The sequence below is a fragment of the Atractosteus spatula genome, chromosome 14, assembly GCF_055471065.1.
Source record: "Atractosteus spatula isolate fAtrSpa1 chromosome 14, fAtrSpa1.hap1, whole genome shotgun sequence".
Lineage (NCBI taxonomy): Eukaryota > Metazoa > Chordata > Actinopteri > Semionotiformes > Lepisosteidae > Atractosteus > Atractosteus spatula.
This window is the reverse complement of record NC_142719.1, coordinates 25,846,069-26,134,426: the sequence shown is the minus strand read 5'-3', so window position 1 is coordinate 26,134,426 and position 288,358 is coordinate 25,846,069. Positions and strand designations below refer to the sequence as shown.

Here is a 288,358-nt window from a genome sequence, read left to right as displayed (position 1 = left end):
ACCTTTTTTAAATCCACATTTTGTTTGCTCAAGAAAAATAACTAATTCAGTCATATATGAAGTCAACTTTCACCCTTACAAAGAGTCCTGGGCCATATATGTATTCTTCTATAAGTGAATGTGCAATTTTTTAAATATACTACATACTGTAGCAATTGCTGCATAAGAAGCTACTCAGGCTATTCCTATTGTATCATAGATTCACATTTGTCTTCCCAGTTTTTTGGAGGTGATCAAGTTGCAATGAATCCACAGCTGACTGAGTGCAATCTTTCCTCCCCTGCAATACAGGTTCAATTCAATGGGGGGAAAACTGCACATAATTAAGACATTAAAACAATTCCCTTAATATGCTCCTGATGATAATCGTTCAGTCATGCAATGCATATACAACTCACAGGGAGTGTGCATTTGAAGTAAGAACTTATTTGAACATATTTTAAGTATCTTGCTCAATGTTCTGTCATCATCCTATACTTTCCCAACAGGACATTCATAGGAATGAGTTAAATGCTGAGCTTCAGGTAGACTGAGGCTAAAGTAAAAACAAATCTAACTTTCCAGAACACAATATCTCAATATGTAAAGGTGATTGCTGCCTCTAATGATATTAATTTGACTGCATTAACTATAATGTCCTGACACAACATTTGGCATCCCAAGTTCTCCCCTCCTGATCTGACTCACTGTTGTGAAGCTGCAATCCGAAAGTAATTATAGCCTTCCCTACATGCCTGCTACTCAAGCCTTAATGAAATTAAACTTGACAGGAAAGATGAGATAAGGAGAGCAGTTTTGTCTACGAACCTAGATGCAAGTTATTTTCAATAGCAAAACATACAGTACAGTAGCTATTGTGTACAGTATCTGTAGAACACTATCACCTTTGCCCTCAATGGAATTACCTTAAGGGTGCAAATCCAAAATTCTTTAGTGAATTGTTTGAGTTTTATTTTGAGCAAATGTACTTTGATATTACATTTCTCTTAAAAACATGTTGTTTCATTTGTTCTCTTTATCATTTTTTTAGTTAATTAAGTTTTTCTCTTTTGTCAGATGGCAACTTGCAGTATCTGGTGGTCTGTCATACCAAAGATCAACCTTTGTAAGGAAATTTGTTCAAAAGTAGAAAGAAATTGCACTATTGATTGTAAAATCACGTTTCTGTAACTCTGAAAACTTCATAGGCAACAAGGGCAAAGTCTTAAATAATGTAGTTAAGATTTTCATTTCATTGATCTTTGGCAAAACTCCTTTTTGTCTAAAAAATGTAGCTTTGTAAAATCATAAATTTTAATTTAAAGTATTAAATTATAATAAGTGTAAAGTCAACTTATGCAACTTCATGTACAGCAATAGCTTTAATTTCTGCAAAAAATGCAGAATAAATTTTTAACCTTAACTTTAAAAAAATCATTTCTATTTTAAACCCATAAAAAGACTAATTTATACTTTAAAAATGAGAGAAGATAAATGAGCGGCGGTCTAGTAGATCATGCCACATTATTAATGACCCACAGTTTTTTAAATTATACTTGGTTTTAGTATTTTATTAATAATACTGTAGTGAATTGGCACCAAAACCTGGTCTGGCAGAGGACAGCAATACAGTAGATAGGAGGCAGGTATGCAGCTTCACAAGGCAGTAGTTTCATTGCCCTTTAGGTTACAGGAGTGTGTTATTCACTCGGGAGGGAGAGAGACTGGAGATAGCTAGATAAGGGGGGAGCACAGCCTCCTGCAGCTTGCCATACAGTTCAAAGAACGAGAAAGCTAGGGGTGTCCCCCTTATATTAGGTGCAGCTGGAGAGGGGAAGCTGCCAGAGAGCAAGTTCAGGGGGTAATGGCACAGTGGAAGACCCGGGGTGGAATGGAACACTACAATACCTTGACCTGATTTGGAAACACTTTCTGAGAAAACAATATTATACTGATAAATAATGTAAATGAAACTTCTGCCATTCATGTATGGAATGTATTTCCTTCAAGAAGTGGACACAGTTAATTAGTTCTTTTCATCCTAACCACCCACAGAGAAATTGCTTCACCAATTGTGTTAAAGGAGAATGTTTAAGAAGTCCAGCTTGTATAAAGCCAGAGTATAAATGAGGCAGATCTCCCTTTATTTTGACAAGTACTTTGGGATCTCATCTCCAACAGCACAGCATCCCTGTTGACCATACGATGAACATTGGTTTGGTACTTCATGATTCATCACAATCTCTTGCAGTGGAAACATGGTTTTCCTGAGAGATCTGCTATCCCATTAATGACCAGACACATCCGTGCTTAGTTTCTGGAATCTGATGAGATCAGGCTATAAGCTGGTATTGTTTACTTGACTTCATATATAATGAAAAATGTGGAGAGAGACCTAATTTGAAATGGATCTACCTCAGGATGATCGACAACGTTTGGATTACCACACAGATAGACTCCAACCTCCCTTGTGGAAGCCCAACGTGATTCTTCAGAGTATTTCTAGGCTAGTTTATACAAAACCCAGGTCCCTTAAGGCCATTCTCCCTTAAAGGGAGATCTTCCATATAACAAAATAGATACAGAGGTATACACTGTAACTGTATATTTATATGCACCAATATGCATATTATCGAAAAGTAAGGTTTATGAAAAATAATAGCCCACATTTTAAGCAGTAAAATAGCTAGCTTAAATTAGAAGGGTGTCAAATAGAGTAAAACAAATGAATGTCTTTCAATAATGACTTCTCATTAACCTTTGCCCTGAAAATCAACAGCCATTTTTGTACTGAAGTGGCATGAGTAGCCACGTTCAAATCGATAAGGTACTGTTAGCAAATGTTTGACATACATTGCATGTTGACATACTGTACATACATAGTACCCCTGTCTACCTCTTCTGATTTTAGCCTGGAAACCAAGATGGGCTGACCAATTCCAAAAATAGGCCCTAATCCAATCCCTTTTTTCATCGCATATGGACACACAGGCATAAATAAAATAGAAAAAAAGTTTTTGGAGCAAAAAAATATCAGCTCTCTAGTCTCAAAATAAAGTAAGAAAAAGCCTACTCTGTCACGGGATCATAAACTGCATGTAATGGTTGGATTTGAACATCTGGATGAGATCCTCAGATTAGTTAGCTACTAGCAAACAAATATGCTGGATGGATCTAATGGCCTCCTCTAGTTTGTAACCTTTATTATGTTCTTATGATCGTTCCATTCAGAGGAGACTATCACCATCTCTTGAATGCGTTGCAGTATTCTCAAAATGAAACACTTTCTTATTGAAGACAAATCGTAGCATCACTCATTTTAAAGCTGAACCTTCCTCGTTTTTCTTTTGAGGTGATTACCTCAAGATGAATCAGTTCAGTTCATTACTGTATGTTTCACCAAACCTGCCACATAGCTTTTTTATTTACACAGATCCGGTGGTGATGTAATTTTTATATATCCAGAAATAACATCCTGCTGCTTTATTCATTTTTACTTTCATGTCTGGTATTTTTCAATATCCTTTAAGCTAACAAGGATTTCTTTTACTCCTGACAGTATAAACTTATCCTGCAGAAAGCAATTTAAAAGTTGCATTGTGCTGCATGAATTTTCAGATGCACTTTAAAAAGTGATCTTTTTAAAAAAAACACTAGACCTATAAACAACGATTTTGAAAAACACATCTCATAACCATTCTCTGTGTGGTGCTCTTCAAATTAGTATAGCCACATCTGAGATCTATGCTAATACAAATCCAATATCTGGCAAAGAATCAGCCCTTACCTTCTTGATTTTAGTTCTACACGTAAGCCTAAAATAGTAAAACAGCTCAGTCTTTTATATTGAATTTTGGATAAGGTGAGAGCCAACATAAATAAAACATTCTTTGGATGCTTACATGACATACATGTTAAATATATAAACATCAGTATATATTCTGCTCTAGTACCATGTGTATATCTTCCATTTGCACACACTGGCACAAGTTTTTCAGGTTTTGTATAGGTTTCGTTTTTCAAAAGCACTTCAGTTCAAATTTTGCTTTGAAACATATGGCTAAAATCCTTCTCCTTGTAATTTGACAAGGGGAAAAATATGGGTATAGAGACCACCCTATGTTTTTCATAAATGTAAAGCTTTTAATTCAAACATATTTCATTTTCTTTAATGTACTAACACATTTCTCAACCTTGTCATTCTGCCACTGTAGGTTATTACTCTGGACTAATGATTTATATGACTGAAGAATAAAATTCTGATTACCAGAAGGCAAGGTGAGTGCCTGCCAATTATAAATTGAAGAAAAGAAAATTTGAGCCCTTCAGAGCCTGGAATTGTTTTGTAGAGATGAAAAATGAGAATTCCTGCCACTTTTCAAAATAAACAATATGGCTGTAGGTGGATAATACTCAGTGCATATTTTAATATATTTAAATTTTCATCTAGAGTTTGTTTTCCCCATTGCCAGCCTTGATCGGTTTGAGCATTTAACCAATCAAAGAAACCAAAGTTAAATCAACGATTTTAAGAAAGAATGCTTTGACTATTCTCAGGAGATACTTACATTTCTACAGTAAGAAAGGCACACCTTTTCAATAAGACTGTCTAATTCATTGCAGTACAGCTTTTTGGTACAATAATCTTATTATAATTAATTATATAATTGAGGCAATTAACAATTAATCAAAAACTGATTATTATCCTTCTAAACACTTACAGGTGTATAGATTTGGACATCTATTACTGTTACTGTTACTGAACTATAGGCAGGTTGCAGCACACCCACAATTACCATGAAGGTTTTCTTTTTGTGTTCATTTGAAATCAAATTGAATGTCTGTGCTTGGGTGAGAAGCCAATGATGAGCATTTATGTTACACTTGAGGCTCCCAAACAGTTTGGTCAGTAAAGAGACTCATTCTGTGCACAGGGTGATCTTCATAACCAGGCACTGTACATTTCAGAGTGCAATTAGGAATAGGGCTGGGAATAGTGGGCCAGTTCACTGTCAGTTTTATGGATAAACTGTAACTTCCCAGGCACCTGCAGGCTTGCAGGGATGTCAGTGAGAGATATGTTGTTTCTGACTCTCCGGTAAGGTACTGTAGTGTGGAGTTTGCAGTATATCAAAAGATGAATGGCTCCATAGATGGCCTAGCTAAAGGAGCATCTGCTCCTTCACATTTTCCTGGTATAGCTGTAAACATACAATTCTGCTGTTGTTCTGTATAGAGTGTGCTAGAAAAATGTTTTAAAAAAAGGATGTTTGAATTGTAGCCTCAGATAACCTGATACCAAACTTTCTGAGGAGTACCTTCAAGAGCAGTGACTTTGTAGACCTTGCGCATTAGATTTCAGACTGAAATCAATGTGTCTGAATACACAGGAAGCAATACTCCAGTCTTCTAAAACCAATAAAGCTGTAATATTTTATTATTTTCATCGTATTAGCTTCCACTGGAAGAGCATCTTTCCGCTTCATGTGTGGTTAGGAAACCATATGTTAGTAAGGATCAGTGACTGGCATTTGTTAGCAGTCATGTCATTTTCTTTCTCTTGTTTTTATTGACATACAGTATGAATGTGCATTTTATACCTGTATGTTACTGGACTGAAACAAACAAGTCCAACAATCTATCATTCTACATCAATCTAACAAGCTGGAGAGGGACGTCTGTCTAACACACCCTAAAATTTTTAATCCTCTAAACCTTGTGCACTACCCTCCCTTTTCTTTTTCAGTTGTTGTATAAAAAAGCTGCAACTATTCCAAAGAATATTTCATGTTTGCTTTCAAGAGGCAAAAGTATCCACTTTTGATTAGAATGTTATTATAGATTCCTGATATTGAGTTTATGGGCACATTCATATATTGTATTCAACAATCAATAACTCTGTTATGAAATTATTTTTGAAAGGGTAAGGTGTGTAGCTGTAAATAAATAAACTAGCTATTTTAAAAGCACTGTATACAGCTGCATGAAACCTAAAAGAGTCTGGAAACACCTACAGTAATAGCATGAACTCTTGAGCATAGTCAATACACTTCCCAACTGGGTGCACTATAGGTCTTCAAGGAGAGATCTAAAATCTGCTGATTCTCCTATTATTTTTGCTCCCCTGGGTGAATGCTTATTTTTATTTATTATTGTGCTCCACCAGGAATAAACCCATTGAGATTAAAAGAGAAAAAAACTATTTACTGTACATGCACAATCTTATTAGTATTGTGAAGTGCTAGTCTGAAAACGCATATAAATGTGTTTACATAGATAAAGCTAGTGGATGACACAGATGAAATTTATAAGGTAATATATAATATTCTCCATACTTTAATGCAAACAAGCTCTATACACAGTTGAAAAGCTATTATTATTATTAATTGCTACTTTGGTCAGGGAACCAGCAGAGGTCTATGGGAATCTAACAGGCCATATTGCTTAAAAATCAAATTATAGAATTTCTGAGTGTGGATACAATCATATAACTTTGGGTTATTGTTGGATTAAATTTATTTGATTAAAACATATCTCAGCAAGGTTAATAATGGGTAAGATAACCAAGAGATGTTAGTGGAACAATTGTACCTTTGGCTATCTTTTTGTATATAATACAGATCTTGTTCTTACCTCTCCATCTTTGAGGTTTCAAATATGAGAGCAATGATGAAGATTTATAAAATACTTTTTAATCAGTGATTATCTTCCTGACAATGACAAATTTCCTGGATAAGAAAAAAATCAAGTTACAAAAGGGTAAATGATTTTAGAATAATCTAAATCCTCCACTTTCACTGGTATTGGTTTAATTGCCTATGTTTTAATTAACCATTTCATTTTCATGATGCCTTTTAAAATATATGACTGATCAACAGTTCCATTTAAAAAATCTCAGTCCCCCAGTGCAAATATTCTTTAACCTTTCATTTTACTGGCCATATGCCTGATCTTCCTTCCTTGTCCAACCTGATGGAATGAATATAATTTATGAACCCATATTTTTATAAGCATTAATCCACTTAGCTGGACTACAGAAGTTCAGTCCTTAGGTCAACTGGTGCTGCATTATTTCTGATTAATAAGGTATGTAATGGATAGGCTGGATTAATTCGCCCTCTGTGATTTTTAAATGCATACCATTGTATACTGCTGTGGAATTGAAAATTAGCTCCTATCACGATCGCTACTCCCCCTCTTAAGGGAGCTCCAGCCCTTCCTTGTTCTACCTCATTCCCCACACCTTTTCCTTATTCCAGCCCCTCTTTAGTTCCACCTTAAAAGCCAGACGTAGACGTTACTCGAGGTTCCTCATTGAATCCCGTTTCGTGAGAGCCCGGGTCCTGCAAAGTCTGGCTCCGTTATGATTTTAACTTTCTGTTCCTGATTCCCCCCACCGGTTCCGACCCGGTTCCTGTTCCTTATCCCCCCCCGATGGATCGCCTGGCCATGGACTTTTGCCTCTGTTTTTGATTACTCGTTTGGATTTTCTATATGGATTGTTCGCCCCGGACTCACTTCCCCTGGACACCTGCACTCCTTGGACATGCCCCCTGTTTCCATACCCTCTCCTGCATGACTTTTTCCCCAGTGTTTCTTCACAAATCCGGATCGTGTCGTCTGCATAGGGCCCGGAAAGAACTGTTCGTGACAGCTACTGTAGGCACCTGGCAATCATAATTAGTTTCTTTCATTTTTGACATTCTTGTGTTGCAAATATAAAGCTAATGGATGACACTGCTGACATTTACAAAGTGATATAATATTCCGCTCACTTTTATGCAAACAAGCTCTATAAACAGCAGAACAGTCATTCTCATTACTTGCTTTTTTGGCCTGGGCTACCAATGAACAAGTTTCATTCTAGGAATATCTTAATGTTAGATTTGTTAGGCATATGCATACATTTCAATGTTGTCTAATGAATAAATCTAAGGTAAAAGGTTAGGTCAGATCTCAGTCATGTCTACATGGACCAAAGCTTAACCTGACATTTTTAAAATAAATTGAATGGTACAAAAAAACCTGCCACTAGAGCTATACAGTTTGATACACAAATCCATTCCCAACACTCTTCATAACCACTTAACTTTAATCTCACAAATATCTATTAGCAATTCTTGTCAAGTAGTGCTTGCCTGACCCTCTTGCAGATACTGCAGGAATGCTTTTAGGCCTCTTATCTGTAAGTGATATAATTTCATTTACTGAAGAGATCGCCGGACAATAAATAAAACAGTTCGAAAGTATACCTGATTTTGGTGATTGATAGGGATGCTGATGAATGAAAGTGGTGTATCCATAGCTTGAGATTTATTTTCTTTTCTTCATTTGTCTTCCTCCATGATGGGCATGCAATCAGCTTAAATCAATACACAGTCTTGTCATTGTTTGTCCTTTCCTTAGAAGGATCACACAATGCTGTTCCTCATACAAATAACAACAGTATTTTGAGGTACTAAAGGAAGTAGCTGAAAAATGTGTTAGAATTAAACTTCAAATTTTCAAACAGCCACAATTTTGAAAACTAAGTACTAGGTTTTGTTTGTCTTTTAAAGAGTTGAAGGTCTAAGGACATGCATACAGTATGAACATGAGACAAACTCAACAAAAGTTACAAATTGTAGTCCACTTGGTGGATTTAAATATTTCCAGTTTCTTGGCATAAGTGTCTTATCTAGGTATGTCATGAACAATCTCAAGGACACATATGATTTTGGAAAAGCTTAAATTGAGTTGAAGGTATTAAAAGGCATCTACTAATTCTTTATTACTGAATAATGCAAGTATACTATTACCATGTGCATACTGTAAGTGGAGTGAATTGCAGTACCTCCTATTTTCAATCCTAAATGTATGTCCTCATAATTTACACTCAGGTCTGTGGGGAATTGTTTTGCTTTTGAGCAGGAAGCAACCATACAATCTCACTGTCTTTCAGGAATTTAAATGTTGATCAATCCCCTTCATCTACAGCTGGACAAAAATCAATCAATATAAGGTTCCTAAAATATGGTGCAATCTTTTTGGAATATACAGTATTCAGTCTACCTTTGCATTTTATTCTTTCAGGTCTGCGTCAGCTTAGTGTTTTTTGTATTTGAAATGACTTTTGTGAATCCTTAATTGAGCTATTACAAAACAGCAAGAGCTAATAAATGATCAATGAAAATAAAATAGAGTGCAGAGGTCCCCTATTCTGATCAAAAAAGTGGTAAGTGATTTTAGTCCAGACAAACCTAAAAAGAAACAATGTGTGGTATTCTAAAGCACACAGAATGTTTTCTTGTAAGTCTATAGAGAAAAGAATCAATAAGGATGTGGATTAGTGACAGGTCATTTGAGAGTGACTTCACTAGAGTCCTTGTCACACACTCAGCTTGTCCTTTATGCTTCTCAGCTGTTGAATGTGAAGTCTGATTTTATGACACAAAATAAGGTGCTTAGTATTGACATTTTGAGTATTTTAGAATGAGAAAAAAATTAACCTCGATGCAGCATGTTAATACATTTAAACTGACTTGAAATACTAATGTGAAAGAAATACTGTAGATTGACAACCTGTCTCTATGAATTCGTCTGTCAGCTGAAAACAAAGAACGGCAGAAGTGGAGTGTCATCCTTACACTTTGCTCACCTTTGATTTTGTGAGATGCTGTCACTTTTCCTAATTTGTGTTTATGCAGGGCGGTTCTGGTTGCAGGAAGCAGGAAAGGATGTTTTTTATTTGTTCACACCTCGAGCCTGACCACCCGCTGACAGAGAGGAAGAATACGATACGTGCTCAGCTGAATATAAATGACTTATTTATTTTAAACGGATGCTTAATAATTTACAGAAAGGTACGTGCTGCTGGGAGTGACAAAGTCATTTAGTAGAAAAACCAAACCCTAAATTAGCACATAGCATTCATTAAACATAGGGCTTTTAACTGGTAGGTTGGAGTTTAGTGTATGCTGACATAGAAAACGTGGCTTCCTGTTGCAAGGAAAAAGTGGCAATCAAGTTTTAATCTTTTAATTTAATTATTTATTTCATTTAAATCTTTTATTTTATATAACATAGACTGCAAACCCCCACAACAGGCCACCCAGAGCTATTCGTATTGCATCAGGCAGAGTTTAGCTACTATGACTTTTTATGTCTGTGACAGTGGTAGCGAGGAATGTTAAAACTCTTGAAGTGTGAAGGTTAGTCTTGAGAATCCTCACAGCTGGCACAGTACACTGACCACAGCACTCCCCCAGGTAGGTGGTACAATCAGAGCTGGCCTTGAGTTTCTCCTTTCACCAGTAGGTGCAGGCTGCTTGTGCCAAAATAGACAAGCCTTGCACTGTATCTTACCGAGTCTCATCAAAGGACAGAGCTGCCAACAGGCATGGGATAAGATCAGACAGCAAACCTATGTCTCTCTTTGAAACTCCATGCAAGGCTGTTTAATATAGGCTTTGAAACCTTCATGAATTTTAATGTGTACATATGGATTGCCTACTGTGGATAGTCTACTGCAAAGTTACGGAATGAGATTGCTAGAATTTTGTTTTATGCTGGCGAAATGACTTTTTTGTTTTCAATGAATATATCAGAACACAGTCTGAAAAAGCAAGAGCTTAGATAATGCTTTAAAACAGAAATGTACAGTAGTAAACTTTGCCATCAATTTTGACGCTGTAAACCCAAAGTGTAAAACCTATTAAAAAGTCTAAATCAATTTAAGTGTATTCAGTGCTTTCAAAATATTGTAATGTGTACAGCCTTTGTGGGCGCACGTGGCAGAGGAAATGAGAATCTGCCTTGACAGCACATCTGAACATTTTGGCGATTAAGTTATGCATTTGCCTGTACTGCCAGCTACTGAGGTCAGTTTCCTGTCTGGTCAAGCTTATCCCATGAGCATCTCAATATATGTTTTTATGGAATAGTTCTAGTTCTTAGTTTTATAAGGTAGAGTAGGATTTCAAATTTCTGCAGAACTGAAGGGCAGTTGAAGACATAATCAATAAAATGTGCACTTGTTCTGAATCCATGTTCAGTAGGTTCCATGTCAGTACTCCAGAAAAGGACATACTGTATAAAGGACTATACATAATTCCGATTTACAGTAATAGTTTAAACATTTTACTGTTTAAAATGCCATAAAAGTTTTACCTATAAATGAAAACAAATTTCACATAATAATTCATTTTTTAAGCACAAAAGCTTGAATATACTGTACTGTGCATTTTGTAAAGTCTTGCAAAATGACTTAAAACTTAAAACTTTTAAACTTAGAATATTTAAAACTTAGAACCTCGCAAAACTACTCCAAAGTGCTTGTTTTGTAAAGTTGGAATGTTAAAAGCATCCAACCATGCCTATGCATCCCTGGTCTCAAGGGCATACATTATCTAAGGAAGAAAAATGCTTGATCATTAAAGAATTTAAAAAGATATAAAAAAAAATCTATGAAAACTCATTTTAAATTTAATTTTAATTGTCCTTCTATGCCTTATTACTTACATTCATGAAGGCACAGTATTGTATATGACTAAAGCTCTGAAAACTAAAGTTTTAAAAGAGAAACAACATTCCATGCTCATGCCTCAATTCTCCAGTATATTGTATCATTACTGGAAAAAATGTATCTGCAAATACCATAGAATTGAAAACAATATTATATTTACTTTTTATTTCAAATTTGCTGTGTTTTAGTTTTTCCTTTTGGCATGTGCTCATCAGGTTATGTGGCAAAGAGCTGATGGTGCTGTAACTCCGATGTCTTTGCTTTCAAGCTTCCTTATTTGAGAGCATCACTCTCTGGATTTAGACCTTAAAACCTTATTAAGATAAGATTATTTATTTGTTTTATTTGCTCTGCAGCCTTTCAAAATACCCCAACTCCATTTGAAAGGTGTGAGCTCTTAAAATGCTGAAATGGTGATAGTATATATTTGCGTGAAGAACTGCTGATGTCATATGTGAAGGAATTTTCTTCCTCTGTCTGACTGAGTGAATTTCCTTTTGTTACAGCCCAGCTTCTTTACACCGAGAAAGCAACAACCGCATGAGTTGCCAGTGGCGTTTTTGTCATATTGCAAAGCTGGCTTATTTTCCAGTCCTGCATATATACAGTGGACTTGACATAATGTTTCATGACATGCTTGTTTGCTCAACTTCAGCTCCATGCGTTTCCCTGTTTCCAGGCGCAAGTCTTTCAGGCTCACATCCTATCGGAAGAGACATCATGGTGCGATTTGTCAGGCAGATCAATCAACTGACCCTATTCAAGTGCTCAGTGTTTTCTTCTTAGGCTCAGATCAGTTTTGTGAAACAAATTTCTTTAATAAAAAAGTTTGTGAGAAGATGTAAAGTTACTAATCTGACACAAGGCCATAAAACAGTTTGAGCTCAAGTAGTGTTTCTCAGTTTGATTTAATCAGTTTTTAATCCACTGTAGTGAAGTCAACATCCTGAAATAGATTGTAGCCACTCGGATGAATTGCCCTAATACCTCAAATTTAAGATGGAAATTAAAGATGGGATATTACAACAGTTATCTTTCCTCATTGTTTTTAAACTAGTTTTGAAAATCTTCCCTGCCATCGTATCTGTAGAAAAGCTAAAGCACTACAGATCATTAGTCACCCTCTGATTTTAGTCTCTGACCTCTCTACACCTAGTGACCCACAGTTACAGGTGTTGCTAAGAAACTGCATCTACCAGTACAGAGCTCATCTTAGGTTGTCTCCATTTAACTGCACAGGCTTCCTCGTCATCGGAACTCACTGTGGTTCAGAGATGTCAGCTTTAATCATGTAAAAATAAGCATAATTTCACCCAGGAAACACTCCCTGAATATTTATGGCAGTATTACTGGTCTACACAGAGATTACACCAAATTAACTCACTGATTATGGTTTCATATAAGAAAGGCATTTGATGAAGGCATTACTAATTTAATTAATAAGAGGAATGCTTAATTTAGGAACTGTGTAAAATAAATATGCCATTCAAAGTATGATCAGAAACATAGAGGAGCTGTGAAGTCCTTACTAAATTCCAGTCATAGAAAAAATACAGTACTGAAAACTTCCAGCAGTTAATTGGCTACCTTTAGAGCTTAATTAGAAAAGTCAGAAGAAATGGTTAAATAAAGGCACATTCATTTAAATTTGCCACATATACTTAAATGCCCTAAACATCCGTAGATATAAATAAATGTACCATTAGATGAACAAATTGCTGTTCTTGTTTTTTGTACAGGAAACCTTAGTTTTGACCAATCAAAGTTTTGTTTGTACCCAGTAAAATGTTGGAAAACATTCTTTATTTTTGCAGGTTCTGTACTTTGTGGCTCTTTTTTATTTTAAATGAGCAGTTGTGGGTTGATATAGCCAGAAATGTAAAATTATATGACAAGACACCCCTGTAGTGTCTATGAGGAGCCATGTGTAGTTTTGACATTTAATCAGGGGGCTCAAATACTGAATTGCCAATCTTGTTGGGAAATATTCTACATCCTCGCAAAGGACATACTGTAAGGTGAGGTTAGCACAGTTAGCAAAGTATTCTCTCACCTGCCCTGAACATCCTACCATTTGCATGGTTCACAATGAGGGATGTGAATAAAACCTTTTTTTTAGGCTGTTATATTCGAACTATATAAAAAAGTTGCACATCTCATTTCTAGTTCTTTAACCTGATGTATGAGTTTTTTTTTGTCACAATGGGGTTAAGAAAATTAATGAATACAAGTATTATCTTGCAAATCTTGTCTTGGAATACTAAATCCCTTTCCCTCCTTACAGTCGCAGAAAATAGCTCTTCATTTTAAATTTTCTCCTGCCACACGGCGATCCATTTCAATGGGTGTGCTTGTCATGCTTGGGTGATTTTTGTGTAGAGCAATGCTTTTGTAGGTTCCTGTGCTTCAAAACCCATCTTCTCTGTGTTATATTAAAATTTTTGGTTTTGGTCTAAGAGCAAAAGCATTACAAGTGTCCTTAAAAAAAGTATTTTCTGATAGTCTTCATTTTAGAGTTTTTTTTGGGCACCCAGTTTCAAAAGTTTTAGTTGTATTTTTCCTTCTTAGGAAGCAGGTAAGAGATTTTTTTTCCCCCAAAGTCTGAACTGAAGACCCATTTTTCAGTCATTGAGGAATGCTCTCCATTATGGCTGTGCACACAGAGTGTGAAGTGATAGCAAGAATGATAGTTGTAAAAGAAATGGGCGTATTATTATTGTCTTCCTGCATGATCTAGCATTTGTTAAGTCCTGAGCAAACTCCATTTGGCAGGATCTGTCTTTCACACTGCTGCAAGAGCCAGGGATCGATCTTCACAGCCAACATAATTAAACTTGCAGCCATCAAGATAAGACCCAATTACTCCCATTGTGTGTATTGGCATCTAAAATCAATAGTGAACAAAAGGAAGGCCTCTAATTCAAAATTCAAAAAGAGCTACACCTCAGCAGTATGTAGATGTTATCATTATGTTTAGAGAACAAACTGGGACATTTATGATTATAGTCAAGTACTGTCATGTCAGGTAAAGTGGATGGCATTTTTATCTCGCTTTCCGATTTAATTTTCCTTTTAATGTTCTATGTGAAAAAAAGAATGAAGGAAGAAAATAGGAGCACGTCTTCAGATGAAAAGGGTGATTTGAATGGTACAAAAAATACTTCACAAAGGCATGAGTCAGAATTCAGGTTTCAGTTTTGTTTTTGTTTTTAAATTTTTTAAATTACAAAACGGAAATTTTCAGCTTAAAACCTTGGAGGTTTTTGTGGTCTGCTAAGGGCCCTTTAAGCTACAGTATATACATACTGTACAGTAGGTCAACCAGCCACAGTGATTCCTGCACTGTGGCCTGTGAACATAGTCTATTAGAACCTGTTAAAATGCTCAGTAATGTAAGATGTATGAATAATTTATGAATCTCTCTCATGAATTTAAAGCTGTCTGTTAACTCTTTCATTTTCAGTTTTGAGTGATACATATTTTCAATTTCAAGATTTCCCTTCACATTAATTCCATTATAATTTATACACATCAACATATGAGAGTGAATACATTGCAAACATTTCAGTTTATTGTAGCTTTAACTGACATGCTTAATCCATGATTATAAAGAAAACTGAATATGCAGAAAGTTTCAATAAGATTACAAGGTCATTTCTATGGCAATACAACATTTGTATGTGAGCTTAAACTGAGATAGTCAATGAAGATGTTAAGCATTTATTTTACTTTCTGGAGTACTGTATATAAATTGATATGGAATATTTTGCAGTTAAATTAACTGTTTTTAGTTGTGAATGCCATTTTGCTTGGTGCACTGGACAAGAGAGAGGGTTAGACATTAAGGCAGATTTTGTTCTATGGTATCATCTCTTGTGATTTCCTACAATAAACATTTTATGGTAAAATAGTCATTGTTATTTATTTTGTTGTCAGCCTACTTCACTTGGTCTTCTTGGTCTAATTTTTTTCATTTTTTCTTGTTTCTGTTTTTGTGTTATACAACATACTGTAGCATAGTACTTACACAGCTGTTCATTTAATATCATCAAGTCTAGTTAGATTTGTCATGCCACACAAATTGCATTCTCAATTTGACAAAGAAACTTTCACCATTTCTTTAGTTTAGAATGCATTGAATTTCTTGTGAGCCCTTTTTAAAATTTTCTCTATCCAATGTATATATTTGCTAAGCACTTATAAAGTAAAGAAAAAGGACTATACCTAGTGAGGTGATCAAGATGATGTATCACTGTGCCCTTCTGTAATGAATTGTATACTGCACATTTTTGTTGTTGGGAAATTTCCCCTGATGAAGAATAATATGCAAGTTTAGGTTCTGAAAAGGTCAGCTTCATAAACAGATTTACCCTTCCACCATCATTTTGGAAGTGAGGGAAGAAAGCATGACTTCTTGATTGACCGTAAACGATGGGCAATAACATTGTGAACTCCAATTTAATTAATATGGAATACACTAGTTTAATAGGCTTGGCAAGTTTCTATACAGTAATTTTCTTTAATGTTTTCTAGCTTCATGTCAGGCCTGTCTGGGTGATGAGTTACTTTGCTCTTTAACACTGGTCCCAGGGCAGGTGTGCTGAATCCCTGTCTGATTTCATGCATATGGCAAAATAATCTTTTTTAAAAGCTGTGCCAGGTTCAATGTCACAGGGCTCTACCACAAGAGTAGTAAAACACTCCCGGTGTCTAGCTATTTAATATAATTTTTAGTACTTTCTCATTTTGTATCAAGTATTCATACCAACTTCTGACTTCTTCATCAGTCCTCATTTTTGTAAATGAAATTGAAAACAAGGAGCTGCTAATCAGTCTATTTTTATTTATGTTGTAGCATTAATTTTTTCATAGTGCAGCATATTACAGTAATTTTTATTATTTACTGAAGAAGAAATTGTCTTGTATCTTACTTAGTAATTGGAGCAATGGCATAAATATATAGGATGAAAAACTTGAAATACTTGTAATACTGTGGCTTCATCATACTATGATGTATAATTTGTGTCTTTAATTATATGATTAAAGAATTCAATACTTTACCTCCAACAATAGATACACTGTGATAGCACAGGAAAACAATATTAAATAATGTCTTGATGTACAGTAATTCCAGTCGATTGCTGTTGCAATTCCTTGGTAAATTCAGAAATATCCTTGGTATCATTGCCTGGTGAGTGTCATTCTCATCCTCGCTAGAGTGCTGAGGAATAGGCTAGCACTACCATGGCTACCGGCCTTGAGTCTATCAGTCAGTGCGGTTGCCATTAAGACATAATCAGATAGGAAGCCAGTTTCACCTGTGGGCAATTACGGGGGATCTTCCCTGTCTCAGGTGAAGCAGGCTACTTAAATAAGGCAGTGCTCTGGTCTGACTCTAGCTGTGTTTCCTACTTTTCCAAGATCCTAAGTCCTTGCTTGTCCTTCCCATATTCTTGACCCTCTTGCTCTGAGCTTGACACTTGCCTGTTGTGCACAGTGCGCTGCTTGCTCTTACTGTCCTGCTTGCTTTGCGCCACACAAGCTTGGGTTCATCCTTCAAACCTCGGATTTATTTAAACATAAGCAACGGGCATTACAGTGGGACTACTGACACATAATGGTGGCTGAACATCACCTAAATGGATGCTTCACTTGGAGTTGAAGGATATGGGCCCTATTCTATGTGTCAGATGCTCTTGTGTGAAAAACCATGTCAGGAATGTAAGGAATTATAATTATTGCTGTCTGTATAATATTTGTCATTGTATGATTTTGTAAATACATTTTATCAACAGCCGAGAATGGGAAAGAGACACTGTCTTTCTAGATTATTTTGTCTTGTACTGTTTTCTCAAAATAACCCTTTAACAGGCACGTTACAGAAGCACTGTTTCACAAATGTGGCATTCTTTAAGTGATTCTTGTGCAACTGTGGATTGCAGATTCTGCTGTGGCCCTGGGCCAAAAACTGATTAAGAATCAACAGATGACATACACTCATGCTTTTCATTTTAAAACGCTATGTGCTGAAATGCTCTCATACTATTATGACTATATTATTTTTCGTCCTATTATAATATTAACTTGCAATATGACTGTGAATGAATTTCAGATTCACTAGGAATAATGTACTCTTGATGTTATCAAAACGAGCCACTTTATTAGAGTTAAATAGCAGTTATATTTCCCATCCTACTTCATTAGAGACTAAAAAATATCATTTTAGTAATTTTCCTCAATAATAAAGGAGCTTTGAATTGCAGATTTTAAGATTACCTTAAAGTATGGAGAGTTTGCATTTGTTTCCGCTCCTGTTAGGCAGGTGGCACTGGAATTTATTCAATGATTACCCTTCGGGTTGAGTGTGACACAATCCCTTCCACTTGACAGACATGTCTGGTGGTGGTGGGAGGGGGGATCAGTACTTACGAAGTGCTGGCACCTGCAGCAACTAGCAGTAATGAATTTAAATGATTATTTCAAGTGCATGTGCCTGCCACTCAACAACACAAAACAAAAACAAACATCTTCCCAATAGTGCCACACATGCATTGAATAAATATTTTGGCCCTTTAAAAATATGAGTGCAGGAAGATCTATTTCAAATACGATCACACATTAGTGAAATCCTATTAAGATGCATTTTTAATTTTGTTCATATACCATTTGGCCTTATGTAGGTTTTTAAGAGCATTTCTAAATGGGATTTACAGGTACTGTATACAGTATGTTTTGAATTAGTTACGTACCTATGATCAATGCCCTGTATAATGTTATTTCTGGTTCTTAACTGTAAGCAATATATTTTATATAGAAGCTTGAATTAAAAATGGCAGAGCATTTTATATCAATTATGCTCAGTTCTAATACCAGATGTACATGTCCTCTCTGATAAGATTTTTATTAGATCTGAAGATCAGGAACACCACAATCAACCCTGATATGGCCTAATTTTACAATGAAAGAAATATGTTCATGGGGTACATGTAATGAAACACAACCCCAGAAATAGTTCTAATCAGTGCCTAGTAAAATGAAATGGTAAAGATGGAGAAAATAATGTTCAGAATTCATTTTTAGTTATGAGGGATCAAGTGTGTCATTTATCATTTAAGGATCATATACCTGCATCAGGAAATAAATTCTGTCATGCAGTTGTTGCTTTATAGAGTGCTTGTCACGGTTATGATTTTAATGAACATTTATGACTGGCAAGCAATTGGGGTGATAGTACAAGCCGCAGATACCTGTGCTGAAGCAATCCAGGCAATGTATCCAGGTCCTCATACATGTGTATATACAGTACTTATTTCACAAGCTAACTGCCTGTGTCAATAGTGTTGCCTAGAATCACCAGCAGTATCATCAAGACTTCTGTTAATTTGCTTTAATTTTTTTTTTGCAGGAATCAGGTCATTAAAGAGATTTTAGAGTAATGTTAATGACTGTTGTTGTTCCTATTTATGGAAATAATCAGTCATTTTTAATGTTGCACTGCACTTATAATGAAGAAGACCCTTGACCCTCTCAAAAAATGAGAAGGGCTTCTAAGGGTTTTTAACATGCAATGAGAAACAGGTTTTCAGTGAAGCAAAGGAAAAACAAATTCTGCTGTTACTAGAGGTACAGTTAGTATTCTAAATGAGCACATAGTCTTTGCTGCTTAAGGACTGTTGTAAGAAACGCACATGCCAGGCACTGTAGGTGCCAACTATGTAAGGCAGCTATGCAAGGCTTTTATGTTTCATGCAGAAATCTTTACAAAAAGAAGGGATAAGTTCACATCACATCATTCCTGTTACTCTTAAGCGGATGTTGCTAGAAGATGATCTGTGATGGGATGACTAAAACTGGCCTAGTTAGTAAGAAAGGATAAAAAATTAACATTTTAAAGAGTTAAAAGGAGAATAAGCAGAAGACCTTTTATTGCTGAAGCAACTAGAAAAAAAAGCAAAGCCGTCAGAATCCCTCCCAACAAGAAAAAAAACCCAGAAAACCTCATTTCAGGTTAGACAGATATAGTTTTATGCATTCTTAATGATCTTGAATACTCACCTTACTTTCTGAATTCTGACTGCTGACTTAATTTTATTTAGAATGCAACACATTTCTGAGACAGTAAAATGTACAGTATATCTATGGTTCAAAGGTCTGTGAATCTAAGATTTCTCATTATTTTGTTTTTTTTTCAGTAAAACATTAGTAAACCACAAACTGCAGAAAGTGATAATGTTCATAATGTTTACATTTAATCTGCATGGCTAAATGGATTAAACTCAAATATAGAATTTAAATTTCTTGTATTGAACAGACTGGGAAAATCAGAGTGAATTAATTGCTTTAAACTGCATCACATTTTCAAAAAAGAATTTTAATATGGTTTAAATCGAATACAAGAATCAGATCAGCACAGATCTGTCTTAAAATTGGTAAATGGAAGCTTTTTATGAAAGGAGCAACATGTACTGTAGTTCCACTTAGAAAACCCTCAAATACTAGTTTATTTGCCTGATTTGTTAAATCCATTCATTCAATTCATCAATTCATTGTTCTGATTAGCTCTTTTGGTAGAATAAAATGTCTTTAGAAGACAACATTTTATTTTCAATGGTTTATATTTTTCTTAGTTACACACAAATCTACAATTACTAACAGGTTCAGTGCTTTGCATCTAATTATTCAATAGAGCAACTGCAAAATATGTTCTTTCTGAGTCATGGAAAAATGTGTGAGGCTGGAGTAGTCTGTTATAAATCATATCTGACATTCCTCTTAAATGCCCATCATTGTTGTTTGACCTTAATGTTCTTTCCTCACCTGAGGGTTTCTCCCCTCTGTGTTTGCATTTCCACTTGACTCTCTTAGATCAATGAGTGTTTCCAGTTCAGGTGTGTTAGTTGTTTGTATAAAATTCTAAGAAATGTTTTGTTTTGACTCAGGTCCTCGATTTGTTGGAAAATGCCTACTTTTTATAGGTCAGTGTCACCATTTGTCAATGCAAGATTGATGTTCTTGGAATCAGCATAAGGACACTTCTCATGGTCAAATTAAGGTGTTTCGCACACAGATACTGTATAAATTTGACTGACAGTTTTAAAACCTAATGCATTTTAGTTCAGCTGAAAGGGAAAAAAGCAGACAGATAATGAAGACAGACCGTAAAGGGGACAAGAGGAGGAACTGGTCTGATAATGATAAATCCTGGTAACAGTTTTACAGTCAGTGATTTTATTTTATTGGGTTTGACATTAGGCAAAAGATCCCAAAATATGTGACTTCCTAGCAGTTCATGGCTAGCAATACTATGAGAGAATGTTGTCGATAATGGGAAAAGTGTCCTTTATGATTCTGTAGAGGACACCGTCTGTGAGGGACATAGGTTAGTCAGTATATCTTGTGGATTGATAGGGTTGATAATTAAAGGAAAACCACCTACTGATTGCCATAAATAGCAGGGACATAATCAGAAAACAAACTAGTGGCTTGTTAATGGTGTGAGGATTAGGTCATTAAATGACTTCTTTCATGCTCAGAAATTTATACACTGCACGTATCTCAAACGTAGCCCCCCCCATCACTGAAATCTTCCTTCTGGAATTCTAAATGACAGCTTTTAAAAACCTAAATAAATAGTCAAAATGTCATTGCATCATCTCTTGAGGACAAAGGCATTTATAATAATTTATCTGTGGCGTACATCCCCGAACAAATGCATGGGAATATTGATACATTATTTGTTTCTGCAGCATGATTATTCACAAGTATTGTGTATCTTTTTGCTCCATTTCTAATGTGTTTTAGATGGAGTGAACTATAGTATATCCTTGCTTGATGGTCTGGTAAAATCACTAGCAGCTGCAACCTGATGTTCTCAGATAAACCAATCACAACAGGTAATAACAGGAGCATAAGCATAAACTATTCATCAAAGGTATATAGGGATGGTAGGGGGATGCCCGTTTTTGTAGCATAGCACTCAATGTGGCTCAAAGGTTTGCAGTCCAATATATAAGTGAATAAATTATTCCTAAGTTCAGTCTGATAAGTGAGCAACCACTGAACCAGTCTGACACCTTGTAGCAGATAAGCTTGGTGAGACGCGGAAACTGCAGACAGCACATTTTTGTTGCCAACACAGCAGTGTTAAAAATGAACCTTGTGTCTCCTTAAGTAGACAGATTTTTTTGCATACACCTGCCTGGTAGAGTTGGAGGGGCTGGGGGTGCCACAGACATATCATGTCAGCAGTAAATCAATAACAACAAGGTGCCTCTTTCATCATTTTGATAACTCTATGCTGCAATGATGGGGCTCTCTTTAGCTTGTACCCAGGGCAAAAAAAAAGAATCTGTAGATCAGGTCTGTAGATCAGTGTGTGCCACTGCAATGAATCTGAACTCTATGTACACATTTGAAAACAGCAAGGACAGAGATACATATGCTGACTAACAGGTGGTAATAATAATAATAATAATAATAATAATAATAATAATAATAATAATAATACCCCGGGAGCTGTTAAAGTTGCTCGGGCTATTCTGAGGGAAATTACTGCATAAATATTTGAAATATTAGAAAAACATTTGAATCTTTTTTTTCAATTTTATAAAATTTGTATTGTAAATCAAAGCTTTGTAAAGATGCAACCTTAAAATAAAAATAAATCAGCCCATTTAGGCAAACTCTAGATTCCAATTGTGAGTATTTTGCTAATATAATGTATAACAAGATTCGTTGCTTTTCAAAAGCTGTTTTATAACTGCGACCACTTGCTCTTCTGTTCTGTTTTGGTCACATCTTGTTATGCCACCCATCCATTTTCATTCTGCTTCTTTCAATTCAGGGTCGTGGGCTTATTGTACCCATTGCAGAAAAATAAAAAAAAAGTGTATCCTCCAGAAAAAAGCTGCTAGAATCTTTAACCTTGAATCATGATAGCATTATCCGCACAGTCTCTTCTGACAGTCTAAGGTAAGACTTTTCGGCTCAAGTCATGCAGTGCTATCCCTTTAACTGGATGCAGTGATCTGTACAATGTCTCTGTGGCACAGCAGTAAAACTGTCCTAACAAGCCCTCAGTATGTAATGGCCAAACCTTGACCTGTGAGAAGGGTGGCATTGAAGAGCATTGCCATTATCCTATAAATAATTCACTCCACTGCTCTAGCTACCATTCACTGCCACCTCTTTAATACTCCATAAACCAAAATGTGCTGTGCCATTTCTCTCTGTTTCAAACTGCTCTCCAGGGGGCTGGAGGGGTGGAATGGTGCCATCAGACCATATGCTGAAGGAACCAAAGTGCAGATAAAATTGCTATGGAGCTGATGTGTGTAAAAGTGCCTGATGTTTTAGGCTGCAAAGTTCACTGTGTAAAATCGAGCATCTCACTCCTGTTTTTTTCATATTCCAATCCAGCAAAGTGCATCTATAAAATGTCCACTAGACCTAAAAGCTGTTTTGGTTTTGCATTTCCCTTTAGGGTTTTACAAATCCAGTCCAATCCAAACAATTAATTGGTATGATACATACACACATATAAGTATAGATGGTATTTATTTAAAAATATATTATTTTAAGGTATATCAAATATGCTTTATGCTACCTTCATGTTTGTTTTTTACCATTGTTGAAGAAAGCTAGTTATAGCTCCTGTCTCTCATAATGTTAAAAAGGCCAGTGATAATTTTATTATTAAGCAAATCTAGCTATAACGGATTCACTTAATAGTTAACAGGAGATGTAACACATTTTATTGTCGATTTCTTATATCTGCCTTTCAATGGCTGGGTATTAAAAGCAAATAATCCTAATCTCCAGGCAGGCAATGTAAAGATTATGTATATGAATATCTTCTAAAACTAACAGGTAACTGATGTTTCTATTAACTTGCAATCTGATGTTACAGTACAAACACCTTTTCTCACAGTCTTTTTGTCTCTGGATGGTCATTTACTGTATCTCACCTATACTACTCACCTATAGCTACATACAGTATACTTGTAAATGCATGATGTTCAAATTTAATTTCTACCTCGGCAATCAGTTCTTTGTGGAAATTACATTTGCTTTGATAATCATGAGGAGGCATTTCCTGAAGCCTTTTAATAGGTTTGAATCTTATTCAATATTCAATCACTCCTCCATGCAGAACCTTTTGCAGTCCTGCAAGATGTGCAAATGTGAACTACTGTCTTCAGCTCTTACCATACTCGTTCTATTAAACACTTTGATGGCCAATCAAGAACTCTTGGTTTTGATGCCCTCTTAACTCATTGTTGTTCTATTGTAAAGTCTATTTGCTTACAAGTTTGGACTGCCTGACACATGGTGCCAGTTCCTTGGCTAAAATATCCAGGTAAACTTTGGATTTCACCTGTCCCTCAGTTCTAGGACCCCAGGACTAGAAAATGTAGATGAGATCTGGTTCTGTTCTTCACAAAAGACCTTCTTTTTCAACACAAACACTGTACAGAAATCCAGTTTGTGTTTGATCCGCACTCACCATTTGGTTTCATTTGTTATCAATTAGTCAGTATTCAGCAAATTCGCATCTTTACTTTTTTCCTAAGAAGCAGGCACAAAATTGCAATGTCTAGGAAGTCTTGTATCCCAAAGAAGCAACTGTTGCCCTGTGTGTAACACTCTCAAACTGATTTTCTGATCAGACATTTAAATGTGGTGGGAAACCACCCTTTAACTAGTTCAATAGCCTTGAATTTCTTTATTATGGAAACCACAGTAAAAACTGGGATGTCTTATAGCCATCACTGGAGTTGCCAAGGTGAAAACTCTTTTATTTAAGATCTTTTTTCATGATAATGCAATACTGATTGTTTGTCTTCTGTGCTCAGTCTCCTTTGATGATGATAATGATGACATCCAGAATCTTCTACAAACTGTCTGAGGCTTTGTAAAACTACCAGATTACTACAAAACATTAGAATATTAAATCTGAAATAAACCAGTTTATTTCAGACTATTAATAGACTTGAACATTGTTTATTTTATTAATGTATGCAATTGTTTCTTTGTCTTATGCTGCTGATACTTTCAACGCTTTTACATACTGTACACATTTTTATCGCATTATAATTCTTAAATTTTGGATAGAAATTCTTGATGTACATGTGTATTTTTTTCCTAGATCAAATTCTAGTCACAGTTCATCAAGGATATGGATAATAATGTTGGAGTTACTGCATAAATCCAACGTACTGAAATAAAAGGCAATGATTCCCATTCCAAAATCAATGAGGCAGGTCCTCGGATCAGGTGCAGATCTCCCTTTAGACTTTTATTTTAAATTAAACTGTTATGCAAAATGAGAAACAGTGACAGAAAAGCAGAAAATTTAATTGAAGAAGAGACTGAATACTAAGAGTTGGGCATTGGGCTGGAATGGATATAACAAATTAATAAAATTAAGAAAGTAAGTTTTAATTTGGAAAATAACAATGATGAATCAATTGAAAATGTCATTCATATTAATTTGTCTTTGTCATATTCTTCTCTCTCTTAAAAGCTGCTTATTTTGCAGAAATCTACAGCATGTTTACAGTAACATCATTGGCATTATTGCAGAAATCATTATTTCTGAAGTTCAATAATTTCATGCCCGTACCTCTATAATGTGATTCACAGCCTTTTGAATATTATACTGTATCAGCTTTAACATTGTCCAAGCCAACAAACAAAAGTACAGTATAACAAACAACAGTACAAAAGACTGTTTTGGAAGATTTTTTGCACATACATCTAACAGACTGAATAGCAACTATGAATTTTCACATATATTCATAGCTTTCATTGTTTAGTTTTGATATTCTTATTCTTTGATTTTGCTTCTTTTTTTAAGAAACGGAATCTTAGTATTTCAGTGGCTTCCAATTGGACTTGCATCTTCCCTTCTCTTGAAGTTTTGAGCCCCTACTGTTAACTCAGACTAGCAGTATATGGTAGTCAGTGGCTTGTATCTCATACTTGATGTAAAATTTATGCAATGTCTTTGTGAGAAACGGGACTTTCTGTGAAATATTATTCCTTGGATCAAAAAGCCACTGCTGTAAGAAATGGGTAGGCATGGTGAGCTGAAAGAATATCTCGTTATCTGTGACTTTTCTTAGCTTTTTGTTGCTGTCTTTCTTAGGATACGGCAAGTACAGTACCAGTTAGATAATGCATTGCACTTTTTATGACCTTATTATTCTATTAGATGGTTATTTTGTTTAAAATTTAAAAATAATGCCATATTTGTTAAAAAAAACACCATCTTTCAGGAACTCTTTGCAGCGGTGATCACAAATTTGCTTACTTTGACGGAATCCCAATTTGAGTTATGATGATGTTAGCCCAACAATGTTTTGTTCCTAAAGGTGACACTTCAAATCATTTGGCAATGCAGTGAGAAATCAATATGTCTTTTCTGTTGTTAGTGATCGTCTGACCAACAGCATTTATTGCTAGAATGCCATCAGAATAACAGAGGAAGTGCGTGATATATGCAGGTGTTATTTGTATGCTCTTCAGTGTTCATTAGAGATTTGCATCCATTTAACATAAAAAAGGACAAAACAGAAATTGCACTTCTTTAATTTATTCAGTTATACTCAGAGTGCTGTTAATTCTTTATTAAACTACTGTATGTGACACTATTACATCTTCTTTTTGATTTTTTCCTACCACCATTTTCTTTGTTCTAACTGAAAAAAAAACATCTCTATTTAGACTTCTGACATATATTGTATGTTCTACTATTTTAGGAAGCCTGATTATTCTCAAGACTCACACCACATTAGTGGTGTGAGCATATTTTACCATGCAGCAATAAAGCAAAGAAATAAATAAATTCCAGTAAGACTGTGTTCAACTTACAGGATACTGTAGTTTTATAAGTATATTATCCAGTTTGAATAGATTGCCTGTGTTTGCTTTAGCTGTCTGACATCTGGCCTCTGTTCTTGTTGTTCTTGTTGGTGTGATGCATTATTAATAGTTGCTGTGCTAGTATCATATTTAGAATCACACAATGTTTGTCTCCCTACACTTTCTGGGTGACAGGGCCTTTTGTTGTTGTGCCCCAAAGCTCTAAAACACCATCCCAAAAGAAATCAGGGACTCAGCCATTTTGAGTACTAGCTCCAAAACTTATTTTTTTTTCCAGAGACTATATAAATATTCTATATTTTACATTTTATTGGCTTTGCATTTTTAATACGGTTTTATTTTATTGTGTTCTTTTTTCTTTTTATTTATTGTGAAGAACTTTGAAATGATTGCAATATCAAATGTTATATAAAATAATTTAAAGTAGGTAGGTGCACCACCATGTGTAGGCTGCAGAAGAACAAGTAAAGGTTTATTCCATGCTGAAAAAAAAAGAAAAACATGACGTTTCAGCTGTGGAGCCTTCTTTGGGTGTGGCCTTCTTTGAGAAGGTTCCACACCCGAAACGCAATTTCTTTTCTTCTCTTTTCAGTTTGGAATAAACCTTTACTTGTTCCTATATAAAATGATATATAAATGTTTAAAATGATCTGCATACTATATAATATTTAAAACAGCACAACAACATAGTGCTGCCTTCATATTTAATATAATTATAGTATGTAATCTATAATAGTAATATGATTATTATTTTTATTTCACTTGTTTAAAATATTTGCAAAATGTCATGTTTATTATTATTTCATACTAAGTACAATGGTTTTGGTTATTATTGTAAAATAAAATAAAGTTTTAAATAAAGCTGGGGGTTATGTGTAATGTGAAGTACAGAGTTTTTCTACCATCTGTATTTCTCAATAGTTAAATGTGATCACACCTTGTCTGGATAGTAAATCTGTTTTTTCCTGTCTTTTCCTTCATCTTTAATTATTATTTTTTTACTTTTTACAAAATTTCAAACCTGTAATTATCTATCTTCCAGATATCTATCTTTGAAGAGGTCTTAATAATAATAATAATTGCTTACACTTATATAGCACTTTCTGGACACTCCACTCAAAGCGCTTTACAGGTAATGGGGACTCCCCTCCACCACCACCAATGTGCAGCATCCAGCTGGGTGATGTGACGGCAGCCATAGTGCGCCAGAACGCTCACCACACATCAGCTATCAGTGGGGAGGAGAGCAGAGTAATGAAGCCAATTCATAGATGGGGAGTATTTGGAGGCCATGATTGGTAAGGGCCAATGGGAATTTTGGACAGGACACCAGGGTTACACCCCTACTCTTTTCGAGAGAAACCCTGGAATTTTTAATGACCACAGAGAGTCAGGACCTCAGTTTTAAGTCTCATCTGAAGGATGACGCGTGTTTACAGTATAGTTTCCCCATCACTATACTGGGGCATTAGGACCCACATGGACTGCAGGGTGAGCGCCCCCTGCTGGCCCCACTAACACCTCTTCCAGCAGCAACCTTAGTTTTTCCCAGGAGGTCTCCCATCCAGGTACTGACGGGGCTCACACCTGCATAGCCTCAGTGGGTTGCCAGTTGTGAGTTGCAGGGTGATATGGCTGCTGTCTTGAATGGGACAGCCAGAAATTAAAATTCAGGCTGAGATTTGTCTCTCAGTGTAACACAATAAAACTAGATACATTTGTATTTTAGTATATATGAGAAATTTAAGTTACTGGAAGTGTGTCATTGAAGCAAATTGTAATGAGATAAAAGCTACAGCAAATATATTTATGTAACAATGTATTTTTCTATGCTTAATTTTGCCATTTAGGCTTCAGCCATTGGGTAATTGAATAGCTTAGATCATAAAGTGTCAGCAATACATTTGATTAAAGCTGAAAATAAAGTTTCTAATTAAAAAAGGTTCTGTGTAAGATGTCACAGTACAGCATAGGCAATATGCAAAATTGTATTTTGTCATGTAAACTACTGTGCCATTTTATGGAAATGAATTCAGGGAAAAAAACATGCTGAAATTGTCTTGCAGTCTTAAACATATTGCATTATATCAGTTTCATACATCTCTTTCTCAACATCTGTGTGTTTACCTATGTATATACTGAATGCATTTAAAATTAAACTTCTTACTTTGCTTAGAAGAACTGTGAATGCAGAATTTTGCTAATGCAAGTATTTTTTTTCTTACATGTCAAAAGGATTAAAACAAACAGTGATGCTGATCCATTGAGATTCAGCAAAACACTTCAGTGCCCAGGGAAATCTTATATGGATATTGAAAATCCTGCTTATTTTTCTACAGTACTTGTAGCATCCGTGGTTTAGCGCTAAGCTAATTATGAAATGTGTCAAGCCAGGCTCTTGAGATCTCACTTAAGAATCCCTGAACGGAATATCTCGTCCACACAGTGCTTCAGAAGCAGGGGGTTATGTATATACATCTGACACAATGTTATTCACCATGAATTAGTCTTCTCTGTGCAATCCACTGTGGAGTGAGGCAGTGCATCGGGTGTTGCTCATGTCTTGCACTTTGTACTATGTGTTAGGTCAAGGAAACAGTGAGGCTTTTGATTTTTTCCAGTGCCTGCCAGCATTAGATCTCATAACCTTGTGCTTTCCAGACAGATATGATTTGTTTTGGCAAAAGGAGACATTCTTTGTCTAGTAACTTATGATAAGCATTTTTGCCTTTTATCACATATGCCACTGTTCTTGCCGTGGGTCTCTCCATATAAGGACACATTTTCATTACAATAAAATCCTATTAAGTGAACCAATCTTCATGAAATATATTTTTTTATTTGTTTAAGAATATGTAGATATAAAATTAGTTATTAACACTTTCCTTGTTGATATTTTAATGACATTACATTAATTTAATAGAAAATCACAACCACTCACCATGAGCATAGTCCAAAATAACAACATATTTTGGAAATAATATCTCTGATCCTGTGGCTCACTATAGCTATAAAAGTCCCAAAGAACTTGAAAAAGTGCCTAGCTGCTCTTTAGAGCTACTTTTGAAGCTGTTTTAGTAAAATGAAACAGATGCTACCCTAGGTATTCTTTCTAATACCTAACTGCACATGGCTAGCAAGTCTCCTCATCTAGCTACAGAAAAATTCACTGATGTGACTAAAAATGAACATTTTGTTGAGCAATTGACATTGTTTGGGATAATCAATGTCCTTATCAAAACGAATGATAACGTAAGAAACCACACCAGAAAGATCAAAATCATCAGCATTGTTAAGGAATCCTAAGCTTAAAAATGCAATTTCTCTATGGATTGAAACAACCTGCCACCTTTGGTTGCTAGTAGTAAATGGAGTTTATTTAACTTAAGTTCGGGAGGGATGACAACAACCACACTCAATCATCCCCAGCTGTCAGCAATTAGCAATCACTTTCTTCGTCCTTCCTCCACCGAATGCTATAAATACCAAATGCGATATCTCCCTCTCCCTTGCGTGCGACTTTTGCATATTCGGGTGCATCTTTCGCGTTGCACAAGCCCGTTCTTTTTCTCTTGTGTTTTGATTGCCCTTGGTCCCGTAAATTTTCTGCTCCGACGAAGAACCTTTGGCAGCACAGAGGATTCCCCTACACTCCTCGACCAGCCTGCCTTCCTACCAGCAGCGCTCATCTCCGGCCAGCTCTCTCAAGACTCAACTCCTCGCCTCACCACGAATCCAGCTCTCCTTCCTCCGCAGCGAATTCTCCAAGCAGCCCCTGCCTCATACGTAAACGTTACCACCGCAGTCACGCATATCCGCTCCTCCTTTTCTCCGGTTTCTCCCGCGATTACAGACCTGACGCCGCGATCTGAAGGCTTGCGACAGTCCAGTTAAAAGAAACGCTTCCAAATTCGTCCGCGCAACCGTTCTCCAGCCCAGACTGGAGACAGCTAGTCGGCTTCTCACTTCCGGGATATTAAACGGCTTCATTAACCCAGTTTTACATGGGTTCATCAATGAAAGGGTTTGCAGCCATTTAAAAACGCCTGCTTTCGCAAAAAAAAAAGGGGGGGAGGAAAGAGAACGAAACGTGAATATACAAAAAAAAAGCTAAGCTGCCCACGCCTCCGCCCCTCGTCTTCTGTTGTCTCATCCTGCTACACATCCGTCTGCGTCCCGCCTTCACCAGGCAACGGCAGTCCGATCCTGCAAACCTGCTGTCAACGGCGTCCAAGCCCAAGCACACCGTCGGGTACCCATCCTCTTTGGATCACTCGTCGGAAGCATACGAATCCAGGGAGAGGCGCTCCAGCTCATTGTCTCCCCCCCGGCCGTCACCCTCGGCCTCCATCACACACATCTTTTCCAGGGAGCCCTCCTCGTCACTCACGACAGCCACCACTGCCTCCTCCCCCAGGGCGAACACTGGGAGAGTGCTGGTTGGGCCCGCACCCCGCTCTTACCCAGCTTCCTCTCTAAACTCGGGCGCCACCGTGCCACGTCTCCACCATCCTCCGCAGCCCCCCACCGTCCTCGCCGTCCTCGGATGCCCCTGCCGTCCCCCTCCTGCCGTCCTCACATGCCCCCGCCGTACCTGCATAGAATGGCCATGCCTTTCCCAAGACCAGAACCCGCCATTCCTAACTCATCCATTCGAAACACCTAGCATCCAAACATCCAGATACAGTACTTCTCGCGTTAAAACAAAATGGGCTGCTCTCGACAAATGCATGCTCACCGCCACGTTCGCAAATCCCCGGCATTCAATTCAGCCGTGGGTCCCTGTTTCTGTTGCTACTGCGGCCACCTCATCGGCACTGGGTCTGTCCACTTTTCTACCTCCGGCCCAGTCAGCAGCCGTCTCGTGTCCCCGTACCTGGCGTTCAATTTAGCCCCGGGCCCATCCCTCCTATCTCAGCTGCTACAGCGGCCATCTCCTCGGCCCCGGGTCTGTCCGGCGTCCTACCTCCGGCCCAGTCAGCAGCCGTCTCGTGTCCCCGTACCCGGCGTTCAATTCAGCCCCTTTCTCCTGTGTCCCCTGCTGCTGCGGCCATCTCCTCTGCCCCGGGTCTGTCCAGCGTCCTACCTCCGGCCCAGCCAGGAGTCGTCCCTACTCGTGTCCCTGCACCCGGCGTTCAATCTAGCCCTGGGTTCCCCCTCCGCTGCTACTGTGGCCACCTCTTCGGCGCCGCGCCTGCCCGCCCTCATTAATAATATCTTATTAATATCTCTGAAATCTCTGAGAGTCTCTTCTTCTGAAATTGGAAGACTTTGTTTTGGACTCTACTTGTACACTTTCTAAATATACTTCAACTCATATTGTATTAAGATGACAGTTCCCTAATGTTTCTATAATCTGTTTTTCTCACTGTCTTGAGTGTTTGAAAAAACTTGATCAATACAGATATTGTATTCCCTTTCCTTTGTGTTCAAACGAACTAAGAAAACAGTCCTTAACCATGTCCTCTATCAGTTGCTTGATGTCTCCATTGCTTTGTCCAAATCTACAATAAGAAAATGAAAATCTGATTACCTTTTCTTTTTTTTTGCATATACATCCCTGAGTTTAAGATATAAGACTGCATTATAATTAGTATCTGTAATTTGGTGGTCTGTACCCATTTGAATGTTTTTTTCTGCTTCTGTCCCATAAGGATTCTGAAACTCTTAATTAATTTACTGTACATTATGATTCTGTGCCTGAAGACTGTTTTTGATGTATAATGCTACCCTTCCATCACTTAGTAATGTTGTGTATCCATAAATGTTGTATTCAGTACCATTGCTTTTTGTTAGTTTCTATGATTCTCATTATATAATAATCACATGCTAGTGCAGTAGCTTCTATTTCTTGCATTTTGCCTGTAATACTTCTGGCATTTAGTTAAAAGCATGCATTCACCTGGTAGTTTGGTGTTTAGTTTTCCCCTCGAGTTTCCTTTTTTTCTTCACCCCCTTTACATCTGTCTTGCAAATGGTCTTTGATTTCTCCCTCCCTCCATAAAACAGAATCCAGTACACATTTCTGAGCCGATGTCCAATCACAGTAGATGCATGCAGAAATCAGCAGAAGCAACACACTCTTGTTCCTCTGTGCTTGAACATCAGTTGGAAATATACAGCGAAAGAAAACTGTCAGTGCTGCAGCTGCTTGTACAATACTTTCGGATTCACTCCACAGAAGAACACAATGTTTTTTTTTCAGTAGTTAACACTATTTCTGAAGAAAGGGAATTGCATAAAAATGTATGGAATTGAAGTGTTGGCAATGTAGCCAGTGTAGCCAACGATGAGATTTTCCGATGCTTTTCATTTGGGGGTAACAACGAAATGCAAGCGTTGGGGCTTGAAACTGTAATGGGTTTTAATACTGTGGATCTACACATACAATGTTGAAGGGTGAAACTGAACTCAATTTGCAGGCTAGAGATGATGAGATAAATCTCCTATAGAAAGTTAATTTTGTTGAATTCTGACTAGTCGGAATCGCAATCGAGAATGATAGATTTTCAGAAAATGATACGGAAGATTTCAGTTATACTTTCCTTTTGCTTCGAAGCAATGTAGTTTATAATGTAATAATAATAATTGCTTACACTTATATAGTGCTTTTCTGGACACTCCAGAAAAGGAGCTTTACAGGTAACGGGGACTCCCTTCCACCACCACCAATGTGCAGCACCACCTGGATGATGCGACGGCAGCCACAGTGCACCAGAACGCTCACCACACATCAGCTATTAGTGGGGAGGAGAGCAGAGTAATGAAGCCAATTCATAAATGGGGATTATTTGGAGGCCATGATTGGTAAGGGCTAATGGGAAATTTGGCCAGGACGCCGGGGTTACACCCCTACTCTTTTCGAGAAACACCCTGGGATTTTTAATGACACAGAGAGTTAGGACCTTGGTTTTACGTCTCATCTGAAGGACGGCGCCTGTTTACAGTATAGTGTCCTCGTCACTATACTGAGACATTAGGACCCACAAAGACCACAGGGTGAGCACCCCCTGCTGGCCCCACAACACCTCTTCCAGTAGCAACCTTAGTTTTTCCCAGGAGGTCTCCCATCCAGGTACTGACCAGGCTCACACCTGCTTAGTTTCAGTGGGTTGCCAGTTGTGAGTTGCAGGGTGATATGGCTGCTGTAAGTAGCAGAGTAGCATTAAAGTCCATTAATATAACTCATAACAACAAAGCTACTAAAAACTTACTGCAGCGAGATGTTTCCCAGCACAATCTGTTTCTTCCACTACCACTGCCAGAAATGACTTAGTTATTTAAAATTACTTTTACATTGCTTCCTTTCATGGCTAATCTGTAACTGGAACCACATAACAAAAAACTGAACTGAAGCCAAATCAAAATCACATAGCAATGTTATCAAGCCATAAAATCTATGTGTCAGTTTAACACTTTTCAACATGCTAGGCTGTTACACAAAATTACTTCTCATGGCTCACCGTTGGAAAAAAAAAATCTTCAGAAACCAAATATATTTGTAATACATGAAGCAGAGAATGTGTATCTCTTCAGGGTTTGTGAAATCTGTTGAAAGCAGAATTAGCCAGTCTTCAGGATTGGAAAACAAACAGTGTGATCTGAGAGATAACTGTTGGAACTCCATGCTTTTTCAGACAACAGTGAATATTTATTTACAGATCATATATGTGATGAAAGCATTGAAAAAAAAATAATTCTAACTTTGATTAAAAGTAGCTTAATCAGTGTTTTAAAACTGTTGAAGTATGTTTTACTCACTGTATGATTGATTCAGACATCAAAGAAAACAGGTTACATGCATACTGTATATTTTAAACATAAATACATAAATGTACAGTATATAAAATATTTTATTTGTATTAAAGCAATAGTTTATAGGAAAGTACAGCAACTCCAGTGATGACACACGTGTCAAACTAATAAACATCAATGAGATAAGTACTGTATATACAGTAGATCATTTTAGACTCAGAACCTTAAAAACCCGCCAGATTGAAAGAATACAAATTAACGTAACCTTTCATGAAAAGCAAAGCATATCTTCTGTGACAGTTATATAAAACAAATGGCTTTTGGCTTTAATTCGTTTCAGATCTCGCAGTGCTCAAACCTTCCTCTGGCTGCACTGATTGCTTACTAATTAAAGAGATAGCTGAAGGCCTACTGAGTAGCTAGACAGTTGTGTGTATTCAGAGGAATTTTTCTTTTTGTTTTGGTCTTGCTGTCAATAGAATACTGGTTCCCTGCCTCAGTAATACCAATATGTTCAGAAGTGTATTATTAGAGCTGCATGCTGTGTTGTTATAAATCTTTTCTATTGAGGTGTCTCACTTTTTTGAGGTGAGAATATGGATGTGACTGGTAACTTGTATTCCTTCAGTGATTGCCATATTTCCGCCCACTGTTTATTCATGCTTACTGAGAGTTTTCTGGCTATTTCATAAATTAACACCAGGGTTACATGGCTTTCCTTTGTTTTTTTTCAGCATTTACATAATTGCTGTTTAAAGATCACAAAAGTTATTGGATTTTTTGTTACAGTGTTTTCTGTGTTGCATTTGAATTTCATAAACAATGCCCAAGACAACAGATATAAAATATACGCCATGTATATATATATAAGAGGACTGTAATTTTTGAGGTAGCCTTTTGCCCTCCAGAAGCTATTAGAGATGTTAAAATGCAATTTACAGAACTGAATTGATACTTTCATATAGTAACAGCCTCCACTTTAAATTGCTTTAATTTCTTCCATTCATCAATTATCCAAAAGCCACATATTCCTGGTGAGAGTAACTGAAACCCAGAGCCAATCCTGAAAGCACTGGGCACAAAGCGGGATTTAAGCCTGGCAGGGTGTGTACACGCATGAATGTCTTTGGGAAGCAAAAGGGAAGAGGAGCACACAAAGAAAACACCATGTGGGTTTTCTTTGTACAGGGAATCCATACAGAAGGCAGCAGCACAAATTACTGCACCTCTGTGCCCTCCTGTACATGTGTCTAGAAAATTCAAGAGTATTCTTTATTTTTAAGTGAGTTAATTAATGTTAATTAAATTAAACAAATACCACTCACTAGAAGCCTTAGATCTTTAAAAAGGACAGTGTTCCATGTTTTTATTGATATTCATGCAGTCTTTCGAACAGCAGTACTTTCAAGAGGTTACACTAATGAATCAGTACAGGTCAAAATGGATCAAGAACATGAAGTGTCCAAAAATCAACATTCTTCTTTTCTAGTGTAAAACTGAACATGGCACGGTACAGCAGAGGTTTAATCCTTTGCTATGATGTTACATACTGTAGGAAGGGTTAAGAAATTTAAGTGGAATTCAAAGTGGAAATGTATTCTTCCATATGTAAAATTTTCCGAAAATAATTTCCATTATTCCGGCATGCTGTCACAATATACTTAACTGTATATAAAATATTGCATCATTGTTTTAACATCCAGTATATTTTTCCTGGAATTAAACCAAGACTTCCTTCTGTCAGGAAGTTATACATACAAATTCAACATAGCTTCTGTTTAGTAATTAAAAAAAATAAAATGTGTTATAATTATACTTGAATGTTTCTACAAACCATATGTTATCTCATATGGAAAGATGGCAGTGTGCTTTAAGAATAAGTTATTAATAATGATAAATTATATTCATAGGTTATTTGAAGAGGTAGCCCTAATGAACAAAGGCAGCTAAAAACAGAAGAAACTAAGAAATTATTCAGTCTTGTTTGGATTATTATTTTCATAGTTCTGTGCAGCTGTGTGTGATATTTCAACCAAATATGTTAATGAAGAACACTTTGGAGTGGTTGCCCAGCCAAGAAGTATATTTGCATGTCTGTTGTTTTAGAAATATTTTTTGGAAATATAACTGTATGCCTCCTTTATTTTCCAGAATTATGGAATGGTAGTGTGGATGAGGTATAAACAATATCGTTTTATAGCTCATAATTGCCTAAAGATGGTATTGTAAAATTTACTTTATACAGTAGATTAAAATAATGTTTTTAGAACTTTAAAGGAACCCCATTTTAAGGTATCTGTGGCTGTGAACACAATAGACATACAGTATTTGCAGAAAACTTTATTTTACTGCTGCTGTCTAGGCATCACACATATTCTGATTTCACAGGGGGGATGTGTTTGTGCTATCCTTGTACAATTTTGATTGGGGGAGAAAGGAGGAACTTCTCTTGCAGACCCTGTGCTATGCAGCTGTCAGGAAAGGATGTTCAAAGTAAAACTCTCTAGTGATCTAAAGAAGCCCCCTAATTTGGCCTATGATTCATTGCCTTGTCATACCTGCTCTTCTGTTGAAATGTGCTCAGATCTCCAATCAATCCGTCTCCTCTCATACTGGCACATTTTGTAAAAATATCGCTTCTCCCCTGATGTTTTCTTATGTCCCGATGATGTTTAAAACATTCTTCTAGCTGAGGAGAACTTTATTGCTGGTCCTTTAGTACAGGTCCAATACAGTCACACAGAAATTTAACAATCTTGGATTAAATCAATCTACTGATTTAAGTGGTATTAATGACATGAAGGCATTTGCCTTACAGCCCTATGTTTCAAAGGGTAGATGGTTGGTTATCTGTTCAGTGATCCCAAGATACCCAGAGAATCATCAGTGTGAGAGAGAGGAATATGATCAATACAGTCACCATCTCCATTCTTTCTGTACATCATTTGTTCTCTGGATACGTTTGGTAAGGCAAAGTACTATATAGATCATTTGCCTTCTATTTCAATGATATTGAAGAAAAAATGTCATAGCAAATGGTGTGCTTTAATCTGTAACTCCACTGTATCATACTTGTGTATTCCTCAGGTGAATGTTGTAAAATCGCCAGATGCAATGAGACAGGGAATCAGTTCGTTAACATACAGAATCACCCACAGATTACTGATGGAAAAGATTGAACCAAATCCCTGATTTACCCTCTCGCTGAATCTTTCAGAGGATATGACATTTTCCTTTTAAAGGGCAGCTTTAGGTGAGGCAAGCCTTTGTTGATATTTCAACTGCTGTTGCAAATTTTGTATTCCTGAGGTGTCTCTGTAATCTGAAATGGACACAGGGAGCTAGTTTAAAGGTCATCTCGTACTCTCAAGCAAGTAAACACAACCTCTTAACCTGACAATTCTGCTCTCTAGGCTTTTATCACTCAAGACTCTCCATGAAAAGACCGAAACTTTATACTCCTAAAAATACAAGTCAATTCAGAACAAATTCTTGTTTAAATTTATTATCTGAACAGTACTGACTTCTACAGCAGGGCATTAATTACAGCATTTTTCCATCTATTTTCTAACTGCGTCTTCCAATTCTGGGTCTCCAGGGAACCGGAGCCTGTTCCTGCAAGCAACGAGTGTAAGGCAGGGTACACCCTGGATGGGATGCCAGTCTGTCTCACAGCAGACACACATACACTCACAGAGGTAAATCAACTTGCAAGTGTGTTTTGGACTGTGTGAAGATGCAGAGGAATCCTGTGCATATACAGGAAGAAAACATAAACTCTATGCGGATGGCACTCCACGTCCAGAATTCAACCCAGGGACTCTGGGTTAAACAACTGTATCACTGCGCCACCCCAGAGCATTTTTGGGGAAATACCTTGTTTAAGGCTACAACCTCTGATGGTTACAGGATCAAAACTGAAGAACAAGGAGAAAAAGAGTTGATTTTTTTTCTTTGAAAGACTCAAGTCTTGCTCTTAAGTTGTTATAATGAGCAGCTTGACTTCTTTCTTCCACAAATTCCTTCCTTTAATGTGCAGAAATCTGGAATGTGCTGCTGATAGATGACAGGCGATTGATTGAATGATAGACTGCATTTTCTTCTCTTACCCTCACCCTCTTAAATATACCTGGTGTTCTAAGATTAAAAAAAAATCAGCACCTGATAATGTTACTTGTATATTTGGAGTTTATGAGCTTTGTGTCTTAGCCTTGGCATGATTGCTAACTAAATTATACGATACCCCTTATGTAGAAGAGGTGCAAAAGATTAACAATAGTAATTTGAGAGCATGTGAGCCCTTGGATTTCTTAGGTCTTATGTCAACCTGTCACCCATAGCCATACTTGTGAACAGGACTTAAAGATCTTGATGAGGGAAGTCAGAATTTTGTCCAACATCCCTTAGCCATGAGAAGGGTAGATCTTTCCACTTTGGTCTCTAGCTAGTTTCATAAACTATGAAGATTAGTGTTGCATTACTTCTCTTTTCTTATAGAATCTTGCTTGATAAAATATGAAGCTTAACATTATTGGTTTATTCAGTGGTTTACCCCATTAATTTAATCTGACAAGTCTACAGTAGGTACCCTTCTGGACATGGCTTTAGCAGTTCTTGACTAACTAAAGTATGTTAAGCATTTAATTTTTGATACTGTATTAGAATGTGGACTATATTATCTTTTTCTTTCTTCTGACAGGCTTGTGCTGGGACACCATAAGTACATTTTGATTATACTTTCCATATATATTTTATAATATTTTTTTCCTGCATTTCCAATTTGATGATGCGATTAAAAAACAATTTAGTGATAATATCCTAGCACATGCTTGCTAATTAAATGATAAATGGGGAGTTATTGCTACACATTCCAATGTATCATTCTCTTAGAAGGCATGACAAAAGAGAGAAAGAATATAAGGCATTTCTTTATTGCAGATCTTCAGTGCAGACAGTAATATATACGCTGTATTAATTTCCATTTCTTTTTGTCACAATACTGAATAAAATAACATTCTAACTACAATGACTCCATTACAATTGACAGCAAAACCCTTTAAAGCTATCTACAGCTACTTAAGATGATTGAGGGGAAATAATAGCTCTCTACATGGTTAGTTAATTTAAATAATACATAGGTGAGAAGGAAAAGTAGTAAACCTCGCTTAGAAATGCAGTAAATTTCACTTTCATGATATACATTCTGAAAATCTCTAAGCAATATGTTATAAACATACCGTGTGAAGTTGACCAAAAATAAATTGAAACCTTTCAAGAACTTTTTTTTACCCTTTTCAGAAGAAACTAATCAGTTCCATTTCAATGGCTGAACCACTGAAGGGATAGAATCAATGGAATTCATTTCTGCTCCTTCTTTATAGGATTTTCCCACTTATCTCAAACAAATTTAATCTTTTTCTACCCAAAAGCTTGCTAATCGTTCAAATAAAACTGCATCTTTGATACTGTGTGTGTTTGATTCCTTCCATCTAAACAGGTGGCTAGCATGGCTAACTGTGGTGTGCCATTCATAGAGAGCAGAAAAACACCTCAGCGCGAAATTTTTTAATCACTGTTAACCCTTCCATTGTGCTGTTTGCATGGCATGGTGCTAGCATATTGCATGTTTTATAACATGGGAAATTTCAAAGACATTTACTGTTTCTCAAAATTATCTGAATATTCAGCTTGTATAGTCTTAACTTACACTTTTGTCCTTTGAGATGCCTCATGGTTACATGCCTGTGCTGCAATATGTATTCTGACCTGCATTGCTATTTCTCTGCATATGATTAGATTTATTGCGAGTCAGGAATCTTAATAGCCTTTACTAGAACCAATTTTAGCAGAACAGGGTTTGTCAGTGTCCAACTGAGGTTTAGCCATTCTCAACTGTATCATTCTAAACGAAAGACCTGACAAGCCTTAAGATTGTTTTTCTACAGTAGCCTCTATAGCTATTGCTTACTTACAAAATACACAAATTGAAATTTCTGTTTATGTTATGCTATTAAACCAAAGAGCTGAATACTCTTGAGCAAATTGTTTGAATACTCCAGCTTCCTTAAATAATATGTCCTGATTTATTTTTGCATGTTACTGTATGTGTCAGCACTCTGAGTGCTTTTTTCTCCATAATTCACAAATTTTGTTGCAATATCTTACAACATCTTACCGGCTTATGGTATGTTGTAAATGCTTACAGTTGCTATGAAGTTTGGGAATTAATTATGGGATCAAGCTAATTAACTTATATCTGACAAGGAAGAACTTTAAGGTATTATGTTGACTTTTAAGAATAAGAACCTCATCTGAATTATAGAAAGTTTCATATTAATTCGTTCTACAGAAAGCAGATTTGTCTAAATAGGCATTAAATTCCACTATAACCCTGAATTCTGTTCCTTGTTAGATTAAAAATAGACACCCATTTCACTGGTCAAAGTTAGGTATGTCATGCAGATGAGCTCTAATTAAGATAATTAAGAATTCTAAGAATTAATATAATTAAGAATTAATTTTAAGTAATATTAAGAGATATTTATGTTCACATTCTTTATAGTCTTGTATCTATTTATATTTATGCACCATATATTTTAAACAAATACTGCACATCTCTTGCACACGCATCAGAAAGATGTTCTGTAATTTTCAAACCTCAGGCCATGCATGATGGAATCACTGAGCTTTAATATTCTTAGATGTTCCAGCTGAATACTTACCAAGACTTACTATACATACCAAGACAGGGAAATAAACATTCTGGAGACTGAAAAAAATCTAGGTTTCATCCACCATCCAAAAAAAGCCTGAGGTGGCCTGAGATTAACTCAAAAGTGATGCAGAAAGACAGCACAGATCCAAAAATGGCTAAAAAGCACGTAAGCCTTTCTAATCTGATACATCCACAAGAATCAAACAATTCTCTGGATGTCATGTTTTTATGCTTTTGTTCAGTTTTAGAGGAAATACTGTAGGTTAGATCCCCGTCTTTATTGTGAGTTTGTATTTAATAGAGTGTCAGAAATTAGATGATATGACAATTTCATTTTCTTTTTTCTTATCAGAACAGTTTTTTCTGCTTTGTTTTATGTAAGTTATTTCTTCAGATTTATGAGGTTGTTCTAATGAACAATAGCAGTGCTGAAGCTACAGTAAGTGACAAGAGTTAGCAGAGCTCTTTACCAAGCTTAATGAGAGGCTGGCCATCCAAGGTAAAGTCAGACTGGGCCTCTGGACATTACAGTGGATGTTGAGATTCCCTTTTCTACGAAGAGGTTGACAGATGGCTCAATCTGTTATCAACTTTTATGTTAGCTGCTAATTTCAGCTGGAAATTCTTCAGATGCCAATTTTGCTGACACCACTATCTATTAGGGGATGCCCAATTAAGCTGTGTGAATGTCCTGTGTGAATATCAATCAAGTTAGTTCTCTGTAGGCATAAATGTCAAATTATTGTGTTATTCTTACACTCATGTTAAATTCAGCTCACCATAAGGTGTTTGCACAGGGACTGAACATTGAAGGATACAGTATCTCTGCTGCATATTGAGTACATTCACTTTTTCTGTTTATGTGTTACTGAGGTGGATTTTTTCAAGGTAGCCTGGGAAACAATGTATCACCTGCTGTCTCAATGCTGTTGCGCCGTCAGAAATTTGATCGGTTGTGAAATATTACCTTACTTGGTGCTGTTTTAGGTGAAACAAGCAATATAAACTATTGCAAGTTTTGCGGAAAGCAAAAAAAACTACATGACTTACAAGTGGAAAACATATCAAATAATACCTCTATTTTATAATAAGTCTTGGTCTTTTATCAAGGTGTCCTTTACCATTATAACATGGGTTCTCTCTTCCAACCCACCAACTTCCAAAGCCAGCAGAAGCCATTTGAAATGTTTGCAAGCTCCACAATGCAAGATAGGAAAGTCCCCAAGACAGTCCTGGCTCACTCATTCAGTCCTCACCCCACCCCAACAGCACTAGGGCAGCTTTAGGTCACCACCTTGGGAACCCAGGTCACAAGCAGCTAGTGAAATGGTCGGTGTTTATATTGTAGAGCTCAGCCTGCACTTTAAGTGAGTGTCTTCATCCCTCAAGGTTCAGATCAGGGCTTTGAGATGGGTGGCTCATGACCTCGTACTCATGATGTCACACTCAGTCTTGTGGTTGGTAGTGCATGGGCTGGCATTACCTTGCAGTAAGATGATGACTTGACACAACAACTCAGACTGTAGCACTAAGGCTTCTTATTACACTTTCTTTATTAAAGCATAAAGAACTCGTAAGATAAATAAAATAAAGAGATATGTCTGAGACATCCTGAAACTTTATTCACTGAAATGGCCTCGTGTGATGTGCAGATAACACAATTAATTCTCATACAGGGGCAGAGAAGTAAAGAAACATGCCTGTTGGCAGATTTTATTTAAAGGTATATTTGATTCCCTAAGAAAACAGCGTAAATGATGAACACAAAAACAGATGCATGAATACCAATTTAATCACTGGCAGCTTTTCCCACAGATGTCAGTGCTAATGAAAAACCTAAAGGTGACATATTTTTAGGGCATTTCTGTAAGTTCTGATACTGTTGATCTGAAGCTACAAGTTTTAGAAGAACACTCAAAATTAACTGTAACAGAACCTAAAGCAAAAAAAAGAAGATTGTGTGTGTGTAAGTAACTGGAAGTCTGCGTACAGAAATAATTTCCCCAGAGGAAAAGCAATTTAAAAACGTGTTCAGGAAACTGTCTGAACTGAGAAAAGTGTTGTCTTGCTATAATAGCTGCTTATGTTGCTTATGTAGTGATTAAGCAAGGCTTCACTGAGCTATTTTTTCCAACATTAGACATATGTATTTCTACTCCTAAAACTACTTCTTGCTTTTATTTAAGCTGATCTTTCTTAAGACGGTTGTATTTATTTATTTATGTTTAATATACTTTGCTATTTTTTAAAAAAGGTTTGTGTTTTAAAAAAGAGCACCATCAACATTATTTGCATTAGCTCTGTTATTTATAGAATACCCTGTGCTTCTTTCAGCTAAATAACATCTCTTTTGCTCACTCTTTTTTCTAGCTCTTGTTGAATATAAAAAAGCATGTCTGAAAATGATGCATTTGTGGAACGGTAAATGCTGACATGCTTTAACAGCTGTGTCAATAACTTTCTGGAAAAATGTTTTACTTACAAAGAAAACTCCAAGGGTGAAAGATAAATCTGTATGTCTTCTATTAACCTGCCTTTTACTTAATACAGAAAGATTTGTTTTTGGTGCTCACTTGACTTTCTGATAACTCAATAGCTTACCATTCTCTTTAAAGTACTTTGTCTAGAAAACATGAAATATCCTGAGATTGTTTGTAGAAAGCCATTACCTACATCATTCAGTAGACATTTCAGTTCCCAAAGAAGCCATCAAAGAAATGGATCAGTTTTCCAATGATGTCTCAAAAGGTCTATATGTCACATATGTTTATTTTCCTTAAACATAATCTTCAAGTGAGAGCCATTTGCTGTGTGTATAAGTTGAAACTATTGCAAAGGCTTTCGTTCTACAAATGGTATTTTATTTCCTTTTTTTCTTTTACAGTATTTATTTTTTGATTATTGATTATTCTGTATTCTTTAATTCAATAATGTTATGCTCATTCAGAAAGTCAGTTTATATGCCACATGCTAAGTTTGAAATGTAAAACTAAAATTAGCAATTCATGTTGCCAACAAAGGAACAAGATTTCCCAGTATTATAGACTTAAATGGTTTGGAGGAAATGAAGGCAATAATTTTGCAAGACTAGCGAATTGGAAGCCCCCTTTTCCAAAATATAAATTTACAGACCATTAAGTATATTCACTTTCAAGTAATACAAGGACAAACATTGTAGCCAAAATTTCACATGAAATAAATGCAGTGTAATAAATGTAATCACTGGTATCTAAATACTGTACAATGGGGCACAAATATAACCACTTCTTCAAGTTCAGAGAAGCAGAGGAGCTGGAGCCTATCCTGGCAAACAACAGGAGCAAGGCAGGATACACCCTGGACAGGACACCAGTCCATTGCAGGGCAGACACAAGGCCATGCAAGCTCACACCTAAGGCCACTTTTCCCAGAAACCAATTAACTTAATAGTATGTTTTTGCACTGTGAGATAAAACCCACACAGGAAGAACATACAAACTCCAAGCAGATAGCATCCCAGGACCCCAGCAATATAAGGCAGCAATGCTAAACACTGCACCATCCTATAACTGTGTAATAAATAGTATGTAACAAGACTCAAAATGCAAGGATGGAAGTAATGATAATGGATAATGGAAAACAAATACCTTTAGATACCATACTATACCTTTCTGTGTTTAGTAAAGTAACAATGGATACTGTAACGCATACGGCCACCATTGCAGGTTGTTTGAGCTGGCTTACCAGCGCGGTGACGTCACCGCCCTTCCCTGTGGTTAGCAGGGACCGCAGCCGTCTGTCTGATGGGAGATTTCCCTTTAGCTAAACTGGCTGGGTCCCTGTTGAGTGATGCCAAAGGCCCGTGTTCTTGTCCCCAGCGGTGGGGGGCCGACCTGAGGTGGCAGCGGTGAGGGCGCATACCGACGTGAACCCGAGAACGCTACAATACTTTCTCCTCTCTAACCTCAAAAGATTTAAATGATCAATCTTTGTTGCATAACTGGATTTTTTCCTGGCATAAACTGCCTGAAAGTTACAAATTAGGCTAATGAATGTAATAAATAAAAAAGTCTTTGCCACAGCAAAATGGCTGAATGCCATAATTGCATGAAGCAGGCTCCACTTGTAAGACCATTAATAAGTAACTGACTTTAAATGAGTTAAAAGATCAGGAAAGCAGTTTACAATTGCCCATTATGATATGCCTTAGGGTCAAATTAACCGCTTTGTCAATGACTAGATTCATGAGTCCTTTTTGATAGTTTCTAAATATATATAATTGAAATACGTGCCCAAATATAAGCAAATACAATATACATTATTTTCTATTACATGATCTTTAATAATGTTTTTTTAATCTAAAAATAATTATAACTTGTAACTGCAGTTGCTAAAGATCTTCCTGGACATTTTTGCATCAGTTATACCTGTTGTATCTTTTTTCTTACATAAACATTAAAGAAATGTATTCTCAAGCACAAGACCCATGCGTCTCTGATAAGGACCGTTTCATGAGACACATCTGAAGAGCTTTATTCATCAACTAATCAGAGTGAGGCAGATAGGAGAATCTGGTAATAATATAAAAATATAGATTTTTATACTGATGAATTGTTTTAGAACTATATAAAGGGAAGAATGCCAAAACAGCTACCAGCATGTCATTATTTTAATTGTTAATGTTAACTACTTTTGGCCTTCTAACAGGACTAATACTCCAAAGCTTTCTAAAACATTAAAACATAATTTTGATGGCATTTCTTCTGCACATCATAACAATATTATTACGTCCACAAATAGTAGTAATGAGGTCTTGCAAATGTTACTTTATTAAATCAGAAGGTTGCCATTTTAAGAAAGACATGTCTGTTTTAAACACATCAAAGGAAAAAAGGAAAAAAATGTAAACATTTACATATTTTAGTGCAAACCAAAGGTAGCATTTAAAAGGAATCAGATGTAGGACCGAAGCACTGTGTATGTATTTTTTTTAGAGGTGATACAATTTAATATCTAATTAAATATTGATGTGATATACCTGTAAATTGAATACATTGAGAATGCGTCTCAGTATCTGGAGTTAGGTAAGGAAAGCCTTTTCAATATTAATACATAAAGTATTTATATTTTCCCTTGACTGGGGTATTGGTTTTATAGCTTTAGCTGATTTGTGTGCAAAAAGGTCTTAAGGGGAAACCTAAGGTTTAAACAATAGTATAATGTATAAAGTTCAATAATCCTTATACAGACCCCTGTGGTACTCCGTTAATTACATCACCACAATTTTAACATTTACTCCTTATTTGTACTTTTTGCATATATGAAATGCTCTGTACTTGAATCTTTGCTACAGCCAGTACATTACCATAACAATAATTCTATAATTTAACCAGGATCCAATAAAACAATTGTCATAGCCACCTGTCTCTTTTTACAGACCCAGTGGCTAGTACTGTAATTTAGTTTTCTAGAGTAGTTCAAGTAGGTAGCTGCGTCAGCATGCGTAGGCTGCAAAGGAACAAGTAAGAAGAAAAGAAACGCAACGTTTCTCAAAGAAGGCCACACCCCGAAGAAGGCTCCACAGCAGAAACATTATGTTTCTTTTCTCTCTTTTCAGCATTGAATAAACCTTTACTTGTTCCGTTGTTAGGTTTTCTAGAGACTTCTTTAACCAACAGAATGCCATCATCAAGTACTGGATTTGCAATTTGCAAATAGTGAGTATATTGCAGTTTGACATCCCTTCACTACCTTTTTCTGTGTATGGCCTGTATTTCTCTAGAAAAATGGAAAATGAGTTCTTGCCTTGAATGTGTGGACATTTATGACTGTGTACAATGTTGTTAGATTTAAAATTTTAGTGTAAACACTGTTTGGCAGCAGAAAAAGTGAATTGTTATTCCTAGTATTCTGAAGTCCACAAAGTTTGCAGATTGCGAATGTCAAGAGCATCTCACTCGTTCTTTTCTTTATACAGACCTCATCTGAAAATTGATTAGTACATCCTTTCTGTGTTGTTTTTTAATTTCCTAAACCGACATGTGCCAGTTCTTGATTGTCTTTCCCATATGAGTGTGATTGTTCTAAGGCGTGTTTTTAAATGATTGCCTGTTTGTTTTGTTCAGTGTTGTAGTTGATGAGTTATTGATTGCTGCGTCTGCTGTTGCACCCACCAAAAGCTGAAACACAACACATTTAATCTGAAAAGTCTCTCACTGTGAAATGGTTTAATTGGAAAACAAATACAAACATATTTTCCATGTTTTTTGTAATCTGCATTTGGTACAAGTTTTGTGAAATTCATTAATTTCTAATGCACGTATATTTACTAAATTAGTTAATAAGTTTAGAATAAAGGTACTTAAATTAAATGTCTGTGATTAGATCAAATTATTTATATTTAATAATTACAGTTAATATATATTAATAGAATTATTTTATTATTTCTTGACACAGATATTATTTAGGTTTTAAGTAACTGTATTTGATTTGTCACCATGAGCAAACTTTGTAGAAAATTAACGTTACGGAGTTCAGCAATTGTATATTGAGAAAGTTATTTTACAAAGTAGATGCATCATGTATTTCAGTTTTGCTTAAACATTTAGATTTTTCACTTCTCTTGACTTCATTTTTAAGTTCATAGACTCAAAATGGTAAAAACTTGTATGTAGATTAGCACTGAAACATTTAAAAGTGAAAAGTGTTTGACAGAATTGAGAATTTAAGATATACACTTTACCTCTTTCGCAAATATATTCTGTAAGACACTTTCCAGCACATTTTGCATGTGACTTCAGGAGCTAAAAAGTTTGGTTTCTTTATATTTTTATTACTAAAATTTCTTTTTACAGAAGTGTGTTCTCATATACTTGCAGTTATAGTTCTGTAGCACCTCTCTAACGTGATACCTTGCTAATCTAAGGTGAAAATTAATTCTTTCATGTACAGAAATGCTAACATGTTTTAGTCTGGAAAATCAGACTCTGAAAAATTAATGATGTTATGGCATATGGATGATGTTTTTACTTAAAAAAAATATTAACAAGAATGTCAGTTCTGAGGTTTCTAGTGCTTTGGGGTTTTAAGGAGGACAAGATGAAATCTTATAAGAGGTACACGTACAAATACTGTATGTGTTATCTGCAGTAAACTGAATATAAACAGCAGAGGATATGCAAAATCTAATATTAGTATCAATATCTTTCAGAATCTATCACAGTTTTATTGTACAGTACATGTCTTTAGTTTTTTTGAAGCTACTGCATTTTTATTTTGACAATCTGAAGAGTTGCCTTGTGTAGCGTAGTGAGAAAAGTGTCTTCAGCATCTCTTTTAAGGTTTTTAAATAGAATATGTACAGTAAGGTCACCACAAGTTCAATAGTTTCCCTGATGGAAATAAAAAATGTGTTCTCATTTCATGTGACCAGAGAGATGTAGTCTTTGTATGTATCCAGCAGTGAATGAAAACAATGTATATAAGGCAAACTTAACTATGACTACTTGATCCACTTCTACAGCTGTCATGGTTGTACGCTCAGAGCAGAACCCAGAAACCATCAATTATCGTAATCCTCCAAGAGCCTGACAATGATCACTGCTCTTTCTTTCACATTATCCCAATTCATTGCCTTCTTGGCTCATTTCTTTGTCAATAAAGTATAAATAAGGATATAAACATTGCATCTGTTAATTAATCTTGCTGCTTCTTGGCTTTCATTCATTCAGTACAGAAAATGTTTGATTGGTGTACTGCATATCCTCCTTATGTTTCACACATATAAAGTACAGTAATTTTGGAGATGAACACACACAAATTTAAACACTTTGTTTTTTAAAGAAGTTTGTGTCAACTAATGTGCCATAAGAGGAGGTACTGTATGAGTTATGTTCTTAAATTATTTTTATTAAATAGAAGCTGAGGTTCTCATTTCAAGTGGAATTTTTCAGTGAAATATACGGTAGTGCAGTGCGTTCCGTACAATATGTTATGTATGGAATATCTTTTCTACAAGTTTATAAAACAAAAATATCCTGTATAAAGGAAATTAAAAAAGATACTCCAAATATAACCAGCAAACATATAAATTAAACCACTGGCAAAATTTCATAGACCACAGAGAAGCATGGGTCTATATTATTGTGTATGAGAAATACCTCATTGCTAGTAATATGCTATCTCATGTTAAAGCTGTTTAACTACTAATATTTTATTCTGTCAAATGAAAAATGTTTCAGAAAACTTAAATTGTCCGTCAATATAAAACATTAGCAGGTTCAATTCCATGCCAATTATTGAACTCTTATTGTAATAATCACACTCAAACTTTAGAGTTTTAGACACGCAAACTTTAGAGTTTTAGGCTGACAGATTTGTCTTTCAAATATTTCCTCAATATATATATTTTAGACAGGCTGCTTGAAAAAGCTTTCCAGATTGTCTACTCTTCATTATGAAAACCTGACAAATCTGCATTTAAAAAGGTTTCTCATGTGGGTCCTGGGTGAAGATGATTGGTATTGATAGCTTAAATATCCAAGAAAGTTCTTTGATAATGCCTACTTTAATTGTATGTGTTGAATAAAAAATTGGTATGGTTTATGTATTTTTGTGTATTTGACTGGTTGAGAACATTTACAAAAAATAGCTTGTGCTTTTTTCGAGCCAGTTATTACAAAATGTAAGACAGACATCTTTTTACAGACATCTTTTTACAGACCTTAAAAAATGTAGTGATTTTAAAAGGTTTATTTAGATTACTTCTGTAACCCTTTAAAATGTAATTGTTTATAGTATTTCAGTATTGTAAAAACATTTGAAAACATTGGTATGCAGCTAGCAATCCTGTTGTGTTTTGTATACCTTTTGCCGTGTTTTGTATACAGTACCTTAGAGACTGTGGTGCTATTGGTAAACATTACTATCAGAAAGCTTTGAAAACTCTGAAATTGCTTGTATGTAAATTGCGTAGAAATGACTTTTGTGGCACTGCCATAAATCTTCCACTGGTTGTCATAAAATAGCACATTCTCTAAAGAACTGCAGTTTGTAATTTGTTAATGGTGTGATTGGATTAATCCTGGCCATACAGCAGAACTAAGAAATATGGAAGATTAATAGACTAAGCATTAGAAAAAGCCCTTTTTATGAAGAGTTCTTCAACACCGAATTATTCTGTATTTCAATTAATTGAAAAGCCCAATATACCTTAACTAGCTGTCTTGTAAAGTCTATTTATCTTACCCTAAAATTTTCACTTAATTTCTTCCTTTGCGTTTTTTGCACTCATGCATCAAGTCAATGTGCTGTGACTCGCTCTGCCAGGGTTGAATGAAAGGTCAAGGTTTTCAATCTCATGGTGCCCATGGGGACATTTCTGTGCAACACCTCACTGGCTCTAAAATGGAATTCTGGTTACCGAATCTATCAAGGACGGGAGTATTCTCATGTTCCTCTTCCCAAACCGTTGTGAAGCAAATGCCAGGCTGTCAAAAAGCAACAAATATTATTTTCATTAGTATCCTTCATACACCACAACTGCCTGCTTATGATCATTCATTTTTCAATTTCCTTTCAATACTAATTTACTTTGGTTGTCTTGTCTTGTTAACATAGCATTTATTTTGCAAAATCAGTTAATGAGTAAACCATTATTATAAACAAGTGGTTCAGAAACCCCCATGAGACTGTTTGCTGTTCTGGTGTTAAAGTTTTAACTAAATGATGGACATTAAAAGATAGTGAACGTCTGAAGTACTGTACTTTTTGAGATTCAACTGTCCTACAAGTTTAACCAGGTCCTTTTCTACCAGGTTACCAGCTGTTATAAATACTAAATTATTTCATAATACTGTATATATCATAATATATAAAAATATTTTTCAAAGTAACATTTTCTAAAACTGACTGTCCTAAAGAAAACAATGTTTCTTTATGAAAAGTTAAATTATTCTATTTTTTAAAGTTTTCTGCAGGTAGCACTGTTACACTAAATACTAAATCCATACTTTATCTGCTTCCTGGCTGCTCATTGCGCTTAAAATCAGTTTTGAATGTTCTTCTTTAACATATGTTTACTTATTTTCCTCACTTTATTATTCCAGTGAGCATCTGGGTTGTGAATTTCTTTTTAACAGAATTAAAACACCTTTGTGGGTGACATTAAACATTCATAATGTACTGTACACTTTAAAGGTTTCATCTGCTTTTCATTCTTCTGAGGTAAAGTGCATTAGTAAAACTTTCTACATGGACATACTCTTAACAAAGAAGGAGAATAATTAATCACAACTGCAACACTTAAAATGAAACAGTATGCACATTTAAGACATCTGCCCTGCTTTTTCATAAAGACACACACTTTTCAATTTTTATGGTGTGACATAAAATGTTTTATTGCTCTGGAAATGTGGAAATCTGGAACCTGATGTGTTTTTTTTTAAAAATTTTACTGTTGAATATCATTTTGTATCATATATATGTTATGTTTCATAAATATAAACAAATTAGTGCTTTGTTTAAAGTTTTAAGTTTAAAATTACAAGTAAAAGACAAACCAACTGCATAGCCAACATCATGGCTAGTGTTAATACTGAACATTTGGTAAGACTTGTTTACCATTACGTAGACTGATGTCTTCAATCATAATATTTTGCCAAAACTCTCGATAATTCTCTCTGTTTTACCATGTTGTTGTGTTTCTTTACCATATTGTTTTGAACTCAATCACATATTCTTTCAGTAAATAGGAAAAGACAGCAAGAGTACGCCGAATACAGGATGCTTCTGGAACTCTGCCACAGATAAACACATTTTCCACTTCATGAGTACCATTTTAAATGCCTGTACTTTTCGAGAGGTTGACCTATGTCCTTTTACTATTGGCATCTAACAATAGAAAAATAACTATTGCTATGTCCATTGATGTTTTAATTATAAGGCTGCATGCAAATCTATATCTTATTTATTCTTGCAAAAAGCAGCTTAATTAGAATGTTTTAAAAGATGCAATGTAGGCTTCTAGGATAGGGAATGACTTGGAGACCTTCCCAGATTTGTGTCCCTGCAACACTTTTTACAGCCCTTTAGCTTCTCAAACTAATGGGATCGGTAAACCCCAATTTGCAGAAGGCTTTTGACTTGAATGATATGGACTGGAAATTTAGGGGAATACAAAAACGGCAATTTCCGGACTATACTACTAAGCTACCGATCTACCAGCTACCAAGCCATATTACCCCAAATAATTCCTTTTGAATTGGAAGCAGCTCAGTGATGGGAATGCAATTAAACAATTAGACTGCCGTATGTTTTTTACAGCCACTAAAAATTTCTCCTTTTTAGCAAAAACAGTCACACATGTTATGCTGTATTCCTGGGCACTTAAAATGTTATCATGGTATAAACTGAATATCATTTAGCAAATGTTGTCCACCTGGTATGGGTAAATAAATCAATTATTCCCTAGACATCTGTTCTATCTTTTGAAGAATATAGCCCACAAACCTACGATGGGGCAGCTGCAGAAGCCTCTGCAGACATGGATTTTATCCCAGATCATCTATAAAAATGGGAACATTCATTACTGCATCTCAAAGTCTAATGAAGATTTAAGATGCCATTATGTGTAGCGCTACTAAAGCATAGAGGCTGGCAGTAAAAATTCTCTGGATTTGATTACCATTCTAAATGTAAAGTATCAGTCAATTTTCTTGTATAAACAAGGTACTGCATGGCCCAGGTGTGATGTAAAACATTTTTAGCAAGATAGCTCAGTATATTGCTAAGCACATAGCTTGTACACTTCATTTGCACAGGCTTCCATGAGTGGAATGCCCAGGGCTTAATCCTGTGAATACTAGATAAGTGTATAAACCCTTTTCAGTCTGTAATTCATTCAGATAATTTCATACAGCCCCAGCATGCAAAATGTCATTTTCCATATTTGCCTTGATATGAAACAGTCCTGTCCCACAGAATATCAATTATCTATTCAAAGTAGAAGCCCAGGAGACAAAAGGGCAGATTTACATGCTGTGAAACAATTTCCTTATCCACTCCCCTGTTATATATTTCAGTCATATTTCAAAAAGGCAAAAGAGGTATCAATTTGGACAAGCCATGCATTTCTATATTGGCCTGTGTAAAATAAATCATATACACTGTTGTTGCTGATTGAACAGACACAGGGAATCTAGAAAATCTGTCTGTTTATATGCTTATCACCTGTCTTAAAAATAATTGGTGAAATTTCTTTTGTAAAAAAGTGATTTGCATGTGAAACTAAGCTTGTGTGATTCATTTCAAACAGGATTTGTTGAACACACACTCTATGTGTGTTGGAAATGAGAAGATGGCCAGCAGCCATATCACCCTGCAACTCATGGTTGCCCCAGTATAGTGACAGGGACACTATACTGTAAACAGGTGCTGTCCTTCGGATGAGATGTAAAACCATGGTCTTATCTGTGATCATTAAAAATCCCAGGATGTTTCTCGAAAAGAGTATAAGGTGGTATCCCTGTCCTGGCCAAATTTCCTGTTGGTCTTTACCGATCATGGCCTCCTAGTAATCCCCATCTATGAACTGGCTTCATCACTCTGTTCTTGTCCGCACTGATAGCTGATGTGTGGTGAGCATACTGGCATTCCTGCTGTTGCATCATCCAAGGTGATGCTGCACATTGGTGGTGGTGGAGGGGAATCCCCATTACCTTTAAAGTGCTTTGACCTGAGTTTCCAGGAAAGTGCTATATACTGTAAGTGTAAGGAATTATTATTATTAGATACTGTACTGTATATCTGAGGTGTAAGTCTACCTTTGTATTAAATTAAGTAACATGTACCTGAGCATGGTATACAGGCAATCCTTGGAATATATCAATTCAAAATTTAATTCAATAAGAAAAGAAAATACCGTATTTCCAATTGCCCAGAAATCTCTGTCACGTCATTTAGTGATCTCAGTTTACATGAGTTTTCTTTAAAAACATTAGATTAATCTTACTACCATGAAGTAAAGTTGTGACAGTTGATTTAATCTCTGAAGAAATAACCTGTTTTTACATATTTTCTGATTTGAACTCCCTATGTTTTAGGCGGTTATCAATATTAATTAAACGAATTAATTAATTAATCATGTCTTTTACCGTTTTTACATTTTCATTCTGTATCATTATGTTCGGTCTCAGCAGTCTTTGATCCTTCAAATAAGCCTCAGGTGCTTTGCTCTTTTCTTTACTTCTGAGATGTGTTGCTGGGAACAGAAAAAAAAATTCCAAATTACGATAAGATAAAAATGTTTTAAGGGCTTTTTCTGTTTTAAAATGTTGCACAATTTTACAAACATCAGCAACAGGAATCCCTCCACAAGATGTGTCCACTGAAGCAGAGACCTTCCAGGAAAAGCACATTAGAACATTTAGTGCCAGATGACTGTGCAGCACGTAAAGCTCATTCTTTTCAGCAAAGATGAAAAATAGAGCCTTTTTGAGCAAATCAATCCTGAGGCGTGTGGCTGCCCTCTAAGTCATATGATTCTCGTGATCTATATGCTGAAGTAAGACTTGTCTCGAAAAGGCCTGATAGTGATGAAAAGATATTGGCTACATCACTGGAGACCATATTGTTTGAAAAAATGAAGACAGATTTTGGTACATGTTGTAGTGCATACAATATTATATATAATATATAATAATATAATATATTATAAAGACCAGTTTAGAGGCAGCTGAATTTTCTTCTGAACCTATGACACACACCAGTATCACAAAACTTAATAAAGATAAACAGTTCGCCCTGGTAAAAGCTCATGTCCCAGGCATTAATTACTTTAGAAAGGCTTAGGTGCTAGGGATGTTATGATAAGCACTGCAGTATCACATTTTCAAATCAAGCAGATTCTGTGGCTGAATTAGAACGATTTTGCCAAACAAAGTCAAGGATTAGCCTGGTTTGTTAACAGTATAAAGAAGTATCAGTGAATCACTTGACAAAAGCTAAACCCCAGGAACATTAATATGCATTTTCAGAAAGCAGTCCAAGACATTGTCACCTGGTATATGGAAGAAATGTGTATTTTAATTTCTGTGCCTACAGTTTGAAAGATAAATTCTTAAAGTTGTAGAGGTCATTCCTTCAGTGTGTCACTGAAAAATAATATAAGAGTCTTCCAATTGTTCTTTTTAAATAAATAAAAATTAAACAGAGAATAACTGCATAATAAGTATTGTAAGTGAAACTGGGATGCATATAAGTTTTCTACAGTGGAGCATATTTACCTGAAGACTAAAAAACTACATGAGCATTTTATTAAATGTGTCAAAGATATTTAACAAATGGCAAAGCACTGCTTCAGTTCTAATCATTCATACTCTAGCCATTTTTTTAAATTGCATTTCAGTTCCCATACACGTAGTGCCCATTGTGAAAGTCCATCTCAGACAAGCTGAATTCCCAGTGACTTGTGGCTGTAAATAATAAGTTGCATTGAGGAAAAATGCTGAATAAACTGTATCACTGAACTGAGTTGCTGTTCTGCAAAAGATTACTTTATCCAGGGTGATAGTATTATAGTATTAAGTTGCTTTCAAGGTTGGTTGTCAACCTGCATTTCTTTTCTTTCAGTAGGGGTGGAGCTCTATGCTAACGGATTTGGACCTGACAAAGTACTGCTCCAAGTGGAAGTTACTGCCATTTTCATGCTAAGGGGTTGCATACAGATTGGCCAGCTCTAAGACAGCTAAATGTCTACAAACAATCATCACAATGAGGACATGCAGAGATGAGGAAAGTAGAGGTATGAGGGGGCAGGGAAAATGAAAGAAAACTTGCAATGGGCAGTAAAAAAGGGGACACCAAGTAACAGAGTCCAGGGGGGGGGTATGAAAAGCATCCATTCGTTGATTGGAAAAAGATTAAAAAGAGATTAATTGATTTTTAAGCACTGGGGGTATGTATGAATCCTGTGTGCAGATATTAGCTTTTGAGGCCATTCCCTCCCCTTTCCCTCCTATTTCTGCTCTCTGCCTTTCTTTTCACAACACCTGAAGAGGGCTGTACAGCTAAAATATTGTTTTAATTCCCTTTTGAGTAGATGTTAACCTTTTCTTGTTCCACAATTGTGTGCAACTGAGTTTTTACTGATAATACTAAGCAAAAAAGGGTGTGATTGAATTTAGGCCCTGAATGGTCTTAGGTTATAAAATACATACAGTACAGTGTGATTTTGACCCAAATGAACACATTCGCCATCAATAACAAAAAGTTAAACTGAATAAAAAACTGAAAAGACCTCAAAGTGCTTTATATTTAAGTATGAACCTGGGTGCCAATGTGTGGTTCTTGTCATCCCTCTTGAACTTTTATTATAAACTCCACTAGAAGGAAGATTTATATTGGAACATGTAGGCCTAAGCAGAAATATAATCAGTTAACACAACTACCTTTGAAACATTGTCATGGGACCATCAGTGATCAAGTAGTCATGACCGTGATTTACAGTAGCATCTAATGCAAATTATGGCATCTCCTAAAACACAGCGATCCCTCACGACACTAGGACATTGATTTCGAAAATCTGGACAGACAGAAGAGTGCCACCTACCAGTCCGGGAGCACCACTCAGCAAGCTGTAGAGGTCTGCCATCCCAGCATTGATCCAAAGAAATCAGATGACAAAGCAGTCATTTAATTTTTAACGAGTAGAAAACACTGTTCACTGTTCACTTAGGTACAGTAGCTACGTCAGCATGCATAGGCTGCAAAGGAACAGGTAGCGGGTTTATTCCATGCTGAAAAGAAAAGAAAAGAAACGCAACGTTTCGGCTGTGGAACCACACTTGAAGAAGGCTTGAAGAACCACACACCTGAAGAAGGCTCCAAAGCTTAAATGTTGTGTTTCCTTTCTTTTTTCAGCATGGAATAAACCCGCTACCTGTTCCTTTACTGTTCTAAAATGATGTTTGGTCTCCTTCTGCTCTGAGAGACAAAGGCAAAACAATAATTGAATTTCATATTAGGCATTCAGTGAGTAACATCAAACTCACTACAACATTTGACAACATAAGATCTTTTCAGGTGATGTCAGTTTTCTATTTGCTCACATGCAGAACTCAGCTGTCCTAAGCATTGTAATTTAAAGCAAAAGACTGTACAATATCTGTACATTGCTGGGAAGGTGCAGTTTAAGCAAAGATTTTGTTGCCTCAACCAAGCACTAAGATCTTACAGCATGAAATAAAACAGTATTAATGGGGGATTTCAGTGTATTATGAAACACCATGTAGGCTGGTGAAAGAAAGACCCTCAACCATATATGGTCAGCAGCAGTGCGTTAAGTTGTGAATGATCACAATGATTTCTAAATGAAATTTTACAATCTGAAAAGGGTTTCAAGGAAGGGGGTCGCCGCATACACCCCTCCATGCTTTTGTATCGAGAATTTCCTCTTTTATTTAAGTGGATATTAAGCACAACAGATAAATGAAAGAGGAATTATGTGTAAATGGCATTCACGGGATGAATTTGGAGGATGACTTTTTAATTTTTTATATAGCTCCTTTCACAAAAAGGTTGTCCCAAGGTGCTTAACAAAGCAAGTGACCATTCATGTTGTGAACACAGAACAGAAAAGACCAGAAGACAATGTAGGAGAGGAACCAAAAGCTCCTTAGTAAGGAGAAAAAAACTGTCAACTGGTTGCCCAACCCCTTTGGGCATGCTAACATTATACAATTAAAAAAGGAATAAATTAATAAAGGCATTAATCCATCCATCATGTCTTCTGTATAATAATAATAATTGCTTACACTTATATAGCCCTTTTCTGGACACTCCACTCAAAGCACTTTAGAGGTAATGGGGACTCCCCTCCACCAATGTGCAGCATCCACCTGGATGATGCGACGGCAGCCATAGTGCGCCAGAACACTCACCACACATCAGCTATCGGTGGGGAGGGGAGCAGAGTAGTGAAGCCAATTCATAGAGGGGGATTATTAGGAGGCCATGATTGGTAAGGGCCAATGGGAAATTTGGCCAGAATGCCGGGGTTACACCCCTACTCTTTTCGAGAAACGCCCTGGGATTTTTAATGACCACAGAGAGTCAGGACCTCGGTTTTACGTCTCATCCGAAGGACGGCGCCTGTTTACAGTATAGTGTCCCCGTCACTATACTGGGGCATTAGGACCCACACAGACCGCAGGGTGAGCACCCCCTGCTGGCCCCACTAACACCGCTTCCAGCAGCAACCTTAGTTTTTCCCAGAAGGTCTCCCATCCAGGTACTGACCAGGCTCAAAAGAACCACAATTGTAATAAAGCTGTACATAATATGTTTTTGTTCCAAGTTTTTTTGGTCATTTTATTTTATTTTTACAAAGGGTTATTCTCATAAACAAAATTCACATAAAGCTGATAATTAAATCTGTACATTTAGATTTTAAAAGGTGTTCTAAACAAGAACAGTATATCTACAACAGTGACTCTACTGCCTATCACAAAGTTTTTAAGACCGCAGTAATTTTCTGTTTGTTCTACCTAACATATCCTCTAAAGTATGAGGATGTGTTCAGATATGTTCAGATACAGTTATTTTCCAATTCAGTGCCAAATATATATTTAATTTCCCATTTTCTTGTGTATTCTGGGGAGTTATAAAATTAACATTCAGCTAAACTGGAGTCATTTTAGTATACATGCATTATTTCCTATAAGCAAACAAAACAGCTTTTGATTTGTGATGCTATGTAAGCTCTATATAGAATGATTGAATACAAAATGTTATTACATACATATACAGTATAATTGTATTTTAAACAGTATTTGAAATTCTTTATGAACATGTTTGGGATGCTACAAGACTACAATAATAGCACCTCTATCACTTTGCCTTCTCTCTATAATCAAAGGTCAAAAGCTACAGCAGGTCTTTAAGATACAAAAAAAGAATTGCACATACAGTGTTCTGTTTTCTTATTCTAATTTCATGTGTGTAGCAAAAAGAGACTGTGACTAAACTGATGCCTTAAGAGTATTAAAATATATACTGTACTAAATCTGTTACTGTAGCTTTTGATCATTATAGTATATGCTTGTTCATCTGACTATTTGCTTTCAGTGCAACAGTGGTCTAAGCAACACTGTAAACCAATGTAACTTGGACATAGAAAAAATGTTTCACATAATTAGGAACAAGTAAAGGTTTATTCCATTCTGAAAAGAGAAGAAAAGAAACACAACGTTTCGGTTGCAGAGCCTTCTTTGGGTGTCCACTTGAACTACATAATTATGTTTGTGTACTAAATTTTTTCACCTGGGAAAGCCACATATAGAAATACTCCTAGAATGCATACTATTATTGCCTACTTATTTTCTTGAAGAATCCATAAATGAGTCTTTTAATGTTTTGTTTAAATAATCCTCATGATGTTCTATGTACACTCTTCATGTTATGTCTGCTCCATTACCAAAGTACTGAGTAAATCAGTACTTCAAATCAAATCTTGTGATCGGTATTCCTCTGGCTTTGCCCACTAATGCCAGTTGAACATTTCAAATGATTGCACGTTTTTGTTTATGTTACAAACTAATCTAAACCTGTCCTACCTGAAACAAAATGTTCATTTTCCAAGCGCAATCTTCTAACCATTTGTGAGAGCAAAAACAATCAAAACCAAAGTGGATTGTGGGCCAAAACCTTCTATTGTATATTGTTATGTTCCAGTTTGGCAACATCAACATCTCTTTAGAGGCACACACTGTGGATGTGGTAGTATACCAACAAGGGCTTCCATAGAAAAATTACTTGTTGATCTGTAGAATCAGCGTTTCCTACATTGAGAATCCAGATATGCCAAGGCAATACAAACTTTCACCATGATTAATCCTAAGTAAATCCAAGGGTCCTTTTGCTGTTTTGAATCTGTCACCTTATTAAAGGAGAAAATGGTCTTTCAATAGATGAGCAAGAGTTTGTTGTCATCCTAGGCTGCAGGTGGTCCTCATAGAATGATCCCCGATTTAGGTATTGATGTCTGTACTACAACAGTTTATGTTATACCAGCATTTTACAGTTTTGTGTAAAATGTTAAAAAAGTTGATGATTCCAGCTATGTTTAACAAGGCAGACTATGTACGGTAAACTCTGTATAATTTGTTTAAAAAGGTAAAATACCCTGTCGCTTATGCTGTTATCCAAACCATGACATGACAAAACATGGAGACAATAGAACATCATGTCACATTTTTAGGGCCCTTTGATTTTAGTATTTAATTTTAATCATGTGACATCCATTTAAACTGAATCTATTTTATATTTTGACAAAATGAAACTGTTATTTCAAGAAATAAGCCGAGTTGCTTTTATATTAATATCACAGATGCTGTAGAGTGTTTTGTTACAGGTGTCACAGATCTCTAATCCCACATTTTTCTCACATTTTTGGCCTGCAATCTCACAATTCAGCCTAGAGTGAATTCATTATGGTTACAGGTTTATTTTCAACAGCAGTTGAATAAAACATCTAGATAAGCATTGTTAGCAGAAGAGTTATGTGTATAGCCTACAATAATCATACAGTATTTAACATTATTTAATGTGATTAAAATACAATCTAGAGTAGACTAAATGACTGCAAATTACTGTGTATAGGGAAGCAGTTGGAAAATAGACATGAACAACAAGGAGTTCTAAATTGTATTCAAGTGAATTTGCATGAGCATTTCATATATATTTAATTTTCCTTTAGACTTTAGTAGTCTTTAAATGTACGTGTTCAATCTTGGAAACTTAGATCCTAAGTCTTGTAAAGAGTTTAGTAATATAACATTTAATTCTAGAAGTGTGAAATAATCAAGCTATACAATGTGTGGCTAAATTAAGTGGGCCATTTGCCAGCAGCTCTTACCTGCTGTTATTGTAAGTTATGCAAATTGAATCAATTTGTGCTTTTGAGGATTGTTTAAAAAAGTGTTGAAATCAGTAACAGCATCAGGTTTTTTCATAGCTCTGAAAACCATGAGATGCTACAAAGAGCTTCTTTTGTAGTAAAAGGACATTTTTCTAAAACTTTAATTCGCAAAGTCCTTGAAGAAAACTACAGTGGCAAGATACGATTGTAAAATAAATGAAAAGCAAGACATCCACTTTGACATAAAAAGTACTCTTAGCTCTTTCGTTTGCTCTGTAGGAGATACTGTCAGGTGAGAGTAAAATCATGGCGAGTGTTTCATTGCTGAACAACACCACTACGCTCGTACTGTCACGTCTCTCTCTTTTTTTTGTCTTTGCTCATTTTTGTCTTTGTCTTTGCTCAAAAATGGTCTATTTTTAACAACACTTTTGTAAAATCTTGTGATCACCCCCAAGAAAAAAATGTCTCTAACCATTACTTCCATTTGGTGACACTGACTTTCAGCCCTGCTCATGATCCCTTGAGCAGTTAAAAATATTCCTCCCACAGGTAAATGTAAGACACAGGTAAATTGTGTGAGTTATAAAAACTGATATTTTCTCAGTCACTATTTTATTACAAGACTCAAAGTGTAACCCCTGACCTACTGATCCATAACAGTATTTGATGTCATTATTGTACAGAATACTGTATCTCTTGGTCTAAATTACTGTACATGCCAACTTAAGATTTCTCTCTACAGTGCACTTTGGATTTAAACTTTATTTACTATTTACAGTACTTGTTCTTACCACATTTATAAAGTCAATTTTCTTTGCTTTGATTTTTAACATCAAATATTTCTGTGAGGTTTAAATGTAAAGTTCAAAATATTTTTAAAACACAATACTGTATATAAGGAATCTTTCATAAATGTCAATCACACACCATAAAGGTTTGGCTTCCAGAACAAAACTTTTTCTTCCAAAGTTCCTTTTTCACTAACCATGAAGCACTCCTGACTTTACAAAGATCACAAATATCTGTTGATTCACTCTGTCGGCAATGTAGCCACAAACAGTGCTGTGAAACATCAAATTAAGCAGCTAAACATTCTAATAAAACAAAGAACAAGAACTAAAACAACAATACTGATCAAAGAGAAAACTGGTCTTTAATCATCACAGTCATTAATTTCTTCATTGCTGTATACATTAATTAATTAAATTATTAGTTTTGCAAAACTGGTTAAGCCTTTCAATGGCATTCCAAATATTACACGTTTGGAGTGAAAGAAGCTTGATTGTATGAAAGGAGACTCATTGTGTACATTACTTAGGTATATTAAATTTTGCGTTTTACAATGATAAATTTTGTTTTTGTTATGTCAGTCACTTTAAGAATAGATTATAACAGTTTTACAAATAAGTGCAGTTTACTTAATGTTCATCTGGTTACTGAACAAGCCAGGATCATGATGCAATTACATGTGGTTAAGTTTTTAATCTGCATTCGCAGTAATCAGTGTTTTCAAATGCAAAATGCTTCCATGTTTTTGAGCTTATGAGTAAATGGAGTAGAGCTAAATGAAGAAAAAATAAAGGGTTATAGTGTCTAGGTCTGTTTGAACACCACACTAAACTCAACATTTGAAATCCTAAATCTTTTATTATCTGAATTTAACAAGTGGGTTAAAAAAATCTTTGGAAAGAATTCTGCAGGTAACGGAATGATCAATACGTAGTTCTTAGGTACAATGAAAGGTTCAAGCCAAACTGTGCTGGTTTAGAGAAAACATTTTAACATACATTACACACAAGAGGAGACAGCATGTATTGCAACAATAAACAGGCCATTTTTTAAAAAAGAGGCCAAACACAAAAGTAAGCAGACAGAAACCTATAGTGACAATCTGTAGCACTGGTGCCCGACAAACAATTTAAAACTAAAAGAAATAGTCTAAAAAAGTGAGATTTGTGCATAGTTCATTTTTAAATATTCCTCCTTACGTCTGTATGTTAATCTGCAGTGTTATAAGGAAGTGCAATAATGTATAATGTTCATTATATTTGTGCATGTAGATCACTGTTGCACTGAAGGGCTCAGATACCCTCTCAAGAGTAAAAAATATTTTAATTTGTTTTATTTTATTTTGTGTACAATTGCCATACATCGCAACCCCTAGCTCAGTCCCAAGATTGAGTCCATTAGTATTTTTTTTGCTTGAACTCTTTTTTTCTTTCTCTTTTTATCTCATACTTCCCCCACCCATACCACTGTGTTACCCCTTTTTATATCAGACACCTCGCAGTGTGGCGTGTTCTGCTTCCCATTTAAGACAAATAGAGAATCTGTTGATGGCGTCACAAGGTACTGTCCAAACAACCCACTGTTGACCACCACCCTGTTATTACTGCTCCAGGGCCAGGACTGAGGAGGAATTGGACTTTTAAGGTTCTTCAAAACTTCCCTTCTCCCTGTTGACAGCTCTATAAAGAGCAGGTCTGTTTGCGACCTAGAGGTGGCATATATGTAGTACTGGTTGGCTTCGGTAAAGGAAGGCTGAAACACTATGTCCGAGACATGGAAGCCAGTTTCCAGTTCAAGGGTCAACTGCAACTCTCCTTGAAAGGTGATGGTCTGAACTCTGATCATCCTGCTGGAGTCGTCTGGTGTTACAACATAGCGGCCATCCGCAGAGATGTATGGCTTTCCCGTTATGTCCATGTTATGACCAATCACGGAATCAGTCACGCTGTCTATGATGAGCTGTGGTGACAGAGATGTGGAGTTCTTGCCCTGGCACTGAATGAAGTAATAGCCTCCCACATGGGTGTAGGCCATGCTGACAGGGATGCAGCTGTAGTTTTTCAGGCTGATGGTCTTGATGCGACGGAGTGTCTCCAGATCAATTTTGTGCACTGCAGGTTCCAACTTGAGAAAGATGAATCCAAATCTGTCATACAAGAGCCAAAAAGATGATGAAAGCAGACAGTCATATAACTAGGAAGGTCAATAACATCTGCCTGAAATCTTTTGAAAACACTTTTACTCTTTAAACATGGGAGATTGTGCTAGTTAAGTGATATATTGCTGAGGTCTATATTATAGGCAATGCTTAAAAGCTAATGTATTCAATTTTGTACTTCTGAAAAAGTAGCATCTCCAGATAATGGTGAAAGCTGGCAGTCATATAATAGTAAATCCTATTCTCTTGGCAAAATTGCTGACTACCATTAAATGAAAATGAATTTAAAACGGAGAACAGGAGGCACAGCTATAGCCACAGGATTGTGGGGGTATGGAAAATGCTATACAGCCATGTGTGTAACTGCTCTTATGTTCTAAAAAGATTTTGACTTGAACTTGTTACCTTATGTGGGTTATAATGAGATTCGTTGGGGGAATGAAGAAGTTATCCACTCTTTCAAACTGTGTTCGAATTGTGCGGTGCTCCTCTCCTCCACTCGCCTGAGAGATAACCTGCAACACACAGAACATGTTGCTTTGTTGCACATATCATTACTTTGAAGTATAAAGATTAAAAGAGTTTTCATGCCTACAACAATAAAAAATAGATTTTCAGAACATTAAATGAGCTAATCCATCTTAGAACAGAATTTAAGAAAGTGCACATCCTCTGCAATTTTCATGAATTCATGAAATGATTAAAATAGTCAGCCTAATACGAAGTTTAAAGTTGTACTGTTAGTTACAGTATTAAGGTTTATATGCATAAATAAGGATTTTATTGATATGCATTGAGTACACTGATTTTTAAAAGGGGAATTTACATTTTTACAGAGATGTACCCCTGATTTGATTACATCATACATATGAAGTCAGCTGATTACAGTACAGGTACAGTATGAAGTCAGGCCTATGTATAAAAAAAGAGTAGTCTCCAGGTCATTGTTATAAATGAGCATCTATTATCAGTTGACTTGCCTTAATCGTTAAATTAATGATTAAATTGAAAAGATATACTCTTCTATGAAAATTCAACTTTTCAGAGTAGCTAAATGTTGTCATTAAATAGAACTTCTTCTTTGTGGAGTGTATTCCTTGAAAAACAAGAGGAGTTTACAGATCACATTAATTTCATTAAAAGGCAGTGAAAAATACTCTTCACATTAGTGATTTGTTTTTATTTTTGTTTGTTCTATTAATAAAAAAGATTGCCCCAGCACAAGAGTGTCAATGGTTCATGTGTACTTTTGTATTTTTTTTATTCTTTTTCCTCACAAGTAAAACCTATTCTCTGAACTACTAGGTGTAGGAAATTTATTAGGACATCTCTCCAGCGTGAATTTCTAATATTTCACACTACTCGCCATGAACTGTGCTGTTCATGTTCGAAGCGCTAAAATCAGCATTTGGTAATATCTACTGTATGTTGTTCAAAATGGCTCATTCTAGAATTCCCTTTTAAATAAGTAATTGTAGTTTGGTGAGAAGCTATAATTATATAAATATATATATAAAAAGTTGCGCCGACTTTCATTTTAAAGCTCAGTTTTGTAACATAGCTCCGCTGTTCCGTGGAGTACAAATTTACTTTCCAAATTTGCTCTTGAATGGGTATATAGTACATACAACAGTTTTAATAAGTAAAGATACAAAATCCTGCAATGCTGGTATATTTTGTTTCCAGCTTATGACATTACACCGTACAGTATTTTCAATATAAAAACATTTCTCCCATTGTACACATTTCAGCAGTTAAGAGCTCTTTAGATGGATGTCATTACCACAACAGTGCAGATTTCTACACATCTTTATTATTGTTGAAGTAAAGAATCACCATCATAGATTGTGCCATTGAGTGTTCAAACATGAATATCTTTCTCAGTGATGAATGGACTTGACTTTAGAGACTGGAATTGCATTAAATCTATTGGACAATTCACTGAGTTTCCTTATTCTGCTTTGCTTTATGGTCTTGAGACCCATTCAGTTGCTCCCTTGTACAGTTTACCTAAGGTTTGAGCCTTAGTCAGTGCATTCTGAGGGACCTTTGCCAATTTCTTCAGTATTTATAATGCCTTTGTATCCTGCTCACTTAACACAAAAATAAATACATTTAATGAACAAAGGATTAATCAATTCACTTGGAATAACATCACCCGGGAATTAAGCACATTGAAAGATTTGTAGAGTGTTTAAGTCACAGTAAATCTGGCTCCTCCCGCTTGGCTGAGGACCAACCTCCTGGCAATAGTGCAAGGAAGCTGGGAGCCTCATGCAGGGGGAGGAGTGAGCAGAGGCAGGCTGGAATGTGGAGATGGGATGGGGGTGGGATGTAAAATATGTACAGTAGGATGGATGGTCGTTTGTCCGTTATGCCTTCTGGCATGTAGGGGCAGCAACGTCCTGTTGCTGTTTCCATAACATTCGTTTTTTTACAGGAGAGGATTGTAAGCCTTGTGCCCAACCTCCAACATGGAGGACCTGGCACCCAACGTGGGACACAAACCCACTACCCTGAGAATCTCATGCTCTACCAACAGAGCTAGTTGGGGCCCCTATGTGCAGCAGGCGAGGGTGATAAAAGGTTTATGTATAGTATTTATAATGTTTAGGTGAGGAAATTACATCAGGATTAATTATGTATTACTGATGACTGAATGTGATTGAACTTTGTAGCTGTCATCCCTACATGCCATTCACTGTGAACTCCATTTAAAGTGTTTACTTTCTGAAACAAATCATACATATTATGAATCTGAGACAAAGTCCAATCTAGATAATGGAGAATAATATCCCAGAAAGATGGGAAATGTATTGCCAGAATGGGTACTTGCTTATGTTGCAATGGGTCAGCTTATATTCTTCTAATCTTGTGTATGTTGTATGCACTCTTCTACTTTGGCTAAGACCTATTGGAAAAATATCTTCTATGTATCTTGATAAATAATGTCTTAATTCATTAAAAGCTTTATTCCTAAAACTCAAATTGTAATGTAACCTGGATTTAGTGATTTGCATATACATGTGTATACATGTATGTATGGTGAACTGGAGAGGTTAAAAAAGACACATCTATTCACATTCTGTCTAACCCTCAAGGCTGATGACTGGAATGTCAACTCCCATTTAATTTACTATGAGATAGATATCATTGGTATGTTCCCTACAGGGTTTATCCCAGACACCAATTTGAAGTCCATTATAATTGTTGTTAATGGGTTAATGGGTTCACACATAATAACACTAATGCATTATCAGACCATAATGTTCTCACAAGTTCAAAGTTCCTCAAACTCATGGTACTGACAGTGTTCACTCCTCATTTTACATGTGCTACACATGTCTTTTTAGCTGTTTATTCATTTTTTTTCATTGTAACACTTCTTCAGAACATACATATTTTACCTATTTGGCAAGCCAGCTGCAGTAAAACAGTGCAATTAGTATTTGTTTCACATTTCCTGACTCCTCATTCGAAATGGCTGACATTCATGTCAGAGTTGTCTAAATCAAGAGCTGTATGAAACCTGAGGAGCAATTTCCCATGATGCAAGCACATTATAAACTAGAATAAACCCATTAATATCTGTATGCTGTACACATACAGTATAGACTCTCTTCATACAGGTTAAAGGTATTTAATTAATTTAAAATTGCTATCAATTTATAGAAAAACATAACATTTGTAAAACAAAAATATAAAATACCCATCGATTATTTAGCATGTAACTAGATTAACCTCAATTTAATTTGTATTGATTTCAGATGCAATGAAGAATTGGTAGAATATTTAAGAGGAAAAATAATAGTTACTTTAAGTTGATGGCTGAAACATTAAAATGTTATGTGCAAAACCAAAACCTTCATCCCAAAATAGAAAAAGGGTAATCTCAATACAAAACAGGATTTCATTTGTCATTTTAATTAATTGACAATCACATCTAAGTGTTTGCAGAAGGGTATTGAAGTATGAAAAAAGAGTATTTGATTTCTTACTCTTCAAACAGAATTTTGCCTTTGGCAGAGATGAATTCTCAAAGCTTAGGTCAATTACTTACAAGCCAAATGATAACGACATTGTCAACCCATTTATTTGTGGCCTCCTCCATTTGCCTTATTCTCAATTGTGTGTTTTCTTTGGGAAATTGCTTTTGATCATTTTTGAGTGCTTAATAGCTGTGCTGTAATCATCCCTAACAATTGAGCTAAAATATGATTAAATATGTATTTAACACTTCTGGTAATCCATCTAAGGAATTATGCAAAGAAGACTAATATAAAACAGTTTGGTAGAGTTATAAAATCTTAGAAAATCAGTTTAAAAACCTAGTAAAAAGATTCATAAGGTATGAGATTTTGCATGAAGGTGTCAAGACTTCCATCTGATGCAATAAAAAAGCCCTGTAAAACTGTTAAAAGGATTTCCTGTGAATTTTCTGTCACAATATATTGAGAAAGGTGGCAGGTGAAAGGAAAAATCTTGCCTGATTAACTTTCCAGGATTAGTCTTTCTCTGATAACTTTTAAGCCCTGCAAGTGAAAGAAACATTTTTGCAGAAATTGAATTTAGTCTTTTCCACAGTGAGGTTTAAATGTATTCATTTATGATGAAATGACTCAAAAACAATAGAAAACTGTAGATGCAGCAACTTTAATCTGATTTCCATTAAAAACACAGCTGAAGAAAATAAACAACATTGTAAACATTTTAATCTTTGACATAGACTAGTTTACCTGCAAGGTTGGATGGGATTTGTTTGCATTGCCCCAGCTAAACAGCCAGACCTGGTCGTGGGATTTGTCATAGTGCAGTTTCACTGGCACAGGATCTGTTTCCACAACCTTTTGCGAAAGAGGCACAGAGGATTTGAACTCGAGACAAAGAAATTGTAAACACAAAGAGGTAACATAATCAATTACTTGCTCCCGCATACAAGCTAGCAGAGCTGTCACACTTCCACTCATGCACATCCATGGGCTGTGTTCAGCAAAGGGAGAGCAGTTTTTATTATCAAGTGGTTAAGATATTTTTAAACATTGCTGGTGCGTCCAAGGCAAGGCATTGAAGAGGGGAAAAAGAAACTTCCAACATTTTTGTCATTGTAGTGCATAATATACTGTACATCATAGTGGATTTTCATATTCCAACACTTATTTTGTAGATTAGGTATTTGTAACTGATCACATATTGTGCTATAAACCTTGATTTCCCCTACTTTGGATATGATGTTCAGAAAAATCGTATAACTGAATAAATGTGAGACATACGCTTGTTACAAGGTACTGAATGGAAGGTGTAAAGATAAAAGGAGTTTTGCTGGACTTTAGAAGAGTTTTTTGCAATTATACCTTCTGCACAAATGAATCAAACTTCAGTAAATATATTCATTAAAAAAGTAATTGTGTCTTTTCACTAGAATGTCAGCCTTCTTAAAATGAATGAAAGTATTGTTGTTGTTCAAGCAAGAGATGCTAGATGAGCCTAGAAGCTGAATTAACCTCTTGCCATAGAAGATGTTCCAGCAAGGTCAATTTGAAGACGTGTAGTACTTTAAAATTAAGTTTAAGAAAACCTAGCAGTCATTTGCACTGTGCCCCTTTTGTAGACAAATAATGGCCCTCATTCAGTCCTGTGTTCAGTTCTGACCCTTTTAAAGCCCCATAGCCAGTCTCTAAACAGTTTTAAGAGACAAGAATAAGATTAATACCCACCTGCACAACTTTCTGAGACTGGGTGTCTATAATCAGCACTTTGTTCTGAATGGGCTGCGTGACATAAATGTATTTGTCCCTGACGCTGACAGCAGAAGCCCAAACGCACTGCTGAATTGAATCTCCTTCACCCTTAGGGCACATTTCTTCCTGAGGGAAAATAGGAGTCGGTTTAACTTGTGCAGGTCCAGTCACGGGGTCACAGAAAATTCACCTTTTACAAATAGGTCTGAATTTGAACTATAAAAATGTCCACTTACAGAAACTTAAGTCAAGAAACAAAAAAAAACTGCTGTTTACAGCAGAAAAGACTAATACATCCTTTATTGAATTTCCATTGAACAGTAATAAAATTACTGGGACCTGTGAAACTTAAAACTGCAAGAAAGGCAAGCTGCATCTGTTACCTAGTTCTAATTGTAATGAAAGTGAAAAATGTTTTCAGGTACATGAGCTTCACGGTAATTTTTGTTAAAGCAAACTACTGAGTTTGATTTGACAACCAAAATGAACAATGATATCCATGTTATGTGAATTTTTCTCCATGATTATTCCAGCTTCTAAATGTATTACATCCGTTTACTTAAATCTCACAAATTAATTTAGTATAATCCTTATCATACAGTAAATTATATTTTTATTAATGATAGATTATTCACCTAGTCAAATAAAAACAGTTTTGGAGTTTTATGTGGATGAAACATCCGCACAGACCTTTGTGCACTTTTAGAGAAATTTAATTACTTTCAGAAAGTCACTCTTTAATATCATGCATATTGTAATTCTATGTGGCAGTCTGAGCATACAGAGCAACTGTGAAGTAGTGCACACCAAGCTGAAAGCAGATTTAAGTGTAATACATTATATCTAGACAAGGGTCAGATATAATTTCAGGCGCAGTGCCATAAAAACTTGCAATGTGTTACTTTTTATATGCTGGTGTACCATGAAATGGTAGAGGACAGGGAATTTGACTGGGCATGCTTATAATCAATCAATATTGATAAGTATTATGGTTGTTGTTTTATATAACACATTTTACACAATAGCAAAACTAACCACCAATATGTGCATTGAGTGATACAAACATAAAAGAGAAGGACAGATGCAGGAACAAAGCTGAAAATGCTCAGACGCTCATGAACACTGCTCTATATTCACAACCATAAAAATATGTAGAAAAAATAAACATATTAGCTACTTAACCTAATAAAGACAATTAATATCCACAGTGTTGAATACTGAAAAGCAAAAGTTGTACAGAACCAAACCGTAGTAGCTACCCAAAAAAACAAATAATAGCTGATTCGTTTTGGATATTAAACATTTGTATTTTTTACAATCCGTAATAAAGTAGTCATAGGCCTCTTCACTGGTCTTCTAACTTTAATTTTTCCTGAAGTTCACAATCCAGTATTGTAATTATATGTATAAGATGTTAAGCTGCATTGTGAGATGTGTATTTTAAGCAGAGGCTTAGGGCTTAACTTCATGCTGAAACTTTTGTTTTCTTGTAGGTATTCATTATTATGCTCCATTCTATTTCTTGATCAATCAGTTCTGTAACTGATAAAGCAAAACGAATTAGTGTGCCAAGCAACATATCTTCAGGTGCCGCATTCAGGCATAGGTGCCAAGGTTTGTCAGCCCTTATTAAAGTAGTATGGGGGTACTGGAATACTGTTGGGAGAAATGACAATGACACATGAAGGTCAGTGAATGATGCAGCAGTGGCTAGTCTTTAGTGATTACAGAATCTCTTCAAATACTCATCTTGTACTGTCATTTATGGTAATTGATTTTGTTCACCCTGAATCCCCCTCTGCTATTTCTTTCATCAAGTTAAGTACATTCATATTTGGTCAGCTGTTCCTTGTGCTGCTCTTCAGGGGAGTCAGTCTTTCAGAACCGAGAGGAATGCATCATTCTTACACTCAGTTCAATAACCTTCAAATTAATGTTTTAATAAAATTCTACTGTGGCATCCTTCTAATCATCTCTAAGAAAAATGAAAGCTTTAAATGCTTTTCTATGCCATTTTGTACTATAAATACAATATACAGTACTTGCTTTATCGGCACTGATGCCATATACTTGGACATGTACTGTACTTGAATCCTATAGTATTTTGGTATGTTTGTTAATCATTTAATAAAAATACAATACCAAAAGACTACTATCTAAGGATGCGACTAGAGCACACAGATTCATGTCTTTGAATGAACAATGGAAAAATAGTACCTCTCTTACCATCCACTGAGGCTTCTTTTAGAAAATCCCTTTATTACAAATGCCGTAAACATTCAGCACCTAACTCTTTAAAAGATGTAAAATGGCTTTAAAATGACTTCACGTACAATACATAACTTCTGGATTGTACAGACATTATGTTTTAAGATGTGAAAAGACCTCCCACAAAGATAAGTTAATTACCACCTTTTTGCTATGTGTAACATTGTTTTCACATACACATACTGTATGCAAAGCACAGCTCACACCCCCCTGCGTGTGTATTGTATGACTTACATAACTTGCAACAATCCTTTCTGTTGGTTTTATGTTTCTTCGAATTTCACATTCATTTGGTTGAAGGATTGTGATTCCGTCATCAGAGAAAATATAAAACATATTCCCCACACTTAATCCTTAAAAAAAAGAATATAATTCTTTAGCAAAAATATTGAAACAAAATATTTACAAAGAATACAGTATCTAAGCAGATTTTATACCTGCCAACTTTTTCAAGTTTGTTTCACCGTTGGGCTGTTTTGTCGAATTTAGCAGGTGATTCTAAACAGTAAATATTTGTTTTTCAAACTTGTTAACTACCTAAAACTTCAACCCATTTAGTTTTTTTTAATCTTAATCAAATAATAAACAGTTTTAAATATGACAGTTGATAATTAAAGTTCTTCTCCTACAGAAGAAAACAGAACATTAGTATTACTACAGATAAAGAACCTTTATCAGAATGGACATACAGTGGGTTTTGTCACTCTTTGTGAGCAGCAAAAACCATAAAACATTGACAAGATGTTTTTTTAATCAAATTTGTTTTAGTAGTAGAGTTGTGTTTGACAAAAAACAGAAAATGTTCAAAATGTAAAAGTGTATTGTAATAACACAAAAACAAAGAACAGCCCAGTTTTGAATAAAAAACCATCTACCAGATTATAATTCCATAGTTGTAGAATGTAAACAATGTACTTTAGGAACTGATAATCCCAATTGTAGTTCATATAATTATCCTACAGCTATAGTCTGATCATAGTTGGAGAAAAAGTTTGCAAGTATTTGCTCTGGCAAAACATATCAATTCTACAACATTATTGTTGCTAGAAATGTGAAATATTGAGGCTCATTTTTTCCAACTGGGTTTTGTATTTATGTCTTTTAAAACAAACTATACTGTATATACTGTAACATTTGTTTCCACTACAAAGTATTTTCTTAAAGACTACATCATGCATGCAATTAGCACTAAATTAATTTATCAAGCACTCACAGTACTGTATTATATATTACATAGGAAAAACTATAAGTGGATTTAGGGCACTGTACTGTAACAAAACAGTTTTCAGCTTTCAAAAAAGGGCACTCACAAGAATTTATGTGTTTACTACCCTGCCTAAATTCTGTCTATGGCTCTCAGTACTCACATTTGGTATTGCTTAACAAAATAATTTATTAAAATATATATACCTGTGCTGTATAGATACATATATACTATATAGCTTTGTTTTTTTTCTCAAAGCTGAAAACACATTTTTGTGACAGCACTTGACCTTGGATAATACAGTATGTAGACTTAAATAAATGTCCATTATAAATCAACTGTTTCAGTTAGTACTTTACACCAAATATGTTTTTTTCTTTCACAATGTTAGCAGCTAAGCAGGGGATTAAGGTAATGAAAAATGAGTAACAATATAAAAACAACAAAAGAAAGCTTTTTACAGCAGACAGGCACAAACGATCACTACAACACAACAATTCCTTTAGTACCTTCCTCTCGCCACAGTATGTTTGCAACTGCAGCACCAGAATGCCAGAAAAAAAAAATAATACAGAAAAGAACAAGTCATTTTTTATAGAAAGGATTGCATTACTTTCTCACAAAAATATACACATATAGTTTTTGTAAAAAATGTGTATACTGCAAAATCCAATTTGATTACTTGTGATCTTTGACTGTCCAATTACTGACTTCCAATAGAGTACTGTACTGTCACAAGTCAAGTGTGAACAAAAATGCATTTTAGCTTTTATGCTAGATGGAGAGTTTAAATAAAGTCATTATAGATTTTTAACAACATTCTTGTCTGTAGGGAAATAAATGTTAATATTTTTACTCTTTGAAGAAGGGAGGTATTGCAGCTATCTGGTATCAAATGCACTAAAGCATATTTATATATTATATTAGGTGACCATTTTTTCAAGTAAAATGATTACTTCTCAATGTGCTGATACAGTGATTGTTTGTATTGCTTTAGGTTCAGAAAGCTGTAACAAAACCATATAAAAGAACTTCCTCAAAACTATCTAGATAGGGAATTGCTCAATGTTGTGTCCCTTAGCCATTGAAACAACAGACATTGCTAGAACTGCTATATAAATGGACAAGTAGTAGGTTTATTCCATGCTGAAAAGAGAAGAAAGAAAACACAGCCTCCACAGCCGAAACGTGTTTTCTTTCTTCTCTTTTCAGCATGGAATAAACTTATTACTTGTTCCTTTGCAGCCTACGCATACTGACGCAGCTACCCACCTGAACTACTGCTATATAAATTACTTTAAGCTGACCAAATAAATAGTAATAACAGGTATTGGGATATCTGAGCAACACTGTAATTACGTTGTAAATTAATTCTCATTCTGAGTGACTGAGTGACTGTTAAATCTCCAATTCAAGCAATATATTCTCTTCTACATGGTGTTAATCTAGACTTTACAGAATAGAGGTCTGCTTCTCCCCTGAGATGTAGACAGTCTTCTTTATCATCCAGTCTTCAAATGTGACTACTGTAAGGAAAAGCCTGATTTAAAAAGATACTTGTTTGTTTCATTGATACAGAGAGGTATTATCTATAAATGTGTTTTCAGTGCTATACAATTCTGGTTCTTTGGATCAACCAATGAAGACATCTCTGGGAGTACAACTTAATTCTCTAAACACAATCAGGAATTCTATGTGTGTGTCGAATCTCAGTTTCCACAGAACCGGTTCAATAAATGTAATTTCTGAAATGATAAACCATGAGGCAAAAAGTATGTAAACATCACTGTAAGCCTAATTGAGTCTTTTCATGTTTCATGAAATTTCTCAAAAAGCTTTGCAACCTCATTTGACAGCTTTTGTGTGATATAATTAAAATATCAAAACAGTTAATCTTCTTAAAATACTACTGAAAGATCATTGAAACAATATGAGGGGAGGGGCACTGAAGGATGTACACAATGAACAAAAAGGAGTAGAGGAAGTGTAAAATGTGGGACAGGGAAGAGTTCAGCAGAGCAATTCTTTTACTTACGAGTCTTCCTGGCAGAATCTTCCACGAATAGTGAAGAGATGTCCTCATCCACACCCACATCGTTCTTCGCAATGCAGGTGTAGGCACCTGTGTCTTCATAGCGCACGCTGCTGATATGGAGCTCGCTGCCATTTGCTGCAAGAGTGAGGAAAAAGACCTCCTAAAAACCCGTAGGCTGTCTGGACGCTGTCATGGAAGAGAAAAACGTCAACCTCAGATGGCCTCTAAACTGCTCGGATAAAAAGATATATACATACCTATAACCTCAGTACTTGCAGCAGGATGGCACATCGACAGTGTCATAATACGCTCAGAGACCTTTTAGCTAATTCTGAAGTATGACAAGGGCTCCCTTGGAAGAGGCACAACAAACTAAAGCGAGCAGAATGGTATATTGGGCGTATCACACCCATAATGTAGTAGATTGGAAAATAAACGGACATCTCACATCTGCCATTGCTGATGAAGTCTCATTTGTCATCCTGACAACAGCAGCGGGTAAAACAGCGCAGGTGTCTGGTACCAGCCAGGCTGCTCTGAGGGCTCGTCATTATAGGAATGAGTGATCAGCAACGCACACAGCATATAAATTGTAATATACTGTATACAGTATGGATAGCCACACACACACTGTTACAAATAGCAATTTTGTGATTACCTCTGTACTGTATATAAAGAACTGAATGCAACTGTACAGTAATTTTACTACTTAAGAAATGTACACATTAATTGTAATGACAAGCAGAATCTCAAGAAGAAACAAGGAGACAAACCATCTTGATGAATTCTTGCGTAAACTTTATTTTCATTTTTATTTCAGTGTAGAAAATAATGTAGCTCACTGGTAGCAGTACCAGTTGGTAGTAACCAGTATCACAGAGAGTACTCAGGAGCCTTACCACTTTCCAAAGCACTTAGTAAGCAGAAACAAGAATGAAGACCTTTACTGCCTCTTTTACCTCAACATGAGTGTAACACTATTAATAAATGTGATAGGAAACTAAAACTTACCGCTGTCTGCAGTAATGGTCCTATGAAATACAGTTTAATGTAAAAACAAACTTAAAAAAACTTCACTAACATTGCTGTTTGCAACAATTCAATGCTGCACAATGGAATCTGGTACATGAAAACTCATTTTGTCCTTTCTGGGTGTAATTTAATGTACTGTAGCCTTTCATTTTTTGGTTAATCTCTTTTTAAACCTAATTATACCACAATCATGCTCTTCAGCAGCATCCCATTTTTAGAGCTAACATGATTTTATAGACTTGGTCAAAGGTCATATATCAGCCACTGGTACAGTATATACTGTAGATCATATCTCTCTCTCTCTCTGCAGGACCCTTCATTTTCTTTTCTTTTTCTCCCTCTTTGAAGCCTCCTCTCGTTTGAGCTCCTTCTAACCCCAAAAAAGTGTTTCTTTATGGCAGCAACTAAATGTCCTTTCCATATAAATCTCTGCGAGTAGACCGTTCATACATCTCATGAGTCACAGCTCTTCAATCAAATAGCTGAAGCAGGTAATGGATCTAAATCTAAATGGATCTATATTAAACTATATCCTCTTTTTTAATTGATCACTAATCATGAATGTTAATAATGTGCCTGTAACACATGTTCATCTTTCTAAGACAAAGAATTCATTGTGAGCTCCACCACAGAATCACACTTTCACTTTGCTTTTGTCAGATGATGCATCAAGTCTCTAATTATTTCTAATAAATAAAAGGTAAAATAAAATAATACCAGTACAAAATTTGCTATTTATCCAACAAAATAATATACTGTAATTGTACTCTACAAATTTAAATATACACACTACTAAAGATAACAGAAAAAAGCAAAGAGTGAAAGACAAACTGTTATTCTTTCAAACTTTGTAATGATATTTAAATTATATTTAATTAGGAATCATCATTGTGTGTAGTATGTAACACATTGGCCAAAAATTATAGATTTAAAGCTTCACTATGTTGATGTTGTATACAGTATTATAATCTAAGCAAGATACTGAACTAGACATTTTTAAATGTGCATAAGCCCACATTTACTCATCTTTAATTGCTATGTAATGAGTGACTTAATTATGTAAAGTAAGTATCCTAAGTGAGTATGAAAGGGGTAGAAAAATATGCAAAGCAGTTTTTTCTCTTTAATGTGTGTGGGTGCTAATGTAAAGGGCCCAGACTTTACAGCACTGCGTGTAACATACTGTATAACTTCCTTTGGTTTTCTGATCATTTTGAAATGTTTGACACAAGTCCCAAAGAAAAATATCTACCAGTCATTTGTAGCTGTTGACTGTTCTGTTGCGATTTGGAGAAAAGCATGTAATTAAAAATCCACTAATTAGAAATTTTCATTATTTCATACTTTAAAAAATGATAAAGGTAAAATAACAGTGTTTCAAAAAGAAATAATCATAGTACCAACAAGGGGAGATGCTTTTGAATGTGCTATATAATGTATATAACATCATTGTATAACCATGATGGTGGTTATTCTAATGTGTTTTTTGTCAGATACTGCTTTTCCTGTGAGGCAAATAGTGACAGTTTTTAGTAAATGAGATCCTGGCAGGAGTCACCTGAACATTTTTAATTTAATACTTCAGATGCTACATCTACAGTACAATACATAACGCTTATTACAGATCCTGCTACCCAGTGGGAAACAAACTGATAGTCTAGTTTATTTTTGTGTACAGCAACCAGAGAGTTCTTTGTGCTATACCCGCTCTTAGTGATTATTAATAGATTAAAGAAAATCTGTGGTGATATTGTTGTTTTAGAATTCTTTAGCATAACAACCTACAATCGCAAAGGGCTTATATTAACTGATGATATAAAAAAGATGTTACTGGCATTACTGAGACTTGTAGAAGTTCAAACTTTCTCCTACATCCAGGCAATGATGTGATTTTCAGTTTCAATTACAGTAGATGGAATTTTTTTGGGCTAAGATACAGGGTGAATCTGTAATTCACTCTGTTCACATCCATAAATCCATGATTCATAAATTCTTTACAAAACTTAATACTTGATGGTACTTGATCAAACTTAAGGAATGGAATAGAACCATGAAATGACACTACTGATCTACTGATCTCATGAAATACTGAAAGATGGTTAGGTGCTAAACTTTTAATGATAAGCTTGCAGTTAATCCTTAGTAGAGCTCATTTGCTTACAAGTTATTAAGATTTATTAATGTTCTGTTGATTTAATATACAGTATGTTGTATAGCATAACCCCTAAATTAGTGTTATCAATTTACAAACATTTCTCTCACTATTACATGTTATAAACATTTTACAGGAATAGTAATGTGTCTTATTATACTTTAACTGGTACTTTTACACCTAAGCACTTTTTATGACTGAGTATGTGACTGTTTTATTTTTGTTTGTTTTTTTTTTAGCCAGCAGCCATATAACTCTGCAACTCACAACTGGCAACCCACTGAATCTAAACAGGTGTGAGCCTGGTCAGTACCTGGATGGGAAACCACCTGGGAAAAACTAAGGTTGCTGCTGAAAGAAGTGTTAGTGGGGCCAGCAGGGGTGCTCACCCTGTGGTCCACATGGATCCTAATGCCCCAGTATAGTGACAAGGACACTATACTGTAAATAGGCGCTGTCCTTCGGATGAGACGTAAAACCAAGGTCCTGACTCTCTGTGGGCATTAAAAATCCCAGTGCATTTCTTGAAAAGAATAGGGGTAGCCAAATTTCCCATTGGCCTTCACCAATCATGGCCTCCTAATAATCCCCATCTATGAATTTTGCTTCATAACCCTGCTCTCCTCCCCACTGATAGCTGATGGGTGGTGAGCCTTCTCCACTATGGCTGCCATTGCATCATCCAGGTGGATGCTGCAAATTGGTGGAGGTGAAGGGGAGTCCCCATTACCTGTAAAGCGCTTTGAGTGTAGTGTCCAGAAAAGCGCTATATAAGTGTAAGCAATTACTGTATTATTATTACTATTTATTACCTATTAATTAAATACATTTATCACAAAAAGCTAACTGTGCATCATAATAGTTTTACTATTTCTGGGGATTAATTGACTATTTCTTTACTCCTGTTCTGGAAAAATGCTTTTAAGAAGTACTACTTTATAACATAATAACAACCAACACTAAATAAATGTCAACTGATGAAGTTTTAAAATAATTTCCAACACAACTTCTTAATTTGACAAAATATTGCAAATGTTACAATTATTACATACAGTATACTAAATTGGTAAAACAAATTACCAATCAGCCTGCAATATGAATAAATGGCAAAATAAAATCAAATGATCAATTGTAGAAGAAAGCACCCAATATGAGCATTTATTTTTCAATTACTTTTATACAGGAACATGGCAAACTTTTCAGAACATGCCTTTTTGGAATGCGTACACCACTGAGAGAAAAGGAGTGGTATTAATTACAGAGGACCTTCAGATGAAAGGGTTGCAAAACACCGTCTGCCTAGTGCTGCTTTTGTTTAATTCCTACCCTGTTTGTAATCAAAACACCTTTCAAATTCACGTATTAAAATATAGCAAAATGTTTTGTAGTTCAAAGCTCGTTGTGAATAATGTAAGTATTATTCCTGCATTATGATTAGATTTGCATTAACTTACAGTCCAATTGGGCTAGCCACAATCTCTGTTCAGTTGAGACACTTTACTGGTCAACCCTTTGTTGTTTTAAAAAATGCATTTAATTCTAAAAATGTGTCCCTGTTCTGCAATTAGAGGACCCAAACTCAAAATACTAAGTCTTGGGAAAAATCCTGCACATAGTACTTTATAAATAAGAAAAAAAAATATTGCAAGAAAAAAAAATAATTTCTACAATGATGCCATAATATTTGAAATGTTTACAAGAATCATCTATGTCAAGTGTTTCCATTAGAAATAGAAAAATACATTTCCCCTCAAATGTATTTCCCCCTCTCAATACATTTAGTCATTAATAATAGATAAAGCCAGGAAAATAATAACATGGTACAGTATATAGATTCACTTACAGTATTAATAATCAGTATCTTAATAATCTTCACTATGCAACTCTATCACACTTACTGTACACACATTGAAAACAGCCTGTTAATGAATGGGTGATGACCTACAGTACAGTGAAGTAATAATAGCCTTATAGTCACAATGGAAGAAATCTGGGAATTTCTTCCTGAACACACAGCTCACTTTTATTTCACTTTTACAAGTTAGGATCAAATAACAACACATTGCTCTATTGTCAACAAACCTTATTTTAGCAGTAAAGTAGTTTGCACCATATGTTTTCTTTCTTCTGCACAATGTTTTTGGTTGCAAAACCAAACAAAACAGAAGGATTGTGCACCAAATGCATATAAATAAATACAACACTTGACAGATCTTGAGCATCCTGTAATTGAATTTTCCAATGAATGATTAAGGAATGTAAAAGAAACTCAGCAGCATGCAAAGAACAATACATACAAAAGTGTTACTATGTGTTGTATGTACTAAAGTAAGTAAGTCTGTCCTTTTCTAGTCGTGGGCAGCCAGTGCAGGCTTTGTAGGCCACTTGAAAGCAATAATAATAATAATAATAATAATAATAATAATAAAAATAAATAATAATTAGAAATTCCTTACACTTATATACTGTAGTACTTTTCTGGACACTCCACAAAGCACCTTACAGGTTATGGGGACTCCCCTCCACCACCAACAATGTGTAGTCCTGACCTGAATGATGCAACGGCAGCCTCTTGCAGCCAGTAATCTCACCACACACCAGCTAACAGTGGGGGGTGATGAAGCCAATTCATAGATGGGAATTACTAGGAGGCCATGATTGGTGAAGCCCAATGGGAAATTTGGCCAGGTGTTTTCGAGAAACACCCTGGGATTTTTAATGACAACAGAGAGTCAGGACCTCGGTTATATGTCTCATTCGAAGGGCAGCACTTTTATACACTATATTTTCCCCTTCACTATGCTGGGGCATTAGGACCCACACCGACTGCAGGGTGAGCATTAACACTTCTTTCTGTCTCTACCTTTTTCCAGGAGGTCTCTTATCCAGGTATTGGCCAGGCTCACACCTGCTTTAGCCTCAGTGGACTGCCACTTGTGAGTGGCAGAGTGATATGGAGTTGGAAGAAGTTGTTAAAGTGGTCCAGTTAAGCAAGTAACCAGCTGGATTTGCTCATTCATTGTTGGGTTAAGAGCTAAGTTGAGTCCCTCCAGGGCCAGGACTGGACAGCTCTGTTTCTTAGACATTCCATATCATACCATTTAATCTAAGGCCTAACTTACCTATCAGTGAAAGTTGCTTCGATAGCTTTGGCAGTATATCCATTCCATTCTTGAGCCATACAATTTTTGGATTGGGAATGCCGTCAGCATGACACTTCAAGCTGGCTGACACTCCTGGTTCTTGTGCCTGTGTCTCTGGGTACACCAAGATCACTGGTGGAACTAAGCAGAAACAATGAGGGGTTTTTAATCAAATGCATTTTTTGCAAATTGACTATTTAAATGCAAAATGTCATTATTATTCAAGCACAGTATGTAATAAAACTGTAATTACATGCAATAACAATGTAAAGCAAATGCACATATAAAAATCAATTATCAAATACTTTTATTACAATTAAATTAATTTTAATATTTATAAAAAGAGCTGTGACTGTTGTACATAAATGTTGTAGAATGCTACTGATTTAGCAACCTTTTCAGTTCAGAAAGTCATTTGGATCTGCTAATTTGTTAATCTCACTCATTGAAATACATATTATTTATATTATTCAGAGTTATAACACAGTAATGTTAATATTTTTAACTATTCAGAGGACATATCCTTCTGTTCATTTAGGCTTTTGTTCTGAAACTTAAGGGCAAAGTGTTCCAATATGATTGCTCCTGAGTTTCAATTAGACTTAAATCCTATGCAACAAAAGAGAACAATCGTATCTTTTGTCCCTGATTAATTGAAAAATATTTTCTGCCTTCTTGTTTTACATTCCTATCATTCAGCAAGAAAACAAAGCAAAGAAATAGGGATTATTATCATTGTTAATATATGCTAGAATAGTTTGTGCATTTGTGCAAAAGTACTATGCAGAATGATTTCTAAAGTAATGAGCTACAAAAACTGTGGAGAGCTTTTCTCCCCTGGCACTACTTATTGGATGTAGTTTAAATAATTTTTGCATGGCTGAAGAACAATCAATAAAATAAAATAATAAGGAATAAACTTGGATTTCTTATATCAGATTTTGTGGTGCAATAAAGCTTTGTAGTAAAACAGAGTTGGAGTTAAAATAGAAGGTATCAGGTCTAACCTACCATAAATGGATTTGAGGCATCTGTCAAATTAAATTCTGCAATGTTTTTGTATATGCTAAATAGAAAACTTCTGTAGGGATACTTTATGACTGGTCCAATTGGGTTAAAAGATTTGAAACGTGTTCATTTTTGAAACAGTATGTTCATTTTAGAAACATCAGTGGGTGTTCTGAATGCGTCATGAATTCAGATATGTATTTGCTTTGCTAAATCTTTTTAAAATGGTTATACATTCTCTTTGTATCAATAATAAAACATAAAGAATAAAAATAAGCAATGAGCAACTATGAACCACTACACAAAATGTTCAGTATGTTTGCTGCCTCTAGTTCATAAGACTTAAAATACATACTGTGCCTGTAAAGAGCGATCAGTATGGATATTAGCAGTTTCAGTTTGGGTGTGAATTTTGAATGCATGAAGATCATATTTGTGAAGAACAATCCATTCAATAATAACAGGATGATCATCTAAAGGATGAACCTTGAGTATGAGATGAACAAATAAGAAATTAGATCTTTACTATTGAATGGCAACAAAACATCAAAGCAACAAATTGTAATAATTCATAATAATTGCTTACACTTATATAGTACTTTTCTAGACACTCCACTCAAAGCGCTTTACAGATAATGGAGACTCCCCTCCACCACCACCAATGTGCAGCATCCACCTGGACGATGCGACGGCAGCCATAGTGCGCCAGAACGCTCACCACACATCAGCTATCAGTGGGGAGGAGAGCAGGGTAATGAAGCCAATTCATAGATGGGAATTATTAGGAGGCCATGATTGGTAAGGGCCAATGGGAAATTTGACCAGGACGCCGGGGTTACACCCCTACTCTTTTTGAGAAACGCCCTGGGATTTTTAATGACCACAGAGACTCAGGGCCTCCGTTTTACTTCTTATCTGAAGGACACCTGTTTACAGTATAGTGTCCTCATCACTATACTGAGACATTAGGACCCACACAGACCACAGGGTGAGCGCCCCTTGCTGGCCCCACAACACCTCTTCCAGCAGCAACCTTAGTTTTTCCCAGGAGGTTTCCCATCCAGGTACTGACCAGGCTCAAACCTGCTTAGCTTCAGTGGGTTGGTAGTTGTGAATTGCAGTGATATGCTGAAATTACTGCTTTTAATATTTTTCAAAACACTGCCTACATCTTGCAATCCCCTATTTAGAATTTGATACAAAAATATAACCATTCTGTATTAGAAATTGCTTAGTCTAAATACATTTGTTTGTCCTTGTATTGCCAATGCAATCTGGCAGATACAACATTTCACGTCTGATTTCAAATCTGATGAAATCACATGCTTTAAATTAACATTTAATGAAGACTGCTATGTATGCCATTTACTAACCATTCACCTGCAGGACATGTGTCTGGTAGAGATCTTCATAGCCATATGCATGACAGGTGTAATTACCCATGTGTATAGTTGTCACCTTTGTAATATAAAGTGAGCCGTCATCTCCGAAGTCCTAATTGAGGAGAAAAAAACAGCAGGGAGTTGGGGCAGAAAATGTATCACCACAAGCTATGCAACAAAGATCGGACAGGGATTTTTCAACAATATTTCCATGCTCATACTCAGCTGGATAAATAGAAATGGTTAAGAATAAAATGCATTAGCATGATAAATGAAGCATGTTTCAGTTTTCAGAATGCATAACTCATCTGGGATTTTAACCATGGTTTAAAAGGATTAGAAATTAAATTTGTTTTCATTGGAATATGTGGGAGTATGTACATGTGAGAGGCACTTTGACACCAAAGACCCTTATTGCAACAGCCCTGAGAGACCTTAGGGCCTGCATCATTTTTCAAACCAACACTTTCATGCTAAATTATCACCGTATGCATAAGTATTTAAATAATAATCAAGCATATAAACAGCAGTGCTTTGAGATACTGCAGTAGTGGCACAATTTGAAGAAACCGATCTCCAAACAAAATAAGTCCAAATTTTATATTAGTGGAAACCTATTAGTGAAAAGCGGTCAAATGTAAAGACATTTTAATGAAGGACCAGACCAGTGAAGTGCATAGCACAAGGAAAGCTAGTGAGTAAAATATCAACCAGCCTCTGTGCCCATGTGAACTGACCTAATATCTCCTGGGCATTGTTTGTGAAGAAAATTTAAACTGTATATTTTCAGCATATAATATAATTAAGGGAGAGAAGCCTTGTTACAAATTCCATTTCAGACAATTCCATTTTGAATTGTATGTGCCCTATCACTGTGAAAAGTATTACTATTACTAAGTATTATTAAGTATTAAAGTATAATAAGACATACGCAGTACAGTATATACACTTTGATTCTCTGGTCAAAAATAGCTATACCCTATGGAAGAGCCCTAATAAAGTCAAAACAACTATTTTTGGCTACTTGACGTCTTTATGCAAAAAAATAAGTAAATTAGAAATCAGAAGTCCATTTAGATTGTTCTCTCTCTTGCTTGCCACACTGTGAAACATTGAGAGGTAATACATATTAATTGTGTAATGTTTATCTTTTCAGTCTTTTATCAAACAACCAATTCCTCCTCCTAAAATTTCCAAATTTATAAATCACAGTGGGAGTTTCTCATTAAAACATTTTTAATTGAATAAACTGAAACACCAAGACATTGTCCAGAGGCCACTTCCCTAAACACTTTAATAATTACTCCCTGCCACTTTTATTTTTGAAAAACAAACCTTTTAAGTTTCTATTTTAATGCAAAACCATATTTTCCTTTTATCTTTTGTAATGAGATAAAGATAACGCAGCTGTGGTTTTAGAGGAACAATCATTGTAAGATGTTTGAAGTTTCTGCTTAATGCATTTCTCAAGCCAGCAACAAACTAGTATATCAAATTCCCGACGGACATGTTAATTAAAGTATGTTTTATATATTACAATTGTTTTTTAATGGTGGCAATGCATTATTCATCTTACTTGTGAATTATTTGATCCTGATAATCAACTCTTTGATCTGTTTTATTTTGGTTCTTTAAGTACCTGGTAAAAATATGCACTGAAAATGAATCAGACACATTTTCTTTTGTTTCCTAAAGTGCTATCTTTACAGAGTGCAATCAAGCCTGGGGAACAAATCCTCTCTTTGAAAACATGACTCAATTACATCAAAAAAGCATTCAATATGGAAAATGTGCCAATTCAACTAGACTAATAGTGTTCAATAGAGTTCTGGTTCCAGACTGGGCAAACTGCCACTTCTGGTATTTACTTTCTGGGAATAAATTGCCCATCACACAAAATACTGTGCCTCATAGGACATCATTTCTGTTATAGCAAATTTATGAGTTAGTAATTGAATTTTAAGATTGCACAAATTGTGTAAAGCTGTAATGTAAAAAATACCTCAAGCTACAGTTACCTTAGTATACTGCACAAAAAATGAATCTATAAATGCAAGATATATACACCACATTTATACATTAGAAATCCTTATTTAGTTAATACTGGGATTGAACAGGAAACTGGCATCTCAAAACAGCAACCTTTGAGAGATTTGACTTGGAAGGACCCCCTTTGTAAGTTGTAAATGCACACTGAGATGAAACCAATGTACCATAGATGGATTTCAGGTGTTCTTTCCATTTATTTTCGATTGTGCAAGGTAAATACTTTTTTTCATGTGCATCAATTAATGTGTAAATAGAGTAATCATCAGTAGGACAAACAGCCCCAGAAAGCAAACCATGCATGTCAGCTAAACATAGATATAACTTACATTATCTGACAGTTCCACAACTGCACACAGTGCTTGCTAAAACTTACACTGTGTATGTCCTAGAACAGCTACTTTAGGAAAATATTACCCTTTGATAAAATATTTTTAGTGCAACTTTGTGATTGTGGTTGAGTGTTTCAACTTTTGAGAAAGCTTTGATGAAACACCATTTTTATGCCATCAATGAAAAACTGCTTAGGAAAGAGAATAATCATTGCACACTTAATACAGACTGCCCTATTTGTTTCTTTGTATTCTTTCTAAAGAAAAGGGAGAAAAAATATTACTCTTGCTCCTTAAACAAATGATTATAAGATAAAAGCATTGCTGTCATCAGGATATGATCATTCTGCAGTGCCATTCATAATGTCTATTAATGTCATTGACCCCCTGAACATTTAAATTGTATACCTCCAGAGGACTATGTACAGTATTTTTAGATTTGAGGGAGAAAAAGAATCTTCAGAAAAACAATTAGATTGGTTTGGTTACTTGTACTATCATGTTATTTAGTAATTTCAACTTCTGTTAAAAAGGTACAACTTGCTTAATATGCATACAGTATGTATATCTGAGCCAATAGTGTTTCTTGCCTAACACAGCTTACTAATTAACTAACTAGCTTGCAAATAGTATTAAGAGTTTAAATGTTTTACTATTTAAAAAGATTTAATTATATTTGGTTTCATGCCAATCTATCACCTTCCCTGCCTCTTTCATTGGTAAAAATTCATAAGATACACAGTGATCTTAAACAATAAATATTATTGATTCAATCCCACTATTTCACACAAAGCATGGATGCTTACAGCCAACATGAATGAAAATAAACTAAACAGCAAGGCATTTAATCAAACAGGTTATACCAGGGATCCTCTGCATTACTTAAATATGTTACAATAACAGGATACATGGGTTTAGTTATGACACACAACATTAGAGGAGCTGAAAATGGATTTTTAACAAAATCCCCTTAACTTTGCAGGAGGAGTAAGGTTTTCATGCTTCAGTTACTTCTAGAGAATAAATCTACTGTTTTTACACATGGCTTAATAAAATAAATGTATGTAGATAAAAGAAGAGAAAAGTTTGCCTTGGCACATCTTTATTTGGCTATTATTGTGTTGCAAGTGTTGATGAGCTGCACAAATCTGAGTGGTACAAGTACTGCACATATGGCACATACTGTATAGTCAAGACAACAAAAACATTATCAAAATGTCTTCAAAGAACTCTTGAGGGATCCTCTGCCTTAGTTTGGCTCAAATGTCAAAGCACTTGTTTTAATCATTTGCCCATTCAAAAGTACTAAAAGAGTTGCATGTCTCTGATATACACTATAAAATCTAATAAGCAAAGTAAAAATAATCATGTCAGAAAAAATACCTACATTAATATCTTCTAAATCCAAAAAGTTCAGTATAATTCCGTTTCGCTTCCAGATGATTGGAGGCCTCAGTGTTCCTTGGATGGCACATGATAACACAGTGCTCAGTCCCACTGTTACTGTAGTGATGCTGACTTTCTGATCTTCAGGAAGACTCAGCTGAACAACCTCTGAAAAACAACAAGTTTTCAGGTGTGAATTTCACAGCTTTCTGCACTATAGCTGTATCATCTCCTTATTTTCTCAAAACTGATGGAAAAGGTTAAAGAAACAAATAGCAAGAGACAAGTAAGAGATGAGAATGTTCTTCAAATACAAAATAGTCTTTAAAAAATCAATTTGAGAATATCTGGCTTAACAAAAAGCTTTTGGTGTCATTGTATTTGTGTTCATGTTCCTTGTACTGTACTGTATATTCGCTATCATGTAATTTAAAAATGTATGCAGCAAAATTATCAGTGTCTTTAAAAATAGCAAGAATATAAAATGTTACAAATGAGAGGAGACCAATTGACCTGCCTTACTGGATAGCTTAATGATCAAAGAATCCCATTAAGACATTTCTTAAAGAATCCTTTGAAGTCCGTTTCAACAACAGGGAGCTGGTGGCACACTCTCATAAAACTCTTTGTAAAGAAGTGACTCTTGTTTTCTGTCATGATTGTTCCTAAGAGTAATTTTTACTTGTGCGCCTGGGTCCTGATTGATGCCAGTTTTGTAACCTCCCTCATTTGGGCAATGCTCTGCAGGATTATGAATACTGTACCTGAATCAATTCTCCAAGATATGTACAGTATATGTCATCTTAATAAGAGGAACATTTAGATAATAACGTACCAATTTTCTGCACTTTACAGAAATCTACTATCAAGCCTTATCATTATCCATTGGGCTACAGTACATGCAGTATAAAAACCCAATGAAAAGAAGAGAGATGGTTAATAATATTTTTTCTTTGACAAGAATATAACTAGAATAATAAATGATCCTATTCTGTATGTGAAATGAATTTCAATGCAGGCACTATTCTACCTTTTTCATGACATAAAACATTTAGTTTATTTTATCTTTAAACCTTAAATTCCAATCAACAGCCTTTTATGGATCACCTAACAGCATTCATTATTCAATTCATTTAAAATGTATGCCATGAGAAATCCTAATTTTCTTAGAAATTGAGAGGCTATCATTACATAAGGATTGCAGGTCTTGGTTCTTTCAATTGGCCTTATTAAACTGTATTGAACATCTTTTTTTACAGCAATAATGCATATTTGGGACTGAAACATGAAGTTAAATTCTACTTAAAATTAATGGAACATGTTAAAGTGAAGTTATTGCAGGTAATGTTTACTGTGTTATTTTTTGACCTTCCTGTTGAATTAGCAATACTTCATCACTGCAAAAACTGTGATAGCTAAGGGAAGCATTGCTTAATTTAGTTTATCATTAAGATTTAGTACTCAGGTATTTTTAGACATCTAATAAACCATAGCGTGATTTATATGGTTAAGGGGATCAACAGCAAAAATTAAAAAATGAATCTTCCCTTTATCTTTAAATATCAGATCAGACAAATATTTGATGAACAAATTCTTAAGGACTGGAAAATGATAAACATGTAATTACCCATTCTCATTTGTCATACATTCCTTTTCAAATGTCACATTTTAATATTAGAACAACAGGCACCGTATGTTGCTGCTATTGGAAATACTAGCAAAAGAACTGTGTAATTTTCTATTGAATAACTGAAAAAAATGTAACTTTACAAATTATAATTATGCATATGCTTATATGTATATAACATACACAGCCATATTCTTTTAACTCATCATCTAGCATAGAAATGAGTGATTTTTCACATAAAGATGGGGGTTCAAAGTGTCCTTTATTTTTCGGTGTAATGTTAAACAGATAGTCCACACTTCCTAAACAATGTGTATAAAGAAAAAACTAATTTAATGTAAAACAATGTTTTAAGACACTGAAACAACTCTGACAAAATGCTCTTAACATTTTTTTCCTGAATTCTTTTCCTCCACAGACTTAGGGTGTTTTTGTTTTTAAGCTATTGTTCACAATTGTGGTAATTAGAGCTTCAACAGAACACAAAGTCTCAACACAAAGGCTGTGAGCCTCCTCTGCCAACATTACATTACACAGTCACACACTACATTATACATTGCCCCAGTGAGAATTAAAAACAGCAGTGACTAATTAACCTAGAGCAGCCTATCTGTTGGCCATCTAACATCTAGAGTTGTAGTCTAACTAGTACTGGCTGTGACTAAAGAAATACCACTGGTGACCCATTAAGGTTACAAAGGGTATAACACAGTTGAACACCCTAGGCCCTTCTTTCTCTCTGTTCCACGTTTTTACTATATACACAGTGTAGGGGACAGCATAATGTAATGGGTAAGTGTAGTCTCATCATTAGTGGGATATACAGGTACCGTAGGTTCAAGTCCCTGCAGCAGACCAGTGTTTGTACCTTCAGTGAGGTACTTTACCTCAGTTGCTCTAGACCACCCAGCTACATACATGGGGACTGGCATTGCAGGGGGTGATCCCTGTGATGGACTAGAATCCTGTCCAGGGAGGAGGAAATACCATGTTCTCTGTTGTCTGTGTCACTTTAGGGAATCCACGATAAGCACTGGTCTGATGAACTGATATTACTTTCCTGTATACAGTATATATAGTTCACATACAGGTATATAATACATGCACTGATAATATACTGCATATTTGTAATTCATTTTTTTTCCTATGAATTGAGGGGCATGACTATATCTGGAGGCAATATACAGTGGTGTGAAAAAGTGTTTGCCCCCTTCCTGATTTCTTATTTTTTTGCATGTTTGTCACACTGAAATGTTTCAGATCATCAAACAAATTGAAATATTAGGCAGAGATAACACAAGTAAACACAAAATGCAGTTTTTAAATGAAGGTTTTTATTATTAAGGGAAAAAAAAAATCCAAACCTACATGGCCCTGTGTGAAAAAGTGATTGCCCCCCCTGTTAAAACATAAATCAACTGTGGTTTATCACATATTTGGAAAGCTGAGTTCAATTTCTCTAGCCACACCCAGGCCTGATTACTGCCACACTTGTTCTCAATCAAGAAATCACTTAAATAGGACCTGCCTGACAAAGTGAAGTAGACCAAAAGATCCTCAAAAGCTAGACATCATGCTGCGATCCAAAGAAATTCAGGAACAAATGAGAAACAGAGTAATTGAGATTTATCAGTCTGGAAAAGGTTATAAAGCCATTTCTAAAGCTTTGGTACTCCAGCGAACCGCAGTGAGAGCCATTATCCACAAATGGCGAAAACATGGAACAGTGGTGAACCTTCCCAGGAGTGGCCGGCCGACCAAAATTACCCCAAGAGCGCAGCGACGACTCATCCAAGAGGTCAGAAAAAGCCCCACAACAACATTTAAAGAACTGCAGGCTTCACTTGCCTCAGTTAAGGTCAGTGTTCATGACTTCACCATAAGAAAAGAGACTGGGCAAAAATGGCCTGCATGGCAGAGTTCCAAGACGAAAACCACTGCTGAGCAAAAAGAACATAAAGGCTCGTCTCAGTTTTGCCAGAAAACATCTTGATGATCCCCAAGACTTTTGGGAAAATACTCTGTGGACTGACGAGACAAAAGTTGAACTTTTTGGAAGGTGTGTGTCCCATTACATCTGGCGTAAAAGTAACACAGCATTTCAGAAAAGGAACATCATACCAACAGTAAAATATGGTGGTGGTAGTGTGATGGTCTGGGGCTGTTTTGCTGCTTCAGGACCTGGAAGACTTGCTGTGGTAAATGGAACCATGAATTCTGCTGTCTACCAAAAAATCCTGAAGGAGAATGTCCGGCCATCCGTTCGTGACCTCAAGCTGAAGCGCACTTGGGTTCTGCAGCAGGACAATGATCCAAAACACACCAGCAAGTCCACCTCTGAATGGCTTAAGAAAAACAAAATGAAGACTTTGGAGTGGCCTAGTCAAAGTCCTGACCTGAATCCAATTCAGATGTTGTGGCATGACCTTAAAAAAGCGGTTAAGGCTCGAAAACCCTCCAATGTGGCTGACTTACAACAATTCTGCAAAGATGAGTGGGCCAAAATTCCTCCACAGCGCTGTAAAAGACTCATTGCCAGTTATCACAAACGCTTGATTGCTGTTGTTGCTGCTAAGGGTGGCCCAACCAGTTATTAGGTTTAGGGGGCAATCACTTTTTCACACAGGGCCATGTAGATTTGGATTTTTTTTCCCTTAATAATAAAAACCTTCATTTAAAAACTGCATTTTGTGTTTACTTGTGTTATCTTTGTCTAATATTTCAATTTGTTTGATGATCTGAAACATTTCAGTGTGACAAACATGCAAAAAAATAAGAAATCAGGAAGGGGGCAAACACTTTTTCACACCACTGTATATTGCAGTGATCACTTGCTCAGACCAGGACTTGTGGGAGCCTGAGACTCTGGGGCTAGGTGTGTTATATGGCTTGTGATCTGTGCTCATTGGTTGCTTCTTTATGGAAATACAGGCACTGTCATAGAGGGAGCCTTGATGTCCCACTCCTGCCAGAAGACATGACTCGATTCATTTTTTATCATCATCCCCAAGAGGTGTCTATATAAGGAGTGGTGCTCCTGTGTGGGATCCCAGTAAGTGTAGAGTTCTTCCGCAGTGATCTGTATCATTCTGCACGTTAGCAAGTGCTGTGTCACAGTACCCCCGTTTCTTTGTTTTCTCCTTGTTTTAACATTTCACGTCCAGGCACTGCTAACTTATTTCACCCTGAAAACCCACTGAACCCTTTCGAATCATCTCCATACATTACCATCCATAGTCTGAAGACATTTTTGCAGCTACTGTAGATGTGTTCAAAATGTCTGATAATCTAAATATATTTCTTGTCATGTTTAGTATGATATCCCTCCCTTGCTGCCGTATGGTGTGCTTCAAGCCACAGGCAGTTTTTTTAATTCTACAATGTGGAAATCTATAATTGAGGTTAGGGACAGAGCTGTTTGAAATGGGTCTATGCAGAGTAAAACACATTGATTCGGCATGGCTGGAAGGCAGATTGCATACTAAATATAAGTTGTCACCACCATCCTCTTCTTGAAAGTTTATGACTGATATTAAATGTGTTCTGACTCCTACAGTACCAATTATCTGCAGACAGCCATAGTTTCCAATGTTAAAGATTGATAACCATGATAATGCTGTATGTGTCATTTCCTTGCATGACAAAAAGGAAAAAAGCCATTTCAGTTTTTTTTTTATTGTATCCAACAAATAACTAAGTGTTGAATCAATACCACAGTTCCAGCTGACAAAATGAATTTTATGTTCTTAGGAAGGGAACATACTGTACACACATGAAAGGGATTGTAGCTTTAAGACCAGAGTTGAATCATTCCTCATGAAATCATACTATTAAGTTTTTTTTAACAAAACTTGTTATAAAATAAAAGGCATTCTTTAAGAGAGTCTTGAAATGTGTGAGCAGTGTTTGTAATGCAAAATAATATAACAGATTTCAAGATTTTAAGTGAGGGAGACAAGTACTGTAAGTCAGTGTGATTTAATTTTAATAACAAACATCCCATTCCCTTCATGGCAAATATTTTTAAAGTTATATTCCTATTGATTTGATATGGAAAACAACACATACAGTCTACTTTATTTCCTTTGTTATCTTGTACAATATTATTGAGTCTTAGAAGCATGAGTGCCTGATCCTTGGTTTCCATGCCTTTCCTGTTCTTAGTGTTTTGACACTGGCAAGCAGAACTGTGCATGACATTAGAGATGATTATTAGTTCTTGTTCCTAGGGCATAGCCCATTCTGAAAAAACATCAATGGAAAGATGCACTTACACAAGCCTGCCTATTTACCTTCGCTTCAGAAGTTCAGTGGCTGAATATCAATTGCTCACAAACTCACAGACCAGTTTGGATGGGATTCATCATGAAGAGTTGCCAAGCCATATTACACAACTAAATTCCAGACCACAGTCTTTTGAATTCTCTTAAAAAATGGGTGCCATTTTGAGCTCTTTTCAACTGCATAGTTGCAAAAAGCTCAGTGTTTCATGTACTGCATACAAGTGTGTGTTTTGCTACTGCTACTGAGATAACTAAGATTCAGATATTTTTGGTCTTGATAAACTAGACTCCTGAGAAAAACAAAAAACAATTTTATACATGAACTGTATTCCCAGCCTTCATTACACAAGAACAAAGTGCTGGACATGAGCATGCATGGAGGATCATTATAGCAGTTCTTTACAAAAAAAGGTAACATTCTGCTGTCAAAGATTCAGTTCTATTGACCCTATAGACATGTCTGCCAGATTTGAAGACTATGAAGTCCATATTAATGTCATGCACAAGAAGACAAGAACAAGTTGACTTGTATTCTCAGACAGTTTTACAACCTTTCCCTCACTGATGGCACCCCAGGTACCATTGCCAGCAATAACTTTCCTAGGTGCTAGTCCTAATTAGGAACTACCTATCACTAGTTCTCATAAGAAAGGGAAACAGCTGAGTTTCACAATGCAACACTCTAAGGACTACACTTCTCTCAATTTTGCCCATGCCCACTATGTATAAACTATATAATTATGAAATAAAAATAATTTCTAATGCCACATAACGAGTATGTCACCATCCCACCATTATAGTAAAGCACACTAATATGGTATGAAGAGTTTTAGCAGGAGTTGATAAAAGCTAGGGATTCCCAAACTCCCAAGCATTCACTTTCATCAGAGGCCACTCCAAAAATACAAACACCAGTTTCAAATCAGTTTAGCATTTAGGGTTAAATAATAAATAATATTTAATACTGCAAAAACAAAATATGATTATTTAGATATTGCTACAATAATAAATTATTTAAAATTGTACTGCAGAGAAATATATCCTCCATTTGCTTAATGAAGGCATTTCTGTTAATGAGCAGAAAAATGATTATTGTCTTAATCTTAATAATAAATGTTTGGGAGCCAAAGGTCTAGTCACACTATTTCACTGACTTCTTCTAGAACTCGATTAAATTGACTCTCATTTCTGAATGTTTATACCTCGTAAGACTTTCATGATACATTAATTTCCAGCCCATGGTCCAAAGGGATCATTTAAACATAAAACTGTCTTTTATATAACTAGTTTTAGATGATGACAGAAGACATTTGACATATTATCTGGGAGAAAAAGCTTGTTTTGCCCTTTGGGTTGGCTTCATCATGAAATCATCTCAATCATTTCTAACCACAGAATCTGGTAGCGATATGACTTCTAACTTGAACTCACCAGATCTCAGAAACAAGATTGGGCTAGTCATTACACTGGAGACCACTACTGACAGTAATGTTAGTGGATGAACAGGTGGCTCTTTTCTCTCTGGAGCAAAGCTTCCAAAACCAACACCCCCCGTATGATGCTTAGGGACATTGTGCTGTAGAAAATGCCTTCCTTCTTTCTTATGAGATATTACACCAAGGTCCTGTCTACCTGAAAGATACTAAAGATCACCTGTTCATAAGAGTAATGGTTTCCTAGTTTCCTAACAAACCTTCTCTCTGGGCTTCTTCAGTCTGGTCTTCATACAAGTCACCCTTAACTCAATAAGTAAAGCAATTTCTCACTTCCCCACCTTATCTGCTGTGTATTGGATCTGTTGACCTGTGCTGCACTTCAGTGGTTAATTTCTAAATGCATGACATGTTAATATGAATGCAATTAATTGAAATAGGCATAGATAGCCAGGGGCTGCCTTTAGAGAGGGTATTCATTCTCTACATCGAGTACTAATAAGAAACATACATTATATGTACACTCTTAAATATATCAAACATAGGGATATATTCAATGCAAAGAGTTATTTTTATCAAGGCTTCTGGTGCTTAAACAAGGCTCACACCTGAAGAAGGCTCCACGGCCAAAACATTGTGTTTTCTTTCTTCTCTTTTCAGCATGGAATAAACCTATTACTTCTTCCTTTGCATGGTATAAAAAAGACAACTGGTCATTGAGGGCTGAGTTTAATACATAAAGATGAGCATAGTACACTACGTCTTTTACATCCAGAGTCGGAAGAAGACTTTTGTGTTTAAATGTTTGACTTTTGTCCTTGGTTCACTTTGGTGATCCTTAAACTGCAATGAGGATTTGTTTTTTAACTGTACATTTGGGTCTTAACAATTTGCATTTGAAGGTTTGGTGCTGACATCCATGATCTAGGAGTCCGAAGAGAGCTAGATCTTGATTTTACATGGGTTGCTCTCTCATTGTAAATTTTCTATCCCAACCCAAGCTAGACAGATTTGCAACATTAAGCCCAGCACTTAAAGAGGACCCAGAGGGGCTGCCAATAGACATTGACTGCAAGGCTGCCCATGGATGTGCTTGCTTGAGCTTTCACCACTCACATTCCCTGTAGGTAATAGGGCATTGCACATTTGTTAAGAAGGAAGTAGCAGGCTTAAGGGAGATTAAGGAACTTAAAATTCAATTAGTAGATGTCCAGTTTGTATACCGTTACATGTACTGTACAGAATACGCCTAATTATAACTTGTAATGCATGGCTTCACATCTTTTTAGCTGAAACAGTTTTTCCAGTTAGCACAACTGGGAGATAAAAATTAAACATTAATGGTGAAAAGAATGTTGTAGTTTTATATAAAGCATCTTATTAAAGCATCTAAATATTATCTCAGTGACAAATGGTGGGCTTGTTTGAGATTGAAAACATATACTGTATATTACTACACAAAGCATTTTATATTCCTTAGAACTATGTTGTTTTTAATGCAAGACAACAAAAAGATGTTTTGAGTTGATTTGACAAAAAAAAACCAAAATGAGAAAAAAACTCTTCTTCAGTATAATTTAGATGAACATTTAATTTATGTTATGCAATTGGTTAATTTAGCAAAATATGACTAATTTACTACTACTGCATACTGACATGTGAAATTATATTTTCTGCTTTACTGTAAATATATCAGATTTGTTTTATAAAGGTGATTTTTATTTTCTTTGGTACAGCACTGTAATGGAGGACATGCTTAATTAAACTTAGTGTGGAAAAATGTTACATTTACAACATTAGAAAAAGCACTCAGATTAGTGGGCAATAAAATATATCTGTAAACAGCAGGTGTTAATCAGAAAGAGATCTTCTTTCACGCATGTATAGTGTCAGAAAAATCTAAATTCTTGATTCTTATGCTGGAATAGCCACCTAATCTCATGTTGCAAGGCCTCAGTTTTTTCTTGGTTTTTTATCTCCCTCTACATATATTTTTTGTTTGGTTTGAGCCTTTTTTTAAATTTTAGATAGTAGAGGTACAAAAGAAGTGGACTCTTCTCCTGCCTACTTCCCATCTAGGGAGAAACAGAGACTGATTCACCTGAGCAGACTAAGATGGCTGCTCTACTGCAGCAGTCAGCTGATATTGAAACTGGTCTTGGTCTCAAGCAAAACGAAGATACTGAATAATCGCACTGTGAAGCTGGGAAGTCTGGAATGCATGGTTGTCAAACTGTAAGATCACTCCAGTCAAAATAATATTCACATCGTGAGTTTCCAGCGCAACCTTTTCTAAGGCTAATGCATTGGACCCTAGAATATTATTAGAAAAGAAAGAAATTTACTGCTCAGACATTGTGCAGAATTTACTAGCTTTGAAACTCAGAAATAATGAATGTTTTTCAGATATTCCTGATGTTAAATCAGCCCGGGGGTAGTACTGTCAGATCGGTAGACTGGAGACTCCATAATTCTCCTGTTTTACACTAAATTATGCAGTTCAGGCACTCATTTGGACCAATGAACGTGTAAGAGGTTTCTCTAATCTCTTTATTTACCTAGTCTTTGTCCTGCAGATATAGGAATCTATACCTGTAGTGAAGGCTCTACAGTATATCCCTGTCCTGAGCTATTGTATAAGAGGCAGTTCAGGACATCACAAAACAGAGAATAATCTGGCATTGATGTCATAGTTACTGAATTTTGGCACTCATTTTGGTCCTTTCTTGCTTGACATGATACAGTATATACCATAATTGAGTAAGATAATTTTTGAAGGGATATTAATGCCCAAACTTAAGCCATCACGATCAAACAGATTTTAGTAAAAGGGGGCATGCATCTTACAACATTTGCCATTTCCTCTACATTATATACAGAACATGGCTGCAGACATTGTCTCCCCCTTTTGTTGGATGAGAAGAAGGTTTTTGACTGGCCTGAGTTGGAATATTTGTGGTTGTTCTGAATTATATGGGTTTCAGACCAGGTTCCTTTAACTAAAATGGTGAAAATTGTACAGTATGTGTATGTGTTAACCCTTGTAAATACCTGCATTGGTATTTATATTCAGCAAGTGTTCTTCTCATTTTATAGCTTCTACTGGCACTGATCAGGGATATCTATTTTAATAAATATATAAATCTAAATCTAATAATGGAACAAGTAACAGGTTTATTCCATGCTGAAAAAAAAGAAGAAAGAAAACACAACGTTTCGGCCGTGGAGCCTCCACGGCCGAAACGTTGTGTTTTCTTTCTTCTTTTTTTCAGCATGGAATAAACCTATTACTTGTTCCTTTGCAGCCTATGCATGCTGACGCAGCTACCCACCTGAACTACTAAATCTAATAATTTCTATTTTAATAAATTCTTATGGTTTGCCTTATTTTTGGGTCCTCTAGCCTGGACTGTTTATCAATCTGCTACTTCAATTTCCATAAATAATATGCTTTCACTCTACATACTGTAGATGATATATACAGTACAGCCTTATCTGCTATATTTGCTAATTTTGATACTATACTCTATCAGGGTGTAAAATTAATTTTTGGAGGAATATTAATGCTGCCTTTAAATGTTGTGGCAGAGAAAGCAGGCGTACCTTTGACTCTGCCACTACTCTACTCTAGCCAAACACTTCAGGTACCTTTAGACTTAGGTAGTGATATTTACTCTTCTTTACATGAGCTCACTGTACACATCTTTAATAACGTTTTTAAACCGGTAGACTCTGTCTACAACAGATGGACTACTTTTCCCAATTCTCTTCAAGCTTGCCTCTCCATAATAAAAAAACAAATGGGCTTTTCTCGCTTGACTTTTTTTTACTTCTATGATTTCTTTCTCTTCTCCTTAGGGTGCCACGATAGATTGCAGTCTCAGATTTTAAAATTAATATGGAAAGAAAGCAACTGGGTATGAAATCTTCCACTCTATTATGTGAAGGGTCTGTGGGATGCCTGGACTTGCCAGACATTCAGTTCTGTTTCTACTCTCTTGTTTTGTGTCCATTGTCAGTTTGGTTTAGTCCTGACACTCTTGTATCTTGAGGTCCACTAAAAGAAATTTTAGTCTCTCCATTTAGAGTTTAAGATTTTGTAAAAATGGGGATACATTTATTAATCAAGATCATGATAGGCAAAGTTCCAAACTCGTTACAGGTAATTCTACATTCTGTTTTTTACACTGGAGTAACAAACAAATATATATATTTAATTGTCATATAAATCAAATTTAATGAGGATGGTCTTTGCTTTTTCCAGGGCTTGTGAACACAAAGGAAGCTCCTTGTCTCCCCTTACAGTCTCTGTTTCTACTTACAGTATGTCTGCATTCTGCAGTGTGTTTTGAGGGCATGGCCTGAGGATGAGGTTATCTGTGCACCAAAGGCATCTGTTTGACCTCAGGGGAAAAACAAAGGGATTGGCTTTCTTATTTTTTATTACAGACTTCATACAGATCCTTTGCAGCGGCTACTGTTTGGAATAGGGATTAATGTCCTGAGACAATTTGTGTGATAGTATAAATTCTGCTGCATAAAATTCTAATCCAGTGGCCCACTTAAAAGATTCCTCCTCAGAGTATATTTAACCTCTCCTGGATGAGGTTTCATGAAGCCTCTTGTCCCTTATACTGTACATGCCCTTTCCAGGAGGAAATTGTGGGCACCCTTTTACCTGCTTTGATTTTATAAATGTATTTGTCCAATATTCTTAAAAGAGACATCATTCACAATTCTAACTTGAGGTTCTTGCTAGATGCTGACTCTAATCTGAGTTTTCCAAAAGTGGCATTGGTTGGCTGATAGGTGAAAAGACGGCACTGTGGCACTGTGTTGGAAGTCTTGTCATACTTGTGCCTGGATTATATTAATAACACTTACTGTATATGAAGCTCTCTCTCTGATCTGATCAGGTCCATGGTGCCATGAAACCATTTTACAGGAGATTAAACAAGATCACAGAGTTCAACATCTGCCTATAACTCTCATGCTTTATCAGACACAGAACAAATAATAGAACACTCACAAGGTTAATTTGCCAAACCTCAAAACTGTAACATATGACAAAGGGGAACAGAAATAAGAGACATTTACAGTAAATGGAAAAATTCCTATTTACACAGACAATTCTGACTTCCTACTACTTTTGTAACTTCATGTCTGCCATACAGTATATTTGACTATATCTTACAAATGTTGGCATTAGTGTTAGTAATAAAACTAGAGACAATTACCAGCGATTCTATCTCCTGTTCTCCTCTTAGTATATATACAGTAGCCAGTGTGGTGTACACCCAGTTGTAAATGGCCAGAAATGGCTAAACATTGTTTTATATCTTTTTCTTCAAAAACAAAACTAAAAAAGAATGGAAACAGCATTTCATAGAATTATAAGGAACTCATATTCAAAGATTGCAGGTTTGGCTCCCTAGAGACTACACACACTGACGAGGTGCTGGTGAATACACTGTCAAAAAGGTTTCTTATGCATACACACTAAGAAAAACACCATTGGGTAGTTATGTAAGATTTTTACACTCTAATTGCAAACACTTTAGAAGTGCAAATTACATTTATAAAATATTTATAATATACAATAGATTAACAGGACAGTAACAGAGTGTTAATAGCCCAGTAGGACCTGATCCCATCTAATGATTAATTATTCTCATATATAAATACTTCATTGATAGATATTGTGGTGTTAATAACTGCAATGAATTCATACAGTCCAGGCCCTAAACTGAAGAGCTACTGGGTATTGGATTGTAATGAAATTATTGTGAAGTACAGTATGAATGTAAAAATATGAACTTTGGGATAAGGTCTGTAAAATGCCTTTGATTTGTTAATTGAGACCTGATACAAAACAACGTATGAACATGGACATGAACAAAAATTGAAGAAGGCACACACAAGATCAATGTGTTTTACTGTACAGTATGTGCATTTTAATAAGTGTTGAATTCTGATCTGTCTCTCAGTCAGTATTTCATGGATGGAACCTAAAATGAGAGATAGGCAGAACTATCCCTCTTTGGCTCTCTATACAGATCTTAATCCCTTTTTCAGATATTGAATCTAATTTGCTTTTCAAATATGTTGTCAGTACTGACACGTTTTAGTGCCAAAGCCACAAAGGGGCTGTTGTAGTACATTTTTGCTAATTCTTAAGCAGCTGAGGTACAGTGCTACTTAAATAAACAAAACCTCAATTCAAGGACAAAACTGACAGGAAATCCTACCGGTCAGTTAAAGCAGAACAAAACACCCAATTCTATCTAGGCCTTTTTAATCGATAATCTATTTAATCTAATTAAGATAATCAAGCAAAGCACAAGGCATTGATATGTAGAGCCAGTTCCACATCTGCTTTGTTCTAAAAAAAATGTTTTGCTCTTATAGACCAACCTTTCTTTTGTTCTTATTTGTTCTTACCAGTTATATGCTTTAAAGAATCATAAATGATATTACATATATAAAAAAATAAAGGTCATGAGAGGCTATTCAAATCTTGCTTGTTTGCTTGACAGGAGATAGTTGCTAGTAGCTAGTATCCTATACATGTGGAGTATTTTTATGACTGATACAATAAATCTTAGGGATGTGACCGATTTTAACATATAGATCTTAAGGAGAGAAATACACTTTTATTTTGTTCAATTAATTACAGTAATGTAGGTTCCCTGCGGGTAATATTTCTTCCTTTCCTGCAGGATTGCAAAGCCCAGCTCTCTCAAATGTTCCATCACATGTAAACATTGCGAAGAGCTAGTCTACAAGATTATTAGCAAATGTAATTCCATTATAATGACATGCTTGCATTCTGACCGATTCATAAAAGGCCTTTAAATGTACTGAATTATCCTGCATTCTTTATTTTTTGCTTTTCTTTACACACCACTGTAAATGCCAAAGTATTTCAGATGTGGCTAAATTTGAATGAGCTTGTACTCCAGCCATAATGACAAGTATACCTATGAAGAGGATTATGTTTAATTATGATGATTTTTTTTTGTCAGGGCCAGAAAACAAATCTGTCTCTTCAAAGCTTAACTGTTCATTCATGTTTATAATCCATGAATGAATCCCCAACATCCAACAAATTGTATTATTAAATCTGCAGATTTTAAAAACAATGTAATTTCAGCGTTCAAATACTAGCAAGAACATTAACAGGATTTCACTTAAGTATTCATTAATAGTGTATTTAAATATTATAGCAGACATGGAAACAAGCATGCACTCAGTTTTGGAATAAAGACTTTTATACTTGTAAATATCCATTTTCAGCACAGGAAGCGATGAGAGAGTTGTAGATACTGATTATAGGCTTTATTTACAGCAGTCTTCCCACGTTTCAGTGAGATCTCAGAAGCTGGGCATGGTTAGGCCTCAACAGTACTGTGATGGGAGACCTCAAGGGAGAATAATTTTTCTATGTACAGCATGGTAGTGAACCAGGTGCTACTCTCACCTCTGAACCAGAATTTTCAAACCAATGCCCCAGTATGGTTACCAAGGAAATTGTGCTGTTGAAGGTGACATCCTTCAGATAAAATAATCCCTGTCCTGGATAACTTCCAGTCTGCACTTGTACAACCTGGCCTCCCTAAAGGTCCATCTTAATTCAATTGGTGATTTAATCACCCACTTCTCTACATCACGTGCAGTGCAGTTGGGCAGCTCTTGTAAAATTTCTGCTGTGTATCCTTAGTGGTGATTGAACATCCCAATTGTTAAGCATATTGGATTCCTTTGTGTTGAAAAGCACAATATAAATACAATGGATTATTATTACTATTGATTATAACTGATCTGATTCTGACATTTGGAAACAGCCATTTTCTTTCAGTCATATTTTTTCATGTTTTACAATATTAAAGTTTGTTATTTTGATTGGGGCACTTTTACAGGTAACTACAGTACTTTGTACTTCTATACCTGAAAATAAACTAAATGCATTATAAACTAAACATACAGTTATGCTTATAGAAAGAACTTTCTGAAGTTCTTAACAAAAACATTAACATCTTTAGACATATATTGAAAAAAAACATCTACAATTAATTAGCTTTCATAAAAAAACCCAAAGTTAAAACATTTCACAATTCCAGTGCCAGCACTGCCCCAAAGGAGACCATTAGCCTTGCTACTTGAAGGGCAGATGATATGATTGATTGTCTGCCTGGAACTGAAATCTGAACAAACTGAAAAATTATATTTATAAACTTCAGTTTTCAGTCCAGTGCCTTTAACAAACATTGACATTTACAATTATGTTCACACCATGCATGTATGAGAATCGTTACAAAAAGGCTTTCTAGATTTAACTTTGTCCAATTTTCTGTGATACAGGATTGAAAAAAACATTAACCTTATACATGTGTAGGTCACAACATCTTTTGGAATTAAATGAAGAATAAGAATAACAGTATGTTGTATATCACATGTGCCAGACTACATTTTCCGGTAGTTTTAAATTGAAAGCTCTGAAAATACTGAAGACACCATGTATAGTGACAAGATTACTTAAGTGTACAGGGTCAAAAACTCTGTTGCGATTTTTCCACAGAATTCAAGTGTGAATAACAAAAATAGGGATCACAAAAAATCAATAGTAAAACCAATTGTCTACTCACACCACATCATTAATAACATAGCACATGTAGATGGTCAAATGAGCTTTTCTCTCATTCATTCTACAAGGATGTCAGATAAAGTATAGGACTTTATTTGCTTAAAACAGGCAATATTGGTACATCAGCTGAAATGCAGAAGCAAACATTTGATCAGGACATAGATGCATAAAATATGTTTCAAAGTATTTATCATCAAAAGGGTATCACATGGGAAAGTAGTAGGATTTCAGTTATTCAGAACATATCAACTAAAATGGTAAGATAAGAAAAAGAGCTACCAATAAATAACCCAATGTCTGTAATTTTAAAGCCTTTAATAGATTGTTTCAGGCATCATAAATCATCTGTTTTGCCACAAAGATCTATACAGAGAGATAAAATACAGCCATTTTAAGTAAGCTAATGAGTGCTTCACAAAGTGACAAATTGTAAGCACTTATCTATGTGTGATTTCAATTCACACTTACTTAAGAAATGTACCATTTTTCCCATTAATGCTTATCTTCTTTAACCAAGCAATACTGAAATACAGCAAATCTTTTTGAATGAATTTATCTGATCTGCAGGCAGCAGGGTGGTGCAATGGTTAGCATTGCTGCCTCACCACGCTGGGGTGCTATCTGTGTGGAGTTTGTATGTTCTCCCTGTATTTGCATGGGTTTGCTCTAGGTGTTCTGATTTACTCCCACAGTCCAAAGACATACTGGTAGGTTGCTTGGCTCCTAGGGAAGGTAGCCCTCGTGTGCAGGTGTGTGGGTTTGTGTTTGTGTGTGCCCTGCGATGGACTAGTGTCCCAACCAAGGTTTATCCTGTCAGGTGCTCATTGCTTGCTGAGATAGGCTCCAGCTCCCCCACGATGCTGTACTGGATAAAACAGTAAATTAATGGATGTATTTAGAGTGGAACATTGGTGTGAATAAGAGTTTCTTTTTTAAATGTAACTTTGTGCAGTGGTGTCATACTCTTACACTGTATTTGCAAATAAAAAAGCTGTACAGAAAGGTTAATGTCTTCATTGTCATAATTACTGGTTACAATCTACTCACAATTTACCATGCACTTTAAGAACTTTCAGAATCCAAGGAAAAAAATACCCAGCTGTGTCATGCAATCTCAAACTAATGTACAGTACATTTTATAAATTGCATGCCAGTACAATAAATATTGTTGAAAGAAGTATTGAATGCAGCATTTTATGTAGGTGACCATCATCTTTCCAGTCTTGCAGTTTAAGTATGATCAGGTTTATTAACTTAAATCCTCTGAAATATAATGTTTCTAAGCAAGAGTTCAGAGAACTGTAAACTATCTCATTAGAGTGATTTAGGAAGCCTGCATGAGATGAATTAGATGGAAGCAGATGGAAAGCTTTAAAGCTGTCACTATAACACCTATTATATAGGGTCACTATTCATTTTTAACATACCATTAAACTGCTGCTAAATCATTCAGAAAGTGCTCATGTTCTCCTGTTGTGCTACCATGTAAGGTGATGAGGATAATGAACTGTAAAAGCACATAAATGCTGTTTTACAATATTTTTTTTTCTGTTTTCAGTTAAGCAATTGTTTGGATAGTAATTGCACTGATGAATTTAATCATTCTATCATATACTGTATGACAGGTTTGCTTAAACATTTATTTTTTTCAAGAAAATTATTAGCCTTTTCTTGCAGCAGAAAACAACCATACAAAGTTCTTCTAAATACACTAGTGACCAAATCACTTGACATTGTAATGGAAACTTTTTTTCTTAAATTGGTGCTAAGTTCATTTTCATTTGTTTGACTATTTCTTTTGGAGTATTTAACAACAATAAGCAGGTCAAATCCATTTTCTTATTTAACTTTTGCAGTGGGATCTAAGGTTTCAAAAGATGTTTCTCAATGCCCATCTTCTACTGCTGTTACAAAATCACACACAAAACAGATACTGTAATAATATGTTGTTGTTATCACATATTGTATTGCACTGCAAATGCCAATAATACAGCACAGTAGAGTATGTAGCTTCTGAGTGGTTGAACCAGTAAAAGAACTTGATCCAATTGTGGGTTAAGATCTGTGACCCAGGCAAAGCTGAAGCTACAGTAGGTCATTTCACTAGCCAATTATAACCAGAACTCCCCACCTGACCCAGGACAATTGGCTTCTACCACTAGGAGTAGGGATAGGTTATGCTGGACAGGGATTCATCAGTGAAGCAGCGATTCTTGTGACATGATTGCAGTATAATCAGTGTGGGATCTTTTCTAATCATGACTAACTCTCCCGTAAGGCGTTCTGTGAAAAGGTGCAGGTGGGTAGGCTGCAAAGGAACAAGTAATAGTTTATTCCATGCTGAAAAGAGAAGAAAGAAAAACAACGCTTCAGTTGTGGAGCCTTCTTCGGGTGCCACACTTGAAGAAGGCTTCACAGCCGAAACGTTGTGTTTTCTCTCTTCTCTTTTCGGCATCGAATAAACCTATTACTTATTAAATATTATTACAAACATGCCTTACACATTTTGTAGTTTTTCTTTCTTCAGCTAGAATCCATATTGAAAAAAAGTAAAATCACTGCTGTCCTATTCACAATTGCTACACAGCATGTGCTAAAATCACAGAGTTTTAATCTGGCTTGTTCGTAGCTGATTTCAGAACTGAAGCCCATGAAAGTATGAACCACTGTAGAGTACCAAACCCCTCACACATGTCTTTGTACTCCTGGGGTTTTGAAACAGCAGTTCAAATCAAAACTCAAATTCAACAAAGTGAATATATATATTTTTTTATTTAAGTACTAAACATGAACCTTTTAATTATTCATTTAAATAACTTCAATGGCTTAGCAAATGTATATGAAAAAAGTTGAATCAATTAATAGCTTTGGTTTACTGTAGCTCAAACCCTTTTAAATGTAAAGCATTAACATATTTAAAAAGATAATGTTTTTATCATGTTATATGCTTGAATTTCTTACTGCCTCACTCTTTACATAGTCTTTACACTCATAACACTTTAGAAGATATATCTAAAACAAAACTGCGTAATTTTACTGTGAGACTTAGAATTCTTATACACTGTACTGTATACAGTAGATAGTACTGTATACAGCTTGTGTCATCTGTTTTTAAAGACTGATGACACCTGTAAACTGTAAATTACTGGTGAGTAATGCAAGTAATCTGTGAAGAGCTGAACAGCACTTAGGCATCTTTACTGATCTCTAAATTACTTCATTTAAGAAATCACCTGTTTAATTGATCACAATAGAAATCAGTAATTTAATGATGATCTACATAACCTTCTGAATTGGAGCTCACCAGGACCAGGGTTGGAGATCCCTGTTATAAATGTTCCTTGATCTCTGTAACAGCACACAATGCAATGATTGTAAATGCAAGTCAAATATTCAGCATTAATATTATATACCGTATACTGTAAGATATACAGTACACACACTGTATGGCATACTAATGCCTCAAAAAGTGTACTAATGCTGATTTTCCAATGCCAGGATAGTATGGTAAAATTTATGGTTGCAATGAAAATTTGCATTCCAATAAACAAATTATATAGAAACTTTTATGTGAAAGCTGTGCTAAGTTGCAGTTAATGAATTAATGTGTTGTTAGATATGTACTGTATAATGGTCCTGGGGATAGCAAGTGTGTCTCTAACACACTTGCTATCCCCAGGAATATTATTAACAACTACTCCATTTTACAGGGCAATCCCTCCATCGGTACTCTTTTTTCTAACCACCCAATCATTTCATACTGCCGACCACCCAGTCTACGTAAACTTCTGGTTCACAGCTCCCTTGACTGCACTCGGCAATCATCCCCACCCGGCACCTTCCCCTGCAGCAGAACTCACTGCATCACATGTAAATACATATCTAACAACACATTCTAACAACAACATTCAGGGCCCCTCAGGTCAATTCTGGATCACCCAGACGACATCCTGTACCTCCAGCAACCTCATTTACTGTATCTCCTGCAAAAAATGCCCAGCTATCTACGTTGGGGAAACCAGAGGGAGACTAGGAGACTGCTTCAGAGAACATGTTAGGGCTGTGAAGATTAAAGATTTCTCCAAGTACTGTACATAGTTTCTCATTTCACCTCAGATGCCCATGATCACACTGATCTCTCTGTCTCTGTTCTCAAAGAAGGGTTTCTCAACTCCCATAGCAGAAAAACAACAGAAACGAAACTCATCCTGAAACTAGGTTCACACCATCCCCCTTCTCTCAATGACCGACTTATTTTCATGTGATCCTCTCTATTCTCATGCAGGTTTTGACTTCACACCTTTCTTCACCCCTCTCCATTTTGCACTTCCTGAGTGGCCTCTCTGCCCCTCCTGCCTCCTCCCCTCTCCCAGCTTTTGTTCTTCTCTGCTATTTAATCTTTACTGTCTGCCCTGTCTTCCTCACACCTGAAGAAGGCTCCACGGCCGAAACGTTGTGTTCTCTTTCTTCTTTTTTTCAGCATGGAATAAACCTATTACTTGTTCCCTCATAAATACTCTGTCTACCATGGTAATCCTGCATACAGGATTACACAACTGAATAGATGGTGTATATTTATTTATTTAAAAAAAAATCTCTCCTCCTATTTTTCTCAGCATGTTAGTCATCTTACTACAATCTAATGGAGACCATAAATACTGAAACAATAAAGCCACATTGGCAGGCTTTCCTAAATTCTCGTCACGCAGAAAGTGCTGTATGTATACCAGGAGAAATGAACACATGTTCTGTAAAGTTTTGGATTTATCAGCTATTCAGAAGAGCCTGAAGTAAATTATGTCCCTGCATCTACTGCACAAGTGTCTAATTACCTGTATTGAAAAAGCCCTTTCCCTCTAGGGCATCCCAGGGGAGAAACCCATGGAAATACACTATAAAACAATGAATGTTAATTTTCTGGGCAGTTGCAGACAAGTCATTAATGATGTAGTATAAAGCTGTAAAAACACAGAACAAGGCTAATTGGCTAAAATGTAATAAGAGAGGAAAATATGCCACATTCTAGATGTAGTTAATATTGCTATTTTGTTGAAAACAAAAATAACTTGCTTTTAATTTAAAAATTGTAAGTGTCAAGGACATACAGTAGTCATTAATGCTGACTGTACTGTTAACTTCAAATTTCCATTGTACACAACATGGTGATGACGAGAAACCATTGAACCAAATACCAGAAACCATGTCCTCATGGCCAAAGTACCGAAGGCCTGGTCTTGCAGCCCTGATTTTGAAAAGAGCAAAAGTTTATTTTACAGCAGATATACTGTAGCTGAGGTGGCAGAAGAGAATGCTATCAAGTTAAAGGGAATCAATTCAAACATGTTGACAATTCTCTGTTTTGTGGTGTTATTTTTTTGCTGTAAGACTTTGTAGAATGCGATTCACTGATACAGACTATTCTCCTGTGGTTGAATGATGCTGTTGTCAGTTTATGTTTATGTTACTGCAGGGGATTCGGGAAATGCACTGACTGATGTGAAGAGATGCCTATAAGATCCAAAATCCAACACTCCTACAGGGGTGCTTGAAAGAAAATAGGTAGCATTTGCAATATCAATGTTCAAAACATGCAAAACAGTTTTTCACATGTCATCATGCTACCATTTCAATATTTTTTTTCATTTCACTTTTTTGGTCTTCAGTACTGTTAATTTTAAATGTGAAGAAGGAGACAGCTTTTGGTAGTTTGAAGCTACTATTTATCATTGAATAGAACAACTATTTTGAAGAGGCACACAACACTATTTAAAAACAATCTGACCTTGAGGCCATATTAAACACTACGTACAGTATGTCTATTTAGGTCATTAAAAATAATTAGCAATTACTGATTGTAGCAATTTAGTCATGCTTTTTTCAAGTACCATTAAACTTCAAACTCCGTCTACCAGTACATCTTCACAAATACACACTAAAAAATCAAACTGCATTTCCGAGGGAAAATAACATTCTGATATGGCACCTGGTTTGTCTTGATTAAATCAGAGAAAGTGCTCTCAAACCATTGGAGGTAGTTCTTTTTTTCAAGTTAGAATGATTTTGGTCCACAGTTCATCCTGGTTTCCATGGCATCAGGTAAACAGAAAGCACATGACACCCCTGGATGGAATGCCAGTCAATTGCAAAGCCTAACCCCCGAAAACGCGATCCCCATTACAGCCAGGTGGACTGGAGCAATCAGGGTGAAGTACCTCACTTAATGTACAACAGAAGTGTCTGCAGTGGGGACTTAAACAGAACCCACCAGTTATGAGACCATAGACTTATCCACTACACTGTCCCCTCCACATGGAGTTTATAACAAAAGTTCGGGAGGGATGACAACAACCAAGCTCAATCAGACTCAGCTGTCAGTAATTAGCAATCACTCCTGACAATACATTCCTCTCCCAAATGCTATAAATACCTAGGAGATCCCTATCTCTCTCTCTCTTGCATCCCACGTCAACCCCATTTCCACCTCTGTACCCCTTGGTCACCCTGCATGGGGGTCCTGGTCCTCTTGTCCTATGGCCAGGAGGCCAGCCCTTAAACAAGCGGGTTAAGCTACAGTTTCGCTCCATGATGCTTTATCCTTGGGTGTTTGTCATTCCTCGTGAAATCAAGGAAGCACAGTAAGAAGTTTGGTCTGGAAACACCCAAATTGCTGAGAATAATGTATGATGGGTTCAACATTTGTGGGAAGAAAAATGAATGAGGGTTTTAGATGAAAAAGTATTGAAAGGAATGGAAATGATTTGAATGGAAAATGATCTCCAAACCCCATGCATGACTTTGAAATATTGTTACAGCTGGTTAAGGAAGTAGTCAAACAAACATCTAGCTAGTGGTATCATTTGTAGTTATCAGGAGCTTCAACTGAATAAAGATTTTTGCTGAGTGAAGGGGTCTGAGACAATCTGAACAGTGCCATCATTGTTCCGATCAGCCTGCAGACCAGATTTGAAATAAGTATTTCAACCTTGTAAAGAGCGCTTGCCATTCTGTTGTTTTTAAGAAATTCTGATTTCCTGTATAGAGAATCTCTAAGTTACAAATGGTCTCTCCTGGTTAGTGGATGCATTTTTTTAGAATAGGGAGATAGGTTCCCATTCATTTTGTAGCATCTGGGTTTATATATAGAGAGTAAGATTTTATTCTAGGTTTTATTCCACTTGGTGCTGAAGGCAGAAATATTTCTATTTTCTGGGCCTGCTAAACATTATATAGGATTTGAATACTTGATAGCAGTCTGGGGTTTTTCTGGTTGGTCAAGATGTAGGCCTTTGAGACATATTGTTTATAAATAGTGTAATTTGTATGTTGTGTGTTGTTTAGTGTGTTTTGGGTCATTATTCATTAATATGTGTTTAATTCAGTGTTCCTGATTTATTATTCTTTTCAACAAAGCTGTGCCAGAGAACAAAAAATGTTGGTACCTTTAATTATACCAACTTCTTGTGTATATTATTGGCAAAATCTTTACAATTTGGGGAAATGGTTATTTTAATTATTGATTATCTCACTCTGTATATTTGTGGTATTCTCCATTTTTGTAACCCCTATTTGTAATAATATACTCTTAATTATGCTGATGATTTTACTGCCACTTTATGAGTATTTAACAGTTTTAAGCTCAGATAACAGTTACAATAACTTCAGCATCTGTTTTGTAACACAGAGGGTAAAGAAGAAAGTACCAGTTTTGTTTTATTCTAATTTAAGAATGATAATTTTAATCAGTTAATTAAAGTTAAACTTATCTTAAAACTGCAATGCAGGCAATGCTTAGAAAAATGTGTAAATCTACAAGTAAAGCAAATCTAGTGTAAGGTGCTTATATGGTTTAAAACTATTATGGAATAAAAATACACAGTACATAAAATGATAAATATATATATTTTCAAAATGTAAATCAAGAGTTTGTCACTTTAATGGACTGCTGTGACCATTTTATGTATTGTAATGTCTGCTGTCTCAAAATAGAAAACGCATAACAAAAATGCCAAATTTCAAAATGCATCATTCATGATCACATCAGTTGATGTTCATGATTCACTCTGTCGACAGATCTCTTCTGAAAAAGAGTGTTCTTGGGCCTGGGGCACAAATAACCCCAAAGGACTCAGATGTTCCATTGAAAATCAGTGGCAGTTTTATAACTGGAGCCAAGTAGTAGTTGTAAAAAAAAAGTTTAGAAAAGCCAAGTCAACATATACTGAGTTTCCAGTTACAGTACAGTGCTGGAGTAACATACCACCTGATGTACCTTCTCAGAGCTGTGCAAGAGAGCTCCCAAAGGAACTGAGAGTTTAACTTTGATTTTGAAGGCTCCTCCCACCAACAGTCCACTTCAAGGCACTCTGTTCCTTTACATATACATATTCCATCCATCCATTTTCTGACCACTTCACCCAATTCAGGGTCACACAAGGTGAAAGGGCAAGGTGGGCTATACACTGGAAAGGATGTCAGTCCACCACAGAGCAGACATACAGACACAGATACAGACTCAAATTCACACCAAAGGCAACTTTCTCAGAAGCCAATTAACCTACAAGTAGTGTATATCTTCCAGTGGGAGGAAACTGGAACACCCGGAGGAAACCCACACATACATTATAAATAAAAATATCAATACAGAAAAAAGCTCTTTATCTCGCACAGATATTTTAGCATTTTATACAGCATTTTCCTGAAACTCCTGAAGAGCAAATAATGCGATTTATGGATTAACAATTAGACACTGGTGTATTTATTGTAAATAGACCACTATTTAATGTATTTAAATACTGGTCCATTTAAATGGTGTTAACAGCTGTATCTTCAATATAACAAACCTAATATAATAATATTACAGATCCTATTTACAACACCATTTTTCTTTATTTTCCTGGCCTGCTACTGCAGTGCATGATACAAATCTTCTGCAAAAGGTAGGTGTACCTTTTCAGCTATTCTTATAGCTGTTTTTAAGCAATGAGATGGGAGCCCATCATACTCACACTGTATGAACTGCAACTTAGCACAGCTTTCACATAAAAGTTTCTACCTAATTTGTTTATGGAATACAAATTTTACCAATTTACCAAATTTTTACCATAAAATTACCATAAATTTATGAGGGCGGAGTGGTGGTTCTGTGGCTAAGGATCTGTGCCTGTGACTGGAAGGCTGCCGGTTCAAATCCCGTGGCTGGTAGAGGAATCCTACTCCATTGGGTCCCTGAGCAAGGCCCTTAACCCCAACTGCTCCAGGGGTGCTGTACAATGGCTGACCCTGCACTCTGACCCCAAGCTTCTCTCCCTGTCTGTGTCTCATGGAGAAAAGCTGGGGTATGTGAAAAAACAAATTCCTAATGCAAGAAATTGTATAGGGCTAATAAAGAAATGTTATCATTATCATTAAATTTTTCCATACTATTCTGGTGTTGGAAAATCAGCATTAGTACACTTTTCGAGATATTAGTATGCCATACAGTGTGTATATATCATACAGTATACAGAATATGATATTAATGCTGAATATTTGACTTGCATTTACAATCATTGCATTGTGTGCTGTTACAGAGATCAAGGGACATTTATAACAGGGATCTCCAACCCTGGTCCTGGTGAGCTCCAATTCAGAAGGTTATGTAGATCATCATTAAATTACTGATTTCTATTGTGATCAATTAAACAGGTGATTTCTTAAATGAAGTAATTTAGAGATCAGTAAAGAAGCCTAAGTGCTGTTCAGCTCTTCACAGATTACTTGCTTTACTCACCAATAATTTACAGTTTACAGGTGTCATCAGTCTTTAAAAACAGATGACACAAGCTGTATACAGTACTATGTACTGTATACAATGTATATGATTTCTAAGTCTCACAGTAAAATTATGCAGTTTTGTTTTAGATATATCTTCTTTTTTATCAAGAGTGAGGCAGTAAGAAATTCAAGCATATAACATGATAAAAACATTATCTTTTTAAATATGTTAACGCTTTACATTTAAAAGGGTTTGAGCTACAGTAAACCAAAGCCATTGATTGATTCAATTTTTTTCATATACAATTGCTAAGCCGTTAAAGTGTTTAATAATTCAAAGGTTCATTTTTAGTACTTACATAAAAAATATATATTTACTTTGTTGAATTTGAGTTTTTAATTTGAACTGCTGTTTCAAAACCCCAGGAGTACAAAGACATGTGTGAGGGGTTTGGTACTCTACAGTGGTTTATACTTTCATGGGCTTTAGTTCTGAAATCAGCTACGAACAAGCCAGATTAAAACTCATTTTAGCACATGCTGTGTAGCAATTGTGAATAGGACAGCAACAATTTTACCTTTTTTCAATATGGATTCTAGCTGAAGAAACAAAAACTACAAAATGTGTAAGGCATATACTGTATGTAGTAATATATAATACACTTTCTATGTTACATAAGAATATCCTAAATGCTCAAACATATTAAAAGTATAAAATGTAAATGCAGATATTTTAATACAATTACAGTGGTTTTCCTGTGTGAATGTCTTAATTTTGCTGAGGTTCAAAATACCACTGCATCTACTTCATCTGCATAAGATGAACGTGCAAATGTCTTACTAGTATCAATTCTCAATAATTTCTTTGGAACAGATGTTCTTTTGTTTGTTCTATTATCCACACTTTAAAAAGTAATTGTCACGCCCTCTGCAGCCAGAGGACAGCCAGAGATTGTCTCTCTCTCTGGGGCTATATATTTCCGGGTAACTGATTCACCTTCGCTCAGCATTGACGTTCGAATGTCCTGAGACCCGCCTAGCATCCAGGTTGCCCCACGTCCGCTGCCTGAGGGCATTGGTTTCTATATGACTCCTGAACTGCTGAGCCCTGGCTAATCCCCCATTCCGCTGCTACGCATATGGGTCTTTTTCCACTCTCCTGCCTTTCCACGGTTTGTCCCTTCCGACATCCGCAACAGAGTGCTGAGCCTCCTACTGACCCCGCGAGCGGTGCTTTTTGTTTTTCCGCAGTTTTTTTTTCTCTGGGCTTTTTTTTTCTCTCAGCTCTCCTATTCATGTCGTGGGATGCTTTTTCTGACTCCTGTGCCTGTGAGCGGGCTGTGTGCCTGGCTTTCCTCGGGTTGTCCACTCCGATATCAGCGACGGGCCTTTTTTCCTCTCCCTTTCTAATTGCTGGATATCACCTTCCTGACATCCGTGCCAGTGAATGGGCTGCGGCCTGGCTTTCCTCGGGTTGTCTTCTGCCGATATCAGTGTTAGTTTGGTGAGCCTTTTTTGCCATTCCTCCATTCCCATTGCTGGATATCACTCTGGACATCCGTGCCTGTGAGCGGGCTGCGGCCTGGCTTTCCGCGAGTTGTCCAATCCGATATCAGTGATAGAATGTGAACGTGCCTATTGCCCAGTCTGCAGTATTTTTCCAGGGTTTTTGTTTTTATTTTTGTTTTTTGCTTGGTGTTTTGATTTTTCACTTCCTAGTTTCCCCTTCTCTCTGGTCCCCCTGACCCTTCTGTTGTGGAACTCTTGGTTCCTATCTGTTTATTGTGTTTTTTTACCCTGGTCTCCCAGGTTTATTTCTGTCGTTGTTTGTGCTTGTGTACTTGTCTTTTTTTTTGTCTTTTTTGGTGAAAGAGGAGATCTCCGGAGCTCTACCTGACCCCTCCTTCCTCTACCCAATAAAGGTTTATACCCTAGAGGAGGGGGTAGCTCTCAGCCATGGACTCCCGGAGGTTTCCTTTCAGTTAAATGAGGTTTTTCCTCCTCCCAGTGCTGTGCAGCTCACTTATTTGTATGGGCGTCAGGAGCCGCTCAAGAAGGGGTGGTACTGTCACACTCCTACTCTGTCCTGTCCCTTGTTTCCTGTGCTTTGCTGTCCTTCTGGTGTCTCTCTCTCTGGGGCTATATATTTCCGGGTCTTTCATTCACCTTCGCTCAGCATTGACGTTCGGATGTCCTGAGACCTGCCTAGCACCAGGTTGCCCCATGTCCGCTGCCTGAGGGCATTGGTTTCTATTCGACTCCTGAACTGCTGAGCCCCGGCTAATCCCCCATTCCGCTGCTACGCTTATGGGTCTTTTCCCCCTCTCCTGCCATTCCACGGTTCGTCCCTTCCGACATCCGTGACAGTAATTAGGATGGCTAAATAAAGAACATCTTTAATTGCATATGACTATTTTCCTAAGAAAAAAATACCTGTTTCCAAATAAATTCTCCTTTAACTTACAGTACCATACATTACTGATTTAAATGGGTGCCAGTCAGAAACTGATACCGTATTTCATCATTTCAAAAGAATTTGTTGAATTACAAGTGGAAGAAATAAGCATGAAATCTTAATTTGGTCATCATTTATTTAACAGTCAAGAAAGACATGTGTATGGCGTAACTTTAAACAGTTGACTTTTTTACAGCTGCTGTCAATTAAAACATATTTTTTCAATACCGCTATGTTTGTAGAAGTGTATTTTTACATAAAATGGCTTCTAGTATTTCTCAGTGAGAATATTAAGAAGTTACACTAACATGTTTTAATAATAAAATATTTGAGTATCCACCATACTAGAAGAGAAATTCACCCACGACCCCAAAACCTAGTAAACCCATAAAAAAATTACTTTTTCCACTAGAGGGCACTTTGTCCTAACACTTCTCCACGTAAATTGTGACTCCTAAGGGCCCATTAAAACACTTTTCTTGTAAAAGTCCCTTTTCTAACATTAAAATGAATTGTCAAATAGGAAACGACATTGCAGGGAGTCTGGGAGCATATCCTCCTTCCAGAGACAGTATTTATTTACATGTTTGGCCTATGTGATGCTCTTCAGATCCTTCCTGAACGTTTTCAATACAAGATTCCCTTTTCATTTAAAAAACTAGGCTTTGCAATATGTGTTTCGCCCCATAGAGCTCATTGTTCTAACGGGAGCATGGTTAGATTGATTATAGCAGGTAATCAATCTGGCATTGATGTTTCAGTGATTGGAGATCTGAGGTGAAAGAGGAAATCTACAGCAGCCTATGCTTCTAGTTCCTGATCTGTCAGATCATCTGAATCTCAATGTACATTTTCCTTTGAAGACAACAAGCGATAGCATACACACTTCTCGTTTTTGCACTCCATCCTGGATCTGGCAAGTTACTGGATCAAGGCGCTTGATCACTGTCTCTGGCGTCCATTTCACTCTACTCTTGGACTTTTCAACACACAAACCTATTTGCTGACAGAGTTCACAGAGTTTCATCCTTCCCTTGTCGTAATGGAATTTCTGCAACACCGGCTTACTATCAATGGCTTTTAAAAAGGTCAGCTTTAAGCAAACTGAAGTGTGTTTGAAACTGTCATTTTAAAAATAACTCTGAAGAGGAACAGCCTGTCACAGAGAGTGGAGTGCCCCTGTATATCAATAAAAAATAGCCAAGTGGTGGTATAAAGTAATTTCTGTTCCCTGATTCTTGTAGATAACTTCCTTCAGCAGACTTGTTTTAGGGTTTTGTACAGACCTTTCAGCTTTTCCATTTGATGCTGGATGATATTCAAGAAGCAGAGATTGCTTTATTCCATACATGTTCAAGAATTGCTTGAACTCAGATGAAGTGCACTTTGGATGATTGTCAGATACTACTTGTTCAGGTAAACCATAAGAAATAAGCAACCTACGAAGAACTTCAATAGTTTTAGGTGCTGTCTCGGATGTCAAGTGTTGAAATCCAATCCATGACTGCTTGAAACATAGAAGGAGCTCTAGAAACCCCATAAAGGAGGCAATGGTATCTGTATAATCCACTGTGAGTTGTTAGACACTATTCTGAATCTACATCCAACTGCCACTGCTGGTACACATGTGAGAGATCCAGCTTTGCTGAAACAGTTACTGTACTTCCAGTAAACCTGACAAATAAGACCTTCGGCTTTGGTAATGTGAACATCTTATCAACCACACTTTGATTAATAGTGACTTAGTTGCCACAGAATAGTTTGAAAAAAGAAAAATTGGTGCAGCCCACTCACTTTCTTTGACCTTGGAAGTACAGCTACTCTCTTCCACCCTACACAACTTCCTTTCCACATAGAATGTGGCACTGGCCTGACCTTGTGAAAGATAGGTTGAAGGTTCATAGAAATCTACATTCTAGTATTGAACTGCTTAATGGTGTCCGACACCTCTTTAAACATGTACTGGTGCCGATTGATCACTTTCTTACTGCTGAATCTAGAAACTTCTTAGTGCTTTTTACAGAAAGGGTACTAGGTCAACTGAAGTACATTGTATTGAGCTACCATCTGCCTGAGTGGTTGGCTTGTCTTCTTTTGCTACAGTATGATGAATGTAGTATAGCTTAGTAGTATAGACATCATATTTAACAGACACCTGGGCTATAACATATTGTTAACTATGTTATTTTTCCAAAAGCAAATGAAATCAAGCCTTCCAATGCAATAATTCAGCAACCATATGCACTGCTGAAGTAGCGTTCAACTGTGTATCCAGAAACTCTGGTTACTGAAGTGCCTTTACTTCCATCAGTCTTTCTGTCATATTGAAAGTAGCTTTGCCATACTTTGCTCCCATCTCTCTTTGAAAACACAGTTTTAGCAACCACTGTATTGTTCACCATTGTCCTTTGCTCTACTTGAAACATTGCTTGAGTTTTCTTATAACATATTTCCATAGAAAGCACAATCTCACAGGTGGCTTTAGAAGTCATTTTTGTCTTACTTTAAGTCTTTTGCACCATTTTAACATGAAAATAACTCTCTCACACTGTGTTATCCAAAACCTGTATATCATCACAGTGTTTTAAGGTATAATCTAAAAATGATTCCTCCTCTTTTTGATTTCTCTTCCGAAATCAGAAACAGAAACAGAAACATTCTAAATGGACAAGGGGTTTTGATGGTCTGCTAAGGCTTTTGTCAGCTAGTTAAAATAATTCTCATTTTGTTTATTCATCAGTATCGGTTTCTTCACCAAGCAATTTACTTCTGGTACAATTATTAGAAGAAACACACTGACTTCTGTGACATCATTTGCAATCATCCATTGTTATACAGTATACAGTATGTCAAATATACAATTGGAAATGCAGGAGGCACAGTGGTTTGCATTGCTGCCTTGTAGTGCTAGGGCCCTGGGTTCAATTCCTGAGGTTCTATCTGCATTGCATGTTTTCACATGGGTTTCCTCTAGGTTCTCCAGTGTCCTGCCAAAGTTTAATGACGTGCTAGTAGGTGAATGACCTCTGTAAAATTGGATTTGGTGTGAGTGTGTGTGTATGTTTGTGTATCTGCATGTGCCTTGTAAGGGACTGGTATCCTGTCCCTGTCTTGCGCCCAATATTTAACAGGATAGACTCCAGGGGACTGTCACCCTCAATAGGATAAGCAGTTATTGAAAGTGATGTGATGATGAAATGCTCTGGAAATGCTTGTGTGTCCAATTGTATTCAGCAAGTTTCCCAATATGAGCCATAATTTTAGAATCTTGTTCCCCTGACATCTACTGTATGTCCCCAAGATGTACACTTCAGCAGTTATTAAAACCCTTGTACTATTGTACAACCTTGTACTTAAGGTTGGTGAATGCATACAAATCTGTACCATGCTGCTGCATGTGATTGTAATTAAATTGGACCATTAGTTCTATAAACCAGCAGCTATCAACAATTTCAGACAACTGGTTTGAAGCAATTTTACACTTGACATACTAATTGGAGACTTGTAGCTTTAAGGCTTTCATTCTTTATAGTCTTTAACAGGTTCTTCTTTTGTAGCTGAGCGTGGTTATTGGAAATTACTCCAATTGGATCCTGTTTAAATCAGTTTAATGCAAAAAGAAGCAGCCTAGTATTGGGACTTTTCCAACCATTTTCTCTTTTTCAGTAGCCAGACTTTTTCTTGCATACAAAGCTATAATATGAATGAACCCCATTTTCCTGCCATGAGCAACACATTATCTCTCTAAGGTTAATGTTTCCCAGCCGATTGGATTGCTTCCAAAAGCAAAGAGTATTGTTAGATGAAGTTGGGAGGCTTAAATCTGACTGTGCTTCCTAGATGCTGATACTGTAGTTGCATGGTACAAAAAAAGCCATCAATTCCCAGAAACATCCTATTGGATCTAAATTCTCAACTGTTGTTTGCTTATCTAAAGATATTGTATTGTTGTTGAACAGCACAATAAAATCTGTCAACAAGATATGACACACAGATAAGCTATCAAACTTCTGCATTGCCAACAGTATCAATACTCACAATTCTAGCATTACTGATTTAATAGTTTTACAGATGAAAGGTGCCATCTTCAGTTCTAATACAGCTAAAATGCTTCAGAGAATTGTAGAAATGATGAAGCTTGAAAGCAACAGCAGGTTTTGTGGGAGGACACTGTGGGATGAGTTTTCGTTATTCAGATTGGAAACGCACCCAGTTTTAATTTAACATCCAAAGGCTTCATTTTACAAGCATGACAATGTTCAATCCCCTGAGCTTTTACAACATGAAGTGCTTTGATCTTCTTTGAGGATGTATATAGTGTATGTAGGACGGTAGCTTTACTCCAGGGTTCAATTCAATGCCAGGCAATCTGCTTTGTCTTTCTTCCAATGAACAATGAACAAGTGAATAAGAGAGTGCATAAACTAGGGAAGCCCACACCATGCCATGGATGCTGCCCATACACTTCTCCTTAACTACAAAAATAAAAGAAATGGGACCAATTCCAAGTCACTGGAGATATCAAAAGTCCTTGAGGCTGTATGGTTTTCCTTAAGTAAAACCAATAGCTTCTTGTTAGAGATAAATGTGGGGACTTGATATACAGTACAACAATAAAGTATACATTCTAAGCTCCAAGTCAATGCATCAGACATTGTGAATCAGTAACATGAATATAGGCTTTATACCAGGCTCATAGCTTTTTATTCCTCTCTGCAGACAGGGCACTGCGGGAGACTTCAGAAATACAGCAGGATTCTGTAAATTGCACAGAATGGTAAGAACTCAGTGTTCTCTTCACTGATGAATAGTAGAATATGTAAAGTGCTCTGTTTTGGGTATGTTTATGGAGAATGCTTGGTTATTTTGTAACTCTGGTACTTGTGGCATAATGGTTAATGAAGCATTGATGATTACCATGGATGACCATGAAGACTATAATCTATACAGGCATGAATGCATAAAAGGGGTATTTTTTATTTTTATGACCACAGTTTACAGTTCAGTGCACTTCTGACAGTATCATCTGTATCTGTATCAAATGTATCGTCTTTGATTTTTGAAGGTTGTTTGCCATTCATTTTACTTCCAATTAAATCATACTGTACAATTTTCTACATTGCATACAATGTTTATACAATTGTGTTTTGTGTACTCTTGTAAAGATATAACCTTCATTTGTATCTGTCTATACAGTATCTAGCTATAACACAGCTCCTCAGACTTTTTATAACACTATTTCCAACCAAGAGTGTGCTATAGTTAGATAAATCTGATTTCAAAGGGATAAATGACCTTGCCCATACAAAAAGTATTCATTAAATATTTAGTCCAAATTTCATCTCTACCTTTATCTAATGTCTTAGATAACTATTTTACACCTAATTTCTTCTCTGATATAAACAAAAGCTCTCATTCATTTATTTATCTCAATACGTGAATATATATTAATATTAAATTATTTGTTTATTTTTTTAATGATGTCATTAATTCAGATGTGATTTACATTTTACCCATTTATAAAGGTATTTTACTGAATATATCTGAGTGAAATACTATGCTCAGGGCTCCAACAGTAATGGTCAGCTCTTATCTAAACTGGTGTTATGTGTGAAGAGTTCAGCAGTAGCATTTTCAAATGAACTTCATTCTTTTCTTATTTTTGTAATTTCTACTTAATTTCTATATCAGTGACATGTCATCATTACATCTTTAAAAATAAATTAAATGGCTGTCTTTATTATTAAATCCTATACAATAAAAATTATATAAAATGATGTCTATAAAATATATCATATATTGTATATACTGTATGAGATACTTTATATAAGGCAGTACTGCTAAATAGATTTTCTAGTAAAATACGTTTTGATGGGTTTCAGTCTGGGTTCTTTGCTCTGTTGGATCCATATCACTGTTCTTTCTGCAAGCACTCAGTTTTGCAGCTGGTAGTGATCTGCAGTGAAGGATGACAGAGGTTATTACTGTAACCTTTGTATTAAGAAGGTGAAGCACAATCTCTTGTCATAATGACAAATTAAATTGTGCCTTTTGTACCATTAATGTCTTCTTTAACCACTTATAATTAATAATTGATGGACAAAATCAGTGATGTGCTGAAAAAAACACATATGCATTATGACCATATGTGAAATTAGGGTTATGATTATGAATGATGAAATATGATTATAACTTTAGCTTATGATGGTGTTCTTCAGTATATACGATGCATATTTCAGTTTAATTCTGTCACCTGTATGGTGGCTTTGCCTGTTTACTAAAATATTTGAATATTTGAATGGGTGTAGATGTATACAAAAAAACCCTACACTGCATTTTAGTATTTCTCAAAAGACCACAAAATAGACATGCTTTACCAACATTATTTTTTCACTTTTATTTAGTGAGATTCTTTAATAGGATAGAAGGGGAAATTGTAATTTTCTTATACAGTAAGAAAGTATAATAAATAAAAAGTGTTACTGATTTAAAGACCTTCTGCACAGTTCTTAGAATCATGAATTTATATTAGCTTTTGCACATACTGTATTCATGTTATCATTTTCCAGTCCTGTAAGAGCTGTTCTGAATGGAGGATGTTTTCACAGTTTACCTATTTTTATCTTTTTGTGCACAGAAAACAGCACTTTAAGATTCATGACAGAATGAAGGCTCCACAATTTTGCGAACAGTTTTGCATCACCATTTGTAATGATCAGAGAAGTGTTTCAGGCATAGCCTGGTGAAATTACTCCACTGGGCTATTCTTTAAGCATTGGTGTCTTTTGCAAGAGTTGTCTGTGAGTGAGTGGAGGCGTGCAACTCCCTGATGCACTTGTTTGAAGTTCTAGGAGAGCAAAGCTTACAGAAGGAGCAAATCAATGCTGGTATGATAATGAATTATTTCCCACTTTGTGGCAGAATCTGAAGTGAGATTAAAGAAGACCGCATACTGCGCAGATAACAACCACGGGCCATAATGTGATGAAGAAAGACAGTGCCAATAGCTAATGTGATCTGATATAGCAGATATACAGTAGGAACCATGAATACAAGAAGCCAAGGGGTCATATTTTCATGTAAGATAAGTATTTTCCAATTTAATTAAAGGAAATTGTTATTTTAATTGTATGATTCTAAATAAATGGGGAAATAGCATGACCCAAAGATTTAACGGTTTTCTGGATTATCCCTTACAAAATAATTTTAAACAGTATATGGCACCCAATTAAGAAATCAAAATACTTTTAAATGTATGATTTAGATCCCAATATCTTTGTTGTCAGGTTCACATAATTTAGTCATGGTTCCAAAGTGTAATGATGATTTGAATGAGATACATTTCACCTAGAATCTAGGTTTCCTCTTGGATAAAAACATACACTGTCAAAAGCAGTTGAGAAGTTGTTAAGTATGCTATACAGGTAAAGCTATATCTGAATATTTTAGCGAAAGATAAGTTTTAAGTTTTAAAAATGAATGCTAGATGAAATTATATATATATATATTTCTTGTGTATTTAACTTTCATCCCAAAAACCTGAATATACTGTATACAGTATGTATTTCTGTTTAGAGTTATAAATGTCCAAAGCAAACTTTTCAAAATTTTCAAAACCATGAAAGAATTCTTTTCAATATTGTTACAGCTATAGGTAACTACGAAGTGTCTCTAAGAATTCTAGATAAAGTGGGTAACACCTGGCTGTGTAACAATTTCCGGTTTTATGGCGAAGGTGATGTTTGCTGAGATGTAGGGAATCCAGATTCGGTGTTCAAACCTATCATAAAGTTGTCCTTGATTAACCTTATTTAAGTTCTGGGTAAGTTATTGAGTGTTGATCAACAATCCAGAAAGAAATCATATATAAAATCAGATTATATCGTATATACAGTAAGATAGAACAGGGGAACAAAAAAGGCAAGAGCATAAAGCGTGTGCAAGGCGAGATGTCCTTGTTTGAGATCATCCAACTGGAGCTAAGTATCTGAATCTTGCTAAGAGAGCTTGCTATTCTGTAGTTTTTAGAGGACTTAAAAAGTGAAAAATCTCTTGGCCCTTTTTACATTTTAGAATAGGGAGATAGGTTCTCATTTATTTTGTGACATCTGGACATCTGGATTTACAGAGAGAGAGAGATTTAACTGCAGGTTGTATTCTACTTAGTTTTGAAGGCAGGTTGTCTCTTATTCTGGCCTTCAGGCCTCTGGAGTGCCTGTCTGTAAACTTGTACTCTAATTAGAGAAACTTGTGTGTTGTATGTTTTTGCTGTGTATAGCGAACTGTGTCTCAATTGCATTAATTATTACTCTTCAACAAAACTGTGCCAGAGAACAAAGGATTAATGTGCCTCTAACTATACCAACTGCTCAGGCACATTCTTGGTGAAATCTTTACAAGATGAGTGTTATGATCATTCATTTTATTTACTGACTTATCCGCTAGGTAATTTTCAGCTTCTTCACCAAATTTCTTAACACCGCCATTTGTAACAATATCAAAAGCAGACGTGCCTTGTAAAGTGTATATGATAATTATAAGAATGGGAATGTTTGCCATGGTAATGTATTATAGTTGTCTCAATACAATATTGTTTAAAAAAACATTAATTGTGATTTGACCAGCATGTTGAGAAACAGGGACTAAATACACAGGGAAGAATGAAAGAGCTTAAAAGAGGCAAAAATAACTTGACTTCCACTAAGAGAAATTAGTGATGAGTTCTCATTTCATTCCATTACTTTTCCATCAAAGTGCAACATAAAGATAGTAGATAAACAGGTGCATACGTTTGCAATTATGTGACAGGAAGCTGATCTTAAGTTTGACAGAATGCTAAGATAAAAGCATAAATACCCTATTAGCATGTGCAATAACTAAGTTTTGTTAACATTATCAGGACCAAAATATCAAAACATTTTTTAAAAACAAAGTATTGAATATATAATGAACATTTTCAGATACATGTAAAATATCAGGGCATAGGATAATTTAAAAATGTAAATATTTTAGTTGAGTAGTATTTGAAAAAATACAGTGTTAAACAAAATTTCTTCCCTAAACAGAATTATGCATATTATTGCAGTGTTGTTTTTCTCCTTACAACAACATTAAGGAGATGAAATTTAACTCAATGCACAGTGTGACGTGAGAAGCATTAATCTTTTAATCTCCCCTTTCCACGATGAAGGCAATTTAATAATGATTTTTTTTTCTCTAGCGCACACCTTCTTAAAATATGACCAGGAAATCCCACTTCAAAATGAAAGAAAACACCGGTGGTCTTACTTTCATTCTCTTACAGCTCATTTAAAACTTCACAAACGGCTGTTGCTTTAAAGAAAGATAAGAAAATCATCCTTATCTTTTTTTGGCCTCAATTGACTGTCCCATGCTAATGTTATAATTTACATCCCTAAGAGAGCTGTGATCTCCTTCTGATAACCATACTCTTCGCTCAGCCTGTATAATTTGCCCCCACTGAGAATATACATCAAGAAAAGACAAGGACTGGCATGTGGATTTCCACTGACCTTCAGCCGCACTGCAAGACATTGACCACAATCTCTCTCCCTCAGCACATTTGGACACAGTCTCTGCTGGATGAACTTACTGGCCAATTACATTACTCCCCCCCCTTTTTTCTTTCACCTCCTTGATTAATTAAGCAGATCTGCTGACTCCAACTGTCAGTGAGGCTTGCTGGTGCCTCATAATCCTGCTATTAGCAGGAGCAATGAAAAACAAATAGATTCAGCCTGCAAAACTGTTCAACTGCACAACGTTATCACTCATCCAGCTTCCTCCCCGACAAGGGCCTGCATGCTGCAGCTATCTAGCTGGAATTTAATGTTCATCCCTCGGCTGAAGCTCATGGCTCGAATCCATAATGAGTCTGGGTAAACTGCAGTCAACAATGCCCTGTCCTGTGGCTCTGCCACAGCTCTGCTCTACGACTTAAACATTTCTCACACAGCTGTTTTGTGTATCAGACTCTTGTTACACAGATACACCTGCAAAAAAAAAATAGACTGGTTGAGTTACTCAATAAATTGAGAATGATGGATTACCATCCAAGACTGGAGAACAATTGGCAGTAAGACTGCTAAAGAAAGTTTGCACCATCTAAGTCTCTGAAGAAATAAGACCTGAACTGTTATCTTCCCCTACTTCACTTAGCGAAAAAAAAAAACTTTTGTTAGGACGCAAAGCTGAAACTATTGAACGTATCCTGGGAATTGCCATATAAGGTTAATTTTAATTAGCCAGCTTGTACTTCATTGTCATTACAAATTTATCACTGTACAACCATAGGGTCTGCATTAAAAATTGTTAGCATTTCACAATGATGATTACGCTAATCTATTTTAGTTTAGTGTGCTTTGCAGTATCCGAAGGTCTTTACTGGCAAATGAATTCAATTAATTGTATAGCTAATAATTATGCAATTAATTACAGTGAATGGTAATTACAGTTACATGCAATACAAACCTGAACATCTTATTTTCAAGGGTTTAAACCAATTCATTTTCATATGTGCTTTTGACCTATGAAGATGTGTTTTAAAAACACTATTTAAAAATATGCTAGAGGTATCAAAATAACCTCAAATGCTGTATGTTTGATTGTAGTAGTTCTGCAAATTACCTATCTGAATGCAAGTAAAATGATAAAGAAATATTTCATTATGAAAAACATTTAAGGTCGGTGGCATGGTGGTCCAATGGTGCTATGGTTAGCATTGCTGTTTGGGGACCCTCGGTTCAGTTCCAGACCTGGGGTGCTATCTGCATTGAATTTGTATGTTCTCTCAATGTTTGTGTGGGTTTTTGCTCCAGTATCCTCCCACAGTTCAAAGACAAAAATTAGCCCTGGTGTGAATGTGTGTGCTTATGTGTTTGTGCGTGCCCTGTGATGGACTGGTGTCCCATCCAGGCTGTATCCTGCCTTGCGCCCGAAGCTTGCTGGGATAGGCTCCCACCCCCCCACAGCCCTATATTTGATATGGGAATTAGAAAATGGATGGATGCAAGGAAAATACAGTATTTAAATTTATAAGCACTAAATTGATAAATACTGTACAGCACCATTATTTCTGAGAGATAATAAAATACATTCTGTTGAAAAAGAATCCTGGATAAGTGCAAAACAATAAACAATGAGGAAAAATAATAACTGCAAAAATTCAATTTCAGACAATGTATCTATAAAAAATAAAAAAAGCATGAAAGTAATTGTGTATGTATTAAGCTAATCAGATCACATTACAGAGCACTACAACAGCTGAGCGATCTTCTCCACAGATACACCTCAAATGAATTTGTTTGCATTTCATTGAGCTGAGGAGTTAGAGTATACTGTATGGTTCTCACGGCACACAAGAAGACCAACTAATTGTTTATATTTAACTTTATTTGGTTATGAAATGAGATTTTATATTAAATGTATTGAATCTGATTTCCAAAACTGAGTGAAAAAATACTTTCAAAACTCTAGCCTCAGATTTTTGAATATTTAGTATTTTTGCATTTTAATATTCTTCTCTTGAAGAAAAGTGAGGGGCAAATAACAGCTGTACTTCACCTGTATTGTTAACCTTGAACATCATTCAATGAAGAGCTTCTGTAATGATTCTCTTCCAAATGTTCAAATGCTAAATATTCTGGTGGGGCTTGAGTACAAAAAACTCTGAAACAGATACTGTGTACCATCTGGACGATAACAGGAAAATAATTGTATAATGACAACAATAATACTACTAAAATCGGTCGTTACCACAGTTAATGACTAGTGAGGTTTAATGGTCCCATTTTTTATTTTTTTTTTACTCAAGCAGTAAAACTTTCAAAGTGGTTGCTTGGCATTACTAATGACTTGTTTTACAGGCATTATGGCTTTTAACAACTTTTATGTATATTTTCAGTCAGGATGGCAATTTGAGAATTATTTCTTTATCGAGAGATTAATGTCATATGTGAAAGATTCATGGGTATAATTTATGGAAGAGATTATGGACATGATTTAATGGTCAAAACAGCAAAGGATCCCAATTTCCTCACCTCCAGAATTAGTTTCAAAATGTTAAAAAAGGAAATCCAAAATCCACTTAGCTAATGAAGATATTTTAAAAGGTCTTTTTATTTTAATGTCTGTAGTATACATCAGTGCAATGGCCCAGAAGCCATTTCATGGCTGCCCAGAAGCAGTTACTGAACTAATGGGAACAGATCACAGGTCTGATTTTTTAAAATACATTCTAGCTTTTTAGTGACAAACGTCAGGGGCTGTGGAAAAACAATTGTGTTTAGTGGTTCAACATTATCATTAACATTCTAAATTGAGAAATTATAGGGTGAAAGCATCATGCTGTTTTTTTCATTAGGCATTTTAAGTATTCTGGGGAATTTTGCTTGGCTTTGCTTTGTTGCTTTGGCTCTAGAAATAGTGCTGAAAAGCTGTGGAGAAATGTTAAGCATTTTCTGCTTTACTTACTCTTTTTAAAAATTTTGGGTGACACATCTATGGTGCATCAGTATTTACATTATTCCTACCCTTGATGCTCTTTTTACAGGCTGTTGAAAATGGTCTGTATTGCAAAGTGTCTAGCTGATGGTGCATTCACTTTTCATCAGGCCAGCACAGTGGTCATTGATTAAATTTACGTTCATGTCCACTGTCACCACTGTCATAGTGAACTATATTCAGAGGTAACACATAGTAAAACTTGTTTACAGTCATATTAATATACAAAGAAAAAATACAGATAAAAAGTAAAAGTCTCAAATTCGTTTCTTTTGAAAACATGTATCTACTGTATGATGACACAGTGAGATACTTGTCACATTCATTTATAGAGTCTCACTTTTGTAGGTGATATGAAAAAGGACATGTCATTAATATTGCTCTCCTAAAGATCTGTGAAACAACATGCTTTTCATGTAGACTCATACAGTGACTTTTGATATAGTAAGAACTTCTATAACAATATAAAATACTCTTCTATACTTGTACAGACTCTTGACTCATCTTTTCATGGTCCTGACAACAAACACGTTACAATACAAGTTCTAACCCCTAGAAGCTATACACCTTGTACACTAATCTCATCAGATCTCAAAGGCTAAAGAGGGCAAGCACTGGTCTGTACAGGGATGGAAGTCCTCTAAGGAAAACCAGCAGCTGAAAGTGGTGTTAGAAATTCCAGACCAATGCCTCAGTACAGAGATAGGAGCCACTGTGCTGTAGGAGATGTTGACCTTCAGATGTGATGTTAAAACTAAACGCCTGACTACCTGTGGTCATTAAAGATCCCATGGAACTGTTCATAAGAACAGAGAGGCTGGCTAAGGGCCAGGGTCCTGGCTAAATTCCACTTCAGTCTTGCTCAATCTGGCCTATTGAAATTTCCTATTTATTATAATTGTTGTAGTAATTTCTCACTTCTCCTTTGCTTCTTTGAAGGTTGGTGTTGAGCTTCATTGGTGGATGAAGTGCGTCCTCTTATATGTACTATACATACTGTATAAACAGGTTTTAGATACATAAAACCTACTATACAAAAGAAAAGCACTGCATTTTATTTTTCAGACAAACAAAACATATACAGTAATTAATCCATATATTACTTTTATTAAAAATGAAAATACATAAAAAACTTATTTTGACTTACGGAATGCAGTGTAAAATTCTTGAAGTGTCAGATGACCATCATTGTTGTAATCATCATATCTGAGCAGGTCCTGCATTGTGCATTCCAGAAGGTCATCATCTAAGTGATCTTTCATAGATATCTACAAAGAAATGTCATATTAAAGGATTGTTAAACTACTTCTAAAGCAACCAAAAGTTGTCTCTTAATATCAAATGCCTCTGAATGAAACATTTAAAAAGATTTCAATATTTATACATCTCTCGAGTCAAAGAAGGAGTTATTTGAGGCTTCCCTTTGACTTTGAGTATACGGTATGTGTGTGTCACAAATCTATAAAGCTGCTTAGTTCAGGTAACCTTATGGAATGACACACATTTATTCTTGTAATTCCTACTTGTAATGCAGTTTGTGTCAGTGTACAAGACCCCGGATATTATCTTATCTTTCTTCTTATTAGACCATAGCCCACTTAACCTTCCCAACCCTTCCTTGGTCTCTGTATTTTATAAATGCAGAAATTCTCCACTGACACAGTCCTGTGCAAAGCCATTTGTCAGTTCACACACTGAACAGTCCACAGTGACTGACAGGAGAGCAGGTGTTGATCTTGAGGGGCAACGCAGCTCTCGCTGACATCACCAGTAACTGCTGCTTGACAGAAAGCCAAAAGAGCCTCTCAACACTACCCTGAGATGGGCGAATTCCAGTCATAGTCAGCTAGGGGCATGACCTAAACTTGAACTAGCAATGTCTAGATCACACAGCTCAACCTGCACTCCAAACAAGTGTCTGAACTGGTTGAGTCATTCATGGACACCACTGGGACCAGTTCTTAATATTAATTGTATTCCATGACCATATATATTCTAGGATACCAGACACTGCAACAATCAAGGTGTTAGTATTAAGTATTTACAATTTATTGCAGCGTTTGCAGTCTCTCTCTTCCAGGACTGCACTGATATATTTTTAGCTATCCCGTATTCTTAAGTATGTTGTTTAAGCCTTTTATTACTGAATAAGTTACATGTGCCCTATTACTAGTGGACATGATTCATATTGTGTATTTTGAATACGTTCTTACCCAAATGTCCTGCAGGTTTATAAAAGTCCTGTGATAATATTTATACTACCCTGCTGCCCTGCTGATGAAATGTAAGTCACTTTGGAGCATATATGAACTAAGCTAATAATAGAGGAACAAGTGGCTGTCACCTGAAGAAGGCTTCACAGCCAAAACATTGTGTTTTCTCTCTTCTCTTTTCAGCATGGAATAAACCTCTTACTTGTTCCTTTGTAGACTACGCATGCTGACGCAGCTACCCACCTAAGCTAATAATATTTGCATATTATTTTATTTGCTATCTGTATTTGCCAAGGAGGTCAAAACTGGAACCTGTATAAGAAACAAAGTATACTGTACTGTAAGTAATGTTATACATAAATTCTTCTTTTAGATTATTATTAAATCATCTTCTGTTTTCTTTTTTGCTCTGTGTTCTCCATTCCCCTCAGAACAAACTATTCTCTCAAGGCTTTGTCAGTGCTATATGCAATTTACACTTTGAATGGGACACTAAAATACACTGCAATCCAATTTTTATTAGAACAATAAGCCCACCTGAGCCAGCTCATCGCTGCTTAGGTGCCCATCGTTGTTGATATCCAAGTATTTAAACATCTTCTGCACTAGAAATCTCCGCCGGGACATGCGGTTTTCTTGGACATTTCTGCCTTGCTTGAAGCTTCTCGACTGAAGATCTAGAAGCATGTTCTTTAGCCTGTTGTATTCTGCCATTGTACAGGTGTCACCTACAGAAAAAGGGGAACATACTGTAAGCTTTCAAATTATTTTCAAAGCATTGACATAAACCAGTATCATTTGACTTCAAATAAGTTAATTACATTATTAATCTCTTACCCTCTGCTTTTTTTGTGAAAGTTAAACATTCACATTTTGTAAACCAATCTTTTATCTAATTCTCAATTCTATATGATATGAAAACTTGGTGAGCTTGGCAAAGGAGAAACAGTTAGGAAAAACAGAAAGGCAAGTGTATAATATATTTCAGAGGTGCAGTGTTGTCTAAATTCCAATTATTCAAATATACAGTTTACTTTATGAATCACATAAGCACTGGATTAAAAATAATTATGTTTATTATTTGTGAATTCACGAACACGTGTTTGCATGTAAAGGGAACTTTTTAAACGAAACAGAACCTATTTCAGTAAACAGGATAATACTTGACATTTTCAGCAAACACTGAGTTACAGAAGCTTTGGATTATTTGTAATTCAAGAATCAACACTATGACAAGCGGAATTATAAGGAATGTATATGTTATAACATCTTCACCTCTTGGACACTACCACAGTTTTAACGCCAGATGCATGTTAGAATGCCGAGCCTTTTCATTGTTTTGAAGATGACAAATAATATCTAGTTTCTTTTTACTGAACTGCACTTGCAAAATATTTAAAAAGCCAAACCTTTAGAGGCAACTCAGAAAAATAGATTGTTGTATGAGCAGTCACTGTGAGGGTTTAGTAATGAATAAAAAAGGTAAGGGAATATAAATGTTCATTTTATGTGGTGTATTTATACAAAGGTTTCAGACCTGAGAAACTCAACTGGAACGACCCAATGACTGGCAAGCTGCAAGCAGAAGACACAGCTTTGCACACACACACACCCGTTCACCAAGAAGAAACCTCTTGACCACAAGGGCCAGCAAAACCTAGCAACCGCCAATATACCACCCAGGTGAACCACACATAGTAGACACAGGGGCAAACAAATTAAAACAAAACCACAGGTAACATGAAAACACAATACTAAATAATATCAGATATAGCAATAATGCTAATTAATTAAATATTTTTTTAATGTTTGTATTTGCCTTTATTTAAGACAGGGCTGCAACAACTGAGGCATTTTCAACTGCAGTGACTGAATAGGAAGGTCCACAAGCAGCCAATGGAAAGTATTATTATTATTAATAATAATAAAATAAAGGTTTGAAATGCATTCTTTTTCACCTTTTTCACTTCTTAGTGTCAACTGTGTTGGGACTGGGAATATAGGTACAGGTTAAAAAGTATGGAAAATGCTCCTCTACCACTCTTCATGGGAAATTTAACATGGTCAGTTAACCTACCAACATGCCAACTGGGAGATGAGAGGAAACTGAAGTACTGTACTTTTACCTGAAGTCCATTCAGTAGATACCCCTGCTCAGAATCTACTGTACTGTAACTCTGCCACTATGTCACCTAAATGTAATCCAATTGTAAGTATACAGAAATACTTAGCCATTCTGAAGCCATTGGAATAGTATTATTTCATAATAATTAATTGCATTTAAACAGCATATTTGACTCTCAAGCATCCCTCAAGAAACCCAAAGCGCTAGATCCTAAAGGATTCCAAAGCACGTTATGTCTGGGAGGAGATTCCCTTCATCAACTGAAATGTAAAACTGAAATGCAGCAGTCATTTTGCATATCGTTAATGGGCAAGCAGCCTGTTCCTTAGTTTAATGTCTTACCCAAAGGACAGCATCTCCTACAGCACAGTGTGCTATGCACAACTTATAACATTTCCAACATACCTGTACATCCAGGATCATGATTTGATTTGAGCAGTTTATTATAAACAAAAGGTTCATGGCATTTAAACAAGAAATAATATAAAGGGGTATTTAAAAGAAAGTCAAATTAATTGTCTTAAAAAAGATTGCAAGTCATGAATTGCAAGTTTGATGTAAAAAATAAATAAAGGTTCAATATCTAAATGGAAATTTAAGAGAGAAAGAACTTATTTGATCTTCTAAAACTTCAGTATCAAGAGGATTTTAATTTAGCATATCTTTCCCAATATCCCCAGTGACTGGGGTCATTGTTCCTTATTGAACAGCTTATTGTTCCTTATAAGGCCACAGCTCTCAAACACAGTTCTTACCATTTACCTGTCTGAAATGCATCCTCGTTCCATTCATTAAAGTATAAAGTGAGGGTAGTTTAAGTACCTGGTGTAATGTAAAAAGGTGTTATCTCTTCATTATGTTGCACCGTGGCTTTGTCAAATAGGTTCACATCAACAATGCCGCTGGGATGCTTAATGAGTAAATTGTGCATAGCTTTTCAGTAGCTTCTTTTGAGGCTCAGCATGACACTTACAGGCTGGTTAACTTGTTAACACCACTCTAGGGAGGTTAGGCACCCCCCCTTTCTGCTGTGTTGTATGGCGAATAACTTTACAGTAATTTAATCGTTTTCTATTCCACATACAGTACCACTATCATAGTCTGTGACACTATTCAATTATTACCTTGAGCATGGCATCAGATCCCTACATTGCACTAGGTCTTTTTGCATTCTATGGCTGATAAATTATTGATAAGCCCTGCCATACAGCATGGAGCAGAATTCTATTTTCAAGTCAAAACTTGGTAATGAACTACATCTATCAAACCTATGTTCTATGAGAAAGGTCAATGGTGATTCAGGCTAAGTTGATATGACACATCATTAATCTGGTTCCTTCAATTATCTCTTCTTCTTGAAAGGTCTCATATCCTCATGCACATACGCCATTCCTCAATAAATTGCAGCTGGCAATTAAGGCAAGGTCTTGGCCAAATCCGTTTTAATATTTTCCCCTAGCAAGAGTGCATAATGGCTTTTGAAGTTCAACAAATCTGCTTCAAAAGGAGCATTCATTCAAAATCTGAGGCTGTGGAGTACAGTTAGCATGTATGTCTCCTGGGTACAGTGTGTTTAAAGATGGATCTTAAATTTTACCTGTTAGGCTCAATATAATAATATAAAATAAAAATTGGAATTTGCACAGCACTTAACTTTGAGTTATTCTGTTACACAAGAAAACAAATCATTGAAAACGTGACTTTTAATTGGAAGCAGGAGTTGGGACTGAATGATACAGAAGTTACACCTTGTGTAATGGTTTGCATCCAAGCCATTACTGCCTTGGATGGAGGCCATTGATTTGGTAACAGCGAGATAAATCAGGCAGGACAATTTCTCAGGCCAGAAAGTCCTTCCTGCATCTGGAAAATATTCATTGCCATATTTCTATCCATAACTGTAAATATTTTTATAAGTAATATTCATCAAGAAGATTCGCCTTTAATGAAAATATTCTTATTTGTGAGAAATCACTTGCATGAAATAACTAATATAGGGAGCATAAGCAATAAGCAATACGTTTTATTTCTTAATTGTTGTTGGATGTTGTCATATACAGAAATTGTCACGAATCGCACGCAGGCATGCAAGTGCTCTTACATTCCCAAGCACTTCTCTCCCTAAAAGTCCATGCACCAATCTACTCAGTACTATTTAAACCTTCAGTTGTCTTCTTTTCCTCGCTCACGATTGAGGTCTCCTCCCTGAGCTCCATACTTGTAAGTTTCCAGCCCAACTTTGAAGATTATGACTCTCCCGGTTTATCGACTCAATGCTCTTCCTCGACAACGACTTTGGCTCCCGATTTGGTACCTACTAGCCCTCGTTACCTTCCTGGCTTTAGACCCAAGCACCAATCCTTGACTACGACTCTGCAAACTGTCTTGCACCTTCGCTCTCTGAACTTTCCCGGCTTTTGACCTCCTTGATTCATCCACGACCACGTCTTTGCCTCCTGTTTTCGACATTGAACCACCGATATCAGTGGTGCCACGCACAGGGTCCCAATCTACCGAAGTCTGGCTATACACGACAGAAATTGCATTATTCAAGTGAAAGTACTGCAGTCTTGAAAAGACTCTTACATGTAGGCACTTGACATGAATTCAGGAAAAATCACATGTACAGTGATATGTGTAATAAGATGGCACAGCCTGCCCTTTAAATTTCCTATCATATGTTCTTTATTTGAAATTCTGTGTTCCCTATTACCATCACAGACTTGTCTCTGTTTTCAAATAAAAAAAACGTTTTCAATATATTGCTGCCCATAGGGATAATTATTGAAAAAACATGCATAGAATGCAAACGTTATGAAAAGCCAGGTCACATAAGATCTTTCCTAATTGTTTACTACTGAATCCTTCCATGCAGTGCTAAACCTAGGGGGCTCTGTTATCAATCTGAAGGAAAATGGAAAATATTTGAGACTTTTTCATTAAAAGAACTGGGGACAAATCTGGCTTTAGTGTTCTGGATTTCCATACTACTAAATTCTACAAGCAATTCAACCATTTTAGTGTTTACTTTGGGTATGTTTTTAAAAGAGCTGCTGATCTATGACCCCAGTCTCTATTCTTTTCACTACAGACTTGACTTGGATCTTGGCTGTTAGGACTCCAGACATGACTTGAAACTTGATAACAAAAAATTACTTGAAAACATTAAGACCTTTGGTTTTGAGGTATCATTCACCCATGAATTCACTAACATTCACTCATTGCAAATAAGTGGAAGAGCTTGATTTGTCCAATGAATCACTGTTATTCTGCAGTTCTCTGCTGGCTACCTGGCTATGTGGCATCGTTTCTACTTATTTGGCTTAAAGTAGTGACATTTGTTTTCAGGATGGTAAGTTGTGAATTATTAATTATTTTTCATTATTTGAACATATTTCTTTTTTTCTGCAGTTACAGTATCTACTCTATTTTTATACTTCTCGGCAGTTTGGTATTAACTTTGTAAGGTATTAAACATTCTATTAATATAAGTTCTACACAGGCAGACACAAAAGTCTCAAATAAATGCATATATAGAGAGTATAAACACTACACTGGAAAAAAATGAAATAAATGTACATCTGAAAAATACTGAATGCTGACAGCACTTTTTAATTCTCCCCTCCTCACTCAAGTTGGCTGTCAGAAGCAGGCACATACACCGTAATTAACCTCTATCATCTCACTCGCATTTGTATCATAGAATGCACATACTGCACTTTTATTGGAATAACACAACACTTAAAAAAGAAGACGAAACTCATTATATTTCAAACATAGCCAGTCATAAAGCTGAGGTTTCCAAAAAAATACATAGTCATAAAGCAAGCGGTTTCAAATAAAGTTCAGACAAATTAAATGTTCTTAAAATAAAAGGTTTAGCTCAGCTACTGCAAGTTGATATGCTTGTGTTAGACCCTCAAAATGAGAAAACACGACCAAAAGGAATATTTACATGAAATATTATTTTCTTGTTAAAGGGCAACATTTCATTAAAGATACTCTTTAAAGATGAGTAGGTTTCAGCTTTTTATTCAGCATGCAGTCTCAAGAATTTTCATCCATCCACAAACTATACAGTTCATCAATAAATAAAATGACAAAAAGAAACAGCAAATGCTTATTTCTTTACAGGCAATGAAAACAATAAAATGTGAATGTCAACTTTTACAAGTTGAGAATAAAAATATTTTTGCACATAATTGTATCATCTTATGGTTTTATTAGTTTTCTGAGCAGTGCACTATTTTCATCGACAGTTTTTTTTTTACTTAGGTTGTTTGGCCTCTTTCTTTTAAGTTAACGGAAATAAAATAAAAATTGAATAATTTAAAGTTATTAATTTACTAATTTGCATAATTTGAAAATACCTAATCTATTTTTGTATTCAGAGTTTCAGTCACAACACCTTCTGAAAATAAAACATACTAAAACTTGTTTTAAATTTACCATATCTGTATGGTATAGGCTTCAGGGTTGACACATCACCATGAGGACTCAAACCTTGACTTGAGACTTCAATAAGTGGTATGAATACAAGTCTGGTTACTATGGCTATGGTTATAGACTGTGCATAATCCCGTTTTGCACATAAAATCTATTTTAAGAAATGTATACATTAATTTCAAAGGAAAATTGATCATTAAGTTTCACATTGATTTTAATTAGGCATACCATTACTCAAATTATACAAGTAATAGGTTTATTCCATGCTGAAAAGAGAAGAGAGGCTCCACAGCCGAAACCTTGTGTTTTCTTTCTTCTCTTTTCAGCATGGAATAAACCTATTACTTGTTCCTTTACAGCCTACACATGCTGACGCAGTTACCTGCCTGAACATACTCAAATTATGACTTCTATAAAGATCTGTAAACATTGTTTTTGTGCATAGATTATTTTATTTAAAAAAAAACGATGATCAACAACACCTGTAAAATGTAGTGAACTAAGAAAAAATGTAGAGTTGTCTGTTTTTGAAAGTAGTAAAAATGCACATTTTGGTTTTCATTTTCATTATGCAGGTGAATACATACTGTAGCATGGTTTTATGTGTATGTCGTTTTGTACTGTAAATACTGCTCCCTTCACACCATATACTGTGATGAAAAAGGCTGCTGACAATAATGCTCTATTTCATATTGAAAAACTGCCTGAACTGCAACAGAATACTGTATATCATATTTAATAATACATATAGTGGGTGATAGTTGTAAATTGCACTTTTTAAGTTAAAGAATGAATTCTTTTTATTCCCTAATTGGTCTGCAAAGTATGAAAAATAAAGTTTTTTTAAAAAATCTCCAAGTGAAATTTAGAGCTTTGTTTTTACTTAAGGGTTGTGGGTGTTATTGTGTCATGCACTAAGTATTATTGTTGGCAGTCTGTCTCTAAAAACAGCTCAGCAATTCATGTCACATATGGTATAAACTGCATACTCAATTTTTCATTAGGTGATAGATGTTGTGTCCCATGTTTTGAATTCATTTATGCCTTAAAAATCAATCTACTCTGTCTACATTTATATACTGCTGAACACTTGATAGTCCAGTAAAACAGTATTCAGAAGTTGCAATGTTTCTTTTCTCAAAAGTTAGCTTACACAAACTATTGGAGTGCAAGACCAGAATCCTTAAGTAGCAATGGCAATCATCATTCCTAATTTATTTAGTGATAGATTGGTATTTTAGTAGACTTAAAATTGTTTATGAAGATTATTAAAGGTTCAAAGTAAGATACTGCAGAGACTTTTTTACAGGCCACAGAGAGCAGAACCTGCAGCCACAACCAGATGATGAAGAAGAACTTTTTAAGGGAAAGCCAGAGGACACTTTAGAGCAGTTTCTCAGGAAATGTTGTAGAAGCAGTGGCTTTAGGAAGAAATTGGATCCTTCCCTATGCTTTAGTTTATACAGTTATATGCAGTGCCTTGCAAAAGTATTCATACTCTTCCTATAGTGTACCTTTTTGAGAAATTACAAAATGATGGGTACACATTTTTTTAACTTAATATTTCGTTCAAATGCCCTGCAATGGACTACAGTAGCATCCCATCCAGGGTTTATTCTGCCTCGTGCCCACTGTCTGCCAGGCTCTGACTCCCCCGTGACCCTTTATTGGATAAAGCAGTCAGAAAATGGATGGATGAATTTTATTGAAAACCTCAATGCTTAAACTGAAGGGAAAGGTTAAAACAAACAAAAAAACTAAAATGTTGAATGTATACTGTAAATATGCAGATCTGTAAACTCAATATTGAATGGAAGCTGTTTTACGACCACAGTCTGAAGTCTGTGTCGGGTCTTGCAGTAGACCCTATGCGATGCGGTAAGAGCTGGAGGAAACAGGAGGCGTGGTATGGGAAAACACACAGGGGTTTAATAGTGCACAAAATAATAGTGACAGTCCGTGAGACAGTGAACAGGGGAGACAAAGAAAGTCCACAGGTCCAAAGGCAGGTCGGGGTACAGTCCAGGAGTCCATCAACAATTAATCCATCCTGGGACGAGACAAGGTTAAAATCCCCGGGAAGGGGGAAGACACGAACACATGCAAAACATGGAGGTCCTAGGATGACGGGGCGAGATCCTCCAGACCCCGGGCTCAGGAAACGGGAGGTGTCGGGGAGGAGGCCTATGCCCTCAGGAAACGGACATAGGGTATCCTGGTGCTAGGCGGGCCTCACGACATCCTTACCCTAATGTTGAGCCCCGAGGACTGGAGGAGCTAGTCTTTAAATAGCAGTACACAAAACAGGGTACACCTGGGGAACATACAGTAGAAACAATCAAGGGACTAATGACAGGAGCAGTGGAGCGCCCTCTAGGGGAGGAATGTCGGGCGTGACAGAAGCATCTTTAGCAGCAACTTTACTGTAGGAGCATATTTTTTTACTACCATATTTGCACACTGGCTTGGAGCTTTCTCCCATTCTTCTAGTTAGATGTGTTCAAGACCCTTCAGACGTGAGCAAATCTGCTTGAGCAATAAACTGAGGATATCTTATGAAAAGCACTTTTCAAGGTTTTTACAGATTATTAACAGGAGTCAAATCAGGCCTTTGACTGGGCAACTCAAGGTGCATTGACATTCATTCTTAAGCCTCTCCAGTGTAGCAAGGTCATTATCCTACTGAAAGGTGAATTTTTTCTTCTAGTTTTCACTACAAGTTTAAAGCAACAAAATGTGAAAACTATGCAAGTGTCTGAATACTTCTGCAAGGCACTGTATGTGATTTTTCTCTGCACGTCAGTGGTGAATGCTGTTCTTTTCTATATTTTTGTGGCTGAATTTACTCATTCTGGCCATCAACATTCAAATGAAAACAGCCAAAAGTATAACAATGCTAAATACAAAATAAAGCCTCTTTCAACAAATAAAGACAAAATTAATTGACACAATTCAATTTATAAACCTAACCACACACATTATTTTTAATTAAATTATCCTTCAAGGAATATTGAAGCATTAATGAAACCAATACAATATGTATTGTATATTCATATACATTTTGTCAAGATTACAGTAATTCAAAAGTTTTTAATCTATAGACCAATATTGATAGAATTAATAAGTACTATTTAATTTACTTATCTTGGATTTTAATATGACAGAAATTGGTTTGTTTGAACATACTATTAACTGTTTATAACAACATATTTGTTGATCTGTACAGTATATGTAGCAGGTTACATACTGTAGTTCAATAAACCTTTATATAGTCTTATTTTCAGTCAGCTTCTGTACATTGTTATTCAAAGTGAATAACCTTATGGTCTCTCTATGTGGAAGATAACTCAGACTGGACTTCATGTCTTGGGGTACTGTAAATGAGAAAGTACAGTTATATGGGAGTTATTGACAATGTAGTGAAGATGCTCCTGTTGAAATCCCCATTGCTCATACATAGTAAGTGCAAAGTAATACCTTTAAGACTTCTTTAAAAAAAACTGCAGTTTAAAAATGTGAGAACATGTATTAGATTGTTCACAGAGCAAGGTTTGCTGAAACACCTCGTAAATTCAGAAAAAAAGATTTGAAATGTTGACATTTTTAGACTGAGATGAGATTCAGAGCATTTCATAAAAAGAAACATTTCTACAGCACTATTTTGAAACAAGGTTTCACATCATTTGAGTTGTATAATGCTGATGCAAATGATACAAGTGGCAAAGAACATCAGTTTGGCAGCATTACTTAAGACCCCTAAATGTGAAGATTTTAGTGCTCCATCAAGCAGAAAAGCTAGACTAAAGCTGTCAGAAAAAAATTGGCTCCAGTTAAAGAAAAAACTATTCAGCTGCTATACAGCTTCTTTCACCTTGGTCTTGTGAAAATGACCTCTCCAACAGAATGATCTTAAATCAAAACACAGCATGCAAACTACAAAAGATGATGTTGATCCTCTTGTTCCAACATTTACCTTTCACTTTCCACCAGAACACAGCATGATAAGAAGGCAGGACTGCTAGGATTACATAGTAAATGAAAAGCTAAACCTAGAGATCTATAATCTGGATCATCCAAAGTCTATGCTCCTTGTAAATACTCTAGATGCCTTCATAGGTTACATACTGTACATGTCTACAGGAAAACAAAAAAAGCATTCCTGACATACTGCATACTGTATAGTGTAGAAAAAGGATACTGTTACAGTCTATTCACAAAGTATGTACTGTACTCTGTTCTGTTACAGTTGTATTCAGTTACAATACTAATTTCTGTCTATTAACCTAGTATTTACAGAGAAAATATGAATGAAATAATACCTTTAAGATAGTTATGTTGTTTTGTCTATGGTCAGGAAACACATGACGTGGATATTTTTTGTTTTATATGTGACTATACAAATGTTCCCTTCAACACAGACCTTACGGCCACACTAATCATAACTAATTTAACACTCTGCCTAATTTAAAAAAATAATTGGAAAAGCAGAAAAATATTTCTGAGATACAGTATACATTTCAGATATAATTGTCTTAAAAGGAACACGATGAATGATGGAAATTAATATTAATGACAAAATAGTTGAAATTAGAACTTAGTTGAGAGCTTTTCGTAACCCTCACCCCCCACCCCATGGGGATGAATAAAGTATCTTGAACTGAACTGAAAAAATGTTATATTCATTCCCATAATACAGACAGTGACTACATTTTGTCCAATATGTGTTAATCGCAGGAAGTATACAGTTGTTCTTTACTTCAGTTTGGAGCTGCGCTTGAGCTGTAACAATGGATCCCAAGTGGATCTGACACTTCTGTCGGCTATTGGAGGAAGCAACCCAGTGCCTAACAAAATGTAAGTGTAGGTAGTGACCTAGACAGACAAAAATTATGTTATCTTTACCTTTGCTCCACATTCAACTTTAATATTTACTAAGAGAGAATCAGTAATGGGTAAAATTACCATTGTGGTGAAGATACTCAGCATGGCTCCTCATGGATTTTCTCTGGGTGTTCTTGTTTCCTCCCATTTCACAAAGAACAACTAGGCATATTAACATCTTAACAACTTGTCTCTTTGAATTGGGTGTATTCCTCACCAGGAATAAGTGACTCTGATAATGGATACTTTTTTTCCACCCCTGATTCATTTGCAGATTGTGGCACTCTAACCTCTTTTATCAGGAATTCACCCAGAATTGTCATGTTTAAATCGGGCTTGGAAACACATTTGGACAATATAACCAGTCCTTGTCTAATCACTTTGTTGGAATTTATTATTATTGATGTCAATATTTGTTGTTCACAATATACACAGAACATTTCTCGCTATCTATACTTTTGTTCACTGATTTGTGGGATTTTTGCAATGTACAGATTGGGAAGAGATTCCAAATCCACAAATAACTGAAAGGAATGCACTTGTAAAAGTCACAGAATATTCTCCATATTTACTGAAGGTTAAAATCCAAGCTTTAATTACAATTTGTACATTTAATGGCTCACACACCTGCTGTGTTAGCTCCAGTAATCCTTCCCACAACCATAACCTGTTCGGTGCTGTGGAACCGCAGTCTCAGGGGATGGATTTTTTCAAAAGACGGGTACCTGACTGGTTGTTAGTACTGCGAACTCCATTGCAGCAAACTCTGCTAAAGCTGTTCCCGGCAAGTAATTATTAATTGTGTCTATTAAAGGTCTGGCATTCTGACTCTTTATGGAAATGTCAGGTCAAACATCAGCTTACTGTACTGTATATGACACTAGTAATATTCCAGGTTTATACCAAATTGAAATGGCTCAATAAATGTAATTGATGAGTAACTTAGGAACACATTTCAGCCTTATACTGTAGGTTCTGCAAACAGACTACTCATACCAACATCAAATACAAATTTAAAACCGATGAGCAGATATGTACAATGGTTTGCCTTTTCACCATCAATAATTTTTAGACTTTTAGCACTGCACGGCTACTATAACCTAGATAATTCACACATCTGTATCCACATCTTGAGATAAATAGCGAGATCAAATTGTGTCAACATGATTGTATTACAGCACAACACAATTGCTTAATGGTGCAGGATTATGTCCTTCTTACTGTTTAACCTCTTTCATTTCATATAAGAAAACAATAGAAAATACTAACAAAGGGCACCAAGGGGGAGGAGGAAGGTGAGGCAGGCACTGTTTATTAGATCTAACATGATGGAAAATGAGCTTTGAAAAAAACTTTGTTGTTTTCCATTTTCACTTAAATGTGGTTCTTTGAATATTTAGAAAGCCCATGGGGATTTTTTTTTGGATCTAATGCAATTTTCTGTAAAAGCTTAGAGACTGGCAACCATGGTCTATTTAATTTATAACTTTGGAAGTGCAATTAATGTTAAGTAAACTATAAGTACTTGTATTTTGCAATAGAAGCACATCACACCAGAAAAGGTCCACTCCACAATTGCTTAAGGGCAGGCTGGCTGGGCATTTCAAATGAATGTTTACCCTTTTGAACCAGGCAAATTTAATAAGACTGAATCATTTCACATTAGGGTTAAAGGACAGTTCCCGTTAGCATCCTTAGATTAAATGTTTTCTTTCCAGAGCTGTTAGATTGAAAACATCATGCGATTTCTTCTGGAAGATGAAAGTAAATGAATCACAAATCATGACTTCAGTGACAGTCTGTCAGAAACAAAGAATCTGTGAGAGCACTCACCACACCGCCAAAGCAATAAATTTGACTGTCCTATGTCAGGAAAAGTTACGTTTTCAGAAACCATTTAACTAAAATCTCGCTCTGGGTATATTGCTATATAAAACAATGTGTACTTAGTTGTAGAAACAAAAGTGCTATAAAAAGTCCTGCCACTGCAATTCCTACTGTCTTCAAAATGTTCCATTTTTAGTACAAATTTTTGTTTCACATTTCCTAGATGTTAAACATTAAAAATTAATGAAAATGTTAAGACTTGAGTTGGCAAAATAACAGAATTTATTAATGCATAATTTCACTTTACATTTATGAGCTATGGAAATAAAAGATGTAGCCCAAATTTACTAAACAATTAGTAGATGTTTATAAAGTAGATATATTCTATAGCAATTAAAGGTATCTGTACTATTAAATCATGAAGGACATTGGCATTGTTGTGAGTTGTGCAATTGCCTGTTTCCTCTGTCACCTCACAGATTGTTGGACATCATTGGATCATCAGTTCATGAACTACATGAATTACATAATTAAATAACTGGATTTCCTAATTTGAAGTGTAGCAGATCCTCCTCTAAGACCACATGCACTGAAGGACCCATCTACATTAATTTTTTCTGGAATATAAGGGAAAGTAGTTAATCAGCGATGGACCAACAAATCCAGCATTTTAATCATTCGCAGCCTAGTTTGGTCCTTAACCTTAGCCATTTCACTTTCCTGTACTAGATAAATAAACTAGAACTTTTGTTTATATTTTTCTGGCGGATCCACTTTGGCCAGGAATCGAATATTAAACCAGAGATCTAATGATTGCCTGACAAAGCAATCATCGGCATTTTACTCCCTAGCAATAACTGATTTCTAGTCTTTTCGTATAACTTCTGTATTTACAGTATCTTACCTGACACTTTAACGATCTATCTTGTAGCAGAGAACTGTGTATCTTAAATTCTCTTTTTTAGAGAGAAATCGGTTTGCCCACAGGTGAGTCCAATTTCTATAACAACCGCATTCGGAACGTGCACTAATTTATTTCGGTCTCTGGAGTGTTTATATGCCACTCCCAGCAAGCTGACTTAAGAACAACACCCCAAATCCCTCTGCTCTGCTACAGAAGGCAAAGCATAGGAGCAACTAATATTTAGCAATGTAGGGGCAAGGGAGTGTTAAATTAATGCAAAAACAGAATTTTTTAATAAGCCAAAGACATTAATATGCAATTCATTTTACCTTTGACTTTTCAAATTTTCTTTACAGGAAAGAAGGGAAAAAGTTCTCATCATCATCACAAACGCTTTATTTTGAAAAAAAAATGCTCTATTTTTTCTATTGCATCAATTAAAAAGAATTGAAGACAGAAAAATAAAAACAACAGCTAAATGTAATTATATCTCAATAGTTAAAATAGTTGTTTTACATATATAACAATAAATCACTCTGTTGTTTTTAGATTAGTCTTAGGTCCATGGGGTAGGGCCACCATTTCTTCTTGACCATCAAACACTGGAAGTGGTGGTGATGTGGTCAGCATCACACTCCAGCTGGCCTATTACCCTCAGAAGGATTATCGCCCAGTACTTTGGAAAGCAGGCTGAGTGGACCTGGGAGCCAACTGGAAGGAATTAGAGCAAGCTACATCACTTGCCCCTACATGGGATTGAACCCAGGACCCAGATGCCCTTGCCATCTGAGCTACCACAGCTCCTTCAGATTAGTGTTACCAATGTTAATATGCACAATGCAATTGACTAAAAAAGCGTTCTTCGACAAAAGGCCAAGCAGACAGGGCTTCAGGATCAGATGAAGCAATGCACAATGAAGCGAGCATGCGAGAGCTCTGAGGGGGCTTCTTGTTGGAGGAAAAAAACAAGGCAGAGGTTAATTGCTGATTAACCTACTTTATATTAATTATATTATTGATCTTTCAATCTTATTGTATTTATAGATCTTCCAATGGAAAGCAATGGTTATATTCTTTAAGAGAGAGCATGTCACAATGTTGTGCTGTGGAGTGACACATCCCAGTGAATGTTTTCATGCAATATTGTCACGACCGCCAGGCAGTCAAGACCAACTCTTAAGTGATCTAATCAGCACCAGCAGCGGGTGATTATTAACAAACGCCGCCGCACGAGTTAAACCACCTGCACACACATCCACTGTGCGGTGTGCAGTGCTATTCATACCATCTTTACCTGCTTCCCGCTGCTCGGTATTGAGTCTACTCCTTGAGAGCTCTACCTGGCGTTTTTCCCGTACCTCGTTTATTCTGGATATTGGACTCCCCTTCTGCCTTTTCGACTTTGGACCTCGCCTCTCGCCTCGGACTGTTTGCCACCGGTGTTCTCCCTGGATTACGATTTACCTTACGCCTTTTGACCACGACCTTGCCTCTCGTTTTGGATTGTTCGCCTGCCTCATCTACTACCAGTGCCTGCGTCTGCACAGGATCCTTGTATCTTCCCACCAGGGATTCCTAACAAATATGACCCTATTGTGGTCACAGGTAGTCTGGAGTTGCATTATGTATGTTCTCCAGCACATCAAAAATCAGGGTGACGATAGAAAATGAAAGAATTTCCTGACCTCCATTTGACCTCCATTTGAACCATAAGACAGTTCAATCTCATATTGCTTGATAAACGCTTTTATACAATGTCCCTACAGCAATTATATTTCATTCTCAGTTCATTCAATCTGAAAATTTAAAGTGCCAAAAAAAAAAGCACAAATAAAAAGATGACTACATAATCATAGCTCCACATGTTGCCTGTATAGAGTTGGCCAAAGTGTATAAGAAGATATTTAATGAAAAAAGGTGTTTACAATTTTTGTATTCCTTTTTTTAATTTGATTCTGTCTCTTAAGCATTTGCTGCTGGCTGGTATTTTGTATTAAAAAGAATAAGTGACATTTGTGTTTGGATGAAAAGCGATTTGCTGCCTGACAGACATGCTACAATTATAGGATAATAATAGTTCGAAGAAGTGACACAAATGAATATTATAGGCAATTCAGTGGTGCGTCCAACTGGAACAGGCTGCCACATGTGCGGATAACAAGAAGAATCCATCTTAAAAATGCAATAACCTCCCACTTGTTCCTCTCGTACAAGCACTATTCTGTGTCAACAAGCTATCGAATCACTCTGTAATCACCTCATTAAATTGTTATCTGCATTACACTCAAGCTAAAAATATACGCCTTGCTTTGCAATTACCTAGCTATATATAGATTTGTGAGGTATTATTTTGTGTCTTGGGGGGTACTATCACATATGTCATATTTAGTATTTATAAATAAAGTCAAGGTCAAAAGTAAAATTTCAAGTAGAAACTGCAAGTAATTTAACTATAAAGGAGTAACGTAAATGACCATTTTTTATAAATTCATGCTGAATTATCATTTATAATATATTTTAGAACTAAAGAACTAAGCAGAAACTCAACTATGAATTGTCTAGTACAGCTAAAAGATTTTGTAGGCCTCAGCAGTACAAAATATCTTATTCAAAACATAACTGACCATTAAAGTTGCTGACCTCAACAAATATCTGCAATCCCCCCTCCTAACAGATTATTATTGAGCGAGGCAAGGGCTTGATGTGACTGCCATTTGATTCAGCTAGTTTGCAGTTACTTAAATTTGATAGTGCCATGCTGACAGCTTCAACTTGTCAGAAGTCAAACACAAATTTAAAGTCATTACATCATGGAGTCAAACTATTGCAAAACATTTCTGTTCAGCCACCAGCAGATTTCATGATTTTTTAATCACATACTAAAGGCATTCAAATATAAAGCTGGTCTTTTTCTAAGAGCCACAGTGGTGACCAGCTCATCACAGGAGACCTGGAAGCCCTGTTAAAAAACTTCATCCTCATTGCATAATGCAATGGAAAGATTTCAAAAACCTATACAGGATACTGTAAACGTGGATTTAGAAAGGGATTCATCAAATATAAAATACAGTACAGACACTAGCTCATGAAAAGAAGTTCACAGGATAAATCACAAATAAATAACAGATTCAGTATACTTGAAATTCTATGATTAATTTCTTATAAATATTACAACATTAATAATATCCAGCTTTTATAGTCTACTTCAGAAAAACTGCGTATCTGTCCTTTCTTGACATCTGATTTACATATCCACTGGAATATTCAAAGTCTTTAAACATGCTGTCAAAGTCTTAGTCTAAGCCCACCACTGAAATTTACTCCTTTTGGTAAAATTGTGTTTAGTATCTATAAAACCACATTTCCACACTTAACCTTCAGCATCTATTTTAAAATGAACACTACATTGGACAAAACCATTTAATCCATGTTAGCAGATAAATCAATTTTTATAGCATCTGAAACACACATTTTGGTGCCAGTCTTCTGGGTTAAATGTTCTTGCCTCTAGTATTGGGTATCTCTTATTTTCAGCAAACAGAATCATAACTAGCTACTGTACAGCTATAATCACCAAATAATTAGAGTATGTTTGCTGCTTCCTGATTCAATCTCACAATGGGTTTAGACACGAGACATCACTCAGGCTACTGTGACAATATTAGTGTGAACTCCACCTGTACTCAATGCGTTGCCTGGTGCCAGTTGAACTCAATCATTGTGTTACTAGCAGTTCAGATAGAAGACACAAAAGTCTTACTCTTATTAGCAACCTTGTTGTAATTGCCAGAAAAACATGAAATACATGAGAATCTTGAAGAAACAAATGGAAACATTTGCTTTTGAAAGCATATCTGATACACGTCCCATGTTTTTTGCATTAAATGTAAGTTACAAGTCCTTACTGAACCAGTGCTCCCCTGGAAAGCCAGGAAAACAATGTTTCACAAATACAGTTATTTACTCCCAGATGTGATATTAGTTACTGTTTGAAATTAAAAGGACCCAAACAAATGTCAGTGCAAAGTGGATGCATACAGTTGTCTGGAGTGTGCTGCTGCTGCAAGAATTGCTTGCTGCCGTAGCACATTAACTTTAGACCAAGAGTTGATGCCCAGTCATTAGTGATTTAAAAGTATGGTACTTAAAGCCTATCTTAGTTGTATGCCTGCAGGCATAAGTGTTACATACAAATACCATCACAGGAGACTAGAACTAATGAAGGAGAAAATGAACAGGAAAACAAACGAAAAACAAACGGGTTAAGTAGGCTGATTTAAAAAGCCCATTTTCATTCACTATACACTCTAGATTAGAACAACTCGCACAGTTTAGAAACATATCTATAGGCCAATAAGTGCAATATTTATTGCAAACAGCTTTTAACAATCACCACTTGACAGTACAGGGAAGTGAAGACACCATGCTGTTTTGGAAATGTTCTTTCTAGGGCTGCAATGTGTTAGGTATTTCAAGACAATAATATACTGCAAGACCTAAACAAGATTCTGTACATTACAAAAAAAACATAAAGTTTCTAAAGCATAGATAAGAATAAAACATCTTGATGGACACTGTATATTTAATATCTTATTTATTTACATTTAATATTGTAGACAAAATATTGTGAAAGCTAACAAAATATGTTTTAGTAGGCAACAGTGTAGGCTAGTATATTGAATTAAATCATTTTTAGCTCTACCTCCTGAAATATTATTAGAAACATGGAAATTATTTTTTTTATGGTGGCTTGATACACTCAGAAAATGGCTAGACAACACAGACTCTTAAGACATACGCAGCAACTAATCAATGGTGAAGGGATTAATCAAACTGACTTGCATAGTGATTTTTAACATTAGAATCCTATGAATTAAATAACCTGAAGTGTTATGCTTTTCTGTTCAATGTAATAAGTATTTTGGATTGCATGATTTTCTAGTTCTGTTCTTACCATTTAGCCTGTAATTAAAATATTGGAATATGTGAATACATCTCCAGGTTTGCCCAGATGGCTGAAACCGATAGCCTTAATTGACATTTTTGTACCCTTTTCAGGCTCTTCATTCCTGCTTGACAAAGGGAACTAAATTAATGCATGTCACTTGTGGAAATGTGGGCCATCTCGATAATATTAACATCACCCTACCCTCAGAGCTTCCATCCCTCTCTGATCTTTCCTGTTAACTAATTTAAGAGCATGAGGAAGTGAAGCTATTTACAAAACATGTAATTCAAATTCTTGTCAAAGTCGTAAAGACTTTTTTTAATTTTCTGTGTTTTAATATGTCCAAATTAAAGATGATGAGATAAGTAAATATCAGTAGTCCCCTCCAGGGATCCCAGGAAATGCATGCAGTTTATGAATTTTGATGGATCTGCTTTCTATGGACCTTGTTTTTGCTTTTCAAAGTTTTGTTTAAAAGATTTTACATTTTCTTCCAGTTTCTATTTCCTATCATTCTTCTATCATTTTTTTCATGAATGCCTTCCTTCCAGCAACTTGTGCTTTGCATATTGTATTGTCAAGCAAAAAGAAAAATACACTGCCTACCTTGTGAGCAATTAGTAAGAGGTCACTTCAAAAAATAAGATAACAAGCACCTCTTACAATCAAAAATAAGTTACCCTGGCAGTTTTCAATGCGACACCTGTCCATCATGCTAATAAATATGTAACAGTTTATCAGCCTTATGCAAATATGAGGTGCATGGCATGATTTAATATTGGTATGCAAAGGGATTGACACCAGCTGAAATTAATTGGGAGCCCATGGAAGTGTATGGATTACATATTATGTCATGGAAACAGATGTGAGTGTGATGAAATGCCTTCAACTGTGGTGGGATGGACATGCAAGAATGAGCAGCATCTTATGCATCCAAGCATCTCCTCCACAGACTAGAATGTTTGCTGCACTCAAACTATGACAAGGGAGGATGTAACTTGCTGGCATTGCAAATGAACTCATAATTTTACAAATACCTTACACAACATCATCAACGGGCAACTGGGGTGTGTGCACCTGGAGGAAAATGAGACAGCTCACAGATGTTCACCAATCCACCCTCTTTTGGATGCATTTGACATGTTACCATGCTAAACATGAACAGTTCCAGGCCAGTTGTGCCTTAATGACATTATAGGTGGGTTACGTAGAGCCACACATCTCATAGCCCTGAACTGGCATCAGTTGATTTCTGTTTTCAGCACCTTAGAGTAGCACAACTCTAGCAGATAATTAATAACCAAGCAGCTGTTTTTTGTGGTCTCACGTGTGGTCTATTCTATGTAGAAACCAATAATTGAGTATACCTTTCGATAGTATTTACTTTCCAGATTCCATTCAATTGCCATGAAGATTTACTCATATTTGTTCTCTGCTCAGTCTTGTGATGATAGGAACTCTCCCACAGCTCCTGTGAATGTCACAGGAGTGCTGATAATTACTCATAAAGGAAAAAGACACCATAAACACTATGCAAATTTGCAGTCTTTCTAGAAAGCAAGCTAATAATCTTAAAGACTATATGTCACGCCCTCTGCAGCCAGAGGGTGGTCCTTCTTTGTCCTGTCCCTAGTTTCCTGCCTGCTGTCCTTCCGGTCCCTCTCTTTCCCTTGGGCTATATATTTCCGGGTCTTGCACTCTGCCCTGGCTCAGCATTGACGTTCGGATGTCCTGAGACCCGCCTAGCACTAGGTCGCCTCACGTCCGCTACCTGAGGGCATAGGTTTCTATACGGCACTCCTGAACTCTTTGTACTAACGAGCCCGGGCTTTTTTCCCGTCTCGCCGCTACGCATATGGGTCTTTTTCTGCTCTCCACGGTTAGTCCCTTTGGATGTCCGTGACACTAAAACTTTGTTTAAACTCTCCTGAGTAAAATAAATCTTTTCTTTTTACTCTCAGCATATAAAAGATTGTTGGGAAATAACAGATCAAGTACTTTCCATTATTTGTATGCGACATACCAAGCTGTAACTATGGTTAACTAAAGGATAAGACTAGCCCCTCATCATATGACAGGTGTCCATTTTACTGTCACCCTTTTAACAATTTTGATTTGAGTGGTACAATTGAAAAGCTTAGAAACTCAGTTTTCTGGCAATGCTAAATGTTTCCTTAAGAGCAGTTAAAAGAAAAAAAAACTCCAGCATCCACAAAGGAATATCTCAGTGCTTTAAGATAGTTCCTGTCATTTAGTGTTCTTCAGTATGTGTCAAACTAAAAGTACACAGTTACATGCCTATAGCACAAACTGTTTAGGGTGTCCATATTAAGAAATAAGAATGGTAAAAAATCAGACAGAGCTAGGGCAGCCTGATGGGTTAAAAGCTGCTGGTTATTACTAAAAACATGAGACCATATCTGAAACATTCAAAACACCTATTGTATTAGAAACTAACCAGGCCATTACCATACAGTAAGTCTTGAACTTCTTAAAAAGCTTTTCCACTGGGATGCCACAATACACCAATTTAAAAAAAAAAGGCCCAGAGAATTCAGACTAATTTTTTTTTCTAAGAAACAGCAATAAACTCCACTCTGAGGGTCAGTCATTGATGATGGCTGTTCTTTCCTTGATATCCACAGAGACAGACAGATTTATTTGAAGAAGAGCTGCAAGTTTTTTCATGTATCAAAGTCATTTTATTTTCAAACTCGAAATGGTCTCTAAAGCTCTGTGGTTATTTCTTTTAGTTACCATTTTTCTCTAAGGGGTCTATGAAGAGAATGTGAGTATGCATAGATAGAAGGATGGATGGAATATTGGATAGATGTATTTTTAATTTTATTTTCAATTGATCATTTATATTAATGACAATGGCATCTTCAAACCTGATGCTCTATTTCCTTTAATGTTATAATTAACACCCAAATGGAAGGGTGAAAAAAAAACATTTTTTCTCTGACATTACACATTTCATTACAAACTAAGTTTAATTACATACTCTCAGTTCCAAGCAGTTCCAGCTTCAGTTTTCTTAAATACTCATTGTACTTTTTAACTGTTTGCATCACAGAAATATAATAATAATTAATAATAATTTCTTACACTTATATAGCCCTTTTCTGGACACTCCGCTCAAAGCGCTTTACAGGTAATGGGGACTCCCCTCCACCAGCACGAATGTGCAGCATCTACCTGGATGATGTGATGGCAGCCATAGTGCGCCAGAAGGCTCACCACACATCAGCTATCAGTGGGGAGGAGAGCAGAGTAGTGAAGCCAATTCATAGATAGGGATTATTAGTCTAAACCCACCCTAGACAGCTTTTACACAACAATACATAGACAACATGAATTCTACTTTCTAATCATTAAAATATTTTCATTCTCTGGGTATCTAGTTAATGATGTCCACAATGGTGTTGGTGCACAATGGTGCACAATTCAGCATTTTCCTAAAATAGCTGCTAATGAATTTATAATATATTTGGCAATATTTGTCATAGTAGAACAAAATCACATCTGGTGAAAGAAATTGTATAATTAGGAATGTTGAAAAGAAGGGATAATTAAATTATTTATTAAAATAGACACTTTGGTGTTCCTGGATATAAAACAAAAAAAATACTGGTGGGAATGTTATAATCTTCTTTTGTAGTTGTTGGTTAAATATGGTTATCATTTAAAATTGAATAAAAAAACTTAACACTTAATGTCTTTGGCTGTACGAGTGATTTTCTATCTCAAATTACAGGTGAAAACAAACCCTAATTAAAAATCCATAAAAAGTTTGCTTCTTTTAAGTTAAATAGTTCTTTGTTAATGTAAGATAGGACATAACAAAACACCCAGAAAATGCTTTTTTCAAACCTTCCCAAAATAAATGCTTAAAGTAAATAATGTTCTGTCAAAAAATCTACATTAAGGAACAGAAATGTCAACATAAATATGTTGATACAGTCCATAACTATAGTTTAAAAAGCTTCAGTTTAAAAAGAGATTTTTATTTTGAAAGAGATAATCACATCAGTCTTTAAGAGCCATTTTGTATAGTTTTAACCTTGCCTTTTCACTTACTCATGACGTCTCTTTAACACTATTGTACAGTACATCAATCACAATCAGAATCACTTGATTTGCCAAGTATGTTACATGAAAAAGAAATTTGATCTGGTGTCTTGGTGCAAACCATAGAAAGAATTTAATAATATATATATACATTTCACAAAAATCATATGCAGGTCCACAATTACTATATACAGTACACACAAGATCCCACATTCATGTGTACTGGTAAAGCATTGTAACGGCCATGAGGATCAAACTATCTGGATGGCAGGCAGATTTGGTTTTGATTGACCAGTAACATCTCCCCAAGACAAAAACAGATGGTGTCCTGGATGAGAATAATCATCAACAATCTTTTTTAATCACATTTTTAGGCTGAGTTTGAACTGGTCTTCAATAGATGGCAAATGGCAGCCAATGACTATCTTTGCGTCGCAGACAGTGCATTGATATTTTCCTCTAGAATGGACAGAAGCATTGCCAAACCAAACAGTTATAGAAGCTGTGAGAATGATCTCAATAATGGCTCTATAAAATTGGATGAAAATGTGCTGGGAAACACTGAGATTTTTCAGTTGATGCAGGACATACAATCTCTGCTGTGCTTTCATTGTGATACTGATAATGTCTGCATGCTATATGAGGGTTATTCCTAGAACCTTAAAATACTCCACCATACTGATAACAACCTTGTCAGTTTCTAGTGGGATGGGTTTTGGAGGGGTTTTCCACAAATCCACTAGGAATCCTTGCAGTTATGCTTAGAAGTAAATTAAATTGTTAGGGTGCCGATATTCAGTATGAGATGAAATCCTAACTTTGGTACTTGATATTTTGCTCTGGAGGAGTTGATCCTTGTTTTAGAGCAATCAAAACTTTAAGAGCCCTCAATGCAGGATAAAACAAGCAACACAGCTGTTCCCTGTTGTGCGGTACTTGTGGTAAGTACAGAACATACTGTACTTTTGGTATGGTAACTATCCACCAGTAAAATCACTGACAGATACAAGAACCAACATACTACAGTATCCCTAGTCCCTAATCTCTAGTAACTTTTGTTTTTTTTTGCTTTTGTTTTTGTTTAATAACGATTTAGTCTATGGCTATTTTGCTTAAATATACTGTACTATACTCATCACAAGACTTTGGCATTTCACATGGAACACTGTGTATTTAAAGTTGACCCACAAAAAATTGTAAAGCTCTGCTATATCATTGCTTTAATTGTGCTGATGCTTCAGAAATTTAACTGGTATTATCTAGTGCAATATTTTACAAGACATTTAATGTCAAAAGTAAAATTTTGAATAGGTAGTAAAGTCCCAGTGGCAATGCTTAAGTGTTGCATTGTACTGGCAGCTTAACCTAAAGAACAGTTTAATAAATTAGTTCGTTGTTGATTGACCTTGTTAACCTTGCCATGAGATGGTAAAGATGAACAGAGCATGGGCTGTGATTTCAGTTATGGAACAGGTATTTCTAGAAAAATAGCACATGACACTGAAAGGGACATCTCTAATACCTCAAGCCCTACTTAAATCACAGGATGATCTTCAAATAATTTAAATAATACTATATCTGCTATTATGATTTACAACATTCATTAAAAAATGACTGAGGTACAATATAAAATTAAGAAGACTAGAAGGCAGATACAGTAGTCCAGTCACATTAGTTGTTTTTCCATTTTATAAGCATTGAATGTTTTCATTCAATTTTAGCGGGTAAAGATACTATCCACCCATTTTCAAATTGCTTCCTCCATTTCAGGGTCATGGGGGCGCCAGAGTCTACAGTATCCCAGCAAGCAATGGGCACAAGGCAGGATACGACCTGGACAGGATGCTAGTCCACTGTAGGGCACACAGACACAAATGCAGACATGCACAATCTCACTCCAGGGGCCAGTTTTCCGAGAAGCCAATTAACCTACAAGTATGTCTTTGGACTGTGGGAGGAAACCGGTGAACCTGGAGGAAACTGACACAAACACAGGGAGAATATACAAACTCCACCCAGATAGCACCTCAGGTCTGGAATTAAACCCAGAGCCGCAGCACTGCAAGGCAGCAATGCTAAGCACCACACTGTATAAGTATACACTGATACGGTATTACTTGCAGTCTGTCTCTGCTTTAATTTTGACATGATAATGTCCATCTTAATTGAACTAGACAGTGTTACTCAAGAGTGTGGCACGTCGGTTAGCACTGTGGCCGGAACAGAACTGTATTGAAAATGAATGGATGGGTCAACACTTAACTTAGATGTGTGGTCTAATGTGACACTGCAGGTTGAACAAAACAAAGTTCCACTATGAATATGCAATAGCTAAAGTTTGAATTTTTCATGAATGCCCTAATAATTCTTGCAGTTTTGTGACTATAGTGGGTTGTATACAGTTATATACTGTACAGCGAATATCTACACTTGCTGTAACTAAAAAGACATGCTGAAACTCATAATCCTGTGAAAGAATTTTATCTGAACAAAAGCTTCAATTGAGGTGCTGAATCAATGTAGGTAAAGTCTTTGTATTTAGTAAGGAAAGAATTTAGAAAGTGTGAGCACAGCATAAGAACCTGTAATTACAGTACTATGCATGATAGATTACTTCCTATCAAGAAAATGTATTTAACTGGTACAGGAGGCACCCCCTACACTTACACCATGTTAATTTATACTGAAATTCTTCACAAATATTGGAACTTCTACCTTTCTGAATAAAATAAACTTCATGTTCCATTACAAGTACTTACAAAAAGCAGGACAGAACATTAATATTTACTGACCCCTTACTATTTTTCTAACTCTAGATTGAACCCTAGCATTGACACAAACAGTAGTTAAAGGATTAATCTGAGGTACAAATCTTTTTCGAAATAAATTCTCTTATCCAATTACATTGCTAGCCTTAACTGTAGTTTGCCCTAGCCTAGACACAAACTTAATCCTACAGTAACTCTAACACTGTCACTAACCTTGGCTCAGACCCTACTCCTAATTCAAATTGTCCTACAGCAAAAAAATGAACCCTAGCTCAAATCTTAGGTTTAACCCAGCCCTAATACAAACCAATTTGTATCCTAAAATGTAAATATAGCTATTTCTTTCCTGTTAAAATGTTATGTTTTAATTGTCATTGAATATATGCTGTAGATCACATACTGTACAGTATTAATCAAATTATGAAATGGACAGAATGTGGCAGTAATTTATAAAGACACAGAATTTCAAATGGTCTGCTGTATAGATTACATGGCACATTTACAATTAAATTCATCCAGGTTTACCATGGTTACATTACATTTACATGTACAGTGACACTGAAATTGTAGCTCATTATGAACAACACAATTACAATTGCAACTCACTTCAGGTTTTTCCAGTTTTTTGTATGAAGCAAACAGATACAGCACCTGATGATTCATACAAGCATGTTTCCTTAGTAATGAACAGAGAGCTGTTTGTTTCGGTATGGTGCAATGGTTTACAGCAAAAGTTTAAACGTCTATGCCGATAGCAGTTCATCTCTGCAGTGTCTGTGTTTTCATTGCCATGTCAACACGAGGAGCACAGGGGAACAGGAATGTGAACTTGAGGCATGCTGGGTACACAGCAGGACAGCTACTGACTGATCTAAGGGCTCTGCTCCCTAGACAGCAGAGGTAAGAAATTCCCATATGTTCAGACAGCTGCATATTTGAATTGTAGAGTGAAAGTAAAGTCTGACACTGCCAGAAACGATTTACTTTATAGTTTGTAAAATAAGAGACATATTTGACTTTGCCAGCATCCTAGTAATGTCATTTTTTGTTATATCTAGTTCAATATACAAAACTTCAATGCTGGCAACAGTTTTACTGGCCCTGTAAATAACGTGGATCGAAGGCAGGCCTGCCCTGACACTTTGTGAGTTTTCCAGATGCTCGTGCACCTGGTAACACATTTAAAAAGCTGCCTCTGTCATGCTTGCTTGCTTTAGTTTGAAACTGAGGCAAACAAGTTTCATTTTCACTACATTCAGTAATTTACATTCATCTTCATTTGAGGGGTGACTCGTAGGAGTCACAATATTTTCATATTCAAGATAAGGAAACAACCCCTTTCTTCATAAAAACAGGTCTTAGAAATTGTACTAAAGAACATTTGGTTAAAATTAAAATAAAAGGAAAAATTGCATTACTGTTGTAACATACAGTAACCACAAAACAAAATTAGTTCAGTATGTAAGCATAAGACCAAAATGAAAAATCCTCACAAAATCGATTTTGAAAGTGAATACTCAAGAAATCTAAATAAGCCCTGGATTAGGGTTAGGGACAGCTTCCTGCTGGAACTCCAAAACATTTTTTTCATATTATTCACAAGCCATTATATTGTTGATGATTGTATGTCATATATTCACTTTTTTAACAGATCAACATTGGATAAAAACATGATCAATGATAGTACTGTCTTCAAATCTTGTCAAAAGTTAAAATTTTGAAATAAAGCCAAATTTAAAAACAAAAGTTCTTAACTATCAAGTACGAAACACAACTAGATCTCAAATGTAAATAAATGTACTGTATGTATATAATAATTGTTTCTCTTTAGGATTTCCAATGTGCACCACTTTGTTTAATTAAATTAAGAAAAACATTTATTTCACATTATCCATAAAGTGAAAAGGGCTTTAGTGCTAACTAAATTGTACATTCACTTTTGTGCAGACCAATAATGGAAGTACAGTATAGGTTATACTGTAGTCATTTATGCCCATTAATAACAATTTCACCAATCATGTCACAAAGTTTAAATTTTAACAGAAACCCAAACAAGAAGCGTAATATATCTAAATAACAATGAGGAATCAAAAATAGAACTCAGAATGTAATCAGTCTAATACATTAATTGTTTACTTACTCATTGTGAAAACCCTAATCTCGTAAGCTACTAATCTTAAAACGTTCTGGCTTAGAGTGAGGGTTAGGTTTCCACTTAAAATACAGCTCAAAAACATTTATTTTACATTTTTCACAATGCCATAAAGGGTTTTAATGGTATGTTATCTGTGAATTCACTTTTTATGTTTTTAATATATCTGTATATTCACTTTTTAAATGTTGTTCTCTCATTTGTTTCTGTTTTAAATTGCTTAAAACACAAACCTCAGTTCAGTTCCAAACCTAACATGTCCTCTTAATGCACCTGAGTGACTAATGAGAAACACTTTTCATTATACTATGCACCTGTGTAAGTTTAATGACAATAAAGTTGAATTGAATTAATGTACTATATCTGTAAATGTAGCTCACCAATACTCCTTCTTAGAACATTAGAATTACATATAATTGCATAACATATTTAAGAAATAATCACATGATTATTATTTATGTTTTAATTTTCTTTTGCATTAAATTAAAAACATAAGAAATTATTGACAAAGATTTTCCAACAAAAGTTTTGAAAGTACTAATTAAGACTGTTGCCTGAATGTCTTTTAACAGTTTCCTGAAATGTTTTACTTCGTATTTGAATGTAATAATGATCACATGGTGAAGCTTTGCTTGCTCTATATTATTTACATAAAGTACTATAAAAAGCACACCTACACACCTACACTCAGCACTTGTTGAGGGATCAAGGATGTACTTTTGTAAGTGAACAAGTAAAGGTTTATTCCATGCTGAAAAGAGAAGAAAAGAAACACAACATTTCAGCTGTGGAGCCTTCTTCAGGTGTCACACTGGGAACAGCTTACACAACTTGTTTTGTTCTTTGTAACGACACGTCTGGTGTCAATCTAAAACGAACCAGCTTAAATACTGTCTTGTAAATGTAAGGATGCATTTAATGAATTCAGCAGTTCAATTAAATGTGCAGGAAAAGGAACCATTTTTTATTCCAATGGTATAAAAAAACATTTAGAAAAATGTGACCCCGAGGGCTGCTTTATTTACTCAAGATAACTTTCTAGCAGCTACAGCATAATAAAAATAATTTTTCTTGCTCCTTTAAAGTGACATGTTCCAGAGGAGAGACTTATGAGTGTTGTGGTAACTAGCTTTTATTGTTTTATGATTGATAGCCATTGGTCTATGCCCCACACTGCCAGCTGTGATGCCATCTCTTTTACGGCAAGATTCCCAGACAACAAAACTGTCTCTTGTTTGAAGGATTGTCAAAGATACAGTGCCACATTTCCTCAGGCACCTATAACTAAGAGGAAAACTATTAATCACCTCCCTAATGATCCCAGAATGCATTCTCCGATGTTCTGCTAATGAATGTTAAGTTAATCCCTAAAAGCATGGCCGGGATGCCATGCAATTCTAATTACAGACCAAAGATATGAAAATGAAAAAAGTGTCTAACAAGTATTCATTTGATTCTCAGTTGAGCTTTTTCATTATCTGTTTATTTATTCATTTTATACCTCTGACAGAGTGAGCTGATAGGACTCTTGTTCAGTCTGAGTAAATTTAAACTGCTTTTATTTGTATTGCTGTTAGATTTATGGTGCACCACAAATAAAATGTATATCCTACAGTACCTCAATCACTTTCTTTGTGCAATCAATAAATTAATGAATGAATCTGAGACTTAATTTAACAGACATTAACAATCCCACAAATCCTTAATTACAATATACCTGAACAAAAATTCTGATGCTTCTAAATTTAGTTTTCTGGTAGTGTATTAAAATTTCTGTACTTGATAGTGATCAAGAGTGACATGGTGGCACAGTGGTAAACACTGGTGCCTCACAGCGCTGAGGCCCTGGATTCAGTTCAGGGCCTGGGATGCTCTCTGTTTGGAGTTTGTATGTTCTCCCCATATTAGCATGGTTTTCTCCAGGTACTCCTATTTCCTCCCAGAGTCCAAAGACATACAGTCTGTTCTGTGTGTGCCTTCTGTTGTGAGTGTGTGCGTGTGTGTGTTTGTGTCTACAGTATGTGTGCCCTGTGATGGAATGGCATCCCATCCGGGGTGTATCCTGTGTTGTGCACTTTGCTTGCCAGGATAGGCTCCAACTCCCCTGTGACTTGTATAGGATAAAGAGGTTAGAAAATGGACGGATGGATATTGATCAATATACTGTATAAACATCTCTAGCAGGCATTTATATGATTAAGAATTAATACAAATCTAGTTAAATTGAACAGAGTAACAGTGGCTGTCAAAGTTCATATCTTGTGTTGTTTAGCATTTGTAAATTCATGTGAGATGCTTTATCTTAGCAACACAGGAAAACTAGATGCATTGAATAAGGCAAGATGCCAATACAATGTTTTTTCTATTTCTCAAATCTACTAATCCCCCTCATGTTTTTACTGGTGTCCATCATGCATATGGTGCTGCTTTTTATTTCTCTGGTGGTCTTGATAAATCAGCATTATGAATGCAAGGTTTTATAGAATAATATGCAGTTTCAGTGGGGAAATTAAAATTCATAACACAATGACAAGGTTGGCCTTTCACTGTAATTGAGCCTTCAGGGAAGGTAATATTAAAGAAAAAAGTCCCTACAGACATTCAGAACAGCATTTATTTCACTTTCTGGAAAAATATTTTGTTATATCAGACAGCAAGAAAAATAGATGGAAATTTGAAACCACATAATAAAACTTTAATCAACAGCAATTTCATTTAACTCAATACCATCTATTTGATCAAAATGGGGGTTGTTGTAGAAGAAAAAGAAATCAGTTCAACAAAGTGGCTCTCTGTGGGAAGAAAACCCTGGTGCTTGATTAGAAAGTTTTTTTTCTATGAGGTCACTCATTTCTTCTGTACATTTTTTTTAATGGCAAATTGTCTTGTAATCCATTGTTTCGAATGCAATAAGTATAGCACTTTTTATGTTGCTATTACACATTTCTTTTGCCAATGGATTAACACAATGACAAAGAAACTAAAAGCATGAGTAGCACAGACTCTTAAAAGTGAGGAAAAAAAACAGAAAAATACTGTGGCTGCAGTAGGCTGTGATATCCAATCAGTAGGATACTGCTTCCAATCAGTAGAGGATTAGAGTTTCTTATCAATTGCATAACTTTTGTCAGCAGATCACTAACAATTAATATTATTGAGGAGACTGGTAGAAGGTATTTTATTTCCAATTTCTATACCTGGAAATAGGGTATTGTGCATATACACCGTGCAAGAAACAAGTAACATGCAATCTTCATTGTCTTAAGATAAAATACAAATACTGTATTTATACTGTACTTAAAATACACATACTGTATTTTAAGTAACTAAGGATACACTATGAGAACAGTTCATATAATGGGTGAATGATGAACTTTTTTAGTTTATGCCACGTGTCTGGCCCGATGTTTTCAAACTATCAGGCTGACAAGGTCAAACATGACAAAGGTCATCCACTTTACTATCCAAGCATCTCTCAGAAGATTGCCTGTAACTCATCCTATTTCTCACAATGCACATTTTACTAACATGGAATAATTCCCTAACACTAGCTCAATCTCCAGGGACCTGGGCATCTTCAGGCCTTTTGACACCAATTTAAATTTTACCCCAAAGCAACCTGTTCTCAAGACTTTTACTTATCTGTACAGGTATATACAGTATGGTTTTGAAATACATAAGTCCCAATTAGCGTAATTTTAGAATAAGCATTTTCAAACATTTTGATTCAACATTCAGATAACCAAGAGTTAGCAACAAATAGCTCTGGTGCATATTTTTCTCACTAAATGTACCTTGAAATCCTATCATTGTTTACCGCACCTAATGAATAAATTCAATACAGTGTAAATAGGACAGTTCTATAGGTTAGTCATTAGTCATTACACTACAGGATTCTCTGCCTCCATTTATTACTTATTCTTTTGATTAATTAGTGTATCTAGAAATATTTCTACAATCAGAACAGACACTAGTTTAAAAAATTCTCCTGTATACAGAGCATTCCCTCAGAAGAAAGCCAATTAAGGGGGAAAAAAAACAACAGCTGCCTGCTCATTTGCCAGTTAGTTGAGTATTGTGGTTGCTTTAACATTTCTAGATGTAATCTGTATAAAAATAACAATGCAGTAGTGTCACTTCAAGAAAGTCACTTCAGGTAGAGAAAAACAAAGGACATCCTGTAAATTAAACAAAAAAGGAAAGGCTGATAAACCTATACAGTATATGTACAGTATATGCTGTACTCTACAGTACCTGCAGTACATTGATTGTCACTATTTACTTTATCTGAGACTTGCTAGCCAAAGCAGCGCAGATAAGATTTGTATTCCTTCAGCAACAATGCTGCATTCAGACGCGATCCCCTCAACAGGCCAATGTTTTATTTTTTTCTAATGCTGCCCACCCACATTCTTATCTGGGCTTTGCTGCAGCATTGACCCTGTTTCATTCCTTTATACCTCCTAGACAGCAATCTGCAAATACCCACCTGCAACACACAAATAGCTACAGCCACATTTGCAGGGGTAAAAAAGAATCTTAAATTTAATCCTGATCATTGCACAGGCTTTGCGGTTTTGTTCAAAAGCTGACAAATTGATTTTATTAGCAACTCAATTTGTATTAATCCATTTAATTTAAGGTATCTCAGCAAAGGGAGAATCTATATGCAGTACAGCCTATCACCTCAGCAACCCACATAAATATATCTTTGACAACCTTATTATGCATTCCTGGGATATTAATGCACCCTTTTGTACAATCACAATATTTATTGGCCACCCCTGTCACACTGTCCGTGCAGCACATTCAGCATCAAAATCTGTGATAATTGTAAAATATGTCTGGATAATGTTGAGGTTCATTGCTAGGCTATTATTCATCTTTCATTTGGCAAATGCATGCAGGAGCACACAAGCAACTGAGAAAAACAGCATGTGGAATGGGACTGCACTGAACTAGGAAAGACATACAAAGATGGTAAGGGTCGCTGTTGTGAGAGGGCAGAGAATGGAACCCAAGCTGCTGTTCCCTCCCTCTTCCGCTGTTTTGAAATGTCAGACACATCATTCTTTATGGGATCCTCAGCACAAAACCTGCATCTCAATGGCCTAAGATTTAAGCCAGGAGAACTGAGATCATATGACTCACCTTGAACTTTAAGCTGTGGCACTTCTCCATTTCAAAGGCCCTGGCTGCAATTTAACTGCCTAGACTGACTGAACCATATTTACTGAGAATTTATCACAGTTTAATGGACTATCATGAATGCTGTACAATTAGCAGATACAGAACCTGATGTTCACTGGGAAATTGCATTTTTAAAGACTACATGTCTGAAGTTTAATTCCTGTTCCCCCAGAAATCTGTCTATTGAAGTAACCATACCATTCTATTAAAGAGCACCCTGCTCACATGATATGGAAGATTTGCATTTATCAATTTGATTATAATATTAGGGCGCACGTGGAAAAAGGTTGCTTAAAGGTTACTATCTTATCCTTTCTAAAAGTAATTGGTCTGGAAAATGAGTTTGTCCAATCTTGGTGTTTAATTGGAATTAAACACCAATATAATTTAAAGCAGTGTGCAGAACCTGCTGTTTGATTAAATATGTCTATAAATGTGTCTGCGGAAGAAACTCATTAGGCAACACATGTACTGTATTTATGCACGTGAAACGTGAATAACTTATTGGTCACCCTACTTTTCTTCTTGTTTATGGGGATTAATGTGCATGCAGCTATTTGAAGAGGCAGTAAAAGGGAAGTTTTCTATAATCAATGCATTTATTCAGGTAAGTTCTGTCTTGTGAAAACCCTTAAAAATGTGTAAGATTCACAAAAAAAACCTTCTTCAGTAATTAGATGCTAATCCTATTAAATCACGACTTCTAAATCCAAAATGTTGGAAACCTTTACTGTATGTACTATTTTGTCTACTATTTCAAAACTATTACCTTTTAAAGTGGATTTTTGAAGAGCTATTGAGGAAACATTTGGATGCAATGAAATCGAACTGATTTCAAACATGATTTGTAAGTGGATTCTGTTATAATTAATATTATCTTCTTACAGCGTCCAGAGCTATTGTTTTCTTATTTTTCATACAATAAAGTATATCTTATTTAAGGGTGGTAATAATTGGATAAAATTGGAACCACTGTGGTTAGCATAGCTGCCTCGCAATGTTGGGCCACTAGATTCAATTCTTGGGTGCTCCCTGCAAGGAGTTTGCTCCCTTCAAAAGTCTCCCCATGTTCACATTGGTTCTCTCTGGGTGCTCCAGTTCCCTCTCACAGCCCAAGAGCATGCTGTCATCTAGAATGTGCATCAAAACTTGCATTAACAGAATGTTAATACTGTCTGTTCTGGCTTATAGAATGTAACCCTTCACTGCCCAAAGAAGATTGATAGGATACACATGTATAAGTGAATTACATCTGTTTTTTTCTTAGTCTAATAACAATATTTCTTGAAAATATAACAGATTTTGTATGTTATACAGTATAATCATAGAAAATTCACAACTCAGCTAATGTTTAAACATGTAACATGGCTGCATACTTTTTTTTCTGAAAAGGGGAGCCTGGATTGGACCTTGTTTTTTATAATGTTCCTGGTTTCACAGAAATGCTCAGAAAACAATGAATTTCATGGAGTGATTATAAACTAATCAAAACAACTAAAGATCTTAAAATTGCAATTTGCCACACAGTGAATCCGTAAGGTAATGCAGATGATAATTATATTTTTAAAATATATCATGGAGTACACAGTAGCTTTAAAGCATATTGTATTTAAAAGCAAAGAAACAAATAAAAAATAAACAAGATACCAGATTAAAAAAAGTTTTGAGCAGTGATTATAATGGCTTTGTTACATACTGTACTGTCAGTTACATTGTACCTAATATACAGTATATCTGCCCTTCTCTGCACTTAATTGATTTCTGTTTAAGGGCACCTTTAAATTACTTAACTCTCTCCGACCATCCTGGAGAGTGTTGGTCTTGTGGTCCAGGGACTGGTAAAACTGGTTTTCATTACTCCCCTTATGGTAAAATTCTCACGTTTGCTAGCCCTAGTACACTTCTTGTGTAACAATTAACAAAAATGTGACGACAGTCTAATTAATGGCATTTTATTCCCAAGTCCCAAGGGGGAATAAATATGGTTGTGGGGAAGTGTTTTTAAGACTGCTTTCACGAACATGTACTTAAACTAGAGAGGTTTGTCTGCAAAAATGTTTGTGAGCTCTGCTTTTCACCACAACAACACAAACAGGCTTTTCAGCCTCACATCATGTGTGTTTTGTTACTAATGACTATGAAACAGACTGTGTTAAATTAAATTCAATTCTGGTAAATTGTATTCAATTATGCAAACCAATCACAATTTTGATCGAAATAGTGATTCTATTTATTTATAATGTAGCTACTACTACATATATTATTAATACTCATTCAATATTAGTGTTAATAATAATTAATATTAACATATTGTGATACTTATTATTATTGTAACGTTTAGAGGTTCTTCTCAGAACAAAGGACCAGTGGAGACGCAATTAACAAACCAAGCGATAGCTTTATTCATTAACAACCACAAAACCAAACACAGGATATACACGCACATGAGGAGACTGACGGAACACGTACACATCTTTAGGGTGGTAATTACTTAACAACATGCTATACACTTATAAGACTACACAGGACACTAGAACTACTATGACATTATTTACACAGGTAGGGTCAGCCGCTGGTCATCGTGCTGACCCTCAGACTCTCCCCAGCTACAACTCCCAGCACGCCCAGCGGTACTATGAGCGCCTAGGGGCGTTTCCTCCTCACCACCAGGCGAGGGCGTTACATTATTTTTATTATTATTATTATTATTATTATAGACAATCTTTCCAGCTATTATTCCAGCTAGCCGTGAATCAAACTCAGGCAGTCGAGAATTCTACCACTGAACCATCGACTTTTTATTTCCCTATATTTGGGTTTTACTGGCATGTTATTCCACAGAAAAGAAATGTCACTCCTTCCCATTCAACTTCAATTTTTTGTACATTTGGAAATTTACCTGAAACAGTATTTTTGGATTTATAATAATAATTGCTTATATAGCGCTTTTCGGGACCCTCCACTAAAAGCACTTTAAAGGTAATGGGGACTCCCCTCCACCACCACCAATGTGCAGCATCGACCTGGATGATGCGACGGCAGCCATAGTGCACCAGAACGCTCACCACACATCAGCTATTAGTGGGGAGGAGAGCAGAGTAATGAAGCCAATTCATAGATGGGGATTATTAGGAGGCCATGATTGGTAAGGGCCAATGGGAAATTTGGCCAGGACGCCGGGGTTACACCCCTACTCTTTTCAAGAAATGCCCTGGGATTTTTAATGGCCACAGAGAGTCAGGACCTTGGGTTTATATCTCATCCGAAGGATGGCACCTGTTTACAGTATAATGTCCATGTCACTATACTGGGACATTAGGACCCACATGGACCGCAGGGTAAGCACCCCCCTGCTGGCCCCACTAACACCTCTTCCAGCAGCAACCTTAGTTTTTCCCAGGAGGTCTCCCATCCAGGTACTGACCAGGCTCACACCTGCTTAGTTTCAGTGGGTTGCCAGTTGTGAGTTGCAGGGTGATATGGCTGCTGGCATTTATTGATTGAAGTCAGGGATTATAATCTTTGAGCTGTTTTTCTTTCTGTACCAGTTCAGTCTATTGTCACTCAATTTCCATTGTAATCTATGGGCATTCCATTTTGTCATTCATTTTAGTTTCTGCCCAAAAAAAGAGGCAAATTCTAAGGGCAGACACCCACTAAACATATTAAAATAATGAATTTACCACCAAATCCAGCAGCAATCACCTGATGAGGCAATGTGCATTCCTTGAAAAGGTGATTGCCCTTAATTCAAAGTGCAAATACGTTGACAGACAAGAAAAAAAAGGATGCAGATATATTATTTTATCTTATTTGATGGAACAAATGGTAGTAAACTGCTCCAAAGCCATATCAGTTTTTTTGTATTAAAGTCAAATGTTAACAGTATGTTATTTCCCCATGCATCGTAGGTACAGTACATGGCTGATAAAAAACAATGTTGTCAATTTATTTAAAATCACTTTTTTAACGTTCAGATTCCTTATCCTTTAAATCTTTTTTGACAGTCCAAAGCATTTTCTCGTTGTTTTTTTGCTGACAGGGAAACGAGCTTCTGTTTTATCAGATGAAATTGAACCCAGGAACTAAGGGCTAGTTTCCCTGTCCATTTTTCCTGCTTGTGCTCCCTGCTGTTCGGTGACTGTGGGAAGTGCATCTCCATCAGTTAGAAACTGTAGTACCCTTTTCTTCCTGATTGCCCTTGCTCCATTCTTCTGTTTTTTTAAAACCTGGCCAATTCCATGCAATGCATTGTATTGATCTAATTAATTTGAATTTAAAAAATGTTCTCAATTTAATATCAGTTACAGTACATCCTCAATACAAATGCATGACTTATAAACCTATAGATAGTAAAAAAACACTTTTATGAGAAAAACGTGTGCTTTTCCTTCCTTGATTCCCCTTACTACTAGAGCACACGTGTTTCTTTGCTTTAATATAAGATATGTTTATGAAGCTACTACGTACAATGTATTTTCTAAGTAAAATCTTAAATAATGTATTAATAATTAATGATGTTTTCTTATTACTATTTATATGCGATTACTAATAATTCAAAATACTGTATGTAGTTAAAAAAATGATAATTCTATTTGTGTTGCATAGTAGGAGTAGTAGAAGAAGAAGCTGAAGAGTGAGGTGGAAAGCAAGAGATTGCACCAACGTCTGAGGAACGTGCAGGACTGGCAAGGGACGAAGTGACAGAGATGAAGAACGGAAGGTAACGTCTGTGTCAGGAAAGAGCAAATGCCAAGTATGAGAAGGAAACACAAAAGGGGTGCTTGTCAGCTGAGATATTTATGCTTAGGAGAGGCTGAGTGGAAAGATTTTTTGACCTCCTCCTAGAAATTGGTTGTAACAAAACACAATAAATCAGATTAGAATTGGCTTAATTGGACCACTATAACAACTACTGCCAGCTCAGGTTCTGGGGCTTTAACAAACATGCAGGCACCAGGGCTAGATACTCACTGGCATTGGGCACTGACTGGTATTTTAAGATTAGCTTGAATGTGCTTGCTTTGGAAACCACTCATCCACCTCTGCTTTTTTTCAAATGAAAACATAAAAAACCTCTGTTCTACCTGCATATGGTTGAGGAATAGATCAAATGTGAATTGTACAGTATCTCCTTTCCACCAGCTAAAGCAGTTTTGCATGACATTTGGTTCACATGCATACAATTATAGCCCCCCCCCAAAAATATATATATCAAGGCTACAGGTGTAAAAACTGTGCAACTTTTCCAAAACTCCTAAAACTGCATTTTTTCTGTTTTGCTATTTGAAAGTAAAAACTTGATTAAAAATAATGCTTCAGCAAGGAATGGAATACTGTATGGCTATATCAAAGCCATGTACTATAGATGAGGTAGGTGAGAAATTATTTTTAACCAAGTTTAAGACTGACAGAGAACGCATTTTATTGCAGCATGAATTTTCTCTCTCTTTTTAGGAGCAAAAAGAAAATCCAATCTAAGCCTGCTGGAATTTCTGAGTGACTCAACCTATGCGTTGCACCCCATGAGCCCGTTTCATGAACATAGTGTGACTATCATGTGTGTGTCGAGAGCTTGCGAGAGATCTCAAGACTGCGATGTTTGTGTCTCTATGTGATTGCTTGCCAACTGTTCTGCCTGCAATTTGTGAGCTGCAAGCAAATATGAAAGAAATGCGATTGAGTTTTATCCTGCATATGATTGACTGCCTTAGTTTTTGTTTAATGCTTGTCAAATTTAGCACACAAGGATGATTTTTCTCTTTATCCACAAATTAATTATAGGCATAGATTATAGGCAAAACAGTCAAAGGCAAACATTTTTTAGTGTTCTTTACAAGATGCCAGCATTGCGGTCCGATGCAATATTACAAATATGCCGCAGTTGCAACACTTTGACAATACTCAGCAACAGCATGCATTTAGCTTGATTAGAAAAAGTACACTGTGACTGGTCAAGATGGAGGATGCCAGGGTAACCTGGGTTTAACATTCAATTGCAGTCTATTAGACCTTCTGTGTTATTTGCAAACATGCAGTGTCATTAGTGAGAGATGCATTACTGCCCTCCAATCATTACTAACTCTCCTGTAAGGCACTGTGGAGCTCACAGTTCAACGGCAAGCACATTGAGTGTGAGAGGTTTCATGCATAGTGCCTGTTGCAGCATGCTGGTACAGGAGCCATACTGGCAAGCTAAGTTGATCAATAATTAGTGACTCCAAATCTAGAGGTTATAAAAAGAAGAAAAACTCAATTTTTAAGAACACTTTACAATAAAACAAAGGCTATCTAAGCATATAACTTCCTAAGATTAAAAGACTAAAATCTTTTGCCTTTAAGTATTCTTTGAGTTCTCTCGCTTCCAACAGACATACTTTATTCTATTTAAAAAGACTCTGAGAAGACTCTGTTTTTCATCCCAGTCAGTAGAACAAGAAAGCAAGTTATTAACATTTTAATTTACTCCTGAATGAACTTAGACCTAAAAAATGGAAACAAAGATTAAATAGCCAAGATAATTATCCCAAAAAATATTACCCATCACACAAAAAAAATGTGGGGTTGAAGAACGGATAATGTTATTGCTTAAGTAATTACTTACATTCTAATACATTTTATTCTGTGGGTTAAAGGGTTCGCATTGGACCATCTTTGGCTTTTAATCACAATTAGAAATGCTTCAGTATTGAAAGTGAAGGTTGTTGAACACTCTTTATCATCTTTGGCAATTAAAAATTTCACATTGGAGATTCTCTGGAATGTCAGCTCCTACAGCATAGCCTCTTGAGTATGTTCCTTAACATTTAGGAAACATAGCGGTCAGCTGGTTGGGGACTAGAACACTGCCCCTCCAGTACACTGCATAGTTTAAATTTAACCTGCAGGACTCATCTCCATGAGCGAGCAATGATCTTTGTTTTTATCTGCTCATCTAATTATTGAGTTTGATTTAAAATAGAACACGTGTTTCTAGGGCACATTAATTCAGATTTTACCATAACAGCTAGACTATTATTTATATGCATTTAATCTATATAAATCTAGTTTTCTTAATTTTATACAAAGAAGAGGGAGAGGAATAAAAAAGAAAGAGGAAGAAGATTTTATTCCATGGGAGGAATCTACACATTGATCATGAACAAATGCATTTGAAAGCTTTGATAAAGGAATTCAAAGCTTTAACATACTGTACATTAAACATATCAGGCACTGAGAGTTACAATCTCACCATTTTATGTATACTGTCCCCCAAAGGCAAAACTAAGGCACACTAGGGAGCCATATACAGTGGAAGGAATATTCTGTGGAAGACAACATGAAGACATTTACCAGCTCTACCTATTGAGAACCTCAATTAAATCTACTGCATCTTTACTTAAGAAACAAAATAAAAAAAATTAAGTAAATTACATTTCAAAGAAAATTATACAAACAATAAACAATAACCTGCACTACTGGTCAAAGTTTATCTTTATTTTCTCCTCTGACGAATTGCATTGCAATTACATTTCCTAGCATATTATTGTACTGAATCATTTTTTAAGCTAATATAACAGCAGCTTCTTTAATGAGAGCAAAGGGCACTGTGTCAGGAAGTATTAGAACAAATTTAACTGTGAACCCCAAAGGGAGAAGAACTCATAAAGCTAAGTACTCCTGACAGGACATCCTAAAATAGTTTTGTTTCCCCAAAAGTGACTAATGTGTCACCAACTATATTTAGGAAAACTAACCCAATGAAACTTAAGACTGTAGTAGCAGAACTCAATACCATTATATTATGTCTTTAAAAATGCTATATTGTCTTTAATTGTCTTCCTAACAGCACCAAATAAACTTTTGGCTTAATAAACTTTTGTTGAATACAGTATCTTGTTGCTTTATCATAATGCTTTTCTTGCAAAAGTCTCTAGTTAATGTGCTCAAGAACATTGTTGTACAAAACCAGCCCTTAAAATACTGTCACATTGGTGGATCGCTGCTCCTGAAAACCTAAAACCCTACCTACAATATACAATTAAATCTACACTCCTGTAGGAATCACTGGGGTTTCAAGTTAAAGAACATTTTGAATACAGGTCTCTTAGTGTCTAACATTCTTCTTCTTCAGAGCATTCTTGGAAAGATGACATCTAAAGATCTTGTTATGGGTGATAATGATGTTTGTAAAATAGCAAGTGTTTTCAAGTGACATGATTTGGGTAGAGCCTCCATCTGGAGCACAGTATGTGTCCCACAGCCTGAGGATCCCAAGTGTGAAATCAGACTCCGCCTCTTGCATGCTGTGGCTTGGAGACTGCACTGATGGTGTAATTAATAAAAGTTGAATGCTGTGGAGACTGGTGAAGCTGGAATCTGCTGGGGGACCCCTGGCTAGCCCAAGAACAGTAACGCAGAACTTCCAGCCTTTTGACATCAAGCTGTGTGCTGCTTTCTTTGTGGCTTCACAATAAGAGCAGTGTTCAGCACAAAGACATACAAAGTACTATATATTCATAAATCGCTCATCTTAGAAAGAATCTTCATAGAATTTGACTTTATGTGATGTACATTTTAAATAAATTAAAGATAATATAAAATAATATATAGTACAAATTACTAATTTAAGGATATCACAGTACTGTAATACAGTAAACCCTTGGTTTAACAGACTCTGGATTTAACGGACAAAATCTGTTAAAGCTGTATTTTGCCTGTAAAATCAGAAACTGGATTTTCCCCCACAATAAAAGGGAAATAATAAAACATGGTAAAAATAAATACCATATAAATTTAAATTTCAGTAATATCGATGGTGCCCTATTAGGGTAGGTCAATTGTTTATGATGGATGTTGTTTGTGTTTCATATGTGTAAATGAATTTATATATTTACACTCATGAAATAAAGAGCTTGTATATTCATGATTAAAAGGCACAGGAACAATTTTCAATTTAGCAATTGTTAAAAAATAAGTTAAAAGATCCAGAAAGAACATATATTTAATAGAATAGATATTTTTTCTCATATAATAGTGTGAATTGAGGCTGGAAAACTGTAATTCAACATAATTTAATGGACAATCAGCAATAACAGACACTCCTTTTCCCCTATAAGTCTGTTAAACTAAGTAAATGTATGAAAAAATCATATTTATAATCTTAAAAATATTGCATAATATATTCTATAAAATATATTGCATAAAATGAGCATGTTTTTTGTCTACTTAATTACTTGTGCTATATTTATTTTGTAAGACATACACTGTAATTTTGTTTCTACCTTGATTGTTATAAATGTTCTATATTATTTATACATATTTTTTAAACATGTATAAACCTGAAATAAATTAACCAAATTAATTACTAAAATATTCAAGACTGAATTTGCAATTTAATTCTTTAAAACATGCTATACTTCAGACAAAAACATATTTGCAATTTTCCCAACATCCTTTCTTCAATCAAGAATAAATGCCACTTTTGTTTGTTCAGCAAATCATCTATCATTTAACAGTTCATAGTACTGCATCAAATTGGTTCTGATAGAGCTCTCAAAAGAAAAGTGATTACTTCTTTCTTTTTGCTTCAAACAACTGTTCAAAGCTCAAAAAGTAATGCCTATAGTACAGTACATTCCTTTGAATTTGTGTTATTCTAAATAGATATCATGATGACATTTGATAGAAAAAAATGTTCTTTTTACTAATAGTGTTAACGGAATGCATTTCAAATAATTAAACTCAGTTTTCTCTATTGTACATGGAAGGAGAAACATTCAATAATGTCCAGAAATTACATATACTTGACAGAAGCATTGATGATTAAAAACATGTATCAATATTATACTGTAATATATACTGTAAATATGAAATTTATAAAGACTTGTATCCTGGTTTTCTATAGAAACTACAGTAATGAGACACCTTTAGTAAATGAGGATTCTTTTAAAGCAAAACTTATATATATATAATACTTTATATTAAGAAACATATCCTTCCTAGCCTTTGTAGCTTATTATTATGTTACTAATCCTGGCCATAGTTGCCTAGAATCATGACCTAGACTAAATCCCTCTGATCACAGAGCTCAATGTATGCTCCGGCAAGCACTTTTACTAGTGGAGCCATTTCAGGAGGCCCCCAGATCTTCAGCTTTTCCTGCTAGGAATATGTTTTTGTGTCTTTGGATCCAGTAAAATACTATTTAATCTGAATGCTTTCAGTGTCCATCTCACTGTCATTGTAGTCTTTTCACTCTTACAGTGTCTAATAACTTTGGATCACCTTGCCTGTAGGTAATGGTCATCCTGTCTAATATTTCATTTTATTTTATCTGTGAAACAAATTTAAGCAGGTCAAGGAAGTAGTGTAAAATCACTGTCAGGTTCCTCAGATCTGTATTTTCCTATTCCCTAAGATGTTTAAAAATATATACTGTATATTTTGCCTTGATGAAAGGCAGTTTTAAAAAATCTTTGAAAGTGCTTAGACTTCAACAAATTACAGTGCAGGATACAGTACATCCCATTTTAACTTTATACACCCAAATTTATGTGCACTGTTTAGCATTGCTGCCTCGCACTGCTGGGGACCTGGGTTTAATTCTGGACCTGGGGTGCTATCTGCTTGAAGTTTATGTGCTTACATGGATTTCCTACGCGTAGTTTGGTTTCCTCCCACCGTTCAAAAACATACTGGAAGGTTAATTGGCTTCTGGGAGAACTAACCCTTGTCTGAGCTTGTGTCTGCCCTGCAGTGGACTGCGATAGACCTTGTGCTCATTGCTTCCCAGGGTAGGCTGGCCACACAACCTTGTATTGGATGAAGTTGTTAGAAAATAAATGGATGGATGGAAACCTAAATGTTACACAGACAAAACTTCACTTGCCTATATGTTTCCATAGAAATCATATAGAGATCTTTCTTTCTGAAATTCTAAATTAAATAATTGTTAAATAATAAACAGTAATTCATCAAATACATTAGAGCAAACAAGGGACATTGAAATAATTTAATAAAACAGATGGAGTTTATTCTAAAATGTTAAATACAATTGTTCCAGGATTTAAAATGGCCAGTGCCATCTAAAAAAGAAAAAACAGAGAATCAAAAAATTAAGTATTCAGAATTTTCTCCACAGCCAAAAACTAACAAACCCACAAATTAAGTAAAACACAAAGTAAAACAGAAATATTTTGGATTATGTGCATAAAGAGCGAGCAGACAAACCACAATTCAAGTAGGGCCAATTGCACCTTGATTTAAGCTTTACTGAGGACAAATAGAGATAAAATATCTTCAATGCCTGACCAACAGACAATGTTTATCTGAATTAAGAAATAGTTAAGGAATGGATACAATAGAGACAGAATCCAGTGGTAGAAATGAAGTGCTTAAAGCAGAGACTGAGACACTGAACAACAAGATAAATGTGATGCTGTTCTGAGGAAATGTACTGTAGCTAGATTGCACCCTGGTCAAGTCCTTTACAGAAGACACTGATTATTCACTTTGGTCTACAGAAAGGGTCTATGGTTATAGACATGAAAGGCGTGTGTGATCCATAATGAGAGCTACACACTTTATTTTCATGTCCCTAAAATATCATTAAAAAACAGTGTACCTTTGTGCACAGTGTGGGTGTGAGTGGCCAGTATATATCCATATCTCTGACTTCTCTGATCTCGTTACTGATCTTCAGACCCACATTTTCCCCCAATGCATTTTCTACCTAAGTTTTTTCACATTACATAACAAACATTAGTTTTTTTTTTACATTACTTTGTGGCACTCTCGAGGGGGCTGATACACAACACTTTTCTATTCTCATAACAACAATTGTTTGGGAATCTAATCAACAATGATATAGACTGTGAATGATTAGTCTTTAATAATGTATGGAGTAATGCATCACAAAAAAGCTTTCTACTTAAGAAAGATCTGTTTGAGGGGACACATAGAGAAAGAGGGCATTTATATCTAGGACAGGGCATCCATTTTGAACTGCATGTACAATACTGAATCTTTAGGGAAGAATTAACTTAATGAGGATGGAGATGAGATAATAGGTAATTGTTTTAGAGCTCTGAAATCTCTAATAATTATATATTTAAAAATGTGAATGGCATTGCAGTTCCTGGGTAACAATGAAAGAACACTTGTCTAGAAAATTAGATCTACAGTAGATTTCCTAAATTTAATCTAGAAAAACAAAATTAAGATGTGCATTACGATTGCAATTGAAAGAATGTTTTTCGTACAGCTAAATTCTTTGCTGAGCACAGATAATACATTATATCAACATTTCAGTGTAATGATCTAATTCACTGCATAACAGCCATGTTGTTAACAGATGATTGAAATGAAGTATTTCTTAATCACTCTGCCCTGGAAGCCCTGATGAAACGAAAATATACTGTATCACCATGCATCTTCTTAATCCTGTTTAAGGAATATGGTTAAAAAGCATGAAACCCTTGCATAGTTAAAAGTCGACACCTTACACAATACGCATTTACTTACACCAATTGTAAAATGTCAAAATTAAAAGGTAATTCCCCTCATACTATATACTTTTTTTTGGTTCTTATAATACTTAACTTTTTCTTTAATTTTGTGGTCAGTTATTGTACTGGACTCGATTTTATGAAAGATGCAATTAAGGCTACTGTGGGGAAAAGTCAAACCTAAACATTAAAATTTATTTTGACATTTTATGTATACTGAATTCTTTTCTTACAACATGTGATTTGTGTGCTTTTGGCAAGATATTCTGTTGTTGCTTGGGGTTACACTGTTATTTTGTATGCTCTCTGTTCTACAAGCAAAAAGAGCAAATACCAGAATATAAGAAAATCAAAATGACTCAGCCCTGGGCTGCATCCCTAGACAGTGTTGACTAGGATTCTATAAACAGTGCCACACGGCTGGCCAGGTGGAGCTGGGATTAGTTAGGGTATATTCTGTTTTAGCATGACAGCAACTTCTGGATAATTGTAAAGATGCAGTCTTGCTCCTATGGTCTGAAGCAGAAAACCCAAGATAATTCACAAATGGAAACTTCAGATTAAAAAAGTAAATGAAACATACAGTACATTATATAAACTAGCAGGAAAACTAAATGTTGTGAAGCACTGTTTTGCGGTTTTCCTCAGTAGTGAGCACAGATTCTGAATTGAAGGAGTAGACAAGGACCAAAGCAGGGCTTACATGTTTCAGAACTGTTATTAAAGACATCATTACAGTGACCTTCAAATGGCCAAGGTATTTAATGAGTAGTCCAGCCTATAAAATATTAAAGGAAATGTTGGTGCTAAAGCCACATTAAGAAGCAGAGCTGATAATATACAGTACAGTAATATAACAACTGGAAATGTAATTTAAATTGATTGATGTCCACTAATATCTAGAAAAACAGGCTGAATAATAATTTTAATCATGGTTAAAAAGATTGTAACAAATAATAATTAACCATGGACCAGTTTCACTGTAGTTTATTTTTCTAACAGGTGGATGAATTGATCAGTGATAGAAATGAAGTAATGATGAATCCTCCAGCTGAACTCTGTACTTAACATGACTTAGAGATTGAGGCAGAAACTTTCATGTGTCTGAGCGCATTGCTCCCCTCTGCTGAATGGAATTCATCATGTCTTAGATTGATGAATCAGAGAGGACGGTCAATCCTCTCTTCGCAGACTCCCTGCTGTGCAAGGCTTTTGACAAAAGTCTACTTACTTTGTTGTGTGTTTTCACTCTCTCTCTTTTAATGGGTGCTTGAGATAAAAGCCATTTAAGATACTTTTTTGTTTTTGTTTTTTTGCACTTGTGTGAATTAAAAAGGGTCATTCAGAGAACTAGCAGAAAAGGTCATTCTTTAATTCTTTAATTATAAATCATTTAACATGGAAACTAAAGCCAGCTTATTAAAATGTGTATTAATCATTTTCCAAGTAGTTGTGGCCAACTAGTAGGGAAGATTTAAACCATTTATTATTTTAATAAGTGTTATCTAGAAGACTGTCTCTCTATAGTCTGCATAATAGCTGTATTACATTATGTCTTTAAAGTATATGACTTTGTAAAAGCGAAGGCTAAAAAACTTTTTTTTTCTCCCACCAAAAAAAGAATAATTATACACTGTGGATCAAAGGTAATGTATCCCTTACGACTTCCACAAATTCATGAAGCTATTAAAAGAAAAATCGTTTTGTAGCAGGTGGACTGACATATTAAAGAGATATGACATAAGTAAATTTATTATTGTTTAACATTTCACTGACTAACACATCCAATCAATAGGATCGATCAACAGGGGATCTGCTGTGAAGTACACTACTAGTGTGTGTGGCTTCTGTTTGAAGTAATATAAACTGCATTCTGAGAAGAATGCTTCACACCTGGTTGCAGATGCTGTCCTTTGGAAATCTGTCGCATTCTTATACAGCCTGGACAAGCACATGCCTGTTCAGTCATTTCTGAGTTCTAGGTCCTATGTTGTCCCCATTTATGCAAAAATGTCATTCTTATCTTGCCAGAAAACCCTTATTGTTTCAGCAGCTGCTGGAATGTTCTAATAATAATTTCTTACCCTTACTGTACATAGTACTTTTCTGGTCCCCTCCCCTCCACCACCACCAATGTGCATCATCCACCTGAATGATGTGACGGCAGCCATTGTGCACCAGTATGCTCCCCACACATCAGGTCACAGTGGGGAGGAGAACAAAGTGATGAAGCCAGTTCATAGATGGGGATTATTAGGAGGCCATGATTGGTAAAGGTCAACGGGAAATTTGGCCAGGATTGTCAGGGTAACACTTCTCTCTTTTCAAGAAATGCCCAAGGGATTTTTAATGACCACAGAGAGTCAGGACCTCAGTTTTAAGTCTCATCTAAAGAACGGCACCTTTTTTACAGTATGGTGACTCTGGGCATTAGGACCCACACAGATCACAGGGTGAGCGCCCCCTAATGGCCCCACTTCCAGCACCAACGTTAGTTTTTCCCAGGAGGTCTCCCATCCAGGTACTGACCAGGCTCACACCTGCTTCAGTGGGTTGCGAGTTACTGTTCACAGGAAGTGATTAAAGTGAGAAACGGTACTTGACCAATGTGGCATCATCGACAGACAGTGTTCGCTTGATAAGCAGGCCATATTGGTTCCTTTCTGTTTTAGTCAGCCTTTAAAAATCTTTATTTTCATACGTGCATACAGTGACAAGCTTCTTTTGATGCTCATTGTATTTATCACTGGACAACCACAGATTAGGGTAAAGCAGATATAGTTATTCACTTCCTCACTATTACTTCATATGTCACTGAACGTCTGTAAGTCAATGCAAAATATAGCTCATTGCAACAATGCCATCAACGTGGATGTTTGACAAGTGTCACTTCTTCTTATGGTGCAATCTGTATCCAATACAAATTTAGTAACATCAATACTATTGAGTAGACAGCAGACTATAATCTCCTGCAATCGGTGATAAAATCGGTGATAAAAAAAGATGCCTGCAAAAAAAGTCTCTTTAAGAAAACCACAAAGGGATAAGAGTAAAAATCAATTGGCTTTAACTATTCCCACTGCCATGCAATCTTATTGATTCAGAATTTTAATTCCTGCGTGCAAATCCGGTATTGCACATTCTAACCTTCAACTGTTAGTTTTACAACACTACTCAGGTACAACATTTCTTTAAAACCTCAAAGGTAAACAAAAAACAGCAAAGAAAATAAATAGTCTCTTCAGGAAATGGGTTCTACTTATTCCTTGTGTGTAAATATCTTGTAAAAAAAAACAACATTAAAGATTTTTTTAAGTGTCAACTTCTAGGTATTGGTGAAAACTTAGAATATCAAAACCATTCTAAATATTAGTAGTTTCATTATTTCTAATTCTTCCTAATATGTTTTAAATGTTTCATTCCTTTGAGATTTGTTTTGCATAGGTGTTGGAATCACTCAGATAATTCCAGTTTCTGTTCAACAGAGCCTAGAAGGACAATTGAAAAAATGTGCATGACTAATGAAGGTAATTATTTTCTCTGTGGGCAAACTGCCCACCTCATAACAAATTAACTAAATGGGCAATTTGCTCACAGTTTGCCTGCCTGTGAAATTGCACCCATTATTTCATAGGTACAAAATAAGACGTGCTAGCAAGACCTATAAATCACTATGCTCCTCCAATTATAGGTGACAAACTACAAAATTTTGACCACATAATGTAGCATTGATGCAAAAGACTGATTCAGTTTTTTTTGAGTTAACAGCACCTAATTTAGTAGGTGCTAAAAACAGCTAAAAGTGTGTACACAATTTAAAGGAAGTTTAAGCATGTACAGTACTGTACCAAAATTAATAATCATTATTACATTTATTTTAGTATTCACTGTCAAGCCTTATTCTGGGCTTATGCCTTATTCTACTAGGGTATGATTTGTATTATGCACATTTTTTGTAAACTATATAAATTAGAATTTGAAGACAGTACACATTTTTGTCACCCAAGTGTAATTATTATTAAATAAACTTGAACATAATTTTGATATCCTACAGTACATTATTGTGCTTCAGTTTTCAGTTTGACTAGTGTGTTTGGTAGTGTTCTATTAAATATTGACGATTACACAAGGTTTCCCATCAAACACAGTTCACACTCTCACTGGAATATGGCATTTCAGAGCCTGTTACCTTTTTAAATTGACATTCAAAATTAACTGTTGCAGAAGAGAGAGAAGAAAAATGTAATGGAATGCACTCTCCTTGGTATAAAGCAATTGCACAAATAAAGTATTATATATAAGAATATATAAAAAATCAAATATGGACAATAATTATGCAATGTTTAGAAAGTGAAAACACTGCCCAAACAAACAGCTAGTTGCACAACTACAGTATCCAGCATTTTTGTCCATTACTAGTCTTAAAAATGGTTTCGTTCCAATAAATGTTTCCAAAAAGGAAAAAAAGTTATTTGAATCTGAAACCCAAGGCACATCTGGAGGACTGCTATGTTAATTGTTCTGAATAGTTCATGACTTCAGTTATTTACCCTATCATATTAAAAAACATCAGTGATAATCCGATATTCAGTGCCATGAGTAACTCTTAAGTCTCATCAATAGGTTCAGCGAAAAGGCTATCCTGTTTACGGCACAAGTCTATAAATAACCTTACATGGGAAAACATTTTTTGTTTTATACTTTGAACTTGAACCAGATTATAGAACTCATCAATATAATTAAAAATATGTATATTAATTAATGGAGACATCTTTTATTGTTCGGTGCAACAAAAATTTTAAAAGCCTTTTGGGTACATAGTAAACCTACAGTATAGATAAAAACTGGTTTTATGAATTCAGAACAATATTATCATATTACAATGTTGAATGACCACTTTTTTTCCTTCAAATGCTCAATTAAAATGAAACTGAAATATTTTTACATTACACCATATAGAGGTTGTTGTTATAAACACATCCTTATATGCATTTGTTCTATCAAATAAATGAAGCATGCATACTGATTTTAGAGACTTGCCTATAATGTTAAACACTGCAGCAACATACAGTACAGTAGTTCAATAACATATAATCTAGGATATCATTTCTTCATTCAAATTAAATCAATTCTGTTGTCTTTATTTACATTTTTCATTCAGTAAGAAATTCATATTAATTGCTCATGCAAATTCAGTTTCATTTCTGATACATTTTGTGTCCATATTATGATTAATAACTTCCACAAATTCAAACACAAAACAGTGTTAATTTGTCAAGGACAAAGCAAGACAGTCTAGAATAAATATATATATATATTTATTCTCAACAGCATACTATATTGTAACGCTTACGGCCGACAGGCACTGTGTAAGAGCCGGCATACCAGAGCAGGTGACGTCACCGCCCTTCCCTGTGATAGCAGGACTACAGCTACTGGGCTGTAGAGAGATCTCTCTTTAGCTCACGGGGCTAGGTCGCTGCAGAGAGACGCGGAAGTCCCGGGTTCGAGCCCCGGACAGTGTGGGGCTGACCTGATACGGCAAGGGCGCCCGCATGAGCCCCCGTTGCGTTACATTGGTGTCAGAGTGGGATGGGATAGCCCTTCGCCGGGGACGGCGATTTAAGCGAGGGAGAGTGTAACGCTTACGGCCGACAGGCACTGTGTAAGAGCCGGCATACCAGAGCAGGTGATGTCACCGCCCTTCCCTGTGATAGCAGGACTACAGCTACTGGGCTGTAGAGAGATCTCTCTTTAGCTCACGGGGCTAGGTCGCTGCAGAGAGACGCGGAAGTCCCGGGTTCGAGCCCCGGACAGTGTGGGGCTGACCTGATGCGGCAAGGGCGCCCGCATGAGCCCCCGTTGCGTTACAATATATTTGATTACTAGTTGGAAAAAGTTTTTCTTTCTCCATATATCACAACAGACTAGATATTTGAAAGTCACTTCTAGGCACTAAGATTCAGATACTGTATATGGTAAAGGCAATAGAAATTTGATTTTACAGTAAGTAAAATAAATTGACTGCTGATGAATTTCTTTGAAGATTTACAGACAGGTTTTTAGTGCTGGTTCATCTCTCCTGACTTCCATTCCTTGACATGCTTTCCGATGGCGTTTACTTAAAGAGCTGTGCTTTAGGGACTACACATTTGAGATGACTTCCAGGAGAACAGTGTCTCAGACACTGTTTAACTAAGAACGTGCAAAGGTAAGGTCGAGAAGATTTTGCTGCACATGAAAGGATCCACAAGGTGAAACTGTGAACTGTGTGGAAAACATCATCTAATACGAAGTGCTATGTTACTTCCTGCATGTCACTTCCTCTTCTCTTTTTTTTAACAGTTTGCAGTAGAAACAGTTAAACAGTAGAACAGTAGTAATGCAGATACATGATATATGAATGTATTTACATGCAATGGTTCTTTCTTACCTTTGAAGAAACAGTCCTTGCTGTGTACAACGAAGATCTTTTTCTTCTGAAGACAAGAGGTGCGGTAAACCTCACAATGATTTTCATAGAATCTTCCATCTGATCCACAGACGGGCACAAAAGTGGGGTGACACTTTTCTAGACACACACACTCCGCCTTCCCCGTCTCTTCGACAACCACACACTGGCGCCCTCTTCCACAAAACGTCTCCTTGCAGGTCCCATGGAGCCCCTCGCGACTGTAGTTAACTAATGAAATACAACAGAAAAGATTAAAAGGATTTAGATAACAATGACACAAAAATTTACATTGGACTAGTATATCTACAGTATGAAAGCTTGTTGGATTAACAGACAAATGAAGTACAGAACATAGTAAAAAACTTGCCCCCCCTTTGATAAACTTTGCTTAGGTAATCTAATTGTTCTGTTTACAATTGTTCTTGTAAATCACATGAAGACTTTTAGAGATCAGTATTGATGTTTTAGGTTTTAGTATAATTTTCTTGTGGATGGATACAGAAGGAGAAAGGAATACTGCATGTTAAATCATATAGACAATAGGACAAACAAAATCCGTCACTGCATTCTGTCTTGGTATTCTCATTGACATTTTTTCAACACTCACAATTGAAAGGACAAAGACGTGGGCAAAATGAAATGGTTAACATTCATCCACCAATTATCAGAACACTGATTATTAATGGTACTGGTGACTATAAAATGGTTTACAGTCCTACTTAGTTGACATATTCCTGCACTAAGTCATTCAGTGACCAATGCCCAAAGGGAATGCAAGCAATACACTGTAGATCCATAACCAACACCAATGAAACCATATTCTACTTGCTGATTATATCTATCTGCAACTGAACCGGCATGAAACTGCTGATGTCTGCAGCCCCACCACCTTGGAATGATCTTGTGCAAGAAAAGCTTTGCCTTTTAAAGGGTTCTGGCTAAATTAAATGGAAAAGTAAACCAGGAGCACTGTGTGTTTTCTGAACATAGCAGCTCAATTGGGAGGTCTATTTATTCTGCAGGAAAACTAAACCCTTAGCCCAGGAAGGTGTGCAATTATTTGGTTGAGACATGGAACAGATGTTCCGTGTATTAGAGACACAAAAGCTTCATCATTTTCTTCTGATTTGGAACGAGAGTATCAACAACAAATCCCATATTAAATTATATATGTATGTGGTATCTGTGCATATTTTAGAAGTGATGCGGCAGTCTTTTAAAAAAAGTCAGAATTTCTGCATATGAAAATGATGCTAAAATAAACATTGGAGCCTGATTGTCCATTCAGTCTTGGAATTACTATACATTACATATTGACTAATTTTCAGTTTATTGTAATGTTATTTAAAGAAGCATTCTAAATACTATTAACAGATTAGTTTTCTTGTTAATCATCTATTTAAAACTGTCAAACAAAAAAAGCCTAAGCTATATCGACTTGTATCCTATCATAATGAACTGCAAGGTCAAAGTGCCTGAAACTACCATTAAAGGTACAATCCCTAGGAGTAAAAGCACAATGTCTTTTATCTAGTTTACTAATTGTTCTACATGCCTTGGCAAATTGTCCATGGGAATGCAAATTCTTCAGCTCCCTGGTGACCTTTTTGTCAATGTCAAGGTCAGTGGCGATTACTGAATCACTTATGCATTCACAGAAGATTAAATGCTTAGCCAAGTCCAAAGCATGGGAATATGACAAATTTGTGAGAAATTACTGCAATCACAAAATTAAGCTTAAAGATTTAGGATTTCAGCACCCTACCATTCTATTTTGTTTAGATTTACAACTCAGAAACTGTCTCTTGCCTCTACAGTCATTTTACATTTTTCTTTTTTTTCTCCATGGGCTCCTATTGTTGTTGGCTTAACAAGCCAGTGAGTAGAGAATCATGGTTCTCTTTCTCTGAGCTCTTTTATAATGGTGACACATGTTTCTGACAAGATCACCAAGAGCTTTTTCCTCAGTCAGCTTGGATAGTCAACAAGTTCTCAACTTTTATTCCTGCCAGCTGATTATCTCTTAGTGTCTCTTTGACTTCAGCCACTGATGTGGTATTATCACATGCCAGGCGACCTCCTCTTTCATAAAAATATGTTAGTCTTAATATGAGTCTTACCTACATTAGCTTACAGGAGCAATGGTATATGTTGACGAAAAACTATTTATAAATGTACCTATGTCCTGTGTCTCCACTACTTGTGTTGTGTTAACTTACATACTTATGACAAAGGAAAATGCATTCAAATTTTGGATTGGACTGTTGCACCCAATGCCCTGCTGTATTGAATTTTGAATGTGGGGTTTCTGTATACTGAGTTGAAAGGTTCAGGCATGTTTTTTCTTCTGAAAAGGGGTTGCACCTCCCCTTTGGAGATCCCCAAGGATTAAAAGGCCAGCTAAAGAGATAAACAGTCCTTCCAGAAAGTCCTGGGTTGATCTCAAAAGTTCCACCCAATGGGACATACATCTTGGAGCTCCAGTAGGACCTCATTGAGCGCACCCTTAGAAAGTGCCTGAAAAACTGCAATGTGTGGCTCTACACTACAACAACAAACTGTCTGCAATTTGTTCCCTTTGTATTTTTTGGAGGTAGAGGCATGTTCCAATGACCCCCACAGCTACATCATCTGTAGCTCCTTGTTGGCTCCATCGCTGAAAAGGTATAAGGTGAGTGTCATGCTCGTCTCTGCAGATGAGTGGCATGCTGAGCTAGTATCCACATGGTAGCTGGCTCACTTAAAATCTCCTGTCATTAAGCGCTGGTTACCATGGTAATAAATTCAACAGGAGTCTTGTACTGCCTGGATGCAATAATACACCACTCCCACCACACCATAATACACCACATAATACACCACACCAATACGGCTCATTTGGTTCAAGACTAGATAAGCTGTGATCTGACAGTGCTGGGAACTCTGTCATAAAGTTCACTATGTTTGAACTCTTGCTTTGTTTGTTTCCTGACTCTGAACCCTCTCTTGGCCCTGACAATGTTCATTGGATTCTCCTCTTGTCCTTCATTCTGTGCCTCTTTGTTTACGGACTCTGCTTGTTTCCCTTGGCTCTGAGATTGAATTTCTTGTGATTTCTTGTGTACCCGGCTTGGACTTTGCCTGTTTTTGGATTTTGCCCTGGACTGCCATGCTTGCCTGTGTTCGTCAGCCTGTCTCTGTTGCTTGCTGTAACAGTGTAATATTTGCCCACACAGCTGCTTGCCCCTGTTTAGCTGTTTGCTCTTGGTTTTATTTCACGAAAAATTGTTGCTGCTTAATTATATTGTAACGAATACTGCCCCTGCGCATAACAGGGATGTTGGCTGGCCAGGCTGAAGAAGGTCTTCTTTAGCTCAGCTGGCAATACCCGTGTTGAGTGACGCCAGAGACCCAGGTTCGAGCCCAATGTGGTGAGGGACGAACTAGGGCGGGAGCGGTGAGGGCACATGCCCAAGAACCCAAATTCGCTACAATATTCATTAGCAAAATACTATAGTGAGGTTCCAGAAAAAAGTTAGGTCTACCCCAGGACTGGGGTGAAAAAGACCAAGTGATCCATTTCTGGAGCAGGAAAGTCGGCCCACTCCTGGAAACAGGCCTGGTGATGGTATTTAGCAGCTTGTGCCAGGTGGCAGGGTGACTAAGCCTGAAAAAACTACGTGGAGCAGCCTTGTGAACTCATTTACTGTGACGTGAAGGATGAGAGTGTCATGTGTGGTGTTACTGTGGCCGCTAAATGGACCCATCTTGACAATATAGTATATTATATACATACTATTTGATGTCTTCTGTGCACAAGACGTTATACATTTAAATACATTTTCTTTTGGAATTTTCAAATGTCTTTCAAATTGAAAAACAAATCAAAACAATCCAAGCATTCGCTGAGCAGCCCTGTAATCATCGGCATTGTCTTTCTGTTCTACTTTTATTTTTGATTTCTTTTTTTATATTACCATTTATATTTTTCTTGTATGTACATTTTCAATGCCACCAGGCTTACAGTGCTCTTTTTTATCTAAGCAAATACTATGTCAATTGACTCTAGGAGCATCATGCCTGAAGATGTATTCTGAGTTTGTTAGGGGCCTATCATCATGTTTATACCTAAGGCAACATTTGAAAGCTCATTAAAAAAGATCATTTTAACCTTTAAGAGCTATCAAAAAAAACACTTCATAACCTATACAAATTAAGTAGAAAACATACCCTTTTTCCTTTAGTAAGACAGAAGGCTACTCAACACTTCCGATGAGAGAGACATACTGGGTAATGTTATTATAAGACTTCTATCTTCATTGCAAGAATTGGCATCTTTCTTTATTTGATATGGCTAAAGTGCCTCAAGTTTGATGCTCTGCAGGGGTGGCTTGAACACCCTGGTCACATCAGATGAGGCACATGAAATGTAGCATTAACAAATAAATAAAGAAAACAGTCACTCATGTCATCCAGACTTGCAGGGTACCTTATTCACTATAACAGCTGAACCTAATTACCTTCAAATAAATCATGTCAAGCATTTTCTTTGTGACTAAGTCTAATAAATGACTTCTGACAGCCTTACAATTTCTGAAAATCAATGGTGTTGAGCCCAGACGCCTCAACTGCCTGACTCAGTTATAAGTAACTTTAGGTGCTTTAAGAAAGAAAACTTTATGTGCTCCTAAAGCATCAGTAGTTGCAAAATATCATTATCATCATCACTGTTAGTACTATACTACAGTACATGTTTATGTCCTCTTTAGATATTTCACTAATGAGCTTAAAATACTACTTTATAAACTGTAATGTGGACATTTACAAGTGTAGGCATATAAAATACATTTCGTCATTACTGTCGTATATTTGATATTGAAATCCAAAATATGAAAGAGTAAATCCAGGCCAGGAATTGGAGCTGAGTGTGGTAGTCTAAGAGTGAGGAGCTGAAAGAGAAACACAGGATGACACAGGCAATGCTGTGAGCACAACAAGGCAGCTGAATGTCAACCAGCAGATGGCACAGAGCTTTGTGCCCTTTAGCAATTTCACGTTATTAGAATTTTAAGGTATACTTTTCTTCTAGAATTATTAACACATTGCAATAAAGACACACACAGTGCCAACAGAACTATGGTTATGAGTCAGTTTTATGACTTTCCAAATTTATAATGTAACACTGTTATGAGCTGCACAGACTGGTGTTGCCATTTCTTGACATGGCCTTTTTGATCACATTATGATAATCTACCTCCCTTCCCGGCCACACATTCAATTTGGTCAAATTATAGCTTTTGGGGGCAGCACAGTTGCACAGTGGTTAGCATTGCTACCTTTCTGCGCTGAGGGCCTGGGTTCAATTCTGGACCTGGAGTGTTATCTGCATGGGATCTGTATGTTCTCTCTGTGTTTTTGCGTAGGTTTCCTTCGGGTTCTCTGGTTTCCTCCCAAAGTACAAAAACGTACTGGCAGGTTAATTAGAAAATTGGCACTGGCGTGAGTGTGTGCATGTTGGGTTTGTGTCTGCCTGCGATGGACTGGTATCTGGCTGTACCCTGCCTTGAGCCTTTTGCTTGCCAGGAAAGGCTCTCCCCCCAGCAACCTTGAATTGAAAAGACGTAGTTAGAAAATGGATAGACATGGATTTTTTAGAAAAAAAAATTCTAATAACTGCATACTGCCTCCTTTTCATCGCCCTAATAATTCAACTATACAATGAAGTACTGTTTAGGAGTTTACTTATACAGATGCTGAGGTAATTAGCCAGCGACAAAGAGAAAAAAAGCTTGAATTAATGTTAAAAGCAGCACCTTCACAAACTGAACTGAACTCCACAGAGCTGTTCTTTACCTGTCATTACACTAGCATTGTAGTATACTATCAGATGTAGGGCAGGTCATGTGCAATTCATGTCAAAAACCTCTGCTTATAAAAAAAACATTTTATAGATACTATGACCTACAGCAAAAAGGCTCTGAAAAAGTATGGACACTTTCAGAGATTCCTAAGGAATTTGGACATAGCTGACTAATTATACAAGCCCCGTATCAACATCTCCTGCATGTTATTAAAAGTGAATGAATTCCTTCTCCCACAAGGATTATAAAGAATGGTAATGGCAAAGGTAATCAAGTGAAACTGTGAGCTAACTGGCTGCACTATTTATGAGCTCATGCTGCTCTGTCTGAAACAGATATAATGCATTTAATTTATTAGTCATAAAGAAAAGCCATTTGACTTACTTAAAAACGTATCATCATGGAAAAAGGCAACACTGAATCACTAATTAAATTTGTCAGAAAAAAACAGGTACCAGATTAATATAAAAACTAAAACCACTACACAGCCAGCTCTTTAAAAAATATTTTCAAAGAATGTAACTTCAAATATAGCTCTCACAACTGGCACAAATGTATTAAGAGGTAACCAATTTATAGCGGAATTTCAGGACTACTGCATATGAGAGCACGAGAGCTGAAAAGCAGTCCCCTTGCTAAAGAACCTCATTCAAACTTAAAGAACTTGTGAAAAAAAGGTAAGAGACCATTCAGCCTATGTCAATATTAAACTGCAAGGTTTTTGATCCAAGGAGCACAAGTTTCGTTTTGAAATATTGTAGTCCATTGCAAAGTTATATTATTTGGTCGCACCACCACTCCTCCACATTCCTCCTCGATAAATCGTGAGTCAAGAGGTACTGTACATGGCTATGATGGTGGACAACTGGAAGACTGAGCATTTTCATATATTCACCTGCTGAATGCGTACTGCAGTTGATAGAAATGAATGACTTTTTGAGACAGGGTAGCATGCTCAGACTACCAACCATATCAGCATTACGATAGATTTAGATATAAATAAATTACACAAGTGGCAATCTTATTTTAAATGTTGACTCAAGACCCTATGGAGAAATATGATTTATTCATATTTCATTTATTTTATATAATTCTTAAGTGCCCAACCTTAACCTCACCTACCCAAAAATCTATTCATGTTTTATATTGATTATAGATTCACATAACCTGCAGGTAGGTTAATAGTTTGAATTCCATAACCTTGCTTCTTTTTAATTAAAATGTGCACTGACTTTATTTTAAATAAGAAATAATTTTATAATCACACACACAAAGAAAAAAGTACTTAAAAGTATAATTTTAAGACTATGCTTTTCATAATTTTATATACTGTACACCTGCTTAAACAGTCCTGTTCCTTGGTAATATCCAATTCTGATGTTTATGTGTTAAAGCAGACCACAGATGGCTTCTTGGTGTGATGGATCACTAGACTTAAAAATGTTGAACCAGCACTTCATAATGTTATTAACTGCGATTTCAGAATCACCAGTGTTTGAGCGTCAGTCCAGAGCTGGTCTGGGTCACATTTATTCACATTAATAGAAAACGTCATTATGACCTATTGTGAAATCAGCTTTTCAGCCGTTTCTCCTGACTTTTCTTCAAAAAAATCTATAATTGGTATATTAGAGGTCAAATCAAAAAGAAAAGCTTGCCATGAAAACCCCAAGGCTTTTATTTGATAGACCAAGGAATATATAAGTTAAACACAAAATAAAGCAAACACCGTTAAGTGTATAAACCATGTTAGAATAAAACAAGTGTTCAACAATATTACATTATATAAAATAATATATAATATAATTATAATGATTATACAGTATAACATAATATAAAAAATTAAAAGTAATAAATTCAACATACAGAATATAGCTTACCATGATCTTCATACTGTACATAGCATAGTGATTTTTAAGACATTTTGTGAATTTGTGAATTATGTCAGGTAGTTCGGAACTTATTGCAAAATTTATTCCTAATGGTTTGGCATCCATAAAATGAGCAGTAGAAAGAGCAAAAGTCCTACTAAGTTCTGATATAAGACCATATACTTTTGCCAGCAGGTAATTTTCCAGCTTGCCCTTTAGTTACAGGACGAGGCATGAGATGGATTGATATCTGTAATACATTTCTCTAGCAACAAATCACTTGAATTCCTTTTGACCATTTGTTGCCAGTGCCACAGCAGTCACACGCACTTCTGTTTGTGCATATTACTCTTCATAGGTAATCAATCATGCTGTAAACTCATTTGTACACTGATCATATGCAATTGTTTATGACACTGTGTTCTGTTTTTGTACCTTTACAAAAATTTATCACTCACACAAATTGTATGGAATGTCAGGAGCTGTAGCACAAGACAGTTCCTTTATTCTTGATTCTGCAGACACCAATGCCACCTTGAATTACCAAGCATCTTAACATTTGCTAAGTCCATATCTTTTTGTAAGTGTGTATGTCACTGATCTTTGAGAGACTGAACCCATTTCAGCCCTGAGGGAGTGATCTATCCACAGTCCTTTTCCCACAAAGTAACCCCCCCCGCTGTTCCAAGTACAGTATGTGGAAAAGACAACATGCATCTTTTATCGACATGCTGACTATGTGAGATTGTTGTATTCATTCAGTATCTTATCTTTGCCTTTCAGATCTATCTGACAAGTACCTTCATGGGTTAGGGACCATATAAAATCAGATTCAAGGCACAGTCTCTGACATAACTCTTCCCCACACCTTAGTTTGTTCTAATAATACTGTATGTTTCACTTCAGTTAGAAATCTACATCACTTGAAGTGCCAAGGGAAACAGCTCAGAAAACACAAAGTAGAAGTAGAACAGACTTGTGTCTGAAGAAATAGTCATCACTTAAAGGGGAACTGCAGTCCCAATTTCTCAGACTGGTCATTAAATCTTGGTAACAAAATAAATTAATTGACATTATAGAAACAATTTGCAACAGAACAGAAAGTTATAGAAAGTACTTCAAGTTGCCATGTTGTTGCAAACCCATGGTCTTGCCATAGGCAAGAACAACAGTTCCCACCAATTGTGACGTGACGTGGCCTTTCCTGCTCAGTAGCCTCTGTAATGACTAATGCAATGGGATTTTAAAGCGAATAAGTGCAGGTTGTGCAGCAGACATTTCACAGCAGAAATATTCCAACGTGATCTGCATGCAGAGTTAACAAGTAAGTTGCATTTGTCAGCACAATTGTCTCAAAATTGACGGCAATATTTCTGTTGGATTAAAGAGACATACTGTATGTGCAAGCCTAATTGTTTACAATGTAATAGGGCTGCTTCACTTCGCTGGAAGTTTTGTTGCCTCATTCTGAAACGCAGAATATGGTGCTGCGCATACCTGGAGATTTTGTCTATTTTGTGATGTAAATTGGTGGTTTTACAAGTTACTGCGTATATTTTACTTTTATTGTGGTCTGAAATGCAATTAGCAATGCTGATTCTTTCTAACCCCAAAATATAAAAATAGTATTTTTAAAGATTTTACAAATCTCTGATATACTACTAATTTTTGGAACAACCATTGCTAAGGAACAATTTGTAGCATGGCATGGAATTACACAACTTGTAATGACCACTCACTACAGACACTGCATGGAACAGCTTTGAGGTGCAGATATATTAGACATCATTCCTTCACTGAGGCACAAACTCAAATGTTTATTTTAAATACTTGCCTGTGTCCTAAATAAATTCAGAACTAATTCTATGAAAAATACTGTCTTTTGAGTTATTAAATCTCGATCAACTCTGGGTTTATTTATGACGAATCCAAGGATAAAAGCTGTCTCATTTATTTATGAAATGTAATATGAAAATTTCAACCTACTTTAAAACTTCCGAATTTATTTTGAAAAGCACTTTTGAGCTCACCAACCATAAAAGTACATTGAGTACAAGTAATTTTTCTAATGGAAAACAATCTTCTGTCAAATATTAGGACAATTCTTTGGAAAACTCTAAACAGAGCTTTTTGTGTTGCTTCTGAACAAGTTTCCTTCAGCTTGATTAATAACAGTTTTAGTTTTTCCCCAATCCATTTCCCTCCTACGCACTCAAACAGTGCCACTATGTAAAAACATTTTCTAAAGCAGAATGATTTAAGAGATGCTATAAAATCTCATTAAAATATAGATTGCACTATTTAAACAAAAGGCGAAACACTGTACAAAAGACAGTGATTAGAGACAAACTAAAATATTTAAATCAAAGATGGTTTAAATCACAGTAATTCAAGTAGAACCTTCCTGCCAGCATTTGACCAAGAGAAAGCAGGTGCTTGCGCGCTGAAGACTGAAGCTTAACAAATTTCCATTACCAGTAGAAATTCAATGATTTTTAGATCCAATTAGTGGTGGACAGAACTCAAATATAGTAGATAGAATTAAAAAAAGTCATGTAGACACTGAAATGACCTCCAGTGATGTTATTAACAAATTATGGTTCAGAAAGCTTGCCATATACTATTATGCCAAGAATGAGTGAGGTGAATGTTGAAAAAATAATAACACGTCTCCAATTAAAAGAAATTAAGATGACAGCTACTAATATCCTCCCCAACAACCACAAAACCTGTAATTAAATGTCTTTTGTTAGGGTCTAATAAATCCATGGCGAGCTTGACAGAGGCAGTCCAATACAACATGCCAATCAAACTGGGATCTTGGAGAATGGAGAAAAAGACTAAATTGGTTGAAGAATCTTTCTACAAGTATGAAAAATAATGTTACACTCCGCACTGCACAGTGGGATTAATGCTGAATTTACTCTACACTTTCAAGCACCCTTGAGTCACATTGGCTGCTTTTGAAGTGACCTTAGAGCGCAATGGGAGCTCTACCAGAGCTCTGAAGCCCTTTTAAAACCCTCTTTGTGATTCCCGCTATAGATTGCAGGAAAGTAACACATTACACTTGGAACGATACAACAGGGACAATATTCAGGGCACTCTCATGGGCAGCAATGTATCTGACAATGGTTCAACAAGCGAAAGGGAAGATGTTATATTATAATTACACTCATGACTTTGCATTTAATGGCACTCTACCCATCAGGTGATGCAACAGTCCACAAGTTAGGAAATTAATATATTAAAATATTTTGGTTTACTATTGTAATTGTTTCATATCACAGTTTTTTTTTACCTTTTGTGACAGATAGAAACACATGGTGATGGTATATAGTAAAACCAATATAATACTGTAAACCTAGAAATCTTAAATTACAAAAATGTTTGACCTTAATGTACTACAGTATATGAATTGACTTGCTTGGGATAGTAATTGCTTGGTACTATATGAATTGGAATTGCTAGAGAATAGTAAATACTAATAAAATACTCTACAAAATACAGTACAGGTGTGTCCTACTAAACATTATCTGACAATGTGCATTATGTTGTGAATAAAGGTTAATAAACTTAATTTATTAAGTTAATAAGTTTAATAAGTTAATTTCTGCTTGTTACCAATGTACTGCCATTGTCAACAAAGACAAGGAAAGGCTGGGAGTGATACATAAATTAAACATGCAGAGAGTTCACATGCTGTTTTCTCAGAAAAGTCCCCAAATAAGTTATTTCTGTATGCAAAGAAGATTTATACAAGAAAATCACACCAGGAGGTCCATGGTTGTCAAGTGACATCTTGTTTGAGCGAAACTGTTCAAAGAATTGCTCAAGTTCATATCTGACTTGACAGTGCCTTGTGCTAGTTTTTTTATTTTTAATGTGTTTTGCTGTTTTAGCTTCCAAATTGTGTTGCGTGTCATTGGAGTGGTGGCATGTCATTTGTTGTGAATAATACATAAAGCAATTTATCTCATGACTCTTTAACGGAAGAAAATGAATGACAATTAACTCTGAGATTTAGATCTGAAATTTCCAATCCCAAGTGCTGTAGACTGGCATGGTGAGAGAGCAGCAGACTCAGGATTGTCCAAGACATTTTCCCTGTGCCGTGTGCTTTAAAGGCTGTTTGTATACTGTATACAGTAGACCAGGCTCATTAACATTATCACATACAATGCAGGTTTCCATGCAACAACAGATCTTTCCATGTTTTCTGTCATCCTCACATATGAAGGGCAGTAACCCCATTTTCTTCTGTGATTTTTTTATTGCTGCAAATGCAGTTTGTGACTTTCTTCCAAAAATATACTCATACAGTACATTGCAACCATAAAGGGGAAGTTTCTTCACTGCTAAGCTACCAACGCAGGAGCTCTAAAGAGTAAAGTCTCTGATCCTGTGTTTTGCATTAGTTTTATGGACTGTTATATGGACTGTAGACCTCTCAAGTCACAGCTGCTCAGGAACATGGCTTGGTGAAGACACACAGGTACACTAAGGTTACAGTGAACCTGTAATACCAAGAACCCAGGGATATTCACTTATAGATCACTGAGCGCCATGACACAGTTCAGGGTAGGGATAAGACACCTAAATTAGGCTTTTTCATATTGCAAAAAAAGAATGACTTTGACAAGTTAAATTAAATCTCTTTTTGGGTCCTTCATAGGTATTATTGCCTATAGCTTTGTAATTTCAATATTTTGTTTTCCTGTAGAGAAAAATGCATCTTTACAATCAAACTGTAGATATACTGTAAGCCTTCCAATTTAAAATTAAGATTATCGGAGAGCTTGCTTTTGAAGAACATCCTGTCTTTGCATGGACCTACTCTATTCCCCGTATTTTGTTATTGTACATTGGCCACCAGTAACATCACCAGACACAAAAAATAAAAATAAAACTTGTTGGTTATCTCAAATTCCTATGTTAAAAAGAAATCCGTTAAAATGCTGCTACAAAAGTGTCAATAGAATTTGTATATAGATTAGTTTTTTTTTTACTTTAAACTCTGTAAAATTTCCTTTTGTTCATTTTGTTGTTCTATAAAGTTCATTTTAAAATACAGCAAGATGTCATATTACAGCTTCATGCCTTTCAAAACTGTGTGGAAACAGTCGAACCTGAAAGGAAAGTTCATGAAAAGGACAAGACAGAGTACATTCACTCTAAATCAGATCACAATGCATAATGGATAAATATATAAATAAATTATTACAGATCACCATGAGTAAATTATAGCTTGTGCAGAGCACAAAACACATTACACAGACCATCTGAAGCTCTTTCCCACCTTTGCTCTCCAATGAAAAGGGACACAAAACCTGTTTTTAAGGTTAAACACTAACAGAATTGCAGCAAATTTGGATCAGAAAAGACGGATTTTGAACAACAACATTAAATAAGTTAAACAACAACAATAATAAATTAAGCTGTTCTAGAATTAAGGCTTTGAACTGCGGTAATGGTGAGCTTCCCAAATCCGAATACGGTAATCACGAAAAAACAAGGGCTTGATTAATAATGCAAGGAATGGCAGTAATAATGAGCATTAAATAAATTATTTCACTTCTCAAAGACAACAAAAGAATCTTAGTAAAGCTGCAATCAAGAAGAGGTTACTTGACACATTGTGCTTTATTTCAGTGGCTTATTGATCCAGATCACATCCAGCCTTTCTCTTGAAGGATACCAGGAAAGTGTCTTCAAAAACATCGCTATGTACTGTAACATCTTGTATTAATGCATCTGTATTAACATTTTAATATTTTAACAAGTTCTGTCAGTATTTTCTTCCACCTTTTCAAGACGTTTGCTAAAGTCAAAACACTGTTCTTTGCATGTCTATTAGATTTAAGAAAGAAGAAATCATTTTATAAAAATTTCAGGGCCGAAAAGTACCTACTGTAATATATTTTGCTTAGGAAGATCGATAAGATTTTTCCCGCAGGCTCTTGCTTCTAAGATGTGATATTTTAGTTCATACCAGGAGACTAGTGTATGTTGCAGCACATGGTGTGAGGAGTATCGATAGCAATCAGTTGCCTTCTGTCAGTGGCAAAAGTGTAGTGCATACGAAACCTCAAAAGAAGTTAGAGCTTCTCTACTTGCGAAGTGACTCACTAATCCTAACAGAACTAACTAGAAATCTGAGCAGAAAATGATCTAAACTGCATTTTTCCTTTCCTACTTTCTTTCCTTAAGCGGTTTTACTGCTTTCACCCAGCTAATATGGCCATCTGAGGAAAAAATAATGTTGGTCAGTTTTCTCTTGGCTGAATCTGAAAACAGGCTTTAGAATTAAAATATAATCCCATTATTTTTTTACAAAAACGTTTCGATGGAACATGTGCAATCTCTAAATTAGGCATCCTTTCAGTGAAACACAAACTGAACTACAGTGCAGTAAATTTGAAAAAGGAAAATTAACGGCATATGACATTACTCTTTCTTTTATATTATTAGAAGAGGTGGGGGGGAGTGATTAAAATGTTCTCTATGCACACAATTGCACATAAACAGACAAAAAAAACATTTTGAGGATGAAAGTTGTTTAGCAACATCCGACACTGTACAGTACTTTCCAGCCAATGGCTTAGAGCAGAATCAGTCACAGAGCCTAGATGCACAGCCATTCACATGGGAACACTAAAAGCAAATTCTGACCCTGTCCATCATTTATAATTCAACAGAAACCAGGGTTAAAATAAGTGCATGGGCAAGCGACACATAATTTATATGCTATGAGGGAGACAGCAGTCTCCTGAATCATAAAGTTTGAATAAGAGTAGTTTTACGCTGTGTGCGTCTGCAGCTGTCCACATGTGTAACAACATTAGCTCCATTCCCGCGGCAGAGTGAGTCATTTCCCTGTTCTCGCTCCCAATCCGTCTGGATGAAAATGGAATGTAGCATCCTTGGCAAAAACATCAGCCCTGTCAACACTACTTCATAAGCAGCCGAGTTAATACAGGATTCAGGGCTGCCTAATCGAGCCCAATCAGTCGCAAATCCGAAACTCTTGCTTGCTGTGCTAGAAGCGTGAAAAGCAAAGCAGCTGCCAGAAAAAGAAAGATATTATGTGGCTCAGGTTTGACACAAATATGGGATAAAAGATTCTTCATTTCAAGACACACTAAATAGGTTCAAGCAGTGAAGAGCAGGAATATGTCTGCCAGAAAGACTGTTGTCTTTTAAGAAGGAGTAGTCTTAAAAAAAAAGTTCATTTGAAGTTAAACCCATCTACAAGGCTTACAGAGCTTTTGCAGAGCATGGAATTAAACACGTTGTAAAGATTAGCATTTTTATGGAATCTGCAAGCCCTTAGCTCTTAATGTGCTGGGATGGGCGAGGTGGGTGAGATGTGAAACGTCTTGATCTCGCGAGGAAGATGACCTTTATAAGGCAATCAAAATGACACTGCTTCTTTGGATAACAAGGATCATGCCTGGAATGCCCTTCCTTTCTCTATCAGCCTTTGCAGTGGATGCAATTGTAACCAGAACCACCAGTGTAGAGCGCTTTTTCTGTTCTTGCGTTCAGTCTTTTTGTCCGCACCTGCTGGTTACAGCCAGAGCTTTTGTGTTTGAGGAGTCAAGGAAGGCGAAAAGCGGGGTTTCCAGGGTTTGCCTATATCTCAGTCAGAAGATTACATTGGAGGAAGAGTTGCATTATGGGCAAAACCTGTAGCAAAAATAAACATTTTTTCATATTTCAGACGTACACAGTAGTGCTGTGCAGATTAGGACTGCAATCCTTATTCAAAGGATATGTAATATTAAGCTCCATTTTTGTTTTTTAATACAATGATCTTTGTAGGATTTTGTTATGCTTAATATTTTAACTGAACACATTTTCATTTTTTTAGTTTTGACGTCTATAGTTTTGGTATTACAGGCAATTATGTACTGCTTAATTTACTAATAAGACCATGCAACGTCATTTAAGCTCCACAAATGGGGGGATATGAAAGGGGGAATGTAATAGTATCTGCTTAATTATTAAACAAAAGAGGCAAAAAGCAGACTTACTAGCCCTGTTCTGAAAAGCTTTTCTCAAGAGGTGTAAATAATATAAAGCCGTCCATATTTTAGTTCTGGTGACATATTAAGGCTCTTTTTGAACTTTTATTAATATTAATAAATGGACATTTGATGTTAATGGAGCTTGAAATATGACAGTGTGGAATGCAGTTCAACTTTCTTTCTAAAATCCCTTCCAAGCTTTCATTTAATACTGACTGTCATTGTTACAGGTCTATAACATATTTGGAGCTATTTTAAAAAGGAATACGTGACTAATGATGCAAATAATTCTGAATAGGCCTTAACATGTTTTTTTCACACTTTGTAAATTCTGTCTAATATATCCAGCTTTTTATACATTTAATATATTGGTATACCCCCTACTGTGACTGGATATGTACTGAAAATGGAACCATGACATATAGTGTATATGCAGCTTCTACTGAGAAGAAGAAAGGACAAAAAATAAATAAAATATTACTCAAGCAAGAATATTTCATTTTCCCTCTTAGGTCATGCTAGGATTACAGATTCAGACATGGAATAAACTGCACACCAACAGAGTGGTTTTCTCTGGAGTACTGTGGAAAAGATTCAGTCACTACTATATATTGACGTTTAATTTATTGGCTGTTAAACACGGGCAAAGTTTCAGGTTGTGTCTGAGGTTCATATTATAAATGAGAAAAAAGACTTTATAGCAGAGACAGAATAATCAATGATTCTATTGAAAACGAATGAAACAATATTGTGTTCAAATAATGAAAAATCTTTCTTTCTTACGTTGTCTTATTCTTTCATCAACTGCCTGGATTCAAAGTCTCATTCATAATATAGCATATCTGAAGTTAAAGGGTATTAATGGTGCACTGTTTTAATTTTTAATTTGCTGTTCCATGGCATATATTTTAAACATCAGCCCTAGTCCGTTACTATTCTGGGAGCATCATCTCCCATTTCAGTGTTACACAAAAACCTTGCACTCCACTTCCAAAGTTAAAAACAGACAATGTCAGTCTATGGCTTTGAAAGGATACATGACTTACTTTATTTTGGAAAGAATCAACATACAGTTTTTTAAGCCGTGATCATTGTGAGAGGGACTATAAACATAAACTATAAACACATGCAGATATGCGGGAATATAGTTTTCTATTAGCAAATTGGCAAAGAGGTTAAGTAAGGAAAATGAATGGATCTTGGAATGCCCTTGAATCTTTTCCAAGTCCTTTCCCAAAAGTACTGAAACATTTATCAAAAGGACATGGTTAAAGATATTTTTATATCAGAACTCTTCTGACAGATCCAGTTCATAAGTTCTCATTCAGTTGTATTATATTTTTGCATTTTACAATGCCCATTGCAGAGTATAATTAAGTGACTTCCAGCACTTTTACTCCCAATAATGACTTATCTAAAGATCATTAGCAACAGTAAATGGTTGACTTGCGGTATGTATTATGGCGTTCCATTTCCTATTAAAACTTCTGTTCAATTTGATTTACAGAAAGGTGCCACCATGCATGCTCTATGGCAGTTTTAATAGATGCTGTATGAGTTCTGCAGTATGAGTAATTTCAACAGCGGATGAAATTGCTTTTATGTACAGCTTTGCTACGGCCACAAGACTGAGCTCAAGGTTGGATTCAGTTGTGGAGGGGAAAAAATGCACAACATATACAAACGAAAATAAGTTAGGAATGCAAACATATGTCCTTGTCATACCAAATAAATTTAATATGCACAAACCTCTAATTTATTTTCATTGCATCATAGCATATTCATTACATTTGTTCCTGTTTGTGAATCAGATTTTTATTTGCAATTAAAATTTCCTCTATATTTACTTGACTTTATGGGCACATCTATCCAAAAGCATGCTATAACTTTAAATTCACTCATAAAACACACCAATGATATCAATATTCCTAAAATAACCAGAGTGCAGGCATTACTGAGTCTTGGACCTCATGCTCCTGTGTCATTTCATGTTGAGGGAATACAAGAAGATGTTAACCAGGATCTGGGAAACTAGCCTATTATCACATTGCTACTGTATACATCTTTCATAGTCACAATTTATTTTCCCAAAGTCAGACTGTTTTCTGACTAATTAAGTCAATATCGGTTGGTGTGAGAATGTAAAAACAGAATTACATCTCTCAGCATACAGTAAAAAATAACTAATTACATTTTTTCTGCCAATATTTTTTGAAACCCATATCATTTTCCAAAAAGAGGCAAGGAGATGGATTGGGTGTCTTTGCCAGAACAAAGAGCCGCAGTCAAGCATGGAACTAGTGCTAAAAGCAGATGTTATCGTCTTCCTGCAGTTCCCACAGGAGACCCCTCATCAGCTAACTCGACTTCATTCTCTAATCTCTGCCTTACTGGCAGAGTGAGCTTTAAAGTTACGACCTTCAGATAGGGCAACCAGTCCACCCTGTAACACACATACAGTAATTAACTGTTGCCTCTACCAGACAGCTTTGGAATTTTCTTAATATTTAGTGGTATTTGACTCATAGTTAACACGTTACCCCCATAGTTACCCCCATGGTAATACATTTACTTAGCTAAAGAACCAAAATAAAGCCATGTTTCATAGTACTATTCCTCATTGTCTCCAAACCAATGCCAGCTTCAGTGCCCTCTGCTCTTCACTATCATTTTCAAAATGTGTGCTGAACAGGTGTGTCTTTTAGGGACTGAAGAGATGGGAATCCCTGGGTACCAGGTCTGTGCTGTGGGCTGAGAGAGGAATGTGAGTAGAAGAAATATATTTTTTAACATAACTCACCCGGGGATAGATGGTATCTGGTGGGAAGGTGTTTCACAGAGCAATTTCATAAGAGGCTTATAACAGAACAGCAAAAGAGAGCTTTGGATTTGATTGATAATCCTTTTCCTTCATAATAATAGGGACGGTTAAAAATTTGAAAGAGGAAGTCCTCATCAGTTCATAAGCCCAAACAGACTTAGACCCTTCCTGCTACAGCAGAAACCCAGTGACTTGTGTAGTAAAGTATAATGCTTTGTATTCAAAAATGACCAAAATATTTTGATTTTTACAGGATGAATTTCATTTCATTTCATTATAGCATTCACAGCATTATGTGAAATTCAAGGGTGTTAATGTGACTGCATAGGTGTATTGAAGCAAATGTAACCAGTAAATTAATCAAAAGAAATTGTTATTAAAGGGCAGGAGGGGAGAATTGCATTTTTGGCTGTCTTGTATTATATAGCAATAATAAACACTCATAACAACTGCTACCCTTTAAAGTAGATTAAAAATTAAATTGGTAAAAAAAGATTCAAGAAGGAATCAAAACACAAATATATAGTACAGTAAGTGTACATGTCCCCTGAAGATTAATTGTGTGCTAAATTCACACAATTTACCATATACTTGGCACTGTACAGATCCAGTCATTTCTGCATAGCCTTCAAACTTTTTTAACTGGTTAAAGTACAATGAATTTGTAAATACTGTACCCTTTCTTTGTCTTTCTGTTGCATGTCTTCTGCATTTACTATACTGTATCTATAACATTCACCCATCAAGGTGCTTTTATTCTTAACCTGACACCTGCACACTATTTCAAGCTATGCTCTTACAGCCTTATATAAAAATGTTCCATTCACTGTCATGGAGGTACTTCAGCTAAAAAGATTTTAATAGCTAACCTAAAACTGAGAGTAATTCAGTCTTACAGAGTAAATGATATCTTGGTTAATTCCAGCTACAAATCTATTGTTCCTAATTGTTGGAAATAAAACAAAAACCTTTAAATGAAAGTGCAATCAGGACTTTTCTTCACTAATCTCTTTTCTTTTATGATGTATAATCCTATAAGACTTCCTGCAAGATGTATCCTCTGTCTGTTTCTGCAACTATCTGATGTTATTTCTTTCAAGAATCTCTTGTGCTGGTAGTTATCTACTCCAGGGGAAATGCTGTGTAAAAGTAAGTAGAAGAAAGGCAGCAAATAGATTGAAAGAAAAGAAATCCATAAAAAAAAATAAAAATTTCATACTCATATTCAACACTTCACTACTTTACTTTCAGGATACAAAAAAAGCTGAAACTGTTTTTGATTTTTTTTTTGTTTGAGAATGTTTTATTATCCTTTAAGTCAGAATGTATTTTTAGGATATTTTCCTATGACTTCCCCTATTCCCTATGAATTAAACATGAACAGCCACTTACCATAAAATCACTTCTTTGGCCAGACTCACTTGTCGAGCTCCACCATGCCTAGATAATGTCACGTTTTTATTTTTACCCCCATCTGTTCCTGATTGAACACTTTCCAGAAATCAGCTTGGAGAGATCTTCTCCAAAACTGTTTTGAATGTAAAGTATTATAATCACAAAGGTCACAAGCAGTAAGACATGCAACAAATGTAGAATGTGTAAGACATTATAGGAAGCTTGTGATGAACACTACTAATCTAATCAGAACTTGTATCACAAAACAGGTTGGCTTTTGAGAATTTCGAACTTGGGATCTGCTGTATTTTCTAGTTTCCCTTTGCCTATTCTCATTCTTATTTCTTTCCAGCATCAGTTCTTAGCTCTGTGTGCTAAATTTTATTAATCTTATAAAAATAATTTCTTTCAATTCTTCAGCGGCTATTAAACTAGACAAGTTATGAAACTATTTATTCTTTCTGCAACCACCATACCCGGTGAACAGAGATCAGGGGACAGAAAAACCAAAGCCTCTGGGTAACAATATAGGGAGATCAGCTGCCTTCCTCAGTGAGTCAAAACCCAGGGGTAAAATTTAGAGTAGTCAGCCAACTTAATCTGCATGTCTTTAGAAAGCAATCTCTTCTGGACGTGCTATGATACACAAAACTGCAGCTACTGCTTAAGCTACAATCATACCATCTGCACAATACATAAATGTTTAAATGGGGAGAGGGGAGCTTTAATCCACATTAAGGTAGAGGGATTTTTAGATAAACCAGAATTCTATGACCTGTATAGAATGTGGCCATGAGACTGGACTTCACTCTCCTGCAGTTACTAAAAGTACCATGAAAGCTTTAACTACTCCTGCTGAAATCCTGTAATCTGTTTCCAGTTTGAAAGCTTTAAAGTTGCTCCTAAAGCTGGACTTTAGCTTAAGTGATACAAATTATAAATACACAGACAAAAATACAATTAAAAACCCTTCCATTTTCTATAGACATTCCCTTTTCAGTATTTATACAAGTGACATGCTTTTGTTACCAAGTAACATACACAGAAAAAAACACAAAAATGATAGACCCATCTACTCATTTACATTAAATGGGTGTTTTGTAATAAAAAGGACTTGGCATCAGATCTGTTTCTTAGTGCACTTTCATAGTGTTGGTTCAGAGTGACACCTTCTGTCCACAAAAACACAACTTCCAACCCCAATTAAATGCATTGAAATTCTCAAAAGCCCTCCCCATTTAAGCACAAACCAGTCTCACTAAGCACCTAAGATCTTGTTTGGTCCATTTCAAGGTTTCATGAAGAGCTTAATTTTTGTTTAGCTTCAGTATTCTAGTGCACAGTTGGTTTCCAACATCAAATGTTTTAAATAAAAAGAAAGGTAATGGATTCTACAACATATACGACATAACTGCAAATCAAGTCAACTAAAGCACTTAATATTCCTATTCCAAGAATAGGAAATTCCTAATCTATTAAAACCGCTTACTATACATAGACCTTGCAATATAAAGTCACTGAATGGTGGACTCATTCTCAGATGACAAACTACCCCATAATTCTATAGATAGGAAATAATGCTTGTTTTCTGTTTTTGTAAAAAAACTCTTTCTGCTAGCACTCTCTTATATTATGTTATAATAACCCATCTGTAATCTTAATGTTTACCTTTTTATACAACAAAACTGTTACAAGAACTGTGGTAATTGATTAAGGCTATGAATAAAAAAATCTTTAAATCCATTTCCCTTGGTAAGTTAAAAACCCAGATGAATACTCAATACTACATATATTTCACTGTACAGCTGGGTGCTGAAGAAAAAGGCTTAAAGTTGGTAGTTTCTAAGCGCCTTTCCAATCCAGTCCAGGTCCCTGCACATCAGGGGGTCCTCATTGAAATTTTGCTTGCTTCAAATTCTCTGCACTGTATGGACAGACCCACTTATATCTTCTAATAAAAATGCTACTCGTTCCTCCATAGCTTAAGAAACTGGATATACTGTCCAGTTAACTTCAATCCAGCAACCAATTAATTTCAGAACAGGAAGGCCAAATTAAGAATTTATGTCGTATTTTTTTTCTTTTGCAAAGTTTTACTTTTTACAAACTTTTTACTTTCACAGATGCCTAAAACATTTAGACTGTTGGGGATAGTATGAGATCAATTCTATTCCTTTCACCTCTGGGATCTGCTGAATTTCTGGTGCATTTATGTCTACACAGCAGTTACGTTTAATGGCAAATAAATAGAGGAGACAGGAACTTGAACAGGATAAATATCTCAAAAGATCTGGTATTCAAAACTTGTCTACTAACAGCTCTTGTTACTCCTATTTTCTAGTGGCAAAGATATATTACAGACTATTTTATACTGAACAATACTCTGACCTTGAATCCATTGATCTGAATGAATCCAAATTACAAATATTTGAAGGCCTTATTTAGGAATGAAGTATTTTATAACCTCTTCTGAATCTTGTAATATAGACCACATACAACAATATAAATAAGAAATAGGCATACTGTAGACTAAACATTGGTCAGTAATTTTGTACTGTATACTGTACTGTAATACAAATAATGCATTTTTCAAAACATAAGTATATGTAATACTGCATGTGTTAAAGAATTTGATTCGACAATTTAATTTAATCTTTTAATTTATTTTTAAACAAGTGGCGACCTGAAAATTAAGAGAATTTTATTTTCAAATGTGGTACATAAAGAATAACCCCAAAAGCGCAATCCTTTCTGTATAACAGTAGCCCAAAGTTGAAACAGTAACAAATTAGCAACAGTTAATGTTCCCTTAGTTCTTGAACACAGCAAAGCACCAGACAAACATTTTTATGAAAACACATCACATCCTACCCCAGTTTTTTTATTGAATCCTACAGCCACAATTCAGACTTTACCAAGTTAATCAAAACAAAATGGCATGAGATGCTCCTGAAGGACTGAGGTTTTCTGCAGGCGATACTGAAATAGTTTGCTGACTGCTTGCTCTAATTTCTCAATCACACTGGCAGAGTCACTCAAAACCTCACCTACTCTTCGTGAAGCCTTTGGGTTAAATTTAAGTGAGGTTATTGCCCATAAATTTAATTCAATAGAAATCAATATCTCCATAATAGAGGACTGGATTTGAAGGAAGATAGCCTTTGGCTAGTAAGACCCAAGGGTGCTAACTCACAGGACTTCCTAGGCCACTTTACAATAAAATAACTTGTGATGATAACACAAAATATCCTGTGTAGTTGCTGTATTTTAGGCAGTCAATCTCATTGTGAACTAAGTCTTGTATTGTAATCCTCCTGAATCAAATGAACAACAGCTGTTTCTGTTTTTTTTAACTTTCATTTTTGTCCTGCATCAGGTTTGTGTGGTTGGAATGCTCCCTGGTAAAATAAAATTTGTGTAAGAGGGGAGCTCTGCTCACAGACTGTGTTTGAACATTTTCACAATAAGTGATCCCTTGCTATTTTTTAGAGTACTCTGTATGGTGTCAAAGCTTAAAATCAGAGTCACATAGCTACTACAGAGACTCATTCCAACACTTCTAAGCTATCCAAAGAAAATATGAGAGAAACTCAACCATCTTCTCTTGTAGTAAGCAATAACTTAAGCACTGATTATAAGGGGAATAACTACAGTACATTTGGGTGGCACAATGGCATAGTGGTTAGCATTGCTGCCTTACTGCGCTGGGCCCTTTGAGTTCAATTCCAGATCTGAGGTGCTATCTGTGAGGAGTTTGTATGTCCTCCCATGTTCCTCTGGTGCTCTGGTTTTCTCCCTCTGTGCAAAGACATACTGGTACTGTAGGTTAATTGGCTTCTAGGAAAACTGGCCATTGTGTAATGTGTGTACATGTCTCTGCCTGTGTCTGTGTGTGCCCTGCGATGGACTGGCATCATGTCTAGGGTATACCCTCCCTTGCACCTGTGGCTTGTTGAGGCTCTGGCTCCTCCACATCCCTGAATTGGATGGATGGATAATTCTGTTTGATTTAAAGGTGCAATTTCAAAACACGTTCATCAGAAAGAACTTGAGAATCAATGATACTGGAGAATCAAAGGTACTTGAACTTACATATTCCGATATTTACCATTTTCACACCAAGATTTATCAATGGTAGTAATAAATGACCAGGCCATACTGCGGAAGTTTAAATGCTGGAATTATTCACAAATCTCAAAATCCATTTTGACACAATGCTAGAAACACTAAATGTAAAATAAAAATGGCAAGCTCTCAATAACCCAATGAAACCTAAATCAATCTTTTCTGTTTCACAGCTATTTTACTTTCTAAATTATCTCTGAATAGCCATTGGAATTACAGATATCATTGTTCCTGTCAACATATACTGTATTGTTGGTAACAGTAATACTTTCTGATTAACTAAAAGCATGCTGTTTCAGAAATTCAACTTAATGCTAAAAATGGCATTGTTTTCAGGCACTAGAATGTTTCCTTTTAGAAATAATAGCAACTGTGTTGTAGTAAAAGTACTATAACTTACTATGACTAGGTTATTACACTGCTTAAAAAGATCTACAAACCCATTCGCATTTTAATTTAACCTCAAAAGCCGGCATTCTGCTCTTCCAGTCACAAAGGAATTGCTTAATTCTTAATTTCTAAATATTTAACTTCCTGCTCCATGCAATTAAATGGAAGAGGAATCTTTTTTTATCGTATAGGCCACACTGGTAAGAGGAATTAGATGGAGAGTCATTGTAAACAGGAAAAGCTCCTGCTATAATGAAAATATGAAATATTTATAGGAATGTGATGGTCTTATAAATCTGTCATTATTTAGGATAAACAAAGACAGATAAAATGCATTTAGAATAAAAGTAATCTGCAGTTCAGAGACAATCATTGCCACTGTTGTAAAAAGAATTAATCACTAATACAGTTTTGGAGTACTACAGCCATTTGTTTCACATTTATTGGGACTGTTAAAAACCATTATTGGGACTGTTAAACATACAGAATCATTTGACTGTCACTCAGCAAATATAATGTAGATTGCTAAAAATTCGCAGTTTGGAATGAAAGAAAAAGAAAAGACTTGTGTCAAAAATGTTTGTTACTGGAGTAACTTTCATTTTGTTTTGGTTATAATGAATTGATTCATTGTAGGGTAACTTCAGTAAAAGATCTTGAGAGACCTATTAATTATTTATACAGAGTCATGACATGTGAAAATGAGAATTTGGCAAAAAAAAAACATACTGTAGATCTCCAAGCACCAAAAATAACAGTAGCTGGTAACACTTTATTTAGGGCAACTAGGGCAACAGAACCGAAAATTTTGAACTGTCAATTCACTTAATGATTGATTGCGTGGTAATTTATAGAGGTCAGATTGTTCTCATCTATGAATAGTTTACGAATGCTTACCTCAGGGGTATTAGGTTTGTTTTTATGGATTTATTGTCATCTGTAACACTTAAACTGTAATGCTACCTAATACCAGACAACTAAGGCTCCTAATTATATTTAGGAGCCATGTGACATTTCAATATGCTTTCTGGGGATATATACAGTATGCTGAGAAAAATTGCTCTGATTTATTGGTTAAATTTATTAAATTTTTCTAATTTATTTTTTTGTTGGGGAGGAGCATTTTATTACATCAAGGGCTTTCACAATCAAATCCATCTGAGTATACAAAAAATAGACTAAAAACATGAGAACCTTTCTGCATAATTAAAGTTACCACAAAATCTTTCCACAAAATGTCCATGAATGCAATATTACATCCAGGTCCAAGTAACTAAATATATTCCATTACTAAATGCTAGATTGGCACTGTTATTACTACTACACTAAATTTTATTGTTTTGGAGCTACAGTACATATAAACCAGCTGCCACCTAGGTGTTGCTTTATTACAGATACTGTACAGCCCTCAATGTTATGTTTATGTTTTGTTTGTATGTTATGTTTTCACTGCAGACAATATAACATTGGTAATGAGGTTCATCATCAAAGGTCTGCTTCGTAAATTGCACATCTGAAGGCAAAACCATAATTATCAAACTTACTGTACTATGCTTTTTATTTCAGTTTTCTGAAATAAATCAAGATTAAAGCACTTTTAGATGAATGAAAAACAATTACTAGGCTTGCAGATTATAGACTGTATTCTCTTAATGTCAATCTGTTGTCATACTGGTAGGGAAAACTAAAATCATATATTTCAGAAACAGGATTATTAAAGTCAATAAAAAGAATGAATTCAATTGCCTTCAGTCACATAAATACATAATTACAGATTTGCAAAAGCCATAAGTCTTTGATTCATTTTCTTGGTCCTCCATTCCTCCTCCTTTTTTAAACAGATATATAAATTTGCAATTAAATACTACATACAGTGCAATTTTGTTACTGCCCTTGCTACACACATTAAAATATTGAACATCTGCTATATTCTTTGCTAATGATGGTGTACTTCAGTTGCACATATCTCATTTTGTTAATTAAGAAAGCAGACTTTTTTGGGCTTTTGCTTTGTTTTCAGATTGCAGCAATGCTCATCACTGTGAATAAAGGAGCATTTTGCATCATGTCAAAGAGAGGGGGGATCACAGCTATAGATAACTTGCCACTGGCGTGCAAAGACATTTTATATTAGTTATCGCGATTTCAAAAGTTTGCGTGATGGGAAGCAAAAAGAAATATAGGATGAAGAAGAAAACAACGATTATAATTTTGCCTGTTTTTGACAGGAAGGTACATCTGTCTGAAGACTGAGAAGACTTCCTCTACATAGTCCCGTCTGTGTTGAAGTTGTGTCTGACAGTACACCTGTCTGCTTGATGTCAAGAGCTATTTCAGCAAGATAAAAGCCCAGAGTAACCATAGCAACATATGAGTACATAACAAATTTAGACTTGAGGCAACTTCAGTTCTTGACAAAAAGACAAGGTAAAAAACAGTTGCTGCTGTAAATGAATATATGTGATAACACTGTCTTATGTGATATTTGTCAAGAGTGCCATGTCATAGAAAACAAGTTGGTGTGGTCCTACAACAAATAAGGGCCTGAGAAGAACTGAGAATGAAATGTATCTGCCCTTGTAGTGCCTCAAATGAAATCAGTTCTACAAGTTAGAGGCAGAAACATTAAAGCTGCCAGAATGCACCCCAGCACCCAAATATTTAAAGAATCAAGCATCAATGAAATAAGAGACACTACAGAAGAAAACCATACAGTAACCTTTATGTTAGGCTCACAGATTGGAAAAACTGTGCAAAGTTTTAGTGCAACAATTAAATGTCATTGGACTGCTGTATGAATGAGATGCATTTCTTTATCATTTATTATGTCTTTGCGATTTGCTGTATGGAGATTCTACTTTAGCAATGATAGCAGCCCCGGTAGTTCTGAAAATTCAATGTTTGAAAATGCTTTCATAATTCAGCAATCATTTATAAAAAATAAGTTTTCAGATAGTATGAATGGTGGTACAGTTAAAATGTGAAAATGCTATCAGAGCTAGACCGGAATAACCTTAAGCTTAAAGTTTTAATACATATTGTAACGCATACAGCCACCATTGCAGGTTGTGCGAGCCGGCTTACCAGCGCGGTGACGTCACCGCCCTTCCCTGTGAATAGCTGGGACCACAACCGTCGGGCTGACGGGAGATTTCCCTTTAGCTCAACTGGCTGGGTCCCTGTTGAGTGACGCCGGAGGCCCGGGTTTGAGTCCCCAGCGGTGGGGGGCTGACCTGAGGCGGCAGCGGCGAGGGCGCATACCCACATGAACCAGAGAACGCTACAATATGCTATGTTTTTTTAATGGAACCTATGATGATTTAGGCAAAAAATGGAACTTGTTTCTAGATATGTCATTATATTCTGGGACTGCAGGCAGCATGCTATATCTGATTTGTTGGCATAGCAGTATTTATACCGTTAACAACACTTGCCTCTTCATGTACAAGAATGGAGCTCACATTTTTTTTATAAATAAGAACAGAGGACTAACAGTAACAGTCACACAACCATGATCTTGACTGATTAAATATCAGCTGCCATTAAACTAACCTCTTGTGAATTGCTGTGTGAGTCAACACTGATTATACTGGATTCTGGATCAATTTGCCTTTGAAAATAAATAAAAAGTGTTAAACGGTTGTTTACTTTGTTGTTTACAATATTCTATTCCAAGATTAAAATCATTTTATTCATGCTTACATAGAATAAAAGTGTTTTAGGCCAGAAGAAGAAACAACATTGCTGTTGCACATTAAATAATTCATCATTTACATTCCAACCAGGCCCTAGGATTTAAGTATTACCCTGTTCATCAATGATTCTTCCTGTTGTTTTTCATCTACAAATCCCTAGCACAAAAAGATTTTTTTTCATAAAAGTCCCATCTCTAATAAAAATAACATGTAATACAATTTCCCAGTGCGGTAAAGAAGATTATTTTAGGACAACATCAGTTGCAAACTGTCAGCATTAAGAAGTCTATAAAATATTTACTGAAATATTGAGTATCTTGAATACAAAGCAGTAAAACATGCTTAAAGCACTTATGAAATTCACAAATTGCATATTGAGTTTTAAAAGCTGTAATACTGGCAGACTATTCAGTCTAGGCTGCCAGAAAGAGGATACAAGTAATTGCTTGTCACTGTAAAAAGCAGGAAATAAAATGATAACATTAAAAGCCTTGTAATGTTATTTTCTGTTTTCCTCCCTGACAGACATCCCTTCCACAAACATATCCTGCTATGCAAACCAACAAAAACTAATAACATATTGATTTTTATCAAATCAATGTATTTGATTGCTCAAGTACAGTTTAAGCCTGTTGTTATCATACACAAAGTTGTGTAAGGTTTGCATTAATAAATAACAGGACAGCATATACACTAGTATAGATATTGCATTTTTCTATATTTTGTGCTACGTGTTTGAGAAATTGGTTAAAAAGACTATTATGCTCCTTACTTAATAGAAAGGGAAACTCTTATGACAACCCCTTGCATACTACAAGTTAATAAATTCTTTATATCTATGTGATGAAACAAGAACTCTTTAAACTTGGGATTGATTTATGTCAAGATGACTTACTGTACAGTACAGTATACTATCATTTAAGAAAAAACAAACAATATCTTCTCAACAAGAAGGGATGCCAAGCACTTTTCCATCCTTAGCTTTTAAATCTTTAAACAATTATAGGAAAACTGATAAAACCAAACACATTATATAAATAAAAATTACACAGAAATTCTATTTTATCAAACAAACTAATGGCATAAGTATAAATGAAACAATTACTCAATTTGCCAGACTGTGAAAATCTATCTATGAGGCAATCAAGACAAATGTAAGCATCTGTTCTTCAACATAAGTGTTGCAAACAGCCAATCATCTTCCCCACCCAGCCAGCCCAAACTGAAGAACGAATTTTATGCAGCAGTGTTTTTGTAATAAGTGTCAGGGAATGCTATACTGTAATTAACCCCTGCAATTCTACTCTGGGCCTCTTCCCTGTTAAGAACGGTGCTTTGTGTCACATTTTGAGTTAGTATTTGTAATGGGATAAATATCATCTGCGGGCTCAGCTGTCTCTAGCCCAGTCTTTCCACTTACTGTATAGATTAAGCCAAAAGTACTGTAATGTAAAAGAAACCTCTCACCTCTAGCTGCAACAAATTTGCAAAGAAATGTATTTTTGTATAGCAGGTGAAATTATTTTTATGGAGCAGATGTGACACACAGTAAGTAAATTAATTGTTTATTATTTGTTATTAACGGGGATGATCAACAAAGGGCCTGTGGAAATCACAGGTTAGTAATGTGTATGGTCACCATTTGAAGTGGTACAAGCTGTACTGTACATTCACCATGCATGCTTTGTAACCGGTTGCATTCCTGTTATAGACCTGAACAAGCATGTGCCAGTTCACTGGATGCCACTCATCTTAAATGTTCACGAGTCTCATGTCTGGCATGTAGGGCATCCATAGCATAACTATCACATGTTTGTTTCGCAAGAAAGCTAGAAGGTATAAAAGTAATGTCCCAGGACAATGCAGCACTGTAGATTGAGGCTGCCGTAACCACTTCAAGTTCTTGACAGACTGCATTCTCCTGCTCAGACCTCCCCAACAATTTGTCTGTTGTACATGATCTTTAATGTATCATTCTGCATAGCTGTGCCACACTTTATTGATAACAATGAGGGTGCATGAAAAACCTGAGTCTGCACTGAAGAGGACTTGGATCCACTGCAGGTAAATCCAATTGAAGTGATTTAATCTATGCTCCAATTTACCATCAGAAAAAAAGGTACCATTGTCTCGATAAGCAGGGTTGATAAATTCCTTCTGTGGTTTTCATTCATAATTTTCACCAGGTTTCACATTCAACAGATTAACTTAGTGTATCACCTGTGCCAAATCAGCTTCCTTACTAATGAGGTGATTTAGTTCTTATGCAACAGTCAAAGTCACTAAAGTGTATCAAATAGTATCAGTCAAGAAGTGGTTATTAATCAGTAATGACAATAAAAACATTTGATCCACATGCAAAATATATATACTGATGGAAAAAAGATACGCAACACCTCCTCCTCCAAACTAAGGCCCTCCAGTCTACGTGGAACAGGCTGAAGAGTAACTCATCCATGAAGAGGATCTGATGCCACTGCTGACGAGTGCATCGCAGCCTCTGTCTGGCCCAAGCCAGCCAGGTGTGACGTCTAGGAGGTGTGATCAGAGGGCCTCTGACAGGTCGCCTTGCTCTAAGGCTAGCAGCATAGAGCCTCACTGTCCTGTCACTGATGAGGGCATTTTGTCTGCCAGCAGTTTCAGCAGCAGTACGGGTGGCAGATCTGAAACGATCTCTCAAATGGACCAGTCTGATGTGTTGGTCCTGCTCTGGTGTGGTCACTCGAGGGCGACCGGATCTTGGACGGTCATCTGTCCTGCCGGTCCGCTGAAACCTTTTCTGCAGTCGGGACACAGTGTAGCGCCTTACTCCATAGTGTCTGGCAACGCTGGCACATGACATGCCTGCCTGCAGCTTGCCAATGGCCCTCTCCCTTGCTTCTGGTGACATTTGAGGCATTATGGAATGCATAGAAAACTGACTAAGTGTGGACTATTTTTTTGCAGTGACCTAAATTGAATTAAGGCCTTTTTAAAGGTGACCTGATCACACATTGTTCCACCTGGATCTCGTTGGGTAAAAGTGCACCTAATGAGCTTTCATGTGATTGGCAAGTTGCAGTGCCTCACTGCACAAGCTGTATTGCTGGTTAGAGGGCTTAAAACAAATTGACAACTTTTTGTGAAAGTACATAAGCTATAACTATAGTATTCTCATTCCAGAAAATGTTGCGTTTCTTTTTTCCATCAGTATAATTTATTTCTGGAACAACATATATACAGTTCACACACAGTGATAATTTCTTTTGATGCTCAATGCATAATGCTAGGCTCCAGAGGTAAATTGTGTTATATTTAGGTGTTACGATCCCTGCCTCCCGGCAATGGAAGAGGCAGAAGAAGGCGTAGTCTTAGTTCATCAGCACTAGTCTTTCCCTACCTCCTCGCTCAGTATTGGTTTTCCTTTCAAGCTTCTTAATTGCGCTATGCCTTCTTCCTCTTGTTACTTGGTTGGTTTTCAGACTTTGTTTTTTTCCCTTTGACTATGGTTTTTCGGATTACGGCTTGACTTCGGTAGCTCACTCCCTGTTTGGATCTCTGGCTTCCCCTGGACTCTCGGCTCGTTCTTTCGACTACTGTTTTCTTTGGTTCGTGGCTAGGCTTTGTCAGCTCCTGCAAGTGGGTTCATTACTTGGTTTCGGTTTCACTTACCGAATCCGTAACATTAGGTTTCTTCCCATTAGAAGACATCTTTCCATTTGAGGTTTAGAATGAGAGGACATAGCTCACTTAAGATATTTACAACATATTTACAAAATTGACAAATATCTACAAAATGTTTGGTGGATAATGAATGAGCACACAAAGATTCACACCTATAAATACACTCAAGTAGGTAGCTACGTCAGCATGTGTGGGCTGCAAAGGTTAACAAAAATTATCCTGAAACTTGGTTCTCACCTTCCCACTTCTCTCAATGATAGACTTGTTTTCTTCTAATCCTCTCTATTCATTTGCAGGTTTTGACTTCACACCTCTCTTCACCTCTCTCGACTTTGTGCCACCTGAGTGGCCTCTCTGCCCCCCCTGCTCCCACCTCCTCTACACTCCTGGCTTTTGTTCTCCTATGCTATATAATCTTTGCTGACTTCCATGTCTTTCTCACACCCAAAGAAGGCTCCACCACAGCCGAAACGTTGTGTTTCCTTTCTTCTCTTTTTAGCATGGAATTAACCTTTTACTTGTTCCTTTATGAAACATTTGCAGGTTGTTTAGGCAGAATTGCTTCAGAGCAATAACACTCAGCTTATTTTAATATAATATACAAACTAACCCTAAAAGGTATCAACTGTTGATCTAAACATTGTCCAACTGACAGTGGCCCTTGTGGCTTTATTCCAGCATTGCGGTGTCCTTCTGTATAATAATATACATCCACAATATGGATGTGAATACTTTTACTGACTGCCTGAGACTTATTTCTTTTGGGTTCATATAAACCAACTAAGACTGCCTTTAAACCATAAAAAATAAAGCCCCGACAAATAAGTAACACATCAAAAAGCATACTGTATATTAAATCAGCATATCGTTGACTATTTGAATATCAATTGTTGTTGATGTTGATGGCATAGAAAAATGCTTTACGAAGAGCATGTTTACCAAGTCATATAACCCAACTCGACAGCATCTGATTAATATTTTTTCTTCCCCCTGAGATATGCTAATGAACTTTGTCCTTTAGAGAGTGACAAAGTGTTGCTGAAAACCTTGCTGAATGAGAGCCCCATCTTAATTTGTCCTTCTAAAATCTTGGCTATGAAAGGAGATCTTATGTGAATTAAATATAGTCACTCATAATCTTGGCTGAGGCACCATATTCCTGTCAATGCCAGATTGCAGTTTTTCAAAATTGGGTTTAACAGTAAGAAAGAATGTAGAAAGTAAAAAGAGGGGTGTTGTGCCAAACTCCCCTATCATTCTGTAGGTACAAGCTCAATTTACATGAAAAGTCCTAGGACAACTTTATATTAAGAGTTGCAAATTCCATTTACAACTTCTTTATAGCCTGCAGAAAATCAGAGCCTTAATAAAGTGTTAATAATCTGGTAATAACTGCCTGTGGCAAATGTTGACCCCCAAACCACAATCTGTAGTCAATCAATCAATCGAAGTTAATTTATCAAATGCACCACAATACAGCGTGCAGCAGTAGTTGCTGGCAATGAAATGTCTTTTCTACGAGCTCACCGGGGGGAGGTAAAAATAAAAAATTAAGGTTACAAAATAAGGTTACATAATAATAGATAATGTAATAGAATTTGAATAAAATAAACTCAGACAAAACTCAATATAAATAGAGCTGCTATGTGTCCATGGTGTATGCAATATATTATTAGTCCAGCACATCACCAGATTGGGTGATGCTATGATGTACCTGTTGTCCCCTTTCAGAGAAGCCTGCTCAGTCCCTGGGCTCACCTATCCACAGGCAGTTTTCCCTTCACTGGAAGATACACGTCCCCCCCCCACCCCACCCATGTCTCCTCAGAGACCTAATGGTGCACCTTGCCCAGTTTCTAAGAACGAATACTAATCTATTACTCTATAGAGACTCTGAAGAATTTAAATTTACCCAGGAATACATACTAAAGAAACAAAAGGTAAAATCAGTCTGGATGCATCTTTCTTTTCACAATCTACTCTTTAACAAAATCCTTGCAAGTCTTGATTTTCTACATCTATTTTTCAGCCTTTAACTGGTATTAGGACTGCCAGCTGGCTGCTAATGTTAAAGCACAGAAGTTAAATAAACACTCTCCTGTGCTGTCTAAACTCTCTATAGTACAGGATGCCACTAACACACTCCCTGAACTGCAGGAGCTTAGCTTAGATGCAGTCCCCTGCCCTCTGCACCTGACTGCTGACTTCTGCTCCTGCAGAGGAACATCCAATTATGCACGAGGCCTATCAAATGTGGGTCAATCACACTGTCTTGGCTAAAGTTTAATAGCAAAAATGGTTGCTCTCAGATATAACTCTTTTATTAATGGAAAATCTCGTGTTAATCTGTGCTGAAGACTTCTAAAATGTCACTTGCAACCCCTATACTAAGAGGTTCCCAAATTCCTCATAAAAACATCACTTCCCAGGAAATACTAATGAATCAACACTGTCCTTCACGTTAGGCATGGAGCAAAACACAACACAGAACAAAATATTTTCATGTAGAAAATGTAAGGCTGTTTATTCTCATTGAAAAATAGATTTGATGCTAAAGTCAACTTGGCTTCCAAATACTGTACCATACTAAATAACAAAAGAAAGTTCAAAGTAAGTGCAAGATGACTAGTCCTTGCTGACATTTGCAGATTCTGGAGTCATCTTTCAAACACCATAAAATAAGCACTATTTTTCCTGGGCATTGTTTATATAAAAGCTTCAGCATCATGTTGCAAACTCTACTTATCAGGTTCCAAATTTCAAACTCTGCCAAATTTAAATATGAACCGGCTATGCATTTTAGACTTGATAAATTCACAAAGCTGAAGCACACATCACTTCATAATGCCATTGCAAAAAAGGCACAAATCCTACCCATTCTTGTTTAGAAATCAGAGTCCATTCAATTGATTGTATGTTAAGACATTTAGTCTTTAGTATTGATATCCATCTTTTAAATGCCACAGATTTACTAGAGATCTTTTCTAGTATTTGTAACGGTATTCATCAAATCATTGTCGTCTTGAAACCCACTTTTACAGCTTACATACTGTAAGAGCAGACTGACTGAAAAAAAGTAATTTTTCATTGTTTGCTTAATTGATCATTTGGGTCAAAAACTGGGAGTGAATATGTACAGTAGCTCAAGGCATCTTTGTTAAACGTGGGAAAGCAATTTGTTAGTATGCATTCCAAGAATCTACTTAACATAATCAGTGATCGGCAGCACTTTGTAAATGTGCAAGAGGAGTCTTCAGCCTTGTATTCTGATCATGGCTAAAGTTTTAATAGGGCATAGGAATCTTACTAAAGGCTATTAATTTTCTATATTTTGATTAAGTTTTGATGGCTGAGTGATTTTGTCTAGATATTTTATGAATTGCATGCAGAGTAACCTTTATTGTTCTTTGGCATAATTAAATTATATTTCATGATAAATTTATTATTGCACTTTCAGACAGTGACTTACAGCTGTCCTTGTTTGAATGGTACTTTATATTTGTTTTAATTGTTTTACATTATTTTTAGAATGCACCAGAATGGCAGAATGGAGCACTCCCAATTCATAGCAAGTTGAGCTCAAGGTCAGTGCTGATGTCAATGTTATCTGCACGCAATGATGCGTTGCAAGCAGAGCCCAGTAATGTATTTCCAACGCTCTCTCTAAGAACTCCTACACACTGCAAGGTGGCTGCCGACAGCTTATGATGGAAAATGTGTTTACTTAGAACAGTTGACTGTAGAATATTTTTAAAAATACAGAAAGTCCGTAGAATGTTGGTAGAAGGTGTTTTAAGTGCTTTCTTACACAAATGACAGCACCATTAATAGAATTAAAGTACTGTATAGCAGTGCTTTTTAGCCCTTAATAAAGCCTTGTTAGTAATTCCCAGTAAAAACACAGGAAAAAATAAATCCTGTTCCTTCTCCTGAAAAGAAGTGTGTGTGATATACCTGTTCAGTTTATTTTCTTTTATGCCCACAATTCTGTATCGAGATGCTGTAAATGTGTTATTTAGCCTGTAAGTAACACATGCTTTAAATGTGTTATTTAACCTCCTCCTTAATTTTATCTCATTATTAGAAACTCTCCCTAGCTGGTAATATAATGAGGCATACATTTTCACAGAAATCAAGCTGACAGCACCTAAGATATGAAATCACGCTGTCAGTTTCTTTGCAAAAATCTCTTTTGTGGGCTTACAATGCATTTTAATTCTCATTAGCAGTTCTCCCTTTGTGTTCTCAGTGTATAAGCACCTTCACTCCCCCATCAAGGTGTCCATATACAGTCATTTATGGCTTGTTACTGTAGATAGAGCCTCCAATAGCCTTGGCCTTTCTGATAACTAGCCTATTACCGCATCATACTCCCTAACTCAGTTTGCTTTTTCTGTTACTTATCTTATGATTGCAATCATCCCTGATTAAACTCCAGTCCAGGGACAGGTGTACATAAATAATGTGGCAAATAAATTCATTGTCTGGGGTCTACCAAGAGTTCCTTGTTTTTGTTGTTTTTCTCAGCATTAGATTGTCCTAGACTTCAATTGCTCAATCATTCTCATACAAGGAACATTGATTTCTTTCAAGACCTGACCTTTGTAAAATATTATAATGAGCTTTGTTGCTGGTAAATGTAATTATTTTTCATTTATTACAGATTTACAAACTCACTTACTGCCTGCTACAGCCGCTTTCGTAGACTACCATGCAAACGTCATAACAATTTCACAGGTGTATCATTCATTCTCCAGAAAACATTGGGGCACTTTGATTAATGTCACGTTCTCAAAGCGAGGGAATAAAATAACAGCAACACACATGAAAGAAGACTGGGGTAGTTGTGAATGAAAAGATAAAAATGTTGAGGGAAGTAGTTGTGTTTCTTGTTTCATCTCCAAGAAGAAAAGCAGCGACAGTTGTTTTATACCCATCATTGTAGAAAAACCACATGACAGCAATTGAGTAATTAGTCCCCTACATTGTATCCCTAGTAGAATGTTGTGGATTCAGTTTCAGTAATGCAAGCTAACATTTTACTGACATTTAAAGACTGAAACAAACTGAAATGTAGTCATTATATTTCCATTCATTTTCTTGAGTTTATAACGGCAGCAATATATCACTAAAATAAGTGAAAAAATAAAGAATAACGTTCCAGAAAGATATCAATAAAACATACTTCTCAAATAAAAATGATTCTGGGATGTATTTTTCCCATATGTTCACAATTGTATGATGAACATGAAAAAACACTAGAGAAAAGTACTGTATGTTCCCATCTTATCCAAATTAGTAGTAACAATAAAGTGCCTGTTATGTCTTATATTTTTGAGGACTCTAAAGTAGTACCAAACCAATCCTTTTTAGTGGTGCTTTCTGCTGTGCTTTAGGAAATAAAGCCAACCCTGGGGAATTTACAAGAGATCGTGTATGTGATTGTGTATGCATTTGTAGTGATTGGTAAATGTCTGACATTGTAAATGTCTGGAAAGCTGTATTAGAGACCTCAGAACCACCCACATCTCATGAAAAGATGTGTCAACTGCTACAGATAGAAATAATAAAAAGAATTGAGGAGAACTCTGCCTGTAAAACTTCACAGAAACCCTTGAACATGTAATAGAAGAGATACATTAATGTGCTACAGATATATTCGCTCCTGGAGGTGGACAGAGCCATTAGTACTCGTATTCTATACTTCTATGGTAGGACATTGCATGAACACAGCTACATGTTCGATGCTCAATACAAATTATAGATTGGCTAATAAGATCTCTTAATGACCTCAAATTGGTATGCACACAGTATATACTGTGTACTGTATATACAGTATCACACTCTGTCTCAGTGCTAAACCATCTACATCTATTATTAGACATACCTATTGTAAGAAACAAAAAAGTGTACATTTTTCTCCCTTATTAATATTTTCACCATGCAAAGATGTAACAGGGTTATCAAAAAGTGCAGAGAAATGTATTAAAGAATTGTGCCAGACCCACAGTCAGCAATATTTAAAAAAACCTGCAGTCACCTGTAGAAGAGATCTGAAGTTCAGCATTTCAGCTCACTAGCCTTGTTTTTAGAGATAGAACATTTACCATATTCTTCTCATTATTATTGAAGTAAAAGAAAATGTAAATGCTTTAAGAATTCATAAATAATTTTTTAAAAAGTGCTAGGAAAGGGTACAGTAACAATTTGCAGTGACAGGAGAGTGCACTAAACAAATAGGATCCTGTATTTTTGGATCCATTACCACTAAATATCGGGAACAAGTCCAACCACTGCAGCCATCAATATCCTTGGCTTTTGTCAACATTAAGGAAAGTCAAGTTCAGTTTGAGTTATTGTCATCTATCTTTTTTTTATTTCATCTACCTTAAAAGCAGAATTTCAAAACTACTAAGTGAAGGTGGATATGACAGAATACTGGTTTCTAGAATCTATTGTAGACCACAAAATATATTTAAAGCCAGGAACACAGCTTCCAAAGACAGATATACAGTAACATCACAGCTTAACTGAAGCAGGACACAGAACAGACAGAAAACAGCTACTTACTTTTGCCAGCTATTGCACCTGGTCCCCCAGTTTGCTGAAACATAAAAAGAAGAAGTGAATAAATGTAAAAGAAGAAATGTAAAAGTAGTTTTGCTACATGTTTAAAATTAATTATTCAGTTTATATGTATATATGAAATACTTCATGGCTAAAAATTACTTAATACTGCAAACCAGATCAATAACACTACAACTGTTCTGAACATTTACAGTAGATGTACAGTATGTATGTGTATGAGCAATCCTCTCACTTTGCTCACTACAGAATCGAATGACCTACTAAGGGGTGTACATTCTTTTGTAGGTTCCATTCTGAAAATGCAGTAAAGATAAAGCTGTACCTATACAGAATCCCTGTACAGTTTGTTCAACACAAACAACATTATTTTTCCTGGAATACAAACAAAATAACAGAAGACAAGCTTGGCACTCCTCAGGTTATTTGACAAAGCATAAACAAAACAAACCAATACAATCAAGGCAGTCATGTCAAATATGCAGTTTGTGACTAAACCATTAGGTTAAATTAGCATTAAAATGTTCAATAATTCATAAATTGTTTTTTATATCATGTGGACATATTCACTGTAATGTGACAATTAACAAAGCCAGCCAGATGGAATTTAATATTCAAGAGTGTATTTGGAAACAAAACTTAATTTGAAATGAAAGCAGATTTCTGAAGTGGAAGGTGGAAAAGTATTTTGGCACAAATTGCATTAATCATCCCCAAAATGATTGTATTAAGCTATAATTAACTAGAATATTTTTATTGAAAAATATCCCAAATCATTTATATAAACAGTAAATTAACTGTTACTGAATATCTACTGCTTTTCACTTTGAAATAAAGTGTCTGATTTTTGATCCACTTAAAACTATTTGCACATACTTTAGATTTTCATACTTACTATTGTAGTTCAGGTAGGTAGCTGCATCAGCATGAGTAGGCTGCAAAGGAACAAGTAAAGGTTTATTCCATGCTGAAAAGAGAAGAAAGAAAACACGATATTTCAGCTGTGGAGCCTTCTTCACAGCCAAAATGTTGTGTTTCCTTTCTTCTCTTTCCAGCATGGAATAAACCTTTACTTGTTCCTTTGCATACTTACTATTGACTGCATCTCACAGCCCTATTGGCAAGGAATTTAGAAAACATCAGAAGGCTGTCACTATTTTTTTTCTTATATTATTTAAAGAAATTTAATATTTAAACATACCTCAAAAACCATCTGAAAAAAAAAACATAAATAGAAATTACTAGATAGGTAAATATCCCTTAATATAAAATATAACAGGCAAGAATGATGTGACTAATTAATAAGGCTGATACTTTTATCTAAAGTGTTTGCATTTGTACCCATTTATACAACTGGGTATTCTCCTAAAGCAATGTCCCATTCATTCGGGCCTAAAACCATCCAATTCCAAGACCTGAGCCCTAACCTCTCCTCCTTATCCTTTATTAAAAGGCTCTACAGTATATCACACTATTACATTTTAGGCAGGTGAATCTAAGCAGGGCAAAGTAGTCATTGCTTGTTCTTTCATGTTGTCAAAGCAAACACAAAAATTCACACTAGATGTTTTAATTAAAAACAAAAGCACTGGTGAGAGTGTTAAGAAAAAAGGTGCCACTATAACACCATAGTTATTAAGTTTTTTTTTTACTTAACTCCACTGCATTGTCAAAAAAAATGTGCGTGCACTCCCACAGCAGATGTTGATGCAACCATCCAAGTGATAATTGCACACAATAATGCTGTTAACACACTCTTAAAATTAAAGGTCTGTATACAGTATATGCAGGACAAATACAAGTACTATATATGATATTGGGCTGGATATAACAAAGCCATTTGTCAATCAATAAAACCGTTTCTTAGAATCTAGAGTGAATAAAGAGTGTATAAGGTTTTGCACATTCAAGCTCAATACCTTGTAAAGTCAGTTGCAGAAATGCACTCACAAAATATGCTGCATCATCGGGTTTCCTTGACTCAGTGAATAAGAACATGAACTAAAAGGACTTTCAGCCTTTCAAAAAATACGGATTTGGGGAAAACTAATGGAGTTGCTATGCATATTCCTTAAGATAGAATTTGTAATGACAGTTTATATTTCACAAAAATATTGCTGTATTTGTGTGGATGTAGGATCTTTTAACCATTAGGGCAAAACATTTCTTGTTGAACATGCATTAAAATATGTCTGTTACCTCCGCAGGGTACTATAAAAAGCATTCAAAATTCAAACAAAAAAGAGCCAGGTGTATGCCATATGTAAAATAACTGCTATATCACCGACACTTTATAATGAACAATGTTACTAAGATCTGTATATTATTTCTTTTTGATGTAAATGGCTTGTAGGCACAAATACTTTTAAAGCTATTGTGCAAAGTCAATTTTTCCACAAATTACGATTCAAGCAAAGAAAGCTAAATGTGTCATTTATCTCTCACACCAATGAAGGGAAAATTCATCACTTTAAAATTAAAAACAGATAATTAAATGCTATTTGAAAGCACTATCATGTTTTTTACTACCTGTTTTACAGTTCTTTGTCCTAGTTACAGAATCTCTCCCTCTCACTGTTATCAATGTTAATTACTTGAGACCAGTTTGAACAATGTGTTAATGTGCCTGAGCATTAAAACTAAATGTAAAAAAAACCTTCCAATCCAATTGGGTCCTTCCAATCCCAACATAATCCACAAAAAACAATTTTGGCCCATGTTAATTAGAATTTCTAATAATATTATCACACACCGTGGACCACAAATCCCAGCATCTGTAGTTAGACATCATTCACATCAGCTTTCCATTCAAAGTAGCTACACCACCAGTCCTGCATGGCCAGAACGTACCTCTATAACTCCTTGTACCAAGTCAGACTCGTTTATGGCTTGGAAAATTAATAAATATGGATTAATAAAATAGATTAAAGTATTATTTTTTGAACAGATGAAAATGCTTGCTTTATTCTAGATACAAAGTTTTTTAATGAAACAGGGAGCTTGAAATAGATTTATACTACAATGAAACTAGCTTTTAATTTTCAATTAACAACCAAAAACAGATGGAATTATTAATCACAGTCTCACAGCTATTATGGAACAGAACTGCCATATCAAGTATCCTTTCCCCGACATATTTCTCCTGTAGGAGAGTCTATCACGAAGTCCCTAGTATTCAGAAAATGAAATTCTTCCTGGGAAAAATGATACAATTCTGAAAGTGTTTTTTTTTCCTTTCTTGTCAGTTGCTTCATCACAGCGCCTTCCACGTCCACAGTCTCCACTAAAATCTATCTAGAGTGAATGTAGGTTTAATCTTACCAGGATTTGCTGTTTTTTTAATATTTCAAACCTTATCACACTACTGAGAAGAAATATGAAATTGATCACAGGACACTTGGTCTGAGTACTAAACACATCTCTCCCACAGATTAATTTATGAAATAATTTCTTTTCATCGGTGACACTTTTATTATACTTGAGCCCTGACTATGAACTTCTAATTGGTGCCTTACATTTCCCAAGAGCAAAATGTTACCTGTCAAGCTTATCTATTTCTCCACACAGTATCACACTGAAAGTGACCTCTGTCTGCTTAAGCAGTGGAGCTACTGTACATGATAGAAAATGATTTATGAATTTCTTTTAATGGCAGTAAATTGTATTAAAAATGTTAACAATTTTTAAAGAAATGTTGCTTCTGTGGATGATTCATTACTGAATACTTAGTTTTAGATAACATGCATTAATGTTAAACAGATTCTGTAATTCTGAAGTATACTGGCCTGTGCCCATAGCCTAACCTTAGCAGAACACTGAACTATAATTTTTGTCTTCCTTTGCATAAATTATACACCTCACATACCCTAGAGACAGCTGACAATTTTCATTCGCTGAAAGTGTTAATCTTCAGATTTAATTATGTTCAATAATGAATTCATGCTTTGCATAAATAGTTTAATTGCCCTTAAATTTATTTGCATAGGATGCCCACACTGCCTGCACTGAATAATTACCTGAAGCATTTTGATTTGTGAATGGGAATCATAATAATCATGTAAGTTTTTGATTTGTCATACAAAAGCTAGAAAAATATTGATATCTGGATTGAAATTTAAATGTTAATCATATATTTCTATGGCCTTGCTCCCAAATGTATGACCTCTGTTGGTAATAGGGAGTACTGCATTTAGCCAATAAGTAGAAACAAGTCGCTATTGCTTAAATACTGCAGGTTTTATTGTTATATATTGTATTTTAAAGATTATTATTACACTAATAAAAAATTGGTTTTGGAGGACCTTTTAAAAGAGAAACTTCTTTAATTCTTTAGGATAAATAAAAATTAGACATAAAAGGCAGTCTTCAACTGTGATCCATTCACCAATCCTAGAAGTCCATGCCAAAAAAAATTACATTTCTGCCATCTGCTTCTCTTTATTGCACTTCTGAATTCTTCATTATTGTTTGGTTTTTGGACAGCGATAGTGCCTATTTTGTACTTGTTTCTTTTCACACTTCAATGTTTATCATTTAAAATGTTTTTTAAGTATAGTGAAACAGATTTTGCTCCAATGTGGTAAGGCGATACCACAAGAAATCTAGATGAAGCCAACATTATTATTATTTGTGTGGGTTTGAGTGGGAGATGTGAATCCATAAAAATACATAAAAATTTAATCAAATAAAATGTGTAGCAATCAGCCAAAATATATAAATGGTAATACTGGCTGTGCTGTATTGTTCTCCTCCTCTTTTCTTTTTCGCTAGTGAAGAAGAAACAGAATTGAAATGCTAACCTGCAGACTTTTTGGATTTAAAATAAAATGTATTGAGGTTTCCTTCTGAAGGTTTTGACAATAGAGTTTAATAACATATGTTCGTAATCCATCCCAGTCTGAATTGAAGGAATTTTGCACGTTTAACATATTTTTATTCAAGGGTGGTGGAAACGATTGTGGAAGTGTGCTGAAATTAATTTGAAGAGATTCACTTGACAGCCATAACCTGGGTGACATTTAAAGTGTGCATGACAAGATATACAATAAGCACATTTGATTAATCACTAAATTATATTACGACCCTGAAGCACTTTTTTTTACTTTTTTTCTCAATAATATCTCATTCCTGAATCTGCAAAAAAGGATTTTGCACATTTTAATCTTCAAATTAAATTCAAGGATTAAAATGTGGGTGGCATTAGAATCAGTTTCCATGGCACATTGTGCTACAGTTGCCTCTGCCTACTGTAAATTAAGGAGAACACTTGTTTCAGTTAATCCTAAAAATCAAATTAATACATCCTGTGCATTATCCATAGATCCATGATTTCAACTCTTAACAGAAAGCTATGACCTTACAGTGAGTTTAATTACACTCTTTATTGCAAAGGACAGTGCTGGTGAGGGGATGATGATGGTTTTCAGAAATATGTTTTATGTTCTGTTTAGGAAAAAAAATATGAAAAGAGATAAGAAACAAACATTCAGGGGAGAGCTAAGTGGACAGCCATATACAGTATTAAAAAACAGTCAAAAAAATCCAGTGTATGCTTCAAAAATACAAAAACATGAACACATACAGCTAGTGCAGCACTTTTAGTCAACCTGTTTATGAAAAAGCAAGTATAGGACTTCATGAGCTCAATGCTGGATCTATGGTTAATCTGAAACAATAGTTTAAATGTAGATTTTTAAAATTAACAATTGCATGCTGTTTAAATCAGGCAATGACTACATTTGTTTCTTTGCGAAAATGGTGACATCCAAGGAATGGCGGAAATTGATTAAATTCAGCAAGTACAAGTCGCAGTTTCAGAGATATTTCACTTTAGCAGGGGAAAGATGTTTTAAAAGTTGCTGGTAGATTAGCATGCAGCACACTTCCCTTGTCCAACACTTTGATTTCTGCAGCAGATAAATGCTGCTGACAAACCACTTGTGTGTATTAGTCCCTGCTATTCCAGTGGGCCTCATTTCACTAAATCATGGGCTTGTCACGAGAATTGCACACAAACGTCCAAATTCAGATTTCCTTCAATTGTAGTGATGTTCACTACCTGCAAATTTGTGTTCTGCAGGGAATTAAAATTAAAGGAAATTTTCCAAATTACTCCCCATTTGAGGATATACTGAAGCATGTGAACTACATGTTCTAAATTCCCTTTGGTTTTTTTATTGCTTAATTCAGAATACATAAAAGATAATGCAGAACATAAAGTCATAAATCTGATTCAATTCTACTCCATATATAATATTTTACAATTATATACAAAGTAAATTTGCCAATGTGTTGAATGATATGTGTATATGAAACAATCAAAGCCAATTCATATTCATATATCCAATATTTCATGTGTATAACTCTTTATATTTATATTATATTTAATGGGTTAAATAAAGTTGTATTTCAGGTTTTTACATTTTGTACTGTGATGCTTCTAAATTCAGTTCAGTCAATTTCATTCTAGTCAGTCAGCCTAAATAATGGAACAGGCTTACTGCTTTAAAAGTAATCTTCATTGAAGGAAACTGCATACCAAGATTAAAAGATAAGTTGTTATTTACAGGTTAAGGGAAAAGATACTGCAGCTTTCAGTTGGTTTCCATTTTCTTTCCATTTTAGCCACAGTCTACCCTATGCAATCTGTTAGTCAACCACACAATACATGCAACTACTCAGAGGTAAATTATGTGCCCTCAGAAAGTGTAAGAGACCTTCACTCACTAATCATTATTGTTTATCTTCGATGGCATAACATTAATTCTCTACCAAAACTTCAACATAGAAAAAAATTAATTAACGATCAGAAAGGGGGAGGGAGATGGTGTGGTTGTCATTTCTTTCCTGTTTTTACATTAAGTGAGAACATGAAGAGGAATTCTCCAGGGTCTTATTTTCAAACTTTTCCGATTAGTAACATTAGCATACACCCCATATTATTTCCTGACACTTTTTTCCTGGTGTGATCTGTTCTATGCTTTTCCACTAATTACAATTAGCTTACTAAAGATGAAAAAGAATAAAATGTTTTCATTAGACAGTTTTAGTATCACATCTATTCCACAAGGGATGCACCAAAGACTACAGGAAAGGAATTTGTGTTCACTGCTAACAGTCCATGACAACTTTTTTTTAGCATCTATTCCAAATTAAGCAGCATGAAGACAGGTGTGCTATTTGGCAGAAAATGCTTAGAAAAGCAAACAATATTGTGAGAGACTTCAGTGGGACTAATGCCGATTTGCTTACACACACACTGACTGGAAGTGTTCGTTAATAATTATTATACTTTCTCGCATTTATATACTGCTCTTCATCCCAAAGAACTTACAGGAGAGTATCTACATCATCCACCACTGAAGTACAGCATCCACCAGGGTGACATGTGCCAGCTATTGTGTGCCAACAGCCCCACTATAGAGCAGAGCAGGTAAGGAAGTGAGCAGTTGCTTCACCAATTAAATTAAGGGAGAACCTAAGAAATTAAGGAAGATTGTGCAGCCTAGAATGGAATTGAGCCAGGACTTAAGTGTGAGGGCCTTTAGTCTTTTAAAGGCAGCAGGTAATGTTTCATGAAGTAGTCAAGTCCTGGTCTAATGTCTCATTTAAAAGAAAGGGTCTCCTATTACACAGTCTCCCTGTACTGTATATGTGGTGTACCACATATATAACACAGTAATCTACTCTAACATCTACTACAATATATATATGGCATAATGTAAAACAATCTAACATGTAATACAAATGTAGTCATTTCCTCACTTTGCCACTATGGAGTATTTATCAAAATGATCTGACAGAAGAAGTCACTCCTCACTCAGCAAGGGGGTCCCAGCCTCCTCATCCTATGGCCAGGAGGCTGACCCTCAGGCAAGTGGGTTAAACTACATCTCACTGTACCTAAATACTCAATGAACATCCTCAGATGCAACAAATTTAGACTGTATTTTAGAAGCAAGTGATATGCCTTTTGCTTTCTGCTTTGAATGGCAAGTGGTAACCTAACATGGACTGAACATGTTAACTCAAACAGCTCTTCTTCGTTAGCAGTCTGGTAATAGAGGATTATCAACAGCTCCAGCTGATATAATTCCAGCCTTACACTCAGGCTTGCAGTGACAGACGGAACAAAAGGATGATGAAGAAAGATAAGGAATCAAAATAAAAAAGGATGCTCTCTATAGATTTGAAAAATATAGCTTTAAACTTGATGTTATCACATACAGCAGTCAGAATTAATTTACTTTAAGCATCCACATAAAACCATTACAAGTATAAATTATTATAATCAGTATAATCAGAATTATCAGCAAGATAATAACAAACCTTAAATCATTAGAATCAAACTCAATATTGCATTTAATTTTCTTGGAGAAAGAAGGAGAGTCCAAATGCAGAAAGATATACTGTGGATAAAGGGAGTTACTGTTTTAAAAATAATAATGTAGTAATTTTATTATGATCAGCTAGTAGAAAATGGTTTTATGTAAATAATAAAACATCAATATACAGCAAGTGATGTGTTCAAGGCCTTAATTATTGTGTGACATGCACAGAACCAAAAGCCATAAATGTAAAACAAATGTTGAGATTTTTTAATGGTCTAAAGCAGAGTACCATTACTAGTATAATGAAACTGGAAGATGAGTATGTTTTTTCTACATAACTTAGCAAGTATCAGGTGGGTAATTCAGCCAATTTTAGATTTCATTTGGGAAAGGTTACACTTATAGTGCTGCAATTCATTGCATAGTCGCATATCAACACAGTATTCATTACTCCATTTGAGTGATTTCCAGTTTAAGTGAACAGCAGGTAATAAACAAAGCATCAAGTCTGTGCATTGCGATGGATTGCTATACAGTAGACCTGATGGCTCCCAGAAGCTAAAATGAAGAACGTAAATTGGCAAATGGCTGTAAGCAACAGAAAAAAACTCGCCAGCAGCAGAGCTATGGTAAAAGAGCAACCTGATTAAAAATACCCTACGTTTGTATGTAAACAATGCATTTAACTTAATGATTAAGATAAAAAATACTACCCTGAAAAGAAAAAGCATTTTTGAAATCCCACTATACTGCTTTCTCATTTAACAAGAAAACACTTGATAAGCTTTGTTTTTTACTAAGGCCTACCATCAATAATCCCATGAAGAAGTTTAAATGAAGAAGCTAACATAAACATCAGTGTCATATTATTTAAAATATTCTTTAAATGGAGAAATATTGAGACAGCGAACAGAATCATATTGTATAAAGCATATCTATTATTCACAAAATGTATTATTTTATTATGCACAAAAGACTTTCAATGCTGTGGCAAGCAAGGAAGTTTGTTTCTTGATTTTTCACTGAAAATAAGACAAGATTGCCAACTAATGGCTGGCAGACAGCACACCTAGATTCATGGAAATACAACAAAATATGATGATCTTTTCTGCGTCTTAAAGATGGTGATTAACTGCCTTTCAGTTAATCTGAATTATAAATGTCTTGTTGAGAAAATCACAAATAGTATAACTGTGTGACTATAGAAACTATTTCTGTAGTTTACAAGGTAGTTTTATGACCTAAGATGATTTTTTCTGTATGACTTTTATATCTCAGAAACTAAGTGAACTGAAAAAAGCCCAGAGGAATACATGGTTAATTGAACTAAGAAGTGGGCAATGACTGCCAGACTTTACCTTTCTTTTTTCATTTCTCCTTGAGGCTATTGTTTAAGGGGATTTCTGATGATTTCACAATCTGGAATGCTACTTTGAAAGCCATTCTCTTAGCTTTATTTCTGCATTCTACAGTATACTGGGCACTGTAATAAAAAAGAAAAAAAAACTTTTACATAAATAGAAGGGATACTTGTTTGGGGATCATTTGATTAAGTTTATAAGACTATTGTAACAGACAGGTAACAATGGTTTGTTTTTTACTTTTTAGGTCACAAAAATATACTTTTGTAAAAGAGTTAAAGAGATAAGCAGTAAAGTGGTATGGCAGTTAGCGTTGCTGCTTCGTAGGTCTTGGGTACTGGGTTTGAATCTGGACTGAGATGCTTTCTTTGTGGAGTTTGCATTTTCTATTGCATGTCTACCAAAGACTTACTGACTAGGTTATTCTCTTATGTCCTCATTGTCTGTATGTACCCTGCAATGGACTGTTGTCCCACCTTCTGTCCAGTGCTTCTAGGATAGACTATAGGTTGCTGTGATTCAAGAGGTTCCTGACAATGAGATACTGGACTAATGAGACAGTATTCTATATATAATAAGAATAAAAGAAAAATGTGGTGTTTTGTAGATTGCTTATGAGGATAGATGTCTTCAGTGGGGAACCATCAATGTACAGTAAGTAAGAGGTGCAAAGGTACAAGAGGTTAATTCCACACTAAAAAGAAGAAAAAAACACTGGTAGTGAAACATTCTTCAGGCATGTGATGAAATGGGGAGACAGCAGGGATATTCTCACATTCTTTTTCCCTTCTCACCCACTCTGGTTATGATTCCTGCTTCCTCCCTCATTGTGTTTTTTTCAATGTTCTGTGTCTGACCCATTGTCTTTTGTTCTTTCTCATTTCTTCTCCTAGGGCAGTGGGTCTGTGGCTAAGGATCTGCGCCTGTGGATGGAAGGTTGCCAGTTTGTATCCTGTGGCCGGCAGAGGAATCCTACTCCGTTGGGGCCCTGAGCAAGGTCCTTAACCCCAACTGCTCCAGGGGCGCTGTATAAATGGCTGACCCTGCACTCTGACCCAGGCTTCTCTCCCTTTCTGTGTGTCTCATAGAGAGCAGGTTGGGGTATGCGAAAAGACAAATTCCTAATACAACAAATTGTTCAGTATATGATCAATGAAGTGATCTTATCTTATCTATTTCCAATTCTCAGTGTGAAAATCACTCCTACTTGTTCCCTAGAAGTTTATGCCTTGTTTCCACACAAAAACAAAAAACCAAACAACCAATGTTTTTTGCTTATACTGTCATTCTGAATAAATGTACTTAAGATACATACAAAAATCTGAAAATAAATCAGAGAAAACAAATACATACCTCCACCTCTCAGTATACTGTATATTGACCTGGAGCTACAAAACGAGCTACAAAATAAGCTTGTTCAGTGAACAGATTAGGAAATATGAACATAGACACCAATGTCACCCCCCCTCGCCTCCACCCCCTGCCCCAACACACACATCCCAGCAGTGTGGACCCAAGCAGCAGAGGGCACCAAATAAATAAATCACTTTTCTTATGATACCACTGCAATACATGAGACAAAGAATGCAACAGAGATTAATGGTTTACCTCAGACTGAAGTCTCCCGAAAGTGTTTTCGTGTTTGTTCCCTTTGTTTTCATCCATGTCGCTCCATCCTTCAGAGTGGCGAAGGGAAGAGCCCAGTGGGAGAAGAATTGCCCATAGACCCAGCCAGCCCATCAGTGCCGATCTGTCATGAACAACATGACAACTGTCACATGCCATCCACTCCACCATACAACTTTATGAACAAAACCTCCCACTGGCAACAAACTGTCTAAACTTATCATCTGAAAACTAATTAATCTAGACATATAACATTGCTACTGCACTGTTTCAGCCCCATCCACTAAGTTAATTGCTAATACGATAGTCCTTGGAACATATGGTTTCATTTTCCTTTGCCAGACAAGCAATAAAACAAAGAGGCTGCACACCAAGGAAACTTTTTTATTTGTTAATATTTTCAGTGTCCTTTAATAGATAAAACAGGCATTTCACTTAGAAGCTATGATAACTGGGAAAATAAATCTGCTGCCCTTCAGTGATTATGTCTTAAGAGACATTGAAAAATATCTTGTAGGTATTAGAAAGATTGACAAATGAAACCCTATCTGTATGCCAATCAGGTGACTGGCTTCCTTACAAGTCTTTGATAAGTGGAAAATGACATACTTTACCACACAGCTTAAGTTTCAAGGTTGATAAATTAAATTAAAAATGAGGACTAATATGATCAGTGAGAGAGAACTGATGTCATGAAATTAAACACGAAAAAATTGAAGCCCACCAGCAAGTGTATAAAAGCAATACATTGGCAGAAGCCTTTGCAGAGTATTGGCTTAATTCCAAACTAGTTTTTAACTAGTTCATTGCACCTGAAGGAAAATATAACTTGGGGAAAGATGCTCATTCATGCAGTAAATTGAGAGAATGCAGTGCAGAATGCCAATTTGTTTAATATGCTCACAATGATCTTATTTCCAAATTAGCATTGATCCGTTTAACATTTTACTTAAGTCAGTTTATTTTATTATTGCTGGTATTATTTTTTGTCTTGCAAAATCAAATGGATTTAGTCTAGTTTGTTTTTGTTTTTTTTCTGTTTTTTGATTTGAAATCAATCAAACAGTAATCATCAAATCTATATTATGCACAGTGTCCCATAGTTTCTGTGGTGTTCAGTCAAACCTCTTAGTCCTCTATATGTTCCAGCTGTCTCCAGAGATGAGACAGCCTCAAATTTTACCTGTTGTGTCTGTCCACTACTGGCTTATTCCATATTCTTTAGTCTTCAGCCACCATTTTTCCTGCCTGCACAGGGGCAGACCATGTGCTCCAATTTTAAGGAGCATGGGACAAAACCAAAAACTAAATGTAACCATTCGTTCACAAGAATCAACTGCTTCAAGAATTGTCCATAATTGGTTTAATTACAATTTTAATTTGTATTCATTTTTGTTTTTCCTAGTCCCCCTGTTCTCATTGAAGATTTAACACATATAATGGTTACATTTTTACAATAATGAAGTGGAGATTTGTTATTTGTACATGCCATGCACAGCTGGTGAATGCCATTCCATGCACACTTAAATAATCAAAATCATTCTCCAGGATTCTAGCAGCATCGTCTTTCAAACCTCCTAATTACAGTTTACAGCAATACAAACATCATATTATTTTAAATGTACCTATGGATGCACTTTTGCTGCAGACCTTAACAGCCAAGTAAGATCAAACAATTTAAATGGATTTTAAATATTCAGATGCACATGATAGTAAATTTAATGAGATAAACCAGCTGTTTGCATGAATTATGAATACGGTAGAGGGCCACTTAAAGAATATATGATTAAATCACAAGACATTAGACCAAGGTAGAGTGAGATTTCTTAATTCATGCTGGTGTTCCAAATTGTTTTTCATGTTTACGGTCATTTTAGTTTTGATATTGAACTAATCATGAAATTATTCATTTTAAGATATGTATCTGTTTCTGATGGACATCTGAAGGAAAATTGAAAACAGAAGTATCTCAAGAGATAAGGTTGTGGGCTGATGTTCATATTGATGGAAAAGTATGTGACTGCAAAAGCAACTAAGAAAACAGTGACAGAAGATTAAAAAAGAAAACAATCTGAATCATGTTTTTAACCCTAAACCATTAATCTAAAGCAGTGTGTTCTTTGTAAAACATACATTTTCTTTTAAAAATTTTCATCCAGCCAATATGATTTTATTAAATCCTACATGGTTAAGAAATATCTCCATCTGCAATCCCTAAGATTCCCTTAAGGACCTTCATATGTGGTCATATCATTCAAAGTGAGATGTACAAGTACATGAACTGTACACGTTAACAGAATCCTTCAGCAGGCCTAAAAGGTGATGATTAAATTTTAATTTTAAAACAGTGTTGTTTTTTGTTAAAAGAAAACCCTTTTCCCTCCACACTTGGCAGGAATGACCAGTCTCAAAGAGTATAATGCTTAATTGATAAGAATAAATAACTCATTAGTTAACGGCCAGTATGCATGATTTCAGTATTAATTGTAATCTGATATTCATTTTTTGCCATAGGGAATTTCCATGTACAAGACCTCTTAAGGTCCAACGTGGTCATACTAAGCTGTGTTTTGCAGAGCTTCTGTTTTTCAGGGGAAAAGAGGATTAAAAATAACTGCAGGCAAACCTGTATTCTAAGATATTTGAACCCACTAACAGTCTGTTAGAAAGTGTGAGAAGAGTATTAGGAGTTGTGAATAATAATCCCAAAAGATCAATGGGTTTCAGCCACCAAAGCCACTTGGAGGTTTCATGACACTTTGCTTTAGATTTTAAAAAAAAACTTCTAAACACTCATGTATTTTAGCTTAAAGAAAATTCTTTGAAACATGGTTATTGTTATGTACTGTGAGCATACTGTGCTGTTGAATGTGGTTTTATCTAATTAGTTAACAGGGTAAGATACCATACACATGAAACAACGAGTCTCTCTCCATTAATTACATTGGAATGCTTTTCAGACCTCATCTACGTAGAACAGAAATCTGTAATACATTTACAAACTTTGAGACTGTGAGTAATTAACTAGAAATACTATGTACCCTGAAAGGTCACTCTGAATAGAATGTTTTCTAAGAGCAATTAGCTAATAAATCTCAGAGAAAACATCCTCTGGGTGTTGTTTAAGTAGATCAGTTCAAACACACAAACACACAAAGCTCAAAATTAAAGTTTGGGTAGTGAACCTGAACATATATTTTTCTTAACATCAGGTTTGTACCAGGTATAAAATGTCATATCATTCCATTTTATTGTTTGAGCACAGTATTGAACATTGAAAAAAGAAAAATATATATTTAATTTCAGAGAGCTTTTATTCTGATTCATTTAATCTAGTGCATCTTGAATTCTCATTGATTTGATATAGTTTTTCTGTTACTCATGGATCTTTCAGGTGGAGAAAATTCTTTAAATCAGTTATCTTGAAATGTTATTGAATACACCGTATTCCTTTTCCATTTTTAGTACAGACTTTTTTGTACATGTAGATTTGGAAACAGTAAAAAATAAATTCCTGCATTTCAAATTCATAAGATAAATTAAAACATCTTCAAAGTTTAGCAAACCTCTGCACAATAATATACAGTATAATAATATTTAAATAATATATTAGATTGTGGAATGGTTTAGCACTTAATACATAAGAAAAAATAAATCTACTTTCTACAGCATCTTAAATTTGCATTCTAGAAGTTAACTGTCAGTAAATCTGTTTTCTAGTTTTTGCTAATTATGTAGCATGTCTAAAACTAACAGGTAAAAAATTCTGGATGTATGACATGCATTGAAAAATGCCTTTTAAAACACGGCAAAGACCTTTTTAAACCATTTAATGTGAATCTTTCCCTTTTTGGATTACCAGTATAGTTGAGGGATAATTCTTTTTTAAGGTAATTTACTTTCACACAGGCAAACTGAATTGACATGAAGGTAGAGGCATAAACATCTGTGATAGTAATAAATGATTCTGTCTACACATTTTTGAAAGACTTAAATTCTACATAATTATGTTATCTATAAATTTGTTCAGATTCTAGTGTTGATTAAATGCAAATGTCTATACTGTACGTTGAAATTAAATCTGTTAGGCGGGTTACTTTGTTGCAGCGTACATGTTAGTATGCAAAAAGGAACTAATTTTAGCAGATCAGACTTAATTCTCTTTACAGTGCTGTAAACACCAACTTTTTTGGTATAGAGTACCAAAAAGTTCTGAGAAACGCCAGGATAGTTACAAGTCATCAACCATTTGTAACATACCAGCAGCAAAACTACATAACACAAACCGCCGTAACAGAACAAAAATACAACCTACTGTAGATGAGACCTGCTTTTGAAAGGCATTGTTACTTATAATTCTTAAAATTATTCAATAATACTAAGGACTTTTTAAGATTTTAATTAGTAGTTTTAGATTGCCTATGAAAGACTAGTCAACGTTATGTTCTATATCACGAATTGCTATGAATTAATAAATCCACACTTAAACAGAAATAACGAGCATGAAAAAAAAGATTCAACATAACTCCCAATGTCGTCTGCTGCGTCATTGTGTTTAATGTTAAACGGTATAATCTTAGCAAATGTTGCATTCGTTTTTTTTAATCTTTAAATCCCCTATCATAACTAATCGGTAAATCCTTTGAATGAAACATTAAACTTAATACTATAAAACACAAAAAATTAAGACAGATGCTGGAAAAGTGTAGAGTGAAACATTCTCAGTGTGCAAGGTTACCGCATGGTCGTACGAACAAATTCAGCACTACCATTTTGGACAGCTCCATATACAGTACGCTGTTCTTCTTGGGTATCACCTATAGTTCCTATTCCAGTATTATCATTTTCTCGTACACCGAGGATTTAAAAAAAATATTTTTCTTTTGAATAGAGACGTGTCTTCACTAGTAAAGTACAGTATAACTGATAGTAGCACATAGTGGATATATCATATGTATAAGTTCAACTCAACAGTTTTTGAAACAACCGTTTAAAATGAAAAGTTACTACAACTGCAACAATAGCGAAGTTTATCATCGCACGCATTGTACATCTGTACACCTCAGAAAGGGCCGCCTCGTAAGGGTAAAATATAACACTATTTTAATACTTAGCATCGCTGTTAGAAAGCTTCTCCATCTAATATGCAATCTCCTTGGGACGCATTTTCTAGTGGTCAGGGAATTTTACTATTAATTTTACATGAAGGATGCCTCGAATCGAGCTAATTTACATTAAGCCTGCCGTCTGTTTCAAGACATGTCCCCGGTGTCCTGTCAAAAAGTCAAACTACTAAATCGGGGATTTCAGAAGGGTAATGTGAGAATATGAGTCGTACACTGATATTATTGCTGCCTAATGTTAACCAAGCCCACTGCGTTTGGAAAATACTTACGTGCATCCATAACCAAAACACAACGTAACAGCATGCAGAGATATTTTCTATGCAGATGTTGAATTATATTTACTTAAGTACAAAACGTGTTTCCTCTAAATGTATGATTAAAAGCGTTTGGTAAACCAAATCATGAGTAGAGTATCTTGTTTGAATGTATATGTTCCGTAAAAGTCAATAGTGTAAACCGTGTTAAAGCAAGCATGCAGAAAGCAGGAATAGTTAAGTACGTAATTTTATCATGAACCATTCATCTAAATATAAAAAGGCATGCTTTGCCTAAAGCAACGGTGAAACCGTTTAATGTAAATAGGTTAACAACACCTCAATCAGCACAGAATCAGTGCAGAATCGATTACAGATTTCCTTCACATTTGCTGAAAATACTAAAAAGTATTTCTCTTCGTGATTTGCAATACGATTTTACCTGGATCAGTTAATGCTCACTGAAGCATCAAGTAAAACAGTAGACAAACCATGTTAGCTCCTTCCTTCACGAGTACTTCTTTCAATAACGCTATCCCTAAACTTGAAAAAGAAACACGGAAAAGGTCTCCAATTCAATCTTTCGTAAAACAAGCAAAAGTCTTCTATTTACTTATGGAGTGTCAGTCATTATCCTTCTTATTCGTCTTTTGGAGCACGATTCTTTCCCTACCTGTAGTATTCCAATGGCGAAGAAAAATGCACCGATAATCAAATTAGCCACAGATGTGTTCCGATGCCAAAAGACTATTTCCACCGTATTCTAGTATGCAGATTAGACTTGTTTAAAACAGGCTAAATCAGTTAGGCTTGGGAAATAAGCCTGTTTTTTGTGTCCTTACTCCTAACGGCAGCTCTCCACACCACAGCTCTGAATGTTTCTGATGTTAGAGCGTGTCCTATTTCAACAGCTCTAGACTACACTCGTTTTGACGTCATGTATTGCATATATAATATATGCATATTCTGCTGTATAACTGACACCTGTGAGCGTATTATTCTGACCTTTGGCTATACAGGATAGAAAAGGACATTTTCCAGCAGTAAAATATTAAAACACAAATAATTAGCCTTTTGCCATCCTACTGTACAAAAAAGAAAAAGTGATGGATTATCAGCAGAAATAACATTTCTCCTTTCTAGGAATCAAAACCTCTAAATTAATCTTTCAACTTTAATTTGATAATGAAGCTGGAAGCAGTAAGTTACTGGTACAGAAATTCTAGTGTGGATTATGGAAGATAATTGTTACTGTAACAACAGAAAAATCCAAAACTGAAAAGAGAATGAAGACATTCTGTTTCTAACTTTTAGTTAGTAGAAACAAAGATATGAAAAGAAGCAAGATAGATAGTATGTTCTGTCAAGGCATTTTCCCAAGCACTAGAGCATCTTACACACATACAAAAAGGAGAAAATGTGTATTTGCATTCTCACCTGTGTATAAATGTTGTGTGATACACTTTAAAAACTGGGGACTGTTCATCTGAACTGTGATTATAACAACTATCAGAATTACAAATAAATTATTTCAGCTCATAGGAATATAATTTTGTTTTGTCACCTAAAGCTGCTAATGAAAAAAAAATTGTGGCAACAGAGGTTCAACTATTGTTTAAGGACACCTGAAAATATAATAACATGTACACCAAAACACACACATACAGTACTTACAGGGCTGTTTCATTAAATAGAGTAGCAAAACCTGCCCTTGCTCAAAACAAGTCACCCAGGCAGTTTCAACTAGGTAAAGTGCCTGCTTTGTGATGAACCCAAGTAAGTGATTCGCATGTCTGTGGTGATGCAAGGTATCAGTTTAAAGATGCTTGGCCTTGTGCAAACGAGATCAAACACTGAGAGTTATTGTCACTTATTGAACAAATTGCAGGAAGCCATCCATTGAAAGACAGTCTGATGCTGCCTCAGAGGATCATCTTGTCGTGTGATAACACTAGGTCACACATTGCCAATCACTCCTATGTTTACAGCATTATCTGATTATCTGTCATCACTGGTTCAACATTCAGTGATTCCCATTTCTCTAGTCCCTTAAAGAAACACCTATCCAACAGATAGCTTTACAACAGTAAAGTGCAGGCAGTTAAGTCTTGGCTCCATTACCTAGTGATTCTGGGTTCACTATGCTGGGTTCAACAGGCTGATAATACATGACTGTTGATAATACAGGTTTGGCCACCATTTGATAAAGTGATGTATACCATACCATTGTTTTTACAGCACCTATGCACTGCCATGGAAATGACCAATCCATCCATTTTCTGATGGCTTTATCCAACATACTGTAGGGGCAGAGGGAGCCAGAGGCTATCCTGACAGACAAAAGACCAAGGCAAGGTACTCCCTGCATGGGACACCAGCCCATCACAGGACACACAGGCACACACACTCACACCAGTGACAATTTTCTCAGAAGCCAGTTAACATACCAGTATGTCTATGGATTGTGGGAGGAAACCAGAGCAACTGGAGAAATCCCAGCTAAATACAGGGAGAACTTACAGTACTGTACAAACTTCATTCAGATAGCATTGCAGGACCAGAACTGAACCCAGGGCCCCAGTGTTGTGAGGCAGTAATGCTAATCACTGCACCACTGTGCTTCCCTGGAAGTTACCCATGTTATGGAAACACTACTCTATGAAAAGTTTGGGTTATTTTTTTATTTATTTGTATCTCAAAATGTTTCTACATACATCTTTGGAATTAATAATGAATTGAACTTGCTGTGTCCTAGCATTTGAGGGTCTCTGCCCTGCCTCCTCAGGGGCCTTCTCTGTGCATTTTCTCAGTACTTTAGGTCAGGTGTTCTTCCATCCTGAAACTGCCAAAACCTATAGCCAACTGCTACAACATTTAAGGTGTCCAGGGAAAAACACTGGAAATAGACTGAAGTTTTCTTTTTATTGTCTTATTCAATAAAATCAAAAAAGTAGAACGCTCCATGTTTAACATGAAAGATCTTAATTTGTTTGTCTGGGAAAGCTCACTAAAAGTTGCAACACGTGCAAAGGTATTTCTACATTACAAACTATATATACTGCATAAATTATGGGCTGAGAAGTTTAAATGCATAATCAGCAATACACTTCTTTAAATTCAATTGACATGTTTTAAGAGGGGTAAATTAACAGAATGAATTAGAAAGCAGCATAATAAGACCTGATGCTTAACAGTGATAGAGAGTAAAGATCTAACACAAGAGAACAGGGAACTAATGATTTCTCTTTTGTGTTGCCTCTGCAGCCAACCAAAGCATCATAATTAGAATTAGTGTATATTACCTCTAAGGCATGCTCAGCTGTAAACAAATAAGCACCATTTCAAAGATAAGTCATGCAAACTTGATACAAGTCTTTACAAATTCAATTAAAGATAAATTACTAATCAACTGGATCCAGAAACAAATCATAACCAAAAACAAAACTTCTAATGACCAAATTATGAGGAATGTTGTCTAACAAACATTCAGGGTATATGATTATTTGCTTAACTATTTGCTGACTAATGTGCTTTTCACAGTCTCATCAGTGATAGAACTACATCAATATCCTTAAATATATTAGCATTTAAGAATACCGATGTTACTACCATTACTATTTAACTTACTAATTATAATAAAATAAATTATTAAGTCCCAACAAATGTATCTTTTTTCCATCAGTCCTGTAGTTTGGCCCAAGTCTGATTAGGGTGCAGCTGAGGTGTGATTTGAATTACATGCTTTATTGTCTGAAACTGCCTGTTTGAGGTAACAGCTACCTAACAGTAAGGACAAAAGTGTCAGAACATTCTTCCCCCTCATTTTACACAGGATTAGACAGGGAGCTATTTCAAGGGTGATGACAGGGTTGGTGTAGGGTTTGTGAATGATAATGTGTGAGCAGGTGCTCTAGAGTTGTGATTTTTATATGTAGGAGAGCAGAAGTGGGCAAGACTAGGGGTTGACCTGCTCCTGAACTTTCGTTTATAATGCAATTTCATGATTGTTAGAAATACATATTGCATTGAGTGTGATTATCATCTTGGAAGCCTTCTTTAATCAAAAAAGGAATAGTTTGCATTACGTGTCAACCTTTAGATATACAGTACAGTAATCCATGCACAATCCCCTAAAAGCTTTTGATTAGGACTTCTCTGATTGCTTCAACATGAGGAAGAAACCTTTATAGATTTGATGTTGCTTTCCTCCTATGCAGTACTGTATGTACTGTCTTGTAAACTTTTTAGCTTTTTAACCTCTCCCCAGAACTGTTTGCAGTAAAGTTCTGCTCTAGATTTGTAACAAAATGGTGGCTTGTTGAGTCATTAATGTGAAATTTAAAATATACTTTGGCAAACTTACTGTATATAAACATAACACAGAGTGGCATGGGTAACTGTCGTGAAATGCCTGTAGAAGTTCAATTCAACCTCTAGAGCTGTCTTCCATTCTAAGGTATCTCCCATGTCTCTTTTACTTTTTCTGTCTGACAAGTTCCATTGCCCTGCAATTACCTTACCCCTGTTTATCAGTGAACGTGCTAAGTAAATTTAGACTCAATGTATACATATAAAGAAATACAGTGGCTGTAACAATGAATGAGGTGTTGTCCATTTTCATAACAAGCACTTAATAACACAGCTGTCTTCTAAGATGAAGGAGGAGAAATATCTCTTGACTTACTTCTGCTGTGAATTATATTTCAGAGCACAATACAAGGTGTCAAGTGGTACTGTGACAAGTAGTAATGAGGTGGAAATACAAAGAAAATCAGATGCAAACTAATAGATTAGAACATGTTTCATGCTCTATGAAACTGAATATATGCATGCAGAATTCTTGCATAGTATGTCTATGCCTTAAAACACGCCTTTGTCTTTTTAAAACACCTGACATTTAATTTCCAGTGAAACATAGTAAAATCATTGTAATGGCCCTAGTTTTGTCTATATGTATTGGCAAAGGTATATTGAATCTATTTATGAAATCAACACAGCTCGGTTTGTTTGTCATATCCAAGATAGAAGCAGTGTGCGCACTCTTGCGAAGGTAATTAATCACATCTTAATGGTGCAAATACAAATCGATTGTAGGGGTCTCTAACATTTCAAGCTTGAGATTAAAACATTAAGCGAATTAAGCAAGGTTTAACATCTTGAGATGAAGCAGGATTCTTAACATGACTTCCTCCTCAGCAAATATTTTAGACTGCTTGGTGCTGTAGGGAATCTGGACTACTATGCAGTTGTTAGCCATGTTCTATTGTTAACATTTCAGACACTCCACTGCTCTCAAATGTTCCTAAATTAACTTTCAATGTCATTTTTGCACCACAGGTCTTTTTTGAAAAGTGGCTGAAGTGAATGGATGTGTTTCTCCATTGCTCTCATCTTCTTGCCTCTTTACTTCCACTCTCTGTTGGGAAGAGTTTCATGCAGAACATGCGTCACTTTCAATATTGTCATAATGACCCCCACTCCAGGATGTGTAAGCAAAGCTCTTGGTGTGTCTTTGTTCCTCCAAGACGCACTCTTAGGACAGACCTGTTTTGATTCATTTCACAGCTGCATTCTTTCCTTGATGTGTTGGTAATTTTCTTTTGTTTCTGCTCTAGCCTCCAATTTGATGGTGCCTAGGCCTAAGATGACAATGAGATAGGGATAACAGATGATGAGTTCAGCACACTGAACACAATAATACTCCCTTAGCTCGCACCTACGGGCAATATGTCACTTTCACAGAGTAACTGTTCTCTGCTGGGCAAAAACTTGTGATTTAAAATGCCCAGGAACCCCAAAACATATTTGCTTTAGTGCACACAGCCTGTCAGAAAAGGCTTTAAAGTTGTGAAGAGTGAAATCACAGTGCTGGCTTTATAGTAAATGGCCTTGCAGTATTAAATCAAAGCCTTAAAAAAAGGGAGGAAATGTTTTTATACTTAGAACAAATACAATATCTCAAGCTTAGATGAATTGGAATTATAACTTTTATTTTTTTGTTCTCATCCGGTGTGTTCTGAGTTAAAAAAATGAATTTCTATACACATAAAACACAGTACAATAGGAATAAAAAAATCTCTTTGGTAACCCACTGCAGGAAAGCAAATGGGCTCTTCAGAGGTCCAAGAAAAGTAACTATGATCCCCGAGACTTTAAGGGTTTTCAGACTTGTGTTCCAGATTATCTCTTCATTATATAATTTAACAAATTGCTAGCTTAATTGATCATAACTAAACTGGTCCTAGTCTTCAGAAATAGATGATTTAATGGTTACATACTGTATAAAACCTGCTGGACTGAAGCTTTGCTAGAGCAAAGTTAAAGACCATTATTCCAGAATATTGGCCATGATCCAATCAGTCAGATACTGCTAATGCCTACATTTATTATGCAGAGTATGGCATCTTCCATGTGTGATTTCCTTTGCTACAACAAACTTCAGCATACAGCACAATTTTTCAATTTATTTTTATAACTATACCAGATTACTTCACAACTACATATGGCAGCTGGAATACGTTAACATTAAAATATAAAATTGGCAATTATGTATAGAAGCCTAGGAAACCAAGGGTACCTACAAGTCCCTTAAGCAAAATATCAATAAGATGAACATATTTGCTTTTGATGTGAATGGGGGAGGTAGATATGGTGATAAAATGATATGATTGCTCTTAACTCTCCAATCATTGATAAAAGACATGATAGCATGTCAGTAACAATCTGCCTAAGGGATTAGTCCATGAAAGAAAAAATTCAATATTATAATCCCTGCCAGAAAATGAACACTACTCTATATACTGTGTGTGGGCAAGAAAAGCGAAAGCAGATGTTTAAACTTGTAGAGCGTGTCTGTCATATGTTCCTCCTCACTTTAATGAAATCTTATTTATGTTAAAAAGTAAGAATAGAGTAAAAGCTGTCAGCCTCTAGTGGTATGAACAAGTTCACAAGTGCAATGCAGATGATTTCATGATTGCTTCATATATCACTCAGAACAAGACACCCAGTAATGATCTTAGGCTAGAGTACAATGTAAGTCCCATGCAATCAAATGCCATATCAAAACTCAATACATATATTTAAATGTAATCTTATTCAGTATCCTGTTACTAGGGCCCTAGGCAGATGTGCACAGAATTTATAGCAGCTGTTTTAAAATAAATTATTTCATGAAGACAAATCAACCTAGCAGACCATCACCACCCTTTGATTGTGGCGTGTTTTAAGTTTAACAAAAGATTTCTTGACAGCTTGTCTGCAAGATGTAATTTTTTATGTGTGGAATGAATCTTATTTTATTTGTGTATAATACATCCTATCTTTTAAAAAAAAAAACAATAAAGCTTTTCTAAAAGTATGCATTGCTGTAACATAACCAGTAATTGAAACTACTAGAAATTCTTCATGATCTCGCCAAAGCCCTCAGAGTAATCAAGTGAAATTAACTGTTGTCATTACTGTCGACTTAAAGACTGGATGATTAAGAGCATAAATGGGAAAAGCAGTACGGTTTCCTTTAGTTTATGTCTATTCCTTTCTGTATTTAAGGGAGGGAGATACTACACTTTATCTGTTTGTTGTGCAAGACTCAAGAGAACAGATCACCTTAGAGATCATTGCTGTTCTTGTGCTGTACTGTTAAGGTATTGAACTAATAACTCTTGTAGAAATACAGAGTATTAAGCATTATTACAATAATGACAAAATTCACAACTGATAAAACTATTATTTATTTATACTCATCAGAATGGAAACTGGTAAGCCCACTGGTGAATTCTATGTAATAAGAGATTAATTTACTTATATTTTTATGTACAGTATCTTTCTGTTCTTGAATATTAGCTCCAATTAGCCCTCTTGGAAATTCCCAGTAAACCTTACTGCACCATCAAACATATTGGTAAGGAGGCCTCGGATGATATGCCAGTGATGAAAGAGTTCAGAGGGTGATATGTAATCTCCATTGCTGTTGCACCTCAGTTACGGCTGAGAAAGTATGTAAAACACAAAATATATCGGTAAAAAGGTACACATGACAAAAGTCTGTCCTCAATCTGTCAAAACCACTAAATGATCAGAGCACCACAAACATTGAGCATTGTTCTTCTATTACATGGTTAGCACAGAGGTTCCCTAATTTCAATAAATCATAGTATACTCTTTTAGCTGAACAAGAGATCAAAGTGCTAGATAGCACTGCTGAGTCTTTATCTTTTCTACTTGTGATTGTAAGTATTTAAAAGTTTCCAAAACTTATAATTCATCCTTCTTTTTATTTTTATTGTATTATTTTTATTACCATTCCTACCAAACAGTAGGTGAAATGTGAAAATGTCCACAAATATAATTATGTACATATATTAATAGAAAGAAGGTAACTATAATGCCAAAGTTGTGAAGGTTTTTAATCAGTGCACTAACAGACTGTCAATATTTGAACAAATCATTAAAACCCCTGGTTCTCAGAATATCAGTAGGACTTATAGGCACTGAAAAAAGAGGTCATCTCATAGATGGTTTGACAGAGGTCACCAGTACATGACCACATAATAAACTACAAGAACAGAAAGACCTTGTAATTTCTCATCCTTCTTAAACATTGTGTTATGATTTAAGCAGAGGTTTGTTCATACACAGGCTTATATGAGATAAAAGTATTAAACAGAGCAAGAAGCTACTTCGTGACTTACAGTATATATCAGTACTCTGGCTTGGTGTAAGCTTTAAGTCTTGAAATTGGTAATCAATTTGCTACTTGGCTAGTTTTAAAGATTCATGATAAACCTCCTTTGAAACTAAAAGAAAACAAAATGGGTGTTGTTCATTAAAACAGACAACATTTCTAGATTGCTCCCTTAAAACACCCCAATGGCTTAGTCATAAAACCATTGTTGGGATAAATAAAGAAACAATGATGTCACACCAGCATGTTTCAGATACCGGTAAATTGTTGGCATGTTTACAACAGCCACTAAAAGTCAGTATGCCAACAAAATTGTCTAGGTCTGATAGAGCTGACAATGAAGAGTGCTGTGCAAATGGCTTATGGAATTCAAAATGACACAGCTATAGCGCAGCTATTTTAATCATTACGTACTGTAGCATTTTACTAAATAATTATTTTGTTCATTTTACTACCATAGTTAAGTATTTATCAGCAAAGTGGGGTTTTTTTCTAAATTTCTGTAACAACAGTTCTAAATAAGGAGATCTACAGTTATGATCATACTGGACAAGAATATTTTTGTGACAAACAGCCTAAAAAATAGCAATGATACACACTGTACTTTTTGTTTAGGCATGTGACCAAATGGGTATGTTAGTTTTGAAATTACTCAAACTTTGTAATATTAATAATAAATAAGAAAGGAATTCTCTATTAGGGGCTCTTGTACAACTTTTACTTCTAATCAATACAAAATAAGACGATTTCTCAGTTTGAAATGTAAATCATGCAGATGTACCTAATTTACAAATTTATACGAGAGTCTATTAGAAACTCTCAAGTAGGTTACTGGCAAAACAAAATGAGCCTTTAGTTCTATCTCTGTTAAAGTGGTCAGGAACAATTGTACTTTCTAACCAAGAACAAGATAAAATTCTCATGACCTCTCAATATCTCTATATTTTGGAAACCAGTACAGACATGGTCAAAATAAAAGAATTCTTAAATATTGTATTAGCTTCTGAACAGGTTAGACTTTTACACGCTTCTATAACTCTGCAGGAACTGAAGGCAGCTGCTTAATCCATGCAAGACTGGAAGTCTCCAGGCTTAGATGACATTTCACCTATTGCTGACAGTGTGGGATCAAACTGGACCTTTCAGTAAATTTTTCACTGCAGACTGTCACTTTTTATGAAGATCAAACATGTGCTATAATGTACTTCTTCTTTATAAAAGCAAAGAGTCATTAGGGTGTTTTAGCTATGGGTTATTATCACCACTAAACTGAAATATAAAATGGTTTAAAAAAGACAAAGAGTCATTAGAATGTTTTCACGATGGGTAATTATCACTGTTAAACTGCAATATAAAATTTCTTTCAAAGAAGGTGTGTTACTGTACCTTATACATCATGTTCAGACATACTTCCTAAAGGTTATGTAACGGAACAGTTCTTTCCAGACCCTGTGCGGACGACACAATCCGGGATGGAGTGAGGAAACACTAGGAAAAAGTAATGCAGGAATACGGGGATGAAAATAGGGGGGGGTGTCCAAAGTGCGCAGGTGTCCAGGGAGTGAGTCCGGGGCAAACTATCCAGTAGAAATCCAAAGGGGAAATCCAAACACGAGCAAAGTCCAAAGCCGGGGGGTCCATCCAAGAACAGACAAGATAAAAACTGGAACCAGATCGGAACCGGTGGAAGGGGAACGGGAACAGAGAATAAAACCTTAACGGGATCAGGTGCTTCCAGGTCCCGGACTCGCATGATACGGAGATCAGATGCAGAGCCCGGATTAACGTCAGCACCTGGCTTTTAAGGTGGACTGGGAACAGTGGATAGGTGCACAAAATCAAGTCTGAAGTGAAAGGGCCGGAGCACCCTTAAGGGGGAGGGACTACAGTTGTGACAGGTGTGCATTCTTTCTGATAAGGTATGGAACATCTTCCATATTCTGGATCTGGCCTCTAATAAAGTAACTTGAGCAGTGCTTTCTTTAAATGCAAAGAAAGTATTTGATTGCCTGAAATGTACCCTGGGCTTTGAGCTTTGCCATTCATTTATACAAAAAGTACTTTGTGCAATCCCACAGGTTGCCCTTCGATCTGATCATTGAAATCTCCTCAGTTCCCACTTGGCAGAGGTACAGTACTAAAAAAAGCTAGATACCATATCCGCATTAGTCTTGTTGTCCAGTTCGGTGCTGGTGACATTATCTTGTTTGTTTCTGATATTTCCAGTTCAAACTCCTACAGTGAATTTTGAACTTTGGCAATAGCTTGGGTCACTCTCATGTTGGTTAAAAAAACAACAACAAAATGAGTCAAAATCAATTCGTATGCCTTTGAGTCTTGCTGCAAGGACTAGAATTTATCTTTCATTCCATTTGTTCTGTAACAGTCCTCAGGTTTTACTTTTGCTTTTAGTAACTTCCAATAGCTTTGTAAGGAGGATATGTTTCAGTCACTGAATAAAATTAAAACAGATATGACAAGACTTCTTTAGGGGCTAACACTACAGGCTAAGATCCCTATTATAAAAATTAGCATGCTTCCTCACATTTGTTTTATTTTTGTTTTCCATTATCTCCTATCAGGGATATCATTTTGCAAAGGTCTTGAGGGGGGAAATAGATATTTGCTTATTTAGGAAAAAAAAAAACTCTGCATGATTAAAACCCAGGGAACTGTCACCACTATCCGTTGAATTTGTGGTATTTTGCATGCTGATAAAAGACAAGATCAGTGTATGTAAATGAGGGAAACTGGACCTTTTCTTTGTATGACAACAACCATGCTAGTAAACTCTTTCAAAAAATCATTTCAGGGAGATGGTAACAGCCTTTTCTGGCCTGGTAAAGTAGATGGTAAGTTTTATGAACGAGTCTCTGCATGAGTTCTTGTGTAACCCTCTCTGTCACAGATATACTCGTGGTCTACTCACTGCTCGACTGCACCTACAAGTGGTCTGACAAGTATCCTGTGTTAAAGCGCTTTGGCATGTGACTGGTGTGACCATGCTACTGACCCCTAGATTATTCCTGCTCAATGATTCCCAGGTCACAACAATTTTTATTTCAACAATTAACTGCAGCCAAAACCTAGCTTTTACGAGGTTAGTTGGAGGATGAGATATCAATAAGCCATGCTTGATTGCACTTATTTTTAGACATTTCTTTGGGAAGACGTGGGACCACATTGTATTTTGCTAGTACACAGTCTGAGACAGCATGGTCATATGCGTTGTGTCATCTTCAAGGAATGTTTTAATTAGTCCTCTCTTCGTGTGCTACAGTGGATGTATTATGTTTGATGTATGGCTGTGTTCTTAGTAGTTAATAAAAACATTTCGGAACTAAAAAGTATCAATGCAAATATAACAACATAACATCACTTTAGTAGCCCTATACAATTTCTTGCATTAGGAATTCATCTTTTCGCATACCCCAGCTCGCTCTCCATGAGACACAGACAGGGAGAGAGAAGCCTGGGGTCAGAGCGCAGGGTCAACCATTGTACAGCGCCCCCAGAGAAGTTGGGGTTAAGGGCCTTGCTCAGGTGCCCAACGGAGTAGGAATCCTCACAGCTGCAGAATTTGAACTGGCAACCTTCCAGACACAGGTGCAGATTCTTAGCCACAGAACCACCGCTCTGCCCGTTGTATTTTGTGACCAAATGCAATAAGTTGTATTTTTGATTTTGAGGAACTTATCAGAATATTGAAATAAGCATCTCCTTGCACTTGTGCGTGTGACAGGTAAACTGAACTGAACTGAATCATGCAGATGTCTATAAACCCTATTGTATCCGTAAAAAGTACTATTAAATTCATCCATTTCTGGGTCATGAGGGAGCCAGAGCCTATCCCAGCAACAGGTGCTAAGAAGGCTACACCCTAGATGTAATTTCAGTCCATCACAGGGCACATACCTGGGTTAATTTTCCCAGAACCCAAAAAAGCTCTTTGGACTGTGGGAGGAAACCCACATAAGCATGGAGAGAACATACAAACTCCACACAGATAGCACCCATGGTTAAGAATTGAACCCCAGGCCCCAACACAGCAAGGCAGCAATGCTAACCACTGTGCCACCCACTATCAAATTAATGATTATTACAATTTATATTTTTTAAAAATCACAGCATGGTTCAGGAAAATTAAAATGTATTCAACAGATGTATGAATCATCTATTAATATTATGGAAACCAAAAGGTTAACTACATACAATTTGATATTTTATATATCTGTGTGTAACTGTTATTAGCACCCCATGTTGCTCTTTGCATAATAATATAGGAGATTTATAATAGCTTTTCATATTAATCAAAAATAATTTATAAGAAGAAGTTGAAAAAGGCAGTAAAAGCCTCTTCTTTTTTCACATATAATGAGAATAAATAAAGGAGTTGGAAATGCAGAAAGGGGCACCACCATTTTCTCATTTGTATGTTTGATCAGAATATTTGTTCTCCATTTTTTCTTCCTACAAGAACTTTAGTTCATATAAATTTGCCTTAAATAAAAGTGCCTTATCCAGACCCAGAAGCAAACATATTTACATTTTGTACCTGTATAAATTGCTTAAAAGCTGTACTGTATGCATGTAAATACTTAGTAAGGAATTTAAAATACTGGATAACTAAATGCTTTAAGAAAAGACATTAAACAGAATATACTGTAAATTCTGCATCTGTGACTACAAGACTAAGAGCTCTCCCTGATGGGTCATCAGCCATTACATGCAATAAAGTGACACAATACTAAATATACCTTTGAACATGAAGTATAATATTCTTCAAATTGCATAACTATCAAAATTTGCTGACAAGCTTTCTTTATAGCTCATAATCATAAACCAGTTGTCTTTGAAGTTGTGCTTTTGTCTCCGTAAGTACCATAAAATCTGTGTTTTCATCGCTTATGGCATTTTCAAACTTAAAATGACAAAAAGGAGGCTCAAAAATCAATAACTATTTCACTTCCCTCAAGTTATGTGTCACATGGGTTTTCAAGGAGTCATGACCTCTTTTCCTTCTTCACTTAGAAAAGTTAATATATCTTATTTCCTTGGTTTGGTCATTGGGTTTATGTTACTTGGAATCTATGTCTCTATGACATTCAGCAAATAACTTTACCCTGTAGACTCAATATACTGTACATTATAGATGTTCTATCAATATTCGCCACACTGAATTTAAAAATCACCTGATCCCTTCTTGATGCCTGCTCCATTCTAACCTAATGAATGACTAGTCATCCTTTGCATCAAGAGACTTTCCATCATTTAAAGTGTGGCATTCCATCATGGTAGTAACAGGACAATGTGTAACACAAGGGTCATTGAAAAAAATATTTCAAATGCATGACACTGCATATTACTTTAGCAAGAAAAGAAGAAGAGAAATAAAAAGTTTGATCTGCATACAGTATCTTGTCAGGTCAGTTACTTACCATACTTACGATCTCTTTCAGGCTTTGTGATGTTTTTTCTCAGCATCCTCGTCTTCCTGATTCTTCACAGTAACCTTGAACAAATAACATTCAGTGGCAGCTACAGCTATTTGTGAAAACGAGAAAAGAAAATTAAGAAAGGCAGGTAGGTTTGACTTTAAAATTATACTAATCAATTTAAAGTAACAAATTGTCTGAAAAACACTTTAAAAATATTGTGTGCCAAAAATTAAGAATGCATTACATAACATGTCTATAGTCAAGGAAAACACACTTAAAAACATCATAAGAAACATTAGATATAATTATTACTAATAGAAAAAGGGAAAACAGATAAAACAGTTAATTTGGAATGTATGGGTTAATGGCTGAAAAAGATAAGTAATGTACACAAGGTTTAAATGAGCATACATACAAAGACAACCACAGTGCACATGTTCATGAACATTACATTAAGGCCTTTTATTAATACAACAATTAGTTCATTATTTCATGAATCACGAGTCTATCAACAGAAACACAGAAAAAAGGTGAAACACAGTGAAAATGGTGTGCTGACAATAGTGTTTCCCAAAAGACAAGATTTCAATTAGGTGGGGACTGAGCAGATGAAACAACCAAGAAAATTACCATTTTAGGTTGTCTCAGAAAAGAAACATTACCACCTTTGTTCCAAATCAAGACCTAAGTGGATAAAGATTAGCTAAAATAAAACATGTTCCTGAAGAGAACCCACAAGAATGAATGGAATCAAAGAGAAATATTAAGTTGCATTAGAAAGTCATTCACTGATAAGCCAAGGTTTTACTGTTTTGGTAATGTTTCTGGGCAGTTTGAAGACAAGATAGAATATTAGAATGCTTACAAATAAGAAGAGGCCCCATCTTGTTTGTTTCATACTTAAGTGAAAGTCAAATTGCATATCGCTCTCTCTTTTTTAAAAAGAAACAAGAAAAGATATACCGAATATGTGTTACATCCACCTGGTTTTAAATTGCCAGTTGTGTGTTGTTCACATCTCACCCCGCAACTACAAACCCCAGTGACCACACACAGGGGAGAATAAGAGGATGTTAAGCAGACTTCTCATACTTGCTCACCTTCCAGCCATTTGTCTCTTAACATGTCACAGGCAACACAGGCAGCATGCCTACAAATCCCAGGAGGCCACAGGGGGCGCTCAGAGCTGAGAAAGGCCGCCAACTAACAACACCCTAAACTCAGCTGTGCTTAGCTAATTGTGCAAAGCCACTTGGGGAATCCCAGTACTTTATTCATTGTGTAAAGAAGCAGTTCCTATTCTTAGTCCTAAAATGAACTCCTCTTTAGTTTCCAAAAGCGATCTCTTGTCCTTGTTCAACTGCTGAATATGACAGAGTCCCTTGGGTTGTTCCTGTCTATAGTGCTTGGGATTTTATATGCTTGAATCAAATCTCCTTTCAATCTCCTTTGTCCTGGCCTGAAGAGAAGTAGATCCTTTTATTTGTCTATACAGTGCATGTATGTGACAAACCCCTGAAAACAAGAATCACTCTTCCTGTTCTTCTCTGAACTCTTTCTAAGGCTATAATATCATTTTTGTGAACCGAACACAATATTTTAAATTAGGTCTTATAGGTGCTTTGTAAAATATAATTTGGAGTCTTATGAAGCATGACATTTACAGTGGGGCACATTTTATCGTAAATTTGGATCAACAGCCTGGATTAAATCAAAACTCCATCCACTAGGCATTCACAGCAAACTCAGTGCTCGTTTGTGGCTTTTTCTTTGCCAGAGGCTTTTTGCTTTTCCACAATAAAAACCCGCCATTGAGTATTGGGATTGTGATTTGCAATTGGTGAGCGGGTAGGGATTTTGATTTAATCCGGGACCAAGTCTGTCTAACACGCATTTGTGATTTGTTGAGAATTGATCTTCTCCAGTAGCCCATTGCTGAAGCAAATATTGACTGATAAATTTAATCAACCTGAAACATGTCACACTGGAATGGTGCTCAATCGAAAGCAAGTCAGCGACCCTGAGCTAGCTGTTATTATTTATAAAGTACCACTTGAATGAAGAGGAACAATGTGGGGTGCTTCTGGGCATTTCATTAATTGTCTCCCCTTCTGTATGTGAATAAGAATTTAACATGAAAAGAAAAAGAATCATCTGGGAGCCTGAGGTCATGTTCTTCGTATTGTTTTAAGTAATATCAACATTATTAACTTTATCAGCCCTGACATTATAGTAGTAGTTTCTTATTTTGAAAAAAAATGAAAAACTTGTGATCAACTTGTGATCCGGGTGTCTTGTGCATTGTCCAGTTAGGGAGCAGGGTATATGATTTTGTTATGCCTTATTTGGCTGCCCCATTCTTCAGTGGTCTATTTCACTCATGAGAAGCTGTGTAGATGTGAGGCACTAACGATTCTTTCTAAAATACACAGCGTGGAAGATATACAGAAGCTTTGATTATAAAATAATGCCAGTAACTCTTTATTTGATATTGCTGTATGATGGCTTTATGATCCCTTCATGCTGCTACACAAGATATTATGATCAAATGCATAATACTGTACAGAAACCGGCATTCAGTAAATTACATAGTATCTGAATAAGAAGTCACGACTTTTTGTTTTAGTATCGCATCGTACCAAATGCTATAAACGATGCTAAAACAAATGTCATGACCTCTTATGCACATTATGTCATTTGCATGTCCCTGTGAATCATTATGCATGTGATTATAATGTCTTGTGTAGCAGTTATGAAGGGATTATGAAGCCATTATGCAGCCACGTTCAAATAAAGGAAGTACCTGCTGAAAAAAATCTGAAAACATTAAATTGTGTAATGATTAATTTACGAATGTTAGAGGTGTAATTCATTATATGGAGACACTTTTTCAAAATCTTGCACGGGTAAATCGGATCCAGGTTTTTCAGTCACAATTACATGAAAATGATTTTTGTTTTGATATTCTACCTTTTTCAATGACATTCCCATTTGAAACCCTCAGCTGAATCAAAGCTTTTGGTTAAGAACATCTGTTTGTATTTGAGTGACATCTTGTCAAGCTTCCTCTGGAGGTAAATTGTATGTTGCTCCAAGTTATGGGATGTGGGGGTCCTTTGTTTCACTGAGTAGTAGTTGAGCTGGGTGTTACTGTTGTATTTCCTGTGGTTAGAATTGCTGGGTGTCTAGTTCTATATTATATGTTTATCTTTATATTGGGTAACACTAAAAAATGAGACAAAAAAGGTTATAGAGGAAAAAGGTCACTCAGGCCCTCCATAAAATCTATTTTCTTCAGACTTTGTATGATCCTAATATAGCCCACGGTCTCTGCTTCAGGCATTGCAATATGACCTACTGTAAATTGAAAACACATTAATCTTACTGTTTTAAAAATGTTCAAACTTGTCTGTGTGTTGGAGCTTGGTGGAATCCACACATGAAAAGAGTTTGAGTCTGTTAGCCTAGACATAATAGGGACTTAGTGTGAGTGAGTAAAATTACAGTGGCCCATTTTTTAAGACTTTCCTTACACACATGAGATCCATAAATTCCATTTAAAATAGGTCTGTGTTTGCTTGTAACACATTGAGACAAATGCATACTAAACATTAAAACAACAGCTTTCTTTAAAATCAGAAAATTGTTTTGCTATTTGTATTGAAATATTCAATGATTATTCCACACTGGGTTAATGACATGACCGATGACTTTTCACATTGAAATCTAAATAATTTAGATCCATCTGCTGCTTTTAAATTACACTGGTAAACAGTAAAATGCACATCTTAAAACTGATGAAATTGCTGGTTTGTGGAGAATGCTGGAGCTCCTCTTTAAAATGTATGAGCTTTAAGTTATACGATGCATTAAATTTACCACATTTCAGTACCTTTCAGTAGGTTTGCGATCCATGCAAAATGTCATTTTTGTGCCACATGTTAGATCCCCTATGCCAAAAAGCTTACTTCAGAGAGATATAACAGATCTAGGGAAAAGGCACTGACATTACAGGGATCATTAACCCAAGACATAAAGCAAGAGCATTTCCTTGCTTAATGATGCTTTGATAAGCTCTTTTTTGGAAATAAACATAATCTGTTAACTTTCAGTCTTTTTTGTAGTGCATACAATGTGTTAGAAGCAAAATAAAATGCATAGACAAAGCTACCAATACAGTAGGTTGATTTTGTGTGCTTTTATCATTGACACAAGCAAACAATTGTACTGTTTTTTCTTCTGTGCATTCATGTGAGTATTCATGTGTGCTTTTCTTTTTCTGAGCTTGTTTTGTGTTTTGTGTTTGTATGGAACAAGCAAAGCTATCGCACAGAATTTTGTGAAACGGCAGAGTTTAAAAGACTGCTGTTCTAACATATATACAGTATCTATACAGTATATATCCCTTAACTTGTAAGAGTGGAGAAAACAATATCATTCAGAATTTGACAATCTTTTTTAGAAATGTACTGTGTGTAAAAACAATAGTGTTACAATCAGCAGATGTAATATTTGAGCAAGTGAGTTAAAATAATTTTGTTTTAAGAGAATCCAAACTGTACGGCAACAGCTAAGGTGTTTGTACTTGTATTGTGTTTGTATCTTTAACTGTAGAATCTGAAGTTTGGCAATTGATAGAGAAAAACAGTACAACATTATATTCTGATTGTAATGACCCACACCGGAGATTCAGGTGTGTTAGAGAACCCAATCATGGGACAAACATGCGCCTGGGTTTTGAAACCTGCACACAGCATACAGGGAATGCCCAAGCTTCACGTTACTGAGACTGGAGGGAGCGGGTGGGGAATGTGCACTCTGGGATCAGGGTGAGGGATATTTGCAGACTGCCAAGCCAAGGAGACATGTTAGCAGGAAAATCTGGTGCTGTGGCTAGCTCGGAGAGTCCAGAGCGTGGCACAGGTAAAGCACAGGCCAGATTCAAGACAAGCAAAAGTTCTTAACTGGGGAGACATTGCAAAGGACAAGGGAGAATACAGAAGCTGAAATCAAGTTCTGGTCCAAGTTCAAAGCCAGCGCAACACAGAGGGGTGATCAGGGAACACAGTCGAGAAGGAGAACAAACAAAGCAGAACACAGCAATATACACAGAGATGATGCTTGAGGGTCTCAGTGTCCAAACTCAATGGCAGAGCCCCAAGCTCTGTCAGGCCCAAGTATTTATTTTGAGGAGCCACTGGAACAGGTGTGGTCGAAAACCAACTCCAGGCGCTCCAAGTCTTCAAGTCTTTTATAAGCATTTCATTGCACTTGTGCATATGACTAATAAACTGAACTGAACTGAAGTCTCCAGGTGATTAGTTTTCTGCAGCAGCTGGAGAAGAGAGACAGGTTGATGATGATATCACTGGCTGCTGCACCACAGCTAGCTTGTCCTGGAGTGCAAGAGCCAAGGAGAGCATGACACTATTGTGTTTTTTCACTGCTTCATTGAACTCCCCATGGTTTGTTTTTTTGGGAATATTATTGAACTGATTCATGCATTACTTTATCTTCTTTAACGGCAGCTCATCCCTTCTTTGAACTGCAAAAAGGCAGTAACTTTCTTTTTTGTTTGGTACTACAGAAATTTCAATCTGAAATATTTGGTTTTATGCATGTAAAATGAACAACAGAACTGTAAACAGTACCTGCTACCTTTTACTGAAATGTGCAGGATTGTTTGTCGTGTCTTTCTGTCCTCTATTTTATTCCAGTATTAATAATTAAAAAGCATAAAGCATCTTTTATGACTTGTTTTAAATCAGGCTAAATACCTAAATTATATATTTTTTTATTTATCTTGCTGGCAAAAGTAGAAGTCTAAAAAGTTCAACCAAAACAAATAGGGCACAAGTTTCAGTGGCTAAAGCACTATAGATTAGAAAAATTTTAAAAATGCCATGAATAGAAAATCATCTGAATCAAAACAGTGTTTTATTTATTTAAATTAACTTCATTCGAATTAATCAAACTAATGCATGCTTCATGTGGTGGATCTGTGACTAAGGATCTACACCTGTGGCTGGAAGGTTGCCAGTTCGTATCCCGTGGCCGGCAGAGGAATACTCTGCTGGGCCCCTGGCAAGGCTCTTAACCCCAACTACACCAGGGGTGCTATATAAATGGCTGACTCTCTGCTCTGACCTCACGCTTCTCTCCCCATCTGTGTGTCTCATGGGGAGCAAGTTGGGGTATGCGAAAAGACAAATTCCTAATACAAGAATGGAAAGTAAACCGAGTGGTTTTCCCAATAAACGAAAATGATGTTCAGTGACTCACACCAGGAGACAGTGTTTTTCTTCTTCTTCTTTAACCTTTTTGCTCTTTGGGAAGCACAGGTGATCTGCAAATGCTTTCCAGCAGGCTCAATGCTGTTCTGTTCTCTCCATCTCCCTCATGATGTTCCCGTTTCTCTCAGTTCGGCCTCCACTGCTCTTCTAAAGCAGTTTCGTGATCTTCTATGTTTCCTCTTCCCTTGTGGGCTCCAAGTGATGGCTTGCCTGGTGGTGTTAGTCATTGGTTTCCTCATTGTGTACGATTCAGCCCATTTTCTCCATTTAATCTGTACTTCACTTTTTTTCTTGGTTTGTACTTTTCCATAGATCTTCATTACTTATTATGTTTGGCATTTGTATGTCAAGGATGTTTTTTAGGCATTTGTTTATAAAGGTTGAGCTTTATTGCTTGTATTTCCTGTTGTCCACTATGTCTCTGCTACATATAGTAAAACTGATTTGACACTGAAGTTAAAGATTTGTATTTTGGTCTTTTTTGTTTGAAGCACCATACTGTATTTGTCATAGCATTAGGAAAGCCATTCTGGCCTTCCAGATACAGTATAGTGATCTGGAGGCCCATATTTGTACCCTGGAGCTGGGGATTGCTAAATATTAGGTCTTGTCATTCTTACAAACTTTTATTATAACCTCCTTATAATCTTTCACGAAGATTAAAAAGAGTTCAGTAATGCAGATGTTAAACATTAAACTAAAATATTTGCAAGCATTTACCTGAAAATGTATTACTGCAAGAGCAATCTATTTATTTGAAAACCTATAAACATAATGCCTTTTTGTTAAAAAATAAGGTGTAAGCACTATCATCTTAAGGAAGCTACAGTACCAAGTATCATGTTTCAATATAGCGACTTCACAAAACTTTAATGTTCTTCTGTTATAAGCCTGAACTTATCTCCCCCTAAATCCGATATCTAATAATGTAGCACCAGTAAGAAATATCAAAAAGCTGCTGCACCACTTTTATGTTCTTTTGAAATTATTAATGTTGCTAAACCCTATCTTTAGAGAATTTCAAATACATATTCAATTTCCCTAGGGGAAAGCAAAAGTACTGTGTGTGCATTTATTTTTTTCTATATTTCCTTTAAATATAAAATTCCTGCATTAATATAACTAAATAAATATGAATTGCTTCTTCTTTAATGTTCTGTATTTGAGCCAATGAGCTAATCAAAAGTTCTCATTTTACCAAGGACTATATTTTAAGTGTTTTTGAAATTAAGAATATTCACTTTAAGGATGCAGAAAAATTCAGGTCTTTTTTTTTCTTTCAAGCAGGTAGAGGTGTGATTTAGTGTATAGTCTTATTTGATTTCTCGATCTTCAGTTTTCTGTCTCCATATATTAAAGTCATAATATCTACAGCACGCATAACAACTATATTCCTGTGATTTGTTGTTTACTACAGGACTCTGAGAAGGTCAAGAAAGGTTTAAATGTGGCTTACCAGACCATAAGTATAAAACTTTGATTAAGACAAAGAGCTCTGTTTTCATAAGAGCACCAGTGTAGCACATCAATAAACTCTAATGGTCTTACAGAACCATTACAGGGATTAAAAGAGAGCTCATAAAAAAACAATATCCCCCTTGTTTTATAGGCTGTAATGATCTCACAGTGTCTAGTAAAGAAGAACTGGGCTGCACTCCTAATAGATGGCAAGTGTACTCCCTCCCCAAATTAATTTTATTAGCCCAAAAGCGTAAAAAGGACCCTCTTCTGGTGAAGGCCAAGAGTGGGCTATGAAAACCCATTACTGGTGTCAGGAAATCTGTTGTTTCGTAAAACTATGTCAAAAGTCCATTTAAACATAAACATGGCTCCAATATCAGCAGCTCTAAAACTAATGTCTACTACAGAGAGAGAGACCTGCCAATTGTTTATAGCAATTGTTTACAGCATTTTAAGAGGTACTCATGTGTTATTGGCTTTACTATGTAGTTATAAACAGTATTATTGATTGTAAAGTTCAGCCAGGATTTGTTCAGGGGGTGTGGAGGGGGATGGTATTTCAAATATACAGCTTTGTAGTAAATCAAGAGAAGTGAATAATAGCATGGCCTATTGTCATTTTTAATCCCACGGGAATGATTGCATGCTCGCTGACCTCCTACTTTCCTATTTAAATGCACATTCACACAGTCAGAAAGTGCTAGTTTTTCTGCCTAGTGGTTCATTCTACAATTAGTTTTAAGCAACAGGAGCGCTGGAGTATTTTAAACAAGACTGTTACTGCTATATTACTTGAATATGTTGTAGCCAAGAATTTATAACTAGAAAATAAAAAGTACTGGATGACATTGGATATTTTAAATTTGTGTGAACTATATTATAAATAATGGAATTGCAGGGAATAGATTCCACCAATTAAAATAAAGTTAATTTTAAAATATATTAGAGTTATGTAATGGAATATCATTACATCAGTCTATTAATGTAGGTATTGTGTACTTTTTAATGTGCTGGAGCTAATTTGTTAATGCTTCATTAGTAGATGATTAGTGTGAAAGAAATGTTATGCTGTAGTCAAGCTCTGTTATTATTATGTATCATTTTTGTATTTTTTAGGTTTATAAGACAAACACAGTGTGTTTTTTCTTTTGCCTTATAATATGATCCTATTTCTATCTCATATAGTGAAATAGTTTTACTTTAAGAACACCTTAGATGAGCACGTGGGAGACTGTGGTTCAATCAAGATGCTTAATTAAAAGCTATAGCAGATGGCGCTAAAGTTTCATGAGAAAAATAATTATTATTTAGCATTACAAGTTTTACTAGTAGGATTTCAGATTGTATTTTAATTAAGTACTATGGTTACAATTTTAAGATTTTCATGAGAGATTGTGAGCAATACTTCAATAATATTAAACTTTTATACAATCTTGGAAAATCTCATCCTTGCCTGCAAATCCTGAATTATGAACTAAAAATGAAGCAAGGATCAAATAAATAAAAAACAGTTTTAAGCACATTAAAACATTACCTTCAACTCATAACATAATTAAGTTATATTGAAAACTCACAATGTATTCTGGCATTTTCATAACCTGCAGCTAACATAATGAATAGCATAGGAATGTGTTACCTCTTCCATTGGCACGTTTTCTAATGAGAGCTAAGTTTGTATATTCTTTCTTGACATCTAGAACTAATGGTTCCTGTGTTTCTTTGACCTCATACCACTCCAGCTGCAGAAAAAAAATAGTAAAGTAAATCAGTAAGATCCAGGTGTTGAACACCTCCAACACAAACAGCACATGAAATAAAAACCTGTCTCTTGACAGAGAAGTCTGGACATCTCAACTCTATCGATTGCTGTGTCCTCCCTGACTGTCCTTAGACTCAACTTAAGGACACTGGCAAACAGTGACTTTAAACCTATAAGAAATGTCTCATTTTTCTAATCTTCTTCTTATGTAATTCATGATTTGTGATTTCCAAACATCGACAGTTTTTTCTGAACACTTGAACTTGATTTAACTGCATATAGCAGATGTGCATCTGGTTTACACAGCAGCAAGTGTTCAATATAGGTTGGAAGAAATGTGAAGTTTATCTGCTTTTACATTACATCTCATTAATGTTATCCACAGAGTACCCACAAACTGATTTTGACTCTTGTATTACATAATAATTACACAGGTAACAATGTATAAATACAAAGGCTTAGTTCTCATTCTGCAAGGAGTTTCCTGTTTGTTTTATAAACCCTGACCTTAAAGCACTTTCATTTGTATCAAGTCTCTCTTTGTTTTATCAGGTGTATTCAGCTAGAATATATACTGACACCAGCTGGGTAATTTATATCACAAAGAGTCTGATTGAATGTGGTAGACACAAATCCTCCAGGGACTGTTTTATTTCAATCTGTAAACGCTAACTGAAATGTAATGTTAAACGGCTTTTCAGAAAAAAATCAATCCTATTGCAAACATCTTGCCAGACAACAAACCTATCATTTAAGAACATAAGAAGGTTACAAATGAGAAGAGGCCATTCAGCTCATTGTGCTCATTTAGGGGCTAGTAGATTATTGATCCAAGAATCTCAGCCATTTCCTAAAAGATTCCAGGGAATTGGCTTGAACAACATGGCTTGTCAACTTGTTCCCGCCACCTGCCACACTTTGTGTAAAAGTGTGTCTTGTTCTTGGTTCTAAATACCCTTCATCTAAACTTCCAGTTTTGCCTCTTTTTTTTCATTTTGCTACTGATAATAAAAGCAATGCTTTATGAGGTAAATATTTTTCAAATTAATTCCTCTGTTCAAGAATGCAGAGATTCATTTACTTTGTACCAATAACCTGCAGTTACTGTAGTCCTCTTCTTTGAACTATTTCTATTGCAACAATATCCATTTCATAAAGCAATACTAAGAAGTGACTGGTACACACCTGAAGAAGGCTCCACGGCCGAAACGTTGTGTTTTCTTTCTTCTATTTTCAGCATGGAATAAACCTATTACTTGTTCCTTAGCAGCCTATGCATGCTGACGCAGCTACTCACCTGAACTCCTAAGAAGTGATCTCAGTATCCTAAGTGACGTCTAACTAATACATTTTATCACCTTTACAATTCTTCAATCGACTGATTTTCTAACTGCTTCTTCCAATCCAAAGTCATGAGAAAGCCAGAGCCTATCCTGACAAACAACAGGTGCAAGGTAGAATACACCCTGGTAGGGACTCCAGTCTATCACAGGTCACGGACAGACAAACACAGACACACTCACACCAGAGCCAATTAACTAACCAGTAGGTTTTTGGACTATGGTAGGAAGCTGGAGCAGATAGCAACCCCAGGTCCAGAACTGAATCCAGGGCCCCAGCGCAGTGAGGCAGCAGTATTAAACACTCTTCCACCATGCTGCTCTCACAGTAAATTACTTCCTTTGAGTTTTACACCATATATATTTCTCACTTTTCTGTACATTGTCTGGAAGATGACTATGAATAAATATAACCTACAATAGGAACTACAGGTTGTTTCCTCTAGTGCCACTAAACCTATATATATTGTTTTACATTTGCTACAGCAGTGCCAAAGGCATCGTAGATTTCCTTTAGAAACTTTTTAAGCAGTCTTTTCACATACCTATGCCAGAATCAAGGTCATTTATATAAATTAGGAGGTGCGATGGTAATAATATAACAGAGGTAAGACGCTGTCTGGTTTAGTTTTGTCTCCCTTTATGTGGATGGGTGGAACATTTGCAATCCTCCAAAAACTGGCCATAGCTCATGCAGTTTTAATGAAAGTTTGGGAGGAATGAAGGCAGCCAAACTCATTAAACTCAGCTCCTGCAAACTCTCACTAATTCTGACATAAGCACTCAGACTCCATATATACCAAATGTCACCCTCTCTTCTTCCTCGCTCCTTGTCGCATCCCTCCTCCACCCCCTCTCCACCTTTGCAGCTGCCCAATTGGTCACATGGGGGCCCTATCCTCCTCGTCCAATGGCCAGGAGGTTGGCTCTTAGCCAAGCAGGTTAAGGCAAATCTTTGCATCTCAATAAACAATTCTACCTTCTCTCAATCTTCGGCTGCTGTCATTCCTCGTGAAGTCTTTCTAGTGACCCCTGAAAGATCCTAGTTAATGGGTTGTGAAAAACATCTGTCTGCCATTTCATTAAGACTAATTGGAAAAACCTAAAGAAGAAGATTAAGAATGCTTTTCTAAACATTCACCAGTTCTGTATGCTTACCCAGGTCTTAAGAATAACACTGTATATAGTTTCACAGGCTTTGAGTAGCACTTAGACTTGTTAATATTAACTTAGTTAAGAGAGTCCAGGACAAGCTCTCAATTCAAATCTTTATGTGTTGCTTGTATTGTTACTGAATGACATTTTGGGATACAAGAATACCAAAAGAATTTCAGAACATATGGGGGAGCTAATTTACTAAGAGTTAAGTAGACAAATGAGTATCATCTGACCATCTACAGTATACCATACCCAGAGCTGGTTACAGAGGAAAAAGACGCATGGTCATGTCATGAAGTGGGGAGAACAGCTGCGACAATTTAGATTAGCCAATCAAGACCCTGACCATGTCTTCATACCCCTGTAAAAAACACAGAAGCTAGCTAAATTAATAGTGTTCATTCTGCACTATTTTTTCTTCACAGTGTAGCAGATTGCAATCTAGGAGTGAATGTCGTTGTGTTGTTGTATATCCGTACATTGTTATATAATATATACAGTATACAGTAATCCATTAAACAATTGTGATATTATGTTGAATTTGTGTATTTTTCTTATTCAGCTGAAGTGAAAAGGCTGACTAGATACATTAGTATCTTTTATTTCACACTGTACAGAATCCTTATACAAGTATTGCACTCCTTTGTCACTACTTGCTATTTTGCCTGCAGCTTGCTGAAGTTACAAATCTGAAGACTGTGCTACGAATTCTTATGCCAGAAGCCACAGGCTTGGGATGTCACAAAAGAAAATGACATGTACCCTCATTTCCACAGTGAAGAAAATGGCAAGGGTGTATGATGTTTGTTTGTTTTTTCCTGTGCTCAAAGAGAACACTTTCCAGTGAACAGGAAAGAAAATCTTCTCTCCTGCTATCAAAATCACCCATAAAAGAAAGGAGACCCACTCTTTATCTGTTGCAATTATAAATGTTATTTGGAGAGGAGAACAATAACACACATTACCTATCTCAGTGTTCACTATTCTTTAATTGCAAAGCTAGAAAAATATTTAGCTATGCATTTGTTTGCTCCAAATAAATATTTTGTCTGGAATTACTGTTAAATTAATAAATGTTTCAAATCTCATATTAGGCTTTTAAAAATCTATCTTATTAGCTTTCTATAATTAACTTTGGAACATATTTAAGAGTGTAGCTGTTAGTTGATACTGGTATTGATTCAAACTAATTAAATACTTGAATCCTGCTGTGACAGTCTTCCAACCAGCAATTAACATTAGTGAGAAATATTATTTTAAACTTGATTTAAGATTCTTAGTTTTATTTTTCAAAAATTGAACTGGAATGTGACCAGTTTGAACATGCAAACTACAATTAGGAATCACGGCCCTCCAGAAGTACTGGGAAAGAAAAGTCACAACGGTTTTGTACAGTTCAAAGTCAAGCAATTCGTATTTATAATCATGAAATTAATAGCACATTATAATATACATTTTATTTGGGGAGTGTAAAAGTCAGTATTTGGTTCCTTATCCCTTTGAAGTAATAATTGAATGAAGTTTCCCAACACAATGGATGAAGAGTTTATTTATGCCCATTATCACAATACATTTGGTGGATGGATGCTTAGATATGAATAATAATGAATATTTATTTTTTATGATTCTGCTTTTTGTGACATACTTTAGATGGCTTTGACAGATGAAACACACTTGTTGGTATGTATAAATACCATACTAAGGACACATACAAATATTGCTATAAATCATAGAAATTCTCATCAAATTTTGTTATGTCAGGCAAAATAAGTGTACTGTACATGGCTACTGTCTTTATAGTCACAAACATTGGAATTTGTAGTCTTTTTAGCCTGCCAGTGTTGTGAAATGTTAAGCGCTAATTAATATTCCTTCCCATAACATCTTAATAGATATTATTGTAGGGCAGAAATCCCACTCAGGGCCCCTCCATTGTAGTTCTCTGATACAACTGGTACCTTAGTTTTTATATTGAAACTGCTAATACTAAATTTAAAAAGGTGTTAGCAAGTCCAACAAGGGAGATCGTTGGATAGCTCTTCTCATTGTATAAGAACATACAACATCCTATAAAATTAGGCAATTCCATGAAAATTCTTGCTTTCCATGAAATACTCCTTGTAATAAAAATGTTTTTGACTTCAATTTAATCACAATATGGCCTATACATGCATTATACACACATTTTACAGAACATCAACTACAGTTCTGTTTAGGCTCACCACTAACTCTGTATTCTTAGCAAATATCAGAACGAAGGTCTTCATGTTAATATTTGGACAGAAGATGAGAATTCTGGTGCAGTTCTTTGAAAAGTCAGAATGCAATTATTGGTCTGCTGTGCTTTGTGCACTGTGTGAAACAGAAAGGAAAGGCCTGCTAAACACACTGTCACCTGGGGTTCTCATTCACCTCAAATTGCTTTTTTAAGTGACAGTAATTGGCACAATATTAACAGGCAAATTCTGTTTATCAGCACAGAGCTGCAAAATTATATTCTCTAGGATTAGAGCAAGGAGAGGAGTGTTCTTCATTTGCATTTTCTCATTTGAAAGAACAATAGCTGCAAATGAGTGTGTGAAAGCTATAGATCAAAGAGATCTCCTTTTCCTCTACATGGAAATGAGCATGTCTAGATAGCAAAATGATTAATAACTTTGTTTCTCTTTATTTTGCCACTTATATATTATTCCATGTCACTCAAAACTCCAAGGTAACAAGAAAAAAGGGTCTGATAATCTGATATAATTGCATTGTGCTCCAATCTCTTAAATCATTATGATAGTTATACCATATGACTCCTGGTATTTAAGAAATAATTATAATCAGATATTTTTGGATAATGGAAGTATCAGCTTCTTCATCTCATATGCTATTCTCCCATCACCAGCACTTCAGTAGTAGAGAATCTTGCATGGCCATTATGCTCATCTCTAGCTATCTTCAGGCACATCTTATAAGATGTAATGTAACACAGAGCCAGGGGCTATTAAATTGGTGCCATAATATCAGGTCCCTGCTTGGTTGGGACACTCGAAGAAATGTTCTTATCTGGCTCTATACCAGGCTCTTAACCTTTTAAAGGACTTGCACCCCAACAGCAATACATGATAACCCCTGGGTCAACCCCCCCAAACACCCAAAAAATCAATGGCTATCAATTTTGATTGTGCTTTTAGGTTTTTAATGGACTGATAAAGATATAATACATTAAAATCAAACGCTTATTACAAATTACCTTTGGAAAGCAATGATTCTTCAAATCAAGACATAATATCATTAAAGAATTTAAGAATTCCAAAACTAAAAACGAATAATTCAATTCACAAACAACAAACAATAAATACGTTTAATATCCGACAAGGGCAAATTTTAGGTTTTGAGTAGATTAAATAGTAGAAAAATAGGAACAGCACTGACAATATAAAAAGATGAGAAGAACTGACAGAACAGAAGCAATATATAATAATAATAATAATAATAATAATAATTGTTTACACTTATATAGCGCTTTTCTGGACACTCCACTCAAAGCGCTTTACAGGTAATGGGGACTCCCCTCCACCACCACCAATGTGCAGCATCCACCTGGATAATGCGACGGCAGCCATAGTGCGCCAGAATGCTCACCACACATCAGCTATTAGTGGGGAGGAGAGCAGAGTAATGAAGCCAATTCATAGAGGCCATGATTGGTAAGGGCCAATGGGAAATTTGGCCAGGACGCCGGGGTTACACCCCTACTCTTTTCGAGAAACGCCCTGATATTTTTAATGACCACAGAGAGTCAGGACCTCGGTTTTACGTCTCATCCGAAGGACTGCGCCTGTTTACAGTATAGTGTCCCCGTCACTATACTGGGGCATTAGGACCCACACAGACCACAGGGTGAGCGCCCCCTGCTGGGATGTTGATGGAAAACAAAAAGAAAATGCTGACCAAAGCATTCATACAATGGAGTGGATCTGTGTGTCGAGTGTTTCATCTTTCTTCATCTGTCATGATGACGTCACATTTGAACTAGATCGGATGAGATTTCTGTGTTTAAATTATACGCTATTCCCACATCCCTTTGGCTCCCAGTATCAATGCCAATACGTCACATTTGTGACAAAGATGAAAATATTCTTCCATTCAAGAGAAGAAGCAAGAAAGGGTGGTAAAAAGGTTGGCCTGGGACAATCTGAAGGCAGAGAGAAGAAGACACAGCCAGTGTTGGTCAGTGGCAGTGACTTTTTTCTCATCTGAGACACAGCTACACTATGATACTACCTTGTGGTCAAGCTCAGCACACTGTGCTCTTCCAGGAGAGGTAAGAGGGTCATGAGAGGATGTTGTGGATCAGTGATATGAGAGGATGAAGCTGGAAGAACGAAAGTGTGGAGGGCATGTCTTCTCTGTAACTAATGTTGATGACAGACAAGTATTCTGAAACAGGAATCATATTAAATGTATTTGTTATGCATAAAATCATATTTTTGGGGAGGCACCATGGCGCAGTGGTTAGCATTACTGCCCCCCCAGCAGTGGGGGTCTGGGTTTAATTCTGGACCGGGTTCTGCTATGTGTGTTCTGCTATCTATGGAGTTTGTATGTTCCTCCTGTGTTCATGAAGGCTTCTTCTGGTGCTCCGGTTTCCTCCAACAATCCAAAAACAGACTGGTAGGTTAAGTGGCTTCGGGAAAAATTGAACCTGCTGTGAGTGTTTGTGTCTGTCTGTATGTGTCCTGTAATGGACTGGCATCCCATCCAGGGTGTACCCCACCTAGTACCTGCAGCTTGCTGGGATAGGCTCTGGTTCTTCTGTGCCCCAAAATGGGAAGAAGTGGTTAGAAAATGGATGGATGGATCCTTGTTATGTTCTTCAATTTTCCATCTCTATTTTTAAAAAACACAGCTATATCAGGTTTCCTTATTAATATTTTAGTTTCACTAAATATAGATACATTTTAAGTACAGCAGGAAGACGGCTCTGTGGAATAAAGGCTTAACTTTAGACTTTTTAAAGCTTTTTGTGTGTGAGTTCACATTCTTCGCATGCGTCCCTTTTTATATCTTTATTTTAAAAAAATTATTGACAGAAAAAATGGTTCTGTTTTTTTTCTTGCTAGTTTGAAGGTACTGTGCCGCAACTACACCATCTTGTATGTGTAATTTATGTGGCCTACAAAAAGCATTACACTTTTAAAAGCAATTTGTATTACACACTACCTGTTTCAATGTACTGTACTGTTATTTGGGGTGGAAGGATCTAGGGGTGGGTGCACTGGCATAGTCAGACACACAAGAGTGAAGATGAAAACCAGGACCTAAGTGTTTGTGGATTCCCTAGGTGAGCTTGAAACCCAGTCACAATCGGCATTCCTCTTCTAGTGGGCGCACCGACCCTTTTGTATTTTAGTTTCATTATTACGTTCACCAGCCTCTTGTTCCCCGTCTATTATTTAAACCTCATGCCTCTGAAGCTCAGGGCTCTGCATTGGAAGACGGATGCCCGGAGGCCCGCCTAGCATCAAGTCGCCCCACATCCGTGGCTTGAGGGCACAGGCTTCTGAATGGCGTCCTGACCAGCTGAGTCCGGGGCTCTGAGCTCCTGGCCTCGTTACTCTTCTTTTAGCTTCCATGTTCCTGGTTCCATGTCCCCGTTCCCTGTTTTTATTCTTGTTGTCATCTCGGATGGACCTCCCAGTTTTGGACATTGGACTGTGCCCTGGTTTCCCTATTTGGATAGTTTTGTACTTGTTCGCCTGCACCACACCCCTTGAGCACCGGATCAATGTCGTCATGCCCCACTATCCGTCATCCCGTCCTCATCCTGCCGTTTTTTTCCCCGGTGTCTTATTCCAGTCACTTCCAGATTATACCGTCTGCATAGGGTCCTAAACTACACTCTTCATGGAAATCAGGACCGGCTCCCGCTACACACCCACTGTGACATTTTTGAATAGCACTCCAAGAATAGTATTATTACCAGACAAATTCTTCAAAGATATCCTGGCAGATAAAAAATGTCAGAACATCATGGCTTCAATGTTTACAATCTGATTTTATCCAGGCAATGCTTAGGACTGTTTTCTGCTTCACACACACAGATGTGTCTTCCCTCAGAAGCCACTGTGTTATTGCTGATATGGCTATTTTAGACCTATCATTTATTTTGCAATAGCATTCATTAGTTATATATACCAGCATGTGTAAACCATGATAAATGTGATATTTACAAATGCTGTTGAATCTCTATGACACATTATTTGCATTCAGTTTTCCTGTATCTCACCCTATAAAGTATATTGTGCAGAATTTTCAGGGTATACATATTGAAACCTTTTTTAAACTTTACATAAAAAGGAGATGTGTTTTGGGATTTTGAAAAGACAGAACACCACTAAGAAACAGAGCTGCAATCAGCCTTGAAAGTACCAAGAGATGATGGATGAGCCTGACGTGGGAGCCAGCAGAAATCTGAAATAATAGTGTCAGTTTCACTAAGATTTCTCTCACAAGCAGACAACAGCCTGATGTGCCTGCAGAGTTCTTTTAAAAAATGCATTACTGTAAGCTGTTACTCTGTCTGTTGACTGCAGTCAGACCATTAAAGCAGCCTAAAATTAGACATGGGTCAATAGGTAGTGCAGGAGCACTCTGGAGTCATCTCCCATGTCTTTTCAGCCAAGTCCACTACTGCACCTTCAGCAGTAAAGCACCTTCCCTTACAGACATAATGTTAAAATTCTATAAGGCAATAGAAAGGCCTCATTTAGAATACTGTGTGCAATTATGGTCACCATGATACAAAAGAAGATATTGCTGTTCTGGAATAGAAGCAGGCCAGAAAGGGATATTGACAGGCTGAAGGAACTAAACCTTTTTCATCCTGAACAGAGAAGAGTACGAAGGGCCCAGTCCAAGTATTCAGAATCCTCTAAGGCATTGACAAAGTGAAAGTGGACCAGTTGAAACAAGAGAAAACAAGAGGAACTTCTTTACCCAAAAGGTTGCGGGAGTCTGGAACAAGATACTTACTGTAGTGAAGTGGTGGAAGTGTTATGATGTAGCAAGCTAGAAGTGACAGCCGCATCTTGCTGATAGGCAGATAATCCTGGTAAGTGCTAGAGCTCAATGATTTTTGGAGGCTGCCAGAGATGGCCAAGGCAGGGTGGAGAGTGACAGATACAGAGAAAGGAATAAGGCGGTTTTGAACAGGACTGGTCTGAGAGCGAGTGAATGGACAGGGAGGCTGCACTGCTGTGTGGGAACCTGGTGGAGAAATTGGATCCCTTGGTCCAGTGCTGGGCCGGACACTGATATTGTCAGGTGAATGAGGCTTGGGACAGCCTTGGAATTCTTCAGGTGGATTCAGGAACAGAAAACTTTGGTGACGCAGGTCAGTACTACCAAAGCTTGGATAATCGGCCTGACCGAGTCCTAATTGCACCTGGAGGTATCTGGCTGCTCGTGAATGCACCGTGTTTCCGAAACAGAGGGTGAATACCTTGGCTTCCTCCAAAAAATGATTGATGTTAACTAACTGAATGAAGAGTGCTTCAGTAATAGGAAAGGAAAGAAGTTAACAGAAGCCAGCTATTCATCTATTGGCACATGCAAAGTTTTTCATAGCAAATCCATTCAAGGCTGTGCAGAGATTAGCATTAATTAAGAATCATCTTCCCACTTCTTGTGAGTGCTATAGTAACATGCTGCTTTCTAAACTGTTGTGAATGGGCATGCTAGAAGGTACATATGTATTAACAAGGGTAATCACAGATTGCGCAGCAGTAGGACAGATAGGCATTACACAAGATATCATTTGGTATTCTGGCACATTTTAGGAAACAACAAACATGCATCATCTCTTTATGCCGTAAAACATCAAGAAGCAATAATAAAAAGAAGGGATCAGTTTGTAAACAATAAATATAAAGCATAAACTACTAAATAAGAACAAGGCTCCTGCTTCTAAAGCATTTTCCTTTATTCTTCCTCAATTTGTGGAAAAACAAACAATAGCACACTGAAAGCCTCTAGTTGTTGTTGCTATTACAGAAAATAAAGAGATTGCACCAACTACAAAGCAAATGTAAATGTATAGTTTAAAATGCTGCAAAGGTCTTTTCTATGGTATGGTACTGACTGAATACTGACTGAATATGGTACTGACTGAATGGACCATAGTAATATTATAGTCTAATATAACTGGTGTAAAATTTGAACTTAGTCTCTTAGTCACCTTGTTCAGTACTCATGAGAAAGAGAACACCAAGGGCTCAGCCCTGACTCATCTGGGGAGTAAGAGATAAATGGAATCTTTTTCACCCAGCTGCAGGCTAATATCCACCTCCTGTCTAAATGCATCTGTCCTGATTAAGAAATCACTCCTTTTGGAAACAAGAAAGTAAAATAACAAGAATGAGAAAAATCATTACTTGAGGAACTAGGTTACAGATATAGTTACAGCTCAATTTCTTGTGGGCTCCATCATTAATAAAGGAAGTGGATGTTATGCAAATAAGAGCTAAGCAGTGCAGGCTTTGGTCAGTTGACAGATTGTGAAGCACAAAATAAACTCATGACATTCTCCAGGAAACCAAAACACAAAGATATGTTTCGACGTCCCACACTGGAGTCTGGGATAAAATTTCTAGACTTAAATTAGCCTGAACAGTAAAGGAAAAGAGGTTAAATAAAGGCTAAAGCCCAGCATGCCACTAAATTTATTCAAGGCATGTGGTAACGTGGATGAAGATTGGCAGCAGATGTTGTCTAAACCTCATACAGATGGGATGTATTACTTTTTCTTCTTCAGCATCTCGCAAAGATGAAGAGTGACTGAAAATGAAGCCCATTATATAATTGCTTGTCCTACAAATTTAATGGAAATGTAAGATTTATAGCCACTTTCAGCTTTCAACAATAGATTTCCTTTTTGACTTCAGTATAAAGATACACTAAACAGGGAAAATGCATTAACTTTCAAAGATATTGTCAGCCTTTTGCTTCATGTAAGAGAAAGAATTGATTAAACATTGATAATTAAACAGTATAATTGTTCAACATTTTGCATATACCATGTCTTCATAAAGACTAATTGTAATTTTTCAGTTTCGTACTGATTACCTTTAATCTGATTGTAACAATTTTGCATTTAATATGGAAACAACTGAAGCTAGAGGTAAGCTGAGAGAAACATGCAGTTTCTGCTTCTATCAGTTACGTTCCTGTAGCTATCTACAGTGTTGCCAAAGATCTGGTCAGGTTTCCTAGGTGTGTTAAGGAATTATAACACCTGTAACATAGCAGAAAGGAGTATTACTTGTCTGCAAACCCTAAATTTATTCAAAAGACCTCATTCTCTTCTGAGAAGACACTGTCGTGCCATTCCAATTTTTCTTTGAAGGAGTGCCCAGCAGGTGCCATTTGACATGAAAATACATATTGCAAATTCAGGAGAATAGTTTCATCAAAAAGGAAGAAATACTTGTCATGAATAATATCTGCAGCAGTATGTTGTCCTCAGAACAACGGTATGCTACTTTAAGTTAAAAGGGTTTTGAAACACAAACTGTAAATAATAAAGTAAATGATAAAATGGTAGATAAAATTGTTTATTTTTAAAATTAAATCAAAATAAAGTTCTTTCAACTTTAAACCACCAATGTTTATCTTTTTGTTGAATTCATTTTTAATTTTCTGAAATTTTACTGTTACCTCAAAACACCTACATAACTTATCTAGGCATTGCAGACACAGGACTGTCAGAGTGATGTACTATAACTAGCAACATCATGAAAAAGACTAGAGACACTCTTAGTGAAAGCCCCTGCCTGTGAGACACAAAGCTCTGTTTTTGTTCTTGTTGATGTACTGTAGGAGAAACCTCAAGGTGGTCTTATTTTCCTATTAACCTTTTTTTAAGAATGACAACAATTGTTCTGTCCTAGCACTCAATCACTGTGATTGCACAGCTGTAGAAAAATGTTGAGTACAATCAAACTAATCACACATTGATTAAGGCGCAAGGTCCTAGTATTTTGACATTCCTTTGTTCTTATGGTATTATCCCTAGTCTTAGAATTATTTCACTTAACATTTAAGTCAGGGCTTCCCAATCTGGGGTGCCCCACCTAGTACAAAGTGTGGTCCCAGCTAAGTTCTCTGGTATTTAATTAAACCTGTCATCAAATTAATCATTTGCTTAATTAGACGTTTGTCACCGTCTTCAGCTAGTCCACAGTTCAAAAATTGAATATTTCTAACTGTGTATAAAATGTAATAGTTAACTTCAAATCCCTAGCAGTTTAAAGTCTAAATTCAATCAAATATTCCCAATAAATTAAATCAGTAATTTAACAAGTGGCTCTGTTAAGCAATGAAGAACGCAGCTGGATGGAATGCTAGAAGACAGTAAGGTCAATAAGAACAGGATTTAGAAACCAAGCTTAAGCCAAGAAATATTATCTAACACTGCAAGAAGCCCAGAATTCAGAGTCATATGCACTTTGGGGTATTTATCTTACTTTCTTGACAACACCTTTTCCGTTTCCTACAGCAGCAGAAGATAGCTGCATGTTTTCTAGCCTGAAACTCATTCCTGATAGAGTTTACAAACCTCCCAGACGATGGTGCAGATAGGAAAGGAAGCAGAAGAACAACCCGCCGTTGATTTGTGTTGCACAAAATTAATCTTTTAATGAAAGACATGAGTGTACTGTATCTGGTTTGTTATTTTATACCATGGAAACCACTTAAGATCGATTTATGTTATATACAAAAGAACTGGAGGAAAGATGATGCACACTGACCTTACTGATAAAATAGCAAAGCTCTACTTGCAGAGAGTACCAGACTGCCTGTCGGGCATTTTGAGTGTCGTACGGGATTACTGAAAATGGGAAATTAACAGCTGAAGAGTGAGGTGAACCAAAATAGTGTAAAAATTTAGCTGCCACCTTTACTGTATGTCAAATTCCACAGAAACTGGAAATTGTATTTACATATTTGCTATTTAACAGATACATGGCAGACAATGTAATTTTAACTTCTTACATTTAGACTACGACACTACATTTAAGCAAGCCTGTTAATCTAAGAAATTCATTCATAGATATATATTGGGACCAGTGTGCTGTATATGCTTATCACTGATAGGGTTTTAAAGGAAGCTGGAAATACAGTAAATTCCTTTTCTCATTTTTGGTTTTATGCATTCAGAAGTTTTATGGATTTCCATCCTATTCTTTAAATCCTTTCTATAGTTGTTGCAGTAATTTATATATAATTTAATAACTACTCAAGTTGAAATATTCACAACCTAAAATACATCAGTCTTCAAGATCTATTCATCTGTCAGATAGGAAGCATTGGTGTGTGGCTGTAAACAGCTAGCTGTAGAGTGCAGAGTCTGCAATGTTAAAAAGGACATGCAAAGACTAAAATATAGTGAAGAGCATTATTTCATCCTAAGAAAGCCAGCTCCCAAGATATATCTGTGCTTGCACTTTTAGGTATTTTAAATTTAATCTTAGCTTTTATAGAGTAAATCTACACAACACCTAACAAAATAGTACTTCAGGTGCCGTTTCTGAAATCAAAATGTAAAAATGTTTAACAATTATTTATCTTGTTTACAAATTTATATCGCTGGCCTAAACATAATAAGAAAAACAATGAAAAACACATTTCCTAAAAACAATTGCTTACTGAAAATGTCATGAGCTTTGGGTGTCTTATCCCATCTCCATACACCTGCACAGAATACTTTTCTATTTATCCAATACTGTCTTTTTATTCAAATTGGAAACCTAATATATTTTCTTTTATTTTTTAAAAATAAAATGGCCTTACCAGCTAATTAAGTTTGAATATTACTTTGTATGGAGAATTACAAGTACAGTATCCCTAAATGTTTACAGGAATATCAAGACACCACCTTTATTAAATAAGTCATGAAGTGACTATCATGAGGTGATACATAGAATAGCTACTGTACAAAACTTCCATTCTTTCACCTGTGTCATTATGCTCATCACCAGCTCTCTGGATTTAGATTTGGGAGCATACAGTAGATCCCTTAATTGCCTCTAGATTTTTAAGCCCTCTGCTGCAAGTTCGAGCTAAATTCTACCTATCAAAATCAGATTTCTCTACTGTATGTGGTGACTATAACAGATTCAATAAGTTATTGTACAGTACTTTTGGTAGAAGCTGTGCTGTGTCACAACTTCAGTAACATAACTACGATTTTGAGAGTTCTATACAGTATGTATATACATTTTCCTTCTGAGGAACTATTTTAATCTGAAGTGCATTACTACTGAAATACATTTCTGCCATCAAGAAAAAATATTTCATGTGTGTATGTTGTTATTAAAGATGGTACATTATGTCATTATTATGAGATAGTACTTTATTGCTTACTTTATGTGATAATCATGTGGTAGCATAATTGTCAAACAATACCTACATTATCATTAGTTAACTTTCAGTTTTAAGCAGTGGAATCAATTGCATGGTACAGTATAATCTTTCTTGTTTAAGGGCAAGACTGAATGTCCTCATGCTTATTGTATTCCAAGTCTGAGTCCTCATGCTTATTGTCTACACATTAGCTAAAAATTCTAACATTTAAATATTACTATTTAAATGTTAGACTAAACTAAACCGCAGTCAAACATCCGCTCACATTCTTCAGTGTCGGATATTGTCACGGACGTGAAACCCAAAGTTCCTGCTGAACATCGCTGGCTTAGCAGCTCTTACGTTTTGTCATTTCACAATGTAAAATGTTGTTCATATGCTCAAATGATTATTGCTATTTTGTAATTACACAATAATGTGCTATCTCATTATTGCGAGATATTAAAGTACCCCATAATAAAGATATAATTTGCTATCTCATAATAACAAGATAAATTTCACTAAAATAGGAAATAATATTTTCTTAACCAACAACAAAATTATTGCTTTTTCTGTTTTCACAATAATATGGTAACAAGCTTTCTTTCATTTGCAATAAACAGCTTTTTTATAGCATAAGTGTATATTAATGTGACAAATGCAGGTTAAACTCAGTTCACAGTGTTTTAACACACAGTTGTAAGTCCAGGGTCTGTCACATTTACAATTTGTGCTCATTTCTTTGTTTGCAAGCCTGAATGCATTGCTGGAGGAAAAGTTAACAGTCTCACTTTTATTACACAATCAACACAATATTTCCCCTTTTTTGCACAATAAAGAAGCTGTATACATAGATTAAGTAGATTTTGCAGTTATATATAATGTATATTTACATCTGTGTGTTAATTATCAGAAGACTGTAAACTTTACGTCATGTTATGGATAATAGTAAAAAAGAGAATCACAGCTATACTTAAATGAATGCAAAAAAGTAAGAAAAAAAGAAGAAAAGCAAAAAAATGTATTCACCTTGCCCATGAAAATATGCATAAAAAACAAGATGATAAATTCATTACAAGGTTCTTCAATGTGTATAATGCTGACTTGTTCTGCCTCTCCTTGGGATATTGTGCTGTCTTATCTCTTATGTAAGAATGAACAGGGAAGCAACTGTCTTTTTGTAAACCTATGTGTTGTAAGATATAAGGCTGCTTGAGATTATATCTTTCAAAACCCTTTGATTTCTTGGAGCAAAAGTGGTGAAGTAGTTGAGGATATTTGAATGATCAGGCCTTTGGGTCACTCAGGAATTTACTCTCTATAAATATGTCTCCAGGGGTAAGAGTGAAAACTAAATGATATGCGATTGTGCCCCTCTGGTCTCTTGACTGCAACTGCACTTCATCTGCGCATCTCTGAGATACTATCTTTCTACAGCAGAATGCTGTCCCCAAGTCTGAGTGTTTTTTTTTTTCCTGAAACCCTGAAGGTTTCATATAACCCTTTCAAATCTGACTGGTTGAATCTTTTTTTTTACATGAACCTTTCTTTACTTGAGCACTTTATAGAAATAAAAAGTAAAGTATATCTTTCTGCTCAATTCACCCAAGTCAGACTGAAGTAAACATTAGTTGTGAATCCCAGCTCGTGTTGCACATCAGAGATCTTCTCTCATGCATCAATTATTTTTTCAATGATTATGAAGGCAAAGATGAACCAGCTTATTTTTAAAAAAAGGCATGATCATAGATAAAAACAAATGAGTTAAAAGAGGGGAGTGCTGATGAAACCGATTACCATAATACGAGTATCTTTTACTGATAGACTTATTCCATAAGGCTTCTTGCCTTGATCTGAGCACTGTAAAAAGTAATAATGCTCACTGTACCTTTAATTATTAAACTATACCAGAAACACATTGGCTTTGACTGTACCTATAACAATTAAATCAAATAAAGATGTAATTGTACATACACTACAGATACTTACTGTGTAAAGTGAAAAGTCACTATGGAAAATCTATTTTTGAAATCAGAAATAAATACTAGGAAATTATAGGAGGAAAATCATTTTCATACTGAAATTGTAAAGACAAAGGCACAAATATCATATAAGAAACCTTAACACTTAGGGTTAAGCAACATCCACCCATTCATCAAACTGTTTTATTCAATATAGGACTAAAGAGGAGCTGGACTCTATCTCTGACGCAAGGCACGATACGCCCTGGATGGATTTCAGTCCATCACACACACTCACACCAGGGCCAATTAACCTACTGTACCAGCATGTCTTCAGACTGTGGGGGGAAACCAGAGCACCTGGAGGAAATCCAAATTAATTATTGGAGAACATACGCACTCCACATAGATAGCATGCCAGCAATTGAACCTAGGGTCCCAGTGCTGCAAGACAACAATGCTAACCACTGTGCCACCCTAGCAAACACATATTGAATACAAACACAGTAAATAAAAATCAGAAACTGGGATAGGTTGCCAAAGTACATTTTTGGTTGCTGTAGTTAATGATGTTAGATCAAACCTTTGTATGCCTGTACACTTCTGTATTAATAAATGGCATGCGTTACACCATATACAGAATCTAGCTATCCTGAATTAAACTTCAGTTACCATTTTAGAAAGGTGTTTGTTGCCTGACACATAACAATGCGAAGGAGATATTTTCTCTTTCTCCAATAAATCATTCAATCCTTATATTTATTAAATGGCATCAGCCCACATTCCTTAGATTGGAGATCTCTCAGACCAGTGACGCATTTTTTGTTTATTCTAGTCCATATACAGTAGCTTTAATGTGCTATCTAACATGATAACTGTGCCCAATAGTTTGTACAGACATATCATGTATTGCACATACAGAACATCTTTCTTCTAATCCTCTCTATTCATTTGCAGGTTTTGACTTCACACCTCTCTTCACCTCTCTCGACTTCGCGCCACCTAAGTGCCCACTCTGCCTCCCCCCTGCTCCTGCCTCCTCCACTCTCCCAGCTTTTATTCTCCTAACTATTTCATCTTTGCTGTCTGCCCTGTCTTTCTCAAACCTGAAGAAGGCTCCACAGCCAAAACGTTGCGTTTCCTTTCTTCTATTTTCAGCATGGAATAAACTTTTTACTTGTTCCTTTACAGAACATCTTAGACACAATCAGTGGTTGCAATATAATGGTTTATTGACCACATCAAGCTGTTTTCTTACAATGATCCTCTTATGAACACCAAATGCATCAATTCAATACAATAATTCAAACAGCCACCCCAGTAAGAATAACAAAGTAATTTAGTTTAAAGAGGCAAAAAGTCACAGTTGGAAACCTTTAGGCATCTGGTTGGACAGTGTTTTAGCTTTCAAATATCATGTTAATAAAATAAAAACTATAGTCCAGTCTAGATAGATATACTGTACTATACTGTAGGTGCAAGTCAGCAACCTGCAGAGAAAGTTAAATATATCTACCTTTGTATCTAAGGGCATTTTCACTTGCATGATTAAATATTTTCTCCCTCATATTCTCACTTGATAAAACTACCACATCAAATTGTGTTTTGTCCTGTTATTTACATTTTATTGATTATTCATTCTGTATTTCTCTGCTTTGTATTCTGCACAACAATAATGTAAATTTGTTCTCAACTGACTTAAGTGGTTAAATTAAGAATGATGATGACTATTATATAGTATATTAATTATATTATATATGAATAATTATATATTTATATATTTTGACAACATCAACAATTTCTACAAGGTCTCCATTTAGCTAGGATTAAAATAACCTGGAATGTTATATATACAACTTAGTTTTAGTATAAAACTAAAATAAACCTAGCTTGTTTGTAGTAGTCTTTAATTCACATTAATTAGAATCTTCAAAAGCTTGATCACAGTAGCTCAAGATAAACTATACATGAGTAGCCAATATCCATCGTGTTCCAATCAAATCTAATTGATTCATTGACAGATGTTCCTTGTCTTTAACATCACTTGATCTTCTTTACACATTCATTGCACTACAAAATACAGATCTGTCATTATTAACTGAAAGAAAATTGTGTAAGACTTTTACACAGCACTGTACTGTACATACACAATTTATCTCATTATTCAAAACGACCTAAAATCTGGTAAATGTGCTAAAGAGATAAAAGATAAGAAGCATTATCCATATTTTTTCTGAGTTTACTAGTTTACATCTCGAAACAATTTTTCCTGTATGATTCATTCTAAATTCATTCACTTTCACCACCACATTCCAGATTCATTCACTTTTTTACCCAAAACTTTTTAACGTTTTTTTTTACAAAGCTGTGTGTTTTTAATAAAAATAAAATAAAATTAAAGCTTTGAAGAGATTTAATTTTTTTTCCCTCATCATATAATCGGAACATAAAATGTGAAATTTTTCATTAAAACACATCGCAACTTTCTCATGTATTTGCATTTGCATTTTTGCTACATTATTTTGGACACCGCAGGACAAATCCATTTAAAATTCAACAATAAATATTTTAAGACATTGGTACCAGGCAATGTTTCCAGGGGGCTGTGTTTATAATGTGTATAAATTATCTTTCTGAACATATTTAATATTTCTGGACACCCCCCACCCTTTGCCCACCCCCTAGTTCACATCAGTGTGAATTTTGGTTTGGGTCAGAGTGATTTCCAAATTGTAGATCATAACACCCTCTTTTTACATGGTTGCAAGTTTCTCTAGGCTCTGTTTCCACAAACTGCTCCGAGATTGCCACATCCATCTTATTTTTGACAGGTTTGACCACAATTTATTGTTTTATTGATATTCATTTTTTAATCTAAAGCCAAGCTAGTGTTACATTTAAATTGTAAAGAAACGTTTGTTCTCAAATATTTTTTATTGTTAATTGTGAATACTAAAGGATAATGTTTATTAAGAGCAGCAGCTGTTGCTGTATTAATGTGATAAACACAAGTTTATATATAGTTATTTAGGTGGGTAGCTGCGTCAGCATGCGTAGGCTGCAAAGGAACAAGTAATAGGTTTATTCCATGCTGAAAAAAAGAAGAAAGAGAACACAACGTTTCGGCCGTGGAGCCTTCTTCAGGTGTGAAGAAGGCTCCACGGCCGAAACTTTGTGTTCTCTTTCTTCTTTTTTTCAGCATGGAATAAACCTATTACTTGTTCCTATATATAGTTACTGTATGTTTCACTTTATGCTTGGAATTGATTTGGTTGCAGAATGTTCATGGTTCTTAGTTATGTGCAATTAAAAAGCAAAAACAGAGAGGTAAACAGATTTCTCCTTTAAAATCGCAATGGGGTGCAGCAAATAAAATACAAGTCAATTTTTTGTAATTTTATTAAGAAAAGAAAATTCCTTTATAAAGTCAATTCTAAAAAGTGACATGACATTTAAGAGCTGTAAAAATGTATTGCGTGTGTATTGTTCATTGGTGAACTTGCTTGTATGATTGGTCTATAAAACAGCAATGTGCACATTAAAATACCAATTCATCGGAGAGGTGACTCATTACCCCACTATTGATTGTCTTTTCATTGAAATCACTCCAGGCAATGTTAAAGTATCCAAAATGAAAAGATACAAGACAAGGAAACAATAATCTACTGTACCTACTGTATAAAGGGGCCAGTCATCTGCTAAAACAACATAATCACCTGGGATATCAAAACCAGAGGATCCTGACCCAATTAAGTTTCAAACTCATTTTTCAGAAATGTAACATGACCTACCTGCACAGATTATTTTTTTTAAACTAGACAACCACATAAACTACAAAGCTTACAATGAACTGTGCATATTTGTTTACATGCTGAAACCTGAAATAGTATTCATCCCCCTTTTAAAACTATAAATGATGTATAGTGCAAACTGAATATGTGAATATGGGTGAAAGAAGTTAAATGCTGAAAACTAAAATTTGTTGTTAGTTTGAGTAATCACACCCTTACTATGGCAAACCGAGAAGAGTTGAGGTGCACAAAATTACTAAATGGCAAGTCACACATTTAACTGAATGACCCCTGCCAAGGTGCAATTACAGTGGTTCGCCATTCAGAATAAATACACCTGTCTCTGTCAGGTAGTAAATGTCAAGAAGATGTGACTCTGGAAACCATTAGGGCTTTCACAGCAATTCAGTGATAAAGTTGTAGAAAAACATTAATGTGCAAAAAGTAATGTGACAACACATATTCCTTTCAGCAGAATGAAGTTCATCATTCAAATGCAAGGTATATCCTACCACACAGACACTGCCAGAACTTGCCCTCAAAATTAGCAGCTGAGCAAGAAGGAAACTTGTTAGGGGAAGGCAATGGTGACATTGTTCAGAGTTCAACAACTGAGATGGGAGAATATGTCTATGAGTCATAGACCAGGTCTATGAGTACCAAATCCAGGGTTTGATCCCACAGCTTAATATTTACAATTCTAAATCAGTAACCAACACATACAGCTGCCCTGGTATAATTCCACACATTCATCTTCTAACCTTTTCATCCAATTCAGGGTCGAGTGGGAGTCAGAGCCTACCTGTGCAAGCAGTGGACGCAAGGCAGGATGCATCTTGGCTGGGACACCTGTCTGTTGCAGGGCACACTCTCACACTGGGACCAGAAGCTAATTAACCTACCAGCATCTCTCAGTGAGATGGTACAGTAACAGCCTTGTCTGGTCGCGTAAATGGTATGTTTTATGAACGAGTCTCTGCATGGCAGTTCAAGATGAAGATGGGACCTAACCCTCTCTGTTACAGATACAGTTAATACTTGACTGCATCTACAAGTGTTCTGGGGAGTATCCTGTGTTAAAGTGCTTTGGCATGTGACTGGTGTGACCATACCACTGACCCCCTAGACCATTCATGCTCAATGATGATTACCAGGTCACAACAATTTTTATTTGAACAATTAACTGCAGCCAAAACGTAGCTTTCACGAGGTTAGTTGGAGAATGAGATATCAATAACCAACCCATGCTTGATTGCACTCATTTTTAGACATTTCTTTTGGGAAGATGTGTGACCACATTGTATTTTGCTAGTACACAGTCTGAGACAGCATAGTCATATGCATTGTGTCATCTTCAATTTAATTAGCCTTCTCTTCATATGTTTGATGTATTGTCTGTTCTACACATATAATTGTTCTAAGAAGTTAATAAACTTTTAGGAACTAAAAAGTATCAATGCAAATAAAGAAGTGATATTTTTGATTATGAGAATCTTGTCAGAATCATGCAGATGACTATGAATCCTAATTATGAATCAGTGAAAAGCACTGTTAAAATCCATTCATCCATTTTCAGGCCATGGGGAAACCAGAGCCTACTCCAGCAACAGGTGCAAGCCAGGTTGCACCCTGGATGGAAAACCCACAAGAACACAGGGAGAACCTACAAACTCCACACAGACAGCAGTATTGAAGCCAGGCCCCAGCGTTGCGAGACAGCAATGCTAGCCACTGTACCACTGTGCCACCTGGAGTTAATTCCCCTTATACTTAACAAGTCAAACAACATTAGTTTTAAAAGTATTTAGCATTTAAATACTAATTAGAAATAGTATTTCAAAAATTGATGTTTTGGCATGTGTTTCAGTGAAAAATAAATATGCACACCTCTCCAGGATATCCTTATTGCAACATGTCATATTTCATAGTAAAGGCAGCAACCAAAAGCTGCAGGTTTTTTTACCAGAAACCTATACTGTACCTACAAATGAATGCTAGTCCTTTAAGTAGCATTTTTATTAGGTGTGTGTTTATTCAACTGGAGATGAAATCCAGCTCTCAACAAAAATCCTTGTGGACTTAATCTGGTGAACCAGTCCTACTGCATGATTGAGTTGGCCCAGTGTTATCTCCACAAGTCAATATCATAGGCTTTGTGGGTGTAAGTGATTGCTGTTTCCCTCTGTAGATGCTTGTCAAATTGTATGAGTGTTTGACTATTGATTAGGTGATAAGGTGCTGGGCAATTTGGGAGTCATCTGATGAGATTTTGTAACAAGGAGTTTTAGTATGGTCTAACAGGTCAGTCTGTTGCAATAAGAAAGTCAACAGGATGAAATCTGTGTTGCCTTAATTTGTTAATATTGTGATTGTTCCTAATTACCATTACATTAAGTGTGTGAATCAGTTCAAAATTACTGCATTACATGAACTAGATAGAACAGATATTGTATTTTGCAGGTATTACAAAACAGTTTAAATGATAAACCTTAGTAAAGAACTATAATATGAGTAGGCCTGAGTCAAATTATGTTATGATTTAATGCATAACATAAATACATTTAAATATGACCATTTGCAAATAATCCTCTCCTCTTGAATTAAAGAATCCTTCCAATTAATGTACACTACAGTAATGAAAGGATAACTCATACACAATGGGTAATCACTGAGTTCATTAAAGTGAGAATATCACATCAGTCTCTTAACAGATCACAGAAATGAATATGATATTGGATTTGTTGTACAAGGCATGCCAAGAAACTCAGACATTTTTATTTCTCTTTTTCTTACAACAAATTTCACTCCATTCATCCTCTTGAACGTCTCAGGGGCACTTACTGTAATAGCAGCTATCACTAAAAACAAAGGGGAAAATAACATAAAATAAAACATTTAATACTAAAGTTAGAGATTTATACTTGGAAGTTTTCAAAACCACTTTACATAATGCTTTTATATCTTTACCCAGCACACTTTCTTGTGTCAGGTTGTATTTCTTTCATACATTCAGATGCACTTACTGGATCTTCACCAGAAACCCTGCATTAATTCCCATTAGCTCCATCCCAAGAGGAGTGCTAACCTAAATGACTAGATCTTTGAAATCATAGACGTGGCTGTACTTTATGTGTGCAGATGGTATACAAGATTTATTATACATGTATGTATGTTAAATTTGGATTCACCAATTATTTTTCTTTGTATTCTGTCCTATTTGAGAAAGTCCAGTGGCTAGTCACTTCCCTTTTTTGCTGCATTCCAAGACCCAGCAAAGAAAGAATGAGGACTGTGCTTTTGCTCTTCTCAAGCTCATACTTAACAGAGCCACTTGCCATTTTAAACAACAATGCAAGATCTGCAGATCTTTCAAGATAGCATGCATCGATTGTAAGGGTAAACCAGTTGCTGCTGCATGACTGAGGACACCAGGGCTGACCTAAGGCCACCCAATATTTGTGACAATAAGCCTTTCGTACTCTGTGAGCTGAGAAATCTCAGTCACTGTCAGACAACAACGTAACACAGACTCAGACTGGAAAAGAGTCCGTCTTGAACTCCAGCTGAAGGCCTGTACAGGTTAGCTTCTTTGGTGCAGTTCAAGTAGGTAGCTGCATCAGCATGCCTAGGCTGCAAAGGAACAAGTAAAAAATGTTTATTTAATCACACCCAAAGAAGGCTCAGTTGAACGCAGTGCTTCATCACCTTATGTTAAATTTCAAGAGGAAATTTCAAAATTGGTCCCATAACCACATAAATCTTGAATAAGATGAATATTTAAAGAGCTTTAATGTCTTACAAATGGATTTAATTGGAGTAGTAATGAACTACTATCATTTGGGTCATTCTCAGTCCCAGTGAAAGAAACTGAGAGGAGAGTAGTGGAAACTGCATTTCTATGTCACAGTGTCACAATGTAATGCTAAGACCTTTGCCTTGAAGTCTTTGCCCTTGTTTTATCATTCCTATACTGTAGGTTCAAAACCCATTTGAAAAGCTAATACTAAAATAAAGTAAAGAAACCTATTTGGGTTAATCGAAATAATTTGGTTTATATCAGTGGATGATTCAGGACAAGAAGTAAAACAGAGAAGCACAAGTTTGGAAGAAACCGGAGAACAGACAGGGTGAAGGTTGAGGTGTCATATATTAATGAGGACCTGGTTTTCGTTTGGAATGAAGAGAAGCTAGAAAAAGTGACCAAATTAGAAGCAACGGGGCTGAAACTGTTAGGAACATCACTGGCAAAGCAATGATAGAAAATTTCTTAAACCCTTGAGGCAAAACATTGAAATGTTATGAAATTACTCTGAGGAATGAGGCAGGCAATAAGGACATGTAGGTCATAATAAAAGCAAGTTACATTTACTCAGAACTAAATTGGTAACATTGTGGAGGAGCACAGAAAGCCTTCGTTTCAAAATGGACTTCAGCCTTTAACCTAACCATCTCTAAGGCAACAATAACAGCAAAGCCAAAATGTAGCTGACTGAAATAAAAAGAAAAGTACTATATTCACAATTAGAGGACTGCAAACAATGGTATATATCTCAAAGGACTTAAAATTCTAATGAATTGCTCAAAACAGGCACACAAAATTAAGGCTTTCATTTAGATACTGTTGTTTTATAAAATCCATTTACAAACACAGAAAATTCCAATAAATGTACTCTGACATAGATAAAAAGCATGGAGAAAATAATAAATTAATGAGCATGTCAAAATAGGAAATGTCAAATTATTTTAATAAGACAAAGCTGAAAAATAATTTAATGTAATATGCTTTGTCAGTGTGTGCCAATCAATTCTGTTTGCAAGTGTGATTGAAGGAGAATGTGGATTGTGTCATTTGGCAACAGCTTTTTAAAACAAGTACATTATGCAAGTTGGAGTACACCTGTATCCCAATATACATGGTTTCATCAATTGCATCCAAAGTATAAGACATAGAAATGCTCCTAAATTATACAGCAGGTGTTAGAAGTCATAGTGGCAAATTAAAAAGGGAAAGAATAATGAATGTATTGGCTGAACAGAATTCTAAATGCATTCTAAATGTATTGAGATTTACAATATCACTTTGTAGTTCTTGTACTACACAAACAAAATAAGAAACTGGTGGCTCTAAGACACTCATGCAAACATGCTTGAAACCTGAAGCTCTGGAGCTCATGAAAGATTTTAGTTTTTTCAACAGTGTTGTAGGAGAATAAGGAGCAAAGCAACCTAATTAACATATTTTATTTGAAAATGTATTAGTAAATTAAACTGTGCATTAAATGCCTAAAGTTAACTAAAACAAAGATGACACATACAACCACAGGCAGAGAAATGCCATTTAGAAATTAAAAAGTGCTGTGAGCACATCTGAAATAGGTGTTGCTTTAAGGCACACATTCTAGCTATGTCCATTAGCAGGAAGCAAATTATCAAAGAGAAAAAACAGGCACCAATTACAGAGAAAAGGGGTAATCTTGGGATTTAGGGAGTCAGAGTTGGGGAATAAATGGATTTGATTTGTCTAGCTTTCAAGTTGAAAGGCCACATAAATACATACAATCTTTAACAAAGGAATTGCCTGAGGGCATCACAGATGTGCTCAGAGAACTTTCAGGTATGAGGACAATTTCGCTGGAGAATTCAGGGATTATTCATCAATTAATTTCAAGGGGCAAAAATAAACAGTACAGATGAAATGTAATGGCAATTATTTTTTTTGTATGAGCTACTGTAATCCCATTGAGTAGGATGCAACACTGAGCTCTCATAATAAAAAAGCCAATTGATTATGAAACATCAGAGCAAAAATTTGCTAGCACCTAGATTAGACATCATGCTAGGAACGGTGAAATACAGTAATAACTAGCAAGCATAACTTCCATTGGATTTAATGTCATAAGAAGCCTTAATAACTAAATCAGCCTCAGAGGAGTTCTGATATACTGTACTTAGCTTGATAAACCTTACAGAGTTTTACAAGGGAGTCACAATATGAGAAGAGAAAAGGGGAAGCTGAAGTGTTATGATTACAGTACATTTAGATGTTCACAAAGAAAGCTAAATCTTTACAAAATGGAGTTTATAACAAACGTTTGGGAGGGATGACAACAACCAAGCTCAATCAGACTCAGCTGTCACTTAATAGCAATCGCTCCTGACAATCCATTCCTCTCCCAAACGCTATAAATACCTACGAGATCCCTGTCTCGCGTGCGTCCTTTCATAGACGGTACCAAGACACTGCGTACACTACTCAATATTCTCGTTTGCTGCTCCGATGCACAGTCGATCTCAACCAGAAACCACACATTTTCTCATTCTCCGCGTACCAGCTAGCCATTGATCTGACTCTTCGTCGCTTTTCAACATCTGCA

General features: G+C 35.9%; 1 protein-coding gene across 1 annotated transcript; it reads right to left on the bottom strand.

Annotated features, from left to right (window-relative positions):
* Nucleotides 1-61,872: 61,872 nt before the first annotated feature.
* fstl4 (follistatin-like 4) lies at nt 61,873-263,642 on the bottom strand. Its single transcript, XM_088933418.1, has 14 exons — nt 263,492-263,642; nt 182,572-182,820; nt 130,876-131,066; nt 129,843-129,941; nt 129,273-129,393; nt 87,410-87,576; nt 83,636-83,756; nt 81,234-81,395; nt 74,928-75,062; nt 71,923-72,041; nt 69,397-69,546; nt 68,419-68,526; nt 64,088-64,197; nt 61,873-63,670 (listed from the first exon to the last, which is right to left on the bottom strand). The coding sequence occupies exons 1-14, from the start codon at nt 263,640-263,642 to the stop codon at nt 62,968-62,970; spliced, it is 2,586 nt and encodes an 861-aa protein (XP_088789544.1). The 3' UTR covers nt 61,873-62,967.
* Between the last annotated feature and the right edge of the window lie 24,716 nt (nt 263,643-288,358).

Bases quoted from the DNA above. Each gene is read 5' to 3' on its own strand.
- fstl4 (XM_088933418.1), bottom strand. From the start codon at position 263,642: ATGCAAAGATTTGCCTTAACCTGCTTGGCTAAGAGCCAACCTCCTGGC. The intron at 131,067-182,571 runs GTAAGAAAGAAC...CTTTTTCTGTAG, and splicing joins CAAGGACTGTTTCTTCAAAG to GTGACACCTGTACAATGGCA. The intron at 87,577-129,272 runs GTAAGTCAAAAT...GTTGTTTTTCAG, and splicing joins AGAATTTTACACTGCATTCC to AGGTTGTTCAGCTGAGTCTT.